The sequence below is a fragment of the Bos indicus x Bos taurus genome, chromosome 3 (assembly GCF_003369695.1).
Source record: "Bos indicus x Bos taurus breed Angus x Brahman F1 hybrid chromosome 3, Bos_hybrid_MaternalHap_v2.0, whole genome shotgun sequence".
Classification (NCBI taxonomy): domain Eukaryota; kingdom Metazoa; phylum Chordata; class Mammalia; order Artiodactyla; family Bovidae; genus Bos; species Bos indicus x Bos taurus.
Genome location: NC_040078.1, coordinates 91,256,238 through 91,536,837, shown reverse-complemented (window position 1 = coordinate 91,536,837; position 280,600 = coordinate 91,256,238). Strand labels below are relative to the sequence as shown.

General features: G+C 43.0%; 3 protein-coding genes and 1 long non-coding RNA gene across 9 annotated transcripts; 3 read left to right on the top strand and 1 right to left on the bottom strand.

The window, feature by feature from the left end:
- Positions 1 to 42,704: 42,704 nt before the first annotated feature.
- Positions 42,705 to 55,638, top strand: TMEM61 (transmembrane protein 61). 3 transcript variants are annotated; one of them, XM_027537140.1, is made up of 4 exons: positions 42,908 to 43,141; positions 46,938 to 47,006; positions 49,644 to 49,828; positions 55,208 to 55,638. In XM_027537140.1, the coding sequence occupies exons 1-4, from the start codon at positions 43,127 to 43,129 to the stop codon at positions 55,473 to 55,475; spliced, it is 537 nt and encodes a 178-aa protein (XP_027392941.1). In that variant the 5' UTR covers positions 42,908 to 43,126; the 3' UTR covers positions 55,476 to 55,638. The 3 variants fall into 3 exon arrangements, with proteins under 3 accessions (XP_027392940.1, XP_027392941.1, XP_027392938.1); XM_027537137.1 differs by having other exon boundaries at positions 49,644 to 49,993; XM_027537139.1 differs by lacking the exon at positions 46,938 to 47,006 and having other exon boundaries at positions 42,705 to 43,141; positions 49,644 to 49,993.
- Positions 55,639 to 61,615: 5,977 nt separating this feature from the next.
- On the top strand, positions 61,616 to 74,670 carry BSND (barttin CLCNK type accessory beta subunit). The gene is made up of 4 exons (XM_027537136.1): positions 61,616 to 63,470; positions 69,313 to 69,413; positions 71,638 to 71,907; positions 72,738 to 74,670. Exons 1-4 carry the CDS (start codon positions 63,294 to 63,296, stop codon positions 73,147 to 73,149), a joined length of 960 nt encoding a protein of 319 aa, XP_027392937.1. The 5' UTR covers positions 61,616 to 63,293; the 3' UTR covers positions 73,150 to 74,670.
- A 31,678-nt stretch (positions 74,671 to 106,348) lies between these two features.
- Positions 106,349 to 261,953, bottom strand: USP24 (ubiquitin specific peptidase 24). Of its 4 annotated transcripts, none has more exons than XM_027537132.1 (69): positions 261,615 to 261,953; positions 224,310 to 224,475; positions 221,982 to 222,049; positions 216,361 to 216,504; positions 215,414 to 215,536; positions 210,144 to 210,179; positions 209,750 to 209,815; positions 207,331 to 207,396; positions 204,844 to 204,918; positions 204,125 to 204,283; positions 202,869 to 202,983; positions 202,524 to 202,627; positions 201,879 to 201,986; positions 201,600 to 201,695; positions 201,351 to 201,512; positions 201,100 to 201,147; positions 199,163 to 199,222; positions 195,832 to 195,939; positions 195,011 to 195,160; positions 194,245 to 194,376; positions 193,314 to 193,425; positions 191,788 to 191,864; positions 190,676 to 190,816; positions 190,459 to 190,512; positions 189,300 to 189,415; positions 187,386 to 187,452; positions 187,152 to 187,262; positions 186,349 to 186,447; positions 186,082 to 186,255; positions 180,738 to 180,823; positions 180,474 to 180,567; positions 179,156 to 179,311; positions 174,821 to 174,918; positions 171,614 to 171,709; positions 171,269 to 171,497; positions 170,431 to 170,590; positions 169,412 to 169,567; positions 167,149 to 167,219; positions 166,105 to 166,265; positions 149,803 to 149,864; positions 147,461 to 147,652; positions 146,383 to 146,500; positions 144,076 to 144,220; positions 141,466 to 141,585; positions 140,705 to 140,830; positions 139,978 to 140,076; positions 138,925 to 139,007; positions 138,404 to 138,545; positions 138,063 to 138,182; positions 137,435 to 137,655; positions 136,774 to 136,898; positions 135,582 to 135,723; positions 134,856 to 135,006; positions 133,787 to 133,882; positions 132,808 to 132,911; positions 132,265 to 132,378; positions 127,509 to 127,605; positions 125,074 to 125,190; positions 124,597 to 124,689; positions 122,802 to 122,904; positions 121,533 to 121,654; positions 120,579 to 120,692; positions 118,635 to 118,700; positions 116,597 to 116,663; positions 115,092 to 115,170; positions 110,819 to 110,894; positions 110,320 to 110,406; positions 109,893 to 110,003; positions 106,349 to 108,994 (listed from the first exon to the last, which is right to left on the bottom strand). In XM_027537132.1, the coding sequence occupies exons 1-69, from the start codon at positions 261,927 to 261,929 to the stop codon at positions 108,932 to 108,934; spliced, it is 7,914 nt and encodes a 2,637-aa protein (XP_027392933.1). In that variant the 5' UTR covers positions 261,930 to 261,953; the 3' UTR covers positions 106,349 to 108,931. The 4 variants fall into 4 exon arrangements, with proteins under 4 accessions (XP_027392933.1, XP_027392935.1, XP_027392934.1 ...); XM_027537134.1 differs by having other exon boundaries at positions 124,597 to 124,686; XM_027537133.1 differs by having other exon boundaries at positions 224,310 to 224,472.
- LOC113889831 lies at positions 122,886 to 126,938 on the top strand. Its single transcript, XR_003510361.1, has 2 exons — positions 122,886 to 122,971; positions 126,492 to 126,938. It is a non-coding gene; the product is annotated as an uncharacterized LOC113889831 (long non-coding RNA).
- Positions 261,954 to 280,600: the final 18,647 nt, after the last annotated feature.

The following is a 280,600-nucleotide window of genomic DNA, read 5'->3' as shown; positions in this document are numbered from 1 at the left end:
GACCAGGGCTGCCAACTTGTTATTTTGTGGTGTTGGAGAAGACTCTTGAGAGTCCCTCAGACAGCACGGAGATCAAACCAGTCAGTCCTAAAGAAAATCAGTCCTGAATATTCGTTGGAAGGACTGATGCTGAAGCTGAAGCTCCAGTACTTTGGCCACCTGTTGTGAAGAACTGACTCATTGGAAAAGACCCTGATGCTGGGAAAGATTGAAGGCGGGAGGAGCAGGGGACAACAGAGGATGAGATGGTGGGTTGGATGGCATCACTGACTCGATGAACATGAGTTTGAGCAAGCTCTGGGAGTTGGTGATGGACAGGGAAGCCTGGCATGCTGCAGTCCATGGGGTCACAAAGAGCCGGACAGGACTGAGTGACTAAACTGAACTAAACTGAAAGAGACCCAGAAACAAATTAATGAGAGAACCACCATCTGTTATTATTTTTCCACAAAAGGAAGGAAATTATAATGTCAGAGAAAGTAGGAAAATCACAGTTTCAGACTAAGGGACAGTCCTTCAAATTGAGCACATTTGGTATTGCAAAACTCTTGCTTGCTGCATTTCATGATTTTTCTGACTTTCCTACATCTTCTGGAAGCATTGTTATGGGCCAGCCAGGTTGACCTGGAATTTTGAAACTACTGCTTTCTGGAGCAGAAATTCGCCAAGTGTGGGCCCAGGCCAGCAGTAGCACCACCCACTTGGGAACTCCTTACAGATGCAAAAATTCTGGAAGTGGGCCCGGCAGGCTGTGCTTTCACAAGCCCTCCTCCATGTGATGTTGACCCTCAAGTTTGACAACCACAGTTGCAAAGTGTTGCAGAGTCCAAACTCACTCTGCTCACTGCAGGATTTACGACATACAATAGTACACATGTTTTTCTTAGTCTTAGGCTCATGGCTATATTTTGCCCATTTATCTAATATAGGCCCCAAAGATCTCTCCTTCGGGATATATGGAGTACTTCCTATTTCTATAAGTTTGATAACACAAAACACATAGGCAAATACCAACAAAAATGACACAGATTCCAAAATCAGTTCCCAGTTCAGTTGTAAGGGTAAATAAACTTACCCTACAAAACAGATAAACTCATTTCAATCAGGCTGCCTACCTCCACAAGAACTAGTTCCCCAGTGAACTGGTTCTAACTCAGGTACAATCAACAATTCACCTCTACAACAGGGTATCCCAATCTAATTGGCTTGTTCCATAAAGGAAAAGCCCAAATTGAAGAGGAATGTCTTCCTGGTGGGCATACCAGAGTGATTTACCATACAATATCAAGTCTATTAACTTATAACACAAAAGAGCACAGAAAACCACAAACAAATGAATCGACTGCTGAATTGGGTGGACTTACCCTAAGAAATCGAGTTCCTTGACTCATAAAAATTTGTTGGTTCCATTCTACAACTGCCAAGTCCTGGGGCAGCTGGTGCTGCTACAAGGAATCTTGAGGGAAAGATCCTCAGGCCAGATGGTCCTGGCAGCTGCTAGGCCTTGTTCCAGTATTCCTTGACTAGGGAATGCCCTAACCAAGACTCCTGGCTGGTGTTGAGGCAGTCTAAGCATGAGTTGGAAAAGAATTTCCAGACAGAATATTGCAGAAAGGAGTGAGTTTATTAAGAACAAAGAGCAGAGATGACATGGGCACTGTGAATGCAGCTGGCCAACAACTCCTGACAGGCCAGAGAGAGTCGACAGTTTTTGTGGGTTGGTAGACAAAGTGCAGGCGGCGGCGACGGGCGCGCTAAAGTGCGGCCGAGAGGAGCTACCCCACGTCTAAGGTCAGGGGCAGAAGTCAGGAGGACCCCATGCCCCAAGGGTGGAGGCCAAGAGGAGTTATCCCACGTCCGAGGTCAGGGGCAGCGGCCGAGAGTGCCAGATTGCGACGGCGCAGGAACGGCCGAGAGGAGCTACCCCACCTCTGAGGTCAGGGGGGGAGGCCGAGAGGAGATACCCAGCGTCCAAGGTCAGGGGCAGCGGCCAGGAGGAGATACCCCATGCCCTTAAGCCCGAGGCCAGGGGCGGCGGGCGGGAGGAGCTACCCCACCCCCTAAGCCCGAGGCCAGGGGCGGTGGCCGGGAGGAGCAACCCCACGCTGTGGCTGCGTGGGCACAGGAGGGCCTAGAGGAGCTATCCCACGTTGAAGGTCAGGAAGGGTGGCGGTGAGGAGATAGCCCTTGTCCAAGGTAAGGAGCATTGGCTGCGCTTTGCTGGAGCAGCCGTGAAGAGATACCCCATGCCCAAGGTAAGAGAAACCCAAGTAAGATGATAGGTGTTGCAAGAGGGCATCAGAGGGCAGACACACTGAAACCATACTCACAGAAAACTAGTCAATCTAATCACACTAGGACCACAGCCTTGTCTAACTCAATGAAACTAAGCCATGCCCGTAGGGCAACCCAAGATGGGCAGGTAATGGTGGACAGATCTGACAGAATGTGGTCCACTGGAGAAGGGAATGGCAAACCACTTCAGTATTCTTGCCTTGAGAACCCCATGAACAGTATGAAAAGGCAAAACGATAGGATACTGAAAGAGAAACTCCCCAGGTCAATAGGTGCCCAATATGCTACTGGAGATCAGTGGAGAAATAACTCCAGAAAGAATGAAGGAATGGAGCCAAAGCAAAAAGAATACCCAGCTGTGGATGTGACTGGTGATAGAAGCAAGGTCCGATGCTTTAAAGAGCAATATTGCATAGGAACCTGGAATGTCAGGTCCATGAATCAAGGCAAATTGGAAGTGGTCAAACAAGAGATGGCAAGAGTGAATGTCGACATTCTAGGAATCAGAGAACTGAAATGGACTGGAATGGGTGAATTTAACTCAGATGACCATTATGTCTACTACAGCGGGCAGGAATCCCTCAGAAGAAATGGAGTAGCCATCATGGTCAACAGAGAGTCTGAAATGCAGTACTTGAATGCAATCTCAAAAACGACAGAATGATCTCTGTTCGTTTCCAAGGCAAACCATTCAATATCACAGTAATCCAAGCCTATGCCCCAACCAGTAACGCTGAAGAAGCTGAAGTTGAACGGTTCTATGAAGACCTACAAGACCTTTTAGAACTAACACCCCATAAAGATGTCCTTTTCATTATAGGGGACTGGAATGCAAAAGTAGGAAGTCAAGAAACACCTGGAGTAACAGGCAAATTTGGCCTTGGAATACGGAATGAAGCAGGGCAAAGACTAATAGAGTTTTGCCAAGAAAATGCACTGGTCATAACAAACACCTTCTTCCAACAACACAAGAGAAGACTCTATACATGGACATCACCAGATGGTCAACACCGAAATCGATGATTCTATTCTTTGCAGCCAAAAATGGAGAAGCTCTATACAGTCAGCAAAAACAAGACCAGGAGCTGACTGTGGCTCAGACCATGAACTCCTTATTGCCAAATTCAGACTTAAATTGAAGAAAGTAGGGAAAACCACTAGACCATTCAGGTGTGACCTAAATCAAATCCCTTATGATTATACAGTGGAAATGAGAAATAGATTTAAGGGCCTAGATCTGATAGAGTGCCTGATGACCTATGGACTCAGGTTCGTGACATTGTACAGCAGACAGGGATCAAGACCATCCCCATGGAAAAGAAATGCAAAAAAGCAAAATGGCTGTCTGGGGAGGCCTTACAAATGGCTGAGAAAAGAAGAGAAGTGAAAAGCAAAGGAGAAAAGGAAGATATAAGCATCTGAATGCAGAATTCCAAAGAATAGCAAGAAGAGATAAGAGAGCCTTCTTCAGCGATCAATGCAAAGAAATAGAGGAAAACAACAGAATGGGAAAGACTAGAGATCTCTTCAAGAAAATCAGAGATACAAAAGGAACATTTCATGCAAAGATTGGGCTCGATAAAGGACAGAAATGGTATGGACCTAAGAGAAGCAGAAGATATTAAGAAGAGATGACAAGAATACACAGAAGAACTGTACAAAAAAGATCTTCACGACCCAGATAATCACGATGGTGTGATCACTGACCTAGAACCAGACATCCTGGAATGAGAAGTCAAGTGGGCCTTAGAAAGCATCACTACGAACAAAGCTAGTGGAGGTGATGGAATTTCAGTTGAGCTATTCCAATTCCTGAAAGATATGCCAGCAAATTTGGAAAACTCAGCAGTGTCCACAGAAATGGAAAAGGTCAGTTTTCATTCCAATCCCAAAGAAAGGCAATGCCAAAGAATGCTCAAACTACTGCACAATTGCACTCATCTCACACGCTAGTAAAGTAATACTTAAAATTCTCCAAGCCAGGCTTCAGCAATATGTGAACCGTGAACTTCCTGATGTTCAAGCTGGTTTTAGAAAAGGCAGAGGAACCAGAGATCAAGTTGCCAACATCCACTGGATCATGGAAAAAGCAAGAGAATTCCAGAAAAACATCTATTTCTGCTTTATTGACTATGCCAAAGCCTTTGACTGTGTGGATCACAATAAACTGTGCAAAATTCTGCAAGAGATGGGAATACCAGACCACCTGATCTGCCTCTTGAGAAATCTGTATGCAGATCAGGAAGCAACAGTTAGAAATGGACATGGAACAGCAGACTGGTGCCAAATAGGAAAAGGAGTATGTCAAGGCTGTATATTGTCACCCTGTTCATTTAACTTATATGCAGAGTACATCATGAGAAAGGCTGGACTGGAAGAAACACAAGCTGGAATCAAGATTGCCAGGAGAAATATCAAGAACCTCAGATATGCAGATGACACCACCCTTATGGCAGAAAGTGAAGAGGAACTAAAAAGCCTCTTGATGAAAGTGAAAGAGGAGAGTGAAAAAGTTGGCTTAAAGCTCAACATTCAGAAAACGAAGATCACGGCATCCGGTCCCATCACTTCATGGGAAATAGATGGGGAAACAGTGGAAGCAGTGTCAGACTTTATTTTTCTGGGTTCCAAAATCACTGCAGATGGTGACTGCAGCCATGAAATTAAAAGACGCTTACTCCTAGGAAGGAAAGTTATGACCAACCTAGATAGCACATTCAAAAGCAGAGACATTACTTTGCCAACAAAGGTCCGTCTAGACAAGGCTATGATTTTTCCAGTGGTCATGTATGGATGTGAGAGTTTGACTGTGAAGAAGGCTGAGCGCTGAAGAATTGATGCTTTTGAACTGTGGTGTTGGAGAAGACTCTTGAGAGTCCCTTGGACTGCAAAGAGATCCAACCAGTCCATTCTGAAGGAGATCAGCCCTGGGATTTCTTTGGAAGGAATGATGCTAAAGCTGAAACTCCGGTACTTTGGCCACCTGATGTGAAGAGTTGACTCATTGGAAAAGACTCTGATGCTGGGAGGGATTGGGGGCAGGAGGAGAAGGGGACGACAGAGGATGAGATGGCTGGATGGCATCACTGACTCGATGGACGTGAGTCTGAGTGAACTCCAGGAGTTGGTGATGGACAGGGAGGCCTGGCATGCTGTGATTCATGGGGTTGCAAAGAGTCTGACACGACTGAGCGACTGATCTGATCTGAGACAATGGCAACCCACTCCAGTGTTCTTGCCTGGAGAATCCGAGGGATGTGGAAGCCTGGTGGGCTGCCATCTATGGGGTTGCACAGAGTCAGACACGACTGAAGCGACTTAGCAGCAGCAGCAGACAGTTTTTATAGCCTCAGGACAAAGAAAATTCCTCTTGGAAGGTTGGCATTAGGTAATTGGTTAGGGCATTATAGGGTGACTACCTGGGTGGGCAGTTTTGCTTAATTTGGGGTCAGGAAGCCTGCTTGTGATTATCACAGGTGCTTTTGGCAATGGTTTCAAAGGCGCTCAGTCAGCTTTGGAGGTTTGTTCTGGGCTCTGCTTCTGTGGCTTTAGTGCAAGGGCTTACATCTGTGGTCTTAGGGCAGGATTCAGCATTTACCCCTCTTTTAATGTATAGGCCAAATCTTTGGACCCTCAACACCCTTCTCAAGTCTAACTACTTGCCTATCCTTGTCTCAGGTCATGGGAACCCAGGTCATTGGGGAAATGGGTGAAGACCACTTGGACTTCTTCCTGCTGGACAGGAGCATCATGGGGTCCTGGGTCCTGCTCTCTGTCAGGGTGCATTTGTGGAGGGAGATGAGAGGTCATGGAATGACAAAGCAGCTTTTTCCAGCAGAGTCCATGTATCAGTCAGCTGATATCATTGTTGAAACAGCATCTGGAATTGAATCCTGTGAATCTGTTGGGAGATGAACTTAAATAATGTGTTAATGATGCAGGGACCAAGCAATAAAGAATTCTTCTTCTTCTCATAGAAGAGAGAAGGCTGGAGAGCCAGCTGGGGCCCTGACCTACCCTCTGTTTTAAATCCTCTATTAATCTGATATTTGTCTTTAGAATTTGAAGGTCTACTTCTACTTAGTTGGAGATATTAATATATTACTAGAAGCAGCATATCTCGTTTAGTTGGGCACAGACACCCCTGGCCTTGTCTGCTGTCACGTCAAGAGCCCTCCTATTCTGTAAAACCACCTCAGCTAGAGAGCCTAGAGCTGACTGTTGTTTCTCAATGACAGCTAACTGTAGCCTTCCAGGATTTCTGGGCCATGTTGGTGAGATTGAGGATGTTCCTCTCTAAGAGGGCTATGCCTGCAAACCAAAAAAAAAAAAAAAATCCTCTAAAGACACTATGGATTATTTCAGGTCATTCAAGAATGGAGCTAGGAGGTGGTCCTAAGATGGCCAAGGAATAGGACGGGTAGACCACTTTCTCCCCCACAAATTCATCAAAAGAACATTTAAAGGCTGAGTAAATTCCACAAAACAACTTCTGAACGCCGGCAGAGGACATCAGGCACCCAGAAAAGCAGCCCATTTTCTTCGAAAGGAGGTAGGAAAAAATAAAAAAGACAAAAAGAGAGACAAAAGAAGTAGGGATGGAGCTCCGTCCCAGGAAGGGAGTCTTAAAAGAGAGAAGTTTCCAAACACCAGGAAACACTCTCACTGCCGAGTCTGTGGCGAGCCTTGGAAACACAGAGGGCAACATAACTGGGAGGAAAAATAAATAAATAATTAAAACCCACAGATTACATGCCCAATGGTAACTCCCCTAGCGGAGAAGCAGCACAGACGCCTGTACCCGCCACTAGCAAGCCGGGGCTGGGCAGGGAGGCGCGGACTGCATTGCTTAGAGTAAGGATCTGGCCTGAATGCCCCGCGGGCAATCTGAGCAAACTAACTTGGGCTAGCAAACCAGACTGTGGGATAGCTACCACGCAAAAAGCCCTAAGACACCACCAGGCCTGCACACAGAACAAAGGACTGAACAGAACTAGCCGGCTGCAGACCATCCCCCTCCAGTGGCAGGCAGCCAGAGCCGGAAGGGGGCAACTGCAGCCCCAGAGAGACATTATCTACCAAACTGCAAGCAGGCTTCTTTGCTAACTAGACTTCTTGGGGTTCTGTACGATCAACATTCGCCTGAGAAGGTGCGTCAGTTGTACACCCAGAAAACTGAGCTGCAGGGACAGGGGAGGTGATAAGTCGCAGCGATCGCGCTCGCCAAACACTTCATCACCTGAGCTGCTTGGACCTGGGAAGGGCACAAAACACAGGCCCAATGGAGTCTGCGCCTCTGAGGACTACCTGAGTGCCTGAACCTGAGCGGCTTAGACCTGGGAAGTGCATACAACCCAGGGCCGCCCTCAGACAGTTCCCGGCAGAGCAATCTAGAGCCTAAGCAGTGTAGACAGGGAAAGCACACACGCGGTGAGTGGAGGCAAACCCAGTGTGGCCAAGACACTGCAAGCACACGCCAGTGTTATTTGTTTGCAGCGTCCCTCCCTCCCCACAGTGCGACTGAACAAGTGAGCCTAAAAAAGTGTCCACCACCGCCCCCTTGTGTCAGGGCAGAAATTAGACACTGAAGAGACCAGCGAACAGAAGAAGCTAAAACAGAGGGAACCGCCTTGAAAGTGACAGGTGTGATAGATCAAAACCCTGTAGTTAGTACCAACTACACGGGAAGGGGCCTATAGATTTTGAGAAATATAAGCCAGACCAAGGAACTATCCGAAAATGAACTGACACCACAGTGCTCACAACAACACCAGAGAAAGTCCTAGATATATTTTTACTATCATTAAAAAAATTTTTTTTAATTTTTAAGTCCTCTATTACTCCTTTAATTTTCATTTTTATAACCTACTAATACTTGGCAACAAAAAAAGAGACCCTATTTTTTAAAGCAAACTTCATATATATATATATATATATATATTTTTTTTTTTTATATATATATAATTTTTGAGACTTTTTTTTTCTTTTCTTTAATATTGTATTTTTGAAAATCCAACCTCTACTCTAGATTTTTAATCTTTGCTTTTGGGTATTTGTTCTCAACTTTGTACCTTTAAGAACCCAATCTTCAGTACCCATTTTTACTTGGGAGCGAGATTACTGGCTTGACTGCTCTCTCCGCTTTTGGACTCTCCTTTTTCTCCACCAGGTCGCCTCTATCTCCTCCCTCCCCCTTCTCTTCTCTACCCAACTCTGTGAATCTCTTTGTGTGTTCCAGACGGTGGAGAACACTTGCTGCTGCTGCTGCTAAGTCACTTCAGTCGTGTCCGACTCTGTGCGACCCCACAGTCAGAAGCCCACCAGACTCCCCTGTTCCTGGGATTCTCCAGGCAAGAACACTGGAGTGGGTTGCCATTTCCTTCTCCAATGCATGAAAGTGAAAAGTGAAAGTGAAGTCGCTCAGTCATGTCTGACTCTTCGCTACCCCATGGACTGCAGCCTACCAGGCTCCTCTGTCCATGGGATTTTCCAGGCAAAAGTAGTGGAATGGGGTGCCAATGCCTTCTAATTAGTCATTACAATGAGTCAAAAGAATGTTTGGAGGTTGTAAAGACCTCAGCAGACCTACTCCCATAACTTACATTTTAAGATAACAGGATTAGCCAGAAGGTTTTTTCCAGAGACTGTCCTCAAGCAGGATACATTATTTTTATATAATCCTAAGGAATGTAGAGGGGAAAAAAAGTTTGTCCTTTCTTTCTTCTTGAGAATTCCAGACCCCTCTCCTTGGGGACCCCTAGACTTCTTATCAACCTGCCTAGGAAATGACTTTCTCATTCCCCCCTTTTCTTTTAGGAGAATTATGTTGCCAAGGGACAGGGGCATTGTTTCCATTCCATAACTAAATTGTTGAGGCAACATATTCTCCTAACCCTCATATTGAGGGTCTCTGATCCAGGGGCCCCAAGTAATAGTTGGAGGAGGCTGTGGCACTCTTAGGAGCTTAGACAACCATTTGTAAATTAAAAGCTTTTAGATGATTAGAAAACCCCATTATACAGTTACAGATGTAAGGCAAAATAGTCATTAAACCAAGTTAAAATCAAAATGAAAAGTCACATTATGTCCATAGTTACATCAGTCCATGTTAAGGTTGTTAGATGTCATCAGATGAAGAAGAGGCATGGCATATGATTGTTGTCGAAGGTATTCACAGACTTGGAGCAAGTCTTTTCTTTGAAGCGGAGATGTCCCCCAAGGGAAGCCTTCCACTGATGAAGAGGGGAGCGCTCCACAGATTCAGCAGTTAGACTGATTGTGAAATGCTGCATAGGAGTGAGCCCAGGACAGGAAGGTATTGTCTTGAGAATCAAACGGCAGACAGGATTTTTGGAGTTAGCAGAAGTAAGCTCACATAGATCATCAGGCCCATCTGAAAAGTACAAAGTCAGAGCATAGAAAGTAAAGACATAAAATGAAGTCACTTAGTTCTGGTCAGGGTGCCACCTCTTAACTCAAGTGTGATGTAAGCACAGATCAATTCCTGGCACTTTGACAGCTGTGGGAGAAGAAAGAATAACCTGGTAAGGGCGTTCCCAGAGGGGCTCGAGGGATTCACCCCCAGATCCCAATGTTTTTATGAGGATCTCGGTTCCTGGCTCAAATCGAGGCTTGCTTGACTCAGAGGCTGGGTCAGGAGTCGTCTCCCAGAGTTCTGTTAATGCCTGCTGAAAAGCTGAGAGCTGAGTTACATAACTAGTTAATTCTAAGGCTTCAGTGTCTATACAATGTCTGTGCAGAAGAAAGGCCTTCCATAAATACATTCAAAGGGGGACAGTCCCTCCTTTTTTGGGGCAGTTCAAGCCCTCATTAAAGCTATGGATAGGGCTTTAATCCAACTGTCCTGGGTCTCTTGAGTTAATTTGCCCAGATGTCTTTTGATAATGTCATTAGATTTTTCAACCTTTCCTGAGGATTGAGGTCTCCAGGAGCAGTGCAAGTGATATTCTATTTCTAGAGTCTTCAGTTCAGTTCAGTCACTCAGTTGTGTCCGACTCTTTGCGACCCCATGAATTGCAGCACGCCAGGCCTCCCTGTCCATCACCAACTCCCGGAGTTCACTCAGACTCACATCCATCAAGTCAGTGATGCCATCCAGCCATCTCATCCTCTGTCGTCCCCTTCTCCTCCTGCCCCCAATCCCTCCCAGCATCAGAGTCTTTTCCAATGAGTCAACTCTTCACATCAGGTGGCCAAAGTACTGGAGTTTCAGCTTTAGCATCATTCCTTCCAAAGAAATCCCAGGGCTGATCTCCTTCAGAATGGACTGGTTGGATCTCCTTGCAGTCCAAGGGACTCTCAAGAGTCTTCTCCAACACCACAGTTCAAAAGCATCAATTCTTCAGCGCTCAGCCTTCTTCACAGTCCAACTCTCACATCCATACATGACCACTGGAAAAACCATAGCCTTGACTAGACGGACCTTTGTTGGCAAAGTAATGTCTCTGCTTTTGAATGTGCTATCTAGGTTGGTCATAACTTTCCTTCCTAGGAGTAAGCGTCTTTTAATTTCATGGCTGCAGTCACCATCTGCAGTGATTTTGGAGCCCCCAAAAATAAAGTCTGACACTGCTTCCACTGTTTCCCCATCTATTTCCCATGAAGTGATGGGACCAGATGCCATGATCTTCATTTTCTGAATGTTGAGCTTTAAGCCAACTTTTCACTCTCCACTTCCACTTTCATCAAGAGGCTTTTTAGTTCCTCTTCACTTTCTGCCATAAGGGTGGTGTCATCTGCATATCTGAGGTTCTTGATATTTCTCCTGGCAATCTTGATTCCAGCTTGTGCTTCCTCCAGCCCAGCATTTCTCATGATGTACTCTGCATATAAGTTAAATAAACAGGGTGACAATACACAGCCTTGACGTACTCCTTTTCCTATTTGGAACCAGTCTGTTGTTCCATGTCCAGTTCTAACTGTTGCTTCCTGATCTGCATACAGATTTCTCAAGAGGCAGGTCAGGTGGTCTGGTATTCCCATCTCTTTCAGAATTTTCCAGTTTATTGTGATCCACACAGTCAAAGGCTTTGGCATAGTCAATAAAGCAGAAATAGATGTTTTTCTGGAATTCTCTTGCTTTTTCGATGATCCGGCGGATGTTGGCAATTTGATCTCTGGTTCCTCTGCCTTTTCTAAAACCAGCTTGAACATCAGGAAGTTCACGGTTCACATATTGCTGAAGCCTGGTTTGGAGAATTTTGAGCATTACTTTACTAGCGTGTGAGATGAGTGCAATTGTGCAGTAGTTTGAGCATTCTTTGGCATTGCCTTTCTTTGGGATTGGAATGAAAACTGACCTTTTCCAGTCCTGTGGCCGCTGCTGAGTTTTCCAAATGTGCTGGCATATTGAGTGCAGCACTTTCATGGCATTATCTTTCAGGATTTGGAATAGCTCAACTGGAATTCCATCACCTCCACTAGCTTTGTTCGTAGTGATGATTTCTAAGGCCCACTTGACTTCACATTCCAGGATGTCTGGCTCTAGGTCAGTGATCATATCATCGTAATTATCTGGGTCGTGAAGATCTTTTAGACACCCCCTGAGCTTTAAAGGCGGAGCCATTGTCACTCTGAAGGCTCCGTGGCAGCCCAAACCTGGGGATAATTTCATGGGTTAAAATCTTTATAACCTCCTTAGCCTGTTCACTATGACAGGGAAAAGCCTCAATCCATCCAGTAAAAGTATCCACCCAAACTTGTAAGGAAGAATATCCATTAGCTTTTGGCATATGAGTAAAATCAATTTCCCAGTCCTGTCTAGGATACTTTCCACTTCGTTGCAATCCAGATTTTGCTAGCTTTTCAATCTTTGGGTTATTTTTCTGACAAACCTCACACCTTTTGATAATGTTCTTTAAAGTTTTCATTACATTTTTACCTTCAAACAAACGAGAAGCCATCTGGTAAGTACTCTCTACACCCAAATGAAAACTCTGGTGTAAACCCTTAAGAATTTTCCATTGAACATTTTCAGGAATTATTAATCATCCATCTTCGGACTGTAACCATCCTTTATCAGTAATCTTTGCTCCTCTTTTCTCATATCTTTCTAATTCTTCCTCAGTATATTGCGATTTTTCCTGTTCCACAGGACCTGTCCAGATCAAAGGTGTCTGTAATGAAGGGGTTTCATAAAGTGCTGCTTTTCTGGCTTGACAGTCAGCCAGCTGATTACCTTCAGCTATTTTACTCCTGTCAGGCGAGTGTATGCTCCTCAGTTCTGTCTCATCACCACAAAGATTTGGAGCAATGGACATTAAAGCCCTCGGCGCGTCACAGCTCTCGAGTCTTGGACAAACCATGTTATAGCTTTTAGACAAATCAATGTTACAGCTCTATTTTATTTAGAAGTTAGCAGGAGTATCCATCCTTGAAGCATGAGGGCATGCCAACCCAAAGACGCAAAGAGAAGAGAGTGGAGGAGTGCGCCAGTGTGCCAAGGAGGAGAGAGAGAGACAGAAACAGAAAGAGTCGGACACGACTGAGCGACTTCACTTATACTTAAGAGACCCTCCAACTGGCCACCGTTCGCTGTCCTCCAATGGGTACTGCGGCCATGCAGTATCACATAAGAAGACCAGGTGTGTCTTCTTTAAGCCCTGAGGATCAAATCTATCCCAGTTTTTCAGGATACAGTTCAAAGGAGTGAGGCTGGAATTGTTAGCTCCCATCTGTAAGAGAGAAAAAAAGCGACCAGCACCCCCTTTCTACCAGAGGTGTCCCTCCTTGCTCTAGATGGGGGTGTAGACAGACTTTACTGCTGCTGCTGTTGCTAAGTCACTTCAGTCGTGTCCAACTCTGTGCAACCCCATAGACGGCAGCCCACCAGGCTCCGCCGTCCCTGGGGTTCTACAGGCAGGAACACTGGAGTGGGTTGCCATTTCCTTCTCCAATGCATGAAAGTGAGAGTGAAGTCACTCAGTCATGTCCGACTCTTCACGACCCCATGGACTGCAGCTATCAGGCTCCTCTGCCCATGGGATTTTCCAGGCAAGAGTACTGGAGTGGGTTGCCATTGCCTTCTCCAAGACAGACTTTACACCAAAGCTTTTCTTTCCTGGTCAGACTTAGTCTGTCCCTTACTGATGCAGGCAATGTACTCATCCCTCCAGGCTCTACCACCGAGACAGGGTGGGGATGCACCAGGGGTAGACCTGATGGCATCCCTGACTGATGTCCAGCTCCTCACCATTAAAACCTTGCTTGCCTCTGATGCCACCTGGGGTGCCATCAGAGTAACCTTCGGAATGCCTCCCAGGCTAAGACCGCTGGGGGACACATTTGTCACCTGAGTGCCTGTGCACGACCCTGAGTATATTCCTGACCACAATAAGACTGAATACGAACAAAAAACTGAGATGTTCCTTCCAAATGTCACCACACCAGTATAAGAGCCTTCTAAGTGTCACCATACCAGTATAAGAGCCTCCTAAGCATCACCAGACCAGTATAAGAGTCTCCTCTAGTCCACTAACAGCCAGTGTTACCAAAGGAAAAAAACAATCCATTGTAGTTCCAATCTGAGTAACCTTTAACCTCAGAGATGCTCTTGGAGCTAGAGCTTCATCTAGCTTCCAAACATTCCATGCCTAGCGAGGCTAGGTGCTTCCTGACTACTAATCCAAGTTTGGGATCTAAGTAACAATACACAGTAACAGCATAGATCACAAGTCCCTTGAAAGTCTATGATCCTACAGATTAGGTTAGTACTTCTAATTCCCAAGGGGTTATGAAATGATCAAAGAGACCGAAAAGTTTGACCAAGGAAGGAGAGTTCGGTCCACACACTTTGCCCATTTCTGGTCAGTCCCAAAAGGAGACATTGGGTGCCTCTTGGCATAGGCAGGTTGGTATAAACCCCCGACAGGTTTCTGCCATAAGCCATATGAGGTCACCACGGAACTGCAGAGCTGGGTCCCTCACTTGCTTTGCGCAGGGTGTTTCATTCATTCACGCAAGCACACGGTGGAGTTAGTAAAGTACAGCAGAAAACGTGTTCACTAGGAGAACAAAGAACTAGAGCTCCAAGCATCCTTACCTTGTCCTGAAGCATCCCGGATGAGCCCCCAGGATGAAAGGTTGTTGCTGAACCATGAAAAGACGTTGGGATTCTTGGCCTCTGGAGGAGAAGAATTCAATCCAGGGCCAGAGACGAGGCTTGATCACACAGAGCTTTTGTGTAATGAGGTTTTATTAAAGTATAAAGGCGGAGAAGGCAATGGCAATTGCCTAGTGGTACTAGAGTATCACTCTAGTACTCTTGCCTGGAAAATCCCATGGATGGAGGAGCCTGGTAGGCTGCAGTCCATGGGGTCGCTAGGAGTCAGACATGACTGAGCGACTTCACTTTCACTTTTCACTTTCATGCATTGGAGAAGGAAATGGCAACCCACTCCAGTGTTCTTGCCTGGAGAACCCCAGGGCAAGGGACAGGGGAGCCTGGTGGGCTGCCATCTATGGGGTTGCACAGAGTTGGACATGACTGAAGCGGCTTAGCAGTAGCAGCAGCAAAGTATAAAGAAGATAGAGAAAGCTTCTGACATAGGCATCAGAAGGGGGCAGAAAAAAATACCCCCTTGTTAGTGTTAGCAATGGAGTTATATACTCTCCAATTAGTCATTAGTTGCTACAATGAGTCAAAAGAATGTCTGGAGGTTGTAAAGACCTCAGCAGACCTACTCCCATAATTTACATTTTAAGATAATAGGATTAGCCAGAAGTTTTTTTCCTCAAGTAGGATACATTATTGTTATATAATCCTAAGGAATGTAGAGGGGAAAAAAAGTTTGTCCTTTCTTCCTTCTTGAGAATTCCAGACCCCTCTCTCCTTGGGGACCCCGAGACTTCTTATCAACTTGCCTAGGAAATGATTCTCTCACATCTTGTGACAATATGTAGAATTGAAGGTGGGCAAGCAAAAAAAAAAAAAAAAAGCTCAGGACATGTAGTTCAGTTCAGTTCAGTTCAGTTGCTCAGTCGTGTCCGACTCTTTGCGACCCCATGAATTGCAGCACGCCAGGCCTCCCTGTCCATCACCAACTTCCGGAGTTCACTCAGACTCATATCCGTCAAGTCAGTGATGCCATCCAGCCATCTCATCCTCTGTCGTCCCCTTCTCCTCCTGCCCCCAATCCCTCCCAGCATCAGAGTCTTTTCCAATGAGTCAACTCTTCACATCAGGTGGCCAAAGTACTGGAGTTTCAGCTTTAGCATCATTCCTTCCAAAGAAATCCCAGGGCTGATCTCCTTCAGAATGGACTGGTTGGATCTCTTTGCAGTCCAAGGGACTCTCAAGAGTCTTCTCCAACACCACAGTTCAAAAGCATCAATTCTTCAGTGCTCAGCCTTCTTCACAGTCAAACTCTCACATCCATACATGACCACTGGAAAAACCATAGCCTTGACTAGACGGACCTTTGTTGGCAAAGTAATGTCTCTGCTTTTGAATGTGCTATCTAGGTTGGTCATAACTTTTCTTCCAAGGAGTAAGCGTCTTTTAATTTCATGGCTGCAGTCACCATCTGCAGTGATTTTGGAGCCCAAAAAAATAAAGTCTGACACTGCTTCCACTGTTTCCCCATCTATTTCCCATGAAGTGATGGGACCAGATGCCATGATCTTCGTTTTCTGAATGTTGAGTTTTAAGCCAATTTTTTCACTCTCCTCTTTCACCTTCATCAAGAGGCATTTTAGTTCCTCTTCACTTTCTGCCATAAGGGTGGTGTCATCTGCATATCTGAGGTTCTTGATATTTCTCCTGGCAATCTTGATTCCAGCTTGTGTTTCTTCCAGTCCAGCGTTTCTCATGATGTACTCTTCATAGAAGTTAAATAAGCAGGGTGACAATATACAGCCTTGACGTACTCCTTTTCCTATTTGGAACCAGTCTGTTGTTCCATGTCCAGTTCTAACTGTTGCTTCCTGACCTGTATACAGGTTTCTCAGGAGGCAGGTCAGGTGGTCTGGTATTCCCATCTCTTTCAGAATTTTCCACAGTTTATTGTGATCCACACAGTCAAAGGCTTTGGCATAGTCAATAAAGCAGAAATAGATGTTTTTCTCGAACTCTCTTGCTTTTTCCATGATCCAGTGGATGTTGGCAATTTGGTCTCTGGTTCCTCTGCCTTTTCTAAAGCCAGCTTGAACATCAGGAAGTTCACGGTTCATATATTGCTGAAGCCTGGCTTGGAGAATTTTGAGCATTACTTTACTAGCGTGTGAGATGAGTGCAATTGTGCAGTAGTTTGAGCATTCTTTGGCATTGCCTTTCTTTGGGATTGGAATGAAACTGACCTTTTCCAGTCCTGTGGCCACTGCTGAGTTTTCCAAATTTGCTGGCATATTGAGTGCAGCACTTTCACAGCATCATCTTTCAGGATTTGAAATAGCTCAACTGGAATTCCATCACCTCCACTAGCTTTGTTCGTAGTGATGCTTTCTAAGGCCCACTTGACTTCTCATTCCAGGATGTCTGGTTCTAGGTCAGTGATCACACCATCGTGATTATCTGGGTCGTGAAGATCTTTTTTGTACAGTTCTTCTGTGTATTCTTGCCACCTCTTCTTAATATCTTCTGCTTCTCTTAGGTCCATACCATTTCTGTCCTTTATCAAGCCCATCTTTGCATAAAATGTTCCCTTGGTACTTTTCTTGAAGAGAGTTCTTGAAGAAATCTCTAGTCTTTCCCATTCTGTTGTTTTCCTCTATTTCTTTGCATTGATTGCTGAGGAAGGCTTTCTTATCTCTTCTTGCTATTCTTTGGAACTCTGCATTCAGATGCTTATATCTTTCCTTTTCTCCTTTGCTTTTCGCTTCTCTTCTTTTCACAGCTATTTGTAAGGCCTCCCCAGACAGCCATTTTGCTTTTTTGCATTTCTTTTCCATGGGAATGGTCTTGATCCCTGTCTCCTGTACAATGTCACGAACCTCAGTCCATAGTTCATCAGGCACTCTATCTATCAGATGTAGTCCCTTAAATCAAACTGAGTATCTATAGAATCCAGGTTTAACAAGCAATGAACATGGTCTGGTCAATAGTATTGGAAGCCCCCTTGGAGGATTTTGTCTCATGTTAGTTGTCATATGTATTGTCTCTGATCGTGTGGGGGCTGTAGGTGTAACTGAGGTTCCTGGGAATTTATGTCTGCCTTCAGTGCCCAATAGAAATCAAATTCAAAAGGGGAAATTGAATACTGGTGTATAGGGGTTAATGGAAAGAACAGATTTAGTAGCCATCTTGAAGTGTACATTAGTATTAGAAGGAAGTGAAGTTATTGTTATTGGAGTCAGACCCATGCCACTTTTGAAATGCCTTAGATGTCTTAAAGAGGCAGTCCCTGGAATACCAGGGAACTGTATCACAAGGAAGGGTGACAAGTACCGACAGAAGTGAAATTGTCCAACAAATGACAAGGAAAATAATAAAGTTGAAAATCAGCTTTTCAAGATCAAGAACGTAAGATAAGTAAAAGATAATAAAAAGATCATCACATGATCTTTTTAAAAATTAATTTATTTTATTTTTGGCTCTGCTGGAACTTCATTGCCATGTGGGCTTCTAGTCACAGTGAGCAGGGGCTACTCTTTGTTGTGGTACATGGACCTCTCATTGCAGTGACTTCTCTTGTTTCAGACATAGGCTCTAGGGCACATGGGCTTCAGTAGTTGTGGCACGTGGGCTCAGTAGTTGCAACTCCCAAGCTCTAGAGCATCGACTTAGCAATAGTGGCACATGGGCTATGTTGCCACGAGGTATGTGGGGTCTTCCTGGACCAGGGATGGAACCAGTGTCTTCTGCATTGGCAGGCAGATACTTATATACCAAGACACCAGGGAAGCCCCACCTGATTGTTTTTTGAAAAGGAGGTGGAGGACTTCCAGAGGCTCAAAGCTATATGCTAGGTCCAGCAGCTTTTCTGCTCCCAGGGGTTTGGTTCTTCAGGGGAGGAGCTGTTTTCAGTCTGGATATGTGAATCCCGCAGGATGGAGCCTTGGATCTTTGCCGCCATGGGGGTGCTCAGCAGGACTGGGTGTGGCCCTGTCCAGGTCACACTTAGTGGTTTTTGATCCTGTGGAAGTCTTAACATATACTCAATTACCAGGCAATAAATTTTCAGATGTGTCTGTGAAATTAGAGTCTGGTTTGGGTCTTAATATTCCCATATATTTTTGAGAGTTAATCCTAATACTAGGAGATATTGAGCCAGATAGTGAGTTTCTGGATGGACTAGGAGATCTGTGTTCAGAAATGGCCTTCCATATAGAATTTCATATGGCTCAGATGAGCTTTCCAGATGGTACTAGTGTAAAGAACCCAAAGTTTGATCTCTGGGTTGGAAAGATCCCCTGGAGAAGGGCATGGCAACCCACTCCAGTATTCTTGCCTGGAGAATCCCATGGACAGAGGAACCTGGGGGACTGCAGTCCATAGGGTCACACAGAATCAGATATAATTGAAGTGACTTAGCACACAGGCACCCATGGGCTCAGCACACATGCATGGGCTCAGATGGATCTTAGATGTGGTGGTTATTCGGGTCCTTAAGAAGGTGATGGGAAGGAGAGCAACCCCTTGAGTTTGATGAGTTTTCATAGCCAGCTTAGTTAAATACCTTTTGAGAGTCTGATTAGCTCTTTCCATCTTCCCAGATGCCTGAGGGTGCTAGGCTGAATGGAGGGAGTATTTAATTTGTAAAACTTCACTTGTGCCCTGAGTTAAACTGGAAATAAATGCAGGCCCATTGTCAGATTGCGGAGACTGTGGAAGTCCAAATCTAGGTATAACATGTTCCACTAAGGCTACACTGACTTCTGATGCTCTATCTTAGCTGGAAATGCCTCGATCCATCCTGTGAATGTTTCTTCCATGACTAAGAGATATTTGTAACCCTTGCAAGTGGGCAGGTGAGTGAAGTTTATTTGCCAGTCTTCCCCTAGTTGATTCCACCACCTCTGGACTGATTGGAGTAATTTGGGAGACCTTACAGTGCCCCCTCCCCAACCCCCGCCCCACCCTAGGTTAACCTGGTGACAACCTGCGCAAGCCTGTGATGCAGACTGGAAGGTCGAAAGGATTCCTTCCCCAGAGAAGACAGTATCAGTTAATTTAGAGAGAGATTAAGCCTCTAGATGGGTGGCCTGGTGGATGTTTAAAAATCTTCCATTGAGATGCTTCTGGTAGGAGGAACTTATCATCTGGGCCTTTTAACTATCCTTAAGGGGTTAAGGGGAGTCCCTGTTTTTTTCCTTCCTCCAGTTCTAGATTAGAGCATTGGAGAGGGATGGCACTTAGATTTGGAACCGAGGGAGCTTGTAAGATTCTTTGAGCGGCCTTCTTAGCTTCCCTGTGTGCCTTTGCCTTGTGGTTGCCCTTGGTTACTTCTAAGGAGTCCTGTTTATGTGCCTTGCAGTGAAGGATGGCTACTTCTTTAGGGAGTTTAATTACCTCTAGCAAGTTTAACCAGAGAAGGCGATGGCACCCCACTCCAGTACTCTTGCGTGGAAAATCCCATGGGCGGAGGAGCCTGGTAGGCTGCAGTCCATGGGGTTGCTAAGAGTCGGACACAACTGACTGACTTCATTTTCACTTTTCACTTTCATGCATTGGAGAAGGAAATGGCAACCCACTCCGATGTTCTTGCCTGGAGAATCCCAGGGACGGGGGAGCCTGGTGGGCTGCCGTCTATGGGGTCGCACAGAGTTGGACACGACTGAAGTGACTTAGCAGCAGCAGCAACAAGTTTAACATTTCTGGCCCATGTTTAATTGGGGTATTACGTGTTGTCAGGAGTCCCCTTTACTTCCAGGTGGCAGCATGAGCATGGACTACACGGAAGGTATAGGCCAAGTCTGTGTAAAAATATTCAGTCAGAGCCCCTTTCCCAGCTCTAAGGCTCTGGTTATGGCAAAGAGTTCTGCCTTTGGGGCAGAAGTAGTGGCCACATAAAGTGTGCCAGATTCTATTAGTTTTTCTCTACTGACTGTGGCATAGCCTGAGACTGTATTCCTCTTTCATGAAACTACTGCCATCTATGAACCATTCTGCATCCAGATTGGGCAAAAACCTATTCCGAAGATCTGTTTTCACAGTGTAATTTTGTTCTATTGTTTCTAGGCAAGAGTGTAATAGCAGAGCCCCAGTATTTGGGTTAGGCAGACAAGTAGCAGGGCCTAATGTGGTGGCAGGGTCTCATTGAGATGCAGAGCCTTCCTCAAAGAAAGCCTGGTATTTCTAAATTCTGCTGTCTGAAACCCAGTGGTATGCTTTGGAATTGAGAACATCTAGAACCTAATCACACTAGGACTACAGTCTTGTCTAACTCAATGAAACTAAGCATGCCAATGGGGCCACCCAAGATGGGTAGGTCATGGTGGAGAGGTCTGACAGAATGTGGTCCACTGGAAAAGGGAATGGCAAACCACTTCAGTATTCTTGCCTTGAGAACCCCATGAACAGTATGAAAAGGCAAAATGATAGGATATTGAAACAGGAACTCCCCAGGTCAGTAGGTGCCCAATATGCCTCTGGAGATTAGTGGAGAAATAACTCCAGAAAAAATGAAGGGATGGAGCCAAAGCAAAAACAATACCCAGTTGTGGATGTGACTGGTGATAGAAGCAAGGTCCGATATTGTAAAGAGCAATATTGCACAGGAACCTGGAATGTCAGGTCCATGAATCAAGGCAAATTGGAAGTGGTCAAACAAGAGATGGCAAGAGTGAATGTCGACATTCTAGGAATCAGAGAACTGAAATGGACTGGAATGGGTGAATTTAACTCAGATGACCATTATATCTACTACAGCAGGCAGGAATCCCTCAGAAGAAATGGAGTAGCCATCATGGTCAACAGAGAGTTCGAAATGCAGTACTTGGATGCAATCTCAAAAATGACAGAATGATCTCTGTTCGTTTCCAAGGCAAACCATTCAATATCACAGTAATCTAAGCCTATGCCCCAACCAGTAACGCTGAAGAAGCTGAAGTTGAACGGTTCTATGAAGACCTACAAGACCTTTTAGAACTAACACCCCATAAAGATGTCCTTTTCATTATAGGGGACTGGAATGCAAAAGTAGGAAGTCAAGAAACACCTGGAGTAACAGGCAAATTTGGCCTTGGAATACGGAATGAAGCAGGGCAAAGACTAATAGAGTTTTGCCAAGAAAATGCACTGGTCATAGCAAACACCTTCTTCCAACAACACAAGAGAAGACTCTATACATGGACATCACCAGATGGTCAACACCAAAATCAGATTGATTATATTCTTTGCAGCCAAAGATGGAGAAGCTCTATACAGTCAACCAAAACAAGACCAGGAGCTGACTGTGGCTCAGATCATGAACTCCTTATTGTCAAATTCAGACTTAAATTGAAGAAAGTAGGGAAAACCACTAGACCATGCAGGTGTGACCTAAATCAAATCCCTTATGATTATACAGTGGAAGTGAGAAATAGATTTAAGGCCGTAGATCTGATAGATAGAGTGCCTGATGAACTATGGACTGAAGTTCGTGACATTGTACAGCAGACAGGGATCAAGACCATCCCCATGGAAAAGAAATGCAAAAAAGCAAAATGGCTGTCTGGGTAGACCTTACAAATAGTTGGGAAAAGAAGAGAAGCGAAAAGCAAAGGAGAAAAGAAAAGATATAAGCATCTGAATGCAGAATTCCAAAGAATAGCAAGAAGAGATAAGAAAGCCTTCTTCAGCGATCAATGCAAAGAAATAGAGGAAAACAACAGAATGGGAAAGACTAGAGATCTCTTCAAGAAAATTAGAGATACCAAGGGAACATTTCATGCAAAGATTGGGCTCGATAAAGGACAGAAATGGTATGGACCTAAGAGAAGCAGAAGATATTAAGAAGAGATGGCAAGAATACACAGAAGAACTGTACAAAAAAGATCTTCACGACCCAGATAATCATGATGGTGTGATCACTGACCTAGAACCAGACATCCTGGAATGTGAAGTCAAGTGGGCCTTAGAAAGCATCGCTATGAACAAAGCTAGTGGAGGTGATGGAATTCCAGTTGAGCTATTTCAAATCCTGAAAGATGATGCTGTGAAAGTGCTGCACTCAATATGCCAGCAAATTTGGAAAACTCGGCAGTGGCCACAGGACTGGAAAAGGTCAGTTTCATTCCAATCCCAAAGAAAGGCAATGCCAAAGAATACTCAAATTACTGCACAATTGCACTCATCTCACACGCTAGTAAAGTAATGCTCAAAATTCTCCAAGCCAGGCTTCAGCAATATGTGAACCGTGAACTTCCTGATGTTCAAGCTGGTTTTAGAAAAGGCAGAGGAAGCAGAGACCAAATTTCCAACATCCGCTGGATCATCAAAAAAGCAAGAGAGTTCCAGAAAAACATCTATTTCTGCTTTATTGACTATGCCAAAGCCTTTGACTGTGTGGATCACAATAAACTGTGGAAAATTCTGAAAGAGATGGGAATACCAGGCCACCTGACCTGCCTCCTGAGAAACCTGTATGCAGATTAGGAAGCAACAGTTAGAACTGGACATGGAACAACAGACTGGTTCCAAATAGGAAAAGGAGTACGTCAAGGCTATATATTGTCACCCTGCTTATTTAACTTCTATGAAGAGTACATCATGAGAAACGCTGGGCTGGAGGAAGCACAAGCTGGAATCAAGATTGCCAGGAGAAATATCAAGAACCTCAGATATGCAGATGACACCACCCTTATGGCAGAAAGTGAAGAGGAACTAAAAAGCCTCTTGATGAAAGTGAAAGTGGAGAGTGAAAAAGTTGGCTTAAAACTCAACATTCAGAAAACGAAGATCATGGCATCTGGTCCCATCACTTCATGGGAAATAGATGGGGAAACAGTGGAAACAGTGTCAGACTTTATTTTTTTGGGCTCCAAAATCACTGCAGATGGTGACTGCAGCCATGAAATTAAAAGACGCTTACTCCTTGGAAGGAAAGTTATGACCAACCTAGATAGCGTATTGAAAAGCAGAGACATTACTTTGCCAACAAAGGTCCGTCTAGTCAAGGCTATGGTTTTTCCAGTGGTCATGTATGGATGTGAGAGTTGGACTGTGAAGAAAGCTGAGCGCTGAAGAATTGATGCTTTTGAACTGTGGTGTTGGAGAAGACTCTTGAGAGTCCCTTGGACTGCAAGGAGATCCAACCAGTCCATTCTGAAGGAGATCAGCCCTGGGATTTCTTTGGAAGGAATGATGCTAAAGCTGAAACTCCAGTACTTTGGCCACCTGATGTGAAGAGTTGACTCATTGGAAAAGACTCTGATGCTGGGAGGGATTAGGGGCGGGACAAGAAGGGGACAACAGAAGGATGAGATGGCTGGATGGCATCACTGACTCGATGGACGTGAGTCTGAGTGAACTCCAGGAGTTGGTGAAGAACAGGGAGGCCTGGCATGCTGCGATTCATGGGGTTGCAAAGAATCGGACACGACTGAACGACTGAACTGAGAACATGATGAGGAGTATAGACTGTAAGGGGCTGTCCCAAAGTGAGTTTGGAAGCTTCCTCTGTTAACAGTGCAGGAGCGACTAGGGCTCTGAGACAGGGAGGCTATTCCTGGGATGTTATATCTGAACTTTTAGATAAATGTGCCATGGGATACTGGGATAGTCCCAGATATTGGGCTATTTCTTCCCTTTCATGGCTGAAGAGGGAAAAGGGCTTGGCTAAATCTGGCAGGCCTAAAGCTGGGGCAGTGACAAGGGCTTCTTTCCTTTGTCTAAAAGCTGTTTCCCTTTCATCAGTCCACTCTAGAGGGAGGTCTTCTGGTCCCTTAAGGGCTTCATAGGGTGGGTTTGCTAATGGACCATAAACTGGGATCCAAATTCTGCAAAAGCTGGTCATTGCCAGAAAAGTTATGAATTGCTGTTTAGTGTAATTGCTGTTTAGTGGCTCGGAGGGCCATGTCTAGGATTAGAGAGTTCTGGTGTGGAGCAATACTTATTTTTCCTGGGATTAATATTAACTTCAACAAAGTGACCCATTGGAAGGAAATCTGACCGTTTGCTGGGGGTACTTGTTATCCTCATTCTGTTAAGTGTTTGAGACTAAAATGGTGTTTTTATCTGAGGTTTGTTTATCTGGGCTACAGGTCAGGAGATCATACGCCTATTGGAGCCCACAGATTTTGCCTTCCAATTGTAAAGAGGAGAGGTCCTTTGCTAGTTCCTGGCCAAATAAGTGAGGACTGTCTCTGAACCCCTGGGGCAGCACTATCCATGTGACTTGTTCAGAGTATTTTTAGTGTCTTGGTCATTCCATTCAAAGGCAAATAGGAATTGAGATCAGGATGAACTGGGGTACAGGAAAAAAGCATCTTTTTTTCCTAGGACTGTATACCATTGAATTCCCAGTGGAATTTGACTCAGGAGTCCCTAAGGGTTTGAGACTGTAGGGTGAATGGGGACGACAGCCTGGTTGATTGCCCTCAGATCTTGAACTAAATGGTATGTATCATCAGACTTTCTAAATGCCAGGATCGGGGTATTGCATGGGGAATTACAAGGAGATAAAATGCTGTTTTTGAGAAATTCAGAAATTAATAGCTGTAGCCTCTTTAAAGCTTCCTTCTTAAGAGGGTATTGTGGGACCCTGGGAAAGGTACTGGGGAGGCATTGGTAGACCTGCCAGGAGTAGAGGTGTCCCATACTATTGGAGGTACCTGACGGTAACATGGGGTGGAATACTGTCTGGAATGGATTCAATGTTTAGAGCCATAGTTGTTAGAATGAAAGATTGTGTGGCTTTGAGTCTCGTTAGAAGGTCTCTGCCTAACAAAGGAGTGAGACAGGCCGGAAGAACTAAAAAGGAACGTGAGAATAGGATATTTTCAAGGTAATGTGGTAGTGGGCTGTAAAACGGCCAAGGCTAAGTTGTCCGTTTAATCCTGTTGGGAGGATCGGGAAATAGCGAGTGGGACCAGGGAAGAAAGTTACAACAGAATAAGTAGCTTCTGTGTCAATTAGGAAAGTTATAGAGGCCCCCGTCACCTCCAGGGTTACCCAGGGCTCCTCTGGTCTTATGGGGACCTTTGGGGCCTGAACATTGAGCCCCAGGCATCGTCAGTCGTCTACCTCCAAAAGGTGGAGACCTGGGAGACTGTCTGGCTCCTTTCCTGGCATCAGTGATCACTGATGGCAGTAGTGGGGTCTGAGCTTTGAGGCATTGGGTCCTGTCTTGCCTTTGACACTGGGAATCTTAGGAGTTGGCCCACCCGCTTGAGGGTGGAAAGGACAGCTCTGTTTCCAGGGGCCACCTGCTAGCGAATAGGGCAAGGAATACTGGGTGGTGGAATGGAGCAGTTTTTTGAGTGTGCCCAGGCAGACCACGGAGAAGGCGATGGCACCCCACTCCAGTACTCTTGCCTGGAAAATCCCATGGACGGAGGAGCCTGGTAGGCTGCAGTCCATGGGGTCGCGAAGAGTCGGACACGACTGAGCGACTTCACTTTCACTTTTCACTTTCATGCATTGGAGAAGGAAATGGCAACCCACTCCAGTGTTCTTGCCTGGAGAATCCCAGGGACGGGGGCGGGTGGGGCGCCTCGTGGGCTGCCGTCTGTGGGGTCGCACAGAGTCGGACACGACTGAAGCGACTTAACAGCAGCAGCAGGCCGACCACATTGGAAACAGGTCATTGACAGCCCCTGGCCAGTAGAGGGCGCTCCCGGATTAGCCTGCCATGAGCGGGATGGGGAAAGAGCAAGAGCTATCTACTGAGCATGACTTTTATTTTTTTCTTCCTCTCTCTGTTCCTTCCTAGTCCTGGATGTTTCCTCCCTATTGTGAAAGACCTTAAAGGCCATGTCAAATAGTATAAGAAATGATGCCTGGAGAACTTGGTCTAGTTTTTGCAGTTTTAGCCTAATGTCTGAGGCTAACTGGCTTATGAAATGAACTACAGTAATAGCCTTTCCATCATTAGTTTTTGGGTCTAGCTATGCCTGGAAAGAGTTGGACACGACTGAGCAACTGAACTGAACTGAACTGATGCCTGGGAAGGGGTAGGGTTTTCAGAGGGGTCCTGAGTAAATAACTTCCCTAAGGTGAAAGTGAAAGTTGCTCAGTAGTGTCCGACTCTTTGCGACCCCATGAACTACACAGTCCATGGAATTCTCCAGGCCAGAATACTGGAGTGGGTAGCCTTTCCCTTCTCCAGGGGATCTTCCCAACCCAGGGATTGAACCCAGGTCAGATTCTTTACCAATTGAGCCACAAGGGAAGCCCAAATATCTTCCCTAAGCTTGCTGTAATTAACAGGTTTGATGACTGCCTTTCTCCTGCCCTCTAGTGGTACGTGATCAAGTTCAGTTCAGTCTCTCAATCATGTCCAACTCTTTGCGACCCCAAAGACTGCAGTACGCCAGGCCTACCTGTCCATCACCAACTCCCAGAGTTTATTCAAACCCATGTCCATTGAGTCGGTGATGCCATCCAACCATCTCATCCTCTGTCATCCTCTTCTCCTTTCGCCTTCAATCTTTCCCAGCATCAGGGTCTTTTCCAATGATTCAGTTCTTCACATCAGGTGGCCAAAGTATTGGAATTTCAGCTTCAGCATCAGTCCTTCCAATGAATATTCAGGACTGATTTCCTTTAGGACTGACTGGTTGGATCTCCTTGCAGTCCAAGGGACTCTCAAGAGTCTTCTCCAACACCACAGTTCAAAAGCATCAGTTCTTCGGTGCTCAGCTTTCTTCACAGTCCAACTCTCACATCCATACATGACTACTGGAAAAACCATAGCTTTGACTAGACGGACCTTTGTTGGCAAAGTAATGCCTCTGCTTTTTAATAAGCTGTCTAGGTTGGTCATAACTTTTCTTCCAAGGAGCAAGTGTCTTTTAATTTCATGGCTGCAGTCACCATCTGCAGTGATTTTGGAGCCCAACAAAATAAAGTCTGTCACTGTTTCCATTGTTTCCATCTATTTCCCATGAAGTGATGAGACCAGATGCCATGATCTTAGTTTTCTGAATGTTGAGTTTTAAGCCAACTTTTTCACTCTCCTCTTTCACTTTCATCACTCTTTAGTTCTTCTTCACTTTCTGCCATAAGGGTGGTGTCATCTGCATATCTGAGGTTATTGATATTTCTCCCGGCAATCTTAATTTCAGCTTGTGTTTCATCCAGTCCAGCATTTCTCTTGATGTATTCTGCGTATAAGTTAAATAAGCAGGGTGACAATACATAGCCTTGATGTACTCCTTTCCTACATGATCATGTAGTCCCTCCCCGTTCACCTCCCTGCTGCCCCCTAATCATTTGCCTGGTATCTATGTCCAGGATCTGCTCTTGGGACTGTGTCTGCCCCTGCTGGATTTTCACTGGGGTTTTGAGCATGCCCCTCATCTGCCCATATTTGGGCCAAGGCCCAGATCCTGGCCTTTTCTTCATGTGTACAGCAAGCAGTTAGAATTATATGAATGTCCTGCCAGGTTAGGTCAAAAGCTGAGGTAAGAGCCTGAAATTCCTTAATGAAAGTGGTGGGGTCCTGACTGAAGGAACCTAGTTTGCTCTGAATACGTGAAATGTTAGACATGGGAAATACAGCATGGACTCTGATGATGCTCATGTCTCCATTTGCTACTTCTCTTAAGGGAAGCATGTTAGAATCTATTTTCTAGCATTGTGTAGTCTTTGATCTTGAGTGAGGAGGGGAGTGGGGCTTTTGCACTGATAAGGGGGTAGCTGTGGAGGAGCTATGGGGTGCTGTGTGGGTTAGGGTTGTAGTGGAGTTGGACAAGAAAGGTCAAGGAGTGGGTCGTCTAAAAGATTTGATGGAGGGGGAGATAGAGAATGTTTAGGGGATAGGGCATCAACAGAAAGATACTGGTGATATGAGTCCCTCAGATCTGAATTCTGACTGAGTGCCATAAAGGTTTGAACGTAAAGATACCAAGTTGGAGGATTGTGTTATAATGTAGTGTGCCATTCAGAGGTCATTTTTATGGTTCCCCATTTTGTACTGACTCCAAGTTTTGTCGTAAAAGAATGGGAGCCTCTTCTCATCAAAATTTTCCAGTTTCTGAGATTACAGCCTAGAAGTGAGTTTGAGGGAGGTTCTCGAGACACACTTGAGCCCATTTTTAGAATGGGGGTTACTGAGAGTTCACTGGCCACAGAAGGCATCCCAACGAACCCTCTGCATGTGACAAGACACAGTGCAGCTAACAGCACAGATAGCCAACCATCCCAACAACTGTGCCTGACAACGAGAGGTGAGATGTGAGCCTGTGACACAGAATGGAAACAAACCATATGTTTAGGCATGTCCGGTCTTCTCAGGTGGCACAGTTGGTTAAGAATCTGCCTGCCAATGCAGGAGACACAGGTTCAATCCCTGGGTAGGGAAGATCTCCTGGAGTAGGAAATGGCAACCCACTCCAGTATTCTTGCCTGGAAAATTCCATGGGCAGAGGAGCCTGGAATTGCAAAGAGTCCATGGAGTTGTAAAGAGTTGGACAAAACTGAGCATGCACATCCACGCAGACACAAGCCAGTATACAAACCATACAAAAATGCTCCTGGCAGCTAGAGCGGGAAAGAACAGGAAAGGAGATTCCCAGAACCAAATGGGTGACTCAACTTTAGACAATTCCCTGAAACACAGAAGGCTCTTTTTGGGATGACTTAGGGGCAATCCCTGCTGCTACTGCTGCTAAGTCACTTCAGTCGTGTCCGACTCTGTGTGACCCCATAGACGGCAGCCCACCAGGCTCCCCTGTCCCTGGGATTCTCCAGGCAAGAACACTGGAGTGGGTTGCCATTTCCTCCTCCAATGCATGAAAGTGAAAAGTGAAAGTGAAGTTGCTCAGTCATGTCCGACTTGTAGCAACCCCATGGACTGCAGCCCACCAGGCTCCTCCGTCCATGGGATTTTCCAGGCAAGAGTACTGGAGTGGGGTGCCATTGCCTTCTCCGCAGGGACAATCCCTAGGCTCCTGTAAATTAATCCGGACCAAGGAAAGAAAAGTAAAAGTAGCAGAGAAGACAGGATGAGGAATTTGCCCTGTAGTCCTGCTGGGAAGGCAGCAGCCAGGGGAGTGGGCTCAGTGTTTCGCTTGAACCAATATATACCTGATGTTGCACAGAAGTTGTCTTGATGGGGGCAGGTGCTCAAATAGCCTGCTCAAATAGCCTATTTGGCAGATGCTCAAATAGCTCAAATGAGGAGCCATTGCAGTAGATGCTGTCAGTCAGGACTGCCTTATCCTGTCATGGGAGTCTTCAAACAACAGGTGACCTAATTAGGTTTTTTAAGTGCCTGACCTGTGCACGAACAATTTTTAACTGTCTTGGTCCTCAACTTAAGGAAGAAGGAGGGAAAAGAGGAAAGGAGAGCCCTCACCCGCTTGGGTGGCAGGTACTGGGGCACAGTGGGCAGTGGGGCCTTTGGAACACACCAGAGAGTAACCCTGGCCAGAGTTCCTCAATTGCTACCACAGTCATTTGCCTGTTCACAGAGGGTTCAATGAAGAAGAAAAGAAAGAGGAAAGGAGGGTGGGGGAGAATCCCCTGAGAGTAGTCCCTGTAGGTGCCCCCAAATGTTGAGGTAGTCTAAACACGAGTTGGAAAAGAATTTCCAGACATGGAGTATTGCAGAAAGGAGTGAGTCTATTAAGAACAAAGAGCAGAGATAATGTGGGCACTGCGAGTGCAGCAGGATGACAACCCCTGACATACCAGGGAGAGTCCACAGTTTTCATGGGTTGGTAGCCAGTTTTTGTAGCCTCAAGACAAAGAAAATTCCTGTTGGAAGGTTGGCATTAGGAGATTGGTTAGGACATTATAGGGTGACTACCAGGGTGGGCGTGTTTGCCTAATTTCGGGGCAAGAAGCCTGCTAGTGATGATCAGAGGGCTTTTGGCAATGGTTACAAAGGGGATCAGTCAACTTTGGAGGTTTGGTTCTGGGCTCCACTTCTGTGGCCTTGTTGCCTTGGGGCAGAAGTCAACAGCTGGCTAAGCCAAATTTGTTACCAAGTTCAAGCTTGCACAGCTCACTGCACAACAGATCAGTAAGTCAGAGACTGAATTGCTGAGGCAAGAAATATAACTTTATTTGGAAAGCTGGCTAACTGAAGAGACGGCAGACTAGTGTCTCAAAATAACCGGTTTATCAGGGTCTGGATGCCCGGTTCTTTTATAGATCAGAGATGAGGGGAGGAAACAAAGAAAAAATGTTCATTAATCTTGCAAATATGTCCTAGAATGGCAAGCCTGAAGCAGTGGATGAGTTAATTTCTCCCTTCCTGCCATCTATAGGTGGACAGAGTCCTGAACAAAAGCACTTTAACAGTCAGGCAGAGGGGCAGGCCATTATGACTGAGGCAGGCCAGTATGATTATAATAACAAATGAAGAAGGAAACAGCAACCCACTCCAGTATTTTTGCCTGGAAAATTCCATGGACAGAGGAGCCTGGTGGACTACAGTCCATGGGGTTGCAAAGAGTCAGACACGACTGAGCATGCATGCATAATAACAAAAGTGATGAAAACAAGTCAAAGAAACAGTTCCAACATATTGTCAGAATTGACTTTTCCCTGCAACAAAAGCATCCTTTCTGGTCTTTTTTTTTTTTTTTTGGCTCTACTTTGTGGCATGTGGGATCTTAGTTCCCAGACCAGGGATTGAACACATGCCCCCTGACTTGAGAGCTTGAAGTCTAACCAATGGACTGCCAGGTAAGTCCTGGAAGCATCCATTCTAGACGGATGGCATGGATGTTCTCTGGAAACCCTCCAGGGACAGGACCCATCACATTATAAAGAAGCCTGGCCCAATGTGACTCAGCTCAGGTGGTTAGAAACTCCTAGACAAAACTTGATGGTCCCAGTTCTGCCCTTCTGAACCACCAGAATATTTTTACCTGTGTCCTGGCACTTGACAACACACTGTCTACACTTCAAGGTGATGTTTATAGCTCTCTCCTCCAGGTGAGCAGTCACTGCTCATCACTGGTCCTCACATGGCTTGAACTCTAGTCTTTTCATCAGCTTGGTCACCCTCATGTGAAGGCCCTTTTATTCTTAACAACCACCATTTATCAAACACTTGATACTATGTGCCACACAATGCCAAGTCACTGGCTTTTCAATTTCATATAATTTTCATCTATCACAAAATATTATCCCACTTTTGATTTATTTCCCAATCATTTACAAATGTAAAAACTATTCTTAGTTCCCAAGCTGTACAAATACAAGAGGTGGGCTAGATTGGCCCCATGGCACTCAGACCATTAATGGATGGCCAAGAATTGCTTTTCATCAATGTCTGTGCTTCATGCTTTTCTTACTATCTGGAAAATTTCCAAAACTTTTTCAAGCCTTACACAGAATAATTTGTAGTGATATTTGGTGGTATCTAGAGGCAATCTGGGAGGGCTTCCCTGGTAATTTCAGCTGGTAAAGCTTAAGCACAGCACAGAAGCAATTTGAAAACTTAACTTGAGCAGACTGGATTCAGGAATGTTTTCTTGAGGGAGATGACCCATGAGCTGAGTTTTTCAGGATGAGTTGAAAGTGTGGTAGGGGGATGAGGGACTACAAACTAAAATGTGAAGCACCCCTGTATATGTAAGGAGCTAGAGATGGCTAAAAATACGTGCTGGCAATGTGAAGAGGTGAGACTCGGTCATAAGAGGCTTGGAAAACTAGGGAAAAGACTTTATTCCAAGGCATGCATGCGTGCATGCTCAGTTGCTTCAGTTGTCGGACTCTTTGCAACCACATGGACTGTAGCCCACCAGACTCCTCTATGCATGGGGATTCTCCAGGCAAGAATACTGGAGTGGGTTGCCATACCTTCCTCCAGGGGATCTTCCCAACCCAGGGATAGAACCCGAGTCTCCTGTGTCTCATGCATTGCAGACAGATTCTTTACCCACTGAACCACCTGAGAAGACTATTATTCCAAAGCAGAGAGTCTTAATTTGAGGTCCATAAACTGACTGCGAAGAAAGCTGAGCACCGAAGAATTGATACTTTTGAACTGTGGTGTTGGAGAAAACTCTTAAGAGTCCCATGGACTGCAAGGAGATCCAATCAGTCCATTCTGAAGGAGATCAGTCCTGGATGTTCTTTGGAAGGAATGATGCTAAAGCTGAAACTCCAGTACTTTGGCCACCTGATGTGAAGAGTTGACTCATTGGAAAAGACTCTGATGCTGGGAGGGATTGGGGGCATGAGGAAAAGGGGACGACAGAGGATGAGATGGCTGGATGACATCACCGACTCGATGGACGTGAGTTTGAGTGAACTCCGGGAGTTGGTGATGGACAGGGAGGCCTGGCGTGCTGAGATTCATGGGGTTGCAAAGAGTCGGACACGACTGAGCGACTGAACTGAACTGAACTGAGTTACAGAATGTCTACAAATCTCTTGAAATTTCATGCAAAATGTTGTGAGGATGTTTATTTTTCTAGGGACATCTATGCCTTTGGTCAAATTCTCTAAGTTGCATGTGACCTCAACTTAAAAATAAGGTGAACGCTAAAATGAATGAGGAGCCATTGCAGTAGACACTGTCAGTTGGGAGGCTACCTGCCTGGCTCAGTTTTCCCACCTGTAGGTATACACAGGGATGGGCCCTTCACTACATGACCCTGCTGCGTGGCCACAGTTGACTGGTCCAGGGGTGGGCACTCACTCAAGTGATGGTCCCAGGGATTTTTTTAACCTAGAACCAAAAGTGGTAGATGGTGTTGATGGTAATAGAGGCTAAATCTTGGGAGTGGCAGGTGGCCATGTTGCCCATCCTGTGGAGGAAAGTAGTGTAATTAGGAGAGAATGAAATTAAAATACCAGGAAAAGCAGAAACACAAAACCTCAAGTGAGTATTTTACTGGTACTTGAATCAAGGCACCTTGACCTCCACTCGTGTACTTTTCACATTTGCTTGAGACAGTCCAGTGTCCTAACATCAAATTGATTCTTGCCTCACCTAAATCACATTGAATTTCTGACAAACAAAAGGATCTCAACAGAGGGGGATGACATGAACAGACTTGAATGGAAGCTCTAGCTGCCACGAGGGGGATGAACTGGATAGAGGAGGCAGGGCCAGCAAGGAGGCTGATGCAGTGTCCCAGGGAGTGATGAGAGGCCTGGGGCAGAACTGGCAGTTTCAGTGTGGAGAGGAGCAGGATGGGAGATGATTCATATTTTCCAAGGCAGAATCAGCAGACATGGTTATTGATGAGCCACAGAGGGTGAAGGAGGAGAGGGGATGAGGATGGGTGCTGGGACCCCAAGAGGATGGTTAGGTTATGGCCACAGAGTGGTTAAATCCAGGGCAGGGTGTCTGGGGCTTAGCGGGGAGATTCTGGGCTGCATATGAAGATTTATCTGCTTGGAGTAGTAGCTGAAGCCATGGCAGCAAACCAGGTTGTCTAGGACAATATAGAAAGGGCTGAAACATGCTCTGCTCAATCCAGTGTGGTCAGAGGACATCTGCTCACCCAGGGGGTGAGGGTCACAGACCTTTGCCTGGGGATCTTGGGGGGTGAGGCTGGGCTATATATTCCTTCTCCAGGGTGGTGGTGCCCTCCTCTGCAGGTAGTGGAGAAGAGGAAGCCCAGGCACACTTGATGAAAAAGCATGGGACCACACAGGTAGTGATGATTTGTGCCTTTTGGGAAGAGAAAGGGGGCCACCAGAGACATGGGCTTAGAGGGTGTGGAAGAACAGGGCCAAAGGAGAGATCCAAGGTAATGGAATATCCCTACCCAGACCAAAGGGGTCAGAGAAGTGGGGGAGCAGGGTCGGTGTGCATGGGGCCATGTGTGGGTGGAACAAACAAGGACAGGTTGTGATGCCATTCTGGTTAATTCATCCCTCTGAGTTTCTCCATCTATGAAGCAGGAATAATGATTGCTTTTTCTGCAGAACAGGTAGGGAAATTACAAATAGCCAATAGTTCAGGTATGCTTTGCCATCTGAATACTCATGATGATGACCTACAAAACTGTTATGGACTATCCGTCTAATAGCTTGGCTTGTGCACTGCTGAGAGCATATAAGTCATGGGTGAGCCCTAGTGAGAGTATGTGGTTGCACTCAAGTTCTGCTTCAGTCTTTTCTCCACAGAGCACACCCCCTTAGAGCATTGTTCAAACGTGCTGGGCATCATTGCTAACATCTTCCTCACATTTAAAGAGAAAATACCTTCTAGGAAAAACCTGGGACGAAAGTGTGTAGGCCTAAGTGGCTGCCTTCATTAGCAGAAAGAGCAGAAGCGACAGTGGTTGAGATGAGGGGCACATAAATGGAATGAACGTGGCCATGGCCATGGGCCTCTCAGCTGTGCCTGTGTCAGGCAGGCAAAGTGATTGTGATAGCAAGTGAGTATGATCATGACACGAGCAGATGTATCACATTTAAAAATTCAGTGAAGAGAGACAGTCCCCAGAGCTGTATAACTATAAGTCAAGGAAAGCAAGCAGATGTCCACTATGATTTATTGAAATGATTCATCTATGGCTTCAGTCACTGGGTCACAGCCACTCACTTTCTGAGCTTTAAGTGTCAAGACAAGAAAGGTATTCCTTTGACACAAGAAAGGTATTCCTTTGATGTGAATACACACTGACCTCAGGCAACCTTATCTACCTTATCTACCACTTACTACTCCCCCTCTCACCTTGCAACTCACTCAGGTAACTCAGTAATCAATGTGTGACTTCCCTGGTGGTCCAGTGGTTAAGAATCTGCCTTGTGATGCAGGGGACATGGGTTCATCCTGGTCTTGAAATTAAGATCCCACATGCCTCGGGGCAACTGAGCCTACACTGCAACCACTGAACCCGCATGATGCAACGGAGATCCTACATGCTACCACTAAGACCTGACAAATAAGTCATCAATTAGTGTGGTTATGCACACTGGCTTACTATGTTAAATGGTTCTTGTACTGGGATCATTTTAATATGTCATTTCCTTATAATTTACATTACATACGTGTTTATTGAAAGAAAAATATGTTGTGTTGTGTTTAGTCACTAAGCTGTCTCCAGCTCTTTGTGGCTCCGTGAACTGTAGCCTATCAGGCTCTTCTGTTCATGGGATTTTCCAGGCAAGAATACTGGAGTAGGTTTCCATTTCCTTCTCTAGGGGATCTTCCCAAGGGATCAAACTTGAGTCTCCTGCTTGGCAGGCGGATTCTTTATCACTGAGCCCCTGAGGAAGCCCCCAAAATTTTATCCAATACTTTACAGGATCATTGTGTATTAAGAACATCCAATGAGGTCAATACTTCATGTTAAATAGAGGTTATATATTTCATGTTATGTAGCAATCCCTAGCGATTTGTTTAACAGATGTCCAAGAGAGTTTTAGTGACATTCAGAAAATTGGTCTTTTATGGTGGGCTCTGAATACAATATTAATTTTCCTTTTGAAAATAATGGAATATAAGCTCCTGCTTGCCAAGTTTTCTCCAGCCATCAGGGCAGACACAGTGATTAAGGCGCCTTCAATTGTTCTGAGGAACAATCTGGAAGCTTCCAGAGTGATGAGAGGAGACAAACATATCTGGGAGTTGTTAGTTAAGTGGTTTAAGGGACCTGTTCCCGGAGTCCCAGGAATGTCAAGGGCAGGGAGAGAGGGGTCCTGGGAGAGCAGATAAGCCACCCTCGCCATCTGACCTAAGCCTGGGAAGGGACCAGCCCAGGGTGGCAAGATGAACCAGTGACTAAGGGAAGTCAGATCTCCTGCGTCCAATGTCGGTGCTTTTATCCACCTCGCCAGACCAAAACCGACCTGGTCCGATCACCTCAATTACTGATGCGGAAACTGAGGTCAAAGAGAAGAATGACGTGACCAGGGTTACTTCACAGGCTAATAACAGTCTTGGAGTAAAATCAGAGCATTCGGCCGGTCAGCAGCCTAAGCTGCTGTCAGCTGCAAGCCCTCATTTAACTGTTGATAAACCAGATCCAGAAAGGGTAGTGATTGTTTTACTGCCAGTGGTGTCCTCGTTTGGGTGAATTCACTGAGCATTGACCACAGGAGACTGGGCATCTTAGGGGGTAAATGGTGCTTTGGTTGGAATGGGCTAAGGGGGCGGTTCATATGGGACATCAGGGATTTGAGGCAGGAGTGGGATTGGGTTGGTAGAGAAGGAGGGATTTGAGGCAGGAGATGGGGCTCTTCAGAAATGCTGGGCTATATACCCTGAAGAAATCATAATTGCAGCACTGTTCACAATAGTTAGGACATGAAAGCAACCTAGATGTCCATTGATAGATGAATGGATAGGGAAGTTGTGATACATATACACAATGGAACATTACTCAGCTATAAAAAGGAATGCATTTGAGTCAGTTCTAGAGCCTACTATACAGAATGAAATAAGTCAGAAAGAGAAAGACCAATATCAGTTCTAGAGCCTACTATACAGAATGAAATAAGTCAGAAAGAGAAAGACCAATATATTAACCCATATATATGGAATTTAGAGGGCTTCTCTGTTGGCTCAGTAAAGATTCTTCTCTGGAAAACCAATACAATATTGTAGAGTAATTAGCCTCCAATTAAAATAAATAAATTTATATTAAAAAAAATAAAAATAAAGAGCAATGAAAAAAAAAAAAAAGATTCTTCTCTGGTAAAGAATCTACCAGTAATGCAGGAGACCCGGGTTTGATCCCTGGGTCGGGAAGATCCCCTGGAGGAGGGCATGGCAACCCACTCCAGTACTCTTGCTTGGAGAATCCCACAGACAGAGGAGCCTGGCGGGGGACAGTCCATAGGGTCGCACAGAGTGGGACACAACTGGAGCGACCAAGCAGCAGCAGCATGGAATCTAGAAACAGTTCTGATGATCTCACTTGCAGTTAGCAAAGGAGACATAAAGAACAGACTTTTGGACAAGGTGGGGGAAGGAGAGGGTGGGATGCTTTGAGAAAACAGCATTGAAACAGATACATTACCGTATTTAAAATAGAAAGCCAGTGGGCATGTGCTGTATGATGCAGGGAACCCAAAGCTGTTGTCTATAACAACTTAGAGGGGTGGGATGGGGAGGGAGATGGAGGGGGGTTCAAGAGGGAAGGGACATATGTATACCTGTGGCTGATTCATGTTGCTGTATGGCATTACATCAATGTTTATACCACAACATTGTAAAGTAAATATTCTCTAATTAGAAAAAAAAAAGAAATGCTAGGCTAGAGGGAGACGATTCCGAAAGAGCCTCTATAGACCTGCAAAGAAAGCTCTGACTCTATGAACAGAGTCTAGGACTGCTATTAGAATTGGATGGGATTAGTAAATCCAATTCAGGGGAGGAGAGAGGAGAAGAGAGAATTAAGCCTCAGAATAGAGTTGAGAGCTTGAAAGGACTCCCGACTTTTCCTAGGTAAGGGCAATGGAGACTGAGAGGGGACAGAGACTTGGCCAAGTCGGAGTCAGGACCCAAGGCAGCTCCTGCTCTCTGTGAGGGCGGCTCTCTTCCCTCGCGCTCCATCTCAGCACATTGAGAATCATGCTCCCCAGCGACAAGAGAGCTTACCGTATCTTTCCCGGGATCTGTGGGAACAGAGGGAACAGCTGGGTCTTTCCCAGAATCTGCCTCCTTTTATGTGTCTATTCCCAGAGGTCAGCCCTGGAGTCAAGGCTGCCGCCAGCCCTCCATCCACAAGCCTTTGTTTGGGTTCCCAGACCACATTTCCTCCCCTGACCGGCGTGCATCTCCCCCACCCTTCAGGCCTGCTGGCCCAGCCTCAGCCTGCCCAGAACAGAGGCCCCAGAATAGCCTGGGGCTGGCTCACTTGGGCAGAAAATGCCTTCCAAGGAAGCTGAGGCCTTGAGGTTCTAATGCTTTTCTTACCCACAGACAGCAGTTTCCTTTTTTAGAACATGAACTCAGAGGATGTGGCTCCCTGCCTCTTCACGAATAGACTGTCTCCCAGGCACAGCATTCCAGGAACCACGGGGCCACCAGAGACAACGGCCTCTCAAGGTTGACTGCAGGGGGAGAGTGTGTCCCTTGTTGTGTAGCTGGAGCCGGCTCCAAGGGTCTGAAAACTTCATCCTGGCACCAAGTCTGGCCCAACTCTGGACCCAACAGGAATCTTGAGGATTTCCCACGACACCATTCCTCTACCCTCAAATCATCCACACTTATTCATTCTGCCCTTCATGCAACAAGTGTGTATCAAGCATCCACTATGTGCTAGCTTCTTTGAGACAGTAAAACTTTTTGGACGTATCAGATAAAACAGACAAAATCTCAGCTCTCAAGAAATCCATATTTTAAGAGGGCAATGGTTAAAAGAGACCTCTGCACATTCTTTTACATATATATATATATATACATTTATTATCATATATACATACAAAGCGGAGAAGACAATGGCACCCCACTCCAGTACTGTTGCCTGGAAAATCCCATGGACCGAGGAGCCTGGTAGGCTGCAGTCCATGGGGTCGCTAAGTCAGACACGACTGAGCAACTTCACTTTCACTTTTCACTTTCATGCATTGGAGAAGGAAATGGCAACCCACTCCAGTGTTCTTGCCTGGAGAATCCCAGGGACGGGGGAGCCTGGTGGGCTGCAGTCCATGGGGTCGCACAGAGTCGGACACGACTGAAGCGACTTAGCAGTAGCATACATACAAAGTAGGCTTAAATATAAACAGAGCAGGTTTAAACTCTGGTCCATCCAGCACCAAAGTTCTCTATCTCCTGCCTCTGGATATATACATATATATATATATATATATATATATATATATATATATATATTATATAATGTGTGTGTGTGTTAATTGCTCAGTTGTGTTCAACTCTTTGCGACCCCATGGACTCCTCTTTCCATGGAATTTTCCAGACAAGAATACTGGAGTGGGTAGCCATTTCTTTCTCCAGCGAATCTTTCCAACCAGTGACCCAACCCGGGTCTCCCGCATTGCAGGCAGATTCTTTACCACCTGAGCCACCAGGGAAGTCCTATATTATATAATACATATCATATTATATAATATATAATAAATTTATATAATATATAATAATTATATAATAAATATATATCCTGCTTCTATATATATTATTTGTTATGTATAATATTATATAAACCTATAGTAAATATTATATGATATTATATAGTTATATACATAATATAAATATTATTACATATAATTATATATATATAATATATATCCAGAGGCTTTGGTGTTTTATATATATAGAGAGAGAGAGAGAGAGAGAGAGAGAAAGAGAGAGAGAGGGCTTTGATGTTAGGTGAACCTGAGTTTAAACCTGCTCTGTTCTCTGATCTTGAGTGGCCGTTCTAACTTCTCTGAACCTCAGCTTCCTTGATGCTAAAGTGGAGATAAAAAGAAGTCCTGCGGGGGCTTGGGAGAGGCACCATATAATTCTCCTTTGGAACACTGAGGAGACGTCACCCAGAGAAGGGAACCTGTGACCTGTCTTAGGGGAAGTGTGTGAGTTCACCAGGTGAAGCTGGTAAAACGGGAGGTCCTTTGTAGCAAAGGTGTGGTATTGTGCTTGGGACACGAGGGATAGTTCAGGAGGGGCATGAGCGGAGTGCAGGCAGTGAAGCTGGTGTCATTATTCTGAGGGCAGTGGGAGGCACTGAAAGGTTTAGGGAGGTGAGTCACACTGATTGGGACTGGTCTGGAACCTCAAGCTGGTGCATGATGGAAGGCAGACAGCCTGGGGCAGAGAGGCCAGTGAGAGGTAGGGAGCAGCAGCCCAGGCCTCCTCTCCACCGAGGAGAGGCCAATGTGGCAAAAAAGGAAAAATACATGTGGTGTGGAAGACTAAGACAGATGTGGACTTCAGCACTTCCTCTGCCACTCCCAACTCCCAGTCCCCCATTTATTAGCTCTGTGACCCTTATTTCAGTTCAGTTCAGTCGCTCAGTCGTGTCCAACTCTTTGCGACCCCATGGACTCCAGGGGGGTCATGGACCCCATGGACCCCAGCACGCCAGGCCTCCCTGTCCATCACCAACTCCTGGAGTTCACTCAAACTCACGTCCATTCAGTCGGTGATGCCATCCAACTATCTCATCCTCTGTCGTCCCCTTCTCCTCCCGCCTTCAATCTTTCCCAGCATCAGGGTCTTTTCAAATGACTCAGTTCCCTGAGAAGGTATTAATATTTCTCTCTCAGTCTTGATGAATTAGCTGAAGTGGCAGCTAAATGGGAAAAGCCCTGACTGGTGACGTCTAGTAAGTGTGAGTCCCCTCCCCCATACCTGGAGGCAGAAGTTGGTGACTGATTTTTCTGCTCTGAGTCTGAGTCTGATTGTTTAGAAAGGACCTGCAAGTATTCCCAAGCCTGCATGGTCCCCACAGTGCCTGGGCATCACGACAGACTCGGGGGCTAGGATCAGAGCCTCCAAAAGTGGGGGAGGAAAATGGAGCTAAAAGAACTGGACCAGATCCTTGGGTTTGAGTCACCACCCAGTCCCAGTCCCCTCTGGTCCTGGGCCTGCTGGGTCTGGCTGGGCCCTGCTCCAAGTCACATCTGCTCCCTGTCCTCAAGGAGGTCACCATCAACTAAGGGAGATTCACAGACTGGGCCATTGTGTAATGCAAGAGCATACCCAAGCCAGGTCCTCATGGGTAAGGTCTTACTAAACCACTGAGCCCTCATAGCTACCTTGGGAAGGAGGTACCATGGTCTCCACTTTATAAATAAGGAAACAGCAGCTTAAAGAGAAGGATAGGACCAGAGTTGTCCAGCCTGGAAATGACTGAGTCAGTACAGAAATCACAACCTGGCCACCTCCAGGACCTGAGTGGCCAGTCTGGGCCAGGGGACTCGGGTTTCAGCAAGGTCAGGGGTGTGCCAGGATTTGACCTCAACATTATCAACCTGTGAGTTGTGACTATGGGCCTCCCAGCAGGGAGGAAAAGGAGAATCTCAATCAGCAAAGGGCCCACAACTGCATGGACCCCAGCCTCTGCAGAACTGAGTGGGGCTGACAGCTTCATGGCCTCCAGCTGTTCACTCATACCCTCCATGGGCAGGCCAACAAGGACAGCAAGAGGGGTGCTTGTCCCCACCTCCAGGTTAAGTAAAGCAAAGCTGAAGGAGGTCTTGGTTTGAGGTCTAACTCTTCCCTTGTCTCAGCTCAGCCTCTTGTGAACTCTTTAGACTTGCACAGGCCTTTACCCGTCTCTGAGCCTCAGCGTTCTGTCTGTAAAATGGGAACACTTACACAGACCACACACACCGTGAAAATGAAATAACATGTAAAAGGACCTCACCAGACAGAGGAGTCAGTGCGCGGAGAACGCTAACGCTCTCAGGTGGCATACTTCCTTGGAGACAAAGAGTTTAAGAATTAGGGGCCTGGACCCTGCCGCTGACCTGCTCTGTGACTCTGAGACAGTGGTTTCCCGTCTCCGAGCTTCAGATCTCCACTGGGCAGGCTGCTCTAGCCTCCTGTGTGCCTGGGCTGGAAAGGGAGTTGGTTTCCATCAGCTCCGTGGGCAGTCCTAGGCCACGGCTGAAGGGAATCTGACCAGCTCCCAGGCTCAATGGAACGGCCGGAAAAGACACAAACAAAACCCAGACCCCAGTTAGTCCAGAACTGCCTCCCTCTGACCCAGGTGAACTTGTTGAGGTCTAACCTGCCTATGACTTGGCCCACCCTCTGCACATGCTGCTCCTTCAGCCTGGAGGCTCCGCCCCGTTCCTACCCGCCAAAACTCAGGAGTCCCCAGCAGAAGGCTTTACACACAGGCTTCACCCATGCTGACCCTTCCTCCAGGCTCCTGAATCACTTGTCCACAATACGTGCCTCCAGCCTGCACCTGTGAAAGGGTGACCTGAAGACCCGTGGGGTGGGGTCCTAGCCCTCCTTTGATGCAGGAGTGGATAAGTTCAGAGAAGTTAGGTCCCACAGTAGGTAGGAGGCCTTGTTCTCCAACTGCGCTCTCCTGGCCTCTCACCGGCTGGGGCAGTGACTTGATTCCTGTAGAGGCTGGGGAAGCGCTTAAAGGCAGGCAGTTATTTCTGAGAACGCTTATCTCCTGGGGATGTCAGTGTTCGAAAGACCTGTGGCTTGCTCAGGATGCCACAGCCCTTTCAGACTGAACGCAATAGCTCTTGGAGGAGTTTCGTGTCCCGTTCCCAAGCCCGCTTCGTGGGACAGTAGTGGCGGGATGGCCCCCGAGGACCGCGGATTGCCGACAGTTCAGGGAGGTAGCAGTTAAGAGGGGTCTTGCCGCTCCCCTCACCCCCTTCGCCCTGGGAAACCTCATCCCCAGCCAGCCATCTCGCTGTTCCTTTAAGGTCGGGCGCGGCACCTGGAGCCACCCGGAGCCTCTCCACCCGGGAGTCTCCGCCCGTCCGGCTGCCGGCCGCGAGGACGCGGATCCGATGAGAGGTGGGGCGGGCCGCGTCCCGGAGCCCAAGCGCAGGTTCCCCGCAGCCGTCTGCCAAGCCCGGGGCGGGGGCGGGGCTGGTCATCACCGTAGTCGACAGCCAAGCAGGACTCCGTGCGCCCCTCAAAGCCCCCACCCGGTGGCCGAACCCCTGCGCGGTGAAGGGGCCTTGGCACCGCTCCCACCGGGACCGGGACGGGACCCTCGGACTAGACCCGCAGCCGGACGTTAGCGTTTCTGCGGGGACGTGGAGAGCAGGGCTGGAGGACCGTCGCCGGGGCCGCCCCTACCGCTACGCGCCCCCAGCAGGCCGGAGGGACAGTCTTTCCCAGGTTCGCGCTGCCCTCGGGCTCGACAGCCACCGGTGGATTCGTCGGGCTCCTCGCGCCAGGACTACGCCTGACCCTAGGGCGCGATGACTGCGCCCAAGGTGGGTATAAACTTCCTTAACCTCCCCCCGCCCCGCCTCCCGTCTTCAGGAGCAGCTCGGCTCCTCCTAAGCCAACCCTGCCTGGTCCCCTTCCCTTCACCTTGACCTCAGTGGTTTAGTGCGCGGAGTTTGGACACCCAAGTCTCCTCCTAATTGTGTTGTCACTCGCTGGGTGGCGCTTGGAGCCTCAGTTTGCCCCAGGGTTATGGTGAAGATAGTTCAGAACCCTTCTTGTTCAGATGGTTTAGTTCTTTACAGAAAACTGGCACCTAAAGTTCTCTTGTTGGTAGTGGGGACAGTGGGATATTATTGTGCCCATTTCACAAAGGAGGAAACTGAGGCATGGAGAATCTAGGCAACTTACCCAGTGCCAGAGCCAGGGTTCCTCCTCTGTCCAGCTGTGTCACTACTTGCCAGCCTCCCATTTCATCTTCACAACTTGCTCCTCCCCAGGAGGCAGTAATTTGAGCTCAGAGATGTTGAGCACCCTGATCAAGATCACAGAGCAAACAGAGTGGCTATAGTCAAAGGGACATTACTTTACCTACAAAGGTCCGTCTAGTCAAAACTATGGTTTTTCCAATAGTCATGTATGGATGTGAGAGTTGCACCATAAAGAAAGCTGAGCGCCGAAGAATTGATGCTTTTAAACTGTGGTGTTGGAGAAGACTCTTGAGAGTCCCTTGGACTGCCAGGAGATCCAACCAGTCCATCCTAAAGGAAATCAGTCCTGAATATTCATTGGAAGGACTGATGCTGAAGCTGAAACTCCAATACTTTGGCCACCTGATTTGAAGAACTGACGCATTGGAAAAGACCCTAAGGTTGGGAAAGATTGAAGGCGGGACGAGAAGGGGATGACAGAGGATGAGATGGTTGGATGGCATCACCAACTCGACGGACATGCGTTTGAGCAAGCTTTGGGAGTTGGTGATGGACAAGGAAGCCTGGTGTGCTGCAGTCCATGAGGTCACAAAGAGTTGGACACAGCTAAGCGACTGAACTGATAGAGGGAGTGATAACTCTAGCTGGTGGGAGGTGTGGGTGGTAGCAGCAGAAAGGCTTCTTCGAGGATGTGGTATTTGGCATGGGTCTCAAAGGGGGTTGTGAAATGAGGGCCCTGAATGGGGACAGAGGGCTCTCCAGGTGGAGGGAGCAGCAGGTGTACAGGACCCCAGGTGGCAGGAACTTGGGTGCATGGATTGGAATAGGAGGGAGCTGGAAGGAGGGGGCCAGCCTGGCAGCCTGAGTGCTGGATTGGGAAAGACACTTCTCTGGGGCTGGACTGGGGTCATGCCCTCCAGGGCAGGGAGCCCTTCCTTCCTCCCCTCGATCAGGGTCCAGGGTACACTCCTGTGAAGGGTGAGTAAACTGCCTGAAGACCACCTCTCTGAAATGGACCAGGGGAATCTTGGGTGAGCACATCCTGCTGATAATCAATCAGAGCCCCGATCTGTAAAAATAAAACTACCGCACAACAGGGCAGTCTGTCCTTCGTCCAGCAGACACTGACAGCTTCCACCGCCCAGGGGTGGCAGGTCATTGTGTGCTCTGCCTGCCCATGGAGCGGGGGAATCCACATGGAGAGAGGGTGACTCACACAGGAGACGACACGGCATCCAGTGAGACCATGCTAGGGGTGATCCAGGGGCTTCTCTGAGGTCTGGAAGCATTCGAGTCAGGATGAAGGGCAGGGTGTTTTAGAAAGTGGGAACTGCCTGAGCTAAAGACTTACAAATGCATCTATTCACAGCATGGTCTCAACTTTATATACTGAAAAATACAGATCTATCTAGCTGTGCACTCACAGGTATTTGAGTTAGACTAGTGTGTGTGTGTGTGTGTGTGTGTGTGTGTGTGGAGAAGGCAATGGCACCCCACTCCAGTACTCTTGCCTGGAAAATCCCATGGACTGAGGAGCCTGGTAGACTGCAGTCCATGAGGTCAGGTCGCTAGGATTCGGACACGACTGAGCGACTTCACTTTCACTTTTCACTTTCATGCATTGGAGAAGGAAATGGCAACCCACTCCAGTGTTCTTGCCTGGAGAATCCCAGGGACGGGGGAGCTTGGTGGGCTGCCGTCTATGGGGTCGTACAGAGTTGGACATGACTGAAGCGACTTAGCAGCAGCAGCAGTGTGTGTGTGTGTTAGTAGCTTAGTTGTGTCTGACTCTTTGCAACCCCATGGATTGTAGCCCACCAGGCTCCTCTGTCCATGGAATTCTCCAGGCAAGAATACTGGAGTGAGCAGCCATTCCCTTCTCCAAGGGATCTTCCCAGCCCAGGGATCAAACCTGGGTATCCTGCATTGCAGTCTTCTTTACCAGATTCTTTACCATCTGAGCCACCAGGGAGTCAGAGTAGACCTGGTTCAGATTTGGCATTGACCTCACAAGCTGTCACCCTTGCAGCTCCAGTGTCTTTGGGACCTAGTGCTGTTGCAAGGATTAAGATGGGGGACACCTGTAAATTGCTGGGTGTGGTTCCCAGCCCCTGTAAATGCCCAGTACACATGTGCTGCCACTATCATCAGGTATGCAGGCCAAGGGAGGAGGACCCAAAAGGAAGCATCCACTGTGGATCATGCTCATCTCTGGTGGGCAGCATTAATGATATTTGCATTTTTATTCTCTTAGGTGGTTTTCTCCTCTCCTCCACAATGAGGAACTATTGCTTTTATAGAAATTTAAAAGCATCATAAGTTACCTTACAATGCAAGGGTTGACACACAAGCTGTATGCTGCTTTGGTAAAGTCTCTCACCTTCCTGGACTCAGTCTCAGTTCAGTTCAGTTGCTCAGTTGTGTCTGACTCTTGGCGACCCCATGGACTGCAGCATGCCAGGCCTCCCTGTCCATCACCAACTCCTGGAGGTTGTTCAAACTCATGTCCATTGAGTCGGTGATGCCATCCAACCATCTCATCCTCTGTCATCCCCTTCTCCTCCTGCCTTCAATCTTTCCCAGCCTCGGGGTCTTTTCAAATGAGTCAGTTCTTCACATCAGGTGGCCAAAGTATTAGAGTTTCAGCTTCAGCATCAGTCCTTCCGATGAATATTCAGGACTGATTTTCTTAGGATGGACTGGTTGGATCTCCTTGCTGTCCAAGGGACTCTCAAGAGTCTTTTCCAACACCATGGTTCAAAAGCATCAATTCTTCAGTGCTTAGCTTTCTTTATAGTCCAACTCTCACATCCATACATGACCACTGGAAAAACCATAGCTTTGACTAGATGGACCTTTGTTGGCAAAGTAGTGTCTCTGTTTTTTAATAAGCTGTCCAGGTTGGTCATAACTTTTCTTCCAAGGAGCAAGAGTCTTTTAATTTCATGGCTGCAGTCACCATCTGCAGTGAATTTGAAGCCCCCAAAATAGTCTGTCACTGTTTCCATTGTTTCCCCATCTATTTGCCATGAAGTGATGAGACCAGATGCCATAATCTTAGTTTTCTGAATGTTGAGTTTTAAGCCAACCTTTTCACTCTCCTCTTTCACTTTCATTAAGAGGTTCTTTAGTTCTTCTTCGCTTTCTGCCATAAGGGTGGTGTCATCTGCCATAAGGGTGGACTCAGTCTAGTCATTTGCAAAACAAGAATTTCTTTTCCTGCCCGACCATCTGCCTCAGTCGTGGTCAGATGAGATGCCAGGTGTGAAGGGGGACTGTCAAGTGTCAATATATAGGTGAGGGGTTACTGTTACCGATTTGCTGGGTTTTTTTTTTCTTCCAGCTTTTCCTTCTGACAGCCTCTCCTTGCTGTCTTTGGAGAGAGTGTAGTGAGGTTCTTTTTCTCCCCCAGAGAAAATGCCTTGAGCCGGAGACAGGAGGCACTTGCCCCACTGACAGATTCACAGGAAGAGAACCAAAGGTAATTTACAAATGGCTTGTTTCTACATGCTTCTGGTGGCCTGGAGGCTCATAAAGATTGGGGTCCACTCCTCGAGCACCTCATTTCATGTATACATTTTATCTTTCTCGCTCACATGTGTACATACAAACACATACACACTATTTAAAAAAATTTATTTTTTAATTGAAAGATAATTGCTTTACAGAATTTTGCTGTTTTCTGTCAAACCTCAACATGAATCAGCCATAGGTATACATATATCCCCTCCCTTTTGAAACTCCCTCCCATCTCCCTCCCCATCCCACCGCTCTGGGTTGATACAGAGCCCCTGTTTGAGTTTCCTGAGCCATACAGCAAATTCCTGTTGGCTATCTATTTTACACATGGTAATGTAAGTTTCCGTGTCACTCTTTCCATACATCTCATCCTCTCCTCCCCTCTCCCCATGTCCATAAGTCTATTGTCTTATGTCTGTTTCTCCATTGTTGCCCTGTAAATAAATTCTTCAGTACCATTTTTCTAGATTCTGTATATATGCATACACACGTTTTTAAACACATCTGGAAATATGCCCTTTTGAAATCTAAAGTCTCACCTACTAGATCTTGAACACTTTGCCATGCTCTTCAGCTCCCTGCGCGCGCTTTCCTGGTGGCTCAGAGGTTAGAGCGTCTGCCTGCAATGTGGGAGACCTGGGTTCGATCTCTGGGTCAGGAAGATCCCCTGGAGAAGGAAATGGCAACCCACTCCAGTACTCTTGCCTGGAGAATCCCATGGATGGAGGAGCCTGGTGGGCGGGGTCGCTAAGAGTCGGACACGACTGAGTGAGTTCACTTTCAGCTCCCTGAGGACTGTGTCTCTGAATGACTGCACAGCAGGGCGTTGTGCAGTTGTACCCTGTTAGGCTGGGCAAGCCCCATTTGGAAGGCTGACCATTAGTCTTCCTGAGGTCTACGAGTCCCTGGCCCTCTCCTTCCCTGGCTCAACCTGTGGAAGAGGAGAGGGGGACTCTGTATAGATGAGGAGACAGGTCAGGCGCAGTTGGGAGGCTTATCCCAGGACATGGCTGGTGAGCTGCAGAGTAGGGACCAAAACCAGACTCCAAGGCTGGGTGCTGCAGCAGCTGGCGTCCTGTATTCCCTCCCCTCTCCCAATCCCTCCCAGCTAGGAGAGGGGCATTTCACCCAACAAGGTTTATTCAGCAACACTGTTTCTCATTTAGGAGAATTTCTTTAACACCTGTTTATGGAGCAGCTACTATGTGTTAAGCACTGGGGGATAGAGCTGTAAACAAGGCTGATACAGACCCTGCCCTCAGGGAACTTGCTGTCTGGTGAGGACAAGACACAAAGAGAAGTCAAACAGACAGATAACAGTTTGGTCAATGAAGGCCCAGGGAACTCTGAGTTTAAAGTGTCCCATTTGAAGGCTTCTTGGGTGAGAGTCAAGCTGAGCGTGGAGAGGACATTGATGATAGCAAGTTACCAGGGAGAGGGAACAGTGTGTACAATGACCTGGATGTTGGTTTTGGAGAAATCCCTTCCCGTCTGTATAATCTGGAGCCAGAGTTCCTCCCAAGTGTTTTTTTCCACCCCCTGGGCATTTTGTTTTTCCTCACTGAGATAATACTGTGTGCTTAATTTGGCACCTAAGTTGGAAAAAGTCAGATATCATAAGAATTTCCCCCTGTTGTTAAATATCTGTGCTGAGCTTGATTTTTTTTTTTTTTTAAATCAGTCATGGAATATACCATCTAGATTTTATGCCATGCTTTATTCACCCTTTCCCTATAGTTGGACATTTAGGCTCTTTCCAAATTATGACCATTAAAAATAAGCTCACAAAAACCATCTTTTTGCATGAAATTTTGTTTTGTGTTGTGAATCTCAGCTCCAGGCTTCTCAATGCCCTTTCCCCACTGGCGCCGGTACCTGCCCTGGGTTTCAGTGTCTTCCTCGGTCAGATGGAGATTTGTTGTAGTTGTTGTTTAGTCACTAAGTCACGTCCGATTCTTTTGAAACTCCATGGACTGTAGCCCACCCGGCTCCTCTGTCCATGGAATTTCCCAGGCAAGAATACTGGAATGGGTTGCCATTTCCTTCTCCAGGGAATCTTCCCAACCCAGGGATTGAACCCAGGTCTCCTGCATTGCAGGCAAATTCTTTATCAACTTAGCCACCAGGGAAGCCTATCAAATGGAGATAAGAGCATCACCCTTTCGAGATTGTGACCTGGGTGAAGTGAGACAACGCATAAGCAGCAAGCCCCTCTCCTGGCAGGCCTGGCGGACCCCACAGGGTTCACTCTTCTCCCTCCCAGCCTGCAGGAGACACAGAGAGGAATCTCGTACCACCAAGCAGATAAGGCCTCTGAGTCCTGGGGGAAGGCTGGGCAGGAAACAGCCGTACTTACTGAGTCCTGCCAGGTCCCAGGTGTGGTGCCAGGGCCTTGGGACACATGATCTATGGCCTTCAGAGCAGCCCTGGAGGGCTGGGAGCCTCACCTCCATTCCACAGATGAGGAAGCAGAGGCACAGAGGAGTCAAATGACCCCTCTGAGACTGCTCAGTGATCTCAGGCAGGACTAAACCCACATCTGGTACCCAGCAGGCCTCTCACAGGGCTTGTTTCTTCTTTTCTCTCCTTTTCTGTCCAGACTTGTGACAGGGCCCGCGTGGCCTCCACCCTGCGCTACTGCATGATGGTCAGCGGCACGGTGGTCCTAGTGGCTGGGACTCTCTGCTTCGCCTGGTGGAGTGAAGGAGATGCAGGCCCCCCGCCTGGCCAGTCGGCCCCACCCACTGGATGCCCTGAGCCTGGGGCCCCCGGTGCCCTGCTCAGGTCGGTCAGCTTCTTCTGCTGTGGCGCAGGTGGCCTGCTGCTGCTCTTCGGCCTGCTGTGGTCAGTCAAGGCCAGCACCCAGAAGCTGCCTCGATGGGACCCATACCACCTCTCCAGGGACCTGTACTACCTCACTGTGGAGTCCTCAGAGAAGCAGAGCTGCAGGTCAGGTGCAGCTGCGGGGAGTGGGGGCCACAGGCAGGGCCCGGTCACACCATCAGGCATTTACTCAGCAAACTCCCATGGGGTTTCTCCTCTGGTCTAGGCTTTACCTATGCTTTGGGGTCCTGGAGGCTGATCAGCACTCCTGAAAGTGTTTTAAGTCCCTTGACAGAGGCAGGCTTTGACAAATCAGAGTAGTTAAAGCTGTGAAAGAGGGCAGACGTGGTCCTGTGGGACATGGAAAAATCCAGGAAGGCTTCCTGGAGGAAGTGGCAGTAGAGATTAGCATGGTATTGGGCAGAGTAGTGTAGGGGTTAAGAACTTACCCACAGGAGTCAGACCCATAGGGATCCTCTCCTGGTTCTGTCACTAGCTATGGGACTTCAGGAGATTATGCAACTCCACTGAACCTCAACATCTCATCAGAAATGAAACAGGAGTCATAAGAATGACAAATGTAGCAAATGCCTGTATGGCAGTTGCATGTTGTTGAGTCGCTAAGTCCTGTCTGGCTCTTTGCGACCCCATGGACTGCAGCACACCAGGCTTCCCTGTCTCTCACTGTCTCCTGGAGATTTTTCAAACTCGTGTCCATTGAGTCAGTGATGCCATGCCATCCAAACACCTTATCCTCTGGCTCCCCCTTCTCCTCCTGCCCTCTGTCTTTCCCAGCATCAGGGTCTTTTCCAATGAGTCAGCTCATAGTACTTACCTGAGGTGATGTAAATGAAGAACTCAGCCTAGAGCCTGGCACATGATAGATGTACAACAAATGTCAACTTTTCCTCAAGTGGATAAGGTGGAGAGGGGTGTCTTAAGCAGGCAGAGGAGTGTGCAAAAGCCCAGGGATGAGGTAGGCAATGGAGGAAAAAATCTTACATTTACATAATATTTCTCATGTTTTTCTAAATCACTCCCTCCCAGGAGACTGTTTAGGCCTTTTTCCCTTAATCCTCCCTCATGGAACGTTAATACCACAGATATACTGTATATTTGGTCTGCATGTATATCTGTGCTTTATACATAAACACAGTATCAGCAAGATTCCCAGAACCAGTTTTTGCCCTGTTGAGAATGCGTGTATCTTACATGCTCTTATTATGTACTTACTCTTTCAACAAGCGTCTGCTGTGCCTGCATATGTCAGGGGCCTGCATGTACCTTCCCCAGTCCAGCCCACCTGCAAGGTAAGAAGTACTATTTACAGAAAAAGAGGGTGAGGGTTATACAGCTAGAAAGCGGCAGAGCCTGCGGGCTGTGAGGTGTGTGTTCGTTCCCCTACACTACTCTGTAAGCACTGGATTTGCATGCACTAAGGGCTAAACCAGATATCCATGAGTTGGCCCGGGACCCTGGGCACTCTTATTCCCTGAGTTAGAGAGGTAAATGCGTCCTGAGTTAAAGAAGGTAACAGATTAGTCCCTGCTACTGGCCTGGGACTCCCTGAGGTCACAGACAATAGAGTGTTCAATGGAAGTCCCTTAGTCCAGTGGTCAGGCCTTGGTTTGACTTTAGAGGGAAGGGCAGGACCTTGGGGCCTTTTCACTTCTCAGATGAGAAACCTGGGTCTCAGAGAGACCAGTGACCTATCTGGTCACTCAGTGAGTTATTGGTTGGAACCAGATCATGCCTCAGGATACCTGTCCTTCCCCGCCCAGCCTGACCTGAGCACAGAGAGTGGATGTTGTCAATACACACAGTCGTGTTGACCCAACAGGGTCCGGGCCACAGCTGCATGTCAGGTGGGGGAACTCAGCCTTATTTCCCAGCTGAGCCAGGGAGGAACTCACCCATTGCAGGGTACTCATGGTCCATCAAGTTCAGAGACCATGTCTTAGACTCAGAGCTGGGATGGCTTCATGTTGGTGAGGCTGCTTCTGCTAATGGTTCTTTTTTGTCCCTGGGGCTGAGCCATCCTGGCCCTCCTACTGAAAGCCCAGCATCTGGGCCCCATGGGAAGGTCACTTAGTTGTCCCTGCCTCCAGGCACCTTGTTCTCTGTGGGTAACTCCAGGTTAGAGACAAAGGCCATCTAGGCTGATGACTTGGTGGGCCCATTTCCCTCTTGGGGGCTCAGTGTCCTCATTTATTCATCTGCTTATTCTTTCATGCATTTCACCAACATTTACTGAGTACCTAATTCTGCAGGGCACTTACAATGAAGCAGTGGACAAAATAGACAAAACCCCTACTCTCAGGGGCTCCCATATGAAATGTGAGCCCTAGATGAAGTGCCTGGGTGGGAGGCCTCTGGGATTCCCCACTCCCAACCACAGTGAGAACAGCAGAAAAAAGCACGGGTCTAGTTGGACATAAGGCTGTCAGTGTCCACTCTTTCCTAAGCTGTGTGTTCTTGACTTAGACTCTCTGAGCCATATCTGGTTTTTCCCGTCAATCCTGGAATTTTCTCTGGGATTGCCGTTAGGCTCAAATGAGATGATAGATGGGGAGGTGTATTTACTGCAACACTCAGTCCTCTTCGTTTGCTTTCCGTTGATGATGTCCTTTCATGCCCACTGATTTAAGCTTCGCTGCTTAAAAGGCAGTGTCAGGTCCGTTTTACAGATGAGAAAGCTGAGGTTTGGAGAGATCAGGGGTCGGGTAGGGTAGGTGTGACGGTTGGCGTGGGCCGGGGCTTGGCCGCTTAGTTGATGTGTGGCCCTAGCTTACCTGTGCGATGACTGACCAGGCTCGTCACGAATGTGAAATGAGATTAGAGAGCTTGAGTGGAGGGCAAATAGTGCTTCACCCCTGGCCCCTTTCCCCTTTCCCTACTGTTTGTCTGACTCAGCTGAAGGGTGGAGAGGCTGGTGCTAGGCTCGGATCTCCTGTCGCCACCAGGCTCAGCGAAGCTTCCTGAGCACGGGGACCACAGCCTGCGGCCTGCCCGCCCCACCCAGCTGCAGGGAGCCACGTCCAGAAAACGCCATGAATGGGTCTGCACCTCAAGTGTGCGATGTGGTCCCCCTGCCTCAGGCTTCATGTTTCCCAAGTTTCTGGCTTTCGGGACCATGACTGTGGTGACCTGGGGCTGGGTGGGCCCAGCTGGCTAGGTGAGATGGTGTGAGGGCTACTGCACCTCTGCCCTCTAAGCAAACTTCCTGCTGTGGGCTGGTCTCACCTGGCAGCTGTGCCCTGCCCTGCCAGCTGTTGCCTGCTGAAGCAGTGCCAGGGGTACCCAAAGCCTGCCTCGTGTCGCCCAGGCTTGGAGAAGTAGGGAGTGGCTGGGGCATGGCTAGGAGGTGAGCATGGCAGGAGATGTGGGCTTCTGGAAGCCTAATCACCCATATTTTCCTGAGTTGTCAAAGCATTTTCCCTTTCCCTGAATCTATAAAATAGAAATTGTTATCTTCATGTTACAGATGAGGAAAAAGAGGCTCAGATTGGGTATGAACATAGCCTAGGTCACATAGCAATTGAACCTAGCTTGCCTGCCTCCAGGAGTGATATTCTTTGTCTGCCCTCACTTCAAATGACACTGTGAGTCAGAGGCGGGTGGGACCCCTTATCAGCTTCCTTGGCTGAAGTGCCCCGTGTTACCTCATTTAATCTTCATATGGTCCTGTGAGGTCGGTGCCCCTATCGTCCCTGTTTACAGATGCGGAAACTGGGACTCAGGTTAATAGAGTTACTTACTGGTTGCAAAAGTTTTCACTTTCATCTCAGGTTCACAGGATTTGTTAACAAAATAAGCCACTCGTTATATACAAATAAGTAATACGGATATTTATTAGAGAATTGTCTAACTTATTTTCAACATACTAACATTAAAAGAAAGAGAAATAGACCAGAGAATACATCACCAAATTGGGTTTTGACCAACATCCAGACTTAAATAGGGCTGGGAAGTCCCGTGTTACAGCACATCTAGAGTACCAGTTGGGAAAGGGTCGTAGGTAGCGGTCGGCTCTGTGGGTGAGACTTCAAAGACTGCAGTTTGGGGTTCCCATTTATAATCCCAGGATGGTGGCAAACTCACATCATCATCAGTCTGTGACCAAATTGCAGCTCTGACTTCGTGTTGCTGCTGCTGCTAAGTCGCTTCAGTCGTGTCCGACTCGGTGCGGTCCCAGAGACGGCCTCCCACCAGGCTCCCCCGTCCCTGGGATTCTCCAGGCAAGAACACTGGAGTGGGTTGCCATTTCCTTCTCCATTGCATGAAAGTGAAAGGTGAAAGTGAAGTCGCTCAGTCGTGTCCGACTCATAGTGACCCCATGGACTGCAGCCTACCAGGCTCCTCAGTCCATGGGATTTTCCAGGCAAGAGTACTGGAGTGGGTTGCCATTGCTGGCTTCGTGTTAATGTTGTTTATTTTGTCTTGTAAAACTTGGAATGTTGTCGTTAAGCCTGGGGCTTGGTTGGCCAGGGCCCCCTCTAGCGGCTCAACAATCTCAAGATTTCTCCTGCATCTTATCTATGGTGCTGCAAGTCTTGCACTCACAGCAGACAGTCACTCACAGTCAGGGCAGTGTCCAGGCAGGTTAGAAGCAAGGTCAGAGGCCTGCTCTGCTTTGGCTCTGAAGCCTAAACAAGACTATTCATTTAATTTCCCTAAGACTGACCCATGATCTCCTACTGACAATGTGGCTGAGCAGGGAGCTGAACCAGCCAACGCTGCGATTCATAATCAACCTTAGAGACACTTGGGGTGGGAAGGGACCTCCAGAATCACCTGTCAGCCCCTGTATGTGGCAGTATCTTCCCAAAGCAGAAGCAGCCCAGACATAGGATCAGTGACATTCCTACCCCCAAGGTCCTGGGAAGGGAAGGAGCACTGATTCCCCACAGATGATTCTCCAGGGCCCTGAGAGGACGGAGGATCAGCCTCATTTCCATCAGCTTTGGTGTGGCTGGGATGCAAGTGACCTATTCTTGGAATCTAGAGGGCAGAGCCTGGTCAGAAGAGCCTGGATGGAGACTCCAAGGACAAGTCGGAACTGACTTCCCACCTCCCAGGGAGGTGGGAAGGACTTGCCCTGCAGAGAGGATTGAGGACACAGAGGGTGTGACGAGCCCGGGTGGAGAGCTAACTGAATGGAGAACTGACTACAAGGGAGGGAGAGCAGAGTCAAGGAGCTGAGGTGGCAAGGGCTGGCGGCTGTCAAGCTCCAGCGGTGTTCGCGGGCCCAGGGAAGCCCATAGCCTCCCTCCCCTTCTCCCTGGTGTGCCGTCGGGTTTTACCCCACCCCTGTTGATAGCCTCTCTTCTGTCCCTCTAGGACCCCGAAGGTGATTACCGTCCCCACTTACGAGGAGGCTGTGTGCTGCCCACTGGCTGGGGGACCCTTGATACTACCTGCGTCCCCTGTGGAGGAAGACCTGGAACGAAGTGCCTCGGGGGATGCCCTGCCTGGGGCCCAGCCCCCCTTGCCTCCACCTAGCTATGAGAGCCTCATCTTTGCTGCCGGTGGCATCTCTGGAGAGACAGCACGTGGGGCTGCATGCTCCCTCACGGGCCCTGTTCAGATTACAGAGGGTGGAAGTTAAAGTCTTCTAGCAGGCCTGGAAGCTGGAGACCAATGATGGGCTTCTTCTAAGTGTCTGGTCCAGTGCCTGGTACACACAGGCAGTCAACAAATACTGCTGACTGCTGTTTTGTTTTTTCTCTTGCTGTGTAACAAATGGCTGAAAGTAAATCCATTTTATTATCTCTCGTGATTCTGTGGACTGCCTGGGCCCAGCTGGTGGTTCTGCGGCCCCTTGTGACGTTGGTGGGGCTGCAGTCCCTGGGGCCCAGCATGCCCAAGATGCCGCTTTCACGGGGCCGCTACTGTTGGCTGTCAGCTGGGAAATATTCTTGAGCTAATGAGGAAACTGGGGCCTAGAGGCAGAGCCAGGACTGGCCCAAAGTAATGCATTGAGTTTCGGTTATACCAAAAAAACATGAACTCTGAATTCAGACCATCTGTGCATGCGTTCCACCAGGTACCCGCTGAGGGACTTTGGACAAGTGACTGTACCTCTCTCTGCCTCAGTTTCCTCATCTGTTAAATGGGAATTACAGAGGCACCAGCCCGTACCTTAGAGAGCTGAGTTTTGAGCATTAAATGAGATGATAGCAGGTGACATTATGAGATCACACTGAACCTGCAGCTCAATGCTAATGTAGCCAACAATAAATGCAGCCTTCTGAGCCTGTGGCAGCATCTCTTAAGCATGCAGTGATTGTTGGATTTTGTTAGAGGTGACCCCCCTCCACTAGGCGTCTCTGCTCCTAGACCTCGCGTGACAGGGAGCTCCACACCTCTTCTTGTATTCCAGATATGATAGAAATGTCTACTTCCAGAATGTCATACCCCATTCACAGATGAGAAAACTATCCCAGAGAGGTTAAGTAACCTTCTGAGGGTCACTCCGCAAGCAGGAGTTCAAAGTCCTGGGGCTCAGTCAGAATCAGCTGTGTAGGTACAGCATTCCCCGAGGAGCGTCCCATTTACCAGGCCAGGCTCCCTGCAGTTCTTTCACATCCTCAAGTTCTTTGCCACAGGTAGTGTCCCCGTTTAACAGGTGTGGAAACTGAGTCTAAGAGAGGTAAAATCACAGAGAATAAAAGTTTTTCATATAAATAAATGTGTTTTCATTCAGGCCTGGTTTGGTTCCAGGCCTTGGATCCTCCCATGTAGGCCTGGACCAGCTCGTTACCTGCCATCCCGTCTCCCTGTTCTGCCGGGGTCCCTTGACGTCTCCTCAAAGTTTAATGGAAAGTGTTAGTCATTCAGCTGTGCTGACTCTTTGCAAACCCATGGACTTATGGCTCACCAGGCCACTCACCCATGAAATTCTCCAGGCAAGAATACTGGAGTGGTTAGCCATTCCCTTCTCCAGGGGATCTTCCTGGCCCAGAGATCAAACCCGGTCTCCACTGCAGGCAGATTCTTTACTGTCTGAGCCACCAGGGAAGCCCACTGGACAGAATGAGCCTGATCAAACTCAGATGCGTGACACCCCTCCTGGGCTCAAAATCCTGAGTGGTTCCCAGGTCACTCTGAGTAATGAAATCTCTATTGAGGATGGTGTGGGTGGGTCTCGGTCCCTGCCCTTGCTCTCTGCTGCAGTCGGCCCTCCTATGGGCCTTTGCTCCTGTCTTCTCTCTCTGGAAGTTTTCCTCTAGGTTTACTCCTCATGCCTCACATCTTTGTCTGAACCTCTCTTCAAGATGCCATCCTGAGCCAATCTGTTAAAACTGTTATCCCACCCAGCACCCTGCACTCCCAGCCTCCTTCCTGCTCTACTTTTTAAATAACACCTGTCATCATTTAATATTTAAAATTAAAAATATTTAAAAATTTCTTTGTTTATTATGTTTCTACCCCAGCAAGCTCTCCAAGAGCAGGGGTATTCTTGCTTCTTTCCTTTACTATTATATGCATACAATATATACAATTTCTTTACCTAAAGCTTAGAAACAGTGCCTGGCCCGTGGAAGATGCTCAGTAGATATTTGTTGACTGAAAATGAAACAAAAAAGGTCCGCTATCCTGGTCATTCCCGGGCCCTCTCTCAGCCACCTGAGCCAGATCTTGTGGCTCTTCTCGTGGATTTGTGGATCCTCTCCCTTCCCCATCACCAGATCCCGGATCCTTATCCTGTACTCCTCTCTCTCTTCCTTGTGTGTGCCTTGTACTTCCTGCTATGATGGAGATGCAGGTTTGAATTCTGGCTTGGCCCTGACCTTTCTGTGGGACCCCGAGATGCACAGGTGCAGGCACATGCGTCCATACACACGCACACACACCAGCTTTCACTGTGTACCTTGGGGATTTGGCTGTGGGAAGTGCAAGGGATTCATCAGGACCTCTGTAATTCCTAAGGGGTTAAAGGGGTTCCAGGCTGGGAAACAAAGCCCAGCTTCACTCCTACCTCCAGACAGGAATTTCCCCCAGGCAGGTGAGTTAATGAGTTGCAGGTGTGATTTGGAGGCACCACCTTTGCCAAGCAGGAGCTGGAAGAGGCAGGAGTTGGGGAGGGCTGGAAGACTGGAAAAACTTTTTCTATAGTCCTAAGTCATCTGCGTCCCAACTGAAAGTCCCCGGGAGGGGCAGTGGTTTGCTCAAGGTCACCAGCTCCTTGGAGGCAAAGCCAGGGCCATGGAGCCAGTCTCCTGATAAGCCAGGGTCCTTTCTGAGCTGCAGTGGCCTCAACTGTGAACTGGGAAGGACTCAGGCTGAGCAACCCCATGAGGCTGGGTCTGTCAACCCAGCCCCCAGGAGGCACTGGTTCTCTTTCTGGCCTCTTTCCTCCCAGGCCGGCTGACCAGTTTATTTATCCATCACCCAGAGCTCACCTCTGATGCCTGTCCCCAGGCCTGGGACATCAGGGACATTCTGGGCTCAGGCCTCTCCCCTGCTTGCACTGGGCTCCTCCTTTGCCCTGTTTTCATCTGCGTTGACCAGTGACCCCACCCCCTGGAGCTCACCACCTCAAATCAGTTGGAAAATTCCCTCATTCTCCATCCCTTCAGCAGCTCTTTTAAAAAGTGTTTATTTTAATCTTTATAGCCCTAGGTTTCTGCTAGAGTCTGGTGACTGCCCCTCACTTCCACCGTCTCCTTTTGCTTCTTTCAACCTGATCTCAGAACCAGAGGATGGGTACAAAATGAAAATCCAACCCGTGTCACTCCCCGCATAACTCCTTTGGAGATTCCCCATTGGCCTCTGAAAGATGCCGGCTCCCCTGGCCTGACCCCAGGTTTCCTGCCTGCGTTTCCTCTCCAGCCTCCCTCTGCTCTGGAGCTGATAGCCATCCCTCCATTTCCAAATATGAATTGAGAGTCGACCAGGTCTAACCCCTGGAGATCCAACAATGAACAAAACAAAGCCCCAAGCCTGTAGGAGCTCGAATTCTAGTGGGGGAATTCAGACAAGCGGTGAGATTCATAACTTATGTGTACAGTGTAATTGATGGTGCTGTGGAGAAAAGTAAATTAGGAAAGGAGGGCAGGGAACACCTGGGGGAGGGGTTCTGCAGTTTTGAATGTCACACCAGAGAAGCTGACATCTGGATACAGACTTGAAGAAGACAAGGGAGGGAGCTGTGCAGATATCTGGAGGAAGAGCCTTCTAGGTGGAAGGATGAACAGGTGCAAAGGCCTATTCCCAGAAAAGCATGCAGCCAGGGAGACTGGGGTGGAGTAAGTGAGGGGAGGTGTGGCAGGAGACTATCTCAGAGCAGTGATAGGCTGGGCAGATTATCTAGGGTTTTATAGGCCATTTTAAGTCTTGAGTTTTACTCTGATAGGGAAGAGAACCATTCCAGGGCTCTGAGGAGAGAAGTGACATGGTCTAACCTGGCATTTGGGTTGAAAAGACACTGCAGCTGGCAAGGGGAGAAGCAGAGACCACTTAGAAGGACAGACATGATGGGCCTCAGACCAGAATGATGAGCTGTAGTGGGAGCTAGAAGTGATTCGATTCTTCTGTCTCACTGAAGTCAAAGTCTCTCAGTTGTGTCCGACTCTTTGCAACCCCATGGACTATAAAGTCCATGGAATTCTCCAGGCCAGAATATTAGAGTGGGTAGCCTTTCTCTTCTCCAGGGGATCTTCCCAATCCAGGGATCAAACCCAGGTCTCCCGCATTACAGGCAGATTCTTTATCAGCTGAGTCACAAAGGAAGCCCAAGAATACTGGAGTGGGTAGCCTATCCCTTCTCCAGGGAATCTTCCCCAGCCAGAAATCGAACCAGGGTCTCCTGCATTGCAGGCGGATTCTTTACCAACTGAGCTATCAGGGAAGCTCTCTGTCCCAGAGGCAGGGCCAATAGCATGTGGATGAGAGGGAGGAGGTGAGGATGGTGGCCAGGATATCCAGGTGCTGGAAGGGTGGAGCCGACATGGAGGCGCAGGTAGGGGAAGAGGGGGAGGATTCTGCAGTGTAGAGATGGTATGCGCGCAGCACTTGGTTTTACCTCCAGCCATGTGTCAGTGCTTACTTGCCTCTAGGCCTTTGCACATGTTGATCTCTTTGCCTGAACTGCTTTTCCTGCCCTGACAGAAGAATGCCAACTGGCTTCTCCAGAATCCCTCCTGTGACTCTGTCCTTTCATTCCTCCCTTGGGCCACCCCCTCCCCAGTCTCTGCCTCTGGCTGCTTTGTGCACTTGCTGGACCTCAGACGTATCTCTGTGCCCCGCGAAACAGGAAAGAAAGTGAAAGTGAAGTCGCTCAGTCGTGTCCAACCCTTTGGGACCCCGTGGGCTGTAGGCTGCCAAGGCTTCTCTGTCCACAAGATTTTCCAGGTAAGAATAGTGGAGGGGTTTGCCATTTTCTTCTCCAGGGGATCTTCCCGACCCAGGAATCGAACCCGGGTCTCCCACACTGCAGGCAGACTCTTTACTCTTATCTGAGCCGCCACCAGCCATCACGCTGAATAACCATGTTCTCAGACACCCACACCTCGGAGTGAGCTACATATAGCAGGTACTCAACAAGGACTGACCTGGGGCCTCGTTTGAACCCTGGCTCTGCTCTTTACAGGCTCTGCCATCTTGGGCCGCTTATCCTGCCTTTGAGAGCCTCAGTTTCTGTCAAATGGGTGTGATATTCACCTACCTGCAGGCTCAGCTTTTAAGATCTTGCAGGGACGCTGAATGCTGTAAACGGGGAAGAAAACAGTGGTTAGCGCGCCCTCTGCTGCAAGATGGTAGACTCTGCAACTGCTCCTCAGGCTCAGCCCGCTTTGCAGGGGTGAAAGGCAGAAGTCAGAGGCAGGTGAGAGGCGAGTGGGAACCATGGCTCACCCAATACTTCCAACGCGCTGTACACACGTGTCCCCATTTCACCCTCACCATGGCTCTGTGCAAGAGGTTAGATTAGACCCATTTTACAGAGCACCTACTTGTCCCAGAGCTTCTTACTCTTGTCACTCCCAGCCCCCAACCTGTTTTAAGGAGAGAAAAGGCAGAAAGTGGGTGAGTAGTGTAGAGGAAAGAAAAGATGGGGAAACAAGGAGAGTGCTGGGGTGACCAGGAGGCTTCTCAGGAAGCCCTAAGGACCAGATTCATCTACAATGCGACTGGGGCTGCATGGATCCAGGTCCGCGTTCAGCCCCCAGTTCAGTTTGGGGAGATCTTTGGAGAGATGTCCCCGGACTCAGTTTCCTCGCCTGTGAAATAGGCAGGGTAACCGCAAGAGGTAGCCTCACGGGGTTGCGGGACTCTGGCACGACCTAAGAGATGTCGCAGAGTCGGACACGACTGAGCGACTGAACTGAACTTAACTGAACTGAAGAGATGTGAAAGCACCTAGCCAAGCGCGTGCTACTATGGCCACCAGGGGGCGCGAGAGGCTCCTGCTGGATTGCGACCAAGATCTATTCCCGCCGCCGTGGGCCCGGGCTCCAGGACCAGAAAGGGCAGGCTGAAGCCCCTCTGGGCCCCGAATTCATTTTCTGGGAGGGGCGTGTAGCTTCCCTTCTCTGAGCCTGTGTAAAATTATGATAATAGTGTTTCCCTGGAGGGTGTGTGCTCAGTCGTGTCCTACTCTGCGACCCCACCAGGCTCCTCTGTCCATGGGGTTTTATAGGTAAGAATGCTGGAGTGGGTTGCCATTTCCTCCTCCAGGAGATCTTCCCGACCCAGGGATCGAACCTGTGACTGCTGCGTCTCCTGCTTTGGCAGGTGGATTCTTTACCCCTGAGCCACCTGGGGTTATGCCCTGTAAATAATCCTAGTTTGCAAAGCGTTTTTCCCTCTATCATATGACGTCTCTCCACAATCCCTGGGAGGTAACTTGATACCACATTCAACCAAAGATGACAAACTCAAGCCCAGTGCAGAGCCACCAGGCCAAGGTGACCCCGGAAAACACCAAACGTAGATGTCACCCTGTGCCTTTCAGCCCTTTCTGACCTCTCAGTCACCTCTCACTGGAAGGGTCACCTGAGTTCTGCTACAGGACACCTCCTCTGCAAACTGTCAAGTGCTGGATTTGAGGGCTGGTGAAGGAGAAACTGCTTCATAATGAAACTCCAAGGCGCTGTGGGCAGTGACACCAGAGTGTATCATGTGAGGATAGGTGTGGTGTTGGGAACCAGTACAGCTTGTGTTTGGGGGGAGGGAGAGGGTGGCAATGACAAACAGGAAGATTCCCCAAGCCTATGAAGTCAGGATGCCAAGTGAAAGCCTTTTATCCTGCAATGCCAATTCAGAGCCAGTTCAACCCCGTACAAACAAGTTAAATATGAGAATCTGATTTTTCCCATCAGCCTGCTGCAGGACTGAAATTCCACCATTAGAATGTCATTCTTAGAATGAGGGCATATTCCTAGGTTAGGAGGCAAGGAACTCACTATCAACCAATCACACCCCAGAGGGGCATTGCCCACTAGAGCCTTTCATGGCCAGTTCATGGCCAGTAGGCCTGGATGGATTGCAGAGCATGGGAAGGGGGCAGAGGCACCCAGGGAGCCCAGGCCTGCGAGTTGCTATCACTATCCGCATTGTAGGGAGGAGAAAGACTGCGGCACAGGAGGCAACTGGATCAAGACCACACTGCCCCATAGTAGAGGAGCCAGAAGCCAAGCTGGGAGGTCTGTATGGCCACCAGAGCCTGCACGTTGAACCCTTGCACTGCAGTTAGGCAGTTTCACCTCGGGACAGTACTAGGTTCAAACACCAACTGCCCTGTCTTTTCTGGCTGTGTGACCTTGGGCAAGTTATGTATCCATGTCTTCATTTATAAAGTAGGGATAGTAGTGCCCGCCTTACAGGGTTCCCTAAATGAGTTAATACATATCACATGTTTAAAATAGAGCCCTGCATGCAGGCACCATTCGTAACTAGTGGCCAGGTGGGCCCATGACCTTGAAGAGTCTAAAATTCTTCAGGATTCTAAAATGCCAGCCTGTGGGATCCTGGAATCCCCCAGTGGCATTCTGAGGCCTTTGGGCTGCAGTAGTTACCTGCTTCCCCTGGCTGGATGGTGCAGGCTGCCTGTCCATCCAGCTCAGCCCCACACAGGGAAATGAGGTGATGTCAAAGCCTGGGCTGGGGCTCAGCCCTGGAACCTCCCCTTCCCTCCGTCTCCCTCACTCGGATTCCCACACGCTCCAGAGGGCCAGAGCGGAGGTGAGAGGGGTGAAGGTGGGGGCACACGGCCACCTGTGCGTAACTCCTCCAGCCTGGAGCACGGGGTGTGCCTGGTGGCTGGGCTGGGCCTGCAGGGAGCCTGCCTCCCTCTTGGCTTAAGTCCTGATCGGCAGCGATCCCAGAGCGTCACTCCTCAAGTGTGAGTGCGTGTGTAGGTAGCTGGCTGGTTTGCTGGCACCCCTCTGCAGGTGGCTCACAGGCCAGGCCTGGCCAGGCAGCCATGACAGATGAGAAGACCTTCCGCATCGGCTTCATCGTGCTGGGGCTCTTCCTGCTGGCCCTTGGCACGTTCCTCATGAGCCACGACCGGCCCCAGGTCTACGGCACCTTCTACGCCATGGGAGGCGTCATGGTGATCGGGGGCGTCATCTGGAGCATGTGCCAATGCTACCCCAAGGTAGGTGGGAACAGTGGGAACAGGTGGGCTGGGGGCCAGGGCCCAGGAGGGTCTGGGGCTGTGCCTCTATTCCAGGCATCAGTCCCCCGTCCTTCAATCATCTTGTCATCCTCTCCCCTTTACCATTTCTTTTCTTATCTCCACTCTCCTGAGCCTCCATCCATCCATCCATCTATCCATCCCTTAGCATAAAGATTAATAAGAAGTCCCCTGAATCTGGAGCCCTGAACTAGGTACCATGCGGGAGACACAATCCAGGTTCTTGAAACCAGAGTTCCTGAGGGCTTGCTGCCTGCCAGGCACACCTGTGTCCCTGGTGAAGTTCAGCATCCATCCTGAGCTTTTTGGTACCTTTGAAGTTCTATTTTATAGTGGAGAAGCCTGAGGCTCAGAAAGTGAGGTTCCTTCAGCTCCTGGGTATCCGGGTTGGGATCAGAGCTCAGATGTGTGGTGCCTAAAGCATAACCTTCCTCAGGAGGACGGTCCCTGTGTCCCAGAGCTGCTGAGAGATCTGAGTGAGTCAGCTGGAACCTCATGGCTTGGGCAGTGCTCTCTCTTTTGGAGTTTTAATGAGTGACTTAATGATGGGAAGAGCACTGGTTTGAGAGTCTTGAGTTCTAGTTCTAGCTCTGTTCCAAAGTATCCATGTGACCTTTGTCTTTCTGAGCCTCAGTTTCTTTTATCTGCAAAATGAGGCCCTGGGCCCCTATTTCTCCCAGCCTCAGGGTTATTATGGAGAACAGAGAAGAGATGAACAGTTTGTGAACTGTAGAGTATAATATTTAGGTGAAAGGCTGTCACCCTTACTGTTATTGATCCTCCCAACAAACGTGTGGAATGGGCATATCAAGTGTTGTAATCTTTTGGTGCCCAGAGAGGTTGAGTGGCTTTTCCGAGGTCACACAGCAGCTGGTCGGCTAGATCCAGGGAGACAAGGAAAGAAGCACGGATTCTAACTTGCACTCTGCCTCTAATTACCTGGGAGACTTCGGTTAAGCTCCTTCCCTCTCTGAGTCTCAGTTTCCACATTTGTAGAATGTGTGAGTCAGGAAGAGGGGGGTGGGAAAGAGGGTGTATCTTAAGGACCCCGCTGGTCCTGCCATCTGGGACTCCAGTCCCCAGGCAGCCACCACCTTCCCTTTCCTCCCCGCCCCTTCCCCCGCAGCCCCCTCCTCACCTCTCGCCTGGGTGGCTGTGCTGGGGTTTGGTGGAGTGAGGAGGCTCCCAGGGCCTGGGTTAGGCTCTCCCAGCCCTGCTTCCTCTGCCAGGCAGCCCCTGGCTGTCAGAGCGTTTATTCAGCGCTGGAGCGGTCCAGGCTGGTTTGTAGTCATTTTCTGAGCAGTTTACAGTCAACTCGACTCTGTGCAATGCCCTGAGCAGAGGTCACCGGGAGAAGAAGGCCTTGGGGCCGAGCCACCCACGTCACCACCGTCTTGATCGTCATCCTCCCAATGAGGAGCCTGGACCCTGGGGGACGGCAAGACAATGGCTGTGGGGGAGCGTGGGGGGAGGGTCCTTCTTGCCCTGGCCCCCTTCACAGAGCTGGCTGTGGGCGGGGAAGGGGAGGGGGGCAGAGTGGCTGTGGGGATGAGGGAGAGAGATTGGGACAGGGAATATTCTTGAGTATTAATGAATAACTGTTGACGGATTCACGTGTTCCTGTGCTGCAGAGGCTGCATGGTGGGGTAGAAGGAGCACGGGTTTCAGTGTCCGCCAGGCCTCAGATCTCTCCTCCCTGTGCCCCACTTCTGTGACCCTAGCAGAAGAATCCCCTGCCTCCCTGAGACTTACATGGCCCGGTGGGAGGAACCAATAGGGTCTTGTATGTGGGGACCTGGTGTCACGCCTGGCCTGGAGCCAATTCGAAGGCAGCCGTCTCAGGATCAGTGTCGTGGCTTTGAGCGGGTCTGTGTATGTATGTGCAGGTATGCGAGCACGGATGTGGATGTGTGTTTCAGGGACGCAGGCTGTTAGGGTGGCACACTAAGGACAGAAGGCAAGTGTGTTGTAAGCCAGAGAGGTGTGCTAGACGAGGGTCCCCTCTCCTACATCGTCTCACTGGGGCCTGGGCCACCGGAGCTCTCAGCAAATACTGATGCCCATCTTCCCTGCCAGATCCTCTCCTGTCTCAGAGCCTGACAAATGGGAATTTTCTGGATTTAAAGAAATATATAAGGGAATAGAATTAGACAATTATGATATGGGGGTAAAGTAAAAGTAAGTAAGTAAAGTTGCTCAGTCGTGTCCCACTCTTTGCAACGCCACGAACTATGCAGTCCGTGGAATTCTCCAGGCCAGAATGCTGGAGTGAGTAGCCTTTCCCTTCTCCAGGGGATCTTCCCAACCCTGGGATCGAACCCAGGTCTCCTGCATTGCAGGCTGATTCTTTACCAGCAGAGCCACCAGGGAAGCCCAATATGGGGGTAAGGGGTAGCCAATACCAGTGTGAATTAGGCTGTCCCTGTCTTTGGAGGACTGGAGGTCTCGTGGAGGAGTCAATTTTCAGCCTGCTGGGGAGGGAATGGGTTTCACAGAGAAGATGATTTGGGATTTGTAGGTAAAGTAGAAGTTCACCAGGCAGAAAAAATGAGGAAAGACATTTCGGGCAGAAGGAATAGGGTGAAGAAAGACATGAGGTGAAAGAACAAGGCAAGTGGGTCGACATGGTGACTGGAGGGTGCGGGGAGCAAGGGAAGGTGGAGAGGGAGTGGGGCTTGGGCCCACGGGGCCTGGATGCCATGCTGAGGCATTCGGACCTTACACTGTAGTTGATGGGACAAGAGGGGGACATGAGCAGCTTTGCAGTTCAGGAAAGTTATCAGGCTGACATCTGGGAGGAGGAAGTTTCAAGAGCAACTGGCCAGTGGTGGTGGTGGGGGGTTCCATCTGTGGTCCAGGTGAGGGACGATCATCTCCTAGATTAAGGCAGAACTTGAACCCAAGGCTGTAGGTGTGGAGAAGACATTTCCAGTTCATCAAACATACAGTACCTGCTGTGGCTAGGTGTGGCCCTGGTACTTCCAGCTTGCTTACCTTATTGAATTTCTGAAGTAGACTTGCTCAGATTTAGTGGTCAGCAGGGTTTCGGGCTTGAGAGGAGGAAGAATTGGGACAAATCTAGCCAGTGGGACAGTCAGGGATGCTGTGCTTGTTAGCTGAGATGGGGCAAGGGGAAGGATTGGCTGGGAAGGCTAGACCTCTTCGCCTGGCTTCTGCTTCTACCCCCAAGTTCCCCACTCGCTACTCCTCACTCCTGCCTGCTCTGCTGGAGCCCAGGACCAGACCCCTGATTGGTGACTGATGGATTGACCTCTCCATGGGCCTCCCTCCATCATCCCTCTGTTCCTCCCTCTGGGGACTGCCCAGAACTCTGCCCAAACACAAATCTGTCTGTGTACTCTCCAGCTGAGAACTCCTCCAGGGCTCCCTCTGCTTCTGGATAAAGGCTGAATTCCTTAGCCTGATGCTTTGCTGTCTTCATGGTCTGATCTCCGCTTCCCAGCTTCAACTCTGCCTGTCCCTCTCTTTTAAAAGATTTTGTGTTGTAAGACGCTCAGGACTTTCCTTCTCCTCCAGGCTTTCACAGTGGCAATGGCAATGATGCTGTAGGGTGATAATGCTGCTGTTGATGAAGGTGCTGGTGCTGATGGTGATGATACGATTATGATGTTGATGGAGATAATGGTAGTGATTATGATGATGAAGAGGAGGATGACTGGAGGAAAGGGAAGCTTCTAGGAAATACAGAACCATCTGGCAAGTGCAGGACATAGTGAATGGCTATGGAAGATACCCAGGGCCCTCCCTCATTTCCAGACATTTGGGGGGAAGCTTACTACTCACAGGTGTCCTAAGAACCCCTCCAGCTATCATTCCCTTCTCCCCATCAGGATTGGGCTTGGATGGTGCAGACAAGTGTCTTTCACTCACTGTACTCTATGGGAAGGGAGAAAGGAGGTTGCTGCTTATGAACCTGGTATGACACTGTAAAGTGAAGTGAAAGTGTTAGTTTCTCAGTTGTGTCCAATTCTTTATGACCCGGTGGACTGTAGCATACCAGGCTCCTCTGGGGCTCCTCTGGATGGGCTCCTCTGTCCATAGGATTCTCCAGGCAAGAATACTAGAGTGGGTAACCATTCCATTCTTACCAGGAGATCTTCCCCACCTGGGATCAAACCCATCTCCCACATTGCAGGTAGATTCTTTACCCTCTAAGCCACCAGGGAAGCCCAAGGGTCTTATCAAATATTTGTTGAGGAAATTTTCAGTTGAGGAGAACAAGACTCAGAGGTCAGGTAATTTCATCTTCAATAGCGTCGAACCATGATTTATAGAACAGCTACTATGTGCCAGACACTGTGCTGAAGGACACCTTATGTATTATCTCATGGAATCCTCACAGCCAGGAGACAGGCAATACTAATCCTGCTTTTTTAAATTGTGAAATATACATAACCTAAAATTTACCATCTGAAACATTTTTAAGTGACCTTTTCAGTGTTAATTACATTCACATTGTTATGGAACCGATTTCCAGAATGCTTTTCATCTTGTAAAACTGAAACTCATACCCAATAAACGATAACTCCCCATCCGCCCTGCTTCTATCTGTGGCAACCACCATTCTCCCTTCTGTCTCTACGAATTTGACTATTCTAGATACTTCACTGGAGAAGGCGATGGCACCCCACTCCAGTACTCTTGCCTGGAAAATCCCATGGACGGACGGGCCTGGTAGGCTGCAGTCCATGGGGTCGCTAAGAGTTGGACATGACTGAGCGACTTCACTTTCACTTTTCACTTTCATGCCTCGGAGAAGGAAATGGCAACCCACTCCAGTGTTCTTGCCTGAAGACTCCCAGGGACAGAGGAGCCTGGTGGGTTGCTGTCTTTGGGGTCACACAGAGTTGGACATGACTGAAGCAACTTAGCAGCAGCAGCAGATACTTCATATAAGTGGAATCCTATGGAATTTGTCTTGTGACTGGCTTATTTCCTCAAGGTTCATCCATGTTGTAGCACATGTCAGAACTTCATTTTTTTCTTTTAAAGGCTGAATAATCTTCCTTTGTGTGTATACACCACATTTTGTTTATCTAGTCCTCCATCAATGGGTACTTAGGGTGCTTCCACCTTTTGGCCATTGTGAACAGCGCTGCAAATATCTCTTTGAGGCGAACCCCATTTTACAGAGGATCACAGACAGGCTCTGGGAGAAGTGATGACCTGCCCAAGGAAGGCTGCTCACCCAGCCTCTCAGACCCCAAAGGCAGGGCGCCTTCTGCCTCATCCCACTGCCTCCTTTGTGACCTGCCTCCCCTCCACTGCCCCGTGCCCACCTGTGGTGTGGCACCTGCAGAGATCTCGAGATCCCAGAGAGTTCAGGGGTCAGGGTTGGGCACCACCCTGGCCACCCTCTTCTCTGTCCTCTGTCGCAGCCTCTGTCAGTGCCAGGAAACACCTGACAATGACCTGCTTCTTACCCATTCACCCGATAGGGATGAAGGGCCTGCTCCATGTCAGGCAGGACAAGATTTGACCTCCCCCAGGGAAGGGGTGCCTGTCTCATTCACTCACTGCTGCCCCCTACTGCCTAGAAGAGTGCCTGGCACACAGCCGATGCTCCAGGAGTGTTTGCTGGGTGAATGAAGGGCCAGTGGGAGCAGGAGCCCAGAGATCCAGATAGCCAGCAGTGCTGGGCCCTCCTGTCAAACAGGGTGCGCTCCCTTGTGAGGTCTCTGTCCCAGGGTATCTGGAGAGGTTAGGCCCCTGCTCTGGGGGAGCAGCAAGTATGAATGTGTGCGGGCAGCTACAGAGAAGCCTTCTCCCCTTTGCCCTGCAGATCACCTTCATACCTGCTGACTCTGACTTCCAAGGTGTCCTGTCCACGAAGGCGAAGGCGCTGGGCCTGCTGGAGAGCGGGTTTGCTGCCGAGATGAAGAGGTGGGTGCTGAGCCTTCTGGGTGGAGTGGAGGGAGGGGAGGGTTAGTGACCCTCAGGCCAGTCTCCCCCTGCTGAGGAGAGTGAGGGGGTGGGGCATGAGCAGAGGGGCAGTGTCTCCCTTCTGCTGCAGGCTCTGGCTTTACCTTCTTACTTACTGAGAACAGACTCTCAGAAATCATAGATTGTTTTGGCCTCTCAAGTCTATGAGGTGTTCATTATTGTTCCCGTTTTACAGATGAGGAAACTGAGGCTTGGGGATTTTTGTCCTGCCTTACAGCGAATTAGTGGCAGCCAAATAGGTGTGACCCTAAATCCCACACAGTGGTGATGACTACTACGCTAGCAAAAAAGAGGCATAATGATGGCCAAGGCATAGCCCTGGGGCCCTGCCACTTTTTGGCTGAGTGACTTTGGGAAATTGACCTGCCTCTCTTTGCCCCATCTTTGAAATACAGATACAGTGTATTTCAAATACAGCTTCAGTGGAGGGGCTAAATGAGATAATAATCATCTCTTGGCATCTGTGGGGAACTGGCTCCAGATCCCCCTCAGACACCAAAATCTGCAGATGCTCAAGTCCCTTATATAAAAAGGCATAATATTTGTTTATAATGTAAGACATCCTCCCATATACTTTTTTTTTTTAATAGTCTAGTTGCTTTTATCTTTTTTAGTTTTAATTTTATTTTATTTTTAAACTTTACTCCCATATACTTTAAATCATCTCTAGATTACTTCTAATACATAGCATGTAAATGCTATGTCAATAGTTGTAAATATAATGAAAGTGAAAGTCGCTCAGTCCTGTCTGACTCTTTGTGACCCCATGAACTATACAGTCCTTGGAATTCTCTAGGATTGTATAATATAATGTAAATGCTATGTAAATAGTTGCTGGTGTGTGACAAATTCAAGTTTTGCTATTTGGGGCTTTCTAAAATTTTTTTCCTGAGTATCTTCAAACCACAGTTAGTTGAATCCACAGATGTGGAACCTGTGATATGGATGGCAGACTTTATAAGCCAAGTGCTAAGAACAGAGCCTGGACCATAGCAGGCCCTCTATAAGCCTTTGCCATCATTGGTAGGAAACGCTTCCAAAAGCACCAGAGACCAACTCAGGCATTTTGTGCCCATAACTTCTTTTGGTCTTCATAGGAATCTATGAAAGGCGTGGTAGTGTCGGGCCCTTTATACAGATGTGGAAACTGAGGCTCAAGAAGTGCAATCACAAACTCAAACCTCACAGAGAGTCAATACCAGACCAGACCTGCCTTCATCCTTAGAAGTGCCAAGTGCTGTCTTGCCAAAACACGGCAGCCCTGGAGGGGTGACCTGACTTGGTCCCCCCTCCCCACCCCTGAAGCTGTGATGATTGTGTTCAGAAGTCCAGGCTGCAGATCCAGGATCTGTGGCCAGGGCTCTGGGACATTCTCTGTTTTGCTTGGGGAAGGAGGTGGTGATGGTATTTTCTGTCCCTGGCACCTAGGTGACCAAATGTCCCAGGGGACTGAGGCAGATAGACCCTGGGTGGGTATTGGGACCAGCTTCAGGACTGGTCACACGGAGACAGCTGCTAGAATAGAGCTGGGGCTCAGGTCGCCCTGATCCTGGGCTCCTCCCTGTCACTCCCTAGCCCTGGATCGTAGAGCAGTGGAGAAGGTGGTGCTTGGAACCCCAGCCCCTTCCCTAGGTCTGAGTCACCCAGGCAAGCCAGCCAGTGTCTGTGCCTCAGCCTCCCCCAACAGCTCCCAGAGTTCCGGCAAGGACTCGATGAGCTAACCCACAGAGCCTGGCCCACAAGGACCACTCAGTCGCTGGGCCCTTCCTGCTGCTGTGTCCTCATCTGAAAAAATGGGAACGATGGCTCTGCTTCAAGGGCTTGTTCAAAATAAACAGCATAAAGCCTTCAGGCCACTGTCTGGAACCCAGCAAACTCCCAGTTAATATAAACTGACCTTCATTTGGTAGTTGCAGCCTTGGGGTTCACTTTGGAGACACGGGGTGAAAGGAACACTGGCCTGAGTGTCTGAGCTCTGCTACTCAGCTTACCTTGCTGGGCCTCAGTCTCCTCATCCATGAACTGAGTACAGTAACTGCTCCCAGAGGCTTCTTGGAGATCAAGGGAGACCCGCTGCTCAGAGCAGGCGGGCCAGAGGACAACACAGCAAATCTTTGCCTATCTGCCTATGCTCTCTCCTGCTGTCTCCTGCACCCCCATTCAGCCCCCAGCCCCCCTACGTCAGGCTGTGGGAGGCAGCCGCCTATGACCAGAGCCTGCCTGACTTCAGCCACATCCAGATGAAGGTCATGAGCTGCAGTGAGGACCCCCGCCCTCTCCTGGACCCGGAACCTGGACAGCGGCAGCCAGGAGCCAGCGATGGAGGAGAAAGTGGCCCTCATGACCCTCAGACCTGGTTGGAAGCCACCGTGGTCATCCACAGGGGCTCGGACCAGGATGAGGGAGAAGGAGACCCAAGTCAGGGCAGGCTCAGGTGAGTGTGCAGAGCAGGGGGGTTCTGGGGTGAAGGAGGAGGGGGTGTGGGCCACTGAGGGTGACTGGGGACACCCTGAGGGAACGCGTGGGTCTGGGCGTAGTCACCTGGGCCTGGTTCAAGCCCCAGCTCCTCTGCTGTGTAACCTTCAAGTGCTCCTCACCTTGCCAAGCCTCAGTTTTCTCACATGAGAATAATCACTCCTACCTCAGAGTAGTTTGAACTCTCACCATGAGGAGCCAGGCGGGACCTAAGTTCAAATCCAGACTCTGCTGCTGACATGCTCTTGGCCTCAGGCAGGTCTCTCCATCCCCTCCCCCACCCCCATCCTGTCCCCAGCCATTCACAAACGGGAACATGAATATTCCTCATTCAAGCCTGTAGTCACTCACCCACCAGCATCCCTGGGCACCTACTCCCTGCCAGGCCTTCACAGCCCCACCCTGCGGGAGCCCCTCAGCCACTGGGGGAGGCAGATGAAGGGACAGAAGGTGACGCCCAGTGTGACAGGGGCGGTAGCCCAGAGGAGTCCCTGAGTGGTTGGAGAGGCAGAGGAGTGACCTGGTTTGGATAACATAATAATGGTCCATTTCTTGAGCACCTACTATGTGCCAGGCCTCATGCAAAGTGCTTTGTACTCATTATTTGCTATAAACCTCCAGGAGAACCATAGGAGCGAATGCTGGTATTTCCCCCATTTTACAGGGGAGGAAACTGAGGTTCAGACAGGTGAACTCACCTACCCCGGCCCTTGCAGCTCATGGCTGGGGTTCAGACCCAGGCAGTCTGACTCAGGGCTACCCTCACCCTCTCCGCCTTTACCCCTGCAGTCCCCCGACCTGTCCCCAGGGTTCTGCACCCTTGGCTTCCTTCCAAGATGACCTGGACGTGGGCTCCAGTGAGGGGAGCAGCCCTAACCCGTCTCCACCTGAGGAAGCAGAACCTCAGCCCCCGCCTCCGGAGTTCCGGACCTGCAGGTGCCAGCTGGACCGATTCCATGACTTTGCCCTGATTGATGCCCCTGCGATGGAGGATGTGCCTCCAGAGAAGCAGCGGCAGGAGGCAGCTGTGCCTAGCTCCCAGCAGAGGTCCCCAAGGACAAAAGAGGAAGAAGAGGCTTCAGACACAGGCACAGAGGGGCCGGCACAGGAAGAGGAAGACCTATACTATGGGCTTCCCGACAGCCCCGGGGATCCCCTCCCAGACAAGGAACTGGGCTTTGAACCTGAGGCCCAGGGCTGACATGGAACTGCTCCCGGGGTTTCAATCTGGCTCCACCACCAATCTCCGTGTGACCTCACAGGGCTTCCATTTCACTAACTGCAAAATGGGGTTTGATTTTGCAGACTCTCAGTGGGCCGAGAGCATTTTGAGAATCACACAGAGAGGAGATGATTACTTTACTGGGCCATTGCTGTTTCGATTAATACTTTTTTTGTGGAGCTTTGAAGGTAATAGGATTTATTGAGAAGATTTGCAGCAGCCAGGGCCCTCAAGTGCCTTTATAGCCTCACCTCAAAGCTAGCTTCTGACCAGGAACCCTCCTTGGTGCTGCCCCTGGGTCCGTCATCCCCTGTGAAAGCCCATCAGGGTTCTCATTCCTGCTGTCTTTTGGTCCACTAGACGGATGGTGAAATGGGTCTTCATTCAGAGCTGATATCTGGTCCTACATCCTTCCTGTAGCTTCTGTTGCTCTGGGATCCAAAATCTCCCACGAGTGACCTCTGCTGACCTTCCGACTTTCTCCTGGTCAGCCCACCCCACGCTCACCCTGTGCCTTATGCCCTTGCCAAGCTGTCTTCTCCACCAGGATGCCCTTTGTTCCTGTCTGCCTGGCACATTCAGGCTCATCTTTCAAACCTCTGCACAGACCTCCCTCTTCTGAAGGCTCTTCCTGATATTGCTGCTTTTGGACTGAGTTAGTCCTGGCCCTTCCACATTTATCTTGGAGTGTGGCTGCCTGCTCAAGGCCAGTACCTTTGCTTCACTTGCCTTGGTCTCTCCTATGCTCAACTGGTGGCCCCTGAGGTTGTACATAAGTGACCAGAACCCAGAAGGCTTTTGCAGGGAATGCCCCACCCCTCATTCCACTGACTCTCAGACTCCTGACTTAACTCATTTGGTTCCAGTGGCATCTATGGAGCATCTACCGTGTGCCAGATGGGAAGCTGGGATCTTTAGGCGGAAAGAGACATGAACTGATGACGGTTCTCACCCTCAAGGGGCTCACAATACTCTGAGCCTGGCATCTTGTAGGTTAGACACAGAGTACAGAGCAGAAACTGAGGTGGGAACAGAGGAGTTAAAAACTGTCCCAACAGAGTGACAGAGTGACACCCACACAACCATCACGGCCACGGAGCCCAGGAACAAACAGCTCTGGGTGTCTGAGCAGCCCCTGAAGGTATGGCAGCATCACTGAGTGATGCTTTCTTGGGCTGATCTCTGCAAAGCCCCTCTGGGCCCCAGCATGGGTGGTACCGCCTCAGCCCTGGCCCCCACAATCAGAGCTGGCACCCTGGGCCTCTTAGGAGGGCTGACCTTCACCTGGGCCATGCCTCTGGGTCGGGATTGGGGTCATGGCCGAGGGAAGGGCATGCCCCTGGCACCCCCTCCATCTCCTTTCTGGGTCATTGCCGCCTCCAGTAGGAAAGCCTCTGCTGTAACAGCTGTTCCTGTGCTCTGCTCATTCACTCAGGGGAGGGGTGACCTGCATCAGAGAGAAACCAGTGGGAGGTTCAAATAAAAAAGTTTTCAGTGTTTAGAATGGTTACCTTCATTCATCTGCAAATTCTTTTATGTGAACCCTCTTCCCACACCCAACGCTGCTTCCGCTGTCCCCCTCTGGGCAGGATAACCGAGGGGGATCAGTAAGGGGACTCTCTGGAAAGTGAACAGAAGACACAGCAGTGTGGCTGGTGGGACAGCTGTGCGGGTGGAAACTCGAGAGTGGCCCCTGCCTCCACATCACACTGCAGGGCACCCCCAGACTCAGCAGAGAACCAGGAGGGTCTGGCTGCCAGCCCGGCCCACAGAGAGAAACCTGTCCCAGGGAGGGGGCCGGGGACTGAGGCAGGGACACAGATGCCCGGGCCAGGCTTCCCCTCCAGACCAGATCTCCCTTCATCCTGCTGCATGATTGGGAGACCACATGCCTGGCCTGCCCTGGACTGCCCTCGTTCCGGCCCACTGTCCCTGCCTAGTTAGACCTTTCACCCTCAAATTATCCCCTCGGGATGATAAATTACATATTCACCCTACTCCGTGACCTTGGGCTTGGACCTCACTTTTCTCACCTGCAAGAGGAAGGTGATGGATCCTTGTCTTTGCATTTTGCAGGGTTGGTGGGAGGGGTGGGGCTTTGATGGGATCCTTCTGCCAACACCCTGCAGGTGAGGGCCACCGGGAGCTCACCTGTGGTTGCTTGTTGTTTAGTCGCTAAGTCGTGTCGACTCTTTGGTGACCCCCATGGAATGTCCCAGGCCAGAACACTGGAGTGGGTCTTCATTTCCTTCTCCAGGGCACTTTCCTGACCCAGGGATCAAACCTGCACCTCCTGCCTCTCCTGCACTGGTAGGAGGATTCTTTATCACTGCTCCACCTGTGGTTACTTGTTGGGTTTGTTACTCATTGCGGGCTTTGCAGGTAGCTCAGTGGTAAAGAATCCACCTGCCAATGCAGGAGACATAGAAGATTTGGGTTTGATCTCTGGTTCAGGAAGATCCCCTAGAGTAGGAAATGGCAACCCATTCCAGCATTCTTGGTTGGAAAATCCCATGGACAGTGGGCTACAGTCCATGCAGTTGCAAGAGTTGGATATGGCTGAGCACGAGTACATTTGTTACTCATTGCAGTGAGGGGAGAAACCCCAGGGGATCTGTGAGGTGTCTCTGTAAGAGGCTGTGAGAAGGGACTTAAGGGATATGGGCTTGTTCGAGGTGACTGAGGGGAGGGTCCATGGAAGTGGGTCTCTGCTCTAGACTGGATGCTATTGGGAAGTGGGGCTGATCCCATGATGAGGCATCTTGGTTAAGATCCTGCATGGAAGACCAAGCTAAGGATGTAGCTGACAAAGAAGCACAGGTCATGCTCCAGCCAGGAGAGGCTGTGTAGTCGCTGATGTGATTGGACAGTGTTCCTGTTTGCTGTGCTCGGCCATGGCTACTGAGGGGTCTGGACGTGTCATGACCCACCACAGTCACAGAATGCTTATCTGATGCTGATGTTCTGTGAAATTATTCAAGTTCATCAGACCATTGGGGCCCAACCGTGAGGGCCTCTGGAATGGGCCCTCTCGTTGGCTGATTAACTGGGAAGGCAAGGTCTTCATGCAGGTCTCTGGGGGTGGGGGTGGAGCCGAAAGGAATGACCTTGGCAAACTCTGGGCTTCCCGCTCTCAGCCTCAGGCTCCAGATTGGTGTACCATGGCAACATTCCTGCTCTTTCCACCACCCCGCCACCCCCATCAGCTCAGAGGCACTTTTGGAAGTTTCCATTCTCTGGAGAGGGGCAGCCCCTGCCCTTTACTGGGGAAAAGTGATCCCAGGGATGGTGAGCTTGGGCTCTGTGATTGCCTGCTGTGACCTTGGGCGTGTGGCGACCCTCCCTGGACCTCTCTCCCTGTGTTCTATATGATTAGATGGAGGTGGACAAGGTTCCCCTTCTACTCTTCGTCCTTAAGCATGATGCCAGACACTCTCACACCGATTTCCCCATTTAGTCCCTGCAACGGCCCTTAGGGACAGATCCGTCAACCCCACATTGCAGATGTTTGCTCTAAATCCCAGACTCTCGAGTCAGAAAGACCTGGGTCTGCACTCAGCCTCTGCCAGTTTCTTGCTGGATGAACTTGGATAAGTCACTGCCCCTCTCTGATCTTCAGCATCTGCGTTTATGCAGTGGGGAAGACACTACCAGCCTCAGGACCTCGTGAAGAATTAAAGGGTATGACGCCTCCTACACACCACGACCCTCTCTGGTCCTCAATTTATCAATAAAATGAGGTTAACAGTATCTACCTAATTGCATATGAAGGTTAGACGAGATCATGCATATCGAGTGCTCAGAGTGTACCTGGCGAGCCCTCAGTAAATGGTAGCTATCATTTGCAGAGAAGAGGGGAATGTGCACAGCGTGTAGCCATCAGGAGCCAGAGTAGACTTGGAGTTGGCATCCAAGCCCCATGCAATCAGCACTTCCCAAATGCAGGTCAATGGACCCAGCTGGGCTGGTGGCATCAGACACTCCTGGGAGTCTTTAAAGGCCCAGGGCCCCAGAACCCCCATAGAGGTTTGGGGTGATCTGAAATGCGAATAAGCAAGCCAGGTAATTCCACAGGGGAGAAGGGCTTAGTCTTTTGTTTTTAAACAGATTATCAAGGACTGAAATGGTTGGAAGAAGACCCACAGAAGGTGGGGGCGGCAAGTCAGGAATTAACTAGGTAGGATGAAGGGGCAGGTGTATCTCAGGCAGAAGGCATGGTACCGGCAAAGGTCCATAGGAGAGGAGGAAGGATGGTCCCAGGAACCTGAAGGAGACTGGCCTGGCTACAGCGATGGCGGACGGAGTCAGAGAATGAGGCTGGAGCTTGGTTGTGGGGCGTCTTGAATTCCTACTACAGAGCTCAGATTCCATGTGATGGACAAGTGGAGTCCACTGATGGTTCTTGAGCAGAGGAGAGACATGAAGAAGGGAATCGTTAGGACATATTCTAGTTAGCAGGTGCAAAAGAGGATGGAAGTGGCAAGAAAGCTAGCTTGTGGCCTGTGGCAGGGTTTCAGTTCCCAATCTGACCTGTGAAAGGTTTTTTCCACCGTGAAGGGAGAACTGAGTGGATGGTAGCTTGGTGGAGCCAATGCCCCAGATTCCTCGTTGCTGACTACAAGCCCAGCCCAGCAGAACAGGACACCATGTGGCAGAGGCTGGACCTTTAATCCAAGTCTCCAGAGCCCTGTCCAAGACAGTGCTCAGTTCAGAGATAAGGGCGGGTGAGGGTCTGAGTGACGCAGGCAGTGCCCAGGTCAGATAATGAGCTCCGCAGGTGATTCTGCAGATGGAGAAAACTCCCAAGCCACCTGCACATCCTCACGTTAACCTTGAGGAGAGCAGACCTAGCTAGGGTGGTGGGTAAGTGGACTACTGCATGCTTTAGAGCCTGATCTGCCAACCTGGAGTCAGGGAGGGGTCAATTTCATTCAGTCATCCATTTGTTACTTCATTCACTCATAAGCACACTCTAATCACTTGCTTGGTGCCACCCTCTGTGCCAGGCACTAGGGGCAGAGAGATGTGTGTGACCCAGGCCTATCCCACTAGAGCCCCCACTCCCCTGAGGTAGCTGCAGAATGAACCGTGACAGGTCAAAGTGGTTAGTGCTGGGCAGAGGGAGGCACAGCGGGGTCTGATCCCACCTGGACAATCAGTAAAATCATCTCAGATTTGTCCTGAGCTACACCTTAAGGGTTCACTCAGGGAGAGTAGCCTGGACACAGGCTGGAAGCCCTGAGTCACCCCAAGACAGCTGAGGAGTGACCACAGGTAGATGCGAACGGAGCTTAGGATGGAGAGGATGGCTGGAGAGGACACTGGTGGGTGGGTGGGGATTTGATCAGGAAGGGCTGTGGATGCCACCCTGAAGCAAGTGGGAGAGCCCCAGGGGGCTGGAGGACAAACACACAAATACAGTCTCCATAGGAGGAAGATCTTGTAACACCCAAAGGTGACCAAAGAGTGGCGGCAACATCTTACAGACAGAGCTCACAATCCTGAGAGAGAGCGCCACAAATCAGACAGGAAAAGAAAAGGAGCTCACTCACAGGAAAGACCTGTGACCCCATAAAAGAGACAAATGAAAACATGTCAACCTCAGAAAGAATCAAGGGAATGCACTTTAAAACATCAAGAAACCATGTTTCACCCCATAACATTGGCAACGTTTTACAAAGACAATAACAGATGATGTTGGCAGAAAGTGGAAGAACAGGGCAATTTCTTACTTTCCTGGTAGGAACAGAAACGATATGAGGTTTAGAGAGGAACGTGGCAGCCCGTGCTAAGAGGCTCTGCACATGGGTGCCTGAGATTCTGCACTTCCACATGAGGGAACTTATCCTAAGGAAATAGACGCACCAAGATGTACTTCAGTTCAGTTCAGTTCATTTCAGTCACTCAGTTGTGTCCGACTCTTTGCAACCCCATGAATCGCAGCACGCCAGGCCTCCCTGTCCATCACTAACTCCCGGAGTTCACTCAAACTCACATCCATCGAGTCAGTGTTGCCACCAGCCATCTCATCCTCTGTCGTCCCCTTCTCCTCCTGCCCCCAATCCCTTCCAGCATCAGAGTCTTTTCCAATGAGTCAACTCTTCGCATGAGGTGGCCAAAGTACTGGAGTTTCAGCTTTAGCATCAGTCCTTCCAAAGAAATCCCAGGGCTGATCTCCTTCAGAATGGACTGGTTGGATCTCCTTGCAGTCCAAGGGACTCTCAAGAGTCTTCTCCAACACCACAGTTCAAAAGCATCAATTCTTTGGCGCTCAGCCTTCTTCACAGTCTAACTCTCACATCCATACATGACCACTGGAAAAACCATAGCCTTGAACTTAGGGAGGTGTTTATTGGGTCAGTGTTTATTATAGCTCAAACATGGCAAGACTCTAAACCTCCAGCAATAGGAGAAATGTTGAAATAATGATGCTACAGCTCTGCGAGGGAGTGGTGCATGGCCGTTAAAATGGGAACCCTCCTGGTTGACTCACACCCCTTTCCCCAACCTCTCCTTGGTAGCATGTGGGATCGTTGTACTTGTGAATTTCGGGGATGGCTTTCTGCATTTCCCATCTGATGCTAAGCCCCATGAAGGCCAGTTCTTTGTTTGTTATGTTTAATATTGTGTCCTTGGTACTGACCTCAGTAGTTATCAGATGACTAAGTCTGTACTTATTTTTAGTGTGGTAAAATACCCATAGCATAAAACTTACCGTCGTAAGCATTTTCAAGTGTACAATTCAGTGCTATTTACTGCATTCGTGTGGTTGTGCAACTGTCTCCACCACCTGTCTCCAACCTGAAACTGCACCCATTTAGCGGTAACCTCCCATTCTTCCCTTCTTGCTCTCCAGCAACCACCACTCTACTTTCTTTCAATTTCCCCCTCTATCCCTATCCCCCTGAGTCTGTATTTATTGACGCAGAAAGATGTTCATGATATATAATTAATAAAAAGAGAGATTATAAAGTAGAAAGCAGCAAACATTGCTAATTCCCTCCTTCCTTGATTTTGTTTGGAGGGATCACATATCTGCAGCCAGGTAATAAACTATGATTGACCCAAAGTCGGTCATGGCAATCCTATTCTCTATCGACAGTTCTAGCCAATAGACCTAAAAAGGAATTTGCTGAAGTCAATCCTGAAAAAAACTTACTTTCTTCATTAGCAAGGCAGAAGTGATTAGCTTTGCTGGCCTTGAACACAGATGCAATGGTTGGAGCTGCAGCAGCTGTCTTGCAACCATGAAGGAAATGCTAAGAGAAACACCCTGAGATTGGCCCCCCAGGCCTTCTCTGCTGAACGGCCTGCCAGGCAGGTTCTCAGCCAGCTCCAGGGGTGATGACCGGGTAACTGGGAGAAAGCACCACTCTGGGACCCGCATGGGCCTGAGGCCCCAGGAAGATGGAGTGGCCATGGGGGCTGCAGATGGGATTGATGGTCAGGCAGCACCTGTATTGGCTGGGTAAACACATTTACCCAAGCAGCCCCGTCATCTCTTCCCACAACAAACCCAGATGATCTCTGGGAAAGTGACCCTGGGACGAAGCAGAGGACATCACACTAAAGGAGTACTGTTGACACTCTACTCGGCAAACATCCTCAGGGTCGCCGCTGTGCCACCAGGGACACGGTTGTCTGGACAACCATCAGCATTGTTCTGGGTGCCTGACGGAGCCCTCCTCAGCCACACACACGTGCTGGCTCATCAGATCTTCACCCGGGGGCAGTGCCTTCAGAGATGCATCAGAGGAAACTGTCCTGGAGAAGTGGGTGCAGAGAGAGCACCAGGGACACTTAAGGGCAGCAGGATTTTATCCTGGGATGGGAGGAGGCTGGGCCGTCAGGGTGGTTCATGCCAGCATCCCCTTGGGTAAGGAACCTGGGTACCAGCTCTGCCCCCACCATCTCCTTTAGAATGTAGACCAGTCTGGAGCAGCTTGCCATCCCAGTAACCCCAGTTTTCTTACCTCTCTTTCCTTCCAGCCTCCTCTTTCCTCCTGCCTCTTTTACCCTGAGTTCTGATGTTCAGCTGTCTGCATGAGCCTTGGTTTTTCCCAGTGAAATGATGGGGAGCTGGCCAATGTCGCCCACCTCTTCCCAGGGAAGTTTTTTTTTTTTTGGCTGCACTGTGCATCTTGCAGGATCTCCGTTCCCCCATCAAGGATTAAACCTGGGCCCTGGCAGTTTAAAGTCTGGAATCCTAACTACAAGCCCACCAAAAAATATATATATTTTAAAATTTTGGCCACGCCATGAGGCTTGCAGGATCTCAGTTCCCTGACGAGGGGTTGAACCTGGACCAGAGCAGCGAAAGCGCGGAATCCTAACCACGAGACCACCAGGGAACTTCTTTCAGGGAACCTTTTGATCTTCCCTGTCTGGAGAAGGGGAGCCAGACCCCACCCCTTATTCCCTGTAGGATCTGCCCTTGCCTCAGTTTCCTCATCCTGTAATGGATCAGCAGCGCCATGTGGCTGATGTAAGGCCCGGGAGGGGTTAAGGTGGTTACTGCTGGGCTGGGCTTCAGGGCTTCTGGCCCTCCTCCTGCCTCAGATGGCTGCCTTCCCTGCCCCATTAACACCCTGACCAGCAGATGATGGAGATATTTTGGCCTGGGGGTGAGGGTTAATGGCCGGGAAGCTGCCAGCAGCACATTCCTCCTGGGCTCCACTCCTGGCCCTGGGGCCCTGGGGCTGCTCGGATTCTTTCACTCCAGACCTCTGGACACTTGATGCCAATTGAGCGCATGCCCTTGGGGTCTTTAGAATCAAATCGCCAGTCCATGATACAGTTGGGTGTTTGTATGGAGCGGGGGCTTCATCCAACCATTTACACCTCCCATCCACCTTCTCCCTCTATGTGTGTCTAAAATGTGATGAGGCTATAAAGCATTTTCAGATCTGTCATCTCTTTTGGCCTCACATCTCCCTGGTAAGGTTGAAATTATTGTCTCCATTCTACTGATGAATCAACTGGAGTTTGGTGAGGAGCAATGACCCACCCAGGATCACACCATGAGTTTAGTGACAGAGCTGGAATTAATGGTGCCCCAGGTCCTGCCCCACCTGCTGTCCAGGCCTGCCTGTTCTGGAAGTGCTGGCTGGAGGAGGTGACTCTGAGTGGGTCTTAAAGGATGTGTAAGAGTTATCATCCGAGGAACACTGGGAGAGGCATGGGAGAAGGGAACAGCATTGTACGGAGGCACGGAACTGCCTGGTGGCTGCAGAGTGGAGCTGGGCAATCTGGACCACGCTCAGCAGTGCCGCATCTTCAAGGAGTAAATCTGTGGCTGCACGCTTTGGGGCTACCTCAGACTCTCCTGGAGAGCGCATGACATGCAGATTCCTGGGCATGTTCCCAGAGATTTGGGGTCAGTCTGAGGAACCTTCACTTCCCACAGACTGGGGCTCCCACAGCTCCAAAGCAGTGGTCCTTGGGTAAGTGGAGAAGCACAGCAGGGCTGCAGAGACTGAGCAGAGCAGTGGGCAGGGGTCCGGGGGAGGCTGCGGATGTGCGGTGAGTCATAGGAGCAGCATTGGAGCAGATTGAGACATAGGAGCAGCGTTGGAGCAGACCTTCTTGGACCTTCCTGTTTAAAAATGCACCTCCACCCTTCCCTTTCTCCTCTCTCCATGGCTCTTGTCACCACCTCACATACTGCACACTTGACTTGGTAGTTTCTTGTGCTTTACTCTCCAAGATGGAGGGCAACATGAGGGCAGGAGTTGTGTCTATCTGGTTCACTGATGACCCGGCACCTAGAGCAGTAGCTGGCACATGTAAGGTGATAGAGGGGGCTGTGTTCTGTTTTGATTATTTCATTTATCTTCATGGTGGATGAGCATCCTCAGAGGCTCACAAGCCTTGGTGCAAACAAGATGGGGACAGAACATCAGAGCACAGTTCCTGGAGGAAGCTAGGGGAAAGGGCGGGCCCCTCAACCTGCTGGACAACTCCTCGCTTCAAACTTGCAGGGACAGAGCGTAATGGGGAGGTGGTTCAGGAGACCAGTGACAATGGCCTTCATTTCCTCCATGACCAGCATGCAGAAGAGGGGGAAGGGTGGGGAGGTTCATGGATGGAGATGCGCCTAGAGTAGTTCCTGAGGGGGATTTCTTGGGGAGCAAGTGAAAGCCTTACTGGGGCTGACACTCTGGTCACCTCTCTCTTTTGTTCAGAACCTCCCCGGACCCCTCCACCCACCAGAAGGGGCCATACCCTTCCTTGGCCTCAAGGGAAACATTAAAAGCTAGCTTCCTGTCCCAATGTCCCCAACTAGGCCATGCACTGGTCACTAGACATGTCACCCCATTACAAACGGACCTAAAATCCAGAGTTGTCTCCTCCAGGAAGCCTGCCTAGATTCAGTTTCCATCGACCAGTTCCACAGAACCTAGCTTTTCTCTCCCTTATGTAACTTGTCTCCTCCTGTCTCTTATCACAGAGGCCTGAGCTCCTACCTGCCTTCCTGTGGGCTCGCCAAGGGCAGGGCAGGGTCTGCTGCATCTCAGGGGCTGGAGCAGGCTGCCAGCGATGCCTGGACTATGCCTGGCCTGGGTGGTTAGCCATGGGCTCTCACGCTGGGTGCTGGGCGCCCTCTGCTGGCGTATCTGGGCATAGCCACTGCTTGCAAGGAGATGGAAACTTCCGGGAGATGCCTCTTTCTCTGGGCCCACCCCAGTATATTAAAATAAATTTTTGTTTTCTTTAGTAAACAATAGTCTTTATTTTTACACAAAGCAGTACAAAATGAGGCAGTTCCTCAAAGGGTGAATTGAAGCTAGAAAATCCATCCTGAGCATGAAAGCGTTAGTATCAGTCACTCAGTTGTGTCTGACTCTTTGTGACCCCTTGGACTGTAGCCTACCAGGCTCCTCTGTCCATGGGATTTCTCGCCAGACAAGAATACTGGTGTGGGTTTTTCATTTCTTTCTCTGCCCGATATAGCAATAGTCACTTTCATTTTACAGATGAGGAGACTGCAGCATTGGTGGGGGGAGGGGATGCAGATCAGGGCTAAGTGGTCTGCACTAGGGCCCCATGCCCTCAAGCCCCCAGAGACCCTGCCTGGACAACATCACCCCTTCTCCTTCCTCCTCACATCCCCAAGCCTTCTCCCATCGCTCCTCCCAGCTCATTCCGCAGGTGCTTCCTATTTCCATGAGAAAACAGATGCAGTAAATAGAGACCCCGACCCCCCCAGCAGCTCCCGCTCCACAGACCCCGCTGCTTGTGCCTCTGCCCCCATCTCCACTTCCACACCTGTTAGGATAAAGTGCTTCTGCCCTGTCTCCACTGCACCAGAAAACACCCCTTCTCATCCACCTAAATTCTCCCCCTCCTGGTTGCCAGCTTCCTTCCCTTCTCTGCTGTAACATTCCCGTCAGCTCATAAGCTTGCTTTACAAGTTCCCATCTAAGGAAAAAAGCTTTCTTGGCCTCGTACTCTCTCTGACCACAACCTGGTTTCCTGCGCCCTTTATAGGCAAGTTGCAACCCACTCCAGTATTCTTGCCTGGAGAATTTCATGGACAGGGGAGCCTGGCAGGCTACAGTCCATGGGGTCGCAAAAGAGTTGGACACGACTGAGTGACTATCACCCACTCACTCACTCCTTAAAGGAGCTGTCTGTACTTTCTGGCTTTCTCAGTTCCCTTCTCACATTCTCTCTGTGAGTATATGCTATGTTGCTTCAGTCGTGTCTGACTCTGTGCAACCCTATAGACTGTAGCCCACCAGGCTCCTCTGTCCATGGGATTCTCCAGGCAAGAATACTGGAGTCGGTTGCCATGCCCTTCTTCAGGGCATTTTCCCCAACCCAGGAATCAAACCTGGGTCTCTTACATCTCCTGTATTGAAAGACAGGTTCTTTACCACTACCGCCAGCTGGAAAGCGTGCATTCTCTCTAGAACCCTCTTTATTCAAGCCATTCTGCTAAAAAATCTGATCTTCAGATCTGACCACCTGAACTGTTAAATCAAATTTCTGGTCTCACCTTACTTGACCCGTGGGCTGTTTTTGACCTGAATGGTCCCTTCCTCCTCTTGGAAACACTCCCTTAGATCCCTAAGAGTTGGTGGCCTTGGATATCATCCATAAGCTGACAGCTTCCAGCCAGTGTCTCCCTGAGCTCGGGTCACATGTCCCACCACTGATATGGCGGCTTGGTTGTTTTGTGAAAGCTCCAAACAGGGGCAACCAAAATCCTGCAGTTGCCTTGCCAAGCCTCTCCCCCTGGACTTCCCTGCTGCCTAATACCAACTCTGTCTTTCCAGTAGCTTTGGCCAAAACGCGGAACCTTCACTCTTCTCTCGAGTGCACATCTAAATTGTCCGCAAATGCAACAGCCTTTATCTTCAAAATACATCCAGAATCCAGCCACTCTCAGTGCCCCAGTGCTCCCCGGGTTCTAGCCTCTAGCAGCGGCTCGTGGTCTTCTGGCTGGGTTTCTCTGCTTCTGACCTTGCCCCCTATCATCTGTTTTCTAACTAACAGTGGAAACAATCCTTTACATCATCAAGGCATTTCACTCCTCTGATCAAAGTTTGCCTTTAGCTTCTTGCCTTATAAGACAGAAACCAGAGTTCCCAGAATGGTCTACACGCCCCGGCACCCCAGCCCTGCAGTTGCCGTGCTGTGTCCCGGTCACTCTGGCTGCACCCTCTGTTGCTGGTCTTGTGCGCCTGGCTTCCCTCTGTTTGGAGTGCTTTTCCCCAACCCCTATCAACATGGCTCATTCCCTCAGCTCCTTCCTCCCAGTGTCTCTTTCTTCCTGAAGTCTTCTCTGACCACTCTTTTTATTATTTTTTGACTGAACCGCGCTGTCTGGCACGTGGAATCTTGGTTTCTCGACCAGAGATTGAACCTGAGACCCCTTTGCTGTGGAAGCAGCTGGAATTAGGGTCTGGGTTCGCTTTGACAAGTAATTGTGTGACATTGACAAAGTGCTCCCCCTCTCTGGCTTCAATTCTCCATCTTTTAAATACAGATAATGGTCCCAGCTCAGTATGTTCTATGGGATTGGGGCAAATAGATGGTGAATATGAAAATGCTTTGTAGATGGGAGACTGTGGGCAAAGGTGAAGAGTTCTAAGTGGCATTAGGGGAGACAACACATTGCTTTCACAGTTCCAAACACAGAACACATAGAATTCCCTCGAATTCAGCTCAGGGTCTATAGCATTGATTTTGTTTCCTTTATGCAGAGGCAAGCATCATATATACGCATGTAACCATTTTATGGAAATGTGCATAATCTACTTTTAAAACATGATGAATTTTGGACATCTTTCCATATCAATATACAAGCATCTGTTTCATTCTTTTTAACACCTGCAAAATATTCTACTGTGTGAATAGACTAAAACTTGCCCCTCCATATTCATGGTTATTTGCTGATCCTGTAGAAGAATTCAGTGATAGATAGTGAATGAAAATGTGACATCGTGGCCGATCAAAGTGAAAGTTTTATTCCAGAAAGTAGAAAAGCTGGAAGGAGAGAGCTGAGTGAATCTACATGTGATCGTGGGACCTTCTAGGGGACTAGATGAGAGCATCCCAACATGCCACATGGAGACTCACACGTGAGGCATGGATGAGGCTAGGCACTGCTGCTTTGTAGCAGCAAAAGACAGAAAACGACCCGCACCCACCAGAGACTGGAACACACACAGAATGGGATCATCTGCCACTAGAGAAATGACACAGCAGATGTAGATGCACCAACAAAGTGTAACCCCCAAAATAAGACCGGAGTAAGATAACAGACACCCAATATCTAAAGACTAAGATGCCCCTCTCCACCTTGCCCATGTAAATAAAAAGTTAACAATGAGTCATAAATGTTAGTGTCTTAAAGTATTTTTATAAAAATATAATATCTGAAAAGTTACTCAATAAATGGGTATATTAGTTGCCTAGGGCTGCTGTAACAAATTAGACAATTTTGTACAAAGTACAAATAAAACAATTTGGTGGTTTAAAACAACAGATATGAGTTCTCTCACAGTTCTGGGGCCCAGAAGTCTGAAATCAAGGCCCTGCAGCCTCTCCAGGAGAATCTCTTCCTGTCCTTTCCAGCTTCTAGTGGCTCCTGGTTTTCCTTGGTTTGTGCAATATTTCCATCTGTGCCTTTATCTCCACACAGCCCTCTTCTCTGTGTCTCCCTGTGTATTAACTCCCCATCTGTTTTTTCTTCCTACAGCAGTCATCGCATTTGGGGCCCATCCTAAACCCAGGTGATCAGGACATCCTTATCTTAAGCACATCTGCAGGGACCTTCTTTCCAAATAAGGTCATAGTCACAGACACCAGGAGTGTTAAAGAAACTGCCTGCCAGTGCAAAAGACATGGGTTTGTGCCGGGAGCCGGCATATTGCATATTGAGTGCATATTGCATATTGAGTGCAGCACTTTTCAGGATCTGGAATAGCTCAACTGGAATTCTATCACTGCCGGTAGCCAGCGTGAGGAACTCCGCCCATGACAAAGGTCATGAGGAAGGAGGCTCGGCATACGCAAAGGCGGGATCGAGCTTCAGGAGTCCCCCTGGAAATTCTCGAGCAATCTACCCCCAAAACCAGAGTCTGCCTACTTTCTGCTTTGTGCTTTCACCTACACTTCTGACTTTATGGGGGGCTGTCCCCCACTACCTCTCTGAAAAAAGAGTTAGCTTATAGCTCCAGTTAATAATTCCTGGGTGTGACAGTGTTTCAACCTACAAACTCCCTTGGAAGTCCTCTAGCCTGCCTGAATAGGTTTTTCCGGCCACATGTGATTGCTCAGAGCCTCCAAACTGTGAGAGGCATGAGATGTTCTAAACTGTCTAAATACAGATTCCTTTGAGCAGTCAAAAGATTGATTAGAAATTGTATTGGTGAAGGGATTTTCACTTGTTGGGCCAATGTTTGCTGCTAAGTCTCCATATCCCTTACCTGCTGTGTCCCTGGCAGTGTATTGATTAATATAATTGGTGTAAATAGTAGCTTTAATGTTTGTAACCTGGGACCCTTGAGTTAATTCTTTTTCTTGTTATAGCCCACCACACCTTTGCTCTGTAGGAATGCAACTTTATCTAATGCTTTTTGGAGGCTGGCGCCTGACTTGAGAATAATCACCTTTAGAGAAAAAGGCCTCCGGGCCAGAAGATGATGCAAATCACCTAAACTTTTGCATATGATAAGTTTGCAGGAAGAAAGCCTGGCTTACTGCAGGACTCTACCCCTTCCCCCATTATCCTCTATGCATAACTTAAGGTATAAAAACTACTTTGGAAAATAAAGTGCGGGCCTTGTTCACCGAAACTTGGTCTCACCATGTCGTTCTTTCTCTTACCTTCTGGCTGAATTATTCAGCCTCTTTTCTACACTGAATTTTCCTACTGAGCTATCCTCATTCTATTACTCTTTATATCCTTAATTAACGTTTAATTAAGCAATTGTTTCCTGATCTTCGCCGACGCCGTCCCCGCTTCGAATTCCCTGGATCAGCCGGGGCTGGTCCCCGGCAAGTGGCGCCCGAACAGGCTGATTCGAAGGTAGGTACCTCAGAAAAAGTGTTGAGAAAGTGTTGAATTGAAAAAGTGTTGAGAAAGTGTTGAATTTACGGGACGGATAGGCCCCCACCCAGGGTGCCGCGGACCCCCCTGTAGAACAGACAGGGCGAGTAGTGGTGGGAAGTGTTAAAGGGGTTTGAGAGAAAGCCCGGTTTTTATTGAAAGTGTCAAAGGGGTTTGAGAGAAAACCCGGTTTCTAGAGTTAAAAGGCCAAAGAAAAGCCTGATCTTTTAAAAGCTAAAAGCTTTATCTTCTATTATACTTAATTTTCTGACATGGGTAACACTGAAACTAAGAATGGCAACTCTTTATACAAGTAATCTTGAAACTGTTAAAGAGGCTACTGTTAATTTAGATACTTGGGTGAAGGTAAAAAACAACTAAAAGCTTATCCTATAAATATGATTAAAAATGTTCTGGACCCTCGTCATGAGGCTGTGGGATAGTCTATGGGAGAGGCTATAGCGGTGGATGGTAGTGGGTCTCCACCTTCTGCGCAGATCATATTTTCTGCCATTGACGAAGAAAAGGAGGGAGACTGTGCTCTACCTCCGGAGGAAGGAGAGGGCTTACAGGACGCTGCGGCCGGGCGCCCTGGAGAGCTCCCTCCCCCTCTACACAAACCTTTAAAAATTATCCAACAATTTCTGATTTAAGGCGACTACTCCACCTCCGCTTGCACCTCCCAGGGCCTAAAAATTCCCCAGTTTACATCCAAAGTCTCCCAGAGCATTGCATAAGGCTGAAAAAGATACAAAAGATTTCTTTCAAACAAAGGAGCTTTTTTAAAAAAAAAATACACAATATACAGAGCCTGCTCCTTGCAGAAAACCCCCTCAGGGGGGCCTCACCCAAGCAAAAAAAAAAGAAAAACAAACAAACAAACCAAAAAAAGTGAAAAAGAAAAAAGGAAAGAAAATAGAGAAAGATCTAAAGATAGAGAAAAAGCTAAAGAGTGAAAAGGAGAGAGGAACGGAGAAGGAAGGAATCAGGAAACGCAGCAAGATAGAGAAAGGAAGTTAAAAAGGAGATAACAGAGAAAAAGATAGGGAGAAAGAAAAAAAAAAAAAAAGATTAGGGAAGAGAAGAGGGTAAAGGGAAAGAAACGAAGGAAAGAGAAGGGTAGCGAAAAAGGAAGGGGGAGAGAAAAGTGAGAAAAGCAGGAAGAGAGAGAGAGACTGTAAGAGACGCTGTGACCAGGTGTCCTGGCGAGCTCCCCCTCCCCCCCACCCCCACTGCACAAACCTTAAAAAAAAAAAAAAAAAAAAAAAACTTATCCACCACTTTCTGATTTAAGGCCATTGCTGCCGCCTCCGTTTGCGCCTTCCAGGGCCCAAGAGTTCCCCACTTTGCCCCCAAAGCCTCTCAAAGTGTTGCCTAAGCCTGAGGAAGATAAAAAGTTTTTTGAACAGTGGAGATTTTAAAACAGACTGCGTGCACAATATGCAGAGCACGCTCTTTGGAGAAAACCCCCTCAGGGGGGGTCTCACCCAGGCTAAGAAAAAAGCGGACCCGGTAAGGGGATTTAGCAACAATTTTAACCCCTGACTTGCGGTTGCTCCGATTCCAATGGGAGTGGCTGGCCCCCTGCCTGAGGGCATTGTAGGACTTGTGCTAGGGTGTAGCTCGCTTTCTTTTCAAGAAATTTCGGTGGTATATGGTGTGGTAGATTCTGATTATATTGGAGAAATTATAGTTTTGATCTCGCCGCCTACCAAAACTGTGCAAATTAATAAAGGTCAAAGAATAACACAGTTTTTGCTTTTACCTTATTATCAGACAAGAAAACCTTGACTTCTCAAGCTAAGAGCCACAGAGCATTTAGATTTAGTTATCTAGCTTTTTGGGTGCAGGAAATTACAGCTCCAAGGCCTTTAAAAGATCTTTTAATTCAAGAAAATAAAATGTCAGGGCTATTAGACACAGGAACAGACATCTCTTAACATTGCTGGGAAAGACTGACCCAGCTCCTGGCCAACACATACTACTGAAAATGAGTTGAGATTAGAGAAAGTGATATGCGGGTTGGGAATGCTGTAGAGAAAAAGGTGAGGGAGAGTTGAGAAAAAGGTGAGGGAGAGTTTAAAACCTTGAAGAGCAGTGAGTTCCCCGTTGCTGGAAGTATTCAAGCAAATATTAGATGGTTGCTTGTCATCTAAAAGGCTATAGACCAGATTTAGTTCACAAAACGATAACTGGAGAAGCTTATAAACATGTTGTGCAACACCTCTTTACTTGCTTCTCATATTTAGGTCGGCCAAAAGTTTTAAAAAACTGATAATGCCCCTTTGAAGCTGCGGAGAGATTGTTTACTAACTTTAAATGATTTCCAAAAATTATTAAGGGACATTAATTGGATACGCCCACATTTAAAACTGACTACTGCAGATTTAAAGCCTTTGTTTGATTGCTTAAAAAGCGATCCTAATTCCAGTTCTAAGAAAAAGTTGACTAATGAGACAGAGTCGGCTCTTGTTAAAGTAGATGAGACTTTAAATGATCAGTTAATTAGGATTAATATTAACAAAAGATGAGATTAAATTATTCTTGCCATAAAACACACCTACAGGGTGATTGTGACAAAAAGGCCTATTGGTTCCATCTACCAGTGACCCCAAGAAATATAGTTTTATCTTATTCCCGCTTGGTGGCACAATTAATTATAAAAGGAGGAAAAAAAAAGTGTGGAACTTTTTAGAAAAGAAGTAGCAAATATAATAATTTCACTCAATAAGGATCAACTGCAAGTCTTTTACAAAGTAGTGATGATTGGCAAGTTGCCCTCATAGATTTCAGGGGTCATATTTTGTTTCATTTGCCCTCAAGCCCCCACAGTAGTTAAAAGTTCAAAAATGTTAGATTGGCAGTTTGAGGATACCTGTGGAACTTTCCAACCGTATGTAGTTCCTATGCTCCCCTTTACCCTATGGGGGACGGACGTGCTGTCTCAAATAGGAGATACTCAGAGAAGGGTTTTCTCAATTTCTTAGTTATCAACAGGTGGTACAATTAACAATACTTTATATATTGTTATAAATACGTAATATAAATATATTTGCCTAACTACAGTTTGCCTAATTAGGTATGGGTATAAATAAAATATAATAAAGGTATACCTAATTCTATTTATAGATCTATACTTACTTAATTTGTATATAAATCAATATATGTATTATATATATACTGTATAATTAAATGTATATTGCAGTAATATAATGTGTGTGGCTGATATTAATTGGTATGGATTGATGTGCTGTGATGATATATGTTCTGTATGCTGTATAATTATATATGTGTGACATGTATTATTACAGTACATTGGTTTGTGTTGGTTGGTATTGGCTGTGTGTGTGTTGTATTGCTGTAATATGTATGAATTAATATATTAATTATAAGATTAATTCAAGTATATTGATTTATATATATTGTATGTCAATAAGTTTATACTTGTTGCCATATATAAATACATTTTGCATTTAGGTATATCTGTATACCAAAATGAGATAAGGAGGTTATACATTTATTTAAATTTATAGAGACCTAAACTAAACATTAGACCTAAATTAACATATCTCTAAATTTATGTTGTTAAAATGTAAATTTTAAAAATTAAATTGACAACTGCTTGACAATTCCTTTGCCATAAAACCCCCATAGGTGTAATTGGGGTGGCCAGACAAAAAATTGGTTTTATAGCAAAACGGCCCCCTAGAGTGGGTCCATCTTTCCGCTCAAACTAAAAAAGTAGTGGCTTCTTATCCAGGATTGATAGCTACTTTGATATTAAAGGAAAAAAGTGGAGCATTGAATTATTTGGTAAAGAGCCATCAAAAATTGTAATTCCATATAATAAGGAACAACTTGTTGCTCTTCTAATGTTTGATAAAAATTGGCAGATTGCTATAGAAAACTATTTTGGTCAAAATTTTGCGTCATTTACCCTCACATGTTTTGCTGAATTTTATATCCAGACATCCAGTTATTTTTTCTGTCAGATGTAAACAATCTCCTATTCCAAATGCTCAGATAGTTTTTACTGACGGGTCAGCAAACGGTAAAGCCTCCATAGTTACTAAAAATCACCAAAAGGTTTTAAAAACACAGGAAACTTCAGCTCAAAGAGCTGAAATAACAGCAGTCATAGAGGCTTTTGCTATGTTTGCAGATGAGGAATTTAACCTTTATTCTGATTCTCAGTATATTGTCAGGTTGTTTCCACACATTGAAACTGCGGTTTTGCCTGAAAATAAAACTACCATATTTCATTTGTTAACTAAATTACAGCAACAAATTTGGAAAAGAAATAAAATATTTTTCATTGGACACATTCGGGCTCATTCCGGATTGCCCGGCCCTTTAAATGCCTTTAATGATTTGGCTGACTTGTTAACCAGAAATACAGTGGCTACTGTGATTGAGGAGGCCAGAGCCTCTCACTCACTTCATCATCAAAATGCTACTGCTTTAAGATATCGATTCCAAATTCCCAGAGAGACTGCTCGAGAGATTGTGCATTCTTGCTTATATTGCCCCACTGTTTATAATAGTCTACCTATGGGAGTTAATCCTCGCGGTCTCAAACCTAACGTACTCTGGCAAATGGATGTAACTCATGTCTCTTCATTTGGAAAACTGTCCTTTGTTCTTTAACTGTAGACACCTTTTCTCATGTTATTATTGCAACTGCTCATACAGGGGAAGCAATTAAAGATGTAATACAACATCTCTTTACTTGTTTTTCTATTTGGGCCTACCAAAAGCTTTGAAAACTGACAATGCTCCTGCTTATACTTCTAAGTCTTTTCAGGAATTTTGTATAAAGTTTCAAATTAAACATAATACAGGCATCCCTTATAATCCCCAGGGACAGGCCATTGTTGAAAGAGCACATCAAACATTAAAAATCCAAATTCAAAAACTAAAAGAAGGGGAGTTTAAGTATAGCTGTCCCCATCAAATCTTGCAACATGCTCTTTTCGTAATAAATATTTGCTCTTTTCATAATAAATATTCTAAATACTGATCTGGCTGGACTACTGCAATGCTTCGTCATTGGTGCCTGGAGCAATTAAATGCAAAACCATTAGTCAAATGGAAGGACCTCCTCTCAGGACAATGGAAGGGTCCTGACCCATTATTAACTAGCGGTCGAGGATGTGCTTGTATTTTTCCACAGGATGCAGATTCTCCAATTTAGATCCAAGACAGGTTGATTCGCCATGTTGCAGACCCCCAGACATCCAGTTCCCCCATTGCTTCGATCACAAAAGAGAAGCCCGCCAGAAGGGGAGGCAAGATAAACATTGAGATCCTGGCACGACCGATGGGGCTGCTGCAGCGCGAACTCCAACCAGAAAAATAATTCTACTTATTCTGTTTTGGCTTGTCTACCCTCTCCTTATGTTTTTCTCTTTACCAATGATTCTGGAAAACTTAATGTACATGTGACTTTCACTGGTGGACCCAATGTAGTGACTTGTGAACAATGCATGCTCTCATCTTGTTTAAACCCTCAATATAATGTTTGCTCCTTTGTAGTGTTACAACGTCCACCTTATCTTATGATGTAACCACTTATTGATATGTTAACTATAGTCTTGCTGTGTTACAACAACTACAAGATTTAATGTGATCACGACAATTTGTGGGCTTTACTTATTTTAGGAATATCAGCTTTAATAGCAGCAATTACTTCTGTTACTGCGGCAGCAATATCATTGACTCAACAAGTGCATACTGCCCAATATGTTGATACCATGTCTAAAAATGTTTCTTTAACTCTAGCAACACAGGAAGCTATAGATAGGAAATTAGAGATGAGAGTAGACGCCTTAAAAGAGGCAATAATGCATATTGGGACTGAGTTACAGCCTTTAAAAGTGAAAATGGCTCTGTCTTGCCACGCTGATTACCGGTGGATATGCGTGACATCTTTAAAGGTAAACGAGACAGATTATGAATGGGAAAAAATCAAAAATCATATCTCAGGTGTTTGGAACAGCTCTGACATTGGCCTGGACTTAGGGAAATTTCATAATCAAATACAGACCCTGGAACACTGTCGACTGGATTTTACCACCGCTGGAGCAGCTAATGACTTATTTCACACCTTCTCTAACTTTACTTCTGGAAAAAACATTCTGTCTAATATCTTTAGTTCTAGTTGTGCTTCTCATAATCATTCTTCCTTGTATTGTCAGGATTCTTCGGCAGAACATTCAAAAGCTCGCGACTGAGCTGCATCTGGCTGTTTTAAGAAATAAAAAAGGGGGAGATGCCGGGAGCCGGCATATTGCATATTGAGTGCATATTGCATATTGAGTGCAGCACTTTTCAGGATCTGGAATAGCTCAACTGGAATTCTATCACTGCCGGTAGCCAGCGTGAGGAACTCCGCCCATGACAAAGGTCATGAGGAAGGAGGCTCGGCATACGCAAAGGCGGGATCGAGCTTCAGGAGTCCCCCTGGAAATTCTCGAGCAATCTACCCCCAAAACCAGAGTCTGCCTACTTTCTGCTTTGTGCTTTCACCTACACTTCTGACTTTATGGGGGGCTGTCCCCCACTACCTCTCTGAAAAAAGAGTTAGCTTATAGCTCCAGTTAATAATTCCTGGGTGTGACAGTGTTTCAACCTACAAACTCCCTTGGAAGTCCTCTAGCCTGCCTGAATAGGTTTTTCCGGCCACATGTGATTGCTCAGAGCCTCCAAACTGTGAGAGGCATGAGATGTTCTAAACTGTCTAAATACAGATTCCTTTGAGCAGTCAAAAGATTGATTAGAAATTGTATTGGTGAAGGGATTTTCACTTGTTGGGCCAATGTTTGCTGCTAAGTCTCCATATCCCTTACCTGCTGTGTCCCTGGCAGTGTATTGATTAATATAATTGGTGTAAATAGTAGCTTTAATGTTTGTAACCTGGGACCCTTGAGTTAATTCTTTTTCTTGTTATAGCCCACCACACCTTTGCTCTGTAGGAATGCAACTTTATCTAATGCTTTTTGGAGGCTGGCGCCTGACTTGAGAATAATCACCTTTAGAGAAAAAGGCCTCCGGGCCAGAAGATGATGCAAATCACCTAAACTTTTGCATATGATAAGTTTGCAGGAAGAAAGCCTGGCTTACTGCAGGACTCTACCCCTTCCCCCATTATCCTCTATGCATAACTTAAGGTATAAAAACTACTTTGGAAAATAAAGTGCGGGCCTTGTTCACCGAAACTTGGTCTCACCATGTCGTTCTTTCTCTTACCTTCTGGCTGAATTATTCAGCCTCTTTTCTACACTGAATTTTCCTACTGAGCTATCCTCATTCTATTACTCTTTATATCCTTAATTAACGTTTAATTAAGCAATTGTTTCCTGATCTTCGCCGACGCCGTCCCCGCTTCGAATTCCCTGGATCAGCCGGGGCTGGTCCCCGGCAGGTTTGATCCCTGGGTTGGGAAGATTCCCTGGAGAAAGGAATGGCAACCCACTCCAGTATTCTTGCCTGGGGAATCCCACGGACAGAGGAGCCTGGTGGGCTACAAACCACAGAGTCACAACGGGTCAAACATGACCGAGCACACACGCCCAGGTACAGTTCTTTCGACAGGAACACTATTTGACCTACTACAATTGAATTGCCCCTGGGTAACAAGAATTGCCCCTGGGAAGGTGCGGGAATGGGAGAGAGAGAGAAACTTTTCACTGTATACAGTTCTGAGCTACTCACATTAAAAAAAAAAAATCCAAGCATTTCTTATAAATTTTTTTTTTTAATGAACATACACACAAAAAGGATAGGTCCCTTCTGAAAGTGTGCATGTTTAAAATGTTGACACTGCTGAATTGACCTAATGTCCACTCACAGCGGTAGTGGCTGCAGACTCCATGTTTTCTGAGGCTGGAGAAGTAGAAGGTGCAAAGAGCGGGTTCTGTGTATTGTTCAGGCTGAGTGGGCATCAAGGGGAGAGGGATCCATTTGGAGGGATGGGGTTTTGGGGGTGGAGAAGCCTTGAGAAATCGTACGTGGTGAAGAGGAAGAATAACAGGAGGTAAGGGACTTGGAGCTAGGAGGGGAGAAGAAACTGTGGACACGGAGATCCCCAAGGAAGCCTGACTGGGGCAAGGAGGGGAGGTCCTCTGTGGACAGGAGGATGGTCCCTTATGGCCCAAAAGAGAAAGGACAGAAGGAGGAGGGAAGGGTGGGTATTGGCCAGGAAGCACTCAGATGAAGGGAAAGAGGTGCAAGAGGCTCTGCCTTCCCCTGATCCCTGAATCTCTGGGGTGGGGATGGGGGTTGGAGAGGAGCACTGTGAGTGTTGGCTGGTTGTCAGCTGGCCAGATCAAAGGCGGGGTGCGTCTGAGAAGAGGGAGGAGCTGACACAGCTGCTTTGGGCAACTCTTGCGAGTGTGAGTGGGTGTATGTGAGTATGTGTGTGAGTGTGAGTGTGTGTGCATTTGAGTGTGTCTGGGTGAGTGTATGTATGTGTGTGTGTTGGGGGAGAAGTAATTAAAGAGGGACAAAAGCCCTGCCAAGTGGCAAGAGGCCTGGGTGGGGCTGACCCCCGAAGGGTGCCCTGGAGGATGTGGGATGAGAAGGGACTGCCCTCCGGGTCCACCTGTCCCAAAGTCCAGGTGCCTGCAGGGCTTCCTGGCTCCCCACCTCCATCCGAAGCACCCACTGCACACTCGACAGTGCCCCCTTCCTTAGCCTGGCAACATCATGTCCCTCTGTGCCTGTGCCGGACATCTGCTGGTGGGTCAGGTCCCGGGGTCCCCCAGGGAGCATCAGGGAAGCTTGCTCCCACCTCCCAAAGGGGGAGGGAGCCCTTTGATGAGGAAGCTGCCCAAAGCACGTTTCTTTATAGGTGACAGGCAAGGGACCACTGGCTGCCTGCTGACAGCCACGAGCTACCTCTCTCAGTGAACAATCAGTGAGTTGCTCTGCGCCAGGGAGGGTGCAGTATTCCACGGGAGAACACAGTGGATGAGATCCTGACGTTGCAGAGGTTGCCGTCTGCCCACTGGCTGCACAGTTGTTCAGTTGGCCCTGCCCTGGAGTCAGATGTCTACAAGCCACGAGAAAGAGCTTGGGCTTTGGAGTCCAGTGACCCAGGCTCATGGTAAGTCATGTGTCTCAGAGCCCACGGCTCATCTGCAAAGTGGGGTCCGGAAGTCTCCAGGTTATAGGCAGTGGGGCCCTTCTGGGAGGGGTGCCTGGCCCAGTTCGGCACACCGACCCAAGGCCTGGGGACGCTGGCCTCCTGCTTCCTCCCTCACGTAGCAGCTGTTCACCAGACCCTCAGCAGTCGTGTTCTCGGACGTGGTGTGTGAAAAAAAAATCTGCAAACTGAATCATTTAACACACACGTGCCGCCCACATGACTGGTGAGTAGCTGCCCTCAGCCATCATGATTCTGACAGCCCGTTTGGCAGGCAGGGTCTGCAACAGGACCCCTTGTGCCAGGCTCTGTGTTGGGTGTGGGGACTAAAGATGAGTCAGATAAATGGTGCCCTCAAGGTCACTCAGTCTGATGAGGGAGGCAGATGCACAGAGTAGCCGGGGCTGTGTGGAAGGGAGCCTGGAGGAGGTGCCTGCCCACACTAAAGGTCGGGGAAAATTTCCCGGAGGAGGGACAATTCATCTTGGGTTTAGTGGATGAATAAAAGTTTACCTGGCAAATAAAACAGCAACTGCCAAGGCTCAGAGGTGTGAGAACAGGATTAAGAGAGTTGTACTCTAGCTGTTTTTTAAGCATGAGATTGTAGGTGGTTTAATTTCTGAAGAACAGTTTGGTGTGTCCAAGTGTGTACATGCATGTGTGTGTGCTTGGGTGTCTGTGTGTGCCCCAGGAGAGGAGTCCCAGATCGGGAAGGAGGGCTGGGCCACCCCTGTCTCTCACTGCCTGCCCCATGACCAGGCGTCGTGGTCATGATGCTGACCTCCGAGCCAGAGCTCACCCTGGCTGAGCTGAGGCAGAGCTGATCTGTTTCTCTGCCAAAGATGTCATCAACAAGGCCTGGTTCTTCCCTGAGGACCAGCTCGGGAACCCCAACCTGGTGGCCACACCGCAACCCTCCACACCTATGGAGCAGGTCAGCAGGATGGCAGGGTGGGCAGAGTCCAGGCTGGGGCTTGGGAGGTCTCAGGGGTCTGTGTGACTGGGCAATCTGGCCCCTCCCTCACCTATGGAGGGAGGATTCAGCCGCCTGCTTCTGGGGACTGGGAGAGATTGACAAATATGGGCTCTGATGATGTGTTTTAGTGGGAAAATTGATCACCTTCTTTAAGGCCCCCTCTCCCATGTGTGCAGGATAAGTCTCTTTAGTTGTGTCTGACTCTGGACTATAGCCCGCCAGGCTCCTCTGTCTGTGGGATTCTCCAGGCAAGAATACAGGAGTGGGCTGCCATGCCCTCCTCCAGGGGATCTTCCAGACCCAGGGATGGAACCTGTGTCTCCGGTGACTCCCACATTGCCGGCAGATTCTTTACTGCCGAGCCACCAGGGAAGCCCCCCTCTCTTCCACCAGGAGTCAAAAATCTGGAGTCCTCCGTGAGCAGAGCCCTGATGGAGGCTCCCCTCCCCAGCCATCCCTCCTCACCCCAGGACCTCCTTGAAGGTGGGCAGCTGCTTTGTAGGACCGTGAGGTCGGTGTACTCTGGGCCCATGCGGATGGCATGACTGAGGCTCACTGCACCTCTCCGAGGAGCTGCTGGGCTGCTCCAACTTCTGCAGGGGCAGGAGGCCATGGGGCAAGTGCATCGAGGTGACCTGTGCCCTCCCACAGGAGCATGAGGGGGGTTCGTGCTTCAGGCCCAGATCTGCCCGGACCCCTTCCTCCTCTGAACTCCAGTACCCCTTCTGCAAGTTAAAGTTAAATGGGGCATATTTCAGTCCCTTAGTTTGGGTGCTCTAGAAGGAGCCACGCTGAGGGGTCCTGGGAGACTCTGTAGGATGAGGCTGGATGGATCGCAGTGCCTGCCTCAAGGGGGTGGGGCCGGCGTGTGTGCCAGGGACTCACTGCCTTGGGGGAGGGGAGCACCAGATGTGTGCAGGGGATTCGCTGCCTCTGCACGCAGTGGTCTCCAGAGCCCTTTTCTCTCAGACGGTCCATGGTTCTGGCAGATGAGAAATCTCAAATCAGCAAAAGAGGGGGCCTGAGGTTAAGGTCAGAGAGCCTGGCACAGATACTATCTGGTCATGGCCTTTTGGTGGAAGGGCAGCACTTAGGCCAGGAGGACAGGGGTGGGCAACCATTTCTGCCCAGGAGACAGTGTCCAGCAGTGTGCTTGACTGAGCCCTTGAACCTGCAGGTTAGGGGATGTGGGAGAGGCCGAGAGTGGGGCGGGGCTGAGCCGTCTGGGTCCTGGCTCTGGGGTCTATGATTTCCCTGTATCTGCATTCTGAAGTCACTCTCGGTGTCCAGAAGAACTTGATAATATTCACAGCTGCCCATCTGCAGAACAGTCTGTCTTGGACAGCAGTGAGTTCCTTGTCTTCAGGGGCTGGCTGGCCCCTTGCTGGGACATTGGAGAGGGTTCGAGGGGCTGGGACCAGGTGTCCGAGTTGGTCCCCTCCCACCCCCTCATCCTGTGTTTTAAAGCCCTTTCTAAAACAGGGTTTCTGTTTTTGGTTCTCAGGCCCGAGAGGACAGTCACATGTGCCTGGCCCCCAAAGCGTTTGGGGGTGAGGGTGTCTACGCTGTTGCCAGATGCTGCCTGCCTCCCCGGGCCAACTGCAGCATCCATACAGCTTTGCCAGCTGGGCCTGGTGTGCAGACCCATGCCTGATGCCCCCAGCAGGGCTACGTGCTCACAGGTAGGAGGCTGGGCTCACCCTGGGGTGAGGAGGCATCCTTGGCTCCCTGTGCACCAGCTTACAGATGCCTGGTCCCACGCTGGAGTGCAACTGTCTGGTGGGAAGGCCAGTGCTACCCCTTCCATCCCTGGAGCCCTGAGCAGACACCTCATCTGTCTCAGTCTCAGCTTCCTCCTCCCTAAGAGGGGCCGTGGTAGCTCCTGCTTCACTGCGTTGCTGGGAAAATGTGTAACACCTAGAGCACCAGGCCCTGAGCTTCGCAGGCGCTTAACCACAGGCAGCGTGGTGCATGAGGGGCCATTCAGGGAGAGGCTCTGAAAGTGGAACTGACCTCGGTTTAATCCTGGCTCTGCCAGTCATCCGCTGTGTGACCCACGCAAGTTACTTAACTTCTCTGTGCCTCCAGTGCCTCATCAATAGAATGAAGGTGACGGGTGCTAAGTGTTTAGCTTGGCGCGAGGACAGTGTGCTGGCTATCATGGTTATCACCTGTTGCTTTAAAATCCATTCTTGATATAGGTAACTGTGGATGGGTTACCTTGTGTCTAAAACATGCCCTGTGTAGGTAGCAGGAGGGCATAGATGGGGACCTTGCAGGCGATCTGGTGATGGAGCCCCTCAAACCGGTGGAGGGACTGAGCTGTCCTGCTTGGTGGGAATGTGGGATGTCCTGGGGAGAGTTGAGGGAGGGGGCAGGTATTGGGCCTGAAATAACTAGCTCAAGAGTTGATTTTCCACGGAGTTTGTACTGGGAAGCCACTGAAGGTTGAGGAAGAAGATGACAAGGGCGAGTGACAAGTTAGGAGCCGGCTGTAGGAGTGGCTGATGAAGGCTGAAGGATGGCTTTGTAACAGAAAGATGAGCCCAGAGAGGTGGAGAGGCTGGGACAGGCCCAGTGGACCACTGGCCATCTCATCAGGGTCCATGCGTTCTTCGGATCACCCAGCAGGTTATCTCCAGGGCACGTGCCAGTTTGAAGGCCGTAGAATCCACTACCTGCGAAGCACGCCCTGGAGTCCCACTTTACAGCAAAGGGGAGTGTGCCCCGAGTGCCTTCTGCAAGGCCCCCAGCTAGCACCCATGGATTCTAGTGACCACGACCCTAACGTGAGGCGAGCCCTTGCCCAGTGCCAGGCACTGTGCCGGGCTCCGTGTGGCTTTCCTCGTTCCATCCCTACAGCCTCCCTTTCCACTTCACATAGAGGGACACTGAGGCTTGCTCTAGCCCAGGACCACCCTCTGAGGTCTTGTAGCCAGGGTGTGTGTCCAACTCCCAAGCTCTGGAGGGAAGCCTGTCTCCCAGGGAGACATCAAGCTCACCCCTGAACCTCTGTCCTGGTGGCTGGGTTATGGCGGGGTGCCCCATCTCCTGGTCTAGCATCTCAGGCCTTGGAACCCCTTCCCCACTGCTCCCCATCTTTGAGTGAGAGGAGATGATGTTTTCCCTGAGAGGCTCAGAGAGGGTGAATGGCTTTCCTAAGGTGGCACAGCATGCCAGCAGCAAGGCTGAGAGCGCCGGAGTCCTGTCACTCAGCTCAGTGCCGCTTTCCTGCCCTTTCTCTGGATTTCCCAGCTTCAGGATCAGACCCTAAAAAGATAGACTGATAAGGACGGAAGAGGAGAGACAGAAAGTCCCTGAGCATCCGAGTGTCTGAGCCGGTCCTCCCCTGCCCCAGGCTGCTGCTCCCACTGGGCGGTGGTCCCTGGCACCAGTGGTCAGCTCCTGTGACTGTCCTGGCCCGGGTGGTGGGGCTTAGCCACGGAGGGAGTGTGCAGGATACTGGGCCCTGAGAGAGGAGCCCACAGCTCTGATGGACTGGCTGTGGCGGGGGCAGTGGAGGGGGGGCTGCCAAGGTTTTTTCGCTTTGCCCCTGATGGGGATGGTGAGAGCTGCGGGAAGCCTGGTGTCTGGGGAAGAAGAGGAGCTCGTGTTGGCCTGCAGACATTGGCTTGTGCCCTGCGGGCCTAGCTTGCAGAGTGCCTCATGTGCCCTTTCTTTGGTCCTGGGGCCCTGGGAGGTCACCGTGGCCTGGGAGAGCGCTGGACACTGACTGGCTGCGGGACTCACCTGGAGGCCTCCCACACCACGGGGACCTATGTGGTGGACAACACGTGTGTGATGTGGGGCTGGGACGTCAGTGCAGGAGGCAGGGCTGCTGAGGTGGCCCCTGTAGCTGTTGCCATCTGCTGCCAGAGCCAGCTGTTGGGGAGAGCAGGCCTCTTGGGAGGCCCAGTGACTGCCCTGCCCAGGACACTTGCACAAGGAAGGGGTCATGTCCTGGATGCCGTGGTCCCAGGCCTTGGCTGAGCTTTGAACTGGTTCCTTCTTCCGCCCTCTTCAGCCCTCTCCAGCCTGGACCCTGGGCAAAGAGGCTACTTCTTCCTCCTGGAGCTCTGGTGCTGGCACTCAGGGTGTGCCGGCTCCCTGCTTGGGAGAACCTCAGCTCTTGGCCTGCATCACCCCACCCCAGACCTGAGCTGAATGGAGGCTGATGGAGTAGGGCTGCAGGCGCCAGGCAGGCCCTCCCTCACTGCAGGGTGGGGTCCACATGCCACCATTAGCACAGGCCAGGCTGTGCTCAGCTTCCTGCCAGCCACTCCCCAGATGCCAACATTGTGAGCAGAATGACCTTTTATCGAGCTGTTAGTCAATGCTCAGGCCTCCATGAAGGAGGTGGTCATCCTCCTGTGGGGAGGCAGTGAGGCGCTTGAAGGCTGGAAGAGGCCAAATATCAGTCAGGGGGACGTGAAAGGTAGAGATGGCCCCTCACTTCTGGCCCGCTTTGGGGAGGCCCCATGAGGAGGCTTCCTGATTAGTGGAGGATGTTTTCCCTGCCTCTGAGGGTACTGGGTGGCTCTGATAAGGGTGATACTTCTCAGAAAAGGCCTGTGTTTCAAAATGTCCAAAGGGCTTCTCCATCCAACTTCTCACAGGTTTTCAGAACAGCCCTGGGGCAAAGGCAGGGCCTACGCTACCCGCTGGATAGATGAGGATGTTGGGTCCAAAGCACCAGCCCAGAGTCAGCTGCCAAGTCTCTTTGGCTTAAGTCCTTGCTCTTTTTCTAAAGACCTCCATCAGTTTGATCTCCACGGGGCCCTCTGAGTTCTGCCATTAGGACTCACCTCCTGAAGACAGCTTTTGTTGATAAAATTCCTAACTCTCCAGGGAATTATAGTCAATATATTGTAATAACCTATAATGGAAAAAAACTTCAAAAATAATACATGTGTATATCTGAATCACATGCACAAAAAAGAATTCTACTTTTTGACATTTAATAATGTTTATCTTCTTGCCAGTTTTCCTAAATGTTCTATGGACATCTACTAACATTGTATGAGATACAAAATTTTAAGTGTAATTGTGTAGGATATGATTAATATGGTGGTGTGTGCTCAGCCATGTCTGACTTTTGCAACCCCGTGGACTGTAGCCCTCCAGGCTTCTCTGTTTGTGGGATTTTTCAGACAAGAATACTGGAGTGGGTTGCCACTTTCTTCTCCAGGAGATCCTCCCAACCCAGGGATTGAACCTGCATCTCCTGCAACTTCTAGGCCACCTGGGAAGCCTATGATTAATATACATTAATTAGATAAAAATACATTAATGACATCATTCAAGATGCTCTTTTTTTCTGCACATGATAAACATTCTCAGAAAAAATGTTAGTATGTCTCACTATGGCTTTCTTTTCCCTTCTGTTTCTTCTGATTTTTGCTTTGTCATCTTTGTTGTTAAGGTGTCTTATGGTATATGATGATGTTTATCTTTGTGACTTGTATCTTTTAATCATTAAAAATGTTCATCTGTGTTTCATTAAAAAAACAAAACAAAACCTCTTTTACCCATACCTTGAGCCACTACCAACAGCACAGAGATGCAGCCAGATGTGCCCCAGGTTTTCAGGGGCCATGCCTTTGATTCTCTTGGCTGTCCTCACCTTGCTCTGGTCCAGGTTTAGCCTCCCAGGCATCAGCCTGAGGGGGATAGCACCCAAAGGCTGACTGCACTTGCAGCGGAGGGCCACCAGCTCCATCCGGCTTCCCGCCGGGTCCACGCCTGCCTTGCACAGCACACACTGTCATCCCTGATTCAGGAGGAACCTGGGAACCAGAGACGGGGAGGTGGGTGCTCACCTAGCTCACCAGGAAGTGAAGTAGGACCATGATGCAAACCCAGATTTGGCCTTAAAGTCAAGACTTTTTACTGCACTAGGTTGGGCCACCTATCTTCAGAGCCGAGGCTCCGAAGGGGAACACAGACCCTGTGAGCCAGGAGAGAGCACTAGGGCCTGAGCGGAGAGGCCTTTGGAGGGATGCAGGCAGGAGGCGGGAGGCACAACTCTCCTTCTGCGCTCCCTCAACCCCACCTCTACCCAAGCAAAGAAACATGCATTTATCTTTTTGGTCTGTGTTTGCCATCAATCCTCTATTGCCTTTTTACAACAAGCACCTTTTCTGAATCTGTTTTCCTTTTGTAATTTGAGGATATTTATTCTGCATTTTGTAGCAGTTTTATTATATGGTGACTTTTTAAAACAAAACCAACTTAATCATGACTCTTGCCTGAATTTGACCGTCTAGGATGAGACCTTGCTTATATGAGGTGCTAGATAAGTGTGTGGGATGGTTGAGCAAACTGAGACTTTGAAGAGTATGTGTACTTTGAGTATAAGTATTTGAGTACTTAAGCCTGTCCTGGGATAAAACTGGAGTCTGCCTGTAATTTCCAAGTCCCCCCCAGCAACCAGGGCTCTCCCTCCTTGGCATCCTGTGCCTCATGTTCTAGGTGCTCAGGGTCCCTGTGTCCTTTCCATTCTCCTCTCCCAGGGCCTGGCACAGAGTCAATGTTTATGGCAAAGGTTTAAATGAGTGGCTGAGGCATCTGTAATGAGAATTATGTCCAGGGTCATTTTTCATGATTTGAAATTAAGAACAGTCTCAGAACTTTCCACTTTGCAAAAATAATAATCACCCCATGCAATGTGGCCCCCCACCCCCAGCCCCACTTTGAGGCTGGCGAGTGTTGCTGCCTTGAGCAAGGCCTAGCTCGAAACAGCTCATATTATAAGTGATCAGGGAATGGACCTGCAAAGGCAGAAGTCCTCTCAAACTTGGACAACTTAGTGTCATGGAAAGTGTTTAAAACCTGCCAGCTGCTAAGGACCCGACTGCCAGAGGATATCTGTGTAAGTGGGCCCAGTGGCACCCTATCTGTGGTACATGCCAGAGACCCCTCTCCCCATCACCCAAGAGCCAGAGTTTAGCTCCTTAGCTGTTCATACCCAGAAGGCTCTAAGATTTGAGAAAAGGGAACACCTGGTTTTTGCAGACGATGATAGCTGGTCACTGGGAGCCGGGGAGGAATGGGTGTGGACTGCAGAGTAGATGGATCAGCAAAGAGCCCAGGAGAGGGGAACCATGTGGGCAGAGGCAGGGCATCAGGAGTAAGGCTGAGACCCGTGGGGTCCAACAAGAAATCCAGCTTGATCAGGGATGTGATTTATGCTGGGGACCGCAGGGATGCCTGAAAGCTAAGGGGAAGACAGCTGCAGGCCACTGGTCTGAGCTCTGCACATCCTTATCCAGCTTTGCAAGTGAATCCTGAAATGGTCAAGATATCCAGAGGGACTAAAGCTTAGAAAAAGACCCACTGCCCTTTATCATTAAAGAATGGACCCTATTCACATCATTGGTACAAAGTAGGAAAAGGAATCGGCACTATTTCCTTCCAGGTCACCGGCCCCTGGCACCCCTCCCCCAACCACAGCCATTTTCTGGTATACACAGAAAAATGTCAGTGAGCCTCCAACTCTGTTTTTGAAAAATTTATTTTATACCTTTAGAAGCTAAGAACTCTGCCACTCAGTGAACCAAATTTAGAATGAAGTTTCTTCCTTAGTTTATCTACTTCTTTTTGAAATTGTATAAACAAGATTTTGTACACAAGAGGTAGCAGAGGAAAATTCCAGTCTGCCTGTTCCAAGCTCAAAAGGTAACTGCACACACCTTGATGTTTGCAGGGAGGGTGGAGCAAGAGAGGGTGAGTCTGGTGACAATGTGCTCTGGGCCCACGTGTGGGCTCCAGGGAAGTCACAGGCTGGGATGCCTGTCTGAAGGCTCCTTTGCTTTCTTTCCCAGGACGTCTCTAAGGGACTGACTTGGCCATCCTAAGAAGGATCTCATGAAGGGAGCTTCTTAAGGACACACAGCATTGGGTTTAGTTGTGCAATTCCTATTCGACTTGCAGACCATTTTGAAAGATTTATAAAAACATCTTCATCCAAAAAGATTGGCAGTAAAAATGAACCTCTTCCAAGGTAAGCCTGTTGTAACTGTCACTTTGTTGTATGACATTAAAAAAAAAGTCATCAGCAGGTTGGCAGACTGCAGCCATGGGGAAATCAAGGTTACTGGCAAAGGGCAAGTGATGTTCACTGCAGCAACAACGCGAGCAAAACCAACCAGGAGCCTCGTGTCAGCGACGGGTAGTCCTGGTCCCGATGAACACTACTGTGAGGATAGCAGGTGCTGGGGGCTGTGGAAGGCATTGTTTCCATAGGAAATAAGGGACAGAAGTGGCAATTTCACTCCTGAATCTGGGCTCCTGAGTGCAGCTGCCAGCGCCATATCCTCGTGGCTGGCATTTCAAGGTCACATCCCGCGGGGTCGCTTTGTGAGGAGGAGGGCAGAGAGAGGGTGGGGGGGCAGCAGGGTGTGGGTATTCACGGACTCAAAAATCCACTTTAAAACATCACATTTAAATTTGCAAGAACATCAGAACCACATAAAATCTGCCAAGGACCTCCGGCCCTTTCTCTGGGGCGCAGCTCTGCTCTGAGGTGTTGGCCCTCCACCCAGCTGGTGTCTTTGACAGACATCACCACTGGCCAGTCCTGCAATTACAGACTGCAGCCTGGCCGCAATGTAACTGCACCTTCGGCGGTGAGGCCACAGAGTCTGCAGTGCGCGGCAGGAGCAGCTGTCAGCCCTGGCATGCGTCCTCTGCGCCTCTCTGACTCTGCAGACCCTTGACTGGGGCCGCTCAGTGCTTCCAGAGGCTCCCCTAGTCCTGTGCGTGGGAGCACAGAACAAGGCAGAGCACGCAACTAAAGAGAAACAGGATTGAAAATGTGTGCAGTGACTCAAAACCCCAAAGGTACACAATATATGAACCATGTCGGCATCCCTTCTCCACTCCAGAAAAAGGAGTGGGCTGGCAGCTAACCTGAAACGAGTGAATGGCGCCAAGACCTGGGAAACACAGCTAAATGGGTGGTTGTTCAGTGGCTTGTGAGTTCTTTCTTATCCATATCTTTTCAGTGTCAGTCAATCATGATGAGGAGAAATCAAGTCTCCTATTCCTTCTCTGCGGTAAAACGTCCAGAAACTCACAAAGCAGTGTCTCTCAACTCAAATATTTAACTTCATATACAACCAGTACCAAGGGTTTTAGTAATTAAATTTCCAGCAAAAGCAAATGATTGCAGGTCACATGATTTAAGACTACAGTTTATTCAATATGTCTCCAAGCATTAAAAAGATTTTATGAAGTCAAACTAAATAAAATCATATCTTAAAGTGCTTTTTATTTTGCTCTTTGTAAAATTTGTTTTGGGAACAATTAGTGATTGATGTCAAAGAATGCACTCTATACTTCTAGAGAACATAGCATTTTTTTTATTGCTCTTTCAATCTCAATTTTATCAGAAAAATACCTTAAAGAGCTTAATTTCCCAATTTTTGATCCTGGTAACATTTCATTAAGATCCAAGTTTATGCCCAGGGCTCTCATCCAGACCCACCTGAAATTCTATACAAATAGGGAGACATATTAAATACAAAGGTCTGTGTAAACTGAATTCTTTAACTACTACTTTACAGTGAAAAGGAATTTTTGTCACATATTTTTACATCATTTTAAACTTGATATTTCTATTCAATGTTACTGCAAGATTAAAAATTTGCCCCCATATATCTAAAGGCAGCTTGCTTTTTTTTTTCAATATAAAAACCAAAGGAATTTCTTTTGTAGCATCATAGAGAAAGCAACAGCTTTATCTTCACTCACTCCTGTATGTGTGTGTAACAAAACAGTCTGCCACCAGCTTTACTTCCTAAAATCTGTACAGAAGTGTCAGTCCACATGTGGACCGTGCCCCAGGTAAGCTGAACTCCACAGGCTGGAGCATTCCCACTGCCAAACAGCTCCCAGGCCTTCCCCGGGGGCTGAGAGTGCGTTCCTTAAAATCACGGGCTCCTCCCCTCATGGTAGGTTCTCCCAGTCCAGCCTCCGGGCTCTGCTAAAGGGTTCAAGAATGAGATTCTGATTTCAAAAAGGTGCTGAGCATCCAGTAACCATGACATGACTGCTCGTCACGTGCTGGGCACGGCCCCTAGGGATCCACATCATCCAGGTCACTTCTTAACTCACCGATCATCATGGGTGATTCAGAACCCTTTGGGAAATGAAAGGAATAAATACATACTTAATAAAGTTAACAGAAAAAAGTTTTCCTATGTCGACCGACTTACTTGTGTTCTGCAGTTTAACATGTCCTTATTTAACTACTTAATGTTTATCAAAGGGCCATAAAACATGTTTGACCTCATATTTGACAATTCTTGATTATGCAGAGCTTCCATTTCTGTGTTCTTACTGAGTTACAGGAACAATCTAGTGACTTGCCTAGAGGCATAATGTGGCCTTGAGTTAAATCAAATCACTATGCTGAGTGTCAGTTTCCTTCTGTGAAATCAGGGGAACAGCGACCTCACTGGTTATTACCAGGATCCCAAAGATTATGGCGAAGGCCTTTCAGAAAGTTATGGACTGGAGGGAAGAAACGATACATGTCATTACATTTAAACCTGCTGCATTATTCTACATAGTAAGTGTTCAATAAATAATTCATTCCTTTTTCTACTATAGTGATTAGTATTGAAAAATACTTAAAAATTTGACGCCCCTGACAAGCACACAGATTCCAGTGACATGAGGCCCTTCTTTTCAAGCATATGTGTTTCTAGGAAGGCTGGTGAGAGCAGAAGGGGAAAGCGGTAATTTTTTGTAACCCAGCAGAATGAAGTACAATCTGGAAGGACCATATCTGCAAACTGGGCTTTATCAGGATGCTCTCCAAGCTGAGTAGAACAGCCAGCAGATTGAGACCAAAGCCTGGATAAATGTCATGGTGCAACGGCCGCTCTGCTTTCTAAGCACAGAGAATGAGTCCTGAGCAGAGGTTCCCGAGGGCGGAGCTGGGGTCTCCTTTCTCTCTTGATGATTGAGGTTGTCCCTGGGAAACCTCAGAGCGGGCACTGCCCTTTCACCCAGGACTTGCCCTACAGATGTACCTGCTGTAAGTGTCTCTCTCCATTCTCGTTCGCAGGACTGCTCTCCGACCCGTTACTGCTTCCTGACTGCTCCTTCTCATTCAGCAGTGCTGTGGCATATGCTAACGTGTCCTGCCAGAGATTGAAGCACAGGAAAAGTCAGGGTGTGCAGTGGCAGGGGCACCGAGGCCGCCCTTCATTTGACCTTTGGGGGCGGTGCCTTCATGTCAACTTCTGTGGCAGGTGGAGCCACACTGAATGACCCTCACTGCTTTCCTTCCAGGCCAACAACTCATTTGCGGCCTTTTCACAGAAAAATCAAGCGTGTCTTCAGTCCTTACTCACTTTTAACGTATACCTCTTTTCTGAGACAGCAGTTTCTGAGAAATACACTAAAAATTCTAACTAAGGGATTTCAATCCACACAAAACCAAAAGACAACTCTCACCTGAGCTGAAATTGTTCGCTGAAAGGTTTTTCCAGTTGATGTTTCATTAGAGACGTTACTCTGTGGTGTCCAATAATGTTCTGACATCTGACATGGAAGGTCAAAAAGGCCATTAGAGATGACAAATAAGCCCACATGAATCTACAGTTTCTATCAATACATATTACAGTATAAAAAGCATATAGAATAGTGTATAAATTGACCCAGACTTTCTCCCACATCAAGAGATTCTTTTTGATAAGACTGCATTTCTGCTTTTAAGAGTTCACTAAAATACTACCTCTTAAATAATCATCCTTACCTTTTTATAAATTAAATTAAGACAAATGTATTAAGATACAAATTACATGCATAAAGATAGGTATCAACTGTGTGATAACTGTGTGAACTCTGAAAATACTTTGACAGTCTCCAAATCAAGTCTGAGATTTTATTTCCTGATAAGATATGTTGTTATTGATTCCCATGAAATAACCAGAAAAGTTAAAAACTTCATTACCTTCTTCTGCAGCCACTGCACAGCCCAACTCCAGTGGTGGGAATTCTCCTTGAAGTATTCTTTAGCAGCAGGACACCTGGTGATGGCAGGAAATTTTTATTAGCCAAATGCCTTCTTTGCAAATATTCTTGTTTAATACATAGCACTTTAAGATTTGAAACACAAATGTTACTTTCAGTTGTCTTTATATGAAATTTATATTTTCTTTTGCTTTGGATACATTCACATGTTTAAAACTTCAAAAAGCAGTAAAAGGTAAATATGTAGTGAAAAGTTTCTTATCTATCTCTAACTCATCCACTCAGTTCTACTAAAACTCAAGGTTGGAAAATGAAAAATAACAAACAAAATTAGCCACAACAAATTGTACATTTGATAAATAACCTCTTCATTATTTAAAAAATTAGAAGTATAATTGATTTATAAAGTTGAGTTAGTTTCTGGTGTACATATACTTTTTCTGATTCTTTTCCATTACAGGTTATTACAAGAAACTGAAGACAGTTCTCTGTGCTATACAGTAGGCCTTTGTTGTTTATCTATTTTGTACACAGTAGTTTGCATCTGCTAATCTCACACTCCTAATTTATCCTTCCTCAACCTCCTTTCCACTTTGGTAACCATAAGTTTGTTTCCAATGTCTCTTTTTTTTTTTAATAAGTTCTTTTGTATCACACTTTAGATCCCACATATAAGTGATATGACACTCGTCTTTGTTTATTTCACTTAGTGTGATGACTTCTAGGTCCATCCGTGTTGCTGCAGATGACACTGTTTAACAGCTGAGTAATATTCCATTGTTTATATGTACTACATCTTCATCCAGTCATCTGTTGGTGGACATTTAGGTGGCTTCATGTCTTGGCTATTGTAAAACAGTGCTGCAGTGAACACTGGGGTGTATGCATCTTTTCAACAGTTTTTTCTGGATGTATGTCCAGGAGTGGGATTGCTGAATCATATGGTAGCTCTATTTTCAGTTTTTAAGGAACCTCCATCCTGTTTTCCATAGTGGCTATACCAATTTATACTCCCACCAACAGTGTAGGAGGGGTTCCCGTTTCTCTACAACCTCTCTAGCATTTATGATTTGTAGACTTTTAATGACAGCCATTCTGACTGTTGTGAAGCGATACCTCACCCTAGCTCTGACTCTGACTCATATTCCTCTGACAACTGGCAATGCTGAGCACCTGGTCATGTGCCTCTTGGCCGTCTGTATGTCTTTTTGGTCTTCTGCCCACTTTTTGATTTTTGTTGTTGTTGTTATTAAGTTGTATGAGCTGTTCATATATTTTGGTAATTAAGTCCTTGCTGGATGCATCAATTGCAAATATTTTCTCCCATTCTGTAGGTCGCCTTTTCATTTTGTTTACAGTTTCCTCTGCTGTGCAAAAATGTGTAAGTTTGACTAGGTCCCGTTTGTTTATTTTTGCTTTTATTTCTATTGCCTTGGGAGACTGGCCTAAGAAAACATTGCTACAATTTATGTCAGAGAATATTTTGCCCATGTTCTCTTCTAGTAATGTTAAGGTCTACAGTAAATGACCTCTTGATAAAATCAAACTAGTCTTTAATTTTTATAATTTAAATAAGAAAGAATGATATGAGGGAAAAACAATTTAAAACCTGCTTTTGGAGCCCTTTCCATTTGTATTTGCCCACCTAGAAGCTGTCCTAATTTGAAGATAGTACCGATGGGGAGACTGCCATTAACATATGTAATGAAATGGGATATGTGCAGGATATGGCAGTACATATAAAGACACTACTAATATATGGACTTGGTGTTTGCTGGCATCAGATATGCTATGTGGCCCCAACACTACTTGGAAATACCACTCTTTTAGCCTTTTATGTCATTATGACGACATGCTGTCAGTATGAAGCCTCATTAACGAACCCACAATTGTGGCAGGATGATCTCCATCTGTGTTTACAATATTATGTCATCTGGAAAATGTGTGTTCATGTACTATTTCGATGGAGCTCTCATTTAAATCTGTTGAGGATGCTCAAATGCAGCAGATTAATCCCAACAGATTTCTCATTCTGGTATAAGTCCAAGGATAGCTAAGAATCAGGAAAAATCTGCAGCAAAATAAATTAAGCTAAAGAGAGCTCAGTGTAAAACTCAGTGATGGCAGTGCTGTCTGCTCAGTAATCCTGGGATCCTGGGTTAGTTACACTCCTGGGTATGTATCCTGAAAAGATAAAAACTCTAATTTGAAAAGATACGTGCACCCCAATGTTTACTCTGCAATACTATCTGCAACAGCCAAGACATGGGAGTAACCTACGTGTCCATTAACAGAGACTGGTTTAAGAAGATGTGATGTATATATATTTACACAAAGGAATATTACTCAGGCACACATGTGCTAAGTTGCTTCAGTCGTGTATGACTCTTTATGACCCTATGGACTGTAACCCGCCAGGCTCCTCTGTCCATGGGATTTCCCAGGCAAGAATACTGGAGTGGTTGTCATGTTCTCCATACGTGGCCATAAAATGAAATATTGCCATTTGCAGCAACATGAATGGACCTGGAGAATATTATACTTAGTATCATTTATATGTGGAGTCTTAAATAATACAAAAGAATCTATATACAAAGCAAAAACAGACACACAGACACAGAAAACAAACTTATGGTTACCAGGGGAAAGGGGTGAAAGGAGGGGTAAGTTAGAGGAGTATGGGATTACCAAACACAAACTACTATATATGAAATAGACTAGAAACAAGGATTTACTGTGCAGCACACGGAACTATATTCAGTATCTTGTAACAACCTATAATACACAACAACCTGAAAAAATAATATTAACTGAATCACTCTGTTATACACTTGAAACTAACACAATATTGTAAATCAACTATACTTCAATTAAAAAAAATAACCTTGGATTAGCATGCAGTCACTCTGATCTTTTGTGGGCCAACATAATAAATAAATAGGGGAGCTGAAGTGGCAAATAATTCAGGTTCATTGAGAACCTTTCCAAGGATCTACTGACAGATGAATGGATAAGTAAAATGCAGTACATATACATATCTATACAATGGAATGTTATTCAGCCTTAAACAGAAAGGAAATTCTGACACACGCTACAACATGGATACACCTTGGAAGATGTCATGCTAAGGGAAATAAGCCAGTCATGAAAGGAAAAATACTGTATGATTCTATTTATGTGAGGTATCTACAACAGTCAAATTCATGAAGACAAAAAGTAGAAGGATGGTTGCTGGGAGCTGGAGGGAGGAGGAGTGGAGAAGTACTATTTAATGGCTATGGAATTTCAGTTCTGGAAGATGAAAACAGTTCTGGAGATAGATGATGGTGATGGTGATGGCTGCACAACGCTATAATGTACTTAATGCCACTGGACTGTACACCTAAAATGGCTAAAATGGTGAACTTCACGTTATGTATATTTTAGGGACTTCCCAGGTGGTGCCAGTGGTAAACAACCTGCCTGCCAATGCAGGAGATCTAAGAGACCTGGGTTCGATCCCTGGGTTGGGAAGATCCCCTGGAGAAAGGAATGGCAATCCACTCCAGTATTCTTGCCTGGAGAATTCCATGGACAAAGGAGCCTGGTGGGCTACAGTCCATGGGGTCGCAAAGAGTTGGACATGACTGAGTGACTTAACACACACATATTTTAGCACAATTAAATAAAAGGAGAAAAGAACCTTTGCCCTGAAGTCAGTCAGCCTGTGCTCGAGTCCTAGCTCTGACGGCAGGCATGTCACTTAAACCACCCATGGTATGGGACTAGTAACAGCACCTAACCTCCTAAGATTGCTGAAAATGTTAAATGAGAATATAGGCGATATTTCACACAGTGCCTGGGTTCATGGGTTAAGTAGCTGTTAAATGATTTGGCCTCTTGAGAGACTGTTTTGAAAGTGGGGACCTAGAAGCTGACACAGCTGATAGGTAACTAAAGGTATCTTGAGTGATAGTTCATGAATTCTTGCTGTTGAGGTCCCTAAACCCGCCCTGGACTCCTCTCCTTCCTGCACAAACTGTCAGCTTAGCACTTTCCCTGCCCTTGGATCCCATAAGATCTGTTACTTTTAATGCTCCCCTTTTACGTCTCTTTGAAATTGTTTGAATAATTGTCTGTACCATCCAAGCAAGTGTGCCCTGGCTGGCTCAGATTCCCTAGGTACCAAAATAAGGGAATTTTTTTTCTTGAGTCATATCTGACTTGTAACTAAAAACATCATTTACTCAACTGCATTTTGAGTCAATACTTACTTTTGAGCAAGAGTTACAAGGAATTTGACACACTGGTAGCAGCGACTGCTGTCCACATGATTACTGTGGTGCATCAGAGCTGAAGAATAAAGGAAGAAAGTTTAACAATAAAGCACTAAACTTTAGCAGGCCCAGGTAATAGCAGCGCTGCTGTTCTGAACATTCACAGCAAACTTGATAAGCAGACGAGGAGCTTAACCAAAGCACAGTATGCTGACTTAACAGGGTTCTCCAAGTTCTAATGGACAGAAACACTACTTTAAGTAGGATTCAAGAAAAATACAAGGTGGTGAAGGTTTGACTTTCAGAAGAACTGAAAAGAACTAAAATTTATATTGGCTGATTTTTCACCTAGAGACTTGCAAAGTTTTCCATTCACTGCAATACTGACAAAGAGCAGTTAAAATACTTCAGTGTGATAAATGGAGATTTATGGTACTATTTCACTTCAACAAATACTTACTGGTCTGTGCTTTGGGCATTTAAAGAAAAATATAGGCAACCCTTGAACAACATGGGCTTGAACTGCACAGGTCCACTTGTATGTGAATTTTTTTCAATAAATATATATAGTACACTACACAATCTGTGGCTGGTTGAATCCTCAGGTGCAGAACCATGGATATGAAGGGTAGACTATGGAACTTGAGCATCCATGGGTTTTGGTGTCCAAGTGGGTCCTGAAACCAGTGCCCTATGGTTACCAAGGGATGACTGTAATGCCTGCTCCCTGCCCTTGAGACGTGTATGGTCTGTAAGTTTCAGAGAGCCTGGGTGCTGCTCAGAGCAGAGAGCACCATTTCAAAGCAGTGGTCTAGAATGTTGTAACTGCAGAACATTTTAAGCATGAATTTCTTTTCTGCAATAAAAGGAGATACTAAAACTTCTTTTAAACACACAGCAATGTCTAAAATGACTCAAGTTAACTGGGAATACAGGTGGATGGTGGGAGTTGGATAAGACTATTTTTAACTAAACTTTTTCTAAGAAATAGCTCATTAAACCACTTTAGCCTTCTGAAAAAGAAAAGGCTGTCAAAAAACTTTTATGAGCAGATAATAAAAATTTGGGTGCATTCATATCACAGGTTAAAAGAAAAAAATAAATTGCATTTCATGAGCTTGACAATACTCTGAGTGTAAGGTTTTAGTCTTTTCCCACCTCAATGGCTACAGAGTGGAAGAAAGGTTTCTTGTTAAGTGGCAAACCTTTAGCTTGCTGAAGAAAGTCATAGCACCCCTGAATCTTACCTGACCCAGTAAAAGGACCTCAAGCTGTTGTCTTACGAAAAGCAGGAGTGTTCAGGGTGGTAAGATCCTCTGGCTTTAAATCTCCTGACTAGACTGAGGGAGTCTAACAGGCCTGACCAGGCAACTCCTGGATTCCTCAGCAATCCATGCCAGGCAGAGTGTGCCAGGCAGACCCTGGGGAGGAGAGGCCGGCTGGCACAATGGGCTCTCTGCACCTTTACTGCAGGCACTTCTTCACAGGGCAGCCATACTTGCCTAGTAATCCGTTTTCTGTCTCAAACACAAACTTGACTCGCTCCACTTGTATGGGATCCTCGATGACCTGTGAGGAGCAGGAGACAAAGGCTGGTAAATGAAAGAAGAAACTTGTGTTACAGCCACTGGTGCCTTTAAAGATAACTTGTTCAAGGGACTATAGTTACTAACATAGTAAAACCAAAAACAAATATGTCATTGCCATATTTTCAACAATATATTAAATTTCAAACTAAAGATAAAAAAATATTAAGCAGTATTTGAAGATCCACACATTTCCTAATACATGCCCTTAAGAACTGACTCTAGGGTTCTCTGTGGGTTATAAGGACATGTATTTCATTATCCCAAAGATAAGAGATTTACGGTTCGCAAAAACCTGTGAAAAAGTTTTGATATAATACAGGCTCTACAAGTCCATGTGTGGAGATTTATGCCACACCACACAAGGCTGGATCTATGGCACACTCTTGCTGTACTTCTAACGCCTGACACTGAGCCGTGCACAATTCAATAAACTAAGCGGGTCTGTTGTTGAGCAGATGAACATCACTCAGTCCCAGTCCTGAGAAGCAATGATCTTACAAAAGCGCTAGGACCAAAAGGAGGCAAAGGACCAGAGAGTCAGGCATTTTAGAAATGGCACCCATGATGTATCTCCATATTCAAAAGTGTTTATTAAATGCTTACCCTGTGCCAAGGCCTCAGGGACCTAAAGGGAAGCCAGTCCCCATCCCACCGCCCGCTCTTTATTTTAAATAGTTCTTGGGCTAGTCTCTCTCATTGGTTCACAGTCAGTCACCAAATTCCACTGATTCTCTTTCTAAACACCTGTTGTTCTGGCCCTAGCCCCTTCTGCTCTGGTCTCTCCTTAGCATAAGCCTTGGTATTGTACACGCAGATTACTGCCACAGACTCCTATATGGTTTTCCAGTTCCAACCCTGCTTCCTTCTTTAGCCCATCCTTTAAGACAACTGCTGGGGTAATCTTTCTAAGACATAAATCAGGTTATATCACTTTCCTGCCGCAAACCCTTCCATGGTGTCCATCACTGATGGCAGAAGTTACTGACTTAAATGTCTAGAGTCCGAGATGGTAAGAAATGAGCCACGTGGCAGACAACAGCAGTGCTGAGGCAGTGGGAACTGGAGACCACAAGCTTCACGGAAAGGACATGCTGTCACTGCTCTGGGTGGCTGGAGCACGCAGGAAACAGACCAGGGTGGCCAGATGACCTGATTTCTGAAGACAGGTTGGCATCCAGAAATTCAAGAACAGAACAATTTGGGCCAAATAGACAAGACATGTAGGTGGAACCTGGCTACCAGTGTGTCACCACTGGCCTCCAGGGAAAAAGTCCACAGGCACTGGAACCTGGAACTCTTCCTGGTCTGGTCTGGGCTCCTTCCCCAAGCCCCACCAGTTTCCACTCCTTTTAGTCCTACCTCTTCCAGTCACTGAGCAAACCAGGCATTTGTAGAGAGCACAGGCTCCACGGCCAGTCACCTGGCTCAGATCCTGACTGTCAGTTACTGACGATGTCCTTGGGCAGGTCACTCCACTTCTCTAAGTTCAGCTTCTAATAATACCTTATTTCACTGACTGCAGTTGTATTTTTTCCCCTGCCTTTGGCACCTTATAGTGGATTACATTTCAGTTCCGTGGCTCATAGAGATATTTTCAGTAGCACATGGACAGGCTGCAGAGCCAGCCATTCACCTCTCCTGGTTCTTGCGAGGTTCACACAAGATCACCCTTGAGCTGAGCACCATTTTCTGTGCATGGTAAGTAAAGCCTCTGCTTTCTGCACTAGAATTGCTTGTGTCCTTGTCTAGCTCCTTCACTAAACATAACGAAATTTATTACCACTCACCTCTGAATCAGTTAAAGCAAGGAGAATGGGTGATGTGAAGAGGACTTGGTGAGTGCAGACCAAATGAATGCAAAAGCAACACAAGGACATACAGTTTTTATTTGCAAATGCATGCTGCCTAGTAAATATCTAAATGCAAGTGAATCAAAACATTCATGACTTACCAGTATCTCATGAAGTAGTTGGAATGTATTCTTTAACTCATGGGGTGGAGCTGTTTCTAGTTGGTTCTGAAATATTTTTTAAAAGCACAAAGATTCCAGTAAGTCTTCAGTGAAAAGCAGGTCGGAGTGGCAATCAACAGTGCTGGGACTCCAGCCTAAGTTCTACCACCACCTGGCTGACCTTGGGCAAGTCATTCCCTTCTCTGGGTCTCAGTTCCCCAAATGCTAAGTCTGGGGACTGAAACAATACCACAACCCTCCCTGCTATAACCCTCCATGATATTTCACTATGAAATTAGGAAGGAGAAAGGGAAAGAAGCAGAAAGGAAGGGAGAGGGTTTTTAGTCACTAAACAGGCCTCAATTTGTACTTATATTTCATTTATACTTATTCTGTTTTGTTGACTATTCTTGAGTAGCTATGAGAATGCTAATTAGAGTGTTCTGAGATCAATACGCTGTAAGTGAAATATAAGAAAAGTCTGCTTAGGAAGTAGAAAAATCTGCCAAGACACACTAAATGAAGAAAGCAAGGCTGAGAAAACTCACAGCCCTGTGCATTTTAATAACCTTACACACAGCATGCAGTGGGAGAGGACACTGCATGATGACAGGGCGTGTGCAAGGTGCCGGGTGTGGCACTAAGTAAGTACTGCATGTATCATGCCTCATGGAATCTACACAATCTGTGAGGTCTGGGCAAATTTCCTCTTGTTTTTCGGAAGAGGAAACTCTCCTTCGTTATATAATTAGTAAACAATAAAGAGAGGTCTCAATCAACCCTGATACAGGCAGATCTGTACAGAAGACACTGAGGGCAAAACATACTTTAATAGAGCTTGGAGGCATGACCCACTGGTCACAGCCACTTGTTAACACTACCTGTATCACTATTACAGATCCTGGGGCAGGCAAGGTGTGGGGCAAACTAAAATATCTCTTGTAATTTCACACAAAGAAGAGTGGAAAGACACGTAACCGACGTGACAATACTGGCTGGTGATGGTCGAGATGGACTTTGCATACTTTTTCACAAAGGGAATGAAGTCATGTATTCTCCATGGAATTAAAAATTAAAAGATTAAAAATGAATAAAAATGGTATGCATAGGCTTAAAGGTTTTTCTAGTAATCCCTAGCAAGGCAGTAGGTAAGAGCACAGCCCTGGAGCCACACTGCTGATATTCAAACTCCCTCTCTGCCACTTACTAGTTGTGTGGCACTGGTGTCTTCAGCACCTTCAATTCCAGTATCTACACCTCACAGGAGTTATGTGCTAGAGAATTACGTGAGTTAAATACCAAATACGCTTGGAACTGTGCTTGGCATCCAGAAAATGAAACATAAGTAATTACTACACACTGATCAGAGCTTCATAATGAACTACATATATTACTACTTCAGAAGGTGAGAAAAATCAGTCTACTTTTGATTTTTTAGATGTGGACTGGGGAAATAACCTGAAACTTTAAAACCATTTTATACAATAATGGTCACCATAGCATTAAAGTATTATTCTTAATAGTTAAAAATTGCACCCAATGCAAATGTGCCTCACTGGGAAGGGAATGGCTGAGTAAATTGTGATACATGACAGATACATGAAATACACTCAGGTAGCTTTTAATGATATGGAATATCATTAAATATAATGTCAATTGAAAAAAGAGGGCACAAAAATCATATAGACAATAAAATCCCAATTATGTTAAAATATACACACAGAAAATAAAAAGGAAACGTGAGAGAATATTCATGCTGATCATCATAAATGGTGAGATTCTGCATTTTTTTTATTCATTTAAAAAATGAGTCTATACTATTTTTATGATTAGGAAAACAATTAAGGTTATTAAAAGAAGCAAAGCGCCTGGGAGCAGAAGAAATGCTTTCCTAGGTCTCAACTGCAGGCTCGCAGGCTACCACAGGTGTTCACGAGGTCCTACCTTAATGAAATGCAGCATGGTGAAGGAGAAATGCTCGTTACAGAAACAGCAGTACACCACCATCTCGATGAGCGCCAGCAGTGAGCCCGTCAGCTCTCGCAGAGCAAACATTACCTAGTGAGGGTAGAAGAGGAGTCTTTCTTTTGTCACAGTTCCCTGTTAAAACGCTGTTTCCGACTTTCACTGAAATCTACTCAGATGAAGGACCATCAACACTGCCTCAAAATAGTTTGAGTCTGTCTGAGAGTTAACACAATTTGTGCAAATGTGTACCTTTTTCTCACTTTTATCAGTCACTTTTATCAGACTTTAAAAGGGGATCTCCCCCATTAAAATAACCACTGATAGGTCCAAAAAATACATGACGTTAAGCTTAAAAAAAAAGAGATATAGCACAGCACTGTTGATGTAAATAAAAACTAGTATGATTATGTTCACCAAGTCATGCATATAAAAGTCAAGTTACAGAACAAGGATTGGAAGACTACATTCTTAAGGTGCAGTAGCTCTGGGTGGAAGGGAGAGGGACCTCAACAGGAGGTTGTGAAGAGCTCACTTCTATACTCCTGAGGTTGAAAAACCCGTATGCTTCAGAGCTGTAGTATTTCAGGACCAAGGACACACACAAGATTGGGAATAAACCCTCTGATAATAAATGGAGTGACTGTGACTCGGCGGGGGACCGTGGTGGTGTGTGTGTGCCATATACCTCTTCCTGGGACCTGGAGGCCCAATTCTTAGTTGCAGGGTGGACAAATAATATTCTTTTCAGCTGCCTATTTCTTTCTGACATACATACAGGAAGTAAAACTAATTTGAAATAATTGCTTCTTAACTATACTCCCCTATACGAGAGTAACATACAAAATACAACTAATAACAAAAGGTATTTTTTTCCCTCAAAAAGAAGAAAACAGATAAAAGGAAAATGGCATTAGTGGAACAAGGACATACCTCTAACAGGTAAGGTTTCCCTTCAGACAGGAACAACAGGGCTTCGACTTCCTCGTGGAGGGGCAGCAGGGGGCTCGAGGGGGCAATGCTAATAGGCGGCCGTTGTTTAAACACACCCGGAGCTTTAGGAAATCAAAGGAAAAAGCCACCTCGTGTTACCATGTGAAACCGACGTCTACAAGGTAAGGCGACTGCCTCAAGATTCACACACCCAACTGCTGAACATGTACAGCCGTCTCTCATAGTCATGAGACTTGAGAAAAGGCTTCCTCTCTCTTTCAATGTATGCCCTGGACTAACTGTTAAATCCCTAGACTCCCAGTGATTCATACCCAAGATAATCCTTTCGAAGAAGTTTAAAATGAGAAAAAAAAAAACTCCCAAAGTGCCTCTGAAGACACCGAGGACAAGGCACTTCTGCTGCTTACACAACTGCCAATGCTGAGCAGAATCTCTCACATGGAAGGGGTTACCCTACACGCCAGACAAGCAAGGACGCTCCCTCTCAATTTTCTTTCGCAGACCCGTCTGAACTCACAGAGGAGGTAGCTTCATCTTTTAGATTGGTGAATCAGAATTTAGCAAGCACAGTCTAGCTCATGTCTGACTATACGAGAGTTCCCCCACATTGCTTCAGAGAGCCAACAGTGTCTCCAGGTCAGAGGGATGCACTGTGATTTTAATCTAGTTTCCTGGTCAGAAGATGTGAAAACCCTGCCATAGGCTCTGGGGTCAGAGGATTGTGTTCCGCACTGGCTGCTACACCTCTGACCAGCTGTGAGATGTGGGAGTTACTCGCGCTCTCCCCATCTTAGCTCCCGCACACTCAGAAGGGGAACCGACCTCACAGGTTTGCTGAGGGGATTCAACACAACAAACTGAGAGCCCCAGCAGAGGCACAACATGCGGAACACTGAGGACTGTAGAGCAGCTTTACTGCGCTATCGGTGCTGTTGTTGGTGGTGCTGTCAGGATAAGGCCTGCCATCAGTGTAGAGATGTAGCCTTTAAACCCAGAGTGTTTTTAAATGCTTCAATATCCCACCCCAAATAAATTATTGACTTTCTCTTGTGACAAACTAGTAAAAATAAGGTGAAGCTTAACATGAATTGAAACAAAAAATTTTAAGCATCCCTCAAATATCAAATAGCCAAATGAGAAGCCACTAACATACATTTAATTGCCAACATTATCATTCTCTACGTGTTGCTCACAAACTCACCATCTCTGCATTTCCTTGACATACTAAAGACAGGCGTTGAAGCTTACCAACATTCCTCTGGGAAGAGACATCTGAATGCAAGACGAGCAACGCCACCGTGTTGTGGAGGTTCCCAAATTCTCGAGCTTGAGCAGAACTCCACCGACGTATCTGTTGTCAGAGAAAATAAAGTGGGCGTTAGTGCTCTGGTGAGAAACGAGGGACAAGGAAGGAAGAGGTGCGTGGGTGCATGATATTCTGAGCCACATTCTTTCTCAATGTTTGACAGTACGAGAGATCAAAGGACAGAAAACTCACAGGTTTTAAGCCAACTTAAGAGTGGCTTAACACAGATATATATGGATTTGTATTCTACAACAAATACTATCATGCAGTCCTATTTAGGCACTGAGCTTTCACCATGTGCTAGGTAACTTTCCTGCACCAGTACAGTGGGGAAAGCCCGTGAGGCTGGAGGTCTGCAGGCCTGGCCCCCTCTGCCACTCACTGATCTGTGCGGATGTGGGCGAGTTCTCTACCTGACTTCCTTGTATCAGGACGGGGACAACCTACCCACTACCTGTTCCGCACCCACTTCATGGTTGGGAGGACCAATGAAACATTAAAGGTGAGAACGTTTTCAAACTTATGTGCTCCATAAATGCAAAACAATATTAATCATACAATATAACATCATTAATTAAACTGAATATTATTTAAATTACAATGAATTTAAAATAATCGTCAGTGTTAACGGAGCCCCTGAGAAGGAAAAGCTTGAAGTAAAAAATTGATACTCAACATAATATCAGCACACAGAGCAAGTTACTGTCAGTGCATTTATTTAGGCCACACTGTGTGGCATGCAGGATCTTAGTTCCCTAACAAGGGATTGAACTTGTACCCCCTCCAGTGGAAGTGTGGAGTCTTAGCCACTGGACCACCAGAGAAGTCCCGTTTTCAACATTAAGAAGTCAGAGTGGCTAGGTGGTATGACAGGAAGTGGAGAGGAGGCCTAAATGACAAGTCTGTCTCCCTTAATAAAAAAAGGAAAGCTTCCCTAGGCAGTGAATCACAGACAGTGGAAACTAGAGCTTAAGTCCTGTGATCCTGAACGAGTCACAATTTCTCTCAGCTGTAATTCTTGCCCAAGAAGGGGGATGAAACTACCTGTTTTACTGAACTGTGAACTTCAGAGGTAGAGCATGAAAAGTAACCGGTTGTGTCTGGCACATAATAACTGCTCCATACATAGTATTTACCATTACAGCATGTTGACATTTTATGTATTTTAAATCTATCAAACAGAAGAAATATAATGATTGGAAAAAACACACCAACATAGGAACTTCAAACAGGAGAGTCCTTTGAGGATATATTTGACTCTACTATTCCAAAAATAGTAGGAAAAAAAAAACACATTTCCCTTTCATTTTCTGAATATGAGTATCACAACTGCAGCAACGCTGCTCAGCACTTAATGGTTCAACTTCACATGTGAATAATGGCCTGTGACAGCATCCCAGGTAAGCACCTCCACCAGGCCTTGCTCACAGTCCCGGAGAGTGAGTGAAGGAGGACCCGTGTCACTCTTTCTGAAGGCTTTTGAATTCCCCGAGCAGAACCCATTTTTCCTCCTAGGACACTTTGACTGATGTCTGAGTTAGTCATTCCCACTGGTTATGGCATTTAAAATAAATTCTATGAGGAGGCTGTAAAAATAACTAAACTCCAAAGAATTTTCAAAGCTATACAGCACTTGTTGTACCTGAACTCTGATGAAACTTACAAAGAGAGACACTGTGGCTATGACCAAAACCGTGGCCAGGTCACTGGTCTGTATGAAGGAAAAGCAGGCAGTACCTGGGTGCTCTGCCGGCTGGCCCCGAGGAGGAAGCTGATCATGTGTCGCAGAGCAGAATGCTTCAGAAGGAGATCCCCAGCCTTAATCCCCTGCTGTCATAAGAAACAGAATGACAAATTATGTTCTTATCCAGATAGAAAGCTATTCCAAAAATACAGCCAAGAGAGAAGCTTTAAGTAGTAAGTGTTTAAATGCCACAATTTACATATAGAAAGTACTTGTTGAAAACCTAACAGCCCTGTGGGGCTGCACAATGGCCCCTCATTTCAATGCAGACTCTTGCTCCAACAATAAGAAATCACCCCCACCTACCTATGCTGGATTCTTACAAGTAATATAACACACAATTGAAGATTTTTAAAAAGGAACACTTGTAAAATTATATCATATAGGTCCTATGTTGACCAATATAAAAGTTTTGCATATACAAAATTCCTTTAGACTATAAATCCCTAGTGGAAAAAAAAATCATTTACCTTTTGCACAAAAGTGTTGAACAGGAAAAAGTACTGAGCACAGTTTTTACAATTTTCGGGGACATCTTTATCCAACAGAGCAAGTAGTACCTCCAGTAACTGATGAAGGCTCTTTAACTGGTTAGAGGAGAAATTACATAAAGAAAAAGAATGTAAGATGGACATCTGTAATAGGATTAACCTGAAATAAACCACTATAAGAACAAAAGGAAAAGTCTGATTGATACAATCCAGTCTCAGATTCAGATGGATTTATGCTTTGGAGAGCAGAAACAGAATTATCAATTTGATCTTCCAGGAAGACTGGTAGAACTGTAGAAATAATGAAAGAAAAGCCTAGTTTTGTTTCCTCGCCTTCAGACTCACGGGCATGGTTCCACTGCCTAATGGTCACATTTTCTAAAAAGCCCAGTTCTTTCTGTCTTTTAAAAAAAAGGCAGGGGTTTTAGAGGAAACACGTCTGAATCCCTCCCTCCACTTTGCTACTTCTTCACATAATCACAGATGCAAAGAATAAAAAACACAGACACAGGCAGAGAGGCTAGGAACCAAGCCAATGGAGCAAATGGAGAGCAACAGCCTGACAGAATGACAACGGTAATATCAACTCAACTGTGAACTTACTTGAAAGCCCGCTGACGCCTCATGGAAAGCTTTGAAAAACATTTTATTTGTTTAGAAACCATTTTGGTTATCACATTGCTTCTTCTTCCCCTCCCACCCCAACTGTTTCTGGACAAGTCCCTGGAAATCCATGTGTGACCTGAGGATTGAGACCCGGCTTACTACTCTTGTCAGTTCCTTTCCTCTGGAGAAGGCTCTCATAGGCTTTTGAAATATTCCCATCCATCCTGTCATACTCATTATAAATACAGTAAAATCTACCATGCATGTAGCATTCCATTTCAAAGTGCTTTCCAATATAAAGTGGGTGGCAAGTGGCACCATTTCCATTAAGGGGGAAACAGACATAATATAACAACAGCTGAGGATCAAGTGGAATTTACTGAGGCCAATGGTTTACATCCTCCACCACTCCCTTCACTTTCCTCCCCCTGCAGTCCTGCTTTTAGAGGCTGGTGGGGTGATGCGCTGTGGCCTGACCCCATCTGTAGGTAGACTGCATTGATTCTGCCTTTATCCTTTGTCTGGGTTGGTACATGGGAGGAAGCAGGAGCGGGAGAACATTCTTACGTTAACTATCTCAGAGAACTTCCACAGGGTACTTCAGAGCAACAGTATCTAAGCTGTCCTAGGCAGCTCCCAATGACTTATTTTTTTAATATTCTGCAACCAAGTAAGGTTTTGTGAAGAATGGTTCTGCTGTTTAAGCTGACTGAAAGCCACTGCCTTAGAGTAAACCTCCCTCCCCTTTCTTAGGATTCTTGGAACTGAGACGGACAGTGTTCTTCTTCTAGGTCCTTCCCGAAGAGTGTATCTGACCTCCTTCTCCATCCTGGACTGAAACTTGTCTGCAAATAGAGCGCCCCGGCTCAGGAATGTTGAAGGAACTAAGTGCTTGGGTGCCATGCACTGGGACTGCACCAACGGCCTCCTGCAAGGACTTGCTCAGGGTTGAACAGTAAAGCCAACAGCTGAATTTGAAGCAGCAATTCCCAGAATTTACATTTAGCTCCCTGAGACACTGCCTCCAGCCAACGTTTATAAGGAGCCAATTCATTCTGAATACAACATTTTTCAAAGTTTTCCATGTAGTGTCAGCTGTTTGAAACAGCAAACTTGGGACGTTACTGCTGTATTTGCTAGGACTTAACAGATTGAATAATCAGACTCATGTCATTTATGTCCCTAAGACTTAAAATTTGGGGGAAACTGAGAATGGTAATAAATACCATGTTGTTTGAGCGCGTGTGGAATTGTGAACTAGAAGAAAATATGTTACAGAAAACAGGGTTAGGAAGAGGAAGAAATTCAGAATAACAGGAACAAGGATTAGGGAATAACAGAGATCAAAGAAGGAGCTACTGTGGCCAGTGCCCCTGGATGGATGGCACCGTCTGGTCCGTTGCCAAATGAAGGTTCAGATCATGAACACAGCTTCTGAAGAAAGAGACAAAGCCAGGGGTGGCTCAAAATGACTGCTGGTCTAGACTACAGACTCCAGACTCAGGCTGGTCTTTATGCAGAGACTGAGCACAAACTCTTGGGAGAAGACTCTGAGAGGGAAGAGTTCTAGACAAAAAGCCCTGATGCAGATCAAAGCAGATGTGAATTCTGAGCCTACCCTGACGTCTGGGATCTGAGGAAGAGAGGACAGAACGCCTTCCAGCCTGGCACTGATCAGTTCACGGAACATGCATTTTTATGTGGAAAGTTACCAGACTCTAATCCTAGGCTTCTTTTCTTATTATGTGCAATTTGAAACATTTGGTAAAAACAGAATGTGTAAACAGTATTTAGAAAACAAGACTGACCTTATCCTGATAAAACAAGGCACTGTCTAGGGTCTTCTCCAGGATTGTGGCCACAGCAACGCGTACTTCTCTCACATTGCACTCCAACAAGAAAATCCTAACAGAGAGAGGAAGAGGTGTAAAAAAGCAAGCAGATTTCTATAACCCAACCTTCCCAACACGGGTCCCGTCTACTATCCAAGGAAAAAATTACTCCAAAATGTCAGTTCAAGTCTCCTGAGTGTTGGCACACATAGGCCCTCGTGAGAGAGGAAGAAGATGAAAGAGGAAAAATGAGACCTTTGCACTCGGAAGTTAGATTTTTTTTCTGTTTCTTCCTTTTTTCCCCCTAAGATGAGTATCTGTATAAATGTAAATTTGGACTTCAAGAGATATAAAAGCAAAGAACCTAAGGTTTTATAAATTCCGTTTACTCAGGAGTAATTTTCCCTGGCACCCCTTCGATTTCTCAGAATAGGATACTAGTTAAAAGAGTTCTCAGTCAACACAGTACTTCCTAAACCCTCTGTTCACCTACATTGCCATCCGATTTTCACTTCCCTTTCCTTTCCTCTCCCAACTCTGACTTATTACGTGGTCCTCCTGAAAGCATGTGAGGCTGAAAAGGCCCTGCTCCCTTCCTTTCTTCTCCTATGATGACGACAACGAGAGCAGTTAAGGCTTACCAGGCATGTCCATTACATTCGATACGCCCAGTGTTACACTCAGACACTACACTGTTTGCTGAAAAGGCATGACCTAACCCAACCCTCTGCACAGCGAGGTGGCAGATGCAGCAGCCTCAGGTGTGGTGGGGGTGGCGGGGAGGGGTGGCACCATCAGTATCCCTGGGGCTGCGTGAGAGTGATAACTACCTACCTTAGAGCAACGAGCTAACTGCATGCATTCCCACATGCAGTGAGCCTTTCTCTGCTTCATACACGCACTCTGACATGACAACCCTTACTATAATCAGCACAGTGAGAACTTAACTATTTCTAATATTTCTTAACAGAAAATTCTCACTGTTTCATGAGAAAGATTTAAATACAACATAATTTTGATGACCCAAGTCAAAACTGCCCAGATGAGGTGTTCTTTCAAGTCACAGCAGTGAAAGCTGCCCATGTCTCCGTCTTGAGGGCAGGATGAGCTGACAGCCCTGCCCTCCTTCTCCCCATAGGAAGACGAGAGAGGAGCTTTCCAAGGATGCTTCACTTCTGCTCATTCCAGGTAACTGTTAATGCTAAGCATTAGCTACCTAATGTGAACCCGACACAAAGGCGGTCCACCATCCACTAAGGTTCTAAGTGATAACTCTAGGGGAGTTTACTTCTGTAATATTTGGCCCTAGGGGTCTGATTAGGTTCAGGCACAATTCTTTTGGGAAGAACATTAATGGGGGTGCTCCACGTTACCTATCACAGACATTTCTAGGAAGCACTGTGAGAATGCAAAGAAATCCAGAATACGGGCAACTCTATAGGTCGAATGACCCGTCTCACCCCAAATACATGGCATGACAGAAAAGGTGGTGGGGATACGGACGATTACAGATTAAAAGAACAGGAAGAGACATACACACCAAATACAACATGGGAAGCTCATTTAGATCCCGATTTGTACAAATTCAATGGTAAAATGACACTTTTGAGACATCTGGGGAAATCTGAACGTGACTGTGTATAATAGGATGATGTGATATGAAGGAATTATCATTTTTGTTTGGAGTGACGATGGTAAAGTGTTTACAATTTTTTTTTTGTTTTTACCTTAACCTGTTAAGAGATATATGCTGAAAAATTTAGAATGAAATAATGATGTCTGAAGGTTACTTTAAAATACATCAGAGAATAAAGGTATGAGAATGTGTAGAACAGGAATAAGTAAACATGACTGGCCAAATGCTGACAACCTGAGCTGGGGACGGGTACAGGCTCTCTACTTTGCTGTATGTTTAAAAATTTCCAGAGGAAAAAAATTTTTTTTAAAGATGTAAAGTAATCTTCAGGTTAGTAATTTTTTAGATCAATTTAAAAGCAGTATTTGCTTCTAGTTTCGGAGACGTCAATGGCACCCCACTCCAGTACTCTTGCCTGGAAAATCCCATGGACGGAGGAGCCTGGTAGGCTACAGTCCACAGGGTTGCTAAGAGTCGGGCATGACTGAGTGACTTCACTTTCAGTTTTCACTTTCATGCATTGGAGAAAGAAATGGCAACCCACTCCAGTGTTCTTGCCTGGAGAATCCAAGGGACGGGAGAGCCTGGTGAGCTGCTGTCTATGGAGTTGCACAGAGTCGGACACGACTGAAGCGACTTAGCAGCAGCAGCAGCAACAGCAACAGCTTCTAGTTTAATTTTTTACAGTTATAATTACACTTAAAAATTTACCCTGAAGAGGACTACATGGAGGGGCTGATCTGAGATAACAGCCTCTTCAAGTTCACTAAGGTATTAATATAGTGCATATTTATTCTTTTAGTTGTAACACTGACAACTTAAGTTGTATTAAAAGTGCTAAAGAAATTGTATTTAGAGAAAAGTGAAAGTGAAGTGAAAGTGTTAGTTGCTCAGTTGTGACCAACTCTGTGTGACCCCATGGACTGTAGCCCTCCAGGCTCCTCTGTCCATGGGATTCTCCAGGCAAGAATACTGGAGTAGGTAGCTATTCTTCTCCAGGGAATCTTCCCGACCCAGGGATCAAACCTGGGTCTCCTATGTTGCAGGCAGATTTTTTTTTACTGTCTGAATCACCAGGAAAACCCAATTAGAGAAAAAAGAGAATAGAAAATATTAATTCTTCAAATAATGAAATCCGAGCAACTGATAATGATGAGTAATTGGGTTTTATAAAGAAAGGGACAAAATATAATAAACTCTAAAAAATGTCAGGAAAAATTTAGATTAGGTAATTTACTAAGATTCTTTTTACCATGTAGGAATTCTAAGAAACCAAATCACACTATCAAAGGAAGTTACTGAGTTTTTCTGGAGATATTTAAGAGCAAGCCTGCTTGAACATAAAAGGGAGTTAAATAAATATTTTGCCATATTCCTTTCAAATGGATGGGTCTATGATGTTCTACTGCTTAACACAATACTCAGGAGTCCTGATGGGAGGATATTTTGGAATTGAGCTGGAAAAATGGGTGAAAGATTATCTTTAAAGTAAATTCTAAAAGGACAGGCAAAAATGCTTGAAAGACACATTGGTTTATTCTTTCTTTATGAACTGTATGCATGTATGTACACACACATACTGAGCACTTAAGCTTGCCAGGCTCTATGTGTACAGCAGGGAATCAAACACACATAGCTTCTGCTCGTCAAGAAGCTGGCGTCTTTAGAGGGGACAGGCAAAACAAAGGAGCAAACCCACAGGGTGGACCTACTTTAAACTGGGTGGTCGGGAGTGAACATCCTCTTTGCCATCTGATGGGTGAGAGGGTGTTTGCTATGCAGAGATGAGGGGAAACTGTTCTAGGTAGAGGGAACAACAGGCAAAAAGGTCTTTGCAGAACAAAGAGCTTAGTGTGTTCAAGGAATCAACAAGCCGGTGAATGCTAAGATAGGAGGATAGTGAAACACACAGGCAAAGCCATATTCAAGGGAGGCCTTTTGTGTTCTATTATGGTAAAGATTTTGGTTTTATTATGAGCAATCAGAATCCACTGAAGAAATTTTAAGCAGAGAAGTAACATGATCTACCTTGTTTTAAAAGGAACGCTTTTGTTGCTGTATGAGGCACACTGGACTAGGGGAGGTGGAGATACTAAATGAGCCAATAAATGAATGTTAGCAGCTCAGACCTAGAGCTGAAGGGGAAATGGGACCAAGAGTTTCTGGATCTTAACTTGCCAGTGGATGACGAACTCCCTGTGAGAAAGGAGTGGCATTTCTGAATTCCCTGTGGTCTGCTTTAAGGTGAGAGGTACGAGAGTGTATTTGTATGCTGACAGCAGTGACCTGGTAGAAAATTCTCGAAGATAAAGATGCTGGAATGATAAAGAACCAACTTCCTTGAGAAGCCTTGCTCATGTAGAGAGATTCATTTTGAGAGGCGAGAGGACACTTCTTCCATCCGATCAGGAGGAAAGAAGATGGGAAGAGACTGGCTGGTGTGTAACTTGTGACAGGGGATGGTGGGCGCTGCTGCTCATCTGCTAGACTTGTGCCTCAGTGAAGCCTGAGGCAAGGCCACTGGCTAGGGTGGTGAGCCAGGACAGCTGTGGCAGAGGGAAGGAGGAGGTCCCTGGGGATAAAGGAGCCTGGACACTGAGAAATCAAGGTGCTCGCTGCAATCCCCATAGGAATGTTGAACTCTCTGAGGATAAGAGAATGAGAGGGAGTAAGGTACAAACAGTCACAGTGATTGGACCATCTTGAAAAACAAAATTACTTTTTAACTACAGATACACAAGTAAATATACTATCACAGGTAACATACATCAAAAGATTTTTGAAAAAGAGTATTTTAGCCAGAATCCAAACATATCAGCAATATTGCGGTATTACTGTGCAGTAACCCAGGACTGCTGATCTTCATCTGACACCAGACTGTGAGTCCCTGAGGGGGCAGACTTGTATTTGAGAATCCTCTGAATGACAGCAGGTGTTCAAGACATGCTTGCCTCTGAGCAACTGGCTATCTGCTTAAAATTGATTCCAACAAGAAAAATAATTTCAAGTTGAAACACAAAGCGTTACAAGAAACTTCAGCTTTAAATCACTGGAAGAGAAACAAATTTCTTTCAACTACAAGATACTGACACTTACTTTATCAATTCTCGTCCTTCAGAACTAATAAAGTATTCAACTAGCCACTGACAAGCATCAAAACTTTTTGAAAGTAATGCTTCAATAGTGGCAATCCACTCTTCAGTGTCAACCCTTTAAAAAAGCAAAGACAGTGATGTTAGATAGCCCGGCAAATAAATTCATGGAGTGTCTTTCACTTTTAAAAAAATTTTTTTTTATTTTTCTCAGGAGTAGGGTGGAGGATAAGAATGTATCCAATGATTGCTGGACTAACACAGATAGTTAGTTCAATCCTCAGGTCTGGATATAACTTTCCCCAGGTTCTAAAGATAAACAGCATCTAAAACTTCTACCACAGTTATCTCTTTTTCTATTTTTTCCATCTTTCCTCCTGGATTAGAAATTCCTTAAAAATGTCTTCAGCATCAGAATGTATTAGAAATTGCCTTCAACTATTTAAAAGAATGTTTTGAATTTTTGAGTGTCTGAATTTATAAATTCAACTTGTTTAATTAATAATGCCTTTTGCAGAACAGACTGTGAAAACATAACATTTCTTACCTGAGTTTTTTCTTTGTTCGTAGATAAGTTTGAAAAAGGAATTGAATGGCAAGCTGTAAGCTAACCTTTGCCATGCAAGGATAGTATGGATGCTTTAATTTAGTCTGTGAGAGAGGGAGAAAAAAGAGATTTTTTTCCCCACAGTTTTATAGATTAATATGCATTGTTACAAACTGAGTAACAAGATCTATAACAATAATAATATATATGATAGAGTTAAATACTAGTAAGAAAAATAAAGCCAGTTTGTCATAGAAAATGTTCCAGTTAAATTTTAAAAAGATTAAGAAAGATATCTTGCATTTCTTACATGAAGCCTTCTCAAAATAGAGCCTTTAGACCACAAGATGTTAAGTAATCTACTAACAGACTAAGAAAGTCTTCCCCTTATTGGCAAACGGTGATCATGGTACTCTAGGAAAAGAAGCACTTGGAGACTACTAATGTCTGATTACAAATTATAATAATCAATCTCCTCACAGCACAATATCCATTTACATCACTTATGGCTATTAAATTCTTTACAAAATATAATAAAAGCACTTTAAAAACCCAAGAAGTGGAAAGCCACACTCATTCACAATCTGTACTGTACATTCTGAATACGGCCTGTATTTGAATATCACTCAGTAACTGACACATTTGTGAGAATTTTTTGGGCATATAATCTAAACGCTAACATGTAAGAATAAGGATAAGTCACTGAATGCTTTGAGCGAGTGAAAGTCACTCAGTTGTGTCCGACTCTGCGACCCCCATGGACTGTCCATGGACTTCTCCAGGCCAGAATACTGGAGTGGGTAGCCATTCCCTTCTCCAGGGGATCCTCCCAACCCAGTAATCGAACCCAGGTCTCCTGCATCGAAGGCGGATTCTTTACCAGCTGAGCCACAAAGGAAACCCTCTGATTGCTTTAGTGGAAAGATTTTTAACTATGATTCTTTCTAATTTCTCTAGTAAAACTCCGACTAGTACTTACGGCATTCAATGATGCTAAAGACAAAACAAAACTGAAATAATCACTACTGTACACATCTCTATTCTTCATAAACTTGAGGTTTTCATCTCTCACCATCTACAAAAGAAAAGTGTTAATTATTTTTAAGAAACAGGGTAAAATTATTCAATATGTAGAAGATATTTTTAGTGATAAGTTAGGGTAAAACAGGTTCATAAAATACTTATCTCAAGCTTTGAACTTTTTAAAAAGGAGAGAGGAAAAACTTTCAAAGATAAAGAGTTGTAAAAAGGTGAATTATTATTCATTAAACAACCCAATTCTTCTGGGAAATTCAGGAAAACCACCATGTGAAGGACAAGTGAATTCTAGTCTGTTACTTTGAGCGGAAAGGGACAATTAAGAGTTTTTCCAAATACAACCAACTCCATGCTCTCCATGTATCAGATGGCTTAATTTGCCTTTTTTTTTTTTTTTACCAAAGACTTCATATTTCTCTTAAATTTTTTGATTCTGGCTACTTAGCTCTTGATTACTTAGTGTATAAAGTCTGGACAGGGTAATGGGACAGTCTGAATTTAAATCCTGGCTCTGTGACACTGGCAGCATTATTTCTCCCTTCTGAGCTTTCCCCCCTTTTCATCTGAAAAATGGGAATAAAACCTGCTACTCCACAAGAGTGTTTTAAGAATTAGGGATTTAAGCATGTAGCACAGGGTAGGTATTCAATAACTGATAATCATCATTGTTATTACTAGTTCAACTCAAAGGTTATGAGCCTTATTTTTCTTTCCAGATTTAATAAGTTAATTTCAGCAATGAGTTTCTGCACTGCCCACTCCCTCCCCCTTGCTTCCAGGGGGCACCCACAGCACACAGCAGGCCGGTGACAGTGCTCGTCAACCCCAAGTCTATAGCCACTTCTGTGACAAGGTGGGTCAGAGGACACTGTGCTAGGCTGTCGCTGTGTCAGAAGTTCTGGACACAGCTATGTCCACAAGAGGCTGGCAACAGTAGTTCTGGACCCATGAGATAAGATTCTGACATTTATCTGGGTTTTCTCCCTTAGAACTTTTTATACAGTTCTTACCTGGTATATTCGAACAGGCATTTTCTCCACAAATAGTCCTTTCTTCTCACCTTTTTTCACCAGCTTGGTTAGAATAGACAGTCGGTCATTGTTAGGCCTATGGGGCCGAGGAGACGACTGAGGTGAAATTTCTGGTGAAGATGGTGCTGACCTAAGAGACATAAATAACGTATTAAACATAAACTGTACAGTTTCCTGATCCAATGTATTAAAATGCAAATTTGTAGAAAATAGGACTTAAAAACCTTTCAGACAGTGCTGGCATGGTACTAGGTTCTGGACATAAACTGCACTCAATAAATGAGATTTTTAAAAATCTCAATTCTAAAATGAAATAATTTCTGTCCATGTTTCTAAATACAAAGAACTTCTTGCCAAGGAAGTAACCACCAAGGTTACTTCCCAACTTGCCAAGGTAGCAGTGAGAAGACAGACAGGGGACAGAGGGATTTCCTTACTTACTTTTTAGAATTTCTCTTTAGTTTAGCTAATTCCTGGAGGAGGAAATGGCAATCCACTCCAGTACTATTGCCTGGAAAATCCCATGGACAGTGGAGCCTGGTAGGCTACAGTCCATGGGGTCGCAAAGAGTCGGACACAACTGAGCGACTTCACTTTCACTTTCTTTCACTTAAGCTAATTACCTTTAAATACCAAAGAGCATGCTCTAAAGATCACAATATCACCTACTGAAATCACAGCAAACTACACAGAGGAGAAACTCACAGAGAGAGGTCCTCGGCTTCCTGACGTACAACGCTGACTCGACTTTTCTTTGGTAACACAGGGGAGTTCTGATCAGACACCCTTTGGTAAAAGAGCATGTATGCGTTCCAGTATCTTCGGCGTACATCAGTATAGGGGTTCGCTTCATAATGAGACAACAGGAAAAACTCTTTGTAAATAAAAAATTTTCTCTTGACAATTTAAAACACAAATCCAGCAAGTAAGTACGTACTAAATTCGTTAGATGCAAAGTGCAAGTAAAGTGCGTGTCTTTTTAGAGTGAGACTTAGTCACTCAGACGGCACTCCAGGGAGGCAGGGAGTAAGGGAGCTGTATGGTAATGGAGTAAGGGAAAGAAGGTAAGCTTTCCCAGGCAAGCTGAAATGCAATCAAAGGGCAAGTCACATTTGAAAGTAAATTCTGAGGCACAGGTTGGGGCTATAATTGGCCTCACTTAACCATTTCTGCACAAAACAGCCAAATCCACGTAAATTTTGGCAGAGACACTATATTCAGCTGAGAAAGGTTGCTACCTTTAGATACATGACTACCATGGTCTGGTATCAAGATCTAATATTGTGGATCTCACACAGGGGAAAGTTTTAAATGCCCCTAGACTATTTTGCAGTCAGGTATAAAAAATGCAAAGGTTTCTTCAAATAGTAAATTCTGATGGGATTCTGTCAAGTACTTTTATGTTTTTTCTTCTGGGGGCAGGGGCTGTGGAAAGATTCGTTTGCCACACTAACAAATACAGCTTTAAAAACACAGGTGCTAGTAATATCTTTTCTATTAATCATATACCTCTATGTAAGTGAAAAGGAAACTTGAACATTTTAGTGGACAACTACTTCTTCTGAAACTACTTTTAAGGTTGAAATTCTTTCAAGTTGTTCTTTAATATTCATTTCTCACACTTAACTTACTCCTTACCCTAGGAATGTTGTAAAGAATCAAAAAAATTAAGAAAAATTTTGTAATCAGCTTGAACCTTCTCACTCTGGCTATCAAGGAGTTTGTGGATCTATATGGCTAGAGCAGCTGTAAGTAAAAAAAAATAAATAAATAAAATTGGTTCTATTTTTATATAAAAAATACTGCTTTCAATTTGATAGTAAAGTACCAATAAAAATCAAGTAACTTCCAAGTAAAAAATAAAACCAATGGAAAATATACATTTGTAAAAACTTACTTTGATCATAAACTTTTGGTCTATATTCTCCTCCAAAGCATTCATACTCCAGGGTCTCATCATTAAGGTCAAATTCTTCTATAACTGTGTCATTAAATTTATACCACTTTCCTTTTCCACATCCCCTAGAGTGCAGATTTGATAAAACAAACATGAGGTTAAAAAAATCAAACTTCCATCCCTAGCATTCATCTCTATGTATTGTCTATAAATATAGACAGTAATTACCATTTGAAAACACCTAAGAAAAACATAGCAAAAGTTACTTCAATTTTTTAAACAACTTTTCAGAATAAAGGGATAAAACAGTTGCAACAAGTTTTAAAAATCCAATTTGGGAAATAAGATCAAAGAGCAATGTGAAAGCTTCTGCTCTACCTAAGGGTAAGTGTGAGTAACAGTAGAGCAGAGGGAGCAGAAGACAGATAGAGGAGGGCAAGGGTGAAGGAGGGATACAGGAGGATGGAGTCTGCACAGAAAAGACACAGGGGGCGGGAGGGGGAGCAGGGGAGGGACGCAGGAGGGGGAGCGGGCAGGGGAGGGGCACAGTGGGGTGGGAGGGGGAGCGGAGGAGGGGCACAGGAGGGCGGGGGAGCAGAGGAGAGGAAAAGCACAGCAGGAGAGCCTGCTGGAGGGGTGGAGCGGTGTGAGAACCGCTTACCGCCTATCCTTGATGAAGGAATAGTAGTGGCCCGCATGCGCCTGCCCACTATGTACAATGACACCCACAAGTTCATAGTTTTCTGTGAGGGCAACTTTTTTTCGTGGAGATCCTCCACCTCCTTGATCTGTACTTCGCCCGTTTTCACCAACTTCGGAAGATGAATCTTGGCGAGCCATTCCTGAAACTGTGTAAGGCTCCATGTTTAGCATCCAGGGAAACTATTTAAAAGCAAAAACAGCACATTAATGACGGTTGTCAACATACAGGGCCACACCCACTGAAATCTGCACAAACAAGAGGGATGTGTTTTCCTAATTTAAGCAAGGAACACCCTCCAGCTCAAGCACACAATCTCAGAGTGGCTCACAGGTCTGGGAAAGTATCAGTAGTCTCCTGTTTGAACATTAAGGAAAGGCTTCCTCTCTGTCACTAGGATGCCTTCTAGATATGAAGGTTATTGTCCAGAGATCTGCCTGTGCCACTAGCAGCTTAAGACATGGGGCTGTGTACTTCTCAGAATGCTAAGGTTTCACATTTTAAATGAAATTTGAAAATACAGAAAAGGAAACAATAAAGAGAGTGCAGTAATAATGGTTATTTAAAAAATTAGGAAAACAAAAGTTACCCTTATCTGTTCATCGTATTTAATGGAGCGTCCACTCTCCCAGTCAAATCCAAATCTCATCAGATGAATGACCAAGACACTAGGTAACGATTTAATACAGGTCCTTTTCACTGTTGTTCTCTAAAGAGAAGCAAAACCCAATTATTTCCATGGAGATGATAAAACATCAAAGTAATTAATACAGAGGTCATTGATTTGTATAGGACTTTCCCATCTGTGTGAACACAAGTCATGACACAATCTAGTGGAAATAACAACAGGAGGTTAAAGCTGATCTTACGTAAAACATAAAATATGAATAACAAATTAAACCTATTTTTTAAAAAGGGCAAATGTAATACCTTTTCTTTACACTTTTCGCAGTAATATGCATTACTTCCCTCGAGAACTTCTCCTCTAACAAACTGGTCCAAAGAAATTTCCAAACTCTGACAGGAAGTAACTCCTAGATTGAGAGCCATGAAAGTTTCCTCACGCTCGTATCTTGAATAGCAAACAACAGGAAAACCATGATCAACAATGGAATGAAAAAATCTTGAAAGCACCACAATAATTGAGACTAAACGTAGAACTACATTCATAATCAGTGTAATTAACACATACCTTCCCTCATCCTTCTAAAAGTAAACTACCAAATAAAAACGCCAAATTTTGACCACTTAGAACTGCTTAAAATTAAGAATTTCAACAAAGAAACTTTAGAAATGAAGCCAAAGAAATTTAATTCAAAAAACATATATACATCTATTAGGAGATATATTTGCAAGCCTCTCAATGAATAAAAAATCTACACCATATTAGAAGAATTATTCAAAAAAAGGATGATGGTTATTTTTTTGATGTCAGTGTTATTTTTACTAACCTGTGAGGACAGTCTTTACAGATTTTCTGATCAGAATAGATGCCCTGAAAGGTATTCTTAAAGATTTGGTCTCTCCCCATTTTCTGTTGAAATACAGAGTTAAAGTTTCAGTCGACACCTTTAGAACTTTTAGGTTGTTTATACAGAATTTTATTTAGACCTAAGCTAAAGCATAGATTTTAATTTACCCAACAAAATACAATTAGTCGGCTTGGTAGTTTAAGCTGGGAACTAATGAAAGAGTTACAACCCGGAGACCCACTCTCAGAGTAACGTAAATAATCAGAAGAGGAAGAGCAGAGCTGTCGGCCACACTGACACAAGGACGGCACTCTCCGTGACCGTCTGAGTCCTTCTCCCCTTGCCACAGTTACCACGCTAGTAGTGACTCTCCATGATTTCTTCTTTTTTCGTGTGCATAGAATGCTACAAATTTATAAGTTATTTCATTTTGGGCCCCCTGCAGTAGAAGCAGGGTCCTAACCACTGGATCACCAGAGAAATCCCTGAACATTATTTTTTTTTTAAAGAAGCAGGTAACTTGTGCCTTGTGATGAGAGGAGAGGTAATGCTGGCAGTGACGGGAGGCTGTCTGTGTCTTAGAAGGCGACACCACTTAGGAAGTTTGCGACGGGTTTCACTGGGTAGAGGGAGGAAGCTCTGGGTCACGTAACCACAAACGACTTCTGAGTCTGGTTCTTTCACTCCCTTTGACAAAGCAAGACAGCTCTGTGCGGAGCCAAGGGTTCACTGTTGAGAGCAGCACTGCTCTGAGGCAAGGTTACTTCGATGCAGACACATAGTGTGTAGCTACAAATAGTTATTATTATGGGATATAGGTTAAGAACTATATGCAAGTGTCAGATGAATTAAGAAAGTAAATCTATAATCTATAGTGTTCTGTATATTTTGATATTCAAACCCAGATGAAATGAATTACAGTTGTGGTGTTAAAAGATAATCACTTTCTGATTTGTAATCCCAAATTCTAAAGCACTGTTCTCATGCTAGACTTTGAGAGAAATGAGAGGGAAAAATGCAAATTTTTTCTACCTTGAGATACTCATCCATCTGATCGATGAGACTGGTGAAGAATTCATATGCATCCTGCTGTTCTCTCACATAAAGTTCTTTGTTCCACATCTTGAAAATCTATGTAACAATTAAATACATTGTTGAAGGAAATAGCAATTTCTGAATATGGTAGAAAAGGAATGCGAGAAGAGTCTTTAAATGCTTCTAAAAATCAAGTTCACTACTAGGATATAAAAGTTTTTACTGATGTGAGATTAGCTTGCATTCAGCCATCTATGTTTTTCCACAGTCTCTTTATAATAATAAGTGTATGAAACCATATAGGGTGAGATTTAAGGTCAAGGAACAGACAGTTTCTTTCTTAGAAACTATCCAACCTATGGGGGAAATATAAGGCAAACCATAATACAGCAATGCTTTAAAAGATATTCTTTATTTAGAGGTATTAGTGAAATTGGCATATGTTCAGAGGAATAATTTGAACAAATATTTCAAACAGATAAGTAAAAATAAGGGGAAACAGCCCAAACAATTAAGACTAGCAAATCTCTAGACATTATATAAATGACTATTCTCAACATTCTAACCACTTGAAGAAGAATGGTAAAGATATTTCTTTTATAGGTCTTGCCAATGGCATTAGTCTAGAGTTAATAAAGAAGAGACAGTTATCACTAGAGAAAGAATGTAGCCACATTTCAAATAGCTAACATCTTTCAACCTAAAGAGTTACTGGGTGAAATACCTTCCAAAAGTTCTCAGGTACATAGTACTGCAGTTTGCTTTCCATCAAATGCCCAAAGAGAGACTGCACTTGGTAGAATACACTATCATCTGGGTTGTCCGTGTCATCATCCACTGAAAGTAATGACTAAAAAAAAATTAAATGTATTACATTAGAAATATTCAACCACTTTCAGAAAACCTTGATTTCTATACTCCAAGTACCCACACTGTTCTTTCAGAATGACATGTGTGTTTAGCTGTGGCTACAACTCTGCGTATGTTTAGCTTCAACACTTCTAGCTAGTATAATAATGAACAAATCATCTCTGAGCTTCCGTTCGGTTATGAAAAACTGAAACCAATAATACCAGGATCTTTACAAGAAATAAGTATGACACAATGACACAGAATATTCTCAAAACTATTTACTTCTATATCATAACCTACTAGTAGATTATTACAAAGTGCAAATGATAGAGTCTAAATATTTCTAAACAGAAGAAACATTAATAGCTTTGTGGGATAGAATTTGAGAATAATTTTAGGAGTTAAAAAATCACATTAGGTCAAATTCCTCTGTCAAACAGGCAGTATGAGACCTCAGCAGATTTATAAAAGTTTATGACTATGAACAACATCATCTATACAGACTTCAGAAGCTACTACAGAATCTCTAATTAGGTCTAGTTTTAGTAAACCCCAAAATGCAATACATGAATATGGAACAGTTCTCAGGCATACACGTTTATGAAACTAAACAGAAAAGAGGAAGGAAATCACCTCTGGGAGACCAGGTTGCATATACAGCTGCTGGAAGACGGCATTCATGTAACACGTAGCACCACCATTCCTCAGCCCCACAAACCCTGAGCTGGACCTGCTATCCACAGGGGGAAGGTACTAGGAAAGAAAGTAGAAACCGCAGAGACAGAGTTAGTATCTTGGTCACTAAGCAGACTTCCTCACAGCTATGTCAGATATCCCAGAGGAAAAGAGAGAAACTTGCAAATGTATCCATCCGGTGTGTCAACAAACTATGGTAGCAAACCCATGTCCACAAAGCATCTCTACAGATACAATGCAGTTCTAAAACGACTATCTTACTGTTTCCATTTAGTTCCTAAAATACCTCCCATATATGAAGCATGTGTTTGCATATTCACTATGTAGTCATGCATTTAGTCACTTCATTATCATTCAACAAATACTTCTTTAGAGTACCCTGAAGCCAGGGATATGAGAGAGCAGAAATATATTTGGTCTTTGATCTCAAGGAGCTTACATTATATAGTAGGGTAGACATTAATTAAAAATATTGATACATATTTTCAAACTGAGGTAGTACTTTGAAAAGTAGGAAGGGTTCTGTGAAGCATTTACTATGAAGAATCCTAACATGTGTGGATGGTCAAGGAAGGCTCATACTCCTTCTCTTACTTTCTGAGAAGGTAACATTCTTCTACTGAATTTCCTCTAATAAGCATGCAATTAAAAAAATATGTAAATACTGTAGCATTTTACTTAAGGATGTTTTGTAACAATGCAGATTCTAGTACAGTGTTTTTCTAGGTAGAAATAATTTAGAAAAGGCATCCTGAATAAAGTTCAACATGGCCCTTCTCCAAGTGAAAAAGGATGCTGTAGTGACACACTCTGCAATGTGATTACAGTAGAATCTGGTGCGAATGCTATGACCAGAACCATATTTTATCTGCATGTATCAAGTACCTGGATCTATGTAATAACTAACAAACTGACAAGACCCTGGAGGTCTTCTGGACTGAAAGGAATTGCTGAACATCATATACTTTTCATTAACATTCAACATATACTTAGAGCAAGGTGATTTTTATGATCTAATTAACACTGTAATTTATTTGTAGTCCAAAGTACAGATTAAAAAAAAAAGTTGCAAAACAAGGAAAAAACTGGTTCATAACAGTGCTAAAACTGTATTTATATGACAAATATTTTCTTGATTATGCTGATATAATGTCTGGCTTACTAAAGTAAGATTGTCATTTTAACCTGATTATTAAATGCATGTAAAACTTAAAGATTGCATAAAATAAGCATCATAAACTCAACAGTTCATACCAAAACAGCTCCCAGTTTACGCACGCATTTCACTTTGCAAGCACTATCGCCTCTATTTAGAACACCTGTTCTCACTTCTCTCCCTGCCTGCTTCACAGTACTCAGCTCAGGCGTTCAAAGGGGTGAGGCTGCCTCTGCATGTTCGTGGAGGGTGCTTAAGTGTCCTCCTGCTCCTGGTCTGGTGCTCCAGGGCATCTGTCTGCAGCTCGTTTTCCTCTTGTAGATGTTGACATGGCTTCTCCTGTCTGAAATGACTTTCCCACCTTGCCTCAATTGGCTCACTACTGTGAAGGGCTCTATTTTAAATGCTATAATTCCTAAGAAGTGTTCTAAAATACCACCGTCTGGTGTCAAAGTGCCTCTGTTAGCAGAGCATTCAGGATATACCTCTATCTAAGGGCTGGACTCACATCTTCATTTTTGAACTCCAGAAGCCTACAGCGCCTCAGTGCGTGGTAAACTCAATAAATCTTAGTTGAATTTAAGTGAATACAGACTAGACTGTGCCAGAGCCAGTGTTTGAGTTTGTAGCCCTAGTGCCTGTCACGGTACCAAGCTTAGTTTCTCAAAAAATAGGCTGAAATGCTAGTTTATACTGTGACTAATTATCACTTAACTTAAAAATGTCAAAAGTCAAATGTCAAAAATGTCAATTTTTGACAAAAAATTGTCAAAAATGTCACAGTCAAATGTCAAAAAATCCCTTTTTTTGGGACTTCCCTTGTAGCCCAGCAATGAAGAATCTGCCTGCCAGAGCCGAGGACATGGGTTCGATCCCTGGTCTGGGGAAGATTCCACGGGACTAGTGGCAACTGGGCCCGTGGGCCACAACTACTGCTCTAGAGAAGTCAGTGCTCTAGAGCCTGTGAGCTGCAACTACTGAGCCCATGTTCCACAACTACTGAAGCCCACGTGCCTGGAGCCCGTGCTCCACACCAAGGGAAGTCACTGCAATGAAAAGTCTGTGCTCCGCAACTAGAGTAGCCCCCACTTGGCCGCAACTAGAGAAAGCCCTTGTGTAGCAACGAAGACCCAGAGGAGCCAAAAATAAGTAAGTAAATAAAAAATAAAAATTAAAAAGTCTTCTTTTTAATTAAAAGGGTGCCATTTAGTAATGTATTAGGATAATACACTATAGATTATAGCTAATTTGAGTATGTGAACACGATAAGCAAAGGAATAACACTGACTTTCTTTGTGACTAGGATAATGCAAGCATAGTTTTAAAATACTATGTTTAAACAAGAGCTCATTCTAAAAAAAATTCAGTGCATCAAGGTCTAGAAAACTTACATCAAACTCCTTAGTAAGAGCAGGATCAGGTTGATGATGCATAGAAAGTAGTTCTTTTGTAATAATTTGAAGATTTGAAGGTGAGCTATCAGCCAGCATGACAAGGACTTCGTAGGCTGCCAATCGGCTATTCACTGTACTACACCTAAAAACAAAAGACACAAGTGAATTTCAACAGTGAAGAGCTTACTTAAGTCGCTTATTAAATTAAACCAACATTTGAAATGAAAATACAAGCGGTGCAATCTCTAAAACAGGGGTAAGTCAGAACCCAGGAATCTAGTGGGAGGTGATCAGGTAACAAAGGGAGAGACCATGAACAGAGGAAGGATGATTATGATTTAGAGCTAAATATCTTCTTGCCTGATGATAAAGTAGCAAATCTTTCCACTACAACTCCAGAATACTCTTATCTAAGGGATGGATTAGCAAGAATATAAAGAGTCTGAAAACTTTACCGAAAAATAACATGGAAACAACTATCTTTCAATCAAAATAGGTAGGAAGAAAAGTTTTTGTAGATATGAAATTCAAATATCTACATGGCAGAAAGCTATACAAATCAGAACAGATGCCCATAAACATCAAGGATACTAGTCAACTTTCTATTTTGCTGAAAATGTGGAGACAGAAATAGCTTGCCAAGTCAGTGTGTTTATAAAGTGACAGTGAAAGATAACTAGCAAGCATTCTGCAGGAAACCAAAGGCTTCTTTACTACTCCCCTTTAGCAGAAATCATTTGGGGGATGGACAGTAATTTCTCACTGTCACCTAAGTCAACCTTGCATTTCTTAGGAGGTCGCAGGTTAGGAAGGATACACAGAAAAGAGGACATCCAACCTCTGAGAGAAACAATTATGGAATGGAGTGTAGGAGATGTGTTCAAGAGGGAGGAGGGGCATGGAGATCAGAACTGCATCAGGCACTGAGGATACAGGCCATGGACCTGGCACTATCCTCTGCTTCTTAACTGCCTTGCATTTCTGGGTTGCAAAGGACAGGTAAAGAATGAATAGAAGGCACCATTATATAAATCTATATATACATTAGGAAGTTCTTTGTTGGTATGATACAAGAATAGTATTACTTGTGAAGAGAGTTTTTGTGTATTTTAAATCTCTTGCTGGCTTTAGAATTTAGGTGGGAAAAGGCTGTGAGTCACGGTGATAAATGAACACCATTCAGTACACCAGGGAGCAATGAAAGAGTGTTTCCTTTTCTATTCAAGGTACTGTATATGATTTAAAATCAACTCCTTGTTGATGGATGTATTACTTTATAATAATAAATACAAATGGAAGGATTCATGAAAAAAAACATTTCAATGAAAACTGCTGAAGATTTGTTTTCTCTGTTCACTGAAAACTGAGATAATCACGTGTTTCCACTGCTTTAACAAAAGACTCTCGCAGACCTAGCACCAAATCTTCCCGAACAAGACTAGGGCAGGGGTAAGGACTGGGGTCACAGTGTGAAGGACACCCCGAGAGTTTTAATGAAGATTACCTAAAACAGATTTTGCTAACAAGGAATTTCTAGATAGAGATATATCTATACATGATAAGACACCTCTTAAGAGTTCATAAAATATTGCTTATTATGCCTTGCCCATTTCAATAATTATTGAAATTGTACAGGAATTTTTTTCACTGGTTAAACACCAAATCCTCAGTTTCTTCAGGATTACCTCAATTAACTCTGGTTTTCATGAGAAAAGAACAAAGTAAGTTAGGTTGAGAGCAAATAAGATGGCACCTTGTAGCTGGGTCCTCCTCTCTCCAAGAGCAGAAACAGCACCCATGCAGGGTCAAGACTGTGAAAGATCTTCCAAATTTCTACCCATAAAAACTGATACAAAATTGGATTTTAAAATTACCACTGTAGTAAATCACTATCAGTTTTAATTATCAGGACACAGTCAATACTCAGCAAATTGCAGGGTTCATGCACTAAAGCACCAACACTTTTCTCCTCACAGAATCCCTCAAGACTCAGAGCCTAAGTTACTCTGGAAGCAATTCTTAAAACCTCAGTTTCTCTCGGAATTTGTTACTGATCAAGTTAACATTCTTACTCTTCTATCCTGATGATGGTATCAGTACTAGCATACTTGCTCAGCAATACTGTGTGCCAGTAGGCTTTATCCTAAGCCCCTTACATGCATTTCTTTACACAGAGAGTAGTATCTTACAAGCTACACACACTCACAAGATGGAAGACAGACTCCAAGTTAAGAAAATCTTTTTGGACTAAAGTTTCGAATTAGAATTTTTACCAAAACTGAACACAACGTGCATTTTCCATACTTTGGATGAAAGTCCTGTTGACTGATGGCGGCACTGCCAGCTGGAGAATGACTATTTAAAATAATTCTAGAAGCTCGGAAAAGGAAGTCATCTAACAATGGTTTAATGAGTGATGAACCTGGAATAGAGCATAATATTCATGTTGAGGATGAACACACATTTAATTCAAAGATCCTGTCTTGCACTTTCATATCAGAGCAGCAAAGGCTCCTGCGGCCACCCAGTGGCAGGACACTCACTCTACTTGATGCTTATTTTTTGAGCACTTACAGTACCTGGCAAAGCTCTGTGGGGCAGCAGGGTGGGGATGGGTGGGAGAGTCAGGGAACAGGATATAAAGACAGACAAGTGCAGCTACCTTCCTTTAAGAGCTGACAATACAGTGAAAGGAGTTACACTTTCACTTAAGGAACATAAACGCCAAGAACACCACAAGGCAGATAGTTTGGGTGAATAATGTACTTTACTCTGGGCATAGGGGGAGTCCACATAAAAGGTCTGAAACTGTAAAAATCTTCAGGCAAAAATGATGCCCCCCATCTCACCCTGGTTTAGGATCACTCTTTTCTATGTATCCCCAGTAGCCAAGAAAACTTTTATAGAACTTAGTTTGTGTGATAGAAGTGATAATCAACATTTTGATTTGTTTTCTGAATGTAATTTATAATACTGAATATGCTTTTACAAATTATATATGTATCCCACCACCCAGGGGGTGGTGGTTGGGGCCTGCCTCTCCAGACAAGAATAATCTGTAAAAGCGGTAAGATACACAATGGACTATATTTTACAAAGTATGTAACTGTAAAAAAGAGGAACATCTATGATTTATTATTTTTTTGTTACGTGATCCAACTATTTTGAACACTATAAAATTCTCCATATGGTTTAATGACACAGATAGAATACACCTTATATTGGTTATCCACTAAAATTCCAGACAATCTCCTATTGTCTGAAGGGTCGGTTCTCTATGGAACACTTAGCACCTGTCTTATGTTCCCAATTTCACACAACACTATGGCAATACCTGAGCACTGAGGTACTCTGTCACATGATAAGATGAAGTAATAATTACCGAGCATTTCCTTTTCTGCCCCACAGAGTGAAAGAAGGGTCTTGATGAGCCGTAAGTGTCCTGCCAATAAGATGTTGTCTGCTTCACTGGTCTCACACTCAGCTGTGCGATTGGGTTCAAAGTTTTCCAGCCAGGTAATCTCATCTTCAAGCATGGTAGCTGGGCTGATTCTTAACTGCTCCATTTCTGAAGCTAAGATAGAAAAACAAGACAAAACAAAAAACACCCCATCTTGAAGAAAGAAGAATTTCTTTTCATAGAGTCAAAATCCTGAATTAAAATAATCAAGCAGAGACAAGTCTCAATCTTTCATCTCACAGATTAAAGAAATCATCACTGATGAATAGCAACTGCCCAGGGGACTACGAAGGCTCACACATGTCTGTTCCTTCCCTGCCTCCTCCTCTCAGTCACAGATCAAATGGCCCTGAGTGCATCCTCTGTGGGTCATGGTGCTCATGCTGGGGATACAAACTGAAGGGGCCAATCCTTGCTCTGAAGAAGCTCCTGTCTGGTGGGTGTGAGCAGATGTCCCAGGCAAGGAACCCTGCCTGAGTAGGAAGTGGTCAGTCAAGGGATGAGAGGAACGCCAGTGGTCTCGGAGTGTTACCTACGCCTAGGGAGTGGTGAGCTCTGTGGAGGGGAGGGGTCCACAGCGGGCGGCAGGATCCAGGCTTCCAGACAATGAGCCAGCCTTGAGAGAACTACTCTGCTCTTTCGAATTCAGTATTTTGCTTTCTCCTCCAAACAAGGATTGAGAATAAGATTCCATAGTGGAAGCTGGGACTAGCAGGGAGAGCGGGAGTGATCAAACTCTCTTCTCGGTGCACTGGGGCCACAGGCACGCAGGGCCCCGTGGGGTGAGATGGAAAGATACTTCAGGGGACACTGCATCCTGGTTTCCTCATTCACAAAATGGGGCTATCACCTACACTGCAGGCTGCTGTGCGTAAAGGGCCTAGGATGGGCACTGGCATAAGACAATACTCCAAAAATGGCAAAGACTGCTCACTTCAAAACATATTCCCACTCTGCCCTCAGTATCAGTGAACGGATCTTGGATCCCTTACTCGATGGCTCAATGGCACAGAAAAGGCCTCCACTAATAACCCGTTCATGCATTCTGAGGATGTGCGTGTCCAGTCAATTCATGAGTCCAGTTCTCAAGCAGCAAAACGGAATACCCTAAGTCTAAGCCACAAAGCAAACCTTTTTGGGCTGCTGCCTAATTCAACACCGGAAGCTTGGTTGAAATATGCAGTGCCAGGCTATATGGACATGTAGTCCATTCACTTCTCTAGACAGTATAGGTCTTACTCCTGAATTAAGACACAGACTGCATTATCTCAGGTTCCAACAAAACCAATGTCACCACAGTGCTCAGAGTACTCTGTCCTCAGCTTTTGAGGGGCACTCATGAAATCCAGGATGGTGTCTGCTTTAGAGATGCTGCTGAGGTTTCTTAGTCGCTCTCCCTTTATGTGTCTGTTATCTGAAGACCTTTGTGTTAAGTTTCTTTTAGGTTCTGTGTTTCTTTTGAGAAACCATTCTGTTTCTTCCTCTAGGGTATTGAGAACAACCGAAGAAATGTGATTCCCTTTTTACTTTTGTCCTCCAGGAACTCACAACCTAATTCTGCATATATACAAGGTATTTTTTTAACCTCCTGAGCTTGACATTCTTTTCCAATCAATGCTTTTGTTGATCCTGAATTTCATTTTATTTATATTTATTTATTATAAATCTTCCCTATAAGATTTGTGTAAAGGGTAGGAAATAAAATTAACAAACTCTTGATTGGAACAACTAAAATTCAGAGCATTCCAAAACGTACTTGCATTATATAAGAGTAAGTACAGATGATTAAAATCTAAACACTCCAACAACAGTGTTTTTAACAATGATATTGCAAGTCACCTAACACTAAACAATTGCCTGACTTCCATCACTCACTTCTATTACTCTCAACATATCACAACAGAGCTTCTTCCTTCTTTCCTTCAAACCTTCCAAATTGTCAGAATTGACTGTAATGGAGAGAAAGACTCTTCCTAACAATTCTGTATCAGTGTGATTAAAATATGAGCCTGTGACAATTTTTAATATGAACAAATCTCAATAAGTTAATGGTTGGACATATTATAGAGAAGAGCTAATTGGTACATGGGGTTATATATTACTGTAAAATATTTTCAAGAGAATAAAATTCAACTTCAAACAATAATCATAAAATTGTTTATATCTCAGATATATTAAGTCAGATTTAGAAATGTCTGTTTGGCTTTCTTTTCTGGTTCTTCTCAACCCCTTCCCTGACATAAATCAGTTAGACATCTACTTACTTGTCAGATCATCTAATAATTGGCACCTCAGATCAAAATACTCCATGCACTGGGATAACAGTCTAAAAAATAGATAGATTTGAATTATTAAAAAGAGGCTAATTTGAAAATAAAAAAAATTACTTATAATAAGTTAATGAAACAGATGAATAAGATAATTTTCCTAAGCATAAAATAACTACATTAATTCAACTTAAGTATTTCAGCAAGACACACACTAGTGATTTTACTTAAACAGATATAGGAATAATAGTGTAAAAAGAAGAAACTTACTAAATCTATCACATTTTGTAATGATGCACACACTGCCTGCATACATAATCCACTAGTTACATTCACTGTTCAAATATTAACTGATACACCTAAGCACCTACTACATGCTTGGAACTGTTTTAGGGGACCAATGAACAAGAAACAATGAAGACAGACAACAGATGAAAAATACATACATATGTCAATTGGTGATAAGAGCTAAGAAGCAAAATAAAGTGGATAAAAGAAGAACGAGAAAGGTAAATTCTTTTTTCTAAGATGATCAATGAAGGTTTTTTTGGCAATTACAGTAATGAAGAGCACAGGTTTACATTTTAAAGTCAGGCGGACCTTACTTTTAATCCTGGCTCCACTACTTATGGCTCAGACAGTAAAGAATCTGCCTGCAGTGAGAGAGACGTGGATTCGGTCCCCTGGGCTGGGAAGATACGCTGGAGAAGGGAATGGCTACCAACTCCAGTATTCTTGACTGGAGACTTCCATGGACAGAGGAGTCTGGTGGGCTACAGTCCATAGGGTTGCTGAGTGACTAACACCTTCATTTTCCACTACTTAATAGTTGGGTGTCCAGGGATGATGTATTTCAGTTTTCTTAGTTTCCTGATTTCTAAATGCTTACCAGGGTATTTGAAATAGACGTGCACACATATATACAAACAGAAAGGGCTCAAGAATGCACTAATGATGACACTACAAATGAACCAAGAATTATGATTATTAATAAAGTGGGGATAATAAAACTGCCAAACTCATTTGGCTACTGAGAAGATTAAATGATAAATATATGTAACTGTGAGCCACATAATCAGCCCATAACTGCTATTAACATCATTACTATACCTTATACTTAAGCACAACAGCTTATTACTTGGAAATGCCTTACATATTTCAACTAAAGATTCACTGAGCTTACTAGTTAACAAAAGGATCATCTGATTTTAGAAAACTTTTAACTAGGAAAAACTGGAATACTAAAGTAAAAAATGTACAAGGGCAAAAAAAAAAAAGAAGTTTCTATAACTTTTAATCCATGACTTTGTCAGGGAAAAATCATTCTCTGAAATTTGGCTTTATACTATTAAGAAGAATTACTTTTCAATACAGTGACTGGACTGAACTGAACCGGAAATATATAACTAATATCTAATTTAGGTTAAATGGGGTCAGCTGTAATATAACTCTAAATTTTAGTTAACTTTTTAACTTTAAAGTCACTCAAAATTATCTTGTCTCAGCAACCAAAATCTTAATTTATTCCTTATTTGTAAATTTATAAAGTTAAAATAGGTTAAATGCTTCAAAACAATATTTGAGACTTAGATATGTGGGCCAGGAATCTCCACATACGAGAGATTATAAGAGATTATAAGATTGTACTATGAGCAACTGTATACCAACAAGTTGGATAACCTAGATGAAACGGAAAATCCTTAGAAGCGTAACACTTCAGAAGACTGAATGAGGTAGAAACAGTGATTGTACACTAACAAGAACACTGAATCAATCAAAAACCTATCAACAAAGAAAATTCTTGGACCAAATGGGTGCACTGGTAAATTCGATCCAACATTTAAAGAAGAATCAACACCAACCCTTCTCAAACTTTTCCCCCAAAATTGAAGAGGAACACTTCCTAGCAAATCTAATTTGGCAGTAACATTTAAAGAATTAAACACCGTGAACAACTGAGACTAATATCTGGAATGCAAGGATGGTTTGAAATACAAAAACCTACCAATGAATATCCTACATTAATAGAATGAAGAGAAAAAAACCCCACATGATTACCTCGATTAACACAGAAAAAATGACAAAATTTAATGCCTTTTCATGCTACAATCACTAGACAAAGGAGCATAAGAATGAGAGAAAATATATGCAATTCATGTATGTGATAAGGGATTAATATTCAGAATACATAAAGAACAACCACCAAAAATTGAAAACCTAACTTAAAAATAAGAAAAAGACTTGAACAGACATTTCTCCAAAGAAGATATACAAATGGCCAATAAGCACACAATGATATACAAAATCACTGATCACTAGGGACATGCAAATGAAAACCCCAAGGTGCCACTTCACGCTCAGGGTGGTTGTTATTAAAAGCAAACAGAAAACAAGTGTTGGCAAGAGTGTGAAGAATATGGACCCTTATACATGGCTGGTGGGAGAGGAAAATGGTGTAGCTACTGGGGAAACGATGTGGTGGCTCCTCAAAAACATCACACACAGGACTATTACAGGACCCAGCAATTCTACTGGGCATATATACACAAGAACCAAAAGCGGGACTCAAAGTGGTATCCATATACTCATGGTTGATAGTAGCGATATTTATACTAGCTAAAAGATGAAACCAAACGTCCACCTGTGGGTGAATAACTCCAGAAAGAACGAAGGCATGGAGCCAAAGCAAAAACAACACCCAGTTGTGGATGTGACTGGTGTTAGAAGCAAGGTCTGATGCTATAAAGAGCAATACTGCATAGGAACCTGGAATGTTAGGTCCATGAATCAAGGAAAATTGGAAGTGGTCAAACAGGAGATGGTAAGAGTGAACATGGAATGGAATGGGTGACTTTAACTCAGATGACCATTATATCTATTACTGTGGGCAGGAATCCCTTAGAAGAAATGGAGTAGCCATCACAGTCAACAAAAAAGTCCGAAATGCAGTACTTGGATGCAATCTCAAAAGCGACAGAATGATCTCTGTTTCCAAGGCAAACCATTCAATATCATGGTAATCCAAGTCCATGGCCCAACCAGTAACGCTGAAGAAGCTGAAGCTGAATGGTTCTATGAAAACCTACAAGACCTTCTGAGAGAGTCATTTCCTAGGCAGGTGGATAAGAAGTCTAGGGGTCCCCAAGGAGAGAGGGGTCTGGAATTCTCAAGGAGGAAGGAAGGACAAACTTTTTTTTCCCCTCTACATTCCATAGGATTATATAATAATAATGTATCCTGCCTGAGGACAGTCTCTGGATTAAACCTTCTGGCTAATCTTGTTATCATAAAATGTAAATTATGGGAGCAGGTCTGGTGAGGTCTTTACAACCTCCAGACATTCTTTGGATTCATTGGAGAGTATGTAACTCCACTGCCAATACTAGCAAGGGGGTACTTTTTCTGCCCCCTTCTGATGCCTGTCATAAGCTTTCTCTATCTCCCTTATACTTTAATAAAACTTAATTACACAAAAGCTCTGAGTGATCAAGCCTCGTCTCTGGCCCCGGATTGAATCCTTCTCCTCCAGAGGCCAAGAATCCCAGCGTCTTTTTGTGGTTCAGCAACAACCTTTCATCTTGGGGGCTTGTCCGGGATTCTTCAGGACAAGGTAAGGATGCTTGGAGCTCTAGTTCTTTGTTCTCCTAGCGAACACGTTTTCTGCTGTACTTTCCTAACGCTATGGTGTGCTGGCGTGAATGAAATAAACGCCCTGCGCGAACCAAGTGAGGAGCCTGCTATGCGGTTCCGTGGTGACCTCATACGGCTTATGGCAGAAATGTGTCGGGGGTTTATACCGACCTGCCAATGCCAAGCAGTACCCAATGTCTCTTTCAGGGACTGACCAGAAATTGGCAAAGCATGTGGACCGAACTCTCCTTTCTCGGTCAAACTTTTCAGTCTCTGTGACCATTTCATAACTCTTTGGAAATTAGAAAAGTGAAAGAAAGTGAAGTTGCTCAGTCGTGTCCGACTCTTTGTGACCCCATGGACAGTAGCCTAACAGGCTCCTCCATCCATGGGATTTTCCAGGCAGGAATACTGGAGTGGGTTGCCATTTCCTTCTCTAGGGGATCTTCCCAACCCGGGGATAGAACTCAGGTCTCCTGCATTGCAGGTGGATTCTTTAACCAGCTGAGCCACAAGGGAAGCCCAGAATGGAAATTAGAAGCATGAACCTAATCTGTCAGATCAAAGACTTTCAAGGGACTTGTGATCTATGCTGTTACTGTGTACTATAACTTGGGTCCCAAATCTGGATTGCTAGTCAGGAAGCTCCTAGCCTCGATAGGAATCGAAAGTTTGGAAGTTAGATGGAGTTTTAGCTACAAGAGCATCTCTGAGGTTAAAGGTTACTCAGATTGGAACTACAATCGGTTTTTTTCCTTTGGTAACGCTGGCTCTTAGTGGACCAGAGGAGGCTCTTATGTTGGTGTGGTGACTCTTGGAAGGAACATCTGTTTTATGCTCGTATCGGCCTTATTGTGGTCAGGAATATACTCAGGGTTGTGCACAGGCACTCAGGTGATGAGAATGTTTCCCCCAGCAGTCTTAGCCTGGGAGGCATTCCAGAAGGTTACTCTCATTGTACCCGAGGTGGCATCAGAGGCAAGCAAAGTTTTAATGGTGAGGAGCTGGACATCAGTCAGGGATGCCATCAAGTCTACCCCTGGTGCATCCCCACCCCGTCTTGGTGGTAGAACTGGTAGGGACGAGTATGTGGCCTGCGTCAGTAAGGGACAGACTAAGTCCGACCAGGAAAGAAAAGCTTTGGTGTAAAGTCTGTCTACATCCCCATCTAGAGCAGGGAGGGATGCCTCCGGTAGAAAGAGGGCACTGGTCGCTTTTGTTCTCTTTTACAGATGGGAGCTAACAATTCCAGCTGCACTCCTTGGAACTGTATCCTGAAAAACTGGGATAGATTTGATCCCCAGGGCTTAAAGAAGACACACCTGGTCTTCCTATGTGATACTGCATGGCCGCAGTACCCACTGGAGGATGGTGAACAGTGGCCGGTTGGAGGGTCTCTTAAGTATAATACTGTTTTACAATTATACTGGTTCTGTAGAAAACAAGGGAAATGGGTAAAAGTAGCATATGTGCTGCCCTTTTTCTCTCTGAAAAATATACCAGACTTATGTCCTAAGGGTATAGATTTGGGTGTGACTCCTTCAGCTCCCTCCTGCCCTCCTACTTTGCTAGATGAGATGGAGGACAGAAGACAAAGAGATAAAGAAAAGCAGGTTTCTCCAATCTATCCCTGGGATCATATGTGCAGAGCAGCCAGAGAGACTGAGGAACAGCCACACAAGCCGCTGCCTCTTCATGAAGCACCCACGGGGATAAATAATCAGTCTATGAGAGTTAATAAGCCTTTTTCTTATCAAGAAATACAAAGAATCAAGGAGGCTCTTGGAGACTATTTAGAGGACTGAAAAAAATATATTAGAGCTTTTAAAGGTGTTACTCTGCTTTATGACCTTACTTGGAAGGATGTGATGTATATCTTGGGACAAACGCTGACTCCCGACTCAAAGACTCGAGTTTTGGGAAAAGCGGTTTCTTATGGAGATGAATGGCTTGGTAATGAATCAGTAGGGAAGAGGGAAGACGAGATAACGGCCCTCCCCACTGGGAATCAGGTGGTTCCCAACTATAAAACCAGAATGGGACTACCACACGGCTAAAGGAAGATGGGATCAGAGTCATTTTGTCAGATGTATTCTTGAAGGACTCAGGCAGGCTCGTGCTAAGCCTTTAAACTATGGCAAATTGGCAAACATAGAACAGGAGGAGAAGGAAGCTCCTGGTAAATTCCTAGATAGACTGAGAGAAGACCTTTGCAGATTCACTGAGATTGATCCCGAAAGTGAAGAGGGAAAAGTGATCTTAAAGGATAGATTTCTCACTTAGTCAGCTCCAGATATCTGCTGTAAGCTATTAAAACGGGAGTATGGACCAAAAAGTTGGCTTAAAGCTCAATATTCAGAAAACTAAGATCATGGCATCTGGTCCCATCACTTCATGGGAAATAGATGGGGAAACAGTAGAAACAGTGTCAGACTTTATTTTTTGGGGCTCCAAAATCACTGCAGATGATGACTACAGCCATGAAATTAAAAGACGTTTGTTCCTTGGAAGAAAAGTTATGACCAACCTAGAGCGCATATTAAAAAGCAGAGATATTACTTTGCCAACAAAGGTCTGTCTAGTCAAGGCTATGGTTTTTTCAGTGGTCATGTATGGATGTGAGAGTTGGACTGTGAAGAAAGCTGAGTGCCGAAGAATTGATGTTTTAGAACTGTGGTGTTGGAGAAGACTCTTCAGAGTCCCTTGGACTGCAAAGAGATCCAACCAGTCCATCCTAAAGGAGACCAGTCCTGGGTGTTCATCAGAAGGACCGATGCTGAGGGTGAAACTCCAAAACTTTGGCCACCTCATAAGAAGAGCTGACTCACTGGAAAAGACCCTGATGCTGGGAGGGACTGGGGGCAGGAGGAGAAGGGGATGACAGAGGATGAGATGGCTGGATGGCATCACCGACTCGATGCACAAGGATTTGGGTGGACTCCAGGAGTTGGTGATGAACAGGGAGGGCTGGTGTGCTGCAATTCATGGGGTCGCAAAGAGCTGGACATGACTGAGCGACTGAACTGAAATGAACTGATGGACAAAATCAGCCTTTAGATAATCTGTTACAACTGGCTCAGACAGTCTATTATGGTAGGGAATATGAGGAAAAGAAAGAAAGGCAGAAAAAGACAAAGAACAGGCGGAAGCCCTCGCAATGGCTATGAGAACCATTCTTAAACAGCCTGAGAAAAATGTCCAGAGGGACCCAGGTGAAAAGGGATGGGCTTGCTATTACTGTGGAAAGGAGGGGCACCACAAGCGGAATTGCCCTCAGGCATCTAAGCCAACCCCAGCTCCATATCCAGTCTGCAAAAGACTACACTGGAAGAGAGACTGCCCCCAGAGGCGTAGGTTTCAGGGGTCGGACTCTCAAGACAATCAGGACTGAAGGTGCCCATGGGTCCCCACACAAGCTCCCATCCTAATTACACCTGAGGAACCCTGGGTATTAATAACTGTGGGGGGCCAATCCGTCGATTTCCTTTTAGACACTGGGGCAACTTACTCCGTGCTTACTGAAGCCCCTGGCCCACTTTCTTCCCGATTCGCTTCCGTAATGGGACTGTCTGGATGAGCCAAAAGGTATTACTTCAGTGTTTCTATACGTTGTGACTGGGATTCTGTACTATTTTCACAGGAGTTTCTGATTGTGTCAGTCTCCCTCACCCCTTTTGGGGAGGGATACACTGAGCAAGGTCCATGCCTCTGTTTTCATGAATATGGAGCCCTCCATTTCTCTCCCTTTAATTGAACAAAATGTAAATCCTAGAGTATGGGCTGATGGAAAATCTGTGGGTCGAGCACAAAATCCTATTCTTGTCATTGTCAAGCTCAAAGACCCACACTTATTTCCACATAAGAAGCAGTAGCCACTGAAACCTGAGGTTAAGGAAGGGTTAACACCCATCACTGACAATTTAAAAGGAACAGGGACTACTAATTCCCTGTAACAGTCCATGCAACACTCCTATTTTGGGTATAAAGAAATCAAATGGTAAATGGAGACTAGTTCAAGATTTATGAATAATAAATGAGGCTGTAGTTCCTTTACACCCCATGGTGCCTAATCCTTATACTCTACTGTCTGAAATTCCTGAAGGAGCCAAATATTTCTCAGTAATTGATTTAAAGGATGCCTTCTATTCAGTGCCTTTGGTGGAGGAAAGTCAATTTCTGTTTGCCTTTGAGGACCCTATACAGCCAGCTTCTCAGTTAACCTGGACAGTTTTGCCCCAGGAATTTCATGACAGTCCTCACTTATTTGGACAAAGTTTGTCACGGGATCTACAAAACTTTAATAGCTCCGAAGCAGTGGTGTTACAATATGTAGATGATATTTTGCTTTGTGCTGAGACAGAGGAAGCTTATTTGAGAGCCTCAGAAGATTTCTGAAACTTTCTGGCAGGCTGCAGTTACAAGGCATCAAGAGAAAAAAGGCTCAGCTTTGTCAACAATCTGCTAGATATCTGGGCCTAATCATATCAGAAGGGACTAGGGCCATAGGCCCTGAGAGAATTAAACCTATACTAAATCATCCCCTACCTATGACTTTAAGACAACTGAGAGGATTTTTGGGAATCACAGGCTACTGTCGAATTTTGATTCTGGGTTATGGGGAACTTGCCTGGGCTTTATATAAACTTATAGTTGAAACTCAACAGGCCCAAACTGACAAACTGGTTTGGTCTCCAGACACTCAAAAGGCTTTTAAGGTTCTTCAGACTGCTCTCCTGCAAGCTCCCACTCTGAGCTTGCCCACAGGGTCAGAATTTAATTTGTTTTTCACTGAAAGAAAAGGTATGGCCTTGGGAGTTTTGACACAACCCTGAGGGCCTCACCAGCAACCTAATACTTATCTAAGCACAGAATTAGATGTAGTTTCACGTGGGTGGCCCCACTGCCTAAGAGTAATTGGGGCAGCGGCTTTATTAGCACCTGAAGCTTTAAAAATAATTAATGGACAAAACCTTACTGTACTGACTTCTCATGATGTGAGTGGAATCTTAAATTCTAAGATTAATATTTGGATGACAGACAGTAGGCTTCTTAAATATCAGTCATTGTTGTTAGAAGGACCAGTAACTAAGCTTAAAGTCTGTGGAAATTTAAATTCTGCCACTTTCCTTCCTGAGAAGGAAAATAAAACACCTGATCACGACTGTTCCGAATTCCTAACTTTAAACTATGCAGCTCGGAAGAACTAATGGATACCCCATTAGACAATCCTGACATGGAAATATTTAAAGAAGGCAGTTCTTTTGTTCGGGATGGAAAGCCTAAAGCAGGTTACACCGTGGTGACTGCTGAACAGGTTTTAGAAGCAAAATCTCTCCCCCAGGGAACCAGTGCTCAGTTAGCAGAGCTTGTGGCTCTGACCCGAGCTCTAGAGTTAAACAGAGGGCAGCGGATAAATATCTGCAGATTCTAAGTATGCTTATTTGACTTTATGTGCTCATGCTGCAATATGGAAAGAGAGAGTTTAAAACAGCAACAGGAGAACCTATTAAACATTTCAGAGAGATCAGATCAAGAGACTTTTAACTGCTATATATTGTCCTAAAGAAGTAGCTGTTATGCATTGCAAAGAACACAACAGAGATGGGAGTAAAGTAGCTGAAGGTAATCAGCTGGCTGACTGTCAAGCCAGAAAAGCAGCACTTTACGAAACCCCTTCACAGACGCCTGTGATCTACACTGAGGAAGAATTAGAAAGATACAAGAAAAGAGGAGCAAAGATTACTGATAAAGGGTGGTTACAGTCAGAAGATGGACAATTACTAATTCCTGAAAATGCTCAATGGAAAATTCTTAAGGGTTTACAGGAGAGTTTTCATTTGGGTGCAGAGAGTACTTACCAGATGGCTTCTCGTTTGTTTGAAGGTAAAAATGTAATGAAAGCTTTAAAGATTATCAAAAGGTGTGAGACTTGTCAGAAAAATAACTCAAAGACTGAAAAGCTAGCAAAATTTGGATTGCAACGAAGTGGAAATTATCCTGGAGAGGACTGGGAAATTGATTTTACTCATATGCCAAAAGCTAATGGGTATTCTTGCTTACAAGTTTGGGTAGATACTTTTACAGGATGGACTGAGGCTTTTCCCTGTCATAGTGAACAGGCTAAGGAGGTTATAAAGATTTTAATCTATGAAATTATCCCCAGGTTTGGGCTACCACGGAGCCTTCAGAGTGACAATGGCTCTGCCTTTAAAGCTGCTGTAACTCAGGGGGTGTCTAAGGCTCTAGGAATAGAATATCACTTACCCTGCTCCTCGAGACCCCAATCCTCAGCAAAGGTTGAAAAAGCTAATGACATTATCAAAAGACATCTGCAAAAATTAACTCAAGAGATGCAGGACAATTGGATTAAAGTCCCATCCATAGCTTTAAGGAGGGCTCAAACTGCCCCAAAAAAGGAGGGACTGTCCCCCTTTGAATGTATTTATGGAAGGCCTTTCTTACGCACAGACATTGTTATAGACCTTGAAGACTTGGAATTAACTAGTTACGTAACTCAGCTCTCAGCTTTTCAACAGGCACTAACAGAACTCTGGGAGACGACTCCTGACCCAGCCTCTGAGTCAAGCAAGCCTCTATTTGAGCCAGGAACCGAGGTCCTCATAAAAACATTGGGATCTGGGGTCCAATCCCTCGAGCCCCTCTGGGAAGGCCCTTAACAGGTTATTCTTTCTTCTCCCACAGCTGTCAAAGTGCCAGGAATTGATCTGTGGGTACATCACACTCGAGTTAAGAGGTGGCACCCTGACCAGAACTAAGTGACTTCATTTTATGTCTTTACTTTCTATGCTCTGACTTTGTACTTTTCAGATGGGCCTAATAATCTATGTGAGCCTACTTATGCTGACTCCAAAAGTCCAGAGTATGCCATTTGATCCTCAAGACAATACCTTCCTGTCCTGGGCTCATTCCTATGCTGAATTCCACAATCAATCTAACTGCTGGGTCTGTGGAGCACTCCTCTCTTCATCAGTGGAAAACTTTTCATGGTGGACACCTCTTCAAAGAAAAGACTTTCTCCAAGTCTGCAAATACCTTCAACAACAACCGCATGTGATGCCTCTTCTTAAACTGATAACATCTAACAATCCTAAGACGGACTGATGTAACTATGGACATAATATGACTTAATTTTAACTTGCTTTGATGACTATTTTGGCTTGCATCTGGAACTGTGTAATTGGATTTGTTTCTAAACGCATGAAGGCTTATAGTTACAAATGGTTGTCCAAGCTCCTACGAGTGCCACAGCCTCCTCCAACTATTACTTGGGGCCCCTGGATCAGAGACCCTCAATACAAGGGTTAGGAGAATATGTTGCCTCAACAATTTAGCGACCACGCCCCTAAACAGCAGGAAGTAGTTATGGAATGAAATGATGCCACTTTCCCTTGGCAACATAATTCTCCTAAAAGTAAAGGGGGGAATGAGAGAGTCATTTCCTAGGCAGATTGATAAGAAGACCCAGGAGAGAGGGCTCTGGAATTCTCAAGGAGGAAGAAAGGACAAACTTTTTTTTTTCCCCTCTACTTTCCTTAGGATTATATAACAATAATGTATCCTACTTGAGGACAGTCTCTGGATTAAACCTTCTGGCTAATCTTGTTATCTTAAGACGTAAATTATGGGAGTAGGTCTGGTGAGGTCTTTACAACCTCCAGACATTGTTTTGATTCATTGGAGAGTATATAACTCCACTGCTAACACTAGCAAGGGGGTACTCTTTCTGCCCCCTTCTGATGCCTATGTTAGAAGCTTTCTGTGTCTCCTTTATACTTTAATAAAGCTTTATTACACAAATGCCCTGAGCGATCAAGCCTTGTCTCTGGCCCCAGATTGAATTCTCCTCCATAGGCCAAGAATCCTGGTGTCTTTTCGTGGTTCAGCAACAACCTTTGACTTCTAGAACTAACACCCAAAAAAGATGTTCCTTTCATTATAGGGGACTGGAATGCAAAACTGGGAAGTCAAGAAACACCTGGAGTAACAGGCAAATTTGGCCTTGGAGTATGGAATGAAGCAGGGCAAAGTCTAATAGAGTTTTGCCAAGAGAACGCACTGGTCATAGCAAACACCCTCTTTCAACAACACAAGAGAAGACTCTACATATGGACATCACTAGATGGCCAACACCGAAATCAGATTGATTATATTCTTTGCAGCCAAAGATGGAGAAGCTCTAAACAGTCAGCAAAAACAAGACCAGGAGCTGACTGTGTCTCAGATCATGAACTCCTTATTGCCAAGTTCAGACTAAAATTGAAGAAAGTGGGGAAAACCACTAGACCATTCAGGTATGATCTAAAATCCCTTATGATTATACAGTGGAAGTGAGAAATAGATTTAAGGGACTAGATCTGATAGAGTGCCTGATGAACTATGGATGGAAGTTCATGACATTGTACAGGAGACAGGGATCAAGACCATCCCCAAGAAAAAGAAATGCAAAAAAGCAAAATGGGTGTCTGAGGAGGCCTTACAAATAGTTGTGAAAAGAAAAGAAGTGAAAAGCAAAGGAAAAATGATATACCCATTTGAATGCAGAGTTCCAAAAATTAGGAAGTAGCGATAAGAAAGCCTTCCTCAGTGATCAGTTCAAAGAAATAGAGGGAAACAATAGAATGGGAAAGACTAGAGATCTCTTCAAGAAAATCAGAGATACCAAGGGAACATTTCATGCAAAGATGGGCTCAATAAAGGACAGAAATGGTATGGACCTAACAGAAGCAGAAGATATTAAGAAGAGGTGGCAAGAATACACAGAAGAACTGTACAAAAAAGATCTTCATGACCCATGATAATCACGATGGTGTGATCACTCACCTAGAGCCAGACATCCTGGAATGTGAAGTCAAGTGGGCTTTATGAAGCATCACTACGAACAAAGCTAGTGGAGGTGACGGAATTCCAATTGAGCTATTTCAAATTCTAAAATATGATGCTGTGAAAGTGCTGCACTCAATACATCAACAAATTTGGAAAACTCAGCAGTGGTCACAGGACTGGAAAAGGTCAGTTTTCATTCCAATCCCAAAGAAAGGCCATGCCAAAGAATGCTCAAACTACCGCACAATTGCACTCATCTCACACGCTAGTAAACTAATGCTCAAAATTCTCCAAGCCAGGCTTCAGCAATATGTAACCATGATCTTCCAGATGTTCAAGCTGGTTCTTTAGAAAAGGCAGAGGAACCAGAGATCAAATTGCCAACATCCACTAAATCAGCGAAAAAGCAAGAGAATTCCAGAAAAACATCTATTTCTGCTTTATTGACTATGCCAAAGCCTTTGACAGTGTGGATCACAATAAAGTGTGGAAAATTCTGAAAGAGATGGGAATACCAGACCACCTGACCTGCCTCTTGGTAAAGTGGAAACAGTGGCTGACTTTACTTTTTAGGGCTATAAAATCAGTGCAGGTGGTAACTGCAGCCATGAAATTAAAAGATGCTTACTCCTTGGAAGGAAAGTTATGACCAACCTAGACAGCATATTAAAAAGCAGACATTACTCTGCCAACAAAGGTCCATCTAATCAAGGCTATGGTTTTTCCAGTAGTCACGTACGGATGTGAGAGTTGGACTATAAAGCTGAGCACTGAAGAATTGATGCTTTTGAACTGTGGTGTTGTAGAAGAGTCTTGAGAATCCCTTGGACTGCAGGGAGACTGGGTGTTCATTGGAAGGGCTGATGTTGAAGCTGAAACTCCAATACTTTGGCCACCTGATGCGAAGAGCTGACTCATTTGAAAACACCCTGATGCTGGGAAAGATTGCAGGCACGAGGAGAAGGGGATGACAGAGAATGAAATGGTTGGGTGGCATCACCAACTCAATGGACTTTAGTTTGGGTGAACTCTGGGAGTTGGTGATGGACAGGGAGGCCTGGCGTGCTGTGATTCATGGGGTCGCAAAGAGTCAGACACGACTGAGTGACTGAAGTGAACTGAACTGATGGTGAATGGATAAACAAAGTATGATATATACAAGAAAGAATTATCATTCAGTGTTGAATAGAAATGAAACCCTCACTCACGCTGTAACATGGATGAACCTTGAAAATATTATGGTAATTGAAATAAGCTAGATAGAAAAGGACAAATATTGTATGGTTTCACTTTTACGAGGTACCTAGAATAGTCAAATTTATAGAGATAGAAAGTAAACTGGTAGTTGCCGGTGCCTGGAGGGAGGAGGGAAACGAATGAGGTATTATTGTTTAATGGGAGAAGAATTTCAGTTTGAGATGATGGAAAAATTCTGGAAACAGACAGTGGTGATGGTTACACAAAAATGTGTATGTACTTAATTTCACTAAGTTACACCCCTAAAACTGATATAATTGCAAATTTTATGTTATGCATATTCTACCACAGTAAAAGAAAAAAAAATCTAGCAAATCTAAAAAAAAAAATCATCTACAAGATTGTCTCTGAGGTGTCTCATCATGTCCTTTGTCCATTTTTCTATTTGGCTGTTGGTCTTTTGTGATTTATAATATCTCTTCATATGTATTATCAAAATTAGCTGCTGTCTGTCACATATGTTGTAAGTCTGTATAGTTAGTTTAACTGACTTTTGACTCAGGTATATTTTTTTTCATAGATATTTTCTGGAATCAAATTTACCAGTCTTGCATTTACTGATTTCTTACTGGGTACAGACTTGCAGTTTAGAACGCTAAAGAGCTTGGTTGCACAGCAAGGTGAATACACTCAATGTTACTGACTGTTCAGTTAAAAATCGTTAAAATGTTAAACGTTATGTTATGGATCTTCTTGACCCAGGGACTGAGCATGGGTCTCCCACACTGCAGGCAGATTTTTTACTACCTGTGCCACCAGGGAAGCCCCTGTGTATATTTTACTACACTGAAAAAAAAAGACCAAGTTTGGTATTTGGAGCTCTTGTTGCTATTTAGTCACTCAGTTGGGCCCAACTCTCTGCAACCCGTGGACTGCAACATGCCAGGCGTCCTTGTGCTTCACTAGCTCCCAGAGTTTGCTCAAACTCATGTCCATTGAGCCAGTGATGCCTTCCAATCATCTCATCCTCTGTTGCCCCCTTCTCCTCTTGCCCTCAATCTTGCCCAGCATCAGCATCTTTTCCAATGAATAAGCTTTTCAGATCAGGTGGCCAAAGTATTGGAGTTTCAGCATCAGTCCTGCCAACGAATATTCAGGGTTGATTTCCTATAGGATTGACTGGTTTGATCTCCTTGCTGTCCAAGGGACTCTCAAGAGTCTTCTCTAACAGCACAGTTCAAAAATGTCAGTTCTTCGGTGCTCAGCTTTCTTTATAGTCCAACTCTCCATACATGACTACTGGAAAAACTATAGCTTTGACCAGATGGGCTTTTGTGGGCAAACTGATGTCTCTGCTTTTTAAATACACTGTCTAGGTTTGTCATAGCTTTTCTTCCAAGGAGCAAATGTATTTTAATTTCATGGCTACAATCACCATCCACAGTGATTTTGGTGCCCCAAAATAAAGTCTGTCACTGTTTCCATTGTTTCCCCATCTATTTGCCATGAAGCGATGGGACCAGATGCCATGATCTTAGTTTTTTGAATGCTGTTTTAAGCCAGCTTTTTCACTCTCCTCTTTCACCTTCATCAAGGGACTCTTTAGATCCTCTGCTTTCTGCCATTAGGATGGTGTCATCTGCATATCCAAAGTTATTAATATTTCTCCGGGCAATCTTGATTCCAGCTTAAGCTTCACCCAGCCCAGCATGTGAAAACAAGTTGTACTGTGCCACTTCAGCATTCTTGCCTTGAGAACCCCATGAACAGTATGAAAAGGCAAAGAGATACAACACTGAAAGACGAACCCCACAGGATGGTAGGTGTCCAGTATGATACTGGAGAAGAACAGAGAAACAGATCCAGAAAGAATGAAGAGGCTGAGCTGAAGTGGAAGTGACACCCAATTGTGGATGTGTCTGGTGGTATTTGGAGTAGCTCTAACATTTCTACTAAGGGCTCTAATTTACAAAGCATATACAAAGGAAAATATATACTGATTTCACAAATCTCTGTGGTGTCTTCTAAGCCCCAGAGCAAGGGCTTGCTGATAAAGCTGAGCTGGAAATGTGGCTTAAACTTGAGGTTCATGTGGGATTCCTGACCTCCCAGGCTGAGCCTACACTGGGGCACCCCTGTAGGCAGGCTTGCCTCAGGAGGTAAGAAGGGTTAGGCAGAATCGTTTTACTCAAGTCTCTGAACCTGGACCACAAGCCTCCTTCCATGTCCAGGATGTATAAACCCAAGAAAAAGCTAGAAGGATACCCTAGTACCTCTAGACATGGAGTTATAAAGTATGCTAAAAATGTGATGTACAGGTGTGAACTCTTTACGCAGTGATCTGGCTCAAATAGTGCAGTTTCTCAACCACCAGGTGAGTCTTCTTTTTGGGGTAGGTGGAGATAGAAGCTGGGGTGGTGGAGAGAAAGAAAGCCTGGTATTATTTCTTCTAACTCTTTGGTCCTAAATGGGAGGAAAACCTGAGATGCCTTCTTTCAAGGTATACATGCTGGAAGAGAGAAGGAGAGATTCTGTCATCTCAGTCATGCACTGTGGCCTGTAGGGGAGCAGTACACAAATCATTACTCCCTCTCTGTATGACGTGAACGTTTTCATCTTATTACATACCTCTGATTGACTCCTCGCATGATACTGGTTGGGGACCAGAGAGGCAGCTGAGCAGTGAGAATCACACCCAGCAGAAACTGGTTTGGCTTCTGCACATCTGGGTGGGCTGAAGTATCTGTCTGACTCAGAGTATACAGCTGATCGCAGGCAACACGGCGAATCTGAAATCACATTTTTAGTGGCCAAGGATGTACATCAATAAACACATAGACTGCTTAAAAAATGAATTTCCTCCAAAGTCCATACTCTGAACGATGCTATAAGGGTGTGAGCATTTCAGTCAGTAAAGTTTACATTGAATAAACTAGGGCTAATTTAAATCAAGTGTGGTCTGGGCACTGATTTCCCAAATTATTCTAGTAGTGGATTCTACTCAGATGGTAAAGAATCTGCCTACAATGCGGGAGACCTGGGTTTGATCCCTGGTTGGGAAGATCCCCTGGAGGAGGGCATAGCAAGTCACTCCTGTATTCTTGTCTGGAAAATCCCTATGGACAGAGGAGCCTGGCGGGCTACAGCCCATGGAGCTGCCAAGAGTCAGACATGACTGAGTGTCTAAGCACAGCACATTCTACTCTAATCAACAGGCTTATAATTTTACATGAAAATTAGAAACAAACAAACAAACAAACAAACCTCTTCTTCATGTGTCTCAAAGTTAATTTTCAAGGTTATGTACGAAAATGAGAATTCTAAGACCTAATCAAAGTTCACGGCTTGAAGTTGGTCTTTCTTGATTTGGGCCAACAAGTTAATGTTTAATGTTGGCTGACTTGGCCAGCTATGGATGTTGAACACTGTAAGATTTTGTTTGTTATAAATAAATGCAAGTTAATCATAGCACTAGTATCTTAACTTCCGGTGAAACACAGACAAGGAAGGAAGGTGCGAGTCTAAACGGTCACTGTCATAATGGTCTGCAGCGCTCTACGTGACTCCCCAGGAGGACTAACATCACTCCCTCTACAGTCCCCACACTGCCTCAGGCATCCAGGAGCCCAGGCAGAGCAAGACCAAAGGGCTTTTGTATAAAGTGAGCCTTACCTCAGCACTTGGTGATCCAAGCAGAATATCAATGATAAAATCGGCAACACAGGGCAAGTTGTAGAAAGAGGCTGATGGTAAGAATAAGGAGAATGGGGGCAGGGGAGGAAACTAAGTTAGGAAATGCATTTTCAAAATTTCAGAAGTTTTGAATAATTTCTTACCCTTAACTATCGTAGACATCATCTCTTCTTCCACACAAAATCAAATTCAGTACCTCCATAACTGCCCCCATGAGCGCCTAAGGCGCTCAAGAGCAGGACTGTCGAAGTAATCGTTGTACCCTCACTTTTTCCCACAATGTCTTGTGCTTACTAGTGACAGAACAAATATGTCTTGCTTTGATAAACTATCAATACCTCTGAACTATAAAATGTACTCTACAATAAACTTACAAATGATAAAAAAGCTTGAAGTTATAATTTTTCTCATCCTGATTACTTCTGTAATCAAACAATTGTAGGAAACTGAACTAAAAGTATGGCTTATGCTTAATAGTATTTCACAGTGACTTAAGACTTCTCATATATAAGCCTTTAAAAGCAAATCTGACCAAAGTAAATCATTTTTGATACTGTACTGTCAAATTTTTGATAGTTCACTGTCCCATAAACATGTAACTTTTTCTGTATGTTTATCTTGATATCTTATATGGTAAATTTGGATGTTATACCGAATAATACATAATGATCACCAATTCTACGTAACAGGCAGTCTGAACCAGTAATAATAGTAATGAATTGGGCTCCATGTATTGGTACAATTTTTAAAAGTCAAGTCATTAAGACTGCATCCCTGAATAAGTATTTATTGAGGGCCTACTACACACCCCACAGTGTTTGGGTGTTAAGGATTCATTAGGAAACACATGGGACAAAAGTCTCTGTTCTTACAGAGCTTACCATCTAGGTGGGGAAGGGGATAATGACAATAAACATGATAAGCAGAGAAATTTTACTGTATGCTGTACAGTGATAAGTGATAGAGAAAAAAACAACAACAGAGTTTACAGGTGAATGCTGGGAGAGGTGAGGACTGTGATTTCTCTAAAAAAAGGTGGGGGAAGTGGGAATAGCTAGTGCAAGGGCCCTGAGGCAGGCATGTGCCTGAGTGTCAGCGAACAGCTAGGAAGCCAGGGTGGCTGAAGCATGGTGGGTGAGGCAGGGAGTGCAAGAGGTGAAGGCACACAGGCATCACGGGCGTGGATGGTGCCAGGCCTGGAAGGCCTTAGGGAAGATGTGGCTTTCACTCAGTGTGAACTGAGGCCGCTGCAAGGCTGTAGATAGAGGAGTGATACGATCTGACTTACATTTTAGCGGGTCCACTCTGGTTACTGTGTGGAGAATAAACTGCAAGGGTAGAAGCAGGGAGATTAGTCAGGGCACTGCTGCTATAATCAGGGTAAGAGATGATGGAGGAGCAGAGGGTACCAACAGCAAAGGTGGGCTAAGGGGTGGAATCCCCTTAATCCAGCAAAGGTGGAGTCTGAAGAAGGATGTGTTGGCAGATTAGAAGTAGGATGTAAAGAAAGGAATCCTGGAGTAGGAGGACTCCAAGAACGAAAATGCTACGAATTAAGATGGGCAATCTCTTGGGTGGTGTGGGCCAGACCAGTGTTCAGTTCTGGACATGTTAAGTTCAGGAAGTCTACTATATCTAAGTAGAGATGTCAGGGGAGGGGCCCAGGTCACAGAGCCAAATTTAAGTGTTACCGACACATATAGGGAATTTAAGGCTGTGAACGTGGATGTGATTATGTGAATGGGTGATTATGAGAATGAGTGTAGGCAGAGGAAAAAAAGTGTCCAGGGACTGAGCCCTGGGGAATCTAATGCTAAAAATATGTTTAGCAATAGCCCCAGTTTGTCAAAACCAACAATAAAGATAAAAGGACAAATCTTAAGTTTCATAATTTTTAATACTGGAGTTGTTATCAGTTTAGGGATTGATATATAATTCTACTTCTATAGCTTATGACCTACAACTTTGGCTTGTTTTAATTCCTCCAACAGATGGTAAGCTCTCCTGGACAGCAGACATACTGCCTTTGTAACATCAACTGTGGAACCGTGTATACAGAGGTGCTCAATAAATACTTGTTCAGAATTAAGTACTCTAGCACTATTCTTACCTATTCCATATGCCAACTTTCCCCTTTTCCATTTCTATTAATATGACCTTATCTATGAAGGGATATAAATAATTCCCAACAGAAACCTGGCCGTTTCCTAAAACACGAGTGGCAAGCAGGCCTCCTGCATACCCAGCTGTTGGCTCCGAAGCTGCAGGCAGGTGACAAGTAGAGACAAAGCCTCTCCGGCAATCAGGGAGTCTTTGGTGGACACGGACTGTTGTCGTACACAGATGCCTGCGTGCAAGGCCACTGGGTCCCCTTCACTTCCAGAGCTGCAATTGCTTCCTGGAAACATACAAAACGGAAGGTTACTGAAGGGTTACTGGGGATCCCACAGGACCCTTGAGATTAAAACCCTTTAATGTGTCCATAATCCTCAAGTGAAGGTAAAGAGTTCAAGAAGACACTTTGGTCTAAGAAACAAGAGAGAATTAATCATTTACTTTGACCCCCACTGCTTTCTTTGTACTTAAAACACATTTGGAAGCGCTGAAAAATACATTTACGATGAAAAACTAGTTTCAGGTGCCAGAAGCAAAAACAGTGCGATTTTGGAGGCATGTGGGAGTCTTTCTGGGTTATTAGAAATGCTCCTTATCTTAATCTAATGGGTTATACTTATGTAAAAACCCTAAAACTCCTGTACATTCAACATTTCTGCACTTTACTGTATGTCGTACAGTTTAAAAGCTCTATTATTAGTGAGTTATATACACAGCAGGGAAACCAAATAAAGCTGAGAAATAAAGCTATTTATAAAGGCCTAACAGAAAATAACAGGCCAAACCAAGAAAATGATTTTTCCAGGTAAATATTCTAGATAAATTTTTATTACAGCTGTAATTATTGGCCTCATGACACTTTCTTACTCAGCAAGCTAAAACTCTGCTTGGTTTTTCTATTTATTTTGCATTTATAAACTTTTTTCTTAGTATGACATATATAAATGAAGGATGTATATACATACATGCAAACTTGAATATGCATAAATCTTGAGGGTTTATTTAGCTGGATGAATTTCTGTTCATGCTCAAAAGCAAGAGAAAAGGCTTTCTCCTTTCTGTGACCCTGAATAACCTATACAAAGATGATTTTTATAGCTACTTCCTGTTCAATATTCTAATTATTTTATCCTTCTTAATCAGTACCTGAACTGCTGAGTCTGTTTCGAATTCCAGCAGGAAACAGAGAATTACTTTCTTTAATTGGTTGGCTACTCCCAACGAGGTCGAGCCGTCCTGCGGCTGCAGCCCATGACAGTCGCATGAAACAGGCCACAGTAGATGTGAAATCACCGACTTCCATTGTCTAAGGAAGCAAGAAAGTGCTGTGAGTACTTGGACATGTCCCACTGACTTCAATAACCTCCTCTTGGTCTCAGTTTGCAGGCTCATTTCCCTCCAACATCATCTACAAGACAGACAGCCTTTTTCATGCTTCTGTACCGTTCAAAGACTTACAACTGCCTCTCTGCTACTACAACACAGAGACCCTGCTGTCCAGGTTCTGGCTTCAAATCACCCATTTTGCTGTCACCATGTCCCCTCTTCCACACACAGCATCCGCTCTATGTGAACCACCATGTGGCCTCCTACACAGGCTTCTTTTCTAATAGCTCCCACCTTCCCCTTTACCTGAACAACTTTCCTCTCTCTAAATGAATCCATGGATATGGAATCCCTACCTATTCTTAAAGGCTTAGTCCCTCCTACATGGAATCCTTGTGACAGCCGCATGTGAAGATGACTATTCCATTCCACTTAAGCCCTGTAGAATGTCTTGCTTTGGTAGTCTTCTTACAACAATTGATGTTTTCCACCTGAATTACAGTGAATTCTACACTAGTTGATCTCTTTCTTACTTCCTGTACGCTCCTTGAGGATGATACTCACATCAATAATTTTTATATCTGCATAGGCCCTCCCCACCAGTGGTGCCTTCTGGAAAGAAGGCCCTTGGGACTTCTTGAACAAACAAGTCACTTACTTGTATTGCGACTCGTGCAGCAGGAATGATCTCCTCAACTCTGATGGAAGACCGGTCAGACACTGACAGCTGTCGGTAGGATGACTTCTCTGGGGTGCCACATAAGGACATCTGCCTGCTCGTCTGCCGGCTGACATTTCGGAATGGGCGAGAAGCAAGTGCTTCTATGCCGTCTTTGGTGAGGTCTTCATCCAATAAGGTTGGCAATGTTTGTCCCACGAGTAAAAATCTTAAAAGGAAATAAGCTAGGCTAAGCCAAGATCATTTCATACTATGTTTAAAGGATGACATCTGGAAGAAAGAGTCAAGAATAGCCATCTGAGAGTAATCAATAGATTTACGTACCTTGCCAGTTGTAGACAGATGGAATAAACGCCTTGCCTTGTTTCATAGTCTACTTCTGATGGGATGGAATCCCTCTGCATGACATTTACAACCAAACTTCAAAAAAAAAAAGAAAAAAGAAAAGGCAGGATATTTAAGACTTCTGTTTCTTCCACAGGTAATTTTCTATAAGTAGTTTGAAAGTGAAAGTGAAGTCACTCAGTTGTGTCCCACTCTTTGCAACCCCATGGACTATAGCCTATCAGGCTCCTCCGTCCATGGGATTTTCCAGGCAAGAGTGCTGGAGTGGATTGCCATTTCCTTCTCCAGGGGATCTTTCCAACCTACGAATCGAACCCAGGTCTCCCACATTGTAGGCAGATGCTTTACCGTCTGAGCCACCAGGGAAGCTCTCCATATAAGTAGTTTAATACTTATCAATTACTTAAAATTCTTACATGATCCTTACATATAAATGGATCACACAGATTCCTATCACAACGATTTCTTATAGTACATATAACCTTCCTGGTTCAGAATTAAAATTAGACTCCTTTCTTAGCCAAAAAATAACCAATACAGAGTGTTTAGATAGTTTGCCTTCTCACTAACTTGAATGAGTTCCCCAATCAACTGCTATGTTGGTATTAGAAGAGCTATCAATTCAAAAGTATATCCAGAATTGGTGTATTCTACAAAGCTTGTTTTCACATCTATCACCTACATTGCTATAAAAGCTTCCCAACTCTTCTTCTTGCTTCTACTCTTGAAGCTTCACCTCCAAAATCTATTCTCAAAAGATCAACCAGAATGATCCCTTAAAAATGGAGGTTACCATGGGATTCCTCTGGACAAAATCCTCCCATGGTTTCCTATTTCCTTCACAGTAGCCTGTAAAATCCTGCATACCCTGACCTCTGGTATCTCTGTAACCTCATGCCCCCTACCCTTCTCCCCTCACTCAGCCCCAACCACACTAGCCCCCTGTTGGCTTTACAGACACCAGGTCGACCCTCACAGGGGCTTGCGTTGGATGCTCCTCTGGACAGCTTTCCCCAGCATCTCCAGATCTTGCTCCCTCACCTCCTTTGGGTCATTGTAAAATATCCCCCCATCAGTGCAGTGTTCTCTGATCACTCCACTGAACAAACCCTTCCCCTACCCACCCGCTCTTCTTTGTCTTATTTTTCTCTACAGCTTTTATCACCACCTGACATACACTTTTCCTTCTTTGTTGTCTTCCCTTCTAGACTACCATCTTCACAAGGACATGGATTATTATCGATACACTGCTCTGTTTCTAGTACTTAGAACGATGCCTAGCATGTGCACTGACACTCAGAAATAAGCCAGAATTAAAATGCCTGTGTTAGCATAGCTCTGTAATTGGCTGATGATCTGAAATGAGTTTTCACCCTCTATTTCCACTTCTGTTTCTAGTCCCCTTGATCTCCGCAAGGTCTCACCCAAGCTCTCTTCCCTGAAGGCCTCCAAGAGAATTCCTTCAATTACCCTCTGCTCAAAATTCAAGCTGGTTTTCACTCTTTTCTTTCCCAAAGGAGACGGCATGCCTACTTTCTTTATGGAACATATCTTCCAACTGCAGTGGAACTTAGCCCCATTGGTTGATCACCCCCTTTTATTCTTTTCTTTTTCATTGGCCCCTTTTAGTCAGCTCACAATGAGAACCAAGGCTTCTCCAAGTTAAAATCAAAACAGAAAAGCAAACTTTCTCTTCAGTTATCCTATCCTTCAAACTTTGGTCACCTCCTTTTCTCTCACTCATACAATAGAGATTTCTACTTACTGATTCTGCTTCCCAGCCTTACACTTGCCAGGGTCTCAGGCTGCAAGGCTTTCCTTATACACGACGCCTCCTTGAACATCCAGTGCCATTCTCCACTTCTCTCAAGAGCATCATGTCCAAACCATCCCCTTCATGTGACTCACAGAGATCTTTTGCACAATCAAACTCACTTCTCTTGACTTTCTCAGTTTCTTCCATCTTATCTTCATTCCCCATATGGACTAAAGAGTTATTATCATTCACTCATTCTCCCAAGCTAGAAATCATAGGGCCATTTTTAAAAAGTTTCCTACTCTATATCTGTGCTTCCCAGGTGGTTCAGTGGTAAAGAATCCACCTGCCAATGCAGAAGACACAGGTTTGATCCCTGCATTGGGAAGATCCACTGGAGAAGGAAATGGCAACCCACTCCAGTATATTATTGCCTGGGAAATCCTATGGCCAGAGGAGCCTGATAAGCTATAGTCCAAGGAGTTGCAAAAGTTGGACATGACTTAGAGACTAAACAGCAACAACAATCTTGCATCTAATCATAAAGACTTTTCTATTTCATCTTATAAATGTCCCTCTACCACTGTCCCACATTTAGAACCTGTCATCTCTTCTCTGGAACACTGTAACATTTCTTACAGTTCTCCCTGCCTCTAGTCTCTTCCACCTGCAGTCATCTTTTCTACTGCAGTCAGAGTAACTGTTCTAGCTAACTCCTGGCTTAGACACCTCCTGTTTCAATATGACCCCCTATTCACAATCTCTCTCCTTTACCCTTTGCTCTGGTCTCACCAGGCAACTGTAGTTCCCAAGACAGTCCTGTGCCGTCCATGCTCTTACTCATCCCCACCCCTCCTCTGGCTGAGAATGTCCTTCCCTCCTTGATTACCTAGAAAGCGGTGACTCATCTCTGCTTCCAGCTCACATGTCACTTTCTGGGAAGCATCTCCTAATCTTATTACCCCAAGCAAACCTTACCATTTTAACCACTGCTTTCTTCCCCACTTCATCCCACAAAGCACCTTTTATAAGCCTGTTTCAATACCTGCAATAACTGTTTGTTATTCTTTAAGATAACATCTTCCCCCAGCGCTAATGCGTTGCACAACACAGATTACTAAGAATCAGATCCACCTTATCTCAAACTGATGTGGGAGTGACCAGAAACAGCACAGTCTCATCTCCTCTTGAGAATTTCCCCCACTCCCAAAGGGGAAAGACATATGCTTCTGTCAGTTTTCCAAATAATCAAAAGTCATTAAAACATTTAAAAATATTCTAAAGACAGAAACATCATTCCTTCTTATTACAACTCCCATAATACTTTAAATCATGCCTTGTAGGCATAAATAAGGCCCGGCAGGAGAAATTAACTAAAATAACTCTATTCATTTTCTGCAATTCATATAATACAATATTGAAACTCTAACCTCAAACCTCCTGCTTTGAGGAAGTTCTCACAAAATGATTTTGCACAATTTCTTGCCATGTCATCATCAGCTGTTGGCATGAGTTTGGAGCTTAGAACCTTGGAAAAAAGATAAAGCATAATTAATCATCCCAACATTTCCAGTAGAAATTATTCCTTTTTACCAAGTAAAGCAATCAGACAACTTGAGTCAGAATCTCTTTAACTGCTGCTCTTTCTACCTCCAATAGTATAAGGAGGCTGATGTTTCACAAATAGTTCCATTTACTTAGCATGAAAAATCTTTCTGTTTTTAGAGAGCTAGTATGCTCCTCTTTCATGAAACCAGCAAATGTGAATGTCTCAGGCTCCAGACTTGCCTAAGAGCAGGTAACATTATGTGTTATGTGGATATGTTCTAGAAAAAGTATATAAACCGAAGTTTTATAACAGTCCATTTATTATAAATGCTGGATGAGTTTCCTGATAATGATTCTAACTCCTATTTACTGAGCAACTGTCTACAAGGTACTAGGCATAAGATGAAGTACTTAATTTGCTCTATCTCTTAATTTCACTCTGTAAGGCATAGGTATTTTATTCTACAGGGAAAGACTGAGACCTGAGAGGTTATGTGACCTCCCACCTGTGGTCACACAGTTAGAATTTGAGTCTAGATGGGTCTCACTCTAACATCCATGCCCTTTTTATGACACTGTAGTATCCACCTAAAGGAAACTATTTTCACATAAATAATCAACCTGCAGTATGAGACTACAAATTTAGCTCACATCCTAGTTTTACCACCGACTAGTTGAGAGATCTCACATACGTAATTTGCCTTTTTGCCTCAGTTTTCTCATTGGGTAAATGACAGTAATTACCTTTCCCAGAGTATTGTTTGTAAGTAAGATAACACAAACTTAAGGTGCTTAGTATAAGCACTGGCACAAGACAAGTGCCCAGGAAACAACTGCTTATTTAGTTATGACTTAAATTTTTTAAAGCTCATAGCCTCAGTTTTCCCAAGGTTTTAATCTAGATGTAATTCAAGATCCTTTCTTTATTAAAAAAAAATCTGCTTCTATGAACTTATTAGTAATTTTAGGAGCTTAGATTCTTAATGTGATATTTTTGTCTAAAGATGCTTTCTTCCTAAGTTGCCCTTCAGGAAACTGGTTTGCCAGCTTCAGATCACAAGCATCATTCAGGAGAATGGGAACCTTCTGCTATCCTAACCCTTTCTAAGTGTTGACAGCCACAGGCACACACTCCCCATGCTTAATGGACAACAATTTAGTGAGGGTGAAAGATTTTCCCAAAGGAATGGGTACTTGGAATATCCACTCTGAATTTCCCTAGAAGCCAAACATACATTAAAGATTGAAATGCAAGGACATGAACCTTTCAGGTAACAGTAAAAAGAAGTGCTTTGGGGGTGTTATGGTTTCTACATTTTTTACAGAGCAAAAGGCAACCTATCAGAGGAATTACCAGTTAATCTGAAGTTCTAAAATGAGACTGGGGATGATTTTACAGTCCTTTGGCTCTAAGGTAATGCAATCTAAGTAGCTGATGACAAACCACACCCACTGCTGGGTCATTCTGATTTTCAGGGTGCTCTCAAACGTGGGTGTTAAGATTTATACCTTAACTTTCTGAGACAATCATTTAAAAGCAAATAACAAATCTGGCAGCAATGCAAGATACAAATTTTATAAGACTGAATTAGCCAAAAATTTCTAGGTAATTTTCTGTTTTGGAATATTGTATGTATTTTTAAATGTTCACAAGAAATGAGGTCATACTTTATTTTTAAAATACATGCTAAATATTTTTTCCTTTTGGACCCAACAAACATTTTCACAAGAAAAATTATCTTAAGGCAACTATGAAACATTATCACAGCTCCACCATACAAACATATAAATAATGAGTTAAGCACAAAAATGAGTGAATATGACTTTATACTCCAAATTAGACTGTCAGATGAAATAAAACTTTGAAAACATGCCTGAGTAGGTATCTTCTTGCCAATTATGACCTTTGTTGTGATTCAAAACCTACTGAAGACAAATGGTAATTTGATAATTAAGGTTGCTCGGGCACCGATCTGGATACCTTAATAAACAATTAACTAAATAGAACAATTTAAGGTAAAACAAAATCATTCAGGGCTTTATATTCCCTAGAACCTTACGTGCCCTGAGGGTCTGGCAAAGCAGGGCAGTTTCCACCTCCACAGTGCTTTGCTACGGTTCTGATTTTAGGACTCAGCCTATCAAGCCTCTCCTACGTCTAACTCATAAGAACCTGGAGCAATTATCACACCTTTTCAACTCTGTGGTAGTTAAAACTACCATAATGATTTGTAGACAGTAAATAATTAGTAAAGTTTAGTGAACTGAATCTACTAATTTAAAGCTACTGTTAGGAAGGATGGCAATAAAAATATTCTTTTGGTCAAATACTTTTAATAAAATAGCTTTCTTTCTAAAAACACCCTAAAATAATAATGTTAAATGTGTTTCCTGAGAAACTACTTATAAAGCTTCATTAATGGCAACAAATTGCAACAGCTTTTTTAAAAAGTTAGGATGCATTTAGTAACAAGGCTGAGGATTAAAAACTGATGTTATAAACACTTGCAAAACTTCCAGAGGAAGTTAATTACACATTTTTATACATTCAGATCAGATCAGATCAGATCAGTCGCGTCCGACTCTTTTCGACCCCATGAATCTCAGCACGCCAGGCCTCCCTGTCCCTCACCAACTCCCAGAGTTCACTCAGACTCACGTCCATCGAGTCAGTGATGCCAACCAGCCATCTCATCCTCTGTCGTCCCCTTCTCCTCCTGCCCCCAATCCCTCCCAGCATCAGAGTCTTTTCCAATGAGTCAACTCTTCGCATGAGGTGGCCAAAGTACTGGAGTTTCAGCTTTAGCATCATTCCTTCCAAAGAAATCCCAGGGCTGATCTCCTTCAGAATGGATGGGCTGGAGCTCCTTGCAGTCCCAGGGACTCTCAAGAGTCTTCTCCAACACCACAGTTCAAAAGCATCAATTCTTCAGCGCTCAGCCTTCTTCACAGTCCAACTCTCACATCCATACATGACCACAGGAAAAACCATAGCCTTGACTAGACGAACCTTTGTTGGCAAAGTAATGTCTCTGCTTTTGAATATGCTATCTAGGTTGGTCATAACTTTCCTTCCAAGGAGTAAGCGTCTTTTAATTTCATGGCTGCAGTCACCATCTGCACTGATTTTGGAGCCCAGAAAAATAAAGTCTGACACTGTTTCCACTGTTTCCCCATCTATTTCCCATGAAGTGAAGGGACCAGATGCCATGAATTTCGTTTTCTGAATGTTGAGCTTTAAGCCAACTTTTTCACTCTCCACTTTCACTTTCATCAAGAGGCTTTTTAGTTCCTCTTCACTTTATGTCATAAGGGTGGTGTCATCTGCATATCTGAGGTTATTGATATTTCTCCCGGCAATCTTGATTCCAGCTTGTGTTTCTTCCAGTCCAGCGTTTCTCATGATGTACTCTGCATAGAAGTTAAATAAACAGGGTGACAATATACAGCCTTGACAAACTCCTTTTCCTATTTGGAACCAGTCTGTTGTTCCATGTCCAGTTCTAACTGTTGCTTCCTGACCTGCATACAAATTTCTCAAGAGGCAGGTCAGGTGATCTGGTATTCCCATCTCTTTCAGAATTTTCCACACTTTATTGTGATCCACACAGTCAAAGGCTTTGGCATAGTCAATAAAGCAGAAATAGATGTTTTTCTGGAACTCTCTTGCTTTTTCGATGATCCAGTGGACGTTGGCAATTTGATCTCTGGTTCCTCTGCCTTTTCTAAAACCAGCTTGAACATATGGAAGTTCACGGATCACATATTGCTGAAGCCTGGCTTGGAGAATTTTGAGCATTACTTTACTAGCGTGTGAGATGAGTGCAATTGTATGGTAGTTTGAGCATTCTTTGGCATTGCCTTTCTTTGGGATTGGAATGAAAACTGACCTTTTCCAGTCCTGTGGCCACTGCTGAGTTTTCCAAATTTGCTGGCATATTGAGTGCAGCACTTTCACAGCATCATCTTTCAGGATTTGGAATAGCTCAACTGGAATTCCATCACCTCCACTAGCTAATTATTTATTTACATGCTATTTTACAAGTATAACAATGTACATAGGTATAAGTTGGGGGGAAAAAAGAGCATTTTCAAAGTCCAAAACAATAAAACACTTCAATTTATAGTCTATTTAGTTATTTCTGAGATCTGTAAGCATGAATCTTCAGACCAAAATGAATCTGTTCAAATTAAATAAAAAAAATGAGGTTTCTTACTTCTAAGTTGTAGAGCACTCTGAAGGTGGACATTCCTGGAGCGAAAGATCGAAATAGACTTTCTAAAATTGAACTGGCGCTTGGCTGATGCTGCTGCTTAGAAGACAGGGATGGAGACTTTGAAGACTGAGAACTTGTTTCAGACAGTAATGTTTTCTAAGTTTAAAATAATGAAAAAGGACACAAATGAAGGAGAAACATTATCACTATATATTCTAATATTGTTTTCCACTTTAATATACTCAAATCATCGACATTTTCTAAAAAAATTAACCTCAAGGCCACATCACCCTTCAATTATTAACGAAGCACTGAACTCCATCACACAGACCGTCAGTGGTCAACAGCATTCCATTCTACAGGAATGCCTCTGGGATTGTATTCTAAGCAATACTGGCGAGGCCATCCTAATTTATTTCCAGGTTTTTAAACTTTGTACTACTGAACCCTGATAATTAAATTATAAGATTGCAGAGTAGTAGTTTTTGAGAATTTTGGGTGGGGAGAAGGAAATGGCAACCCACTCCAGTGTTCTTGTCTGGAGAATCCCAGTGACAGAGGAGCCTGTTGGGCTTCCGTCTATGGGGTCGCACAGAGTCGGACATGACTGATGCGACTTAGTGGCAGCAGCAGCAGTTCTAGTAATATAGTTTACAATTACATTAGTTCTCTTCTCCCTCAAATTAATAAATAAGGTATATGTGATAAGGTTCTGACCTGATCTAAATAATAATCACTGAAATACAAAATTTATAGCTTAGTTTTAACAACTGTGTTCTAAATGAATTTATTCTGAAAATACAATTAAACAATATTATAAATAAAACATTTTTAGTATAAACTCTTAAGGAACAAGATTATAAAAATTAAACAAAAGGAACTAAATACCAACTGTGAAAAAATTAAGTGATAACCCATTTATGCAAACAACTCAAACATATGCAACAACCACATTCAGAGAGGCATCATGACAGAAGAAAAACATCACAGTTGAATGAGCACTGGAGTCTGACCCTAGATGAGACACTTCATTACTCTGGGTTTAGGTTTCCTCGTATAAAACATGAAGGAGGTAGAAGCAGATGACATTAAAGGTTCTTCCAGTTCCAAAATTTGATGTCATTATTGACTACAGATAATTTAAAAGTCATGATGAAGTTCAGATTTCCATTTAGAGCAAAGGTATTTTTCTAAAGAAAAAAATCTGTTATGGGAAAGATGGGATCACATGACCTTTACGTGATGCTATGCTGCATTTTTACTGAATCATGATATAAAATTTCCATGCCTGTTAAATAACTATCCAAGATACTCATACCTTTCTTCCTAAAGAATCAAGTTGATCAAGGGCTTCCTGAATGGCTGGATCAGTAGGTATCAAGAGCAGAAGCTTTCGTACTCGTAGAGTTATCCTGAAATTTTTCAAATGTGAAATTTTTTTCTTAAGAGCCACAGTTTCAAATAAAAAATAGTCAAATTTAGTAGGGGATGTGGAGTGATATACATATTAAGAGAACATTTATTTGGTTCCCTAACTTTAATAGCTTGCTCTCTTGCAAGCTTCACAAACATTTCTATTTACCTTGGCTCCTCTAGATTGGCCAGCTGGTAAAGCATGTCAAATACATTACATACAAGCGCCATCACCACACCAGGGAGGGATTTCTCCTGAGGGAAAAAGCAAAATAGAGATACAAACTTACAAAAGAATTTTCTCCTTTTCTAATCAAAGGTACAAACAATAAAATGACTGGTTCTTAAAGACTGGCTACTGCAAAACTTGGGGCTTCCCTGGTGACACAGTGGTAAAGAATCTGCCTGCAATGCAGGAGATGCAAATTCAACCCCTGGGTCAGAAGATCCTCTGGAGAAGGGAATGGCTAACCACTCCAGTATTCTTGCCTGGAGAATACCACGGACAGAGGAGCCTGGTGGCCTACAGTCCGTAAGATTGCAACGACTGGACATGACTGAGTGACTAATGCTTTCACTTTGACTTCTCTGTCTTAATACTGCTCTGAGTAGGATTTCACTCTTAAATTCTTACTACATGAAGAATATGCCTGGAACGCAGGAGACCGCGGTTTAATTCCTGGGTCAGGAAGATCCACTGGAGAAGGGTTAGGCTACCCATTCCAGAATACCTGGGCTTCCCTTGTGGCTCAGCTGGTAAAGAATCCGCCTGTAATGCGTAACACTGTACAGGAGGTGGTGACCAAAACCATCCCCAAGGAAAAGAAATGTAAGAAGGCAAAGTGCTTATCTGAGGAGGTCTTACAAACAGATGAGAAAAGAGAAGTGAAAGGTAAAGGAGATGGGGAAAGATAAACCCCAACTGACTGCAGAGTTCCAGAGAAGAGCAGGGAAAGGTAAAAGAGCCTTCGCAAGTAAACAATGCAAAGAAATAGAGGAAAACAGAATGGGAAAGACCAGAGATCTCTTTAAGAAAACTGGAGATACCAAGGGGACATTTCATGCAAAGATGAGCTCAATAAAGGACAAAAACAGAAAGAACCTAACAGAAGTAGAAGAGATTAAGAAAAGGTGGCAAGGATGGAAGAACTGTCCAAAAACCTCTTAATGACCCAGATAACCACGATGGTGTGGTCACTCACCTAGAGCCAGACATCCTGGAGCGTGAAGTCAAGTAGGCCTTAGGAAGCATTACAACAAACCAAGCTAGTGGAGGTGATGGAATTCCAGCTGAGCTATTTCAAACCCTGAAAGATGCTGCTGCTAAAGTGCTGCACTCATTATGCCAGCAAATTTGGAAAACTCAGCAGTGGCCACAGGACTGGAAAAGGTCAGTTTTCATTCCAATCCCAAAGAAAGGCAATGCCAAAGAATGTTCAAATTATTGTACAATTGTACACATTTAAAATGTCAGCAAGATATGCTCAAAATCCTTCAAGCTTAGGCTTCAGCAGTATGGGAATAGGGAATTTCCAGAAGTACAAGCTGGATTTAGAAAAAGCAGGAACCTGAGATCAAATTGCCAACACATGCTGGATCACAGAAAAAGCAAGGAATTCCAAAAAAACATCTACTTCTGCTTCATTGACTATGATAAAGCCTTGACTGTGTGGATCATAACAAACTGTGGAATACTGTTAATGAGATGGGAATACCAGACCACCTGACCTGCCTCCTGAGAACATGTATGCAGGACAAGAGGAAACAGAACTAGACACTGAAAAATGGACTGGTTCAAAATTGGGAAAGGAGTACGTCAAGGCTGTACATTGTCATTCTGCTTATTTAACTTATATGCAGAGTATATCATGTGAAATGCTGGGCTGGAAGAATCACAAGCTGCAATCAAGACTGCTGGAAATACCAACAACCTCAGATATGCAGATGATACCATTTTAATGGCAGAAAATAAAGAGGAACTAAAGAGGAGAAGGGGACGACAGAGGATGAGATGGCTGGATGGCATCACTGACTCGATGGACGTGAGTCTCAGTGAACTCCGGGAGTTGGTGATGGACAGGGAGGCCTGGTGTGCTGCGATTCATGGGGTCGCAAAGAGTCGGACACGACTGAGCGACTGATCTGATCTGAAAGAGCCTCCTGATGAAGGTGAGAGAGGAAAGTGAAAAAGCTGGCTTAAAACTCAACATTCAAAAAATGAAGATCATGGCATCCGGTCCTATCACTTCATGGCAAATAAATGGGGAAAGTGTGAAAACAGTGTCAGATTTTATTTTCTTATGCTCCAAAATCACTGCAGAAGGTGACTGCATCCACAAAATTAAAAGATGCTTGCTCCTTGGAAGAGTAGCTATAACAAACCTAGACAGTGTATTAAAAAGCAGAGACATCACTTTGCCAACAAAGGTCCATCTAGTCAAAGCCATGGTTTTTCCAGTAGTCACATACAGATGTGAGAGTTAGACCATAAAGAAGGCTGAGTACCGAAGAATTGGTGCTTTTGAATTGTGGTACTTGAGAAGACTCTTGAGAGTCCCTTGGACTGCAACAAGATCAAACCAGTCAATACTAAAGGAAATCAACCCTAAATTGGAAGGACTAGCACCAAAGCTGAAGCTCTAATAAATACTCTGGCCACCTGATGTGAAGAGCTGACTCACTGGAAAAGACCCTGATGCTGGGAAAGATTGAAGGCGGGAGAAGGGGGCGACAGATATGAGATAGTTGGATGGCATCACTGACCTAGTGGACATGAGTTTGAGCAAACTCAGGGAGATAGTGAAGGACAGTGAAGCCTGGCGTGCTGCAGTTTACGGAGTTGCAAAGAGCCCGACACAACTTAGCGACTGAACAACAATGATGAAATATAAAAATGTGAAACTTGAAGATGCTATGTACATCACTTCTGCTATTGATAAACTGTCTTAATAATGCTCTGAGTGGGATTTCATTCTTAAATTCTCACTACATGAAGAATATGCCCGCAATGCAGGAGACCCCGGTTTGATTCCTGGGTCGGGAGATCTGCTGCAGAAGGGATAGGCTACCCACTCCAGAATTCTTGGGCTTCCCTTGTGGCTCAGCTGGTAAAGAATCCGCCTGCAATGTGGGAGACCTGGGTTCGATCCCTGGGTTGGGAAGATCCCCTGGAGAAAGGAAAGGCTACCCACTCCAGTGTTCTGGCCTAGAGAATTCCATGGACTGGGTAGTCCGTGGGGTCGCAAAGAGTTGGACATGACTGAGTGACTCTCACTTTCACATATAAGTATAGTTAGTTTTTAAGAAACATCACAATATTAACATTAACCCTGCAGGCTTCAGTGGTATCTATAGCAAGGCTATGTTCTCTAAGTTTTAAAGAGTCAGACACACAAGCATCTTACATAAGGTATTAAATGAAAGAGCTGTATGTAATAACCCTCTCCATTACTTAAATACTTTTACTTCACTTGAGTGCTGGTTATTATCTTACCTTCTAGACTGTAAACACATAAAGAGCAGAATGTCTTTTGCCAGTTTTGTACCCCTGGTGCCGAGCTCCTGGCACAGAGAAGGTACAAAAAACCTTGAATGATTCATAAAATCAACAAACACAGACTACCTATTATGTTTCACTGTTGTTTTAGGTGCTGGAAATACAGTAGTGAGCAAAACATTCAGAGGTCTGCTCTCACAGAGCTTACATTTCACTGGAGAGAGAAACAGGGACATTAAACAAGGTGAATATTTTATATAGTACGTTAGATGGAAATAAAGCAGGGAAGGGGAATGAGCCGTGCAGGAGTAGGAACAGGCTGAAAGTTTAACTGGGATTGCCAAGAAGGCTCACCAAGAAGGCTACATTTGAGTGAGAGCAGGAGGAAGTGAGAAAGAACCTGGTACCAGCGAAGAAAATGCCTGGGTATTGGGGAAGAACAGGGCACAGGCCCCACTATGTTTGAGGACCAACATCGAGGCCACTGCAGCTGGAATGGTGAGGGGGAGGGGGGGTCCTGGGGGAGACCTCAGGGGAGAGCACTAGTGAGGTGGGAGGTGCGGAAGCCTCTGAATTGAGGAGTGGCATAATCTGACTGGTCTGTAAAAAGATCATGGGATGCTGGGTGCTACACACCAGAGAGACTGAACTGGAACAAGGGCAGAAGCCCTGCGACCAGACGCAGCACTACTGTTACCCTCAGGTGGTGGGTGGGGCGTGATGGCTGCCTTGATCTGTGTGGAAGCTGTGGAGGCAGAGAAGAGTAGCTGGCTTCTGGATATAGATATATTTTAAAGGTAGAGTCAAGGATTTGGTGATGCATAGAGGTATGAGGGAAAGAAGGGACTTCAAGATTCAGGCATGAATCCCTAGAAGAATGAAATAGGCATTATCTGAAACAGGACAAGACTGTGGGATGAAGAGGTTTGGGGTAGGAGCAGGTGGTGGGAAAGCGGGTAGCAGCTCAGTTTCAAAAGTTAGAATGGAGTCTATCAAACATTTAAGAGGAGATGCTGTGTTGAGTAATTGGTTCCATGTATCAGATGGTAAAGAATCCACCTGCAGTGTAGGAGACTCAAGTTCGATCCCTGGGTTGGGAAGATCCCCTTGAGAAGGGAATGGTAACCCACTCTGGTATTCTTGCCTGAAAAATCCCATGGACAGAGGAGCCTGGTGGGCTACAGTCCATGGGGTCACAAAGAGTTGGACTAGACAGAGTGACTAACACAACAATCTACACTTCAAGCTAAAGATAAAAGTTGGGGTGTTATCAATGTATATATAATATATAAAGTTTTGAAACTGGATGAGATTCCTAAATAAGATTCCTAAATAAGCATAGACAGAGGAGAGGTCAAACGACTGAGCCAGGGAACTTCTCTGCATACAGATCAGGAAGACAAAGCAGCAGCAGCAGAGGAGCCCAAAGAGGAAGACCTAGAGAGGGACGGAGAGCCCGGTGAGTCCTGGAAGACAAGTGGAGAAAGTATTTCAAGGGGAAAAGATCACAAGGAACAAGTCTGCTGAGATGTCAAGAAGATGAGGATTAAGAGGTGGACAAAACATGTGGAGTCTCTTTTCAAGAGGAATCAAGAGAGGATGGTAAAGAGAGTACAGACTCTTTCAGGGAGCTTTGCTGACTTGAAAAGGAGAGAACTGAGGGAAACTGAAGCTCAAGTTTGGGTGAAAAAGGTACTTTTAAAAGATGGCAGAAATAACACAGCACATTTGACTGTTAATGGTAATGACCCAGTAGAGGACAATCAATGAAGAGAGATGTAACAGAGCAGCAGCAAGCAGGGGCCAGGCAGAATCACTCAGACTCACAAGAGTCTGGTTCAGAAGATTGATAAAGTACATAGTCTTCTCCCAACTAAATCCCAGCATTTCTGTGATACAGTTCTGAAGAGTCAGGACTTATGAGGAAAGGACATAATCATCCAAATCTATATGGGCTGAAGGCAAAACTTCATGATGTGAAGTTCTTGTTTTGCACTTGAAGATTATCACTGGATACCTGCTCCATGGCATATGATGAGCTGAACACCCCGCTGCTGCTGCTGCTGGAGCTGGTTGAGGAATCTGCGGAGCTCCCAGATGGTGTCCCACTGCCAGAAGTCTTCACTGTGAGGATTTGTTCATCAGAGAAGCCCAGCTGGTGGAGTAGCTTTTGATCTTTATTCACTGTCAGCTGCAGAAAGTGGTTTCTTAATTACTGAGAAGGAAAAGAGAGGAGAATACTGACAACAGACTAAAGTGACACAAAATGTGTATTTACACCTACCAGACTGTCATTTGTAAATATCTGTATACTGTCCACTGGAGAGCACAACTGCTTGGCTATCTTCCACCGGACACTCCCTATAGTTTCATTACTGTGAGCCTGTAAAATGAAGTGAAACAATACTGTAATTCGCTTATCAATTAATTTAAACAGCTACTAGTGAGCACCTTGTATGTACTGGGCACTGCTGCAGAAAGCTGGGAACATAACACAGAACCCAAAGACAAGAACCCGTGCCCTCATGAGGCCTCCCCTCTGCAGTAATTAAACATTCTATTCCATACGTCACTCCCCATCATGCATGTAATCAAATTTCAAATCCTTCCACTGCAGAGCCTTCCATTCTTCCCCTTCTCACCGTGCTCTAGGCACACCAGCCACTTTCCTTGCCACTGAATAAGCCAAACAGACTCCCACCTTAGGACCTTTGTACCTGCTGCTCCCTTGGTATGGAAAGCTCCTCCCCAGAAATAACGTGCTCTGTCAATTCACTCAAGTCTCCATTCAAATGTGACCACCTCAGAGACCATCCCTGTCCATTCTAAAATATGTCATGTATACCCATCTGATTCTGTGGTAATCTTCTTAAATCTTTATAACACCCATTTATCACCTGATATCATGTACTTACTTATGTACCTGCTTATACCCTATCAACTTCCTTTCAGTTCAGATCTTTATTTTAAATTTGTTTACTACACAGCTTTTAAAATAGTCATTCTTGCCGCTATCTTAATCAATGATGTTCATATGAAAATAACAAGACAATATGGAAATGGTTTCAGAACTTAATGTAAACCTACCTCTACAGTGAAGGTATCTTTGGTAGACTCGTAAGTAACGTTGAGAGTTAAAAGATGTCCGTGGAATGAGGCACCATGAGGTAGAATAGTTCGGGGGACAGAGTAAAAATCCTTGAAAAAGACACAGCAAGTCAAACAGCAGAGCACAGTGCCACAGTTAAATGTCACAAAAATACACTCCTAACAGACTAGTTATAGGGTGATAAAGTTGTCTTACAAAGAAGAGAGGCTTACCTCTATAGTGATCACGTAACGTTCTGCCAGAAGCAATAATCGCTCAATTATTACAAGTTTAGTGGATCTATGAATTAAAAAAATTTTTTTGAACATACTTGAATTGCTAACATGAGCTCAATTTCAGTCTCTTTCACCAAAACCACAACCACATTTAGCCCTCACTGAAATCTGCAAAACTAAACTTCCCTTTTACTCAAGGGAGAGATGGTTCAAGCAGGTCACAGCTGTCACACACAGACGGATAACAGGGGAGAAGCTGGCCCTCCCCACGTTTCCTTTCCTGTCCTTTTCTTGTCTTTTTTTTTTTTTTTTTTAAACAGTTGTTCCACAAATAGAAGGCCTGTGCTTCTGCTGGGTCTGCAGGCTTATTTATCAATTCACCAAGAATGAACAATCAGTGAGTTTGAATCTCATAATCTTACAACTAAAATATGCCATATAATTCTGTAAACACACAGAACCTGACAAAGTTCTGAACTGCCTGAAATTTAGAAGACAAATGCAAACCATTTAGTATACCACAAATGAGAACTGCTGTTTAATTAGCTTAAGAATGAGGCAGAAGAAAAAGATCCCCCCCCCCCCTGCAAAAAATGTTCATCTGGTTTATGTGACTATCCTGTATAGTTAAAACATATACAGAAAATGGTATCCCAAGGATTTTCAAAATAGTTAAGAAATCAACACACATCAAAGAGATATAATCATCTTTGGAACAGAAAACACATAGCAAGGAAGTGTGGAGCTCTCAGACTCTAAAAATGAGACCTGAGGTCTCTTTAGGTCAGAGTTAAGGAATCTTGCATATCATTTGAAATAAGAGGACTCCAATATCCAGCAGCTTATACAGTGACAGCTCCACACTTTATTAAACACTACATGTGTTAGCACTGACAGATGAAAATCCAAGTGCCCTCAAACACTTGATATTCTGGAAAGTCTAAATAGTTCATACAGGTGTATTTCTAAATCTCAGGCATGCTGATTAGCAGTACTGGAAATTTCACTTTAAAAGAGTTGGTTAGCACAGGGAATTATACTCAATATCTTGCAATAACCTATAATGGAAAACAATATGGAAAAAAATATACATATATAACTGGATCACTTTGCTATAAAGTGCTTTAAAAAGAAAAGGAACACCCCCAACTGTAAATAAAGAGAAAGAAATACACACATTCCAGAAGAGGAGACTCTATCAGCACCAACCACTGGAGGGCAGCAGAATGAGACACAGAGGGAGCTCTTCTCTGAGAACCTGACCACCACTGATTTGGGGCTGCTCACCAGTAATGAAAGACTTATTAAAATCCACAGAAGTAGTTTAACTGCTTCAATTTAATTTTCTAAATATCCATCTATTCTCCTTACTATACCAAAGAAGTACAGAAAATGCTCAACTCAAATTTCACTGACAACATCTGAAAACACTCCACACAGCAATGTGATTTAGAGATGTCAATTCAAACTTTTAACACAATTATTTGAAAAATAATTTTAAGTACATAACATTTTAACTATGATTATATCATAATGTACAATATTAATCATCACATGCCACTTCATTTTGCTTACACTGTGTCATGATTTGTCTATTCAAAAAGTTATGTCTAAGTAAATATTTCAAATCTGAAAAAAATTATTCTTCATACAAAGAATATATCTTGGTTCAATCATAGAGTAGGCTACTCATATTACACGGAGTTAAAGTAAAATGAGTCAAATGATAAAATACATGACAGGGAATACATAATTTTCAAGGATATGACTATTTGAAAAATACATGAAATAAAATGAGGAAATGAACAATTAACAGAGATCTCCAAAGGAAGAAAAAAGATTCCAATTTTACTTTTAAGCTGACCGATCTTTGTGTGTTGTGCATCTGCTGTAACTTCTGTAGTCGCTTACCTGTAAGGAGACTGGACTGATGTGGCTACGGTTGGCATGGCAGTGGCTGTCAGCATTTTTGTTGCTCTGGTCACAGCGTGTGTCAGAGTGGGGCCACCAAGTGCCGAACTGGCTGCCTAAACAAGAAATTATTCTACATCAGGGTTTCTCAACATCAGCTCTGCTGACATTTTGGGCTGGAAGCTGTTTTGTCATGGAAGACTGTCTTGGACTTTGTAGGACGTTTAGTGGCATTTCTGACTTGTACTCACTACCCACTGGCCACCAGGTGCCGGCAGGACCTGTCTAGTGACAACTAGAAGGTCTCTAGACACTGCCAAATGTCCCCTGGGAGGTCAAATAATCTCTGATTGAGAATGACTGTTCTACACGTGTTATTACTTACACGGTATCTTATTTAGGGTGCCTGAGTACTTTAAGTGTTTTTATAATCACGTATTTGGATGAAAGTCACAACCTGGGAACTCCTGTACAGATTCACTGCCAGCATATATTCACTACCAGAAAATTTAACTTTTTAACATTTGAGGGCAGTAGCATTTTATGCTTTTGGAACACTCTTTATTAGGTATTAAACTTCAACAAGCACAAATTAGGAATGAAAAGATGAATGCTTACTACTTTAACCATCATGCCAGAAATAAGGCACTGGCAACACACACGAGACAGTATTAGGTCACAGGCTACTAATGGACAGATAACCAATACGGCCTACTACTGAGTGTGTTGCTGTGGCTTTTAACAGCATTTATGATATAAATGAAATGACACATGAGGAATGATGGGAAAAGAAGCAAGTGTGTATATAAAATTTCTGGACCAAAAAAGGAGAAAAAGAATCTATTGAAATGTGGAATGTAGAGAAGACAGTTTTATACCCCAAAAGGAGGTGGGGAGTGAGGTGTGGCATGGTAGGTGAAACAGGGAAGGGAGATGGTGGAGGGAGAAGGAATGATTTCCCATAAAGTTACGTTTATTTCTATATTGTGGGTATCAAGGCAAATGCCTGTTCCCTATGCCAACAATACGATACTGCTGGCAAATTCTTCCAACGGGATCCAGCCAGAACTATACATGATCTCAAAATACAAAATTATAAATGGAAAAAAACTCAAGAGCATTTATTTCAAAAAAAGGTTAAATAAAATTTGCTACTCACTTCTAATCTTGTGTAGCAATCAGCAATGAATTTCTTATGTAATGATACAGAATCCTAAAAGTTAAGAGGTAAATGGAAATTAATGAGTCTACCATTTAGTTGTAATCATTATTAAGGATAAAATGTCAAAATAAAGAAGCTAAACTTTCAGGCACGCCAACTTATCAATTAAAAATACATTACTTTTTGTGTATGAGCACCTTTTTTCCTTACTTACCTTCTTTAACCTAGGATTTAGATTAATGTAACTGTAGTTTATAATTAATTGAATAGCCTCATTAGCAATTTCTTCATCAGGTGATTCCATGGCTATTTTCCAAATGAAATCCATTCCTATCAATTCCAGTTTTTCTACATACTGTTCACAAGAAAAAAAATTATAGCACATCAAGGCCACAAAAATACAATTATTTTCTGCTACACTGTAAATCCATACCTCTTACAGTTCACTATGAATTAAGGCTACAAAAACCGAGGTACACTCGAGAACCTTATACAAAACAAGTTTTATATAATAATTTTTTAAAACAGAAAACAGCCAACAACAGAAACACTGGGCAACTTCCATGGAATCAGGACAGATAAGGAGATTTTCCTCCAGGTGTTATCCTACACTGAAGCTGCAACTCTACCCAGATGGGGCACTGAGGCACACATACAGGAATAACATGGGCACCCCCTGCAGGAGCTTTTCTTCAAAGGAAAGGGAGTCAAGCTAGAGGTGGTTACTAATCCTCAGGGCTCAATCTGGTCTTTTCAAAGCTCAGTTAGAAATGGCCAGATCGAGGGCTTACAAGATCTTGTAAAAATTCTAGGAAGTCAGGTCATGAATGAAACAGATCTGGAACAAGAGTTATTTTTCGCCTTTTTAAAGCTACTCACGTAAATATAAATGTAAGCTGTATACATTCTCATTTTCCTGCTTCTCTGTCTGTTCTAAAAATTTCCCTCCAAATCCTTGCCTCTGAGACCTCAAAACTGAAGATTTTGGTACATTCTCAGGTACCTGTGAACTGTTGGATCTGAGAGGTTAGAAGCTAGGCTAGAACTATCCCTATTCTGCGTTCACCCAGCCACAGGAGGCCACTGGCTCTCTCAGGTCAGCAAAAACCAAAGAGGAATCTGAGAAGTCACCTGTATGGGAAGGGGAATGCCCTCACACTCTGAGGAGCTCTCTGAATGATGCAGGAGACTGCAGTCAAGGAGGAGCCCATTCTTTTTAAAAAACCTCATGTCTTCTCTCAATTAGAATATTTTTTTTTTTTTTGCTGAATATCAAGTTTTACTAGATTATCCAAATTATCTAGATTTGCAAACAATGCTACTTACCAACTGAGCTCCTTGTCTTTTTAATCGATGATCACACAGATTCACATTTTCAAAAAAAGTCTTAAATAAGTTAAAACCTGAAATTATAGAATGTCAGATAAATTCATGTACTCTTGGTACCACAGATAATCAATGAAAAGACAAAGTATATCAAGAGCTAAAACTATAAAACTTTCAGGACAAAACAGGCACAAATCTTCAAGACTGTCAATTAGGCAATAGTTTCTTAGATATGGTATCAAAAACAAGCAACAATAACGACAAAAAAATTTCATCAAAACTAAAAGCTTTTGTGCTTCAAATGACTATCGTGAAAATGAAAAGCCAATCCACAGAACAGGACAAAATGTTGGTAAATCATGTCATTTGATAAGGAGTGAGTATACAGAATATATAAACAACCCTTAAAACTCAAAACTAAAAGGGCAAATAACCCAATTTAAAGATGAGAAAAATTTTAATAGACATCTTTTCAAAGGGGATATGTAAGTGATCAAAGAGCCCATGAATATCCTTAGTCATCAGGGAAACGCATATTAAAGGCCATGAGACTCCATCTCAAAACCACTAGGATGGCTAAAAGAAAAATGACAGTTTATAATTATTAGAGAAGATGGGGAGAAATCAAAACCTCATATACTGCTGGTGGGATTGTAAAATGGTACAGCCACTTTGCAAAAAAGATTGGCAATTCCTCAAATGTTAATTATATCATACAGCAATTTCACTCCTAGGTAGATAAAAACTTGTATACGGACATTTACAGCAGCATTATTGACAATAACCAAAAGTGGTAACAACCCAGATGCCTATCCACTGATGAATGGATAAACACAATGTGTTACACCCATTCAATAAGTGTTATCCAGTCATATGGAATGGAGTTTTGACATGTGCAAAAACCTGGGTGAACTTTGACCACATTATGTCTCAGCTTGATCAAGAAGCCAAATACAAAAGGTGACATAATGCACGATTCTATTGATAGAAAATGCCCACATCAGAATAACCCACAAGGACAACAAGCAGATGCACGACTGCGGAAAGGGGAGAATGGAGAGTGGCTATATAGTTTCCTTCTGGGGTGATGAAAATGTCCTGAGGTTAAAAACGGTGAAGGCTGAACAAGTTTGTGAACATACAAAAAACACTTCGTGTACACTTTAAAAAAATAAATTTTATGGCATGCAAAGTTCATATCAATAAGAAAAATTTCAATCAAAATAAACAACTGAAAAGAGGATGTCTATACTTGGAACAATTTTTACCTTAAATGAATCCTTTCTGTACTAAGTAATTTCATGAAAACAGTTTGACAGTTATTAGACTGTGCAATTTAAAAATACCATTCATGTAAAAAGAAATTCATCTGTTTATATAAACATGTTTATATAGATGTATCTTTATATGCATAAGGCAAAGTCCAGAAGCATATACCAAACTGTGACGCTGTTTCTCAAAGTGGGCTGAAAAGAAAAGAATAAAATTTAAAGAACTGAAAAAACAATTTTGATGTTTTTCCTTACCATTCATAGTGATTTCATATGACTCCAATTTAAGAATTTTCTCCTTGAAGAGCTGCTGCTGAACATCACTCTCAAGATCATGTTGCCCTTTTGTAAACCATTCAAAACACATCTGCAAATCAAGACAAATATCACCCTGTAACTAAAACCCACTTCAGGCATATACATAATCCAAACGAGGAAAGCAAAGACAAATGATTTTTAATTTTTCAGAAATTTATAATGCCTTAGTACCACTCAAAACTAAAATGAATGGAACTCTGGAACTAAATGAAGCAGTTAGTTACAGCAATCTTTCTTCTAGATAATGAAAATACATACTCATACTTTCTACTGAATCATTACATTTCAGTTTTTCCACTGACATTTATTAAATAAGCTTTACACTGTGCTAGGCACTGTCACATACTTGATCCTTTCAATAACTCTATGATGTAGTTAACGTTATTCTGCAAAATGAGAGGAGGAAATAGTGATTCACTGTTAGGAAACGTTGAAGCAACTGTCGTTCTAAAGATCTGTCTAGACAACAATTCTTTCTTTAGGGTTTCTGGGATACAACATCATTATAGGAACTCAAAGTTTCTGCTGGTTAACTTAAAATTAGTTTCATGGGAGGGAAAAAAAAAAAAAAACTAAAGAATACACTAAGTTTGCTGTACTCACTTAGCTGAATTTGGTTTTATGCAGAATGGTTATCAAAATTACCAAAGATCTCATATGCTTATGTATATAACATATATATAAAATATCTTTTCAACACTCTCAGCTCCTAGCTTATTATAAATGTATGCTTAGTAAACTGAAAAATGTTTAGAATTGAAGATATGAGACATGCATAAAAATGTGATATACACACAGTAAAGCAAAATACTATTTATTTATTAAGTCACACTTTTGTCTTACTTCATCCATAACGCCATCTTCTTACCTCTCTATCTAATTCACAAACATCCTGGCCAGTCACAAGACACTCCCAGATTTCCTTGGCACGATTCCAACCCAAATACAGAGTAGCTTCTTGCAAGAAAAATGCCAGGAATTTAAGATGGGCTTCTAAATACTGGAAAAAGAAATAATGCTAATTAGTCAACTCCAGGCATTCATACGTAAAAGCAAACAAACAAACAAACAACTGAAATTAAAAAGTAGTTTTACCTTTAATTAAAAAGTAGTTTACCTAATGCTTTCTCTTGTAATTTAGGGTAAAGTAAATGTGAGAAATCCGTTTATGAGGTGACAATACAGTGTAGCAGAAACTACTTGTCTATTACAAACTCGGGTGACTTTAGATGCCAAGCAATCTCAGAGTAAAACACCAGAACACAACTGATGAGTGAAGATATTTTTCTATTTTTTGGAAAACAATATTACTGACAGCTTTGAGAAACAAAAAGCCATGAGCCACAGAACTGACAATTATATTTTCGATCAAAGACAAAAGATATTTATTTTTAATACCATATCATATGCAGTTATGTTAGGTGATTTACTGAAAGATATACCCACAAATATCAATCTTCTAACCTTTTACTTCGAGGTGGTTTTATTAAAGATTAAAAACTGTTCCATCATGACAAAGACACCTCATGCTTCCTCTTTAGAGTTCTTTCCAATAAATATTACTTTTATAGTTCAAACGCAAAAAGATCAAATGGATGCTGTAAGTCATGCAACAACAGCACAATGCCAGGTACCTCCCGGTAGGTATATCGACCATCCACTAGCGTTGAGCCAGTTAAGCCTCCAGGTCCAGCCACGGCTGCTGCAAGCCGATGACAAGCTATCAAGCTTCCTGTTACCAGTTTTACTATTTCAAAATTTTTCTTCAAGTCTTGAATAATGCTCTTGGTGAAAACAAACGAACAAAAAAAGGTATGAGAATGTGCAGCTACTTTGTCAGTTTAATACAAGCTTCTATTTGAGCATACAGTTGAGGAACAGCAAACATAAAAATTTTTCACTCACATTTCCTACGTAAAAGTAAATGAAAACAATCTAATATGTACATTTACTTGGGAATTACTATAGAATTAATAAACTTCCCTCGAAAATTTCTGGTTCTAAAGGAATTTTTTATTATTTTTTTAAAAAATAAGTCTTTCAAAAGCACTATTTCACTTCTTGCATACTTTTCCAGATCTTTCTTCCCAAGTCTCTTACACTGAAGAGCCTGTAGTTCCTTAAGCGAACTAATGTTTTTTCACAATATAAAACAAGTCTTGCAAATCTTTTCAAATTCCTACAATACTATTCTAACTTTTAAAAATTGGCTTACTTCAGTAAATTAAGGAAATAAAAAATAAATGAGTTAGGGATATATCAAAAGACAAGCTCCACAGAAATGAAAGCAGAATGATACTTAAATTCAAGATTATTAAATAATATAAATGAATTATATTAATAACCATAAAACTGTAAAACAGTCACTATAAAACTTAGCAATCTTATGATGTTTAGTCATTACAAAAGGTTATGCAAGTAACTGCATAATAATCAAATATAGCAATCCTCTTACCTTGTCTTGCTTCTGATAGGTTTGTTTTATGAACGAGCGGGTGATTTCATGTAGCTGACGCAAAGCTGGTACCACCCATACAAACTGGGGATTGTTAATCTGAGACGACTAGAGTTAAAAAGAAGTTACATTAATTTAGAAATAAATGGCAGGTTAAATTTATTAGCTATAAAAAAGTTCCAAGTCAATTAGGTTTTACTGTTATACATTCTATTATTTTTCTCTTCACATTGCTCATTTATAGTTTATCTCCATGCACTCTTAATTCAGTCTCCAACTTCTTATTCTGCATGCAATCCTAAAGCCAAGAACTGCAAACAGGAGTGGATATGAAGTGACAGTAAATGTACAGGGGTACATCAGCAAAAAACAGACAACAAGGAATTAGCAACTTCAGAGGACAGATTATAAGTAGCACAGGCTGCTAGGATATGTTGACATAATAAAATAAATCAATGGCACAAGCTTAACTTGGATAATACAGAAGTGGCTGATAAGTAAAATGGTATAAAAATATGATTTTCTACAATGATATGATCAAGATACCAATGATATGATCAAGATACTAACAGTGGTCTAAGTATTAAAGAAAATATCCATGATCTGCTTGTATTTCCTAGTTAAAACAATTTTAGAAGAGAGAATTCTGTTTTTATTAATTATTACAGCCACTTTATAATTTATATTTTTGAAAACACTTTTAAATATGTTATTTCTGAAGCTGGTGCATGACATTCCAGATCTTCACGTACATATCTGAAAAGTCTGATGTTCATGCACTACTCTTTAAAAAAAGAACTGCTTTTTAATAAATGACATCTTTCAAACTATGAGATTTCATTATAAAATCTGTAAAAATGTCATATTAACACTATTAATCGACTGATCAAGTAACTCTCTAAAAACTGAATTATAGTTAGCATTTACTTTAAAAACTTTATTTTTTTAAAAAAGCCTTCTTGCTTCTTCAAGTCTTTCTGTAAGATAAAGATGCCTATAGGGCAGAAAAATACTTTTGATGTCATTTGCAGAAAACGGTTGTACTACTAAATACGTAAATGTGGGCAGCTATTGCCAAAATAATATTGGCTTTCCTAGAGATTAGCCAATCAATCAGCAAATACCATATTTCCTGGATTCTAAGATACAAATTTTATAAAATTCAACATTTCTGATAGTGATACTTCTTAAGAATTATATAAAAGAAACTTTCCGGCCATTAGGCATAGGAGTAGGTTTAGATATGGCTATCCTTATGTGGGATGTGCAAACTTGGCTGTTACAAAGGTATCTGTTCATCTACCCATCATTTCTGTTCTTACATGGCAGAGTTAGCACCAAACAAGGATGGGTTTTTAATTTAAACGTAGATCACTGATTTGTTTCTTGAATGCTATCAAAGGATTACACTATGACGTGGTATTGATAAGCCCATCATGTCTATCATTTCAATTAAAAGCAAAGAAAACTGCCAGTGGTCTTAAGACTAAAGCATTTTCCAAAGCCAGGAGAATTTGGTGTGACAGACTCATACTCTGTGAAGGGTTACATCATTTGGCATTAAACATCTCTCTGTCCAAAGTTACAGCTTAATTCAAGAGGAACTATTTAACTTGTAGTATAAACAACTTAATGAAGGAAAAAAGCAGCTTGAGTTTTACAAAAAAGACAAGGACACAAAACTCTATATTTCTCAACATGCCTCAAAATTCTATACTCTTAAAGATTTCAAAGAAGTCCAAAGCACTACACTGGATAATGGAAAGCAGCATGCCACCATGTGAGGCTGTACATACTGGATTAACCCTGTGATGCGTGGTGCAATCACTGGCATCTTAGAATCAGAGAAATAAGGTATACATTAAAAGGCAACTACTTGAAAGACTAGCTAGGATATTTCTGCTAAGACATAAAAGTTGCAAAATGACAGAAACTAAAATTCTGAGGCTTAAGTCCAAACTGATACCTTCTGAAAGGATCATAAACATTGGGATATAAATATAAACCTTTTTGTAAATAATCAGGTATATTAGAAAGTATCATTATGAGTCAATTATGGTTAGCTTATTTTTTTGACACTGAAAACTATCCTTTGGAATCTGAAAGGTATTTCTGACATAGCCTTTCTAGAGTTCAGCAAACAAGACAGATGTTATTTATTCCATCCTATCTATGCTATGACATTATGCTGCTAAGCTATAAGAAAATTTTTAAATTACTGTTTTCCACTTACAAAAGGGGCAAGAGAATATGGTGAACAATTAAAACGAAAATATTTGATAATGTCTGATAACGAAGCTGAGGTTTCGTAAGTAGCAGTTAATGGTATATCCAAATTAAGACTGAATGTTAGCTGAAGCTGTAGAGGTCAACTAGTTTAGCCTGCAAACCTGTGCCTAAACTCTCCTTATTCATTTTTGTTAAAAGAGTTGTCTTCCGGTGTTTCCAGTGATGAGGAACTCAGGAGACAGTGCATTCTGTGTCAGATTGTCTTCCTAGAAAGTTCAGGGATCTGTGATACTGAAACATGCCTTTACCATAACTGCTTATGAGACATAAAAACTAAGTTGAATCAAATGTCTCTAACAATCCTAAAAGTATCTAAAAGAAAGCTTTCATATTCTTTCTTGAGTTCTCACTTCTCAAAGCTGAATATCCCAATTCTTCATCTGCCTTGTTTTTCCAGACCTAGCCATTTATCTAGAACCAAAGTAAAAAATTTTACAAGGGTGGACACTTTTTACAAAGTATTTCCTCCTGTGCTAATCAATCACATCATTGTGAGACTGTACTGAGGGCACCTTGCTATTTTTACTTTCAGTTACGTGTTTTGTCATGTGGAGGCCATTCAGGTATGTGTAAATGATTTTAGTGTCTTCACAGGTGAAGCAGAGGAAGTAAGAGGAAGGGAACCAACATTTACTGAAAGGCTGCTGGGCACTGTGCTAGGAGGACTTCATATAATGACTTAAGGATATGCAAACACCACTGATCAAGTAAAAATGATTTTTTTTTTTGTTTAGTAATATTTTTTTGGGTGCGTACATTTAAACTTTTTAATTGAAAAGTAAAAAAGAGTGAAATAAGAGGGAAAGGGTTGGGGGCAGACAGTGGAAGGTATAAAGGAAGCAAAGGAAAAGAGGACCAAGGAAGCCAAGGGTATCCTGGCAGAATCTACAGAAATAAAGTTAAGAAATAAAGGTCAGAATTTCTGAACACAACAATGGAACTTGGGAATTTTAAGTGTCAAAAGCAGAGGGAAAGGGAATCAGTGGGAGGAGTAGAGGTAGCTGGGGGTGGGAGGGGAGTAAGAGGTGGGTGATCTTCTTACCCTTTGCTTAGTTTCTGTGTAGCCTGGCAGGGAGACATAATTCCCAGTCAGCCCACCTTGCTGCCTGGCAGGAAAGGGCATAGCATAGAAAAACACCTTTAGTGGCAGTATATAACTCACCCCCCTGCCTGGAGTCATGTCGGGGGCTTTGATCTTCCCACTGCCCCCCTTCAGCCACGGGCACTTTAAAAGAGTATTTGCAAAAGAACTCAGTCAATGGAGAAGTGCTAGGTAAATGCAAGTTATTATTATTCGAAATGAAGGAATGGTACATCAGAATTTCCTTACTGGGAGCAGTGGGATATAAAAAATGAAGAATATTTCTTTCAAGACTAACAAAATGACTCCAAAATTCTCCCTGTTACTTTTTGAGTTTTGTTTTAAAACATCAGACTGAGTGAAGTGACTGCACAGAGAAGCAATAAAGATGCAGCGATGCTACTGGCTAGAAGGGCTAAAGTAATGCCCAGCTGTAACAAGGAAGGAACAGGGGTCAGGAAGGATTTTCTGCTTTCAAAAGTCATTTCCCTGGAGGGAGGAAAAAGTCCCTTCAGCTTTAACCTTCAGACCTATAAAGAAATGTATCTGTTACAGTGAAGAAAAGACCATTTTCTACAGATACCTTTTCTTTCTTACTATTAGTATCAAAAGATTTAAACTGCTTAAATAGCTCTAGATGAGTTTCAATCATAAAGACAGAGGGTGCTAAATTATCTGAATCGCTGAGCTGAGAAAACTGGAAAAATTCACACTGTATCTGAGTAGAAAGAGAGCAATGTTGTTGAATTAAAGGAATAATTTAATCATAACCTGAGAGGTACCAGCTCCAGTTTATGAATAATTTTAATGTAGAAAATTCACTTGATCAAATTTCAATGTCAGAAATATAACCCACAAAGTTCTTAAATGCCCCCAACTAAACTTTATGACCAAGCATAATTTAGGAGAATAAAAGCCTATGAGTCACCAAGGGTGCTTAACAAGAGTCTCTGAATTTACCAGTGTAAATTAGCAGTATTCAAGATCCTTTAAACAAATACTTATGGGGAATACCAAGAAATATGCTTTACCAACGAAATTGTTAAGCTGTTAGCTATTTACTAAAGTCTTTTCTTAAGTAACAGTGAAATGAAACCCCTCTTGCTGTGAGGTTTCATGTTTCATCTGAGCAACCTGAGGGCCTGCGTGGAGGAGGAGGACGTGCTGTAATCAGGGCTGCTGAAACCATGGAGGCAGGCTCCAGGGACTGACCACTGAGGTCAGCCCTCTCCAAGGAGAGCCTTGATGTTTAAGGACTGCAGCGACAGGAGAGCTACGGCCATTGCTGCCCGTTCTGCAGCCCCCGCTTACCAAGAACAGGCTGAAGCCTCCAGCCACTGGAGGTCAAAGCCCTGGAGGGGAAGGGCTCCTATGCACTCATCCCTACGCAGTCCCAGCAGCAGGTGCTCACGGAACAATCACTCTTTTAAGATCTTTAGGACCACATCTGAACCAAGCATCCAAAAATGACTACATGCCAGCACTGAAGGAACCTCCTTCTCCCCTTCTTTCTCTCTTCTGACTCTTGGGAATTCCTCCATTTCTCTCGTACGGGAGAAAAATGGGCACGATATTTATTAAACTTGTGCATATTTTGGATTTAATTTTAAAAAGAAAAACTAAGTTGAAGGTCTTATAATCTTATGAAAATAATATAGTAAAACTACTCTTTGAATGGAACCCTGGGATTTTTTCCCTTTGTGAGTCAATAATTCCCCAAGCTTTAAATAATAAAGCACAGGTCATAAGAAAATATTCAAACAGCAGTCTGTATCTGAATACTACTTGAAAAAACACTGTAATAATTTACTATTATCTTAAAATTATAACTCAATTTATTAAATAGAATTATTAAATTAGTATACCTTTTACTTTATACCTCATCTGCAAATTCTTACCTTGAATCCATCCTTCTTGTTTTTATCCAGACCTGACCATTCTCCAGGCTGAAAATTAATTTTAAGAAAAATGTAAGTGACTTGATAAAAGCAGTACCTATAATTTCCCAATTTTGGACTCAAAGATTAAAGAGCTTCCATGCAGGACATTTAGCTTAATTTAAACAATAGGGGAGGAAAATTATTTGGTTCTAATTGCTCAGACAATACTATTACTCTGACAACAAAACTAGACCAAAGGTAAAACCAACCCTTTTAATATCTTCTATGCATTTAATTATGTAGCTCCTCTTGATTGCTTCTTTCACTGCATACGCATCACTAAGGATTGTCAGATGCTCCTCCAAAGCTTGCTGAATAAGGCTACTGGGCAGCGTGGGGAGATGAGCCAGTTCCCAGAGCACATCCAACACCTACGGTAAACCACATGTGATGAGCCAGCCCATATGCAAATAAAGCTGCTTTAAGCGCTTATAGCTAGAAAAATTTGATTTTCCTGCCTTTCCAGAAGTGGTCTCAAAGCGAGCTTCCCGGCCTATTCGTCCAATAAGGCTCAATAGCTTCTGTCTCACTCTATCGCTCTCAGTCTCCCAGCTCTGCAGAACGAAAAAGACAAGACATACGAATTGCTCCCCAGTCCGTTTTGATCACACTGGCAAAATATGCAGAAACTTTAAACTTGAGCTAAAAAAGTTTAAGAAGAGTATGGTTAAATATTGCTAATCTAGAGGAAGAAGACCTCATTTTAGAAAAATTCAAAAGCACATTTGAGCACATACCTTCTGAATAAGAACAAACAAATGATTAAGCTGATCTGAATTAAACTTGACAGCTGCTGCAGCAATAATAGTATGAATGTTCTCAATCACAGTAGATGATTGTCCTGACTAGAAAAGAAGACATTGGGGAAAAAGTAAAGTCTTGGAATCTGGAAAAATACAAGTCTTTCCCCAGAGATATACAGAAGCAAAAGTAAAACACTAACAAAGATAAATTGATTCTAGACTATCAGCATACACTTGCATGATAAAACTGGTAAGACTACACGAAGCAACCATTATTAATGGTTATCAGATGGCCTTATTTTAATTTCTTCAAGCATTAAATCTCTAAAAAGAAAAAAAGATGAGAATCAAATTCTCAATCTGACATATTCATTTCAAGAGGAGAACAAAATATTTTCAACTGGCTTAAAAACAATTTATACTGATTAAGTTTACAAGAAATACATACTAATCTTTCACATTTTATTAAATGATCTTGAGGGCTTCAGTTGAGAGTATTATGTACCTCATTTTAAAAGCTGCTCATAGATATTTTGAGTTCAATTAATATTTATTTATCCATGGACAGTAAGTCACCATCCTTCTCTTTCTCTGATAAAAAATGTCAGAAAAGGGCAAAAGCAATTCTGATCAGCTTACCTGTATCTTCCAAATTTTAGTGAGCTCATCTAATGACAGTTTACTGCCCAAGAGTTCAATAATTCCCTTTATACGATCACAGTATTGTGCTTGGTCTATGTTGCCTAAAAGAAGAAACACCAGAGAGGCAGACAGATAATGAACGCTGACTTTCTAAACATGATTCTATTAATTCAAAGCAACAGTAACTTGCTATAAGATTATTTAAAGGCTAGTACAAAATAAAGATGACCAACAGAAAAAATAAATAAAGGCTAATATAGTCAAAGCAACAATTTCATACATTTTTAACACAAAAGTATATTATTTATGAGTTAGGTAATTTTTTAAAGCAAGTTAACTTACCTTCCAATGCGATTGACAGAACTGAATTTTCAACTAGCCAATCTAACAATCTGTCTGTATCTATAGCATTCTTCACAGATTTGGATAAAGTGCTATCTTCTATGAGTTTGGTTACCTAAAAAGACAGGATTATTGTGATTTAATCTAATGCAAATATTCATAATCAAAATCTTCACATATATCTTGTGACTTTTACAGTATTACAATGTAGTCTGATAATTAGCCTAAATGTATCAAAGGCCAGTTATTAGAAGTTAATAGACTACCTATTTTTAATGTCTTTAAAAAGAACACAGAGCTCACATTCCCTGGGCCACTGCTGACTGGCTCAGGGAAGCACATCTGACCCAAACTTCAATCAGAGCATGTCTCCGAATTCTACACTTGGGACCAGAGAGAAAGCATCAGTCCTTCCCTGGTCATGGGAGCTATCCATGGCCATGTCTACCTTATGAAGACGCCACTCTGCATGGAGAGAAAGAACAAAGAAAAGCAGAGATAAGACTTGGACAGAGTCCTGGCAGTGGTTTGGTCTTGGATTCTAGTTGGTCCTGTTGCCCACATGTGTCTCTGACCTTATGAGGTTTAGCTATTTTTATGAGATAGCCCTGCCTTCTTTTATTAAATTCTTCTTTTAATTTAAAATAATTCAAGAATCACTCAAATGATCAAGTGATTCACTCAAGAATCAAGAGTTACTTGTAGCCAAGAATCCTAATTAGTACAAAACTGAAGGAAAATAATTGTCATTATGGCTGAACTCTATTGGCCCCACCTATCACTCACCAAAACCAACTATGCTCCTGGAAAGTTTAGGAAGCTGCAAGATCTTATTTCCATCATTTTGCTTAGACCACTCCAGTTGTAAACAAAACAAAATTTTGCCCAAACCCCAGTTAAAAGATTTGGTTTAAGTAAGTGCATATCTGAAATATAATAAAAGGAATTATACCCTTGGGGTAAAAAGTAAACCTCAAACTTCATATTCCAAGGAATTGTGTTCCAGAAAAATCTCACTAAAACACTGAATACTTCATAGGATGAATTCTGAACGTTAATACATATGAAAGTATTACTTTATTAACAGACAAATGTAAACATAGACCATTTTATATATAATCACTGTTATCTCTTTTAGTGGGATTACAAGAAATTATTATTTTTTATTTCCCAACATTTTTACATTAATAACAAGTTGTGGAAGAACTTAAGAGTATCTATACTTTAAGTCTTCCAGAAACAAGTGCAAGACTTACTTCTTTGAGGGAATTCATTTTGGCACTGAAATGTGGTGATTTCAGCATGCGCAGCAGGATGTCTAGTCGAAGGTCGTCCACCACGGTCACCAGATCTGGTTGGAAGCGCATGCAAAGTAACTTGATGGCAGACAAGAGCTCAGGGATGCTAACCAATCTCTTTCATTTAAAAACAAAACACACACACACACATACAGAGAAAACAAAAAGGAACCAATAAAACATTTTGATGGCAATTCTTACACACACAGGAATAAAGGACATATTCAGTAACCATGGTCTAGTGGTATCTGATATTTCACATGGTTGATGAACTACATTCTGCTTTTAACCAAAAATCAGTGCACGAGTGAGCAAAGAAAAGAGAAGGGGTCTGAGAGAAAGTCAAGGCAGAAAAATGAATCATAGAACAACTCTGGATAGCTTTTAGTACCAAATTATTTTAAAGCTTCTTCAATGCTATACCAATTGTACTACTATCAAAACCAGCATGTTGGTTAAATTCTTAATGGTGTCACTTACTGAGAACCCTCCATTCATTTTATTGACTGTTATTGACCAAAATAACATTTTTTTGGTCAGGAAATGTAAAATTAATTTAATGTGAGCTGTATGTGACCAGAATCCAAAGAGCAATGGTATGTGAACCTTGCCCCAAGTCCTGGTTGTGCTTCTGTGGACCAACATGCGCTGCGATCGTGTGACTGGAGGTGCATTACCTTGTCTTTGAGGTCCTTTTCCTCCACACTCCGCACATCCTGGATTGTATTAAGGATGACTGGGTCTAGCATGGGCTGTAGGAAAAAAGTGCTAAAGTTAATAAGGACCCCTGAATCTGTCCTTAAACTAGAGAGGAGATACTTCTTCATTCACATTTCACAAAGAAGGTACAATGCAAAGATCTGAATCTAGTATCAGACTACCACTAACTAACTAACACTATCCCAAGTAAACCCTTTTAACTGATTCTGAGCCTCGGCTTCTTTACTATCATATGGGTGCAGTTCCTCTTTACTTTCTTATAAGGGTCCTTTGAAGAGCAGCCAAAGACAACCAAAGACACACAGACTGACTTAAAGTATTAAACACAAGTATGTATCATTTGGAATAAAGTATTTTGCATTTGATTTTTAAAGAATAAATAGAAGCACAAACCACAAAAATATGATGCTTTTAATGTACATGAGGCCTACAGATAAGACTCATACAACATACTGTTCCTGAATGGTAGCATAGCCAGATAACTAACTCTAAGTAATATATGAGAAGTAGTGAAAAATTAGCAAGGTCTAAATGATCACTTGTCTTTTAAGTAAAATAAATTTTTTTTTAAGTAAAATAAGTTTTAAACTTATCTGGTGACTAGAAAATATTTGGCTATCAAAGCAAGAGCACATTAGCAATGAATTAAAATGCCATCATGCAATCATCCACATAGAATTCCCTTATTTACACCTATGCCAACTGTATAGTGAAAACTGAGGGCTGTCAGGGTAAGAGGCAAGTCACACTGCTCCTGTCAAGCATGTGCCAGCCTTACTTAGCTTTCACCGCAACTCTGTGAGACAGGTATGGGTTACTACTACTTTACAGATAAATAAGGAAGCAAGTCCCAGGGGTCACGTTAGTCTTCTAAAGGAGCAAGTGTTAGAGACAAGTATTAATGTACATAACTACAGCATGAATTTATTGCTGAGAGAATTTAAGGTTGGATGTGTTGTTTCAGTTGCTACTGCAGGAAGTTAAACATACTTTGGTTGGAAATTCATAAACTTTTTTTTAAAGAACACTGTGCTAAGAGAAGGCAATGGCAACCCACGCCAGTACTCTTGCCTGTAAAATCCCATGGACAGAGGAGCCTGGTAGGCTGCAGTCCATGGGGTCGCTAAGAGTCGGACACAACTGAGTGACTTCACTTTCACTTTTCACTTTCAGAAGGAAATGGCAACCCACTCCAGTGTTCTTGCCTGGAGAATCCCAGGGACGGCGGGGCCTGGTGGGCTGCCGTCTATGGGGTTGCACAGAGTCGGACACGACTGAAGTGACTTAGCAGCAGCAGCAGCAGTGCTTATATATAAAGCCTGGAATTCTAAAGAATTTAGTATTAATTAGCAGTTGGAATATCTGCACTAAATCTCTTTTCATGGAGCAATGCATGGATAAAGAGTATGCACTTAAAATTCAATCCTGGCTTTGATTATTAAAAAGCCAATTATTAAATTGCTAATATAGATTATTAAATTATTAAGTCAAATCATTTTGCCTCTTTATGTTTCAGTGTTTCACTACAAAACAAATGATTATATTCATATGCTTATAAGTGAGAGAACACTGCATGTCTCTAAAGACCTTAATATCAGAATCAAGAAATACTTAGTCACTCTGCTTCATTTAAATAATTTTGCAGAATTACTCTGAAATCTAAAGAAGGCACTTAAAACTTAGAAATTTCCAGAACCTACTAAAAAAAAAATCCCATTTCCCTTGTTAAAATGGCCCTATGTACACTAGACATTAGAAATGAGGAACAGTGCATACTATGCTTCCAAAGGACACTAAGCTTTCAAAACCATTTACGGTGATTTTTTAAAAATCTCTGTGACAGCTAAGTTTCACAGACATATTTTTATAAAGAAAATAATAAATGGAGGTATTTCAACATGACATTTTCTTCAGTAAAACTTGTTATCTGAAATGGAAAGGCAACCAGAAAGTGCACTGGGCTCTAAGCATCAGAAAGCTCAACACTCACAGCTCTGACTATCCTATGACCTGCTGACATGCAGACAAGATGCGCTGTCAAACTGCTACTCAGATTCTCAGTGACTTGGCTAGAGGCAGCCCAGCAGGCCACTTAACACTGTTTAACGTAATGCTGAATCCGTAAATAATCCTGTGAAGGGGGTATGGACATATGCCACCTATTTTACAGTGAAGAAAGTAGGGGGGGGGTAGCTATAATCTGTAATTGTATTTGATAAAATGATAAATTGAAAAGATAAGTAACTTTAAATGTTTAGACGTTACCTATAACTTATTAATCACTTTTATTTATCTTCTGATAAAAATTTCACTGCAAGGATAGCTAATTAAAAAAAAGCAGTTATTCTGATAGGCAAATTCTGAACAACCTGATAAAACGAAAATTTTTACTGTTTGTATGCCTTAGATCACTTTTGAAATAAGTGTAAAATGGTTTATCTTACCTGTACCACTGAGGAATTGAGGTACTCTGCACATACCCCTAAGGGCTGCACTAGTGCTGAGACTGCCTGAAAAAAAGACAGCAAATGTGAGAAATAAATGTGAGCAAGTTCTTTCCTTTCAACACTAAACAAATCTTTTTTATATGTCAGAGAACATTTTATACTCTTGGGCAGGAAAAGCTGATATAAAGATGTCAATTCATTTAAATTATTGTAGAAATTTAATGTAACTTAAATCATACTATGCCAATAAAACTTCTTTCAAGGCTTGGATGAGATGATTCTAAAGTTCACATTGTAGAATAATAAAAATTTTTATTTGAAAAACGAGAGAATAGTGGGGGAAGGAATGAAATGTGCCTTTAATGTGCCTTTAACAAAGAAAACATTTAAGACTTTCATTAAGAAATCTATAAAACTTTACAGAAATACATAAATGGTCCAAATAAATGAGGAAAGATCATGTTCTTGAAGGGAAAGGACTAGTACTATAGACATGTCAATTCTCCACACATGATCTTGGTGGCACTTTTTGCAGGAGATCCTGACACGTTGCCTATATTCGGAAGAATAAAAACATGAGAATGATCAAGAAAATCTGATAAAAGGAAGATGCTGAGCAAAGCTGGCACCACCAATAATGAAAATAACGGAGAAACAGTATCAAAAAATGACAGAAGTCCAGGAACAATTCACGTATAATGTATACACACACTCAGACATTTGATAAAGTCAACAAACCAAAATAGTGGAAAAAAAAAAAAAAAAAACCTTGTAGAAAAAAAAAAAAAAAGGAATGTTCTTCAGATCTTAAAACAATTAGTTACCCTTTTGGAAGAAAACAAAACTGGATTTCTATCTTATGTGACATATATAAATAAATTCTAAATGAACTCAAGAACTAAGTTTAAAAAATGAAATTGTTTTGAGTATAAAATGAAATGAGTACTGTTATAAACTTTGAGAGGGCAATGAGAACACCCCTCAAGCAAATCAGAAAAATTTTAAGCCATTAGGGAAAAACTGACACAAAACGACACCATCAGCAGAATGAAAAAAGAAGGGAAAAATCTTAGAGAAATCTTTAGCTTCAAGACATCTGATAACAATGAGGACAAGCCTAGATTTCTATATATCCCCCATTAGCCAATTTTCATCAAGTAGGGGAGAAACTTCGAGCTTCTCTGTTTGTTTAAATACACTTTGCAGGAAATTAGTGAGTGTTTCATTTAACCTTTAAAAAAAAGGAAGTCTATTTCTATTATTGCCCAGTGACCTACATAGCCAGTTCTTGAGAAATAAGCAAGCTGGATAAAACCCTCTATCTGAATAGGTTTTGTTTTGTCTTGCTTTTTCAGTCACTACCTATTATCTTCCAGGTCAATAAAGTCCTCGCTAACATACTTGATCCGTTTAATGGGGATCAAAATGACAGCCTAACAACCTAGTCAAGGTTCAGGGAGGGAGAAGAGGCCTCTGACCAGTGTCACTACAAGTATTCACGATCTGGTTGACCTCTGATCTTCAAGAGTAAGCAGCGGGCAGCTAGCAATAGTCTATTACCAAGCAGAGCGCCAGTCTCTCCTTGACTGTTGTTACTACCCTCATGCAAAGATGGACCAACGGGGTTAGCTGACAAGCCATGGTCCCACAGAAATAACGGGGATTACTCCAAGCACAATTTGTGTCACTTAGGCATATTATTTTACAACATCATTTTCTACTCTGGTCAATTCGCAGTAGCTGCCACAGTGTCTTCTACATGGCAAGTACGTAATAAGTAGTCTCTAACTGAATGATTAGAGAACAGAATGAAGTGCTTTCAGTTACAAACAAGTAGTCTGTGAAAAATTAAAGATGAAGTTATTCCCCTTACCATAAGGTAAAATTTTTTGAGAAAGTGAAGTTGACATGAAAACATACTGGTACTACACCTGAGGGGTAATTCTAAACTCCAGGTACAGCCCTTTATTACCTACGAATCTCTGTAATACCAAAAAGCTGACTAAACGATGTTAAAATATTTTATTTGCTTCTGGTACTATCAATAAATTGTGACTTAACTGAGGCATAAGATTGCTATGTACACATATACTTGCCACACACAGCAATTATCCCTAAACAGCAAGATAATTTCATATAACCACTACAAGTAAGGAGTTAAGAGAAAAACATCACAAGGAGAAATGAATGTGGTGGAAAAACAAAAAAACACAACCAAATGCTCTATACTACAATTTGGTTATTATGATCAAGAAAGAGTAAACATTTCTGTGGTTATCAGAACCATGGGAGCTACTCCCATAAAGATTAACTTGAGTTTTAACATTTAATTCAATGTGTCCAATGTCCCAGGGGTTACACAGCAACCTCAATAAAGTGAACTTCCACACTGTGTACATACAGCGGTTTAACTTACCCCAAGTTCTATATCTTCTGAATGAAGCTTGGCTTGGATTGCTGCAAATCCACCTAATTCTCCAAACTGAGAAGAAAAAAGGTATACATTAATTTCAAAATACTATACTTTAATAATTTACCAAGCAACTACGGCTCACATTCTACTTTATCAATGTGCTTATAACCCTGGTCTTCAGAGTCACCACAAAGATAATTGTAATGCTCCTGTGATACACTACAGGAGATGTACTAAGTCCTAAAGCTGATGTTTATCTGTTTAAACAGCACATATAAAAAAGAGGAAGAAATGATAAAACATATTTGATTATTCTTTGTAGCTGTCATCTACCTAAAACTCTAGGAAAGCTCATTAGAAAATGAAAAACATGCCCATATTAATAAAAGCTGTATACCTTATTTACCAAATCCACAACCCATCCATGAGGCTCCTATGAGAAAAGAAAACAGAAATTGAAATGGCAATACAAAAACTTCCCTACTAACTCTTGTATTTCTATTATCCTAAATCAGAAAGTTGGAAAAAAATTTAACATTATTTCAAAAGGTTTTCCCAAATGTTTCTTCATGTGAATCTTTGACATTACTGAAAACAATCTTATAAGTAAGTCTGTATTTTGATGGGACTGCTACAATACAAAGCATTTATGCATTTTGGGTAGGTGAGATCAGTTGTTTAAGCTTTCTGAGGTACAGGATAAATAATTATTAACTCAGAGTAGCAAATCAAGAATCAAGACATTAAAGATTTAGTCCCAGCTGTACCATTAATTAGTGTCCTAGAGTAAGCACTTCTTTTCTCCTCCTTTTCTTCCTTTATTTCCTCTCTCAAGCATTCACTGTTCTAGAAGCTGCATAATGTTCCAGTGGCTGGATACAGAACAGCGATGAAGAAGAGATGTGCTACCTGCTTTCAGGGAATTCATATTCCAGCAGGGTCGATAAAGACAAGTAAACCAACACATAATTCATTCAGGTTGTGCATTTCCACAAAAGGTCCTCCAATGAGAAATAAGAGCCCACTCTGTTCAGAGTGGTGGTCATAGAAAATCTCTTTGAAAAGGTGGTATTTAATCTAGAACTTAAAGGATGAGACAGATTGAGCCATTCAAAGAACAGTCCAGGCAGAGAGGCTAAAATGGAAAAGGCCCTGTTTGGGGAAGGCAGAAAAGCCTACCTTCATTTGAAAAACGGAGCGGCAACTCTCCCACCTGGGAGGTGGTGAGCAGGGGAGAATGGCAAAGATTAAATTGTAGAGAGAAGAAAAGCTGGAACATGCAGAAATTTGTAGACTGTGATTAGAAGGAAAGCAACAGAGGTGTTTAAAGAAGAAAATGATACATTTTATGTTTTAAGGGGACTCTTACACTTATGTGGAGAATGGCAAGGAAAGGATGAATGAGAAAGTAAAAAGCAGAGATACCAGAGGGAAGACTAGTGTAGTAATTAGGCAGGACATGATGGTGTTTGGAGTGGGATGGTGGCAGAAGAAACAGAGAGACGTCAACTGAAAATCTATGTGAGATTAAATCAAAGGACCTGTTTATGGTTTGGATATGAATACGAATCATGGCTGATTCCTATGTTTTCAGCTTGGGCATCTAGGTAGATGGTGATGCCATTTACTGAAAAGGTGGAGAATGAAGTCTGGGGAAAAATAATGAAGTTCTGCTTCAGGCACAGTCTGAGATGTCTCTGTGGTAACCAAGTGGAGACAGCTGGCTCTTCAAGTCTGCTGTGCTTAGGAAAGAGGTCTGGGCCACAGAGATATAAAGCAGAGGACCATCAGCACAAAGATGACATTTAGATCTCTAAGAATGGAAGCTATTTCTTACAGGGAGTATGGTGAACGAAGAGAAGAAGGCTCTGGATGAGTCAAGAAAGGAGAGGTAGCTGAGGGGGCAGGCAGAGAGCAAGAGACTGTAGGGAAGGAAGTTTCAAGGAAGAAGAAACTGACCACTGATGCCGACTGGGGCAAGAGACAGTTTCTCCGGATCTAGAAGCACAGTACCTTAATGACAGCAGTTTCAGGGAACTGGTGGCAGAAGGAGGAGGGATGGAACGCCTAGAAGATCTAATGGAGACTTCAGTCTAGTTGCCTCAAACATCTCTCCAACTGAAAACAACTAACAGGAAACATTTAAGGGCTTCCCTGGTAGTTAAGAATCTCCCTTGCAATGCAAGGGACTCCGGTTCAATCCCTGGTCTAGGAAGATATCACATGCTGTGGAGCAACTGAGCCCATGCACCACACCTACTGAGCCCATGTGTGCAACTGCTGAAGCCTGCAGGCCTAGAACCCGTGCCCCACAAGAGAAGTCACCACACTGCAACTACAGAGCCCCCACTCACTACAACTGGAGAAAGCCTGCTCACAGCAACAAAGAGCCACCGCAGCTTAAAAAAAATCTTAAATTAAAAAAAAAAAATCTTTTAAAACATAGAACTGAGTTGGTAAAACGTCCTCAGAAGTGTAACCAAAAAAAAAAGAGAGAGAGCAGAAATCCTGTGAAGTAAACAAGCCGTGAGGCCAGCTATCATGCTGCAGGCATCTATGGAACTGAGGAGATCTCTAGCTTCCATTTTCATAGCCTTACGGTGGCTCAGAAGCAGGACACAATGCCAGCATAGGGCTCAGAGACTAAGAAGAGGCTGTCACATAAAGCAAGAACCCAAAGCACTACAGCCTGAATGTAAGGTGAACTGAAATAAACTTACTGTGGAATGGAAACAACAAGCCTACCTTGACTCTGCTACTGGATGGTGAGGAGAAAAAAATTCTCCAGGAATTTATAAACATCTAATTGCCCTCACATGGCTTTGCTGCTCTAATTCAAATTGACTTTATGGTCTGAAAAACCTTAAGTTGAATATTTATTCTAAAGTGGTCCCAAATCATAGTATTCCCAGGCACCCAGAAGAAGTAAATGCTTTTTGGAGGAAAGAACTTGCAACTCAGGCCTCAGAAAATGTTCCTAAATTCCAAGAAACGTAAGTTCATAGAAAAATAAAGAAACAAGTATAAATACGTTTTTCTACACACACATAAACAAACAAGTGAGTAAAAGTTGGCAGAATCAGACCAGCTTTTAGATATCAGACAGAGCATATAAGTTAAGCATTAAACAAGGAGGAGACTGAAAATATGACTCAAGAATATGAAATAATTAGAAACAAGCAGAGTCGAACTGGACCACAGATCTGAAAAACGTCATCGCAAACGCTGCACAGGAAAACAAACAGATACAATATATGAAAGAGGTCAAGGGACATAAGGACAGGATGAGAAGGCTGAACATGCAGCCATAGTTCTAGAAGAAGAGACTATTGGGGAAAAGGCAGTATTTTAAAAGGTAATGGGTGAGAATTTTCCAGAATTGATACAAGATATACATCCTTAGTTTGGGAAATTCAATGCATCTGAGGCAAAATAAACAAAAAGAATATCTCAGTTAACTGCAGTGAGAGTCTAACTGCCAAATATCTAAAAGAAATAGATCTCAAAAAACAGCCATTGAAAAGAGACTTCTTAAAAACAAACAATAGTCAGACCATCAGGCAACTTTCAAAAGCAATACTCAAAGCCAGAAGACACTGAAATGATATCTGTGATATTCTGCCACAAAACATATGTCAATCTAGAATTTAAAACCCAGAAAAAATGTTCTTCAAGTAACAGAAAATAAAATCAAAGTTAGGCCATCAAAAACAAAGACTCAGTCACCAATGGACCCCTCATGAGAGGACAATTTACAGGATGTACTCCAGGAAGAAGAAAAATTATCCCAACGGAAGGCCTGAAATACAGACGAAATGGTACACAAAGAGGCAGCATGTAAACAGGGCTGAGTCAAAGCACCGCATAAAATAAGGTTGATGGTACCTATTTGAGGGGAATAAAATGAGATAGGAGAGGACTAAGACAATGCGTAATAAAGACAAAAGGAAGAGTCAGGTGAGGAAGGAGCACACAGAACATACTAAGGTTTTCATGTACTGCTCAGAGGAGTGTAAAGATAGTGATGAAATGTATGCTTTGTTTTTTATAAGTTAAAATGTCAGCGTAAGCACTAAAAGAATAACTGAGAGGGAAGGACATGGAAACTTTCATCTGGTTGGTTGTGAAGAGGGACAGAGCACAATGCTGAAGCTAGAGATGGATGCAGTATCAAAGGTGGAATTTTTAAAGACGGGAAAATACTAGACCACGTAATACACAATGGGAGTAATCGATGAAGAGAAAAAAACTGAGCATACCAAAGAGAACAGAAATGCTAAGGTGTAAAATGCTTGAGAAGGCAACAGGAGAGGAGAGGGTGTATAGGGCCTTTGTAGGAGAGAGAATTCCTTTCATGGTAATGAGAGGAAATTAGAGACTGAACGTTTCTGGGTGTCTGTTGCTGCATATATAAACTGGGCAGGGGAGAGAAAGAACATTCGCTGAGTACTTACTAAAGTGACCCACTGTGTTCAGTGTTTTTGTATACATTTGTCATTTAATAGTCACGACAATATTGAAGATGAGATTTTAATATCTTGAGAGGCAAGGCTATATAAAGAATGCAGACTATGGAGCCAGCTCACATAGGTCCCTGCTGTAACAAGGCTTGTGAATTTAGACAAGTAGTTAACCTCTGTGTGCCTCAAATTTCTCATCTACAAAATGGGGGTAAAAATAATACCTAACTCACAGAGTTGCTGTGGAGGTTAAATTCCACAGGATATACTCACTGTCCTTTCCACTCAGCTCTCACCTCCTCCCTGGAGTACTGCCTGACCCTCCAAGGTGGCAACTCCTTTCCCTATATCCCGTGAATAGCACATTATTATTACACTTGCACCTGTTGTTTGTTACACTGTGATTTTTTTTTTTAATTTCCTATTTCCTCCACTATGCTGTAAGTTAGAAACCATGTCTTATGACTCTATACTAAGGGCAAGAACTATCTATGCAAGAACTATTTATTTATATCTCCAAAACCTAGAATAATGCCAGACACACAGCAGATGTTCAACAAATGATCACTGAACTGAACCTCTGCTTCTACTAAAGCAATGGACAAGTTTCTTATCTACTATGTTGACTTCTTTCAAATATTTCTCCAAAACCAAAACAGTGTTTGATCAACAAACTGTTTGAATTATGTGCTCTTTATGTGGGTATGTTATTGGCACATTGTAGACCTTTAAATATAAAATGAAGATATTGGCCTGTGCTTGAAAAAAAACAAAAGCTTTAAAGCTTGTGGAGTTTAGGAGAAAATTATACATGAGATTAATTATTATTTTTTCTAGCAATAACTAGTCATTTCAAGTAATTTCATGTGCTCTAGCTTCTCAAATGTCTCTAAGAAACTGGGACACCCATTAAACAGGGGCTCTGGTAATTCAATAAATAGGGCACTTTTCATGTCATGCAGTTATTTCTTATTCATCAAACGTTTCAAATCTATAAAGTTCCTCATGAAGTTAATTAACAGCTATGGAAAAATATGCAATAGCTGAAAAAACTGTTGAAATATTGAGCTATTTTAAGAGCTACATGGAGTATTTGCCATTTTTCATGGGCTATTTTAATCTTTCCATGTAAACTGTCATTTTTGTAGCAGACAAAATCTTTTTCAATACGTTTATTTATAAAACTATGAAACAGAACTATGTTTACCTTTTGGAAAGTAGATACAGGTGAAACAGCAAACATATTTCCCTCTCCAAATACTTCTGCCCAATTCCTTTGAGACACTTTCATTCTGTTTTTAAAATGGTATTCATTATCAGGATTGAAAGCCTAGATTCAAAGAGAACAGAGAAACATTATTATTAGCTATTTCTATAGCAACACATATTAGCATTAGAAAAGAAGATAAAAATATCACCTTGGACTTCCTCATTAATGGAATCTTTCAAGTACCTCAACAAAACATACTCCTTAGCAAGTGCTGAGGAGCAAATGGCCAAAGTACTACTCTCCTGCTTCGTTCAATGTTTGCTACAGGGAAAGAGGAGGAGGGCTTAGGACCAGAGGTCTGATCCAAGGCAAGGGGAAGCCAATGCTGCAAACGTCCTAGGGCCGCCACCAGTAGAGATGGGCACTAAGGCAGCGAAGACAGAAGTTAGGAGGTAGGGACTTCCTGGCAGTCCAGTGGTTAAGACTCCATGCTCCCAGTGCAAGGGGCATGGGTTGTATACCTGATTGGGGAACTAAGATCTTGGATGCTGCATGAGACAGCCCCAGCAAAAAAAGTTATGAGGGAACACACGAGCCCCACTTCCTCTTGCAGCTACTGTTACTAATCAGAGGAAAGCCTGGAAACCAAACTACATCAGCACCCTATATGATAGTATTTGTGATGTGAATAATAAGGGAGACAAAAGGGAAAGCTATTTAATCATTCTAAATAATCATTAAGCAATTTAATAATTTTATTCATTCTATTTAATGCATTTCTTTAAAACTGAAAGCACAGAATGGCAGCTCTGCTTTAAAAATAAAATGGAAGAATGTCTTTAATGATACTATCATTATGACTTATTACTAATTATTAGTCAAAAGGTAGTAGGTATGTTAAACAAAACCAAAATGCAAAGTACTTCATTTTAGACATACTGTACCATTGTAAGCACAGCCAGCAGACCAGTGGGAATTGGATCTTGTTTTATTCTTTCTGCAACCAGTTCTATTAATAGCATCAACATGTTGTAGATCCCTTCATGAATTTCAGTACCCCACTTGTGAACAGCACTTGATGTCAGGAGCTATAAAAACAAAAAGGCAGTTTACAGTCTTATTCGAAAGAAAGAAAAAAAAATGTCTGCAATCATGAGTGCAATCTTTACAATAATCAAGTGATTATTATTATAATACTTACTTTTATGCAGATAACTTGCTTTAACAGACCCACAGCTGCAGTCCATTTACTTGTTCATTTATTTCAGTCAACACTTAGCTTTATTTTTTGAACTTTAATTCCCTTATATTAAAACAGTTTGTTAAAAGAGAATGTTTATTGTTTCTCTACCTTTCATTATTACTAGGGGAGGTGAAATGGTGAAGAGCAAGAAAGAACTTGAGCTCACTTCTGATACTATTTTCTAGCTGCGTGGCCTTGGACAAATTTACCTGAATTCTCAGAGACTCAGTTCTCCTGTCTCAAAACAGGCATAACTCCTACCCACTTAACAGAGATGTTACAAATATTAATATCAAAAGGTATAATGAATGTAAAAGTATTAGCAAGGTTTTATGATGAGTGTATTTTGGCTGTCACTATTAATTAACATTCCTGGAATCTAAGAAATGGATGCTGTATTTCATGATTTGAACATGCACATTCTCGTCATATTATTTATATCTCAGAAACAGAAATGGATCTTCCCACCTGTTGACCAGATGGCAGCAGGGCTCTGAGCGGGAAAAAATTTTTTAGGAATACCTTGCCAATTTATTTTGATTGTGTTTTCCTTTCTGGTGTGCATAAAAGTTAATACTCAATTTTTTTTTAAGTTTAAGTAAATAAAAAATAGCTCTAAGTGATAAGGCATCATAACACTGTTTACTTAGCGTTATTTTTCTGAAATATAAAACACAGAGTATAACATAATGGTACATCTTATAATCAGTATCTCAGATTAAAAAAAAAAAGGAAGGAAGGAAATGGCACATAATAATCTAAAATCTTCATCTTTAGAGTTCCCCAAATTTTGATCTAAGTCCTCGGGGAAGTCTAACTCAGGAATAACCACCAGAACAGGGAATGAGAAATCAAAGGATTCCACTTAATAAAATACTAGCAAATGGGTAGAGTGGTTTTCGTAAGATTTCCATTGAGAGGGAAAATATTGTGCTATAAAAATTTCACCTTGGCCACACCAAGAACTGCTTAACAAGAGGGGTAAGATCCTGAAATAATCCAAACTTCTTTAGCAGCAAAGGAAAACCTCAGCTTCAGACTTTCTATATAGCAATTAGCTGCACCACTTGCTCAAATGAACAATAACCATAAGACTGATTTTATATAAGCCAATGTGATTTTAAGCCAATGAGTTAATATTTTTTGCCAGAATTCTTTTGCCTATCTATCCTTCCTGTACTTAAAACTTATATAATAAAGCAAAATAAAGCAGAGATTAAGATTTAAGAAGCTCCATGTAACAACAAAAATCCCCAGAGACAGAGGAGCCTGGCAGGCTACAGTCCATGGGGTTGCAGAGTTGGACAGGACTGAACGACTAAGCACATGTAACAAAATAAAATTTATGTGGGCTAAGCACCACTGCCTCTGTTGCCATCTCATTTGTTCAGTTTTTGCTTTGAAAATGGGAGTCCTATCTACCTGCCCGATTAAGGCAGGTAAGACAAGCAGCACCGTGCAGGGAAAAGGTACACAAGGTTTAAACATTACTATGCACTATGACCAGATGTACATGCTGTTACCTGCCTGAACACACTAGAATCTAGGCTAGCCTGAAGGTGAAAGGTGATGAAAGTAGAAATTACAACAAAACTCCTTTTCTGTACCTTATTCACACAACTGCTTATTACTTATACTCTTAACTCTTTTTTTTTTTCCTTCTGTTTTTAAAAAACAGGCAGCTTGTAAGAAAAGCCCAGGAAAGAGAGCAGGGAGAGATTTATCATATCAGGAAACACAAGTCTAAAGAAACACAGAATTCTGTAGCTCTTCTGGTGTAGGGAAATCTTTTCAATAGCTCTAAATTCTAAGAATCGAATGACAATGAACACAATGCAAGGTACTTTTGTGTTCAGAGTTTTATAGGAAAAAACTCCCAGCAACCACTTGACCATTTGTTATTACAGCTTGCTGTTGGTGGTGCTGTTCAGTCACTAAGTCATGTCCAACTCTTTGGGATTCCATGCAAGGCTTCCCTGTCCTTCACTATCTCCCTGGACTTGTTCAAATTCAAGTCCATTGAGTCGGTGACGCTATCTAACCATCTCATTCCTTGTCGCCTTCTCTTCCTGCCCTCAATCTTTTCTAGCATCAGGGTCTTTCCCAATGAGTCCACTCCTTGCATCAGGTGGCCAAAGTATTGCAGCTTCAGCATCAGTCCTTCCAATGAATATTCAGGGTTGATTTCCTTTAGAATTGACTGGTTTGATCTCTGTGCTATCCAAGGGACTCTCAAGAGTCTTTTCCAGAACCACAATTTGAAAGCATCAATTTTTTGGTGTTCAGTTTTCTTTATGGTCCAACTATTACGCCCATACATAACTACCGGAAAAACCACAGCGTTGACTATATGGACCTTTGTCAGCAAAGTAATGTCTCTGCTTTTTAGGTTTGTCGTAGCTTTTCTTCCAAGGAGCAAGTGTCTTCTAATTTTGTGGCTGCAGTCACCATCCACAGTGATTTTGGAGCCCAAGAAAATAAAATCTGCCACTGTTTTCATTTTTCCCCATCTATTTGCCATGAAGTGATGGGACTGGATGCCATGATCTTAGCTTTTTGAAACTTAGTTTTTTGAGTTTTAAACCAGCTTTTTCACTTTTCTCTATCACCCTCATTAAGAAACTCTTTAGTTCCCTTTCATTTTCTACCTTTAGAATGGTATCACCTGCATATCTGAGGTTGTTGATATTTCTCCCAGCAATCTGGACTCCAGCCTGTGATTCATTCAGCCCAGCATTTCACATGATGTACTCTGCATATAAATAAGCAGAGTAAAAATATAAGGACTTGATGCACTATCTTCCCCATTTTGAACCAGCCTGGTTCTAACTGTTGCTTCTTGACCTGCATAGAGGTTTCTCAGGAGTCAGGTAAGATAGTCTGATATTCCCATCTCTTTAAACAGTTTTCCATAGTTTGTTGTGATCCACACAGTCAAAGGCTTTAGCACAGTCAATGAAACAGCAATAGATGTTTTTCTGTAATTCCCTCGCTTTTTCTACGGTCCAACCGATGTTGGCACTTTGATCTCTGGTTTCTCTCCCTTTTCTAAATTCAGTTTGTAAATCTGGAAGTACTCAGTTTACATACTGCTGAAGCCTAGCTTGAGGGATTTTGAGCATTACCATCCAAGCATATGAAATGAGTGCAATTATATGGTAGTTGGAAAATTCTTTGTCATTGTCTTTCTTTGAGATTGGAATGAAAACTGACCTTTTCCAGTTCTATAGCCACTGTTTTGAGTTTTGCAAATTTGCTGGTATATTGAGTGTAGCACTTTAACAGCATAATCTTTTAGGATTTGAAATAGCTCAACTAGACTTTCATCACCTCTGCTAGCTTTGTTTGTTTTAAGGCTTCCTAATACCCACTTGACATTGCATTCCAGGATGTCCTGGCTCTAGGTGAGTGACTGGGTAACAACACTGTGGTCATCTGGGTCATTAAGACTTTTTTTGTAAGGTCTGTGTATCCTTGCCACTTCTTCTTAAGCTCGTCCCCTTCTGTCAGGTCCTTGCCATTTCTGTCCTTTATTGTGCACATCTTGGCATAAAATGTTCATTTAATATCTCCAATTTTCCTGAAGAGATCTAAAGACTTTACCATTGTATTGTTTTCCTCTATTTCTTTGCATTGTTCATTTAAAAAGGCCTTCTTATCTCTCCTTGCTCTTCTCTGGAATTCTGTTTTCATATGGGTATATCTTTCCCTTTCTCCTTTGCCTTTTGCTTCTCTTCTTTTCTCAGCTATTTGTAAGGCTGTCTCAGACAACCACTTTGCCTTCTTGTGTTTCTTTTTCTTGGGAATGGTTTTGGTCACTGATTCCTGTACAATGTTACAAACCTCCTTTCAAAGTTCTTCAGGCACTCTTGTCTACCAGATCTAATTCCTTGAATCTATTTGTCACCTCTACTGTATAATCATAAGGAATCTGATTTAGGTTATACCTGAAAGGTCTAGTGGTTTTCCCTACTGTCTTCGATTTAAGCCCAAATTTTGAATAAGGAGTTAATGATCTGAGCCACAGACAGCTCCCAGTCTTGTTTTTGCTGATTGTATAGAGTCTCTCCGTCTTTAGCTGCAAAGATGCTAATCAGTCTGCTTTTGGCACTGACCACGTGGCGGCGTCCACGTGTAGGGCGGCCACCTCTCGTGCTGTTGGGAGAGGGTGTCCCCTATGACCAGTGTGCTGTGCCACAGTGTGCTACATTGTAAAAGTGCTGCTACTTTTAACAGCTACTATAATTCTTAACAAAAGTCTTAAAAAAGTTACAACCACAAAACCACAAAATGGTAGATGAATTCATCCAAAATGGGGAGAAACCTTGATTCCATATAATCCCGGCCCAAATGACAATTTTAAAAGATTTCTCCCTTTTTACAAAGATCAAGCTGTTTTCAATCCTAAAATTAGTTTCGTTCTCCCTTAAGCCTTGAATCAATGGAGATTCTGTCAAAATGCAGACGGGAATAATAGTTTGCAAGTGAACAGTTTATTTTACTGGGTTTTATGAATAAATACAAACTTTATCCATCTGTAGTTGTAGTAACTTACTTGCATTTGAGACAAAAATGGATATCAAAACCCAGAACTATTGAGAATGCAGGAGACTCATTTATTCATTCAACAAAGATTTACTGAGCTCTTTCTCTGTTCTTGGCACTGGCTATACGCTGGGAAAAACAACAGTGTCTGTGACATCGTCTCTGCTCTTGCTGAGATTCAGGACTCAGGTCCTGCAAAGGCAGCCATGCCGAGTTAGACTGCTTTCAGAAACACAAGTCCTGTGATCTTCTATTCTCACTATTAAGAAAAACTGCTTTATAAGAGATGTGACCAGAATTGGGGCAAGCATATCAGTCTAGGTCCAAAAGAAATGCTGCCGTCTGCATGACGTTTTGCCAGATACAATATTCAATCCAGTTAAACTTTCTGTAGTTTAAACATCCACTTCTGTCTCAGTAGGATAGTGAGTACAAAACAACCTATATTTTTCATAAATAAATATTATCTAAGTGCCACAATCCATAGTTTAGTAAGATGTCTAATTTCCTAGTATAACACTTAATCTATTCTTTAGCAGTTAAATAGAAGAAAGTAAAAGCGATATTAAATGAAGCAATGAGCAAACAATAAATACAGAAGAAACAAATCATTTCTGAGCCCCCAATTCAGAGCTACTTTTTTCATATTAGAGCATTCCTCAGTTGAGCAGGATTCATAAACTGGGCTCACACATGAAAAACTAAAACTGAAACAAAAAGCCTGTTCAGCTTCACCCCCACCAAAAAAAAAAAATCAGCCCAGCACATTTTCCTTACCTTTTTAAACGCTTCAGGCATACACCTATCCATAAATCTTTTACAGTTCTCATCAGACTCGGAAAGACCTTAGTAAAGTAAATGAAACAATATGCTTTATTGAGATTTTAGGTGGTTGCAGAAATCACATATATCATTCCAAATTCATACATATGGAACTACTTATCATAGAAACCTTGATTCTTAAGGGATTATTAAAAGCAGAAGACATACATTCTGATAAAGGAACAGACTGACAAATAGTCACAGCATTAAATTATTTATTAATAGCAGGATATATTTATATTATTAATATATACTGACTAATAGTATAATAAACACTAATTAGAATTGAAATGGTTGGACTTATGTTTCCATGTCAGAGGAACTGCCAATGATCTGACAAAATAGCTAATAAAACAGCAACAGCAGCTACTTATTAGCCATTATTGTTTTTCTAAACATCTCTACTAAAAACAGAACTATTCTCAATAAATGCCAAGATCACTCTTCTTCCCTAAAACAAACTGAACTCTGTGCAGTAAAACACACAGAACTGAGCCTGGCACAGCAATAAGTGAGTGAGTGAATGAGTCCACTGTAAAATTACCCTTCAGAATACACTTAAAAACCGCAGTAACAGATCTTGCTTATCAGTGGGAAGACTGCCGCATGCATTTTCTTTTTTCAGGGCCACTGCTTAGCATAGTACCTGCATTCTCTCAGGCACTCAATAAATGCTGCTGCTAAGAAGCCAGTCATAAACACACCATGGAAGCTAGCCAAAATATTTCCTTTTGATGCACCTCTTACTTAATCACGATAGTAAACTATGCACTTTAAATGAGGAAAAAAAATTCACAAAACAGCCCAATTCTATTTATAACTGAATTCAATATGAAAAACAAACCATCTTCTCTTTAGTGAAAGTGTCAGTTGCTCACTTGAGTCCACCTCTTTGCAACTCTATGGACTGTAGCTCACCAGGCTCCTCCATCCATGGAATTCTCCAGGCAAGAATATTGGAGCCCTTTCCTTCTCCAGGGAGTCTTCCTGACTCAGAGATCAAACCCAGGTCTCCTGTATTGTAGGCAGATTCTTTACCATCTGAGACACCAGGGAAGCCCATTTTCTCTTTAATATATAATATATTCATAGTATAGAAGCCTCCTTATGATGATACATATTCTCCAACCTAGTGATATTTTATTTAATAATATAATTTAAAGGTGGAAGTGTGACAGATTTCCTTTTCTTTGGGCTCTAAAATCACTGTGGATGGTAACTGCAGCCATGAAATCAGAAAACAATTGCTTCTTGGCAGGAAAACCATGACAAATCTAGACAGTGTGTTGAAAAGCAGAGATATTACTCTGCCGGTAAAGGTCCATATAGTCAAGGCTATGGTCTTCCAGTGGTCACAAACGGTTGTGAGAGCTGGACTGTAAAGAAGGCAGAATACCAAAGAGTTGATGCCTTTGAACTGTGGTGCTGGAGAAGACTCCTGAAGGTCCCTTGGACAGTAAGGAGATCAAACAGTTGACCTTAAGGGAAGTCAACCCTGAATACTTGTTGGAAGAACTGATGCTGAAGCTCCAGTATTTTGGTCATCTGATGTGAACAGTTGACTCATTGGAAAAGACTCTGATGCTTGGAATGATTGAGGGCAGAGGGAGAAGAAGGCATCAGAGGATGAGAGGATGGCATCACCAATGCAATGGACATGAAAGTGGGCAAACTTCAGGAGATGGTGAGGGGCAGGGAAGCCTGGCGTGCTGCAGTCCATGTGGTTGCAAAGAGTCGGACATGACTGGGTGACTGAACAACAACCACAAAGCACCTAAGACAGTGCCAAGCACTTAATAAGCATAAAATGTTTGTTAAATAAACAGTACTTTCTCTTTAGAATACGTTAATTTCAATTTCCATAATATGAATTTTTCAAATATATTTAATGAATCTTATACTCTATTGGAGCTAGAAGAAAGCAGCTGATTTCATACAACACTTTTATTTCACAGGAGTTCCCTGGTGGCTAAGATATTAAAGAATCTGCCTGCAATGTGGGAGACCTAGGTTCGATCCCTGGATCGGGAAGACCCCTGGAGAAAGAAATGGCAACCCACTCAGTATTCATGCCTGGAGAATCCCATGGAGAAAGGAATTTGGCGGGCTACAGTCCAATTGTAAAGAGTCAGACTCCACTGAGCGACTAATGCTTTCCCTAAGAAAGACTAAGAGAATACACAATCTAAGATAACAGAGATGGGCAACAACAGGAGCTAAGATTAAAGCCAGGCCTCCTATCAAAAAAGAAGTCTCCCCCTGTGTCCTGAGGTATGAACTTACCAAGTCTTGCTAGGTAGGTAGACGCCAACAGGCATTTGCCTAGTGACTCTTCCCGCTTGTAAGGTATGGACCAGTGATCTGTCAAAACGCGGCTTTCCAGTTCATATAAATTTGTTGTAGGGAATTCAATTCCTTCCCCTGAGCAGTTTCCATTTTCATCATTCTTCTGACAAAAAGGGATTACGGTTTAAAGAAAAAAACAAACTAATTAGTGACTACTTAAAATCTTTTCAGTTTAACACAAAGTAGACCCTTAATGGTAGCCATTAATGCCAAGAGTGTGGATTCCACATTTCTTTCTCATAATCACATCTTATACCAAGACTACCTGAAATATTCTCAGCTTTTATCAATGTGGAATCCTTACTCCCTCAGAAAGTGAACTCATCTCAGTCTTCAAAAATGAACTCTCTTTATCTCACTATAGTACCCAATCTACTTTACCTACAGCCATCCTATTTCACCAAGGGCATATATTTCTCCTTAGAGTTATTATCTATACCTGCTATCTCCATTTCCTCACGCTGACTCACTCCTGGTATTACACCAATATAGATTCTAGAGTTCCTGCTCTCCCAAGGTGGCAGCTGTTAAGGTCACCACACTGAATGCTGTATCATTCGATCCAATGGACATGTTTCAGTCCTTATCTTACTCTCCAGGAATGTCTGACCTGCAGACTTCCTCTTCTTGGTATGCTAGATTCACTCCCCTAACCTCCCAGGATAGCCTGTTTCCCTCCTCTCCTTTGGGGTCTACTGTTCCTTCTGTCTCCTATTCTTGTATATCCTCCCCTTCCTAGCCATTGGAGTTTCTCAAACCTCAGAGCTGTGCTCCCTTCTTTCCACTCAGTGAATGGTAGGTACTGCATTCATTTGGCAGCACAAACAGAAATCAGGATCACATTCTTAAAACCCTAGTCTCCCATCTCCACCACTAAGACTAAGTGATCAGACCCCCTATATTTCTCTCAAACCCATCTCTATCTGTCCTTCTCCATAGGGATGCTTCTATTCCTGAACTCATCTTTCTGCCCTTTTCAATCTACTTTTATAAAACTCTTTCAGAGAAAAGCCTTTAAAGAACTTCTAAACATCACCAAATTCCATTAATTATTTGATAACCTTACCATGCTGAACTTCTCCTTTATAACATAACTCACAGATACAATTTTACATTTATAATATTTGTGATTTATTCTGTTTGTCCCCATTAAAACAAGTGAGCCATAAGGACAAAGACCCTGTTTCCGACAATGTCTATATCTCTAAAACCTAGTGCCTAGCACAAAGCAGGTATTTAAAACATATTTTCAAATGGAAAATAATTCACACAAAGTTCAAGCTATCAATGCAGTAACTGTCAGATTTTCCATCAGTTCTTGCTACGATAATCTGTAATAAATCAAACAGAACGTCTCCTCCCAAATGGCCCAGTACCTAGTTTCTTTGAAAATCTATCCATTTTCACAATCCACTCTATAATTCAATCATTAAAAATAAAATAATTTCATTAAAAAATTCACCTTGAGCCTCAATGAAGCAAAGGAGCATAAATATAAAACAGAAATGATTTAAAAGCACATTAAAAAAGAATTTTCAACCCCATATGAATGCTATCTAAAGGAATGCAACAAATTTTTTTCAGGTTCAAGGCTAAATTAGGCTGAAAACAAGACAAAACCCAGGAAGGTGATAAAAATTAAAAATGGAGTAGAATATGATATAAATTGGAGGTGAAGAGTGAGGGGTGGTGAATGAAGTAAATTCAGAATTATGATATCTGGGGATAATTCAGTTTTTAAAGCACAACATCTTTAAGAAGTACTTTTAATTAATAAATTCTGTAAATAAACCAATTTTACTTAAAGGAATTGAAAAGGACCAAATGTATAAAGAGGTTAAGATAGTATTAAAATTGTACACTTGTTAAATGCTTCAATTTATGAACCTAAGATCAAAGTAGAATTAAGGTATGTAAAAAACAGAATTCAGTTGAATGATGGGAATATATCATTACTATGAGATATCTACCATCAATTGCCACAGGAAGTTAACAGATCAAATCATATATGAAATATCTGATGTACCTATCAGCTATGAAAACTAAGAGCTTCCAAATGGGATTACCCACCTTGTGAGAGTCACAGAAGAGCCTGTATCTCCTCTCTGCTCTTCACACTGTAAGTCAGTAGCCTGGGACCCAGAGGAGGGCCACAGTAGGACTCAACCATGCTGGGATCCTGATCTCAGACTCCCAGCCTCAAAAACTCTGAGAAGTACATTTCTACTGTTTACAAACCAATAAACCAACTAAACCCACCCAAAGCGAAGCGCTTCCTTGGGTGAGGGAGGGAGACCTTTAACATCAGCAGTAACGACACAGACATCGTGTGCCTCCTGAATGGACGCACTATAAACGGCACAGCATCATTTCTGTGACAGTCTTGCCAAACATGCATCCCTGATTCTAGGCACAGTTCAGTTCAGTTCAGTTCAGTCGCATCCGACTCTCTGTGACCCCATGAACCGTAGCACACCAGGCCTCCCTGTCCATCACCAACTCCTGGAGTCCACCCAAACCCATGTCCATCGAGTTGGTGATGCCATCCAACCATCTCATCCTCTGTGGTCCCCTTCTCCTCCTGCCCTTAATCTTTCCCAGCATCAGGGTCTTTTCAAATGAGTCAGCCCTTCATCAGGTGGCCAAAGTATTGGAGTTTCAGCTTCAACATCAGTCCTTCCAATGAACACCCAGGACTGATCTCCCTTAGGATGGACTGGTTGGATCTCCTTGCAGTCCAAGGGACTCTCAAGAGTCTTCTCCAACACCACAGGTCAAAAGCATCAATTCTTCTGTGCTCAGCTTTCTTTATAGTTCAACTCTCACATCCATACATGACCACTGGAAAAACCATAGCCTTGACGAGACGGACCTTTGTTGGCAAAGTAATGTCTCTGCTTTTTAATATGTTGTCTAGGTTGGTCATAACTTTCCTTCCAAGGAGTAAGCGTCTTTTAATTTCATGGCTGCAATCACCATCTGCAGTCATTTTGGAGCCCCCCCAAAAAAAGTCAGCCACTGTTTCCCCGTCTATTTGCCATGAAGTGATGGGACCGGATGCAATGATCTTAGTTTTCTGAATGTTGAGCTTGAAGCCAACTTTTTCACTCGCCTCTTTCACTTTCAGGGAAACCCAAAATGAGGAACAATCTAAAAAATAACTAGCCTGTATTCTTCAAAAATGTCAACGTCATTAAAGATTGAGTCAGACTAGAGAAATACAACATGGGATCCTGGATTAGGTTGTGAAATAGGAATTTTTATTTGTTTTTACTTCTTGGGTTTAAAGGACGTTAGTACCTGATCAGTGTTAATATCCTAATTTTGATAATATACTGTGGTTATATAAGAGAATATCCATTTGTAGGAAATACACACTGAAGTATTTAAGGGTAAAGGTGTATCATTATTCTCAAATGTCTTTATTCTCAAACATTTCAGAAAAAAACAACAAAACACACATATATTAATACTTCGATATACACATGTACATTATACATACATGGATATTTACATATACAGAAAGAAAGAATAATAAAGAGAATGTGATAAAATGTTAACATTTTAAGAACTTGAATAAAGTTTATATAAGAATTTCAAATTTATTATGGCTATTTATATAGATTTATAGAAAAGTTGCAAAAACAGTTTTGTGCTATTCTTGCAACTTTTTTGTGAGCTTGGAATTATTTTAGAAGTAAAATAATTTAGTATGATATACATTAAAATACAGATTTTTGAAGAACGTAATAAATTAGAGAGGTAAGGATTCACCTGTAGTGGTTAAAAAAAAAAAAAAAGGGTGTATGTTCTACTGAAGAACCCCATTCCACTTGGTAATATAATTTGGTTTGTAAATACCTTTATGCTTTTGTCTTAAATTACTAAATAAGTAATATATATTCATTGCAGAAAATACAGAAAATATGAATAGCAAAAACTAAAACCCATCATTAATTTCACCATTTAAAAATTAACCACACTGATATTTTAATAAATATTTTTCCAGTAAAAGCCTTTTCTTTATGGATTTTTTTGTTAAAAATTCACAAATGTGGAATTAACTCTATTTTCATCACCTCCATGGCCCGTCATCATCCTCTCATTAAAGACAGTATTAATGGAGTCTTTCTTCTCCTGCTGCTAAGTCACTTCAGTCGTGTCCGACTCTGTGAGACCCCATAGACGGCAGCCCACCAGGCTCCCCTGTCCTGGGATTCTCCAGGCAAAAACACTGGAGTGGGGTACCATTTCCTTCTCCAATGCATGAAAGTGAAAAGTGAAAGTGAAGTCGCTCAGTTGTGTCCAACTCTTAGTGACCCCATGGACTGCAGCCTACTAGGCTCCTCCGTCCATGGGATTTTCCAGGCAAGAGTACTGGAGTGGGGTGCCATTGCCTTTGATTCAAAAGATAGATGCATAAAGCAATAATTGCAAAACTGTGTTAATGGGCTTATAATGACTACAGATGTGACCTCTATGATAATAACAGCACAAAGGAGAGGTGAGAGAACAGAGTTATACTGCAGGAATGTTTTGTATACTACTGAAATTAAGTTGGTTTTAACCCAAATTACAGTTATAGATTAAGATGTTAAATATAAACTATGGGACAATCACTAATAAAATAACTTTAACAATTACACAGTGAAAGAAAAACCAAGGAAAACAGCACACTTGAAAATATCTACTTAACACCAGAGTGGTAATGGAGGATTAGAGGATCAAAAAGGCATAAAATAGAAGACAAATAGCAAAATGGCAGCTATAAACCTTGTTTTATCAAATAATTATATTGTTATAATTACCAGTAATATATTAAATGAATATGGACTAAAGGCTCGAGCCAAAAGGCAGAGATTTGCAGAATGGATTTTTAAAAATGGACTGAACTCTATGCTGTCTACAACAGATACCCTTTAGATTTAAAGACACAAAGAGGTTGAAATAAAAGGATGGAAGAAGATATATACACACAAAGGAGCTGGAGCGGCTGTATTAGTATCAAACAGAATCTAGGCATCCCTTGTTTTACACTGCTTTGCTTTGCTGTGCTTGGCAGACATTGTGCTTTTTACAAATTGAAGGTTTGTGGCAACCCTGCATACAGCAAGTCTATCAGCACTGTTTTCCCAAGAGCATTTGCTCAATTATATCTATGTGTTGTGTTCATGCTACTGCTTCAGTCGTGACTGACTCTGTGCGGCCCCATGGACTGTAGCCTGCCAGGCTCCTCTGTCCATGGGATTCTCCAGGCAAAGATACTGGAGTGGGCTGCCATTTCCTCCTCCAGGGATCTTCCCAACTCGGGGATTGAACCAGTGTCTCTTATGTCTCCTGAGTTGGCAGGCAGGTTCTTTACCACTAGCACCACCTGTTACATTTTGGCAATTCTTAACAATATTTCAAACTTTTTCATTATTGTTACATTTGTTATGGTGATCTGTGATCAGTTATCTTTGATATTACTATTGTAATTGCTTTAGGGGCACTATGAACTGTGCCTGTTTAGAATAGCAAACAATAAATGTATGTGTTCTGACTGCTTCACCAACTGCTTATGTCTGGTTTCTCTCCCACTCCTCAGGCTACCCTTGTCCCTGAGATATAAGAGTATTAAAATTAAGCCAACTAACAGCCCTGCAATGGCCTCCACACGTTCAAGTGAAATGAAGAGTGAGTAGCACATCTCTCACTTTAAATCAAAAGCTAGAAAAGATTAAGCTGAGTGAGGAAGGCAAGCTGAAAGCCAAGACAGGCTGAAAGATAGGTGTCTTGCACCAAACTGTTAGGTAAGTTGTGAATGCAAAGGAAAAGTTGTTGAAGGAAATTAAAAGTGTTACTCCAGTGAACACACAAATGCTAACAAAGCCAAACAGCCTTACTGCTGACAGGGAGAAAGTTTCAGCGGTCCAGGCAGAAGATCAAAGTGGCCACAACATTGCCGTAAGCCAAAGCCTAAACTAGAGCGAGGCCCTAACTCTATTCAGTTCTATAAAGGCTGAGGGAGATGAGAAAGCTGCAGAAGTCTGAGGCTAGCAGAGGTTGCTTCGTGAGGTTGAAGGGAAGAAGCCATATCGCCATACTACAAAAGTGAAAGACGAAGTAGCAAGTGGTGATGTGGAAGCTACAGCAAACTACCCAGAACATCTAACTAGGGTAAGTAAAGACGGCGGCTACACTAAACAACAGATCTTCAGTGCAGACAAAACAGCCTCATATTGGAAGAGGATGGCATCCAGGACTCGCACTGCTGGAGAGGAGAAGTCAGTGCCTGGCATTAGAGCTTCAGAAGACAAACTGACTCACAGACACAGAGAACAAACTAGTGGTTAGCGGTGCAGGGGACAGAGAACGCAGGGTGAGGAGAGTGAGGGACGAACCACTGAGTGTAAAACTGGCTCGAAGATGTATTCTACAACACAGGGAATATGGCCAATATTTTGTAATAACTGTAAATGAAAAGTAACCTTGAATAGAATTTGTATCCTACTGTTGTGTGAAAACTGTATAAATCTTAATTATGTTGAATTGGTTCACAGAGCTTTTCAGGTCTACTATATCATTCTACTTCTCTGTATAGTCTATTAATTTTTGAGAGCTTTATATTGAAATTTAAACTAAAAATCTATCAAAAATTTATCTATTTAAAAAGATAAAAATTGTAATATATAGTGGAACTATATGTAACCTTGTTCTGTATTTTCCAAGTCTCCTGTAAACATGTTATCATATTTTCATAATTAAAAAAATAAAAGCAAAAAAGAAGAAAAAAAATTAATGGTTAATTAAACAAGCAAATATACCTCTCTTCCACCACCAAAAAAAGAAAAGATGAGCTGACTCTCTTGTGAGGGACTAATGGAGCTGGTGATGTGAAGTAGAAGCCAATGCTCATTTGTGATTCCAAAGATCAGAGGGCCCTTAAGAATTACACTAAATCTACTCTGCCTGTGCTCTACAAATGGAAAAACAAAGCCTAGAGGACAGCACATCTGTTAACAACATGGTTTACTGAATATTTAAAACCCACTGTTGAGACCTACTACTCAGGAAAAAATTCCTTTCAAAATATTACTGCTCACCGACAATGCACTTGGTCACCAAAAAGCTCTGCTGGAGATATACAATGAGATTAATGTTGTTTTCATGCCTGTGAATACAGTATCCATTCTGCAGCCCATGGATCAAGGAGTAATCTTACCTTTCAAGTCTCATTGTTTAAGAAATACCTTCTGTAAGGCTTTAGTGTCATAGATAGTGATTCCTCTGATAGATCTGGGCAAAAGAAATTGAAAATCCTTTGGGAAGGATTCATCATTCTACATGCCATTAAGAACATTCATAATTCATGGGAAGAGACCAAAATATCAACACTAACACGAGTTAGGAAGAAGTTGACTTCAACCCTCATGGATGACTTTGAGGGGTTCAAGACTTCAGTGGAGGAAGTCATTGCGCATGTGGTAGAAATAGCAAGAGAAACTAGAATTAGAAGTTGAGTTGAAGATGTGACTAAATTGTTGCAATCTCATGATAAAAGCTGAACAGATGATCAGTTACTTCTAATGGATGAGCAAAGAGAATAGTTTCTTGATGGAATCTGCTCCTGGTAAAGATCCTGTGAAGACTGTTGAGATGTCAATAAGAGTCAGAATATTTATAAACTTTGATAAAAAAGCAGTGGCAGGGTTTGAGACGATTGATTCCAATTTTGCAAGAAGTTCTTCTAATAAAATGCTATCAATCAGCACTGCACATTACAGAGAATCCATTCATGAAACACAGGGTTAACTGATGGAGCAAACTTCATTGTTTTTATTTTAAGAAAATGCCACCGCTACCCCTACCTTCAATAACCACCACCCTCATCAGTAAACAGTTATTCACAAAAAATATATATATATTATGACTTACTGAAGGCTCAGATGATGGTGAGCATTTTCAAGCAATACAGTATTGTAAAACTGAGGTATGTACATTTTTTTAGACATAATGCTGTTCTTGTTTAGTCACTAAGTTGTGTCTGACTCTTTGCAACCCCATGGGTTATATACAGCATGCCAGGCTCCTCTGTCCTCCACTATCCCTGAGTTTGCTCAAATTCATGTCCATTGAGTTGGTGATACCCTCTAACCGTCTCATTCCCTGCTGCCCCCTTCACATTTTGCCTTCAATCTTCCCAGCATCAGGATCTTTTTCAATGAGTTGGTTCTTCACATCAAGTGGCCCAAGTATTGTACATAATGCTACTGTGCATTTACTGATGACAGTATAATATAAACATCTTTTTTAGGTACCGGGAAACCAAAAAGTTCATGTGACTCACTCTATTGTGGTATTTGCTTTACTTCAGTGGTATCGAACTAAAACCACAGTATCTCCAAGGTATGCCTACAGACGTTAAGACAAGAAATATATTCCTAGAGACAAAGAAGGACACTTCATAATGAGAAAAACAAAGGTCAATAAAAAGAATGGAAAAAGATACACTACAAAAACAAAAACCAAAAGAGAGCTGAAGTGATTATACTAGTATCGGAAAAAAATAGAAGTCATGTGAAAATTTATTACTAAAGATAAGGAAGGATGGCCGTAACAGTTCTAAACAAAAATGCATCTCATGACAGAGACTACTTTACAGGAAGTAAAAACTGACCGAACTCAAGAGAAACACACAATTCAACAAAAGAGTTGGAGACTTTCACTTTCAATAATAGCTAGAACTAGGCAGAGGTCAACAAAAAAAAATTACAAACCAAGTATACCTAAAAGACACTTACAGAATCCTCCACTCCATAACAGCTGCAGGATGTACATTCTTTTCAAGCGCACATGAAACATTCTCTAGGATAGAGTACGTGTTAGGCTATAAAACAAGTCTCAGTCTATTTGGAGGGATTAAAATCATACAACATATGTTCTCTGACCACAATGGAATGAACTTAAAAATCAATAGCAAAAGGAAATCCAAGAACATGTGAAAATTAAATAATATATATAAAATGGACAAAGACATCCCAAGAAAAATAAAACTACAGCCCAATGATCCTACAAATATAAACACAAAAATCCTTAATAGTGGGAGAAGGCAATAGCACCCCACTCCAGTACTCTTGCCTGGAAAATCCCATGGACGGAGGAGCCTGGTAGGCTGCAGTCCACGGGGTCGCAAAGAGTTGGACACGACTGAGTGACTTGACTTTCACTTTTCACTTTCATGCACTGGAGAGGGAAATGGCAACCCACTCGAGTATTCTTGCCTTGGAGAATACCACGGACAGGGGAGCCTGGTGGGCTGCCGTCTATGGGGTTGCACAGAGTCGGACATGACTGAAGTGACTTAGCAGCAGCAGCAGCAAACCGAATCATAAAAAGGATTGTACACCAGGACCAAGTATGCACACAAGGTTGGTTCAGCATACAATAGTAAATCAACACAATGTTGTGAATAGTCACAGAATAAAGATAAAAAAATACAGTCATTTCAATAAATGCAGAAAAAATATTCACAAAATCTATCACCTTGTCGTAACAGTAACAGGAAAAAAATCAACAAATAAATAAAATGGAATTTCTTCAACTTGATGAAAGGTATCTACAAAAACCCTACAATTAACATCATACTTAAGTGTGAAAGGCTGAATGTTTTCCTCTAAAATCAGAAACAAGGATGCCTGTTCACCAGCTTTCATTTAACATTGTACCAGAGATTCTAGCTAGGGCAATTAGGCAAGATGAGAAATCAAAGGCATTCATTCAGATTGAAAAGGATGAAGTAAAACTATTTCTATTCACTCATTATATGATCTTGTAGGTAGAAAATTCTAAGGAATTCATGAAAAAAAGAAACCATTAGAACCAATAACTGAGTTCAGCAAGGATGCAGAATGAAACACCAATATCTACAATTCACTTGTATTTCTATACACTAATGAACAATTTTAAAATTAAGAAAACAATTCCATTTACAATAACATCAAAAGAAATAAAATACTTAATAAGTACAGGATTTATACACTGAAAACTACAGAACATTATGGAGAGAAACTAAAGAATTAAATAAATAGAAAGAGTCCATGTTCATGGACTGAAATTTAATACTGTTAAGAGGGCAATATTCCCCAAATTAGTCTACAGATTCAATTCAATCAGCATCAAAATTTCAGCTTATTTTGCAAAAACTGACAGGCTGACTCTAAAACTCACATAGAAATGCAAAGAACCCTGTATAACCAAAATAATCTTGAAAAAGAATAAAGTTTGAGGAGTCACACTTTCAACTTTCAAAATTTACTATAAAGCTACAGTAATCAAGATAATGTGGTACTGGCATAAAGATACACATACAGGGAATTCCCTGGAGGTCTAGAAGTTAGGACTCCATGCTTTCAGTACTGATGGAGCAAGTTCAACCTCTATGGGGGAGCTAAGATCCTACAAGCCACGTGGCACAGCCAAAAATATAAAAAGGTACACATACAGAAAATGGAATCGAATTGAAATTCCATATATAAGCCCTTATATATGTGGCCAATTCTCCCTCAACAAGAGAGATAATACAATTTAATCTCTGACAAAGGCATAAAAGCAACTCAATGGAGGAAGGTTAGCTTTCTTAACAAATGAAACTGAGACAACCATTAAGACACAGGCAAAAGAATAAAACTGAACCCCTATTTCACACCATATAAAAAAATTAACTTAAAATGTAACACAGGAGTGAATCTACATAATCTTGGTTTAGATAATATTTCTTAAATAGGACACAAAAAAACAGGACGACAAAAAAGAAAAGATAAATTCTGAACTTCATCAAAAGTAAAATCTCTTCGACTTCCCTGGTGGTACAGCTGATAGGAATCTGCCTGCCAATGCAGGGGACACGGGTTCAATCCCTGGTCTGGGAAGACTCTACATGCCACCGAGCAACTAAAGCCCGCTGTGCGCAGCAGCTACTGAGCTAGCGTGCCCCAGAGCCCGTGCTCCACAACAAGAGGGCCACTGCAACGAGAGGCCTGTGCACAGCAACAAAGAGGAGTTCTCTCTGTGGAATCTCAAATGCTGTTGTAGCCGTCTGTTTCAATCTTACATTAATATAACAGAAAACAAAAATAACCAAAGGGGAAAAATGCATGCAAGGTTTCTTTTTGGGGGTGATGAGAAAACTGTCTAAAATTAAAGAGTGGTGATGGCTGTACAACTCTAAGAATGTACACTTAAAAAGGGTAAACTTTAGCGTGTGTGAATTATATCTTGATAAAGCTGCTATTTGAAAAACTTGATTAACAAATATGAGTTCAAAGATTATAGTTATTAAATATAAGTAAGCTTAAAATCTCATCTAAGAATTTCAAAACCCAGCTGTATCTAATGATCTATAATAAAAATAAATATGCCAATTAGTTTTTAAAAATAATTTAAAAAATAACATATTTAAGACATAACAGGAGAAAAATTTCACATTGCCTTCTAAGCAGTTAACATTCTTGTTCTTTAAAAGGGGGGAACGTACAAGGTACACATCAGAGTTAACAAGCGATACAGAGCAGCATTACGTTCTGAGGAGGGTGCTACCGACACAGACGAGAGAGGGAATCACCAGAGGAGGAAACAGGGACAGGAGCCCGTATTTAGGTTGGTTTAATATTCTGAGTCATCATTTTGAGTAGAGCCCGTCCCTGGCAAAAATTACATTCTAAACAAGAGAACACATGCAAAGCAGCTTGGAATTGTCCTACTGCAAAATAGCTCCCAACAGACATAAGGTATACGGCTTTTAATAAGAACTCTGGAATGTAATATATTATTTTCTCATTAGATGTCTAATGCAAGTGATACCCAAGTAACAGTTAATGAGCACTTAACCTAAATTGATAATAAATACACTTGTCAACGGGCTTCCCTGGCTCAGTTGGTAAAGAATCCACCTGCAATGCAGGAGATCTGGGTTCGATCCCTGGGTGAGGAATTTACCCTGATGAAGGAAATGGCAACCCACTCCAGGATTTTTGCCTGGGAAATTCCATAGACAGAGGAGCCTGGTAGGCTACAGGCCATGGGGTCACAAGAGTCAGACACGACTGAGCCACTAAACACTACCACCACACTTATCAAAAGTTCACTATGTTCCAGACAAGATACTGAGCTTTGGGGACAGAGATAAAGACACAATTCTCATCTTTAGAGACCAGGACAATGTGAAAGAAGAGAAAGGGTGGATCCAAACCACTCTGCGGGTGGCGGTGCACATGCATGCAAACAGTTGATGTTTAAGGGAAACAGTATTATAAGCAGAGGGCTACAGAGCTTTCATATTTCAAAACTGGTATTACTTTATTTTTCAAGTATATTAAGTAATAAAACTTCAACATTTTCAGCTTTTTTGACCATCTGAGGCAATGTCCTTTTATTATGATAGCCCACCAATTTTATTTAAAATTGAAAGACATTTAAGTTTTGAAAATGCTTTACAATATTTATGTAAATTTAGCATGTTAGGGATGCACAATTCTGTCACTAAGGCAGAAAAGAAATGAGCTCACAAAAAATTCTTGAATATTACTTTTAACCTGAAAAATTTCTAATAACACTGAATCTTGTGTATCTGGTCATCCAAGAAAAATAACAAATGAGTTAATGCCCTACATTACGATTTCTAAACTAGATATTTTAAGATTAGAACCAAAACAATTGCTGGAAACATAATTTAGGCTATTTCCTAAAGAAGTAATTTTACTTATGCCCATAAATATAAATTAATACAAGTATAAACAAGATCTCTGTAACTCCCATGATATTTGATAATGTCATGAACACCCTAGAAATTCATATAGTTGTGATTATAACTTCATTACTGGCAAATGGTTCAGAATAAGGCTTAGTGTTTATCTATAAATGGGCTTAGCACTTTTAATTACTGGAAATAGTTTTTCACAGAATTGATAAATGCTGTCTCTGCATAGTGTAAATCTACCTCCACAGAGGTAGAGATCTTTAGATTTAACATGTAGATTATCTTGACAAAAATATTTCTTTGCATGAAATCTTCTATATTTACAGTTAGACACGAGCATATATGTCACTATCCATATCTAGAAACTTGCCTGTTTGAAAAATGCAGATGAACCAACATAAACATTGTACAGGCGCTAACTTGATTGAGGGCTGCATACACAAAACAGTATAATTTACTCAGCCTTTGCAACTGGCCTTTGAAATACTATTGTATAAGCATTAAGGTTAATAACAGAATTTTAATATTTACTTAGAAAACCATCTTCAAGTTCAAAGAAATTAACAAACCTTTTGCTCTTAAACTCAATTTAAACCTTCTTTGTTTAAAGAAGTGGAACCTACTGGAGTAAATACTGCCTGCTGTTCAGAGATAAGCTCTGCTCCAGTCTAGCCACTAACCCAACAAATACAGAAAAAAAAAAAAAAAAAACGTAAGGGACAGAAGATAGCCAATATTGCTTAAAGTTTATGCTAATACTAAATTTGATTACTGAACTATTTTGTTAGCCAACAATGTACTCAAAAGAACTTCCAAATGCTTGATTAATGTACAGAAAAATGAAGATGCCAAATTGATGCCAAATCATTTTCCCATGATTTTTAAAAATGCATTTGTCCATTACCTAAAATAAACAACAATTAGCACCATATATGTCAAGTGCTTAAGGAAAAAAAGATGAAAACATGAACATCTGATTCCAAGTCACCAACTTAAACAACTTTCTAATGAAAGTTGAGACTTCAGGCTCGTCAGTCTTATTTAATATTTTTCAAAGCAATTCAGAGTTCTATGCAAATCTATTAATAATATGATCTGTTATTCTGGACTAGATGATTCCTAAAATACTGCTTACTGAAGAAAGAGATGAGGGACAAGTGCAGGTGGTTCCCAAGTCACTAATACATTTGTCTGTTGGCAAATTGCTTTCTTGAAATTCATTTTCATTCCATATTATAAGCAGTAGAGAATTTCCTAACTGTTCTACAAAAGCAGACATTTCTTGGGGTCCCTTTCTTTCATAACCCTTGGTGTTGATTCAATACATAGAAACAAGGTTTTCATGAGAAGTTGTCTTTGATTTCAAAGGTGGCATCTTACATACGGGCTTCCCTGGTGGCTCAGATGGTAAGGAATCCACCTGCAATGCAGGAGACCCGGGTTTGATCCCAGGGTCAAAAAGATCCCCCTGGAGTGGAGAATGGGTACTTACTCCAGTATTCTTGACTGGAGAATCCCATGGACAGAGGAGCTTGGTGAGTTACAGTCTGTGCAGTCACAAAGAGTTGGATACTACTGAGCAACACATAGGATTTATCCTTTATCATTTAGATTTAAGGTCTGAGATTTATATATCGTTGATCTCAGGAACAAAAAAGCTGGTAGCTGTAGTTAGACCTTCAGTTTTAATAGACAGCAGAAGAAGGAGTGAGATGGTAAAGGGGGATTTAGATACATGCAGAGAAAAATGAGAGAGAGGCAAAGGAGAACTAGCATGTCTCCTGATGGCTTAGCTACTCTGTTTCAGGGTTGGTGCCCAACCCCACGAGGCAACGAGGCAAAATCTGTCATTGTGCTCAATATCTGTCATGGGCAAAACTGAGGCTCAAGTAAGACAAGTTACTCAAATCTATTTCTTATGGTCTTTTGCCTAATGCTAACAGTCACTCATGGATTCAGAATGGGATGAGAATTCAGATCGAGGTTTCTCCAAATCTCATGTTCTAGATTAAGCACTCTGGAGGTATTCCAGTTCCTCCTAAAACTCGTAGGAGGGCTCAGTCCCTAAAAGCATCAGTCCAGAATGGAGGTAAATTGTTATTAAAAAACAACCAAACAAAAATTTTATATAATGTACCCTAAGCTAAGAGTTGACAAGGTAAGAATGAATTGATTCTCAACTGCTTTTCTCCCAAAGCACTCGTTATTTCTTAATCCACTGGTATTCCTAAAGTTTTAGGTAAGAGGTTTTCTAGGATAAACAAGTACCTTTTATTAAATTTTGTTGGAATTTCCTTTACTATATATTCCCATGACAGATCTAAATGTTGATTCTGTCACCACCATCTGCTTGCTGTGTGACCTTGAATAAGCTTCTTAACCTCTCTATGCCGTCGTTTTCTCAACAGCAAGCAGAGAACAGCGCCTGCCTTGCAGGATTACTATGCAGATGGGAGAGCATCCCTGTAGAAGACCAATTACCACAAACTGGCACATCCTACCCAGTGGCCCAGACTGCTCTTCAAGCTTCAGATGAATGTTTCTGTATCCCTGTTAGACTGACTCTTCAGCGTCCATGAAGAACTCAGTGTTCTAATTTGAATATGTTTCTTCTCTGAAGAAACTATACCTAGTCTCTGAAACTTAAGTGTCATCTTCCCAACTAGTCGGTCCCCATACCACAATGATTCTATCTCAGAAACTTCTCAATAGTCTCTCCTGGCCGACCACCACTGTGGCTGAGGCCCTCGCTGCATGCTGTTCAGACTGCAGCCAACACTCACAATCAGGACTGCGTCCCTGCCACTGTTCTAGCCCCACTCTTGTGTCCTCTTCAAAATGCCAGTGATCTTTCTTAACAAAACAAAAACTAAACTAAACCAAGAAAAGGGATCTGATCCCATCACTTACTTGCTCATAAACCTCCTTTAGACCCCAGCTGCCTTAAGTACCTAGAAAGTAAAAGCAGGTCTCCAGCACTGACTGGCATGCAAAGCTCTTCACCAGCTGACCACAACCTACACACAGAACCTCATCTACTTATTTCCTAAACCCTTCTGCTCTAACCACACTGAACTCCTAGGCCCTTGAGCACACAGGACTTGCCGTGATGCCATGCTACCTCAATGCTCTTTCCTCTGCCTAGAGTGCTTTTTCTCCAACACAATAAATTATTACTTTTATTTTGCTATAGGCTCCATGTTTGTGTCCCTTCAAAGTTCATATGCTGAAACCGAATCCCTTATGTGATGGTATTTGGAGATGGGGCCTTTAGTAGGTGAGTCATGAGAGCTTTGTTCTTTTCAAAGAGACCACAGGGCACTCCCTCGGCCCTTTCACCATGTGAGGTTAAAGCCAGGAGACAGTTGTCCATGAATCTGGAAGCAGGTCCTCACCAGATACCAAAGCTGCGGACACCTTGATCCTGGACTTCCCAACCTCCAGAACTACAAGAAATTAATTTCTGTTCTTTACAAGCCATCCATTCTATAGTATTTTAATATAGTATCCTGAATAGACTAAGACAGTCTTTAAAATCAGTTCAAGTATCATTTCTTTAATACATTTTTCAAGATTCTGCCAGACTAAGGTATTCTGTCTTCTGTTTTTATACTGAATTCTCATTCAGTACTATCTAGAAGCTGTGAATACATCAATGAATAAGACAAACACATTCTGCCTTTGAGGCTTTGAGATACACTACCTATCAGAAAAGACAATTACATAAGGGATTATCATTTCTTATAAGGAGCATGCTATAACAACAAGAGTATTATGAAAGTGTATAAGAAGGAGAACCCATGGGATATTATTTCACCTTAAAAAGGAAGCAAATCCTGTTATATGCTATAAAATCAATGAACCTTGAGTACACTGTGCTATTCCACTTACACGAGGTATCTGAGAGTCAAATTCATAGAAACAAAAAGAAAGGTGGTTAGCAGGAGCTGGGGGCAGGGGAAAAAAGAGGAACTGTAGTTTAACTGGTACAGAGTTTCAGTTTTACAAGATGACAAGTTCTGGAGATCTGCTTCACAAAATGTAACTATAATTAACTGTGCACTCAAAAATAGCTAAGATGGTAAATTTTATGTTTTGTGTTTTTCCTAATTTTTCAATTTCATATTGAATAATTTCAATATCCTTTTCAAAAAGAAAAAAAGAAGAAGAAGGGGACCCAGCCTATCATGATCAAAGATAGCCTAAAAATGAACTGACATTTAGGCTGAGACCTAAGTAAGCATCCAGCATCTTCAGCCTCGCGCACAGGTTAGTGCTCAGTCCTCACTTGATCTCACCCACCAGCGACAGTTCACACTGCTGATTGCTCCATCCTCCCTGAAACACCTCCTCCATGTGGCTTCCAGGACAGATCCACTCCCTGGTTCCTCTTACTTCACTAGCCACTCCTCACTCTCCTCAGCTGGTTTCTCTCTTGTCACCTCAGTCCCTAAACACTGGAGTACCCGGGAACCCAGTCCTCAGAAATCTACATTAGACACATGCATTGCCTGGGTGATCTCACTGACATACTAAAGAGTAAGGTTGTGTTGGGTAGGGCTGAGCTTTGGACCAAACCACTGTTAATATCTAAGATATTTGTCAACCCTGAGAAACCAATTTTTGCTCCTTTGGAGGGCTGCTGGCCCTGCTGAGAATGCACAGTGTAACGGTCTTATATACCATCTCCAAGCTGAAGGCCCTCACAGTTTATCTCCAGCATGGACCTCTTCCTAGACACCGGGCACTTACCCAATGTCTCCTCTGACATCTACACTAGGAATATTTACTAGGCATCTTAAATAAACACATCTGAAAACAAACTCTGGATCTTTCCCGTAAGATCACATTACCTCCCTGCTCAGAACCCTCGATGCTCGACTCCATTCTGACAAAAAGGCCGTTTCAGTGGCCTCCAGGGCTCCAGTGAGGAGCTGCCCTCTGCTTCACTTCTGAATCTCATCTAAAAGGCATACCCCACCCAGGCCAGCATGCTCTCGGCCCCATTCCTTTTTCTATAGCACTCACCATCTAACTTTCTACACTTAATTGTTTGCTGTCTGTCTTCCTTCAGCCAGAATACAAGCTCCGCCAGGGCAGATTTTTTGCTTTATCTGTTGCATCAACAGCCCTTGATACTGAGTAGGTGCTCAATAAATATTTGGTGAATGAATGAATGAATGAATGTTAAGCATCTAATAAATACTTAGGAAATGAAAGAGAAGGGGAAAAGGATTCTAGGCCTAGAGAATCTCTACCACCAGAGAGTGTGGCATATTTAAAGCACATTCTTCTATTTCCGTAACAACAAATACTGAGTTGTATTAAACTTTACCTATTTATAGCTGTGCGGCCCTAACTGGATTGTGTTACTCAACAAGCTGGGGGCTTCCTTGTAGCTCAGCTGGTAAAGAATCTACCTGCAATGCAGGAAGGCCTGGTTCAATTCCTGGGTAGGGAAGTTCCCCTGGAGAAGGGATAGGCTACCCACCAGTATTCTTGGGCTTCCCTGGTGGCTCAGAAGGTAAAGAATCTGCCTTCCACACCCTCAGAAATGTCCTTCTGCCTAAATAGGTCTAGTAACCAAAAGCCTATGACACTTTAAGGCTGCCTGTTCCTTTTTTCACACAGATAAAAGTTCAACTGAAATCTCTCTCCATGTAAATTTAACTAATACCTACCAGACCACAGTCAGATGGGATATAGTATTTTCTGTGATCCTTCATTTCTACACTTGTGAAAAGGAGACTGACATTTGCTTGCTTGTAACTAAAAATGGGCTTTGTGAATACTAAGTAAGATAATGTATGTAAAAATGCTCTGCAAATGCAAACATCAAATAAACAAAGTAAAGATCTGTTATGGTTATCTAAACTGCTCTCAAAAGGTTATTCTGCACACACTTTTGCTTACAGGAACAAAACTCCACTGAAAACACTTTTATACTTCTCTTTTAAAAAGATATTCCATGCTCTTCTGGTAATATGCTCTAATTCACCTTAATCCTTACAGGCATAAAGAAATGCATTAGGCTTAACAAAAAAGGTTCAGAGTGCAGAAACGGAGAATGAAGCCAGGGGAACAACAGGGAGCCAAAGTGAGGCACTGTATGTGGAAAGAACACAGAACTGAGGGCGAAGACACATTGGTTTAAGCTCACCACTAGCTGTAGGATTTTAGACCAGGGTTTCTTAACTCTGGCATTACTGACATTTTAGGGTGGGTAATTCTTTGCTGAGGGGGCTGTTCTATGCACTGTGGGATGTATGGCAACATTCCAGGCCTCTACCTACTATGTGCCAGTAATTCCCTTCTTGTGGCAACCAAAAAGGTCTCCAGACATTACTAAGTATCCCCTAGCTGGGAACCACAGTCTTATGTAAGACTTCATATCTTCACACTTAATTTTAGTATCATCTTTAAAATGAAAACATTTACCCATAGATCTAAGATCCTTCTTTGGCTCTAAAAATGCTAAAATTCTATAAAAGATCAAAATAAAGATGACTGTAAGTACAGTCTCATTAAAGAGAAACAAGTTATGTCATGAAGGAAGTTAATATTTTTGTTCAGTTTTCCTTATTACCTTAATAGACAATGATAAAACTTTCTTGTATATTTAAAATGATTCAATTATAAAATCTTTTAAAAATACGAGATGAGAACTGGGTTATTTTTGAAAATGTCAATATCAAAAGACTAAAAGGATATAAAGACTATTCCAGAATCTACATTAAAGGGATATGATAACCAAATGCAATGCATAATTTTTTATTCAATCCTGTACTTTTCTCCAACACAATGATACATCTGAAGTGCTTAATATGGGGCCTAGTACTTTATCATATGATTTTTTTAAAGGTTATATTTCATTTATAGTTATTATAAAATATCTGCTATACTCCCATGTTGTATAATATATCCTTGCAGCTTATTTTATACCTAATAGTTTATGCCTCTTAATCCCTTACGCCTATGTTGCCCCTCCCGTCTCCTCTCCCCACTGTTTGTTCACTTTATCTGTGAGTCCACTTCTTTGTTGTTATATTCACTAGTTTGTTTTGCTTTTCAGATTCCACATTTAAGTAGTATCATAACAGTATATCTTTCTCTGACTTATTTCACTTAGCATAATGCTCTCCAAGTCTATCCATGCTATGGCAATTGGCAACATTTCATTCTTTTTTATGGCTAAGTAGTATTTCTTTGTATATATGTATATGTGTATATATACACATCTCCTTTATCTATTCATCTGTTGATGGACACTTAAGTTGCTTCCATACTTTGGCAATTGTAAGTAATGTTGCTATGACCATCAGCACGTATGTATCTTTTCAAATCAGTGTGTTGTTTTTTTTTTTCCAGATATATACTCAAGAGTGGACTTGCCAGGTCCTAAGGTAGTTCTATGTTTAGCTTTTTGAGAAACCTCCATACTGTTTTCCACAGTGGCCACACCAATTTACCTTCCCATCAACAATGGACAAAGGTTCCCTTTTCTCCACACCCTTGCCAATGTTTGTCATTTGTATTCTTTTAGATGACAGTCACTCTGACAGGTATGAGATGATAATTTTTGATTCAATCCTGGACTGTTTTTTAAAACATCTATAAAGGATATTTTTGGTACAAGTAGAGAAATCTAAATATGGACCAAATAGTAGAGAATATTAATGTATTGTTAAATTCATTTGGTTGAGACAATGCTATTGTGGTTCTGTTGGACAATGTTTTTGCAGCTTAGGTTCAAAAGGTTCAGGGTAAAAAATGTGTGTGTGTGTGTAGGTGTTTGTCTTTAGAGAAAAGTGAGATAAAGTCAGTGTGACAGAATGTTTGTAAATGTTGAATCCAGGTGAAAGGTATGCAAGTATTCACTGTACTGTTCTTCCAACTTTTCTGTAGGCTGGAAATCGCTCAAGATAAAAATTTTGGAAAAATACATCTAGTATACAAATCAAATTACATACACATTGGATTTGTCATTGGCTAAAGCACACACACCTTTTCTAAAGCTTCAGTTCATTTCAGTCGCTCAGTCGTGTCCGACTCTTTGCGACCCCATGAATCGCAGCATGCCAGGTATCCCTGTCCATCACCAACTCCCGGAGTTCACTCAGACTCACATCCATCGAGTCAGTGATGCCATCCAGCCATCTCATCCTCTGTCATCCCCTTCTCCTCTTGCCCCCAATCCCTCCCAGCATCAGAGTCTTTTCCAATGAGTCAACTCTTCACATGAGGTGGCCAAAGTACTGGAGTTTCAGCTTCAGCATCATTCTCTCCAAAGAAATCCCAGGACTGATCTCCTTCAGAATGGACTGGTTGGATCTCCTTGCACTCCAAAGGACTCTCAAGAGTCTTCTCCAACACCACAGTTCAAAAGCATCAATTCTTTGGCGCTCAGCTTTCTTCACAGTCCAACTCTCACATCCAAACATGACCACTGGAAAAACCATAGCCTTGACCAGACGGACCTTTGTTGGCAAAGTAATGTCTCTGCTTTTGAATATGCTATCTAGGTTGGTCATGACTTTCCTTCCATGGAGTAAGCGTCTTTTAATTTCATGGCTGCAGTCACCATCTGCAGTGATTTTGGAGCCCAGAAAAATAAAGTCTGCCACTGTTTCCACTGTTTCCCCATCTATTTCCCATGAAGTGATGGGATCAGATGCCATGATCTTCATTTTCTGAATGTTGAGCTTTAAGCCAACTTTTTCACTCTCCTCTTTCACTTTCATCAAGAGGCTTTTTAGTTCCTCTTCACTTTCTGCCATAACGGTGGTGTCATCTGCATATCTGAGGTTATTGATATTTCTAAAGCTTTATTAAGTACTTTTACCCAATCCTCTCCACTCCTGAGATAGCTGGGGGCCCTGCTGAGGACAAGTCATCCTGAAAACACAACCTGATCTGTTGCTGATTACCCCTACCACCCTTCAGGATCACTGCAATAGGCTACGAGCTAGTAAGAAGCAATAAGCAGCCAGACCAGTGACAAAGGCATGCAACAAACATTTGTTCAGTGATGCATAAATGCTTCCCATACTACTGTTTCCTTCTTCTTCCTACTTTTACACACAGCTATTTTTTTTTTCCTTTTACATTAGGGTAAGTAAGGAGGGGTAAAAGCCAATCAGCATCTCAATAGCTTTACTTAAAAATAAACTCACTTGGATTAATAGTAATATCATTAATCATTATTATATTAATAAATGAAACAAATAGGACAATCTGAAACAGAAAAGACACTAAAAATCAGTTTACTATTATAATTATTCTGTATCCTATTTTTTTTTCTTTTCCAGAAGTGACAGTTCTGCAAATAATCTTCTCCTTATTGAGGCTGAGCTCAACTAAGATATGTAATAAGAACAGACTGGTAAATAGTCCTACAAAGGCTAAAAAAAACTTTTGTTTCTTCTAAGTCATGTATGGATGTGAGAGTTGGGCCACAAAGAAAGCTGGGTGCTGAAGAGTTGATGCTTTTGAATTGTGGTGTTGGAGAAGACTCTTCAGAGTCCCTTGCACTGCAAGGAGATCCAACCAGTCAATCCTAAAGGAAATCAACTCTGAATATTCACTGGAAGGACTGATGGTGAAGCTGAAGCTCCAATACTTTGGCCACCTGATGCGAAGAGCTGACTCACTGGAAAAGACCCTGATGCTGGGAAAGACTGAAGGCAGGAGGAGAAAGTGATGACAGGGGATAAGATGGTTAGATGGCATTACCAACTTGATGGACATAAGTTTGAGTAAGCTCCAGGATCTGGTGATGGACAGGGAAACCTAGTGCGCTGCAGTCCATGGGGCTGCAAAGAGTCGGACACAATTGAACTGAACCGATCATACATTATGTTCTTTCCTGTGTACAGTATTTTTCTATGCGCTACAGAAAAAATATACAAAGCAGAGGGAGTGGTGCCAAATACCAGCTTCACATTTAATGCATTATGTCCAAAATGGTGTCCATTAGAAAGATACTGGCAACAGTTCAAAAAAAGTTGCCACAAACTGTGTGTGGTGTGTGTGCTCAGATGCAAAGTCGTGTTTAACTCTTTGCGACCCCCTGGACTATAGTCCACTAGGCTCCCCTCTCCATGGGATTATCTAGGCAAGAATACTGCAGTGGGTTGCCATTTCCTCCTCAGGGGGTCTTCCTGACCCAGGAATCGAACCTGCATTGCAGGTAGATTCTTTACCACTGTCCCATCTGGGAAGCCCTCCACAAACTGTAAAACAATGAAAATACCATGACAGAAATCTGCTATAGGGCTACCAAAATACTTCTTACCTTCAAGCTACGGTATAGGTTATTACAGGCAAGATTCACTTTAAGAAACTGGGGTAAGAAAGGAGGGGTTAAAAAAAAAAAAATGAACGGTGTCTCCACAGCTTTACTTCAAAATAAACTCACTTGGATTAACAGTAACATCATTAATCATTATTATACTGATAAATGCACCATCCCCAGCATTACTTGACATACATGAATGTAAGAAAATGTGTTCCAAAATGCTGACGCAAACTAAATATTTTCCAGATCAGATTTTTTTATTTAGTACCTCCTATGTCAAGCGTGGCCCCCTCAGACAACCACATACTCCTTTCCGAATTGGGAAAGGAGTACGTCAAGGCTGTGTATTGTCACCCTGCTTATTTAACTTATGTGCAGAGTGCATCATGTGAAATTCTGGACTGGAAGAATCGCAAGCTAGAATCAAGACTGTCAGGAGAAATATCAATAACAACAGATACACATATGACACCACCCTTGTGACAGAAAGCAAAGAGGAACTGACGAGGCTCTTGATGAAGGTGAAAGAGGAGAGTGAAAAAGCTGGCCTAAAAACCAACATTCAAAACAGGAAAATAACAGCATCCGGTCCCATCACTTCATGGCAAATAGACGCGGAAACAATGGAAACAGTAACACTGTATTTTGGGGGGCTCCAAAATCACTGCAGATGGTGACTGCAGCCATGAAACTAAAAGATACTTGCTCCTTGGAAGAAAGGCTATGACAAACCTAGACAGTGTACTAAAAAGCAGAGATGTTACTTTGCCGACAAAAGTCTGTATGGTCAAAGCTGTGGTTTTTCCAGTAGTAACGTACAGGTGTGAGAGCTGGAATAAAATGGCTGAAGGCCAAAGAATCGATACGTTCAAACTGTGCTGCTGGCGAAGATTTTTGAGAGTCCCTCGGACATCAAGGAGATCAAACCAGTCAAACCTAAAGGAAACAAGCCTGAATATTCATGGAAGGGTTGATGCTGAAGCTGAAGTGCCAGTACTTTGGCTACCTGATACAAACAGTCAACTCATTGGAAAAGACCTTGATGCTGGGAAAGATTGAAGGTAGGAGGAGAAGGGGACAACAGAGGACGAGATGGTTAGATGGCATCACTGACTCAATGGACGTGCGTTTGAGCAAACTCTGGGAGATGGTGAAGAACAGCGAAGCCTAGAGTGCTGCAGCCCATGGGGTTGCAAAGAGCCGGACATAATGAGTGACTGAGCAATAACAAATGTCAAGTGTTCCCTGGACTTTGTGGTAAATGGAGATGATCAGACCCTGACCTCAAAAGAGTTACAATTCAGTCTGGGTTAACAAATATATAAATAATTCCAATACAAGGGGATAAATGCTATGACTGAGCACTGTATGTAAGGGTTTCTATTCAAACTCAAGAAGGGACTTTTAACTGGGTAGAGGGGAAGACTGAATAGGAGGAAGTGGAATAGAAGGCACAGCTCTAAAAGAAAACCAGTAGCAAATCTAACGGTACATGTGGTTTGGTTAACATCTGGAATTTCATGGGACTCACGAGACTGAAATAGGAGGATGTTCAATATCTAATTCTGCCAACTACAAGCTTGTGTTAAATCTACTTTGTGGAGAAAGGATCAACCACAAGGATCAAACTGATGTCACATAGTGCTGTTGGACTAATTCTCCTGGTCTAATATGACAAGAGAATTTCCCTTTCCTTAGGAGTGAAGGTTGAGGGGAACAGGCCAGGTAGAAGGAAAAGTATGCGTATAGGCTGGGAGTCATAAAAGAACCTGGCATATTTTAAGGCTAATTTTTTAAAATGGATCCTCTAAGAGTAAATCAACACACACTATGTTTAATTTCTATATTCATTAAAATATATAATTAATGCAAGTGTCATGTTTTTAAGAGTATTAATAGCCTTTCAAAGTATCATTCCAAATGTTTTTATTTCAAACCTACAGATGTATAATATTTCCGAGTGGATATTTATGATAATCACTGTATTTGATACACAGAGAACAAAAAGGCAGTTTTAAGAAAGTAAAAGATATACAAATTAGGCATATGTTATTTCAAGAAATTTATATACTAACTATCAAGCTTATTTTAAAATATCAGTACCCATGTATCACTGTGGACACTCAGGCAGGGGATCACTAATGCTTGTCAGGTTTACAACGACGCTAAGCAGACAGATGGACACAGCTCCTTCACAAATGACAGCGTTTCTTCAACCTTCCTCTCCTTCGTCCTCACCGCCTCTTATAAACTTATCAACAGCTGCTAACATTAGAAAGTGCTGAGTGAGAAAGCAAGGTAAACAAGATAAATATCTTCAAGGGGGAAAAAATGAATCAAGTGTCAACTTTTTGCCCCCTAACTGAAACTAGTATCTAACAAAGGAAATGGTGGTGATGAAGATACAGCAAGCTTATGAGGAAGGATATACTAAATATACTAAAGATGAGTTACAGTAAAAGACTTCCTCATGTCAGAAAGACAGTTTGGTCAAGTATACAAAATGCTTCTTGAGAAGCGGAAAGCTAGTTCCCTTCTTGACTTTGCTAATGATCCGAGTCAAGGTCCTTACCCCTAAACTGACGAGATGTTACATCACAAGATCCCGATGGTCTCTTCCAGCTTTGAAACACATCTTCAACCTTAATCTTTAAATTTACAACTTTTAACATTTTTACTGGAACAGAGAGAGGACAGGACAGAAAATATTCTCAGCTCTACAGATAATTGCTCTGTTTTACAAAGTGTATCTTGCCAAGTATTCTTGATATTTCTCTCCTATGTTAAAATTACTGTGAATAGGGTGAATCCAAGGTAACTCAGCATGGATTCTGATAGTTGATTCTCCTTAACAAATACTTGGAACTTCTTTATCACAGACATGTTTTATACTCCAACCATAAAAACCCCAAAGTAATGAAAAGCAAACAGGACTTGCTCGTTATTCTCTACAGATGTCAGTATGTCTGCACACATCTCATGAACCAATTGTTTTTTACGGTACACGTTTTATATATTACACATACATTTTTTGCCTGGTATAACTGAGAATACTGATTGCTCAACAGACAATGGATATTCTCTCAAAATCAAATATGATATACAAACTTGTGAAATATAGGATGATCTGTTGCTACTGTTATTTAAATGTTTCATTTAAAAACATTTCAAATGAAGCAGAAGGAAATCTTACAAAATGAAAAGTACTAACATTTTAAAAGTATATAGTATTTTAGTAAACATAAAACATAAAACACTCCAACATAAAACTAAACACCCCCCCCACACACAAATGTTGATAATAAACTAAGGATTCCTAATGTTATTAATAACAGACAAGTTTTTCATTTAGCTTTAAAAACAATCTTTTTTGGGGGGTATTATCAACAATTATAAGAGATTTTTAGCCTAAAAAAAGGCCAGTTTCTAGAGCAATTTCTCTTTCCTGGGGGGAAAAATGCACAAATTTGATTTTAGGACAAAACATAATGACATTTAGCTGAAATAATTACCACCATTCTTAAAAGAGGTGCTAGTTGAGAGAATCATTAACCTAATATTAAACATGCAACAAGTAAATAAATACAAATTCTGTACATTCCATGGCACTAAAAGAAATAACACTTGAAAAAACAGTATCACTTGGTTTCCTGGCAATGGATACCACTATAGATCAAATTACATCACAAAAAAATTCTTGAGGCACTACTCAAATGCTTTGGAGAGATCTAATCTCTTCACACTTAACCCACAACTCTTCAAGGCCTTACTTTTCTGAATTATAACATTATAATTTATTGGACACAGAGCAAAGGAAACCCATCAGCCTTGAAACTGTAACAGGGAAGGGACTGTGATTGGTTCACTCCTGTATGCCCAACATCTACTCAGTGCCGAGCACACATTCAATGCTCAATAAAAACCTACTGAATGAAGGTAGATTTAAGTGTTTTATTGAACACAGGTAATGGACTATTACCTGTCTTGCTGCTCTGACACTTTGGGTATTTAATGCCTGTTTTTTATCATTGGAATTTGATTTCTATCTTTATTTAATATAAATCAGAGAACTCTTCTAAGAACTCTTTTTTCCAGTATTTTAATAAAAATTCCAGAAACAGCAGTCTTGCTCTCTTAGAAATAAGTAAGCAGACATGGAAGAGTACATTAAGGTGAACAAATGACCGAAAAGAGTCAAGTGAGTGGACTGTTTCTTGAAAACAGCTGCTGCTGCTAAGTCACGTCAGTCGTGTCTTCTTGAAAACAGCAGATGAGGCTAAGTCTGGAGCCACCAAGAGCCCAACAGTCATGAATAGCAGTGCTCAGTTCAGTTCAGTTACTCCGTTGTGTCTGACTCTTTGCAAGCCCATGGACCGCAGCATACCAGGCCTCCCTGTAGCAGGGCTACAAGCCCCAGAAATCACAGGTGACAAGGGAAGGCCTTGTTGTCCAGGTATGCATCTCTATTCCATCCCTTTGGCAATGCAAAGCTAAACAAACAAAATCTATGCTTTAAAAACAGCTGTTTCCAAGACAGAGTCATAGATCTCAGAGAGTCTCTAAATGCTGGCAGGTTAATCGAAAGGTGAGTCCAAACATACCTGAGTCATAGATAACGAAGTTCTAAAATCAGTCAACAAGGCAAAATGCTCGGAGATATTAGGTGAGGAATGGGGGGAACACGGAGAAAAGGAGAAAGGCAGGAAAAGCGACTAAACAGAAGCTCCATTAAAGCTCAAAATGTGACTCAAATTTGAAAAGTCCTGCTGAACCACATCTTCTGAGACAGTTTTCTTATAGCTAGAATTAGGAACTATCTAGTAAGTATATAATCAAATATGAAATTTAGATTAAAAAAGAAGTTCCCAATTTTATGTTAGGAAGTAATATACTTTTTCCAGTTTTTCAGTTACATAAAACACAAACCCTTCCTATATTTAACTTTCCTCAGTTGCAAAGTTTTAAAACAATTTTAGAATCTAGGCAAAATTTCCCTAAGAATCATGAAATACTTTAATCAATTTTTAAAGCTATTTTCATTTTTAATGGACACCAGAGTTTGGTTTGTCTTCATTTAATAGAGTTTATATACTTTTTAAAAACTTAATCTTTTTTTAATTCAGTAAAACTGAAGAGTTTTGGTACATAGGGTACCTATGTACCCTATCACCCAAAAATAACAGCCATTAGTGTTTAGCATCAGTTTATTTAGAAAACCAAGTGTGTATATTTACACATGCTATTTTCTGAAAGGCCTCATAGCTTTTAACTTCTCAGAGAGATTAAAGAATGAAAATTAACCATAGATTTAGTACAAGATGCCTATTTCACGGACGAGAAAACTGAGGCTCAGAGAGGCAAACTGACTTGTCCAATAAACTTATAGTTAGCAATCAACAGAACCCTGAAGAGAAAAGTACTATCTCCCAAATTCCTGGTTTAATATTCTTTCAAACTCCATTTGATTTTTTATTTCCCTTAAGATATTCCTTCTCCATTCATTTATTTACCCAGCCAAACACTGTGAGCCAGGGGTCTCAGGGACACAGAGATAAAAAGAAATATTACTGTTCCTCAAGTCCAGTGGAAATACAGATACATACATGTAAATACACCTTTTTGTTAGCTAAAATATGATCATGTCTTTACTTGGTGTACCTACAAAATGCCGTTGGGAGAATGTGGCCAGGTGAGACAAGCGTGCCTTGAAGAGAAACACCATTCAAGGTAATCTCGAAGAATAAATCCATGTTAGCCAGAGAGATGCTTATTGAGGTTTGGGGAGGAGAGGGAGGGGACAGATGGCCTCTGAACATGGCACTGGAAGGCAGGAGGCATGGTGGGGTGGAGAAGGATGGAGATCTTGAAAGAAAGGAGTTCAGATTTTACCTACAGGAATTAAGGAGCCACCAAACATTTTTAAGCAAGGTTCAATTCAGTTCAGTTCAGTCGCTCAGTCGTGTCCGACTCTTTGTGACCCCATGAATCGCAGCATGCCAGGCCTCCTTGTCCATCACCAACTCCCGGAGTTCACTCAAACTCATGTCCATAGAGTTGGTGATGCCATCCAGCCATCTCATCCTCTGTCGTCCCCTTCTCCTCCTGCCCCCAATCCCTCCCAGCATCAGAGTCTTTTCCAATGAGTCAACTCTTCATATGGGGTGGCCAAAGTACTGGAGTTTCAGCTTAAGCAAGGTTATCTCATAACTAAAATTTATATTTTACAAAGATCATTCTGGTACCCATGAGTGGCACAGAAAAACAGTAAGAACGGGACATGAACAAAACCAGAGCAGTAACAGCGGGGGCAGGAGAGATATTTACGGTTAGAATTAACAGGCTACTTGATAAGAAGACAAAGTAAGGAGTCTTAAATAAATTAACTAATTGACAGATGGTGTTGCCATTGGCAGTATGGAATACCTTCATATTTTTTAGGATCTGTATTTTAAATTGCTTTAATTTAAATTGCTACTACAATGCTACACGGTAGGCTTCTAATGGTAAATTGCAGAAAGCAATTCAATTTTCAACCAAAACTGCCAATATGAGTGAGGAATGGAAAGAAGGGGGAAAAAAGCCTAAAAATTTTGATCTGTTTATGAAAGCTAGATTCTAAAAGAAGACAAAGTAGAAATTGAAAAGCACTGGCAACAGCGACTAACAAATCTTTCTGGAAAAGATTTTAACTTCAGAAACCATTTTGGAAGCCTACTGATAAGGAATATATCATATTTATTTTTTAAATAAAATATTTCTAACATAAACATCTTAAACTTAAGTGAAAGTATATCAAATGCTGTCAACTGAATTTCACAATGCACATAACTGAAACAGATACTACAAGAAAGCAAACTATACTGGAACTTAAGAAGTGAGAAGACTTTGGTGGGCACTGAAGATATTACTTATTTCCAAGAAGAAAAATAAAATCTTCAACTTAGCCCCAGAAAAAGATTCCACCTTCATGGCTAAAGATTCCTGCTTCATGGCTAAAATATTTCAATTTTGGTAAAGATTATCAAAATGAAATGCCAACTTAATTGTGTTAGCTCTTTTCTTCAGAACAAATCAACATACACCAAATGTAATGTCACCTACTACTAATATGAGCTTAAGAAAAAATTTTTACAACTCAATTGTGACTGAAAAATATTTCAATACTGAATAATAACAATTCCTATTATAATATAATGAGAACGAGAAATACAAACTTAAAAAAGAAACTAAAACTCCCTGGAAGGAAGGTGAGAAAAAACATCTACTCTTGAAAGTGAAGCACAACTTTCTTAGCAATGCCTCCACAATGCGAAAGTCTCAGGCTGATACGTCCCTTGTATCTCAATGCTTGCTTCTTTATACGCCCAACTTTCTTCTTATTATTTTCTTATTTTTTAAATCAAAACCGTGGTAAAATGTATTACACATTCCTGGACTTTCTTAAACAGAACAGACTGTAACCTTTTCTGGAGTGCGGCATCAGTAAAAACAGCCTCTCGGGGGCATGCAGCACACAAAGCTGTTGCACATCACTCCATACACACGGCTTTGCTTTCAAAGCTTCCTGTCCCCTCCTTCATCCCTGAGCTACTTGTCACTTCTCACTACTGTGTTTGCCTCCAGCAGCTCATCACCGCATGTCTGGACTACTGCAAAACACTTCTAATTTGACAGAAAACCTAATATTAAAGCTTATTTGAACTATGTTTAAAAAAAAAAAGACAAAACAGCTAGGACTTTCCTGGTGGCTCAGTGGTAGAGAATCCACCTGCCAATGCAGGAGACACAGGTTTGACCTCTGATCTGGGAGGATCCCACACGCTGCGGAGCAACTAAGCCCACGCGCCACAACTTAACTGAGTCTGTGCTCTAGAGCCCGTGAACCACAACTACCGACCTCACACGCTCAGCTCCTGAAGCCCTCATTCTCCAGAGCCCGAGCTACACAGCAAAGGAAGCCACCGCAACGAGAAGCCAGCGCACTGCAACTTTAGAGCAGCCCCCCTACTTGCCGCAACTGGAGAAAAGCGTGAGCAGCAACAAAGACCCAGAACAGTCAAAAACAAAAGCAATTCAATAAATAAAATAAAAAAACTAAAACACAAACGAGTGAAGTGCATGATCTTGAGTGCATGTGGAATATGAGGGTGTTTTGAAATGGTTTAATCTTATATATTTTACTTCTCATTTCTCTTTGGTATTTCAAATAAAAAAAACTTCTGCGAAAACTGAACTCCACAGACAGGAAAATTATTACTGAACCAAATCTTCCTGAATATAATAATTCTTATTAAAAGCAACAATTTTTCATCTTTGCACTCAAATTCAAATAAAATCCATGTTATATGCTTTTTGAGCAGTAAGCACGAAGCTGTGGAATACCTTGATGTCTGCTATTTAGGTTATATTACGGTTGAAATTCTTTCCTCAAATTATTAAAACAACATTTACTTTTCTAATACTGTTATTGGTTTCAAATTTTAAGCTAACAGGATTATTATGTTGCATAAAGCTGTCCCTACCTACTATGATTTCACTAGAATATGCCTCACTGATACACAAAAGGTACTTCTTTCATGCCAAATTACATTCATTCTAATAGCAAATGGTCACGTAATTACAAGTCAGATGAACTCATATGCCTAGTTCGCAAAGGAGACACATATATACTAGATTATAAAGAAATTTTTATTTCAAAATTAATCTTTCAGAGTCCCTATTTTTCACGTACTTTCAACTGAATTTTGGAATTCTTTTTTCCCTTTTTTTGGCCTTGCCCTGTGGTATGCAGAATCTTAGTTCCCAGCCCAGGGATGGAACTGCTGCCCCTTGTACTGGGGGCACAGAGTCTTAACCACTGGATTGCCAAGGAAGTCCTGGGAATTATTTTATTTTTTTAACTGTAAAACTTATAAATAGATTCTACATTTTCTAATTGAACAAGTCACAGCAGATCAGAACCTGTAAATCATATATTCAAATCACAAATAACTAAAATTTATTTATAAGATATTTACTCCACATTCAAATGAGCTAGAATTGTGTATTTTAGAGGGAAAAAAGGACACGAGTTTTAATATAAACCTTAGTGTATTATGTAATATACAATGTATAATTTTAATTCATGTATAACTACCCACTTAATACCAAAAGAAAAAAAAAGGGGGCAAAAATAAGGAGTTACAAATTAATGTGATTTTTATGTGATTTATATATAGTCTAGCAGGACAACTTTAGGGCTCTTTAACAAAAAAGCAATGAAATCATGCAAATACTTCTGACAAAATATTTCCAGAAGACTATTCACAATTAAACAGAAACAAAACAAGGAGTTCACAATATTAGTGAGATCACAGCATTAAATGTCACTTCTAGGAATAAGAATTAACATGAAACTTGACACTAAGGTATTTCTGTTAAAACTCTCCTTGCAAAAAAAAAATCTATTTTAGTATTTTCTAAAGACAAAACAAGGAAACTTAGTAACAAGTAAGGTATATTGCACAAGTGTTAAATTTTAAAACGTGCCTAAAAGGGTTCCTGGTTCTAAGTTCTAACTCTCTGGATAGGATCACAGTTCTTAAAAGGACCAACTCTGTCCCAGCTCTAGGAGGGCAGAGCCAGGGGGCATGCCCTGAATAGTGGTCAGGGGGGCTGACATTAACCATAAAAGAAACACTGAAGAATTCTAACAGCCGGGGGTGTTAAACATCTGGATAAGTTATTTGGAGCAGCTGTGAGATCTCACTCTCTTTAATAATAGAACAGATTCCTACCTGCTGTGGAAAGGTTGTTAAGTAATGCTATTTAAAATCAAAACTGGTGAACTTTTCAAAATCCCATCCAGCCAAGACACCAAGAATTAATACACATCTACACCCAGCACAACTTTCTGCAAAGCAGTACCTTTAAGTCACTGGAAGATTATCTAAAAAAGTGGCTTTCTGTGCAGTGTTATGCATTCTACTAGATATCTGAGTCTTTTCTATCTGCATTCTCCTTGGTGCTACTGAACCAGAAGTTAACTGCTTTTACTTTCCAAATTTTAATTTTTAAACCAAATCCTAATTATAGCATGAGCCCAAATTACTAAACTGATTGACCTAACTGCATGACCTTGGGAAGTCACTTCTTGTAAAGCTAGAGGCTTGCACTAAGATCCACCAGACTGTAACCTCTACATTCTGTTCCCAGCCCTGGAACCTGGAAGGATTAAATGCTTACCAAATGAGAGGACTGTTCCTGTTATCAAATGACAAATACAAAATAAATGCAATCATTTTTTTCTTTTTTAACAATTGGATTTTGATCTGTATATTCCCAAATATTTTTAAGAGGACACTGAAACTGAAATTTCCTATTGGGCCAATACAAATTTATATAATTTCAGCCAAGGACCTCATTTTAAAGAAATAAAACAAGTAGATTATACAAGAGCTGACAATCTTTACCTTGTTTATTACACTTTCTTTTCTCCAGCCTTTAACTGTGTCCTGTCCCTTTTTCATTTGAAAGGCAGGCAGCTGATAGGGAGAGAGTGCAATGGACTTGGAGTGAGCGGGCCTGGATCCTAGTCCCATCTCTTTCATGAACTGACTCTGTGGGGACATGAATGACAGGCTGACAAGCCCCTTTGGGGCTTGCCTGCTTATGTATGTAAAACCAAGGAGACAAACTAAGCATTAATTTCTGAAGTCTTCTTTAAAAAGGTAGGATTCTCCCTTCATTCTATCCATTATCCTATTCCCAATGCGTTGATTCAGCCCTTGCAAGCCACATCTTTCCTAGCTTGTACAGGAACCTCAAATTTGTCTCTTTCCCTTTTTATTTTTCCTTTTTATCTTAAAATGAATTCAATCTTAAACCATGAGTTGAGTAGAATGAAAAACACACTGTCTTTGCAGTCAGAGAGACCAGTTTCAAATTCAGATTTTGCCACTAGCTAAGCATAACTCTAAAACAGTGATGTTATTAACTACCTCACTGGGGATTAAGTACAATGTATAAAGCACCTAACAGCACCTGACACCGTATAGATGCTCAACAATGATCAGCGCTTCTCCCTATTTCCCAAGATCAAATGCCTCAGGTTCCCGTTGTCCACAAGAATGACCAACAAACTGCACAAGCGGCATGCAAATAGATTTGTAAAACTACAGAGGCAACAACTGGATTAAATATTCTCACCAGGTTCCCATGTGCCTGTATCCTTGGTGGTCTTCTTCTGGGTAAAGCATCCTCAGGCACCAGTAGCAACCCCCACTTCCCACTCTGACCTTGCAAAATTAAATGGTAGAGCCAAATCCACAAGTCAAGAGGAAATGAAAACTTGACAGGGGTCTTCACAAAGTCATAGATTCTCTAGATTTTATGTGAAAGCAGACTCCTCAGCCTGTCATTCATGTGAAAGGAAGCCAAAAATTCTTAGTGTTTAAATGTTCAGGCAGGGCAGCTAACGTGGATGTTAAAGTACCACCAAGCATTATAATTTATTTTGATTTTGCAATTCCAGGAAATTAAAAGGCGTGATAAAAGAAAAAAAAGTAAATTTTTTTCACAAAATGAGGATATGCTGAACTTTGAAGAACTATAAAAGCAGCTTCAGAAAAAGCAGTGGCTTTCTTCTTGATTTCAAAACTGGGTCAAAACTAATTGGAACAAGAAGAGTGATGGGGGCTTGCAAACAGAAGCTCATTTCTTAAAGCGATTTAAATACAGTTATTTAACAGACTGGTTCCAAATAGGAAAAGGAGTTCATCAAGACTGTATATTGTCACCCTGTTTATTTAACTTCTATGCAGAGTACATCATGAGAAACGCTGGACTGGAAGAAACACAAGCTGGAATCAAGATTGCCAGGAGAAATATCAATAACCTCAGATATGCAGATGACACCACCCTTATGGCAGAAAGTGAAGAGGAACTCAAAAGCCTCTTGATGAAAGTGAAAGTGGAGAGTGAAAAAGTTGGCTTAAAGCTCAACATTCAGAAAACGAAAATCATGGCATCCGGTACCACCACTTCATGGGAAATAGATGGGGAAACAGTGGAAACAGTGTCAGACTTTATTTTTCTGGGCTCCAAAATCACTGCAGATGGTGACTGCAGCCATGAAATTAAAAGACGCTTACTCCATGGAAGGAAAGTCATGACCAACCTAGATAGCATATTCAAAAGCAGAGACATTACTTTGCCAACAAAGGTCCGTCTGGTCAAGGCTATGGTTTTTCCAGTGGTCATGTATGGATGTGAGAGTTGGACTGTGAAGAAAGCTGAGCGCCAAAGAATTGATGCTTTTGAACTGTGGTGTTGGAGAAGACTCTTGAGAGTCCTTTGGAGTGCAAGGAGATCCAACCAGTCCATTCTGAAGGAGATCAGTCCTGGGATTTCTTTGGAGAGAATGATGCTGAAGCTGAAACTCCAGTACTTTGGCCACCTGATGTGAAGAGTTGACTCATTGGAAAAGACTCTGATGCTGGGAGGGATTGGGGGCAGGAGGAGAAGGGGATGACAGAGGATGAGATGGCTGGATGGCATCACTGACTCGATGGATGTGAGTCTCAGTGAACTCCGGGAGTTGGTGATGGACAGGGAGGCCTGGAGTGCTGCGATTCGTGGGGTCGCAAAGAGTCGGACACAACTGAGCGACTGATCTGATCTGATTTAATTATATGGGACCTTTCCCCCAAAGTAGGAATAATTACAACCTTTACTTCCATACACTAGTCAATGATACAGCTGAGTTACCGGGTAACAGAGGGCAATCAATCAAGTATGTGGAAGTCTGGAAACCAAAGAGATCTTGTGAAATCTAGTTTTTTGAAGTGCTATTTTCTTTCCCAAGCTACTTCAGCCCATGCTGCCAAAGCATATGACTAAAAAGACAGAATATTATTTATGAAAAAATCCTTTCAGGAGGCTTAGCTTCATTAAGAATTATCCAAATTCACATCTCTACTTAAAAACCCAAACCACTAGGGTAAGCCAACCTACTCTACTGGACCTTTGAAATGTACTATGCAGCAAATCGGACCAAAACCCCTATCATGAGCTGTCATTTTTCTGCAAAAGAATTATTCACCAACACTGTTGCTTCTGGTTGATACTTTTTTTAAAAAAAATGCGAGGTAAAGTCTGTTTTCTCCCTCGTGTTCTTTGCTCACATCTCAAACTAAACAGAAGGAATCATCTCCACCCAGACTTGAGATCTCTGATCAAAGCCATTCACCTAGAAGGCCCTTTCTCCTTAACAGACTCCTCCAGCCCCTTTATTTTCCACCCTGTCCCTGTCCCTCTGCAGAGCACTCTCATTGCTACAACCCCTTTCTCTGGTCTAGCTTTCCCTCATTTCTGATTTCATCAATGACCAGTACCCAGACTTGGTCCCAGCTTCATATTCCAACTCCGGTCCCATCACTGCCGAGCCCTTCCTCAGCTCTGACTCCTGTCCTGGGCTCTTATCTCTAACCTTTCTCAGTCTAATCCCCATGGCTTTAATACCTGATTTTATCGATGACGCCCCAATCCACATCTCATATCAATTATTGTCATTCCTGGCCTCTGCCCAGTCCCTCTTCATTTTAGACCCCGACCAATCTCTTTTTTCTGGTCCTTGGCTAAAACCCAAATCCCATCGTAACCTCAAGTCCTCCTCTGACCCAGCAAAGGCCTTTCTTTACCCTGGCTGGCCCATCCCACTTTTTCTCTGACTCTGAACCTGGTGCCTTCCCCGACTCCTTCACTGAAACCCTGGGCCACGAAATCTCGGGTCCTTGCCTAGTCTACTAGTACCCCATTTCTGAGTGCCTGATAACACGCGCCACCCCCCATCACACTCTCCAGGCCAATGTGTCATCTTCCCGCATCTCGGGGATGCCAGCTTTGGACCCTCCTCCCCATCCCCTTCCGGGGCCTGCCCCGCTGGTGACCTCAGCTCAAGCCCGAGAGACCCCTCCCCACCCTGCCGCGCAGCCCTGCCCCGCATCCTCAATTCAGTTTCATCAGCCCTTACCCTATGGGCTCCACTCCCTACCTGACCGCAGTCCGTTGACCTCCGTCCTGACGAGCCCGGTGCTCCATTTGCCCTTTCTCCGTGCCTCCCCTGCTCCACACGCTCCCCGCACTTCAAGCCCAGTGGGGTGTGTCCCCTCCCCACGGAACTCCAGCCCGCTAGCCTCTCCCACGGGGGTCACGGGTCGCCCCTCCTCACCTCGGCGTCCACCACCTCGTGGTACGCGGGCGGGGGGTCGAACCCGCCGCCGCCTCCGGTGCTCCCGCCGCGGGAGGGGCCGTCGCTGCCGCCGCCGTCGCCCCGCGAGCCCCCGCCGGGCCCGGGGCTGGGGCCGCCACCGCTGTCCATCGGCTCGTAGCCGCCGTAGTCGAGGCCCGGCCGCTCGTTGGTGAGCAGCGCCACGGCTTCGTTGATGTCGTTCTTGGCCAGGCGCAGGGCCTTGCGGATGGTGGCGGGGTCCGAGAAGCCCATGCACAGCAGCGTGGTCATGTGCTGCTCCTCCTCCGATTCCATGGCTCCGGCCTCCGGGCCCCGCCGGCCGGCGAGCAGCGAAGCTGCGGGTCCGGGGCCTGGCGGGCCCAGCGGCGCTGCCTCTGCGCCGTCCCCGCGCCCGGGCGGGCCCTTGCGCTCCTGGGCTGCGCGCTCCGCGGCCGCCGGGCCAGGTTGGGCGCGGGCGTGAGCACCGCGAGCCGAGCTACGGCGCTGGGGCGCTCAGGAGTGGCGGCGGCCCGGCCCAGCCCTGCGCGCCGCCATGTTGGCCTCCTCCTCCGCCTCCGCCTCCTCCGGCCCGCGGGGCCGCGCCTCCGCTCCCGGAAGCCGCACGAGCCGCCGCCGGGCCCGCAGGTCACGGGTGAGGGTTGGGGGCTGATTTTTCTTTCTTTCGTTTTTTAAAAAAAAAACAGAGGCAACAGGGAGGGGCCGTGCCGCGCAGCGTCTAGGTCGAAAGGGCCGCCATGAGGCCCAGGCGGAGGCGATGGAGGGTTCGCCGCCGCCGCCCGCCCATTCCTCCGGCAACAGGTTCCCCCGGGATCGGGAGGGGCGGGAGTGAAGTACAGCTCGCGGCGCGGAACATCCCCGAGCCGGCGATCCTGCCCTGCGCTGACGGCTGTTCCCTCCGAACCTCCCCGGAGTCCCCGCCGGACTCCCGCTCCCGGACTCGCTCGCCCCGGCGCGGCCCGGAATGCACTCCATCCTAAACGCAGTGCGCTTGGCCGCTGCTGTAACCCACCCCGAAGCCGGTCTGACAGGGACTGCGGTCCTGAAGGAAGTCCTTCAGCCACGCTGCCTGAAATACTCTTCAGCGCCCACTTAAATGCATGCCCCAAACCGGGCAAATCGACCCACTCGGGCTGGAATGCACCATACTCTTGACCTAAATCCTCCCAGCTTTCGCTGAAATCACCCTTAACTGGTTTAAATGAATTCCCAAACTTCGTTGAATTTGCCTTCCATCCTTGACTGACCACCACCTACGTACCCCAGGATAACCTGAGTGGACTCTACCAAACACATGCCAGAGCCCCCTGAGAGTCTGAAACATATTTTTACAATCCGAACTCTAAATCCCAGTGCTCCCTGTGAAAACCTCCCAAAACTCCAGACTGCATCACCCTCCTTCAGCCCTTGACTCATCCCAGCACCTTGGACCTCTGTTCCCCTCCTGATACCCACCCACCCACGTTTTACTGCGCTGTAGCTCAGGATTCCGGCTATGTTTCTGCCTTGTGAGGGGGGACTGCGCCCCCTCTTTTCTATACCCGTTGCGGGAGGCGACCGCACCCCTGTTGATTTCCACCTTTGAGCATTCCCCTTCCCCTTCAGAGACTGCTTCCTTGCTTTCTCTTTCCACTTTTAGCATTATTACCCAGGGGGCATATCTTTAGGCCACTGACTTTACCATCTAAGCCCTGGTCCTTGCTATTTCCCCGCTTCGATTTCCTTTAATTCACGCTTCTAAGTTATTTCCCTACCCTCTCCCAAGATCCTGATACTTTCCCCTTATCTCACTATATGCTGAATTAGTCCATCTCCTAATACGCTGACCCTGGTTTCTTCCTGAACTGTGAAGTCCATCATCTATCTAACCTTTGTCTTTCTATCAAATCCTTCCTGTTGCCAACCCAGGCACTCACTAAAATCCCCATTTACCCCAAATCTCAAATTAGGGGTGGTACCCAGAAATTTTCTCTGCATTCTATTAGTATCCTTTACCCTGGACCATGAGCCTTACTTGCTGTCTACATTTTTAAACGCCAGCAAATTGATTTACAGGGTGAATTTGTCATTGTTAGTTAACATGTAAATGAAGTAACTGTGTTTCTTGTACTGGTTAGACTAGATTATTGACCAAAGACTAGGACTGATATGCAAAGGAAGTAAAGTTTTCTAAATGTGTTAATGAAAATAACAAAACTCCTCTCTTCCATTTCTGAGCAACAACAAAAAAGAACTTGCTAAGGAAGAATGCCTATAATTGGATCAGATCACAATCTGTATATTGAAATAAAATGTTATTAAGTGTTATCAACTTCCAGGGATTCAATGACATTTTAGATATTTATCTGTGGTATATGAAGAACAAAAGTAATCTGAATCAACCTAATCAATCTGTCATAGAGTACCTCCCAAAGGTATTTAATTTTTGCAACAAATATATACTTAGTATTTGTCAGGTGCTAGGAGAAGGCAATGGCACCCCACTCCAGTACTCTTGCCTGGAAAATCCCATGGATGGAGGAGCCTGGAAGGCTGCAGTCCATGGGGTCACTGAGGGTTGGACACAACTGAGGGACTTCACTTTCACTTTTCACTTTCATGCATTGGAGAAGGAAATGGCAACCCACTCCAGTGTTCTTGCCTGGAGAATCCCAGGGACGGGGGAGGCTGTTGAGCTGCCGTCTATGGGGTCGCACAGAGTTCGACATGACTGAAGCGACTTAGCAGCAGCAGCAGCAGGTACTGTTCTTGGCTTTAAACAGTAGATAAAATGTGATGATGGCAAGGGGATCATATTCAATTTTGCCCTATGTTTAAAGAGTTAAATCAATGACCAAATTAAGAAATTAGTTATAAAGGGAGGGAAAGTCGCAGGTGAAGAAAAAAATTGTTTGCCACTGAAATTCGAAATAGAACTCAAGAGGTAATGAGACAGAGCTGACCAATTCAGATGGCACATAAAAAGACTCGTCAACAGTGGCAGGGTTATAGAACATGACAGAGGAAGCTGTGCTGAACTGAGAAGAGGAAGCAGAGAAAAAGTCTGTGATAAAAACTGGAAAGGAGCCACAGAAGGCTATGAGAAACAAGGAAGGCCATTTTTGAACCTGATTTTGGAGTGAGTGAAAAGCCAGAGTGTCATTTGAGGATGCTAGTAGTATAATCACACTTTTTTTGCATGTAAGAAAGCAAGTAAAAACGTTAAACTCTGTTGAATTAGGATAGGAGGAGAGGGACCTGTGGTATGAATATTCATACCTTCACTTACATTTTTATTTTTATTGCAGTAATATCTTGAAAATGATAAAGGACCCTCCAAGATAAATATTTAATTCACATTTATCCTTATTTAGAAACTTAGAAGAAAAAGAAATAGCTTGGTCTGGAAGAGAAGTATAATGGACTGTCTTGAAGATAATATATGAGGGGTTTCTTGAAATAATTAATAAGTAATTAAAAAGTTATTGAATGTCAGTTTTGAGCCAGGCCAAGGACTTAGGGAGACAAATGTGAGCAAAATACACATAGTTTCTGCCTGTTTAGAACTTTAAAGGCTTTACAGAGAGACAAACAGTAATCATAGAATGTGATAGGTGCTTTGATTGGAGAATTTCAGAAAGTAAGGAGCAAATTTCTTGCCCTCTATGGGCATAAATGACCAAATCTAGGAAATCTAGAAAGTTTTCCAAAGGAAATGTTATTTAAACAATAATACAATAGAAAGTAGGAAAGCCAGGAAAAGGAGTGTAAGATGAGGAGAGAGTTAGAAGGAATAGGAACAGCATATGCAAAGGACCTGGAATGGGTAAGAGGGAAACAATTTGGGGGAACCTATTGGAAGGAATGATGCTAAAGCTGAAACTCCAGTACTTTGGCCACCTCATATGAAGAGTTGACTCATTGGAAAAGACTCTGACGCTGGGAGGGATTGGGGGCAGGAGGAGAAGGGGGTGACAGAGAATAAGATGGCTGGATGGCATCACTGACTCGATGGATGTGAGTCTCAGTGAACTCTGGGAGTTGGTGATGGACAGGGAGGCCTGGCGTGCTGCGATTCGTGGGGTCGCAAAGAGTTGGACATGACTGAGCGACTGAATTGAACTGAACTGATGGCTGGTTCATGTTGAGATTTGACAGTAAACAACAAAATTCTATAAAGCAATTATCCTTCAATAAAAAAATTAAAAAAAAAAAAAGTGGGGACTTTCTAGGTGGCTCAGTGGTAAAGAATCCTGCTGCCAATGCAGGCAACATAGGGACAAGGGTTCAATCCCTGGATCAGGAAGATCCACTGGAGTAGAAAATGGCAATTCCATGGACAGAGGAATTTGGCAGGCTGCAGTCCATGGGGTTGCAGAGAGTTGCACGTGATTGAGCACACACACACATGCATGAGAAAAAGTCAGTGGAAAGTGGCTGGAGTGTAGAGTTCTAGAGAGGTAGCAGTGAGAAAGGAATCTAGAAGCAAATGTAAACGGACACCAGATCTGAGAGGGCCACCTAAACTGTGACAAGGAATTTGAACTTTATTCTGAGGGAGTGAGAAGTCACTGAAACATTTATGTAGAGGAGAGAGGTGATGGGTGCTATTTAAAAATTTAAGATCAACCTAACTGCAGTGTAGAGAATGGTGTAGATGAGAGGAAGAGTGAAGATGGGGATTTTATTTAGGAGACAAGATCATTTAGCCTTCCTAGGTAACCTTTGAAATGAAAAAGTAGAGTTTTCTTATTCAATCTATGATACTTATTTTTTTGTTCTTGGTTGTGTTGAGGAGCGGTTTTCTTTGTACTTGTTTTCAGTGGAGTTTGTAGGGATTCTTGAATATGTGGCTTGAGATCTTTCCTAGCTTGGAAAATTCTTGGCTATTGTTTCTTTATATTACTTCTGTTTCATTCTCTCTCTTCTCCTCCTGGGACTTCAGTTAAATAAACATGAGACTCTTTTCATTGAATCATATCTGTCTCCTCTGCTTGTTTCTGTATTTTTTATTCTTTTAACTCTGTGCTTGAGTCTAGATTTTTTTTCTGTCCTTTCCTCTACTTCACAAATTCTCTCTTCAGCTACACATCTAGACAGTGTATTCAAAAGCAGAGACATCAATTTGCTGACAAAGGTCCATATAGGCAACACTGTGGTTTTTCCAGCAGTCATGTACAGATGTGAGAGTTGGACCATAAAGAAGGCTGAGCGCCAAAGAATCGATGCTTTCAAATTGTGGTGCTGGAGGAAGACTCTTGAGAGTCTCTTGGACAGCAAGGAGATCAAACCAGTCAATTCTAAAGGAAATCAACCCTGAATATTCATTGGAAGGACTGATGCTGACGCTCCAATGCTTTGACCACTTGATGCAAAGAGCCGACTCATTGAAAAAGAATCTGATGCTGGGAAAAATTGAAGGCAAAAGGAGAAGGGGCAGCAGGGGATGAGATGGTTAGATAGCATCAGGGACTCAATGAACATGAATTTGAGCAAACTCTGGGAGATGGTGGAGGACAGAGGAGCCTGGCATGCTACAGTCTATGGGGTGGCAGAGTTGGACATGACTTAGTGACAGACAACAATGATAACAAAGAAACTGCACCCGTTAGCTGTCCTTATATCTCCTTATTCTCCCCAGGACTTCCCTGGTGGCTCAGATGGTAAAGCATCTGCCTATAATACGGGAGACCTGGGTTTGATCGCTGGATCAGGAAGATCCCCTGGAGAAGGCAATGGCACCCGACTCCAGTACTCTTTCCTGGAAAATCCCATGGACAGAGGAGCCTGATAGGCTACAGTCCATGGGGTCGCAAAGAGTCGGACACGACTGAGCGACTTCACTTTCACTTTCATGATGTTAACAACACTGTTTCAATCTATGAACATAGACTGTGTTTTCATTTATTTAGATCATCTTTAATTTCTCTCAGCACTGTTTTCTACTTTTCAGAGTATAAGTCTTATACTCCTTTAGAAAGATTTATACCTAAATATTTACTCTTTTTTGATGCTACTATAGATGGCGTTGCTTTATTAACTTCATTTTGGATTATTTGAATGCAATTATACAATTAAATTTTGTATGTTACTCTTGTAAACTACAACCTTGCTTGCTGAACTTACTAATTATACAGTTTCCTAACGTTTGTCTTAGGATTTTCTATGTACAAGATCATGTTTTCTGTGAATAAAGATAGTTTAATTTCTTTCTTTCCAGTCTGGATGCCTTTTGTTTATTTTCCTTGCCTAATTGCCCTGGCTAGAACCTCTGGACAGTTGGTGTCCAATAGAGATATCAGTAGCAGCCATCCTTATCCTGTTCTTGATATTAGGAGAAAAGCATGCAGTCTTTCACCTTTAAGTATGATATTCACTGTGGCTTTTTCATATATGGCTTTTATTTATGTTGCGATAGTTTCCTTCTATTCCTAGTTTGTTGAGTGTTTTATCATAAAAGGTATTTGTTTTATCATAAAAGTATTTGTCAAATACTTTTTCTTTGTATCTTGAGATAATTATGTGGTTTGTTTTTTATTCTGTTGATCTAGGGCATTGCCTTAATTGATTTTCAGATGTTACACCAATCTTGCATTCTGGGATAAATCCCACTTAATCATGGTGGTACTACTTTATATATGTAACTGAATTTAGTTTGCTAATATTTTGTTTAAGAACACAGTGATGGTGGTTAAAACAGTAAAGAATCAGCCTGCAATGCAGGAGACCAGGGTTCAGTTCCTGAGTTGGGAAGATCCCCTGGAGGAGAGAATAGCTACCCACTTCAGTATTCTTGCCTGGAGAATCCCATGGATAGAGGAGCCTGACAGTCTATAGTCCATGAAGTCGCAAAGAGTCAGACACAACTGAGCAACTAGCACAATGTTGGAGGAAAAGAGCAATTACTTTTAGAGGAACTCTTTAGAGGAATCTAGATTCTGATTATTTCCTGAAAAAAAAAATTGGTATGAAAAAATGGAGAAAGCTAAAAGAAGAAAGAGGAAGAGGTAATTTTTAAGTTCAAGGTTCCTCCCACCCTTTAGTAAAGAAAGTATATTTCCGAATGAGGTGTCATTGAAAAGTTAATATGATGTCTTTCCATCTAGAAGATGATGCAACTGACCTGATGGCAGTCCAGCTTAGCTTTTGGATAGTTTTCCAGCAGCAGCAATGGGTTTTCCTGAGCCCCCATGACTAATGGGCAGATGTATCCCATGTGTGTGCACATTGATTCCACTGCCCCCACTTTGGGAAGCTTTTCACTTGTAGGGGATGACTAGGAATCCAGCAGTCCACAACATGAGGAAATGCATGCTATCGGATTGTGGTGTGAGTGGGAGATAGGGCCAAGGTTTTGACTGCCAAACTGCCTTCTCCTGAATTTGTTAGGTACTAAACAGCCATTAAATATTGTGAGTCTGGGAATAACGTGATGGAAGATGTACTTTAAGATTAAACTGGCATTAGTGTATTGAACATAAGAGATCAAATAAACAGCTGTGAGGTGAGAATGAAAAGAAGTACGTAGAAGATAGAGTCTTCAGGATTTGGCAATTGGATTTGATGATCAAGGACAAGGAAAGACTCCTCAATTTTAAGAATGGATGATCTGAAGTCAGGATTCAACCGGAAGGGTAGGTGAAAACTTAGGCCTTAGATGAATTGACAATTAATTAGGAAAGTTTGCCTGCAGACTTCACCAATCATATCACATGCATACAATTGGAAATAAAGCAGTTACAGCTGATAAGCATTTATAAGGCAAGGAGACTGCTGCTGCTGCTGCTAAGTCGCTTCAGTTGTGTCTGACTCTGTGCGACCTCATAGACGGCAGCCCACCAGACTCCTCCGTCCCTGGGATTCTCCAGGCAAGAATACTGGAGTGGGTTGCCATTTCCTTCTCCAATGCATGAAAGTGAAAGTGAAGTTGCTCAGTCGTGTCTGACTCCTAGCGACCCCATGGACTGAAGGTTGCCATTGCCTTCTCCAGGCAAGGAGACTGGAGCTATTTAATTTGGAAAGTGAAAAGATTTTACAAAAAGAGAAAGATGAAAGGAGTCATTTATTTCTCTGATGACCTAGTTCCTGGCCTTTAGCTCAGCATACCCACCTGCACATGACTCTACATTGGCAGCTCAAGAAAGCAAAGCTTGTTCAGGCAGAGGTGCCCCAAGCACACACTCCCATTTTTATTCTCCTGGTCCTCATTTTCATCTCCCCATTACTTTGCCAACAAAGGTTCGTCTAGTCAAGCCATGGTTTTTCCTGTCGTCATGTATGGATGTGAGAGTTGTACTGTGAAGAAGGCTGAGTGCCGAAGAATTGATGCTTTTGAACTGTGGTGTTGGAGAAGACTCTTGAGAGTCCCTTGGACTGCAAGGAGATCCAACCAGTCCATTCTGAAGGAGATCAGCCCTGGGATTTCTTTGGAGGGAATGATGCTAAAGCTGAAACTCCAGTACTTTGGCCACCTCATGTGAAGAGTTGACTCATTGGAAAAGACTCTGATGCTGGGAAGGATTGGGGGCAGGAGGAGAAGGGGACGACAGAGGATGAGATGGCTGGATGGCATCACCAACTCTATGGACATGAGTTTGAGTGAACTCCAGGAGTTGGTGATGGACAGGGAGGCCTGGCGTGCTGTGATTCATGGGGTCTCAAAGAGTCGGACACGACTCAGCGACTGATTTGATCTGATCTGATTCTTGGTTAGCTGGTTCTGTACTCCAGCTTTCCATATTGTGGCTAATCTACCTGTGGCCTCTTGACCATAGTAATGTTTAGTACCCCTTCCTGCACGTTGGAGCCCTCTGTCCATGGGTTCAGATTTCAGTTATCTCACAATTTCCAGTACAAGACTTCCTCTGCTAGCTCATCCCTTCAGAACCTTCCTGCTCAGGCTGACCCTAGAATTTCTATCAGGAGGTAAGAATTGGGCAGTTTATCTCAATTATATTTTCTGAAAAACATAGTCATAATATAACAGCTTACAACTCTCTGGTTGATTAAAATTTTGAATAAGGAATATGTTTACCTTGATAGTAGTGTTGAAACTCGGTTGTTCAAAAGAGAAACATGGACACCCCTCTCTGTAGGTGAAAACTCAGGATTTGCGGCTTTTAGTTCCTCTGAAACCAGGAGGACCTGGCTGTCAGGCTTTAGCGTAACTTCAACATCATTTAGAAGTCTGTTTCATTTCCCTACTGTTGACTCAGCAGTGTGCATTGATTTTCCAGGGTGTTGTGCTAATTATAGGCTAGTGGAACTAATGGACAAAATCAAAATGGCAACAAGTGAAAAAGTAGCAGAGGCTCTGGGTCTGCTCAGATGCAGATCTGTTTATAACTTCACAATTGTATGGTTACTACTAATTAAGAAGTATTACAGTGATCTTCAATTTTCAAAGGCGGCCACCGTCATTTTCTAGTTAACCTTTCCCATCCATTACCACATCCGTTTTATGTGGAGGGTGGAGCTGATAAATTACTTGCCTGAAGTAATGTCTGTGGTAAAGCCAAAATTATACTTTAAACGCTATGAATAATGATAAAAATAATATATTTGTGGAGCATTTGCAGTTTTCAAAAGGTTTCCTTTCATTCCCTTGTCATTTCATTTAACACTTTCTAAGCACCCCTGAGAAGGTTTCCTGTTGGTTAGTTTGAGGAGAGCACAAGAGAAGAGAGTTAGATTGACAGCTCGTTGACAGCTGTCTTGCTTAAATTTGAATAACGAGTACAAAGTTGTTGCTCAGGATTCCAGAGTTCTAAGTCATGCAATCTTCACTCTCTGTCACCTCTTTCTGTTAGGTTTTCTTGGCATTTGAGGATCCACAGGGCAAACATTCAGTTACATTAACCTTTTGTTTTTTGAGTCTTTAGTTTTGTTCCATCCAAATCTGAAAGGTAGATGAGTCTAGTGCCATGAGAGACCTTAATTTTAAAAAGTTGAGATGATCCAGATATTGTTTTGCTAGAATGCTGGAAGAAAATCTCCAAAAAGTGGAAGTGATTCCAGTGGCTGCCATGAACTTGTGATTGCAGTGCCCCAGCTCCCCTCCCATTCCTCACACAACAGCCTGGGCCTTTCCTGGCCTTCACAGGCCCAGTGTCCAAATACTCTACATTCAGTCTCCCAGAACCTTGTACAATCCCACAAGCAGAGAATTTGACAATTGGATGGGTTCCAAAAGGTCATGGAGTCTAACATCATCACCTTACCGATGAAGAAGCTGAGACTCAAAGAACTGACGTGACTTTTCCAAGTTCCATGGCTAGTAATCGTCAGAAGTGGAGTGAACACCTCGCAGGCTTTTGCTCGGCTAGAAAAGGAACCAATAATGATAGTCACAATCTCGCTGAAGCTGTGTTGGCCACAGGGAACTAGTGAATCAGCCAGACAGAGAGCAGTTCCCAAGATGTCCTCACAGTTGCTCCTTGACACAGGGTCCTATGGTCATGTTACTCTACCCAGTTGGGAATTCATAAGGCAAATTTGAAGACTCTGGCAAGTCTCGTGGGAAAGAATTGTGTTTAATCAAGCACTTCTCAAATTATTTCATTATTTTTTTTTAACTCAAACCTAGAAATAGCCTGTATAATTGGTGCTCCTTTGAATACACTGAAAAATAAATAAATAGTACTTGTTGAGAAGGGCCTGTCCCAAGCAGGGTGAAGGGCTTCCCAGGTGGCTCTGTAGTAGAGAATCTGTCTGCCAATGTAGGAGACATGAGTTCGATCCCTGATCCAGGACGATCCCACATGCCACGGAGCAACTACGCCTGTGTGCCACAACTGCTGAGCCTGTTTGCTCTAGAGCCCACTCCCAACAATAAGAAAAGCCACTGAGAAGGCAGTGCACCACTGCAGTATGCCACTGAGTAGCCCCTGCTCGCCACAATTAGAGGAAGCCCACACGCAGCAACGAAGACCCAGTGCAGCCAAAAATAAATAATTAATTTTTAAAAAGTTACTGCTACTATTTTTTGGTATAAATAATAGAATCATAACCATCTAATTTGACTTCATTTTAAAGAAAAAGAAATATGGAGAGGGTAAAGAGAGTTACCGAAGGACACACAGCTGGAGAAGATCTGGAACTGAACTAATCAGAGCTCACCAGGTGCTCTGGTGCAGTGCTCTCTCCTCATTCCGTGTCACCACAATCACACCATGAATAAGGAAGACAGTGAATCTAAATCATAGCATTCACTTATTATAACTCTCCTGCTACTTTATTATAACTTGTTTTAACCATTTGTTTTCTCGACTAGACCGTGAACTCCATGACAGCAGAAGCTACATTTACTTATTAATTTACTGCTCCATCCTCAGTGCCTAGCTCATTGGAGACACTCAGTAAATACCTCTCTCCTCCGAATGACTAATGAATGCCTGAACAGTAGGAATTCCATTCCTTGAGATGGAATACATCCCCTGCTCTTTTTGTAATTTCTGATGTTGTTTCTGTCACTCCACCCTCATTTTTCTCCCTTGGCACCTTCTGCAGTTTCCCAGTGCTCCTCATGCCAAGGTTTCTTCATACATTATGAAGGCACAGGGACTTCTGACTCCTGGTTGATTGATGGAGCAGTGGAAATGCAGTGCTCACCTCCACTTCCCTCCTGACTCTCACTAAGAGAGTTTTAGATCCCTGGAGAAAGCTCCTCTGACCAGCCCACCCCACAGAAAGTACCACTTCCTCCTCCTCATTAATGGATGCCAAAAGGGAGATAGATCTTTTCTAAATTTCCTTGAAACCCAAGCCAGCTTTGATAAAAGGAAAAGTGTTCTCCACTGTTTTTAGTCAAACCAAATGTCCTTAGTCACTTGGCAGAAGGTAGTGTGGATGCTATGTCTCTCAGTTAGGCTGCTGCTGCAGCTGCTAAGTCGCTTCAGTCGTGTCCAACTCTGTGTGACCCCATAGATGGCAGCCCACCAGGCTCCCCAATCCCTGGGATTCTCCAGGCAAGAACACTGGAGTGGGTTGCCATTTCCTTCTCCAATGTGTGAAAGTGAAAGTGAAAGTCACTCAGTCGTGTCCGACTCTTAGCGACCCCATGGGCTGCAGCCTACTAGGCTCCTCCGTCCATGGGATTTTCCAGGCAAGAGTACTGGAGTGGGGTGCCATTGCCTTCTCCGCTCAGTTAGGCAGTTTGTGTCTAATCCAAAGGAAATGTTTGTGTGATGTACTTTTCATTTACTGAAGAAGAATACGTGTTCAAACCTTTGCAAGTTCACACGGAAATTAATTCTTCAAGGTCCACGTAACCACAGCTTTGTCAAATCTTCCTTTAAAACACACTTCCTTTAAAGTATGACTAACCCTGATAAATCACACATATTTATAAATGTCATCTCTCATAGTGTTGTGAAACTTAAAGAGAATGAAGTATGAAAGCTGCCCAGCACCATGCTTGGCCTATCAGTTGCCTTTCCTCTTATTCTGTTTCCAGCTCTTAGAGTGGTGGAAGGCAAAACTGATGAAATTCCTATCGATATGGGCTAGGAATGGTTTTGGCTGTAAACAACAGAAAACTTGTCATAAGAGTTTGCTTTTCCCCTCATGTAACACTAAGTCTGATGGAGTCTACTGGTTTGATTTTTGTCTCGAAGACCAACAAATCCACAGCCAAACCCACTCCAGTGTTCTTGCCTGGGAAATCCCATGGATAGAGGAGCCTGGCGGACCTCAGTCCGTGGGGTTACAAAGGATCAGACACGACCGGGCAACTTTCACTTCAGTTTAATATACACATAACTTCTTTAAAATCATACCAATTGAGCAAAGTAAGTTTCATAAAGGTGTTTCAGAGCTTATTTAAACCAAATTAGACCTTTTCTATCACAAAGAGTTGGACATGACTAGCAGCTGAACAAGAAAAATCTTCAAAAATTCACAGGTCAATTTTGTTATTGCATTAGTCCAATGTTAAACATTTTAAATGCTTGTTCATAAGACTTGTTTTTGACAAGTTTATCTTTAGTATATTGGGTTTTTTCCCCAAATAAATATACTGAATAAAATAAAAAATCCACAGCTAGTAGCTCTTCAATTCTCTTGGCCTTTGCCTCATCCATATTGCCTCATGGTTCCAAAATGGCTACCGCAGCTCCAGACATCATATTCATATCTGAGACAGAAAGGAAGAGTAAAAGATCTATCTAGTCTTTTCATTAGGAAAGTGAAAAGGTTTTTCAGACCGCTCTCAACTGCCCAGCAGATTCATGTTTCATTGGTAACTCAGCCTCACTGGAAGTTGAGAAAATGAGTGCTTAGCTTTTTTAGCCTTTCTAGTGGAGGTAGACAGGGGAGAGGAGGTCAGAAATGGGTCTTTGGCCCACTAACTTGAAATATTGTCTGACTGAAACTTTTAGTTTGACCCTCAATTGTTTTGCAAAGCTGAGAGAGAAAGTTGAGAATTGCTTAGTAAGATCAACTTCACTTTCTCCTCTTGTCTAATGAAAGACCCAATTTAGCATAGTTGGGTTCCATCTGGAACATATACGGGTCAATTAAGCTGCACAGTCGGTGGGGTACTGGAGCTGGCTTTTACCATCTCATGAGAACAAATTATTAAATTTTTAGGAACACTGTGAGACAGCTGAGAAACATAGTCATTATTAACATAGAATTATATTAACTTAAATGCATTATCTTGAAAAAGGTCATAAAAGCTCAAAAAAGCTCACCACTTCCTAACATTTTAATACATTTCACTGCTAACTATGCTCTTGAGGTTATTTATGTCTGCTGTATCTGTATGGAATTCTAAAAATGTGCTCCTGTGCATTTCTTCTCATCTCTGTGTTTAGTGACAACTTGGTAGCTTTAAATTGGCCATGGTGGGAGTATTTACACCACAGAAATCAGCAAATGCTACAAATCTGGTATTTTTCTTTTTTTTGAAGTAGTCAGACATTTACCAGCACTCCATTGTGCATAGTCCTAGAAAATAATAATTTGAAGAGAAGATAGATATGCATGGACATTTGAGGTAAGTAGGTAGGCATTTTAAAACAGTTTTCAAAGCCCTGCCAGAGATAAAACACACAAAGAGATGGTTCCCTGTGTTTTAAACCAACACAATAAGAAGGCATTCTATAGCTTGCTTATTTTTTTTGCAGGGATGCAAAGAGAAGTAGAATTTCTTCAGCTCCCGGTACTTGATTCATCCTCAGATCATCCTGTTCTCCTTCATTGCTACTTCATCATTATAAACACCCACTGCATACCTACCATGGGTTAGATTCTGAGTTTAACCAAGGGACATTAAATATGATCTCTATTCTCAAAGAAATTATTAAAATGGAATATGCACAGAAAAAAAATAAAATGAAAGTAGTCTATTCTTTTGTTCTAAATATTCAATATTTTTTCTTCATAGCACTTATCTTGATTTGTGTCACTCTCTCTGAGTGTATAATATATCTGTGTATAAATCTTGATCTATTTAATGCTGTGTCCTTCCCTAGACTGTAAGTTCCATTAGGAAAGGCAGCTGCGTTTCTTTTGTTCACAGCTGTGTCCTGGTATCTACACAGTGCCTTCAAGATGTTAGCCACTGAATTAATGTTTGTTGAACGAATAAATGAATGAATGGAATGAAGTGAAATGAGTAGTACAGACAATAAGAACTGGAGGAGGTGACAGGAAGGAACGCTTACCAATGACTGGAATGGGTGGGAAAGCTTTATGGAGGGTTCTAGGACTTCAGGAGGATATTGAAGGAAGGATAAGACATAAAAATAAGGTACATGGCACATTCAACAAGGACTTCCATGGCTAGAGTGAAGAGTTTAATTCCCTTTTGCTGGAGTTGGAGCAAACTCCCTGGAACTGGTAGGTTGGGATCACCGGGGTTATATTCAGTTGAACTTGAACAATGGTTTGAAAGTGAAAGAGAAAGTGCAGTTGCTCAGTTGTGTCCGACTCTTTGCGACCCCATGGACTGTAGCCCACCAGGCTCCTCTGTCCATGGGATTCTCCAGGCAAGAATAGTGGAGTGGGTTGCCATTTCCTTCTCCAGGGGATCTTCCCAACCCAGGGATCGAACCTATGTCTCCCGCATTGCAGGCAGATGCTTTAACCTCTGAGCCACCAGGGAAGCCCACACTATGGTGTTAATTGGACCCAAAAGAGGAAAATTTAATTTAAAAAGCAAATGACTATTAGGGCTGAGGAGGGAGCTCAAGGTTGAGCGAAGAGAAAAATATTTAATTAATTTCCCAGCTGCCAGTCTTGCTCTTCTACCTGTTCTCCACAAATAAACCAGAGCAGTCTTTTAAAAATGTTTATCAACCACTATCACTCATGGATTTAGATGAAAAAATATTCATGAATTTAGGTGAAAACATATTCAGCAAAATATTAATCATTGGCTCTGTTACTGCTGCTGCTAAGTTGCTTCAGTCGTGTCCAACTCTGTGCTACCCCATAGACGGCAGCTCAACAGCCTCCCCTGTCCCTGGGATTCTCCAGGCAAGAAACACTGGAGTGGGTTGCCATTTCCTTCTCCAATGCATGAAAGTGAAAAGTGAAAGTGAAGTCGCTCAGTTGTGTCCAACTCTTCGCGACCCCATGGACTGAAGCCTACCAGGCTCCTCTGTCCATGGGATTTTCCAGGCAAGAGTACTGGAGTGGGGTGCCATCGCCTTCTCCAAACTATTGGATCTAGCTATGTACAAAAAAATGTATATACTATAACCAAGTGGGGTTTATTCCAGAAATGCAAGGCTGGTTCAGTATTTTAAGATTAATCAGTGTAATACACCATATTAACAGCCTAAAGAAAATTCGCAGAGTCATATCAATTGATGGCAGAAAAATCATTTCACAGAATTCAATATACAATCATGAAAACTCTCCAATAAATAGAAATAGAGGGTGAACTTTTCAACTTGAGAAGGATCATCTACAATTCTACAGGTGGCATTATATTTAATGATGAAAAACTAAATGCATAACCCCCAAGATTAGGGAAAAGGCAACTATGCCCACTATCACCATTCTTCTTCAACATAGTACAAGAAGTTTTAGCTAGCACAATGAAGCAAGAAAAAGAAAAGAAAAAAAAAAGATATATATATTTGAAAGGAAAAAATAAAGCTGTCTTGATCTGCAGACAACAGGATTGTCTATATAGACAGCCACAAGGAATCTACAAAAAAATTTCCCAAAACAAAACAAAATCATAGCTCTTTCCATGCTATCATACTGGTTTGACATTGATGCAAACCAGTATGACAGCATGGAAAGAGTATCAACAATGGAAAGAGTATCAACATGGAAAGATTATCAGCATGGAAAAAGTATCAACAAATCAAGAGTATCAACAATGCAGAAAAGAGAAGCAAATGACAAGTTCTTATTAGGCTGTACTCCAAAGTCATCGTCTGGTTTCTGACTGTGATGATGAAGTAAGGTTACAATGGCGAATTTGAAATAATGTATAATCACAGGGCTGAGAAAATTGCTGTGAACCTCACAGGCAGGCTAAATAAGTGTGGAGTGATCAGCCCCAGATTTGATGTGCAACTCGAAAACCTAGAAGAATGGCAGAATAACCTGCTCCTGTCTCATCAGTTTGGTTTCAATATACTGATAACCTCACTTGGTATCAGGGACCATGAAGAAGCAAGATGGAAAACACACAAGAGGGAAACTCTTTGAATTCTTTTGCTAGGGATGTGATACATACATGTAAATAAAATGCCCCAGGGGAAAAAGTAAAAATCCTAGAATAAATAAATTTAATAAGGTAGCAATTTATAAGATGAGAACACCAGGAAAATCTATATACAGATAAAAGTCTGTGGAAGCTGAAATTCAAAGCACAATACCAGTTACAAAAGCTCCACAGAAAATGAAATATTTAGGTATAAATCTGACAAAACATGAACAGGATCTGTACGCTATAAATTGTAAAATGCAGATGAAAGGAAGATCTAAACAAATGAGAGACATACCATTTCATTTATTGTTCATCTAGTGGTCATTTATTGAAACTCAACATAGTAAACATTTCAATTCAACTCAGACTGATCTATAAGCTTAATGAAATTTCTATCAAAGTCCTGGCAATCATTTTTTATATTAAAAACGTATATATCAAACCAAAAGGCCTAGAATAGCTAAACTCAAGACAGAAGGATATACAGATCCAAGGCATAAAATAGAGAAACCAGAAATAAACCCATACAAAAATGTCCAAGTAATTTTTGAGAAAGTAGTAAGAACAATTCAGTGGAAGAAGGATAGCCTTTTAAACAAATGGTTTTAGGGCCGTTGGACACCCTTAAGCAAAAAGAAGGTAAATTAAAAAATAAAAGAACGTTGACCTAATCCTCACAGAATTAACTCAAAATAGGTCCAAGATTTAAATGTAAGCATAAAACCATGAAACTTTTAGATAAAACATACAAAATCTTCAGAACTTAAGATGAAGTAAACACTTCTTAGACTTCACACCAAAAACACAACAACTTCCTCCTATACCAAACAAACCCGAAAGGAGAATATAATAAATTTGATTGCATCAAAATTAAATACTTTTACTCTATGAAGACTGTTAAGAAGATATAAAGATAAGCTACAGATGGGAGAAAATATTAAGCAAACAGTCCAGTTATAAAATGGGCAGAGGACATGTAGAGACATTTCACTGAAATAAAAATGACAAATAAGCACATGAGATGTTCACTATCATTAGCTCTTAGGGAAATGTAAGTTACAACCACAAATAAGATATCACCATATACCTAGCACACTGGCAAAAATAAAAAATAGTGATAATGCCAAATGCTGGTGAGGATACAGAAAAACTGGACCACTAATCATACATTGCTGGTGGGACTGTAAATTGGTACAGTCACTATAGAAAACAGCAGTCTGTTTTAACACCGAAAAATCACTTACAGTATTATGCAGCAGTTGAATTCCTGGGCATTTATTTCAGAGAAATGAAAACTTACATTCATGTAAAAACCTGTGCACAAATGTTCGTATTACTCATAATACCTAAACACTGGAAACAACCCAGATGTGCTTCAATTCATGATAAAAGGGCATTTATTCCAAAGAAATGAAAACTTGCTGTTGCTGCTGCTAAGTCACTTCAGTCGTGTCCGACTCTGTGCGATCCCATAGACGGCAGCCCACCAGGGTCCCCCGTCCCTGGGATTCTCCAGGCAAGAACACTGGAGTGGGTTACCATTTCCTCCTCCAATGCATGAAAGTGAAAAGTGAAAACTTACGTTCATGTAAAAACCTGCACCCAAACGTTCATATTATTCATAATACCTCAACACTGGAAACAACCCAGATTTCCTCCACTGGATGATAAACTGTGGTACATACATACCATGGAATATTATTCTGCAATAAAAAGAAACAAAGTATTGAGATAAACAACCAGTTGGATGGATCTCAAGGGAACTGCGCTGAGTGAAAAAAGGCCATTTCACACAGTTATATACTGTATGCTTCCACTGATTTAGTCTCCTTGAAATGTTGTAAATACAGAGTTTGCAAACAAATTAGTGACTGCCAGGGCTTAGGCTTCGGGGGAAAGGGTAGGAGTGACTACAAAGGGGTCACATGATTGAATAATACTGCATCGTCACTGTGGTGATGATAAGGCAAAGCTACTCATGTTATAAATTGCCTAGAGGAGATCCAACCAGTCCATTCTGAAGGAGATCAGCCCTGGGATTTCTTTGGAAGGAATGATGCTAAAGCTGAAACTCCAGTACTTTGGCCACCTCATGCGAAGGGTTAACTCATTGGAAAAGACTCTGTTGCTGGGAGGGATTGAGGGCAGGAGGAGAAGGGGACGACAGAGGATGAGATGGCTGGATGGCATCACCGACTCTATGGACGTGAGTTTGAGTGAACTCCGGGAGTTGGTGATGGAGAGGGAGGCCTGGCGTGCTGCGATTCATGGGGTCGCAAAGAGTTGGACACGACTGAGCAACTGAACTGAACTGAGA

Bases quoted from the DNA above. Each gene is read 5' to 3' on its own strand.
- BSND (XM_027537136.1), top strand. From the start codon at position 63,294: ATGACAGATGAGAAGACCTTCCGCATCGGCTTCATCGTGCTGGGGCTC. The intron at 69,414-71,637 runs GTGGGTGCTGAG...ACCCCCATTCAG, and splicing joins TTTGCTGCCGAGATGAAGAG to CCCCCAGCCCCCCTACGTCA. The intron at 71,908-72,737 runs GTGAGTGTGCAG...TTACCCCTGCAG, and splicing joins CCAAGTCAGGGCAGGCTCAG to TCCCCCGACCTGTCCCCAGG.
- USP24 (XM_027537132.1), bottom strand. From the start codon at position 261,929: ATGGAATCGGAGGAGGAGCAGCACATGACCACGCTGCTGTGCATGGGC. The intron at 146,501-147,460 runs GTAATTATTACT...GCTCTATTCCAG, and splicing joins GGCAGAAAAGGAAATGCTCG to GTTCATCACTCATTAAACCA. The intron at 138,546-138,924 runs GTTAGTAAAAAT...TTGCTATTCAAG, and splicing joins TGTAAAGACTGTCCTCACAG to ATACGAGCGTGAGGAAACTT.
- TMEM61 (XM_027537137.1), top strand. The intron at 47,007-49,643 runs GTAATTTACAAA...TTTTCTGTCCAG, and splicing joins TCACAGGAAGAGAACCAAAG to ACTTGTGACAGGGCCCGCGT. The intron at 49,994-55,207 runs GTCAGGTGCAGC...CTGTCCCTCTAG, and splicing joins TCAGAGAAGCAGAGCTGCAG to GACCCCGAAGGTGATTACCG.